We start from the raw sequence: 276,751 nt of genomic DNA on the forward strand, positions 1-276,751 counted from the left end.
TTCAGTTTTGAATACTGCCCTCTGTCCCATGAAATCAGCTCTGGGATCCACCACCTGCCCCACTTTGGGAGGCTGGCTTGTTGCCCTGCCCCCTGCTCTCAGCCCTTGTGCCTCTCCCAACCTCTGCTTAATGCTAGTGGCTCCTCTGGGAGGTTAGGGTGGTGCTATTGAGAAGTGCAGAAACCTTTGAGAGGTGGGCCCTCCTAGAGGATTTTAGGTCATTAAAATTAGGAACATCCTCAAAGGGCATTGTGGGACTCTAGCCCCTTCCTTCTGACTCTTTGCTTCCTGGCCGCTAAGGTGAGTGGTTTTTGCTTCACCATTTACTCCCTTCATGATGTGTTGCCTTTCCAGGTACCAAAAGCCAGGGACCTACCTGATCTGCAAGTGGAACCTGCAGAGTCATGAGCCCTAATAGACCTTTTTGTAAGTTAATCATCTCAAGTACTTCATTATAGTACCAGGAAGCTGGCTAATACAAAAAAAAAATGGTACCAAGTAGTTGGGTCATTGCTGTGATTATATCTGGTGATGTTGAGGAATTGATTAATAAGAAGAGTTTGAAAGAGCTGGAGGAGCAAACTAGAGAAAGCATGGAATTATATAAGTGGAATTTAATGGGTGATTCTGTTGAGAGATTAGAAGATCAAAATTCGAAAAAGAATATGAACAGTAGGCCAGGCCCTGGAGGCTCATGTCTGTAATCCTAGCTACTCAGGAGGCAGAGAGCAGGAGGATCGAGGTTTGAAGCCAGCCCCAGGGAAATAGCTCTTGAGATTCTATCTAGAAAAAAACCCATTACAAAACCCATCACAAAAAAGGGCTGTCAGAGTAGCTCAAGCAGTAAGAGCTCCTGTTTAGCAAGCATGAGGCCTTGAGTTCAAACCCCAGTGCTGCCAAAAACAAAAAAAGAATATGGACAGGTTTTAGATGGAAATGAAGATTCTGTGAGGCCATTATGATTACAACATAGGAAGACTTGGCTACATTGGCCCTGAGACTTTGGCTAAGCCTAAAGGTGATGGGCTAGTTTATTTGGTGGAGAAAATTTCAAGTCAGCAAAACATTCAGACTGTGGCATGGGTATTACTGTCTGCTTTTAGCCAAATTTACTTGTAGAATCACAAGCAAAGAGATGCAGAACAGAAAAATTTTGAAAATTTGCTGGTGGTTCAGAAAACTAGTTCTTGTATAGGTGCAGCCAAGGAGAGTGCAGTTGCTAGCACCAATAAAATAAAGGCCAAGAGCTTTGTATCAGGACAATAGGAAAAATGCCTAATCTTACAAATTTGCATGGTCCTGAGATCCATCACAGGCTCAACAGTGTAGAAATGCAAATTTGTTGCAAAGATTTTGCAAGACAGTGTTATTTCAGAAAGGAGCCATGGGGTACCCTGCCCCAGGGTCTGCCGAGGTCTACCTCAGGATCTCTCCAAGATTCATTCTCCATGCTGAATGGGTAAAGCATTCAGAGCCCAGGCATAGCTCATGCAATTCACAGCCCATGGCATTGTCTGTGTCATGCTGGTCTTGCAGTCATAGAAATGCAAGAGTTTGGGGTCTTTGCAGCTTCTGCAGAGATATCAGAGGAAAACCTGGCAGGCCAAGTACTATGCTGTAGAAGAGCTGGGGTATGACCCAATTGTGAAGAGACTTCCGAATTCAAATGGGTAGCTTATCTTGATAGAGTAAGAATTTATTTTTTAAAAGGGATGGGATGATGAAGAAATATTAGAAATGTCTATTTGGATCTTCTATGTATTTTTTTGAGATAGGGTCTCACATTTTTGTGAGACTGGGGTACAAGGTGACATTTATAAGTTATTATATCATAGCTGAATTGTCCCCCTCCATCATTCTACTTTATCCTCCCTCCCCCATTCCTGCAATAGTTTTAACAGGTCTCATTTTTCCATTTACATACAAGTATACACAATATTTGTACCATATTCACCCTTCTAACCCTCTCCTCCATTCTTCCCCCTCCCACCAGTACCAACTCCCAAACAGTACTTGTTCTGTCTTCCTGTTCTCTTTTGTAAAAAAAAAGAAAAAATGACATTTTTGTTTAAGATAGCTATACATTGGTTTTCTTGCGACATTTCCATGTATATATATATTATAACCTGAATTGGTTCACTTCTGTTTTTCTCCTTTCTACCTTAGTCCCCTTCTTATGGTGGTTTCAACAGGTTTAAAAATTGTGTATTCATTCTTGTACAGGAAGTACATCAACCAGGTTCACCTTCTTAACTTCTTTTACCCTCCCTTTCTTGTGTGTGACCTCCCTTTAGGGTGACCTGTTTTTCATAATATTGCTTGTACTTGTACAAGGTCTATATTCCACATATGAGAGAAAACAAGCGTGGTCTATTTTAGACTGAGTAAGGACTGGGGGGTGCAAATGCTCTCTGGTTTGAAAAAAGTCAGTGGCATTCTAAGAATCTTGAATGACAAGAATGTCTGTGCTGTCTCTTCTTACTTATGTTGCTTCTCTATCATAGCCAGCCACTTACACTGAAGATAATGGCATAGAAGGAAAAGTAGAGCAACTCAAAAGTTCTTTCCTTTTAGTGCTTTCTTACTCATCAATAAGCCAACAATTGTGTTAGCAAAATGTGTGCAAATCAACAAGTGGAACAAAAAGCTGTAGAGTTTGCTTTGTGCGGTGATTCCACTGGTAGGAATGACATACATATGCTTTATGAGATACAAAATAATAATGGTACATGTGCTGATTCCATATATGGGCTAAGTGCTTATAAAATATGCATTTAAAATTTGCACTGGACAATATACAGATATCAGGTAAAATTTATGCTAATAATTTGTAATTTTAATTTTTCCTAGAATGAAATTAAATAGCAAATAAAAAGGTATCATGACAAGTCGGGGGAAATGACAGAAGAAAAATCTTTGTATTTGAATACCTTTAATGATAATTTTTCTTGCATTTTTAGCAAAATTTTGAGCATGGGAACTTGTATTTTAAATTTACTGTGGACTTACAAATTATTCAGGGTTATGTGCTTTTTATTATTTTTCAAATGCAGTCTTATTGCTGGGGCAGGGGTTGGAGGATAAGATTTTCCATGCCTGTCCTCTCAGCTGGCATAGAGCTAGGACTCCAGAAACATTGTTCACTTCCCAAGTCTGCTTTTCTTTCCCCTCTGTCCAAAGGCTAAGAAGTAAGACTAGACATTGAACATAGAGGTTAAGTAGTACCTGGTGACTTTCAAGAAAGCAGCATGTTGTGGAAGATAGGTCCAAAAGATAAATGTATATGTAATACAATGTGATCATATATATATATATATATATATATATATATATCACGTTTGCAACATTAGAACTGTTTTAGGGAATTGGGGGAGGTAGTTGCAGAAAAGAGAATGGTAAGAGTGGATAATATTGAAATACATTTCATCTGTGTAGGTTTCATCTGGAAGATGGCATAACAAAACACACTAAAAGTTGAATGATAGTGGATGGGGGAAGGTAAGAGTAATACAGATGGTTAATCTGATTAAAGTACAGTATATTCACAGATGAAATACCACAGTTAAAATCCTTTGAACAATGAATATACACTTAAAAATGAAGGACAGGAATGTAAAACAGGTGCTGTTAGAGGACAGGCACTAGTTGGAGTGAAGATTGAATAGAGAAGGTAAAGGAGCGTGAGTATGGTTTATGTACTTTATATACTTGTATGAAAATAGAACAGTGATACCTGTTGAAATCATTTTAAGCAGCAGGGAGGGGGATGAGAGAGAATGATAGTAGGGGTGAACCTAACCAAGGTATATTGTAAGCATATATGGAAATGTCACAACAAAACCCCCTGTACAACTAATGTATGCTAATTAAATTTTTTTTTAAAGTAAGCAAATGTGGAGAGTCACCAGCTTGGAAGCCAGATTTCAAAGGACTAAAAGGAATGAGCAAAAAGAACATTAATTGGACAAAGATAATTTATACTCTCAGAAAGTGTGTTAGAAGGATGAATAGATCAATGGAGAATCTGACTTGTGTACCTTGCTTTCTATTCTTTATACATTGGGAACTATATTATGAAAGAAGAAAAGAGGAGATTTTAAAGACTTATTAAAACCCACAACACTAAGAATCCTATTTGAAGGTTTCTAAGCTGAATAAAACATCAATTTTAGCACTTTATAAGTCAAAATTAGGCTTTTAAAGTCATTTATTTTTAATTTCTTTAAAATATTTTCTCTCATTATTAAAGGGAAATATTTCTGACTACGTCTACAAACATGATGGTAGGGTTGTAGGGTTGTTCTAGGCAATAGGCCATCTTTGGTATTTTTTTCTCCAGTTACAGTTGTGAGCTACAATATTCTAAACCTACAGAATTTTCCTCAAGATCAAAATGTGTCCCATGGTAGGCGTTTGCCTGATGTTGCCTAGAGATGGGAATTCAATCATCTGTGCCTTTGAAAGATGTTTCTCTTCATATGAAGCCAACTGGTCCACATGGGACTCAGCTCTATAACAGTCGCTTCATTAGCTGCTAATGTCTAGAGCTCAGTGCCAAACAACAGGGAAATTCCTGCTTTTATTATTTCAGGTTCAGGTTAAGACATTGATCTAGAGAGTGAAATTGGCCTGCAGAAAATTGAAACACATCCTACACTTATAAAAACACAAACTGCATATATCATAAGACATCTTTGAATGATTATACCTGGAAGACTAATACCAGTTGGACTGGGATCATTAGCTTTTCAAATATTTCAAGTGTCATATTATACCCTCCTACTCAGAACTTATTTCTGGCCCAACTTTGCTTTCAACAGGTTCACTGATCATACAAGGAAAGCCAAAGTGGGAGCAAATATATATTTCTATGAATTGCCAATACTTGTTCCTGTTATGGTGAGTCTGCTTTTATAGTGTGAACAAGTTCAGAATTTAATCTCAGCTGAGAAACACAATGTTTGAGGCTCCTGACAAATGAATGAGTTCATTCACTTTGGTGTAAGGGGTTATAACTTAGAGACTTGAAGGAAAAATAGTGAGGGAAAAGATTTTACTTACAACTGAGTCAGACTGATAAGCACATTTTACTTATAAAATAATACTTGTCTCAAAATTACTTTGGAAACTCAAGAGAGCAGGGCTTTCCTCTCACCTGTACTTTTTGCCTCACAACTCCCCATCCTATATTGAGGTGGAAATAATCTCCTCCTTCTCTTTACCCATCAAAGCCCACTTGAGAGTCAACAGCAATGCTGGATTTAATTATCTCTGCCCCTCTGCAGGCTTCTTGGCTGCCAGAGCCCTTGTCATTTATGCTATGTTCTGAGGATGCTAACTAGCTGCTTTTCCCTCCCTGAATTTCAAGTTTACCATAATTGCATGTTTGAATTTACAGTAAAAATGTGAATATGTAGGGGGTGAACACTCTCTAAATCCTACTACACAGGATTTATATAAACACATGAATTGGAAAGAGGAAAGAAAAGAAGAGAGGAAGGGTAGAAAGGAGGGAAGGAGGAAAAAGTGCAGAACATCACTGTAGGAATTTCATTAGTTATTCCCAACTTAATAAAGAAGAGTATCATATGCAGATGGGAAGTATTTGTGAATTGTTAACTTTTACCTATCTGCCTCAAATACCTGTCTTCAGAAGTAGTTCTATGCAAAGGGGGTATGGTAGCTCAGCCTGTAATCCCAGTACTATGGAGGCTGAAACAGGAGGATCATGAGTTCAAGGCCAGCCAGGGCTACATATCTGTCCCCCAAAAAAGTAGCCCAATGCTCACTGCAAAGCTCTAAGATGATAAGTCAGCATAGGCTTGCAGAAATGCTAGTTCATCTCCACACCACCTATTCATATCCTCCAATTTAATACTCCATATTTATATAGTCTTTGTACTCATAATCTCTTAATATTTTTCTGTAGAAATCCTCAGACTTTTAGAGAGCCAAGTCTGTTTTTAAAGAAAACTTTAAAATACTGCTGTACTCCTTCTGTTTCACTGTACTGTATGGTCTGGGGAGCATGAACTTGATCCTTTATTTCTGGTATAATCTCCTTGGCCCACAGCCCTCTGCTATGCTTGCTCATATTAATAAAGTATGTATGACAGTGCTCACAGAATGAGGTCAGCTTTTCTAACTTCAAGGAGCTTAGTACATGAATAATTTTCTACACAAATGCCTAGCAAATTCAAAATATTAATTTTGTGTGTGATAAAAAAGGAATGAGAAATTTCATACAAGACTCAGGACTTTGACATTCTGTATAATCTTTTATTTGAAGAGATAAGAAAATAGGTATTTACTAATGATAGGCTCTTGAAAAAAGTTTTTTGTAATCAGAAGCATATTAACCCTTGGAAGTGTGTTGTAACCACAACCTTTTTAGAAATGCTCGTGTCAATATACTCAATCAAATTCGCACCAGTGAAAAGATGGAGAAGATGAAAAAGCAGAACAGTGGCAGAAATAGAAGTGACCTCTTGAAAATACTTATTGTTTGTGCTCAGATTTAAAGAGCATTCAGTATTTTCTTTGCTAAAAATTTTCCAAGTGTCATGAAACCAAGAACTGGGGGCATGTTGTTTGGTTTCGGGTAGAGAGTAATTACCATCTGCATCCTACAAATGTGGGTAAGTTTGCTCAGAAATAAGCCATCCGAATCCATGACGAGCATCAAAATTGTAGTCATAAGGGGCAAAGCGGAAAATTGTAGTATGACAAAATAGCTACATTTAATTATGTAAAATTACATAGAATTTTAGTCTTCTTTCGAGGTGCTTTATTTAAACTTACATCTAAAGACAGTCTTTGGTTAATGCAACTTTCATTTCAAGTCAGGGAGTCGACAGAACAATATTATTAAGTTTAAAATTCAAGCAGTTGTGATGCTTTCAATTTTTTAAAGTTTGAGGACCTTATTTTTGAGAAAAGCGTTGTTTAAAGCCATGAGGCTCACTTGATTTCATTATTTCATTTCAACTTTCCATTTGTCTCTGCCTAGGAAGACTTTCTGTTCTCTTCCACAGAATAAATCTCAGGTTCTAACATCTACTCAAAACTTTCTCTTCTGGGGAACATTCTAAGTGTCTCTGCATACATGACCTTAGAAGGTCCTATGACAGCCCTTAGCAGCCCTTATCTTTGGGTCACCCCAGGAAGGTGATAGTAATGACTCACCACTAAGGTGGCTTAAAGCTAACTGGCTGGAGGACTGAAAAATCAAAATACCCACCTCTGATTGCACTGGGAAGTTCAGTGAGCATTGTTATTGTCATGACCATTATTTATCCCAGCTTTGGTGGCCCTTTCAGAGAAAAGCATCAGTGTACCCTCTATAAAAGAATTTCTACTCCCCTGGCTATAGGAAATTGATTGTGCCAGGGACATTGGGTTAGGTATACTAGTGTAGAACTGTGATTTACATTTCCCTGCTCTAGGGAGTGAAGGTATGAAGGGAAATGGCCAAAGTGAACATGAAAATCAGATTGACTTGATCATCATAGAGAAGAAACAGGAAGTTGCTTTCATATTGCTGCTCAGAACCCAGACAGGCTTCCAGACATAGCTCACATCTGCCCTGGCAACCCTCCATCATTCCTCCCTTGAGCTCGAGCTTGATTCAGACTCTTATTTCAAAGCAGCTCAGAGAAAGCTTAGTCTACATGGTATATCTAAATGAATTTACAATAAAAAGTAATTGCTTTAATTGTGCAACATGCAGGGCCACTGTTTCTACATACTATATGATTTTCACTCTTTGAAGCAGCTCTGGCTGCCAGGCTGGATTTCTAACTTTCTCTGTGAGTCTGCCAGCTCTCTCCTTCCCTTTTTCATCTACAATCTGTGTGTGACTTCTGTGTACCAAGTGGGACTTAGAGAATCACAGAGAAGGAAACTTGCTCATTCTTCTGATCATGAAGCTCTCAATCCTTGAGGTAACAGAGGTTCCACTTTCCTAAACTTTATTTGCAATGGTTTTTCTTAGTTGTCAGTGTCTGACCACTGGAGAAATTTTGCTGAAGCAGAGAAAAGTCACTATTTCTAGTGGGGACAAGTGCTCCTATTTGATAACAATAAGAGCAATATTAGACAGAACAGCTGAAAAGGAATCCCCCAACCCAACCCTAGGTGATTCTTCTGCTGCACAACATCTTCTAAAAGAAAACATACCCATTCACACTTCACCTTGACATTTATCTACTAAGTTCTGGAAGAAACATCTTGTGAAGAAATAATAACAATAATAATAATTACCTCTTTCAGAAAGACAGACCTGTCATGTGTATCCTAGGCCCTCCATCTCTACTACACCTACACCTGAACACCCCGTCCCAGCTGTGGACCAGGAATGGACACCTGGCCTAAGCTTGCTAATTATTCTCATTCCTGGAAACTTGGAATTACAATAAACAAATGCTTGAGTTTTTTCATTACGTGAAGCCAAGCTAGGAAGCCAGGAAAAGGCTGCCATTCTAAATCAGCCAAGTGCTGGTGATGATTGGTCGGCAGAAGGACAAGAATAAAGCTGCATGCAGCACAGAGGAGACAGCAAGAGGCCCAGGGGAGAGATGAATAAGGAGGTGGAAGATGAAATAAAAAGCTGTAGGATAACTTCCAAGGTTTATGAGTCCTAGAGTTCTTCCTGAAATTGAACTCCTTACAATAAATCCCACTTGGCTTAAACCAACATGAGTGAATTTCAGGTCCTTACAATAAAATGTGTGTATACAAGTTCATTTCTTAGAACACAAAATTGGATGACTAAGTAGCAATCTGTGAACATAGGCCTAGTTGTAGTTGTAGCTGACATTGAATTCATTTACCAACTTACCTTCTTACATTTGAATTATTATCACTATAATAGGAGGGCCGCAAATTGCAGTTATTTTCAGGAAGTTATATGCAGTTATTCTTTGCACATGGCGATGAGTAAGTCAGGATTCCTTCCTGCTGGGGGTGGGGGTTCAATGACGTAAGTGAAGAATGACAGTGGTGCGTGACAAGCTTATGACAGAAACATAGGCTGACGTTCCAGGGCTCCAGATACTACCTTATTCAGTTTTCACTTACTTCAAAGTGAGTTGTGAGAACTAATGCTTTATGAAAACAATCACACAAGACAGGTTAACATGAGTTTAATGTCAGTAATTGGGGCTTGAAGACTGAGGGGATAAAGTACTGTTCATTTGGCACATGATCAGCATTTAATAAATGAGCACCCCTGTTGCAATGTCCTGTCATCCCTTACACCTCTTACCACCCTTTCGACAATTAAAAGACAGGCACAAGAAAAGATTTGGCAATTTGTCAACCTGATTGAGAACACAGCTTGACTTAGAACTGGCAACTGGATAGCATGCCTTTTACGCTGAGGTAAAATTTCCCCTGACAAGATACCACAGGAAATGCAGTCTTTAAGTGAAACAAGACTGATGGGCCACACATGGGCTTTTCTCCTCTCCTTGATGAGAAGCCATGATTGTGATAATGAAAACAAACAAACATTTTTTAAAAACATAAACTCCAATGACAAAACAACAGACTGGACTGAGCACATTATCAGAAGAATGAAAGAAATGAGAGTATTTTCTGGAGGAGGAAGTGCTCACTGGTCCATGTTGGGAACGGTCCTAGGGACAGGGTTTTCCATTGGGAAGAGGTCAACTGGCAGTGCCAAGGCATTTGGAGGTGTTCGGTGAGGGCCACAGAAGAGTTGAGGCATGGGAAGAAAACCAAGGGTCCCCTTCCCTACCTTTTGGGGAACAAGATGTCTACCTCCCCTATGGGAGGAGGCCTTGGGATTAGGAAAACCAGGTTCAGAGCAGGAGCAGAGTGATACACAGGGTAGGAAGCATGGAATACAGTGTCACATCTAGACTCAGACCTAAGCAGAACACACTGAACTGTGTTACTGCCCTGTGTGTGTGTGGGTGGGGAGTTAGGGCATTTTTCTTGTGAAAAAGCCCTGAAGAAATGTCCCTGTATACCAGCAATGGTGGGTTCCTCAGTGATCAGCCTGCAGCCTCTACTGCCATGGCATTCACAGCCACACACTCCCAGACAGCTTTTAAAAAAATACTACTCTACTGAGGTGCTAGCCACATAACATTTACTATTGTAAAATGAGCATTTCGGTGGCATTCAGTATATTCACAGTGTCAAGCAGCCACCACCTATATCTAATTCCAAAACTTTATATTCCTCCAAAGTCAGACCATTCCCATAAGCACTTTCCCCTTAGTTTACCTTCCCACAGCCCCTGGAAACCACCAATCTCCATTCAGTCTCCATGAATTTATTCCGGATCTTTCAAAACAAAGGAATTACACAATATGTGGCTTTTTGAGTATGACTTCTCATACTCAAATACTGTTATGAAGACTTGTCCATGTTATAGCATGTATCAGTACTTCATTCATTTTCAAGGTTGAATAATATTCCATCAATAATATTCCACAATCTAAGTCACTTTTGATGCTTCAGTCTCAAAATAAAAGCAATCAGCAATCACCAAACATAAGATAGAAGAGGGAAACCAAAATAAACAGGAAAGTGGAAACTGGAGGAAACAATATAACCCAGAGAACATAATAAGGCTTCTAAAAAATAACTATTTAAATATATTAATGATATTTTAAACACACATACACATATGGCATCTGTGAGATGCTGTGAGAAACTAACAAATGTTAAAAAAGAAGTTGGCCAATACTTGAGAGGCTAAGGCTAGCTGGGATGGGGAGCTCACAAGACCCCCATCTCAACCAATAGCTGGGCATACACACCTGTCATCCCAAGCTACGCAGAGGCTGAGATGAGGAGGATGACAGTTCCAGGCTAGGTTGGGCAGGAAAGCTTGCAAGACCCCGTCTCAGCCAAAAACAGCTGGGCACTGTGGCATGTGTCTGTCATCCCAGCCATGGTTAGAAGCACAAAACAGGAGAATTGTGGTTCAGGCCAGCCTGGGCAAGAGTTGAGACCCTTCTCCAAAATAATCAAAGCAGAGGTGTCGCTCAAGTGATAGAGCACCTTCCATCCAAGCACGTGGCCCTGAGTTCAAATCCCAGTCCTGTCCCTCATCCCCAAAGTTGGCCAAAATAAAATTAATGCATAGGTTAGAAGACAAAGAAATATTCCAAGAAGTCTGATGAGACAAAAATTTGAGAGAGTAAATAAAAGACTTAGAGAAGTGTGAGAAGAAAAACAATCAATACCTTGAGTATTCTGAGACAGAAATGTTTCTTAGCCTAAAATTTAAACTCAGCCAAACTATTTGTCAAGATTCTGACATGAAATGGCCCACAGAATTAGCAGCCCATGAAGACTTTCTAAGGAGTCTACTTGTGCACTGTGGCAAAGTGAGAGAAGGAAAAGACATGGCCGAACAATAATATGAGCTGGCATTCAGCACAGATGGCCCCAGAGTGGCTGCTGTGTGTGTGCACACAGTTCAGGCTTTCGCAGGAAGACTGGGAACCCTCAGAGAGTCACTGTAAAAACAGAGGATAGACACAGCCATGACTTTCCACCCACAGAACAGGTCTGCTCAAGAAAAGGTGACCCAACTGAAAAAGGACTCACACTTTTCAGCATCTTCAAAACAGTAAGCCTGTTGTTAAACAGAAATAAGCTTGATGTATGCTGGTTATTCTCTACTCACCTTCTAAATCCATCCCAACCCTTCCTTGCCCTCTGCCCAGAGAAGCTGGCTTCAAGGGGCAGCATCACTAGGCTACCTTGGCCTCTATTTGCAATTGGGTTTGGCCAATAAGAAGCACTGGCAGGTCATCGGGAAGTAGGTCTCACCAAGGCTGCTTCAACAGCTGTGCTTTTTCTCTTGTTAGGCAGTCCTTCCTCCAGGGTCCAGGACTGGTCCTTCCTTCTTGCTCCAGTTCCTTCAGACCAGGGATAGTTGGTGGACTTCCCACAGTTGCTAGTTCTTGGGTCCCTTTCTTTCCAGCTCCCTTAATTTGCCCATTCCTTTGTAAATAGTCCCTTTATTAAATTTCATTCAATTAAAAACTTTAAAATGTGACATTTTCTTTCTGCTATAGCCTGAATAATAAACTCTTCTGAGTCTTAATAAAAGGAGTCGAACTTTACATAGGCATTAGTTTAGTATTGTAGAAGGTGAATTATTTTTCTTTAATCTTCCTGAGTTTATCTAACAAATCTCGTGTGTGTGTGTGTGTGTGTGTGTGTATGTGCGCGCTCATGAAAGAGAGAGAGAAGCCTTTTACTTCTGGCTTGTGAAGTTATGAAGTAATCACATGGACAAAAAAGATTCTTTTACTGATGCTTGAGGACAGTGTTTTAAAAAATAGGAAGATTAGGGCTATGGATGTAGCTTAGTGTGTTCAGTCCCCAGCACCACACACACACACACACACACACGCACACACACACACACAAGAATAGGAAGGTCATGCAAGGCGTAATACTTGGCAACAATTTGGCAAAGCACACATTAAGTACTTCATTATTATATGTAACATACATGCTAAAAATAAATTCTTTTTTATTGTAGTATAACTCATGATTCTCATCATAATTGTATTATTATGCTCTCTAAACACTCTTTTGCAAGTAAACTCTAACCATTCCTTTCAAGTAACATAACAGTTCAATCATAAATAACGGCTGTGATCATACTATATGTACAATTTAGAATCCTGATTTTTCCACTTGAAAGTACATAATGAGCATGCTTCCATGTCGCTACATAATCGTTACTTGCAAATTCTATATTGTATCTAACTATATTGATGCACCATAGAACATAAAAAAACTGCTGCTTCATTTTTTTCTACACAATTTTCCCATAATCTGTATGAAAAAATTGTGCACGAAATAACATCAAATAAATCTGATAGATGTGAGTTGTTTTCCTAGACGAGCAAGCCAAGTTGGGACTTAGCTTGTTCTCAGATGCAGACTGGCCCCAAGGACCGAGGAGCAAATTGACGTGTGTACGTGTACTGAGAGAGGAGCTGTCCTGTGGAGAAGGCCCTTCTCAGATGAGAGGGAGCTGGCTCACACTCAGTCCAGTTAACGTTTGGGCCCTGGAGAGGATTCAATCTCTTACCCACATGGCCAGATAAACAACAGTCTAAGCAGATAAGGGGTTCAAGTTGGTGAACAAGGTTGCACTGCTTTGGGACCTATGTATGGCAATGGGAGGTGAGGGGTTCCCCTACTCTGGGGAACTCTGTGAGCCCACTGAACAGTAGCAGGGCCGTATCAGCTGCAGATGGCACCTGAGACAGTAGTGGCCCTGAGGTGCCTCCATAGCTACTGGCAGCAGACCTTTCTGCAAGGAGCTGGAGCCAGAGCCTGAGAAAACCGTGAACTCCATGTATTGCCCAAATGTCTGTGCTCAAAAGCAACCCTCTAGAAATTCTCTCAAGTAATTAGAAGCCCTTGTGGCACTGTCTAGCTGTTGGGACAGAATTTTTTATTAAAGATTACTTGTTACTAGAAACAGAATCTTAATGTCATTCTAGATTAGGGAAGATGAATTATACTTTATAATTTTCATGCTATGTGCTAGGAATACAGACAATATACTATACTCTAACTTTTAACCTATATTTCAATGGGAGGAGGGCAAATATGAGGCATTTACACAAAGTATTTTCAAAGAAAAAGTCTTGGAAATGCCAATGATACTCCCTGCTATCTTAAACAAACAAAAACACCTTTTTTTCAAAAACAGAACAGGAAGGTAAAACAAGTCCTGTCTGGGGGTTGGTACCAGTGTATGGGGGAGATATAAGGAAACGGTGCAGGACGGTGAACGTAGTGCAAATATCATGTACTCATGTATATAAATGGAAAAATGAGACCTGTTGAAACTATTCCAGGAATGGGGGAAGGGGGACAAAGGGGAATGATGGAGGGGATGAATTCAACTATGATATATTGTAAGAACTTTTGTTAATGTCACAGTGTATCCCCAGTACAACAATAATATGACAATAAAAAAAGAGAAAAAAAGCCATTTTAGACTGGTATTTGACATATTAAACTACTTTTAAAAACAAAACTTCCAAGGGCTGGTTATAGCTCTGTGTTGAAGTTTAACAACGGTGCTAGGTCTCACGACTGTATCAAAGAACTTCATCATAAGCTTCCAAAGAACAAGGTCTCTAAAAGACAGGTAGAACTGCTTGTCTTCCTAACGGAAGATTGCTAACATTCAACTTTGGGCTAAAAGTCTGAAATCATTTTTTTGAAATAGTTAAGACACTTAACACTAACACAATATCTGCAGGTAATTTGTGTCATAGATGAGAAAAAAAATCAAATGCAATACATTAACTAATCCCAATTGTGGAAGGTTTTCCTCAAGTACACTTTATTGAATAAAGTACACTTTATTGAAAACATGTGGACTTTCCTCTCCAAATTCAATATATTCCAAAGCATTATAAGGGGATACTTTTAGTTGCAAGCAACTGAAACCTGACTTGAACAAATAAACTTGTGGTTATGGAAGGACCCTGGGGTAATTCCTCACAAAATGAAAGCGAGAATGAAGCACTTGAGTGTGTGCTAGGAAGACCTAGGAGATGAATACTCTATAGAGGCTGGAGTTCTTGTTCACTATAGTGCTTTCATTCTTTTTAATATTAAGATGGCCTTTTTTTCATAAGGAAAGTGACCCTAAGTTCCTCCAGATCTATTCATTCAAAAACCCCTATTGGGAAAGAAACTTGAAAAAAAAATTAAAACTAAAAAACCTGACAAACAGTCCAATTTGGTCACTTTCCATCCCTTGACCAGCCACTGTAGCCAATGAGCTGGTGTCCTACCACTGTCACTGCTCAATCTCCAGCCTGCAGTCTACCCATAGAAAAAGGAGGGTGGCACAGTCAGGGCCACTGAGAAAGTAATGTCACGCCAGGCCAACTCTTCGTTAGTAAGACTACAAGACAAAAGATGAAGAAAATAAAGTTAGCCTCAATCTCATCATCCTTAAGGTAACATTTTGATTGATCATTGTTTTTATTTTGTTCACATATAAGTCCATTATATATAAATATATATTTGTTCATATATATACATATATATGAACAAAATGGAATTATATATACACACATATACATACACACACATTTTAATGCATGCTGTTGTCGTTTTAATGTATGCTGTTGTCATAGGGCCTCTTAACAAATGTACGGTTCTGAACTGGATCTGAAGAAACAGACCTAGAACATACAGAAACAATACACACCTCCTGGGGTGTCATCTCTAACCCAAGTATCTGAAATCTGAAATGCTTCGAAAAACACATTAACTAACAAGACACCACAAGTGAAAACTCCACACCTGACCATGAGGTAATGGGTCACCAGTCAAAATACAGGTGACATCACACAATTTTTTCAGCATCTCAAAGATTTATAAAGATGCTATATCTGTGCACACCCAGATTCCCCCATGAAAGCACACCCTCACAGATAATAGAATAACCAGTGTGCAGGCTGGACGTACCACACCAGGTTCCTATGATGCCCTACATAGAGCAAGACCTGCCTGTACTACTCACTGTGGTTTCTTGTTATTTTCTGCTCTGTGGTATATATTGCTGAAAATGTCAAAAAAGAAGAAACATTTATGGCTTGTTTTTGTTTTTGAGATAGGGTCTTGCTATGTAGCCTAGAAGCTACTTTCCAGCCACAATGGCTAGTCAAACTTGAAATCTCCTGCCTCAGCCTCCTGAGTGCTGGAATTACAGGTGTGCACCACTATGCCCAGTCAGAATTTGTTTATAGCACCAAAAGTCAAGCTGTTGGAAAAACTGGACAGCAGTACAAACATGAAACATCATGCCAAAGACCCCGGTGTGGGAGTGACCACTATATATGAGCTGAAGAAACAGAAGGTCACACTGTTGAAGTTCTATGCTGAAAGTGATGACGGAAGTCAGTTGAAAAAATTAAGAAAACACTTTATGAAGCTAAAATCTCAATCTTGTATCAAAAGGGTGGATCTGTCAATGCTGCAGTGCACACGTGCCACTGAATGGTGGGTTGATCATGAAACAAATGAAGACCTATCAAGATGAAATGAAAACTGAAAATAACTGAATATTCAAAGCCTTGCTGCAGAAATGTAAGAAAAGACAGGGCATTACATTTTTAAAGAATTGTGGTGAAAAACATCAGCTGATCAGGAGACTGTGGGGAAATTCATTGGCAAGTTTGCCGAGGTCATCACTGATGAAACTCTGATGCCAGAACAAGTCTATAATGCCAATGAAACACCACTGTTTTGGTGTTATTACCCCAGGAAGACACTGACTACAACTACTGAGACAGTCCCTAAGGAGATAAGGACACCGAGGACAGAATAAGTGTGCTGGGATTTGCTAATGCAACAGGCACGCATGATAGACAAAAGCTCCCACCCTCATTGTTTTAAAAGAGTGAATTTCTTATCATCACATTTAATGCTAGCAAATTGTCCTAGATCACCAGGGACATCTTTTCTGGTTGTTTTCACAGCCATTTTGTACCCGTAGCTTGTGCTCACTGCAGGGAAGCCACATGGAACGAAGGCTGCAAGATTCTGTCCTTCATTGTTAACAGCTCTGTTCATCTTCACACTGAAATGCTCATCAAAAGTAATGATGCTCTGCACTTTTCCCTGAGTGTGACTTCATCAGTTCAGGCTTGTGACCAGAGTGTCCTTAGATCAAGGAAGAGTAAATATAAAAACACTTTCTGGAACATCATGCTGACCGCAGTGAACAGAGGCATGAGTGTGAGAGGTTTGTAAAAGGAGTTTAGTGTGAAGTATGCTGCATATACTGTTGTCAGTGCTTGGGAAAAATTTTAGAGTTTGTGAGATTATTTCCTCCCCCCTCAAAGAAAGGACCTTAAGAGTTGTGGCCAAAGTAGCCACAGCAAGTATATAATCTAATATGTAGATGCCATGATTACATAAAAGCACAACTCCACCATCACAGGATACAGACATCATAAAGCAAAATGAAAGAAAAATTTTTATGAAATAAAACTTCTCACTTTTATTTTTCTCATTTGAAACTTTCAACTTTTAGTTTTCATTCTTTTGAGCTTTCTGTTCCTTTATTCTTATCTTGTATTGTCTGTTTTCTTCTTTAAAAGATCTGAAGTCTATGAGTTTACTTCTGAACAGAACCTAGACTGAGGCACATCAGCAATCTCAGAATAAATATTTTGTAATTTTTACATTTCCTGTTTGGTTTCACAGTTACTAAGTGGGGTACTTTCTTTTTTTTCCCATGTAGTTGGAATATTGGCTATTAATTTGAGATGTGGTCAGAAAACATTGTGCTTTTTAATATTCTTTTCTTTGGGAAGTCTACTGTTATTTTTCTTTGTGCCCTAGTGTGTGATCAATTGTCTGAACTGTCTACTTTAAAAGTCTGTGTATTCTCTGTGGAGAAATAAAGCTTAAATTCCTATTTCTATTGACTCAACTGTATAATTTAGGTGTTAAAATATTTTAGAGTCTTTTATTATGATCTCCTTCTTTCGTCAAATTGAAAGTGAGGTATAAAAGTCATCTACAACAATCTTGTCCATCTCTTCTGTATTGACAAAATTTGGCCTGCCTTTTAACACTACACATTTGGAACGCAAATGATTTAATGGCATGCCTTCGCAGTGACATGTTCCTTACATCAAATGTGTATTTCCCCTACTATTTTGTCAAATATGAATTATGCCAGATTAGTTTCCTCCATTTTCCTTTTGACCTAATATTTTTCCATTTTCAAATTTTAAGTTTTGGATCAAGTTATTTGAAGATTCTACCTGACAAACTCCTTTTAATTAGATTTTGTTTCTTTAAGTTCTTTCTTTTTAATTAGGAGAGTATCCTATTTATCCTATTGCATTTATCCCATTACATTTATTACCATAATTGCTTTAATTAGATTAAAGCACAAAGGGATTTCATTATGATAGTTCAATTGTCTTAACTGTTTTGTCCTGCTATCTTTTCCTTGCTTTTTGAGAGATTTTTGTTGTTGGCGGTGGTGTTTTCTGGTGCTTTGTTTTGTCTTGTTGCAGGGTCTGGTTCATAAAGTTACACCAAGACTCTAAACCAGTGCCTGGTCCCTAACAGCTATCCATGAAGTGTTTGTGGAATGAATTAACAAATTAAGTATAAGATGAGCAATGATGTGGAAAACACATATAGTACTTTTAATTCTGTTAGTGGTTGACTTAACTAAGGTTAAGCAGAATTAATTACATTCTTTATAATTATATTCTTTACTGAATATGATTATATTCTTTACTGAAATGAAGAGATTAGAACTTTTGAACTACATTTAATAAATCTACTATCCCAGTCTTTATCAATTTAAGCCAAATTTGTGATCACCACCTTATTTTTACCAGTCTTTATTTCACACAAAAATGTATTTAAGACAATTATTTAGATGTGTACCTTTTTATTAACCTGTTTCCATTCTCACTTCTAATCCTTCCATCTGTGATTTCCTCATTCTTGTTCTTGCTTTAGCTCTCATTTTTCTGATAAGTAGCTTAAATAAGCACATTCGTGAAGGTATCAGGGAACGAGGTGTTCTAAACCTTTGACCATATATGAATATTTCCCATTGCTTTCAAAATCCTATAGCCAGGAGATATCTCACATGTCCCTAGAAATTCCAGGCTCCACACTCCTCAGCCAAGGATTTCTGCTGGCAAACCTCTATCAGTTACATCCTCAGGTATACTGGAGAAGGTAAAAGTTTGAGAACCCGTCTTTTAGATGGCAGTATCATTGACAAGGCTGAAGCTAACTTTCACGTCTGCATGGGTTACCCGATGTTCTATTCTGAGATACCTGGCTAGGTCTGGGTGGATTTGGGTCAGGGCCATCTCTGTAGCTAATGCTGAACACTACTGATTGGCAGCTCCTCCAGAACCACATGAGGTAGAAGGAGTTCTCTAAATAAAGGCAGTGCTGTTGCTACACGGCTGGGGCAGAGAAGCCAGGCAGTGAGAAACCACACACGTTCCACCACAGGCAAGTCGAGGAGAAAGGAACTGCCTTAGCCTGCATGTGCGCTTTCCATGGCCTGGTTTTAAAGACTCCTATCGAGGGTTTCTAGATGTAATGATTTAAACCCATGGGTTTGAATTGAGGTAACTTGCTGGATCTTACTTCTCACTTCTTTTTTAAAAGTACACAGGTCTGTTTACTTAGGTTGAATCATGTCTATCCGTTACATAGAACACAAAATATTTTTTCTACAAGAATTGAATAATCTGAACAATGGGAAGTTAAATTAGCTTATATTGTCACAGGGAGCAGGTTTATTATGCAAAAGCTCCAGGTTAGTGGGAGATTCTGGGTTTGGCATTCATTTAACATCTCTTTAGGGTCCTCTGTCACTATTTTCTTGTTTTCACAATATGGAATATTCACTTCAGGCAAAAATGTGTTTTGACAATTATGCAGATGTATGTCTATCTTGAGCTGCAGACAGGGTTTAGTACTAATTGTAAGCTATTTATTTTGGAAGTGAATGGAGTGTTTGCTGGAGGGACTATAGGGCCAACTACAGAAGGGAAAAGGCTCTCGGATGCCAGGCTTAGCACACAGAATACCCCAGAGTTATCATCATGCTTGCCATTTCAAACAAAAACAGACTGAAAGAAACTGAAATTTAAATACTTAAGGGAAAATTCTTAAAATGCTCAATGAAGAGAAAAATAGTATTAAAGGGATACAATGGCAATATAACTTATAATAAGGAAGTTCAACTACAATCAAATTATAGCACTGAAAAAGTTACTTCAAGTAACACCATTCTGTTTACACAGGACGTATCACAGGCCAAGGTATGATTGGTTGCCACTATGTTCCCTGTTCCACTGGACTGACCATGTGAATGCAGAGCTCCTTGCAGGATTCTTTGAGCCTCTGGTGGAGAACAAAGATCAAAGCCAAGGTCATTACTGAGTTTTGGCATCTTAAATTCAGAACGTCCTATGCATTGAGCCAACTGGATTCCCTAAGCCTTCTCAAAACTTGTGGCTGACAAGTCACATCTTTCCCATCCTAGGTGGTACAGGATTTTCTATTTTTAATTCAAGGACAGGTTTTTATTTTTACCTCTAACAAACGACTTGGCTCATTATTTCATCCCAATGCTATCCAGAATCTGTGATACAGTACCTTTACTTTGCTTCCAACTCTCTAACAATCTAACATGTGTTACCTTCTACATCATGCTCCAATTGCTGGTAAAAATGAACAAGATACAGCTCCTCAAGTCACAGTTTTAAAGAAAATCAGTGCTAAAGAAACACACATCTGTAATTATGAGGAAATGTCCAGTTTTTTTCAGTGTTTATGGACAAAGGAAAACACAAGACCTTATTTTCTTTGCTTTTGGGAAAGACTTCTGGCACTATGGGAGAGGAGCAAAAAAACTACAACTGAAGCAAATGTTGGACAATTTTATAGCCAATGGGGTCATACTGTCCACGTCCCAGAATAAGGAAAAGGAGCAGCAGAGATGATCTTGTCCTACCAACCTCTGGAGAAGTGGGAATGTCCATCAACAACCTTGCTGAAGCAACAGGAGAAACTTTCCAGAAGTTTTGCCAGCAGCATTCACCACCTTGGCCATAAAGAACTCAACCAAATACAACAAAGCTGAAAAATCCACATTTCTAGAGTAAATATTTCACTTAAGTCAGGTTCAGTTACCACGTTAACAACCGATCACTCTGCAACAAAAATTCTGTTTACTGAAGGAAAGAGAGGACACAACATGAAGGCAATCTGACTTTGCTTTTATTGAATGCATACCGCGCCCAGTATTTACAGAGCTAGTGAGACCGAGTATAAGACCGCCATGTGTCACATTTTAAAAACTTAATCTAAAACACACATCATTGGAATCTTCAATTCATTTCTATTAACACAATAATTAATTTGTAGCTCTTCCGTCAACAGTCATGATAGTTCATTTCATAAAAATTATTTTTAAGAAGAGATGAGTCTTAGGAAATATTTAAAAATTCAGAAAAACATTCCATATCTAGTCATAATCTTCCTGTTTTTCTGTAAAAGAAATCAGTAACAATTGTAAACATTCTTAGTTGCATGTATGACTACTTTCTATAATAATATATTTAATTTTTAGCACATAAAACCTTCTATCACCTTTTCTGCATAGGCTTAAACACTTTCCTTATGTTTAAAAGCAAATATATAATCCAAAATTAAAACCAACAGCAAAATACAACTTTACAAATAGCAAAAGGGCATGTGACACCCATATCACCTTGGCTCTCCATGTAACCTATGAAAGGAAAGAACAGAGAGCTAAAGTGAGGCAGACCTCCAAACCATCCTAAGAGTGACTTATTATAGAAGTCAGTAGAAATTCAGCCTCTAGGAATGACTGAGAGAATACAGGGGTGGGAGAAGGTAACAGACCTAACTTACACCCATAATAATATTCTCAGAACACAAGTCCAAAAACTTGAGGGGATTGTGGTAAAGTGGTGACAGATGGGGCCAATCTCTTCTCAATCTGCACAAATGCAAATCTCCTCCTGATTTATAACCTAGACATATATAGAATTTAAGATTTACAGAATTTCACTGGTGGAGTGGCTCGAGCAGTAAGAGAGCCTGCCTAGCAAATGTGAGGCCCTGAGTTCAAACCCCAGTGCCGACAAAAAAAAAAATTAGAATTTCTTATCCTTAAAAAGCATAAGATGTGTTATTGTAGAGTTTACTCTCCCTTCTGAAAGATCACGGTTTCTTTAATAAGATGCATTATAATTTTTATGACAGCTTAGATATTAAAATCTAAGCCATCTAATCCTATCTACTCTTGAGACACTTCAAAATCAGAATATCAGTGATAACAACATATATATTAAAATCCCCCAAACTAAATAATTCTTAGTGGTATTTATTTTTGTTAGAACAGCACTGCTGAAGGGTTTGGTAAACTTGACTTAGAAAAGCAATATGAATAAATATGATTTATTATCCAGTATTTAAAAACATTCACAAGTCAGGTGATGCACAGCTATAATCCTAACACTGAAGAAGGTGAAGCAGGAAGATCAGAGTTTCAGGCCAGTGTACACTACATATTGAAACCCTGTCTCAAAAAAATAAATACATAAATACACCCCCCCAAAACAAACAAAAACCCACTCACTTGACAGGAAAAGTTCTGGAAATTGTAGCAGTGCTGTATTTTTGTTGTTGTTACTGTTTTGTTTTTTGTTTGTTTGTTTTTAGTAAAAAGAAAACTTCTCTTATATACAATAAGGAATTTTTATGGTCAAAAAAATCTATTGTTCAGATAATATAAAAGTTAACTTCAATATTATGAATCATAATATAAATAACTGGATCCTAACTTAAGAGTGCTTGAGGGGCCATTTTCAAATAATAGGAATTATCTCTATTTTATGATAGGCTTAAAGAAATGAAAAACAGAAATGAAGGCTAGAACACCAGTAAGTGTACAATGTATTTGATTATGCAATGCTAACGTGTTGGAATGTTGTCTACAAATAACATAATACATATGCTTCCGTGTATCTATTAAATGTAAATATATAAGTAAGGCCTGGATTTTTTCTAACATATACATTTTGTTCTGAAAGTTGTTCTTCACCAGAATAGAACACAATAAGGACTTCTGATTCTTAGGCGACAGGACACAAATGTCAGGGGCATACCTACCTGTATGGTCAATAGTTGATCATTTTCCGAAGGGCGTCATAACACTTCCATTTGTCTGGGATGTAAAATGGCTCAAAAATGTGAGGAAACGGAGTGTCATATCCACATACTCTGGAAATAGGAGCCTCAAGGTTCAAAAAACATTCTTCCTGCAGAGAAAAATGCAGATGGAGTTTTAATATATTTTAACTAACAGAAATAAAACATTTCAACTTAAAATAACTCACTTAAAACAATCACATATATACACATTAAAAATTTAATTATATTATAATTTTAAAAAGCAGGTACCAACTTCTACAGTATGTTTTCATATATGTGTGAGCATTTTATTCCTCTATACCTGTCTACTAACTAAGTCAAATTACGATCATATCAAGTATGTTTCCTGTGAACATAACTGTGAAACACGACAAAAACACAGCAAAATGTTTCGTTAACTCAGTGGATTGAGATTAGTGAAGTGTGTTTTCTCTATTGTTCAAATTTTACAGAATGAACACACACTACTTTCATAAGACACATCTGTAATTCCTCTGTGCTATAGCCAGGCTAAAGTTCTATCAGGTACTTGGTTGTGTCCTCGTCCATCTCACAGCCAGCTTTGCAGATGTTGTTGGTCCCTCGGCAGTCACACCCAAACTCATTGCTTTTTGCCTGCCTGATGTGTGTTCACCTCTCAGGTGTCACCTTACAAGTTCCTTCTCTGGAAACCCTTCCTTGTCTACAACCACAGACAGGGGGCTTCTGCCCCAAATTCCCACAGTGATCCTATTGGTACGGTTCATTGAAGTGGCCAGATATCTGTTTCCCCCGGGGAAACCATGAGTTCCATGTGGCTACAGATCTGGCTGCAGCATGTAAAATCTTAACTTCAGTAGAACAGTACAGGAAATTATTTTTATGGGGGGGGAGTGTTATACAAGTAAAAAATTCTAATTCAATATTAAAAAATTTAAAGATAAACTGAAAAGGAGGATATGTGATTAAACTATTCTAAGGAAAATAATATTAATTTTACCATTCATAGCTATTCTTGAAATAAAACACTTGGCTTTGTTTCACAAAGGATTTGAGGAGGCCTAAATTTTCTTACACATTGTTCTATTTTTAAATTATCATTTGAGCAGACAATTTTACATGAAGAAATCCAAATTTCTATCCACTGTGAATTTTTTTTTCCCAGTGACAAATGATTTAGGGCAGAAAGGACATGCAAATAAGACAAATTGGCCCCAAAGAGAACAAACTGAACGTTTACAGACCTCCCCTGGGCCCCATTAGCCATGGTGACTTACAGCATCAAACACCAAATAAGCACTGTATTTCCTAGTAACAGAAAGTCTCTGCGAACAACTTTAGAACTTTAATACAGACAGTTTAAAGAGTTACCTAAGAGAGTACACGACTAATAAGCTGAAACGAGATGACAGATTGGGTGAATTGTTTATTCGTTGTAACAGATAATTTTAAAGAGCTTAAGTTGTCAATTTGGGATTAACTCAGTTTTATTTCTTCAGCTGACACAGGCTATTTTTCCACCTTCCCTGAATACTGCAGTCCTTGTAAACAAATTATCCATGAACACTGCAAGAAGCGTTGGTGGTATAGTGGTGAGCATAGCTGCCTTCCATGAACACTGCAAAATACAGAAAATCAAGGCCAAAATACTTCACTAAATTCCTTTGATTTTATACCTGTTATACTAGTCTTTCAAACTGGTAACTTGGAAACCTGGCCTATCTGCTGGTGTTTGTTAAAAATCATTCTTTAGCATAATGACTAATATTATCAACTAAATTTTTTTTCAATCAGGCATGCTCTTAACTCTTCAAGAATGTGAACAACACTTTTTCCAGGAAGCTATCTGTATGTTTGCAGGGGCACAGAAAACCCTCTGCTTCCAGGTGACGCCTGAATTGTAAATAGTGGCTATCCTCTGAGGCTGGGAAAAGCAAGGTGAAAAAAGATTCCATTTTTACTTTATATAGGAATTAACTGAGGTCTTATGACACAGCATCAATTCTGTAATCAAATAACAGTGAAATTAAAGAGTAAGGTGAAGAATCACTTTCTTCAGTGAATAAAAGTTTCTATTTTATGTTACATAAATTTGTGATTTTTATGGATAGTTTCCTTACTTTGGAAACAATTGTTGTAAATTATGTGAAATTAAATGGTTATAAAGTATAAACATATAAAAGGCACTGTAAAATTCATGGAAGATAATTCAAGGATATGTAACAGAAAACTATGAATGGGGTTTTCAGTTTTATAAGGATAAATCCTAACCAGTTTGAAATTTTAATTCTTTGCTAGTTAAAACATATTAAGGAAGGAGCCTTAAATCTTCTTCCATTGACTTCAGTGTACTTAACACTTCTTTTAAAGCAACTGGAAATAAGATGTTTGGGCCAATCATGCAAATGACTGTGAATTGGTTCACATGCAAATGTTTATGGGTGAGTAAATTTCTTTGCACTACCATCAAAGCAGGGCACCCTTGCTCAGCCTGTTTGTGCTTTTTTTTTTTTAACAGAAGCTGCACACACACACATACATGTAAGAAAAAGAAATATTTGAATCTTGTTGGAATATTTACAGATTAGTATGCAAGATTAACCCTTCACTAAGTATCTATCTCACTCCATTATAACCACGTGCCATTGTAACTATAGCAACAATGTGCCCTGAATTTTCAAGACAATCCAGATTAATTGTATTCATCTGCTCCACTGGCTGCCTTAAGTACGCTCATATTTTTGAAACTATGTTTGATGATTTTTGAATTGGGAATGTAAGTGGATAAAGTTAGGAATTAATTAATGGCTTAGCCCACAGGTTTTAGGGAGGATTATACGCAGTGTCTGGAACATGGGTCAGTGTTTGATCTTTCTCCCTGGAGAGCTGGGTGTGTGGATTGGCTGCATCCACGTGGAACAATGAATGCCACCATGAGGTTCCAATGCGATCACCGTGTAACCAGGGGCAGCAGAAAAGAACCCAGACAGGAATCAAGAGGAACATTCTTTCAGTTATCGGGGGTCCAAAGCTTATCCACAATACAGTGAGAAGTACTGAAAGTGAGCCCCCAAACCACCACAGAGTAAAACCGACATTTATTATGCTGTGGTGTGCATATTTATAATCAGAAAGACATTCCTTCCAAAAGACCCATGTGAAATTCTAGAAATGGTATTTGAATTTGCTTCTGACTATGCCTTTTTTCAACTATGATAATCTTTTCCTAAAATATGTTAAGAATAGTGACTAGTACTGCTGTTGTGGCAGGCACTGTGCTAAATGAGTTATATTTTATCTCCCTTATACTTCATTTCGTGAGTTAGGAAAACTGAGATGGAGGAACTTACCCAAGGTTAAATAGCAACTCAGCCAAGTCACATTTGAACCTACCACAAAGCCAATACCTCTAGTCCTTCTCCTGCAAATTCTGAAGTATTACTTTTGAGAACAGCAGTAACAAGGAGAAAATGAACTAGAAATAAAAATGGTAAAACGCAAAAGGTAAATTACAAGGCAGGCTGTGATTACCAAGATTTTACAGAGAGCCTTGAGGGGCATGATGGGTGATGGCCACCCTCAGGAGTCTCTTCCACACACATAAGGAAAGTAGAGGCTCTGACATGTGATGAATCTGAAAGTGTGAACTTATACATGAAGATAACACATAATGCAAAAAACAGATGTTCCTGGGTATTGGAAGCCTCCTGAACTATACTAAATGATTTAAATAAGCAAAACTCAAATTTGTTTATATATGAACCATCTGGATGGCTACACATTGTAGTCAGAAAAGGATGCAAGCAATGTGGAATAATTCTGAATCATTAAAATCACAGACACAGCAAAATAAATTACCTTCATTTGTCTATTTCTTATAACAAAAAACAAATTTATGCTTTTGTTTTGCTCTTAGAAAGCAAAATATGCTATTGAAATTAGAAACAATGAAGATTTTTCAAGGTTTTTTTTAGCAGGTAAGAGAAAATAAGTAATAGAATTGGATCCATTATAGTTTAAGGTAAACAAAATATTATTGAAGTCTTAAAAATCTTATTCCTATGTGTTGATGAACGTAACTGTCATGATTTGTGCATGATGAACATAACATGTCATGTGCTCCCCAAAAGTTTCTAAGTTGTAAACTTAGTTCCTTAATTCATCTATCGATGGTATTTGGAAGATGGGCCTTTGGGAGGTGATTAGAATTAGATGGAGTCATGAGGATGACCTCATCACATTACCCATAATGGCAGTGGTGGCTTTATTAGGAGAGAAGAGAGACCCAATCCAACACACTTGCTCAGTCTCACCATGAGATGCCCTCTGCCATGTTATGATGTAGCAAGAAGCCCTCATCAGATGCTAAAAAGATGCTGACTCAATGAGGCTGGATATCCCAGCCTCCAGAACCAAGAGCCAAATAAACTTCCATTCTTTACAAATTATCCAGTCTCTGGTATTTTGTTATAGCAACAGAAAACAGACTAAGACAGAAAGATGTTATATATGTTGTAAATTTATGTAAATCATATATATTAGGACTTTTATGGGATCGCTCAAGACCTCATTTCCCCTATTAAGATTTCATTTCACCTATTAAAATCTTAAGCCATCAACCACTAGTCCTCCTGTTGCAGGGTGGCAGGAGTCATGTCATGGAACTCGCTATCCAGGCACCCCATGCTGTGGCTTCAGTCACACTCAGCAAACCTTTTTTGTTGCTTTTATGGCAGGGATGCACAATGCGATTGACAGCTTGGAATCTGGAATTCTATCTAAAGGGGATCTTTGTTCTGGTATGATTGACAGCAGCAAAAAAGAAGTATTTAAAAATTTTGCATTGTTGTATTTTCCTATATCTTGTCTATTTGCCTCTTTAGATTGTGTGGTACCATATAAAAGGCACATGGTTTCATGCCTGACATACCATAGTGTTCAATTGTTCAATAATTGTTAGACTTTTGTTTTCCTCTTAAGATTTTCCAAGTTTTAAGAATCCCTTATTTATAATGAACAAAAGGTGGTAGACCAAATCATCTTTTTTTTTTTTTTTTCCCCACAAGCAGGGCTGCATGGCACCTTCCAAAACCACAAGGTGGGGGTGAGGGCTCAGGACACTTGTCTTCCAAGAAGTGGTGGCTTTCACACAGAAAGAACTCCAGAGCCCAGTGATTTGTTTAGGAGCCAATCTCCCCAAATGACCATCCCCTTCACCCCCACTCCTTACACCTCCCAAGACCCTCCTCTAATACTGAGCGCAGGGCTGTGTCATGGCACAGTGTCCCAGGATCAGGGAGTGGGTGAGAAGTCCAGCAGCAGAGCACCCGGAATCCCACTGAGGGATGATGGTGAAGTTCATGTGTCCCAGGTGTTTGCTCATACACCACCTAGATATTTTTAGATCTGATGAACAATAAAATCAGTACACTAAGTTCAACAGATGACTCTGTAAATGTGGGTGGGTATCGTCTAGTCAGTTGAAGGCTGGAAGAAAAGTGACTGTGATCCTCGGGAAGGGGAAATTCAGAGTTGAGTGGAAACATCACTCTTCACCGGGGATCCAGTCTGCCAGGCTGTCCTGCAGATTCCAGAGTCACCAGACCCCACATTCATGTGAACCACCTCTTTCAAATAAATTTCTCCAAGCTGTGCATGGTGGTGCACACTTACGATCCTAGTACTTGAGAGGCTAAAGCAAGAGGGTCATGAGTCATGAGTTCCTGGCTAGTCTGCTCATACAGTGAGTTCGAAGTCAGCATGGATTCTCTTGTGAGACTCTCATATTAAAAAAAAAATCTTCCTAGGGCTGGAATGCAGTTCAGCTCAGCTCAGAGATTCAGCACTTGTGCATGCAAGAGACCCTGGGTTCCAACCCCAGAACTGCCTTCCTGGCCATGATGAGGCCCGATGGTCTGCGCTGGACCTTGGTGACCACCCCGCCATTGCCGGCTCCCAGTTCTGAGATCCTTTCAAAGTCGTCATCCTTGAGCTCGCCGACCTTGGCCTTCTGGGTGAGGAAGGCCTCCAGCCGCTTCTTCTGCTGCCCATCCAGGTCGCATTCCTCTAGCTTCTTCTGCAGGTCTACCAGGTTTGCCTCGGAGGCGCCCTCGCTGGTAGGAGATGGGCCCTCGGCGATGGCGGGGTTGATGGGGAGCGCCGGCAGCACCGGCTTCCTCCGGGCCGGCAGCGGCGGCGCCTCTAGCCGGGCCCAGAGGGGGCGACCCCGAGGGGCGCCGGGTATAAGGCAAGGGCCGGCGCCGCAGCCACGGAGGCGGGAACGAGGCTGACACTGCAGCCGGACCCCGGAGGCCGAGGGAGGAGAGGGGCAGCCACCCCAAATCATCATTGAAGACAAGATTCAGGGCTATAGGTCAGTCTAGCCTGAGAAGTAGAATCCCTTATAGCACAATGCCCAAACACCTACCACTTTTATTGACCACTTACCGAGCCTTAGAAAGTAGAAGAAAATACAAAAATATGCAAGTGCTATACAAAAGAGGTGAAGACCACTGAAGAGGAAGAAAGAGTTGGTGGCACAAGATCACAAGATAAGGTAGGGTCTAGTGCTGCCCCCTGGCGGGAATCACGGAGTTTAGGCACCAATTGCTAATTCCTGGAGTTGGCAAAAAAGTGCGACTACCCAGATAAATCAAGAGCATCAGAAATGGTTAAAACATCCTCCAAAAGACCGTATTTTCCATGCAGCGATACTACAGAACAATGCCTGTCAGCTTACAAAAGGACCGGAGTGAAAGGATGTAATTAAGGTACGCACACTCTGAAAAACAGTCAAGCATAAAGACCATACGGTACCATTTGGTATGTTTTTAAAGCAGTCATTTGCTTTGTGCTTTTTTTAGTTCAAGGCAACTCCAGGCATATTTCTAAGAACAATTTTGGAATAATTTTTACTCGCTTCTTCTAATGACAGAAAGTTGGATACAGCCCATACTGCAAGACTATATACCATCTTGAGTTGGAAAACAGTGAGGAAAAGTTCCAAGTGAGCAGAAAATTATAGGTCTTTCCTATACATATGTTCTACTTTCTTGTAGCTGGTATAAGCTGATAAAATGCCTTTTGTTTCTTTTACCTGAAAAATTATTAGCTAATTTTTCTAAGCATTTAACAGAAAGTCAGAAAATGGTGCACTGTAATGAGAAACACATCACATGCCTGTAGGATTATCTGATAAATCAGGACTTTCTGTTTCCACATAAAGGATTACATCACTCCATAATTTAATTTCAAAGTGAAAACTAAGACAACAAATTTTTAGATTATTTTGCAAATAAAAAGTTCAGCTTTTATATCAGGTATAACAATTTAAACTATGAGAACATATTTACTTTAGGGAATGGAATAAATTAAGCTTGCAAATGTAAAGAGCACTGAATAAGGAGAAAATGTAAGAAATGACTTTAAGTGATATGTAAGCAGGCTTTGATTCAAGCCTAAATCTTAATATCATTTAGTTATTGCTAACTATTAAATTAATAAAACAACAAAGATTTTACTTCTAAATGTAATTTGTTGTCTACAGGCCACAATTAGCAAGGCCAGAGTTGAACTCTAAAAATGTAAGAAAAAATAACCAACTATTCCAAAATGATGTATATTTGATAGCTTTAAAGTCCATGAACTCAGAGGCATATATTAGTCCTTGTTATGTAAGGTTAGACATCACACAGCTTCCAAGTACTATCACAGAATATTTGTTTTAAATCTGCCATGAAAACTTGCCCATAGTCAAAACATGAGTTTTAGCAGATGAGAAAAAATGATTCTGGTGTCTTGAATCACACTTTCTCAGTAAATGAGTCACAGAAACCTGCAAAGGCAGTATGCCAGCAACTCCAAATTAATTTCATTACTGAATTAAATAAAAACAATTTTACCAATGTAAGGTTTTATGCTCATTTAAGTTAATGCCTTAAACAGTATATATGATGCTTTTTAAACAGAGCTTAATATACATATATATTATTATGTACCAATTTTCCACATATGGATCTATGAAATTAATTCCTCAGAAGGCAGAGAGTCCCTAGCCTATCCCCAAATTAATAGGATTCTCCCCAAATGTCAAAAATATATATATTTTTTTCATATGTGCACCTGAAATGCATACCACAAACAGCTGTTGATATAAGATCTGTTACTTTTTAAACCATTGACTATAACTAAATAAGACAGCATAGGAATAATATAATTTTACCCGGAATTGTATAAAACTTAAAACATTATTGTCAAGCCGAACTATTTTGGCAAAATCTTCTAGGTATGAAGTCATAAACTTGACTGAATAAAAATTTGACATTTCTATTACTTAACTACAGCAAAACATCTTCAGTATCTGCTGACTTTTAAAAAGTTCCATTTCTCCCTCTTTAATGCAAATTACTGGTAATTTTGTGTGATTTTTTTCCCTAAGATTTTTTAGCTAGTTAAAGAATAGAAGTGAATCCGAAATTAGTATTTTTACTTAAAATCTGATTCCATTTTTAAAATGGAAGCTTATTTCCTAAAGTTAGAAAGAAATGTTATTTCTGATCTAAATGGGTTTCCCTGGATACAGTCTAGCTACCTAAAACAAAGTTGGAAGAATGGTATTAAAATATGTATAGAAATGCTTCACAGTTCGAATTTAGCCGTCACTGTGCATGACTACTTCTATGTTAACATACAGGTTAATGTGAAATTGTCCATGAATCTTGACACATTACTGATCAAAACCAAAGAAATACAAATTTTAAAATAAAAAAATTAATGCTTCAAGTATTAATCTAGAGATTACCACAACAAAACAAGTTTTAAAAATTTCACGATTTTAAAATAAGAGAAGTGAAAGCAAGGTAATGACAACTTATTTCTGTCATTTATACTCTTATCTAAAATCACTTTTAAAAAACAATATCATGCTTATTTTGTAGGAGTCATGGAGGTACCATTCAGTGAGACACACCACAGTTAAGTATTTTAAAATATTAACTCACTTCTGTTTTCATAAATCCTTGTTAAATGTCTGTCTTAACAAAGGCAAAAAGCAACACTGTCCGTAAACCACTTTGGTCTTCCAGGTGAAACCTGTCAAGGTTTGGTTCTGCTTCAAACTTTCCCACATACAGTCCTGAGCTATGACCCGACTGTCCTCACCATTTTCACCTGAAGAGCAGTATAAGAAACTGTGACTAAAAATTAATTTCATTAAATCTTTCTGCAACACATTCTGTTTATTTACTACAATCAGCCTCCAAAGATGTTTGGGGGCTTTAAAAGTGCAAAGTCTAAAGTTTCAACTCTTTTGAGATACACTATGGGCGAGTTTTGACATTTAAAATGTACTGGGCTTTTGTTAAAATACTTTATATTCAAGAAAGGGGGAAAAGGCAATGCTCTCAAATTTCCACAGATGCTGAAGCTTCTCAAATTTTATAGTTCAAATTCTTCCTATAGAAGAAAGCATCAACCAACGACAGCAACGACGTTGGAAAGTGGAATTTCCTTAGAATGTGGAAGCATAATGATAAACACAAGCAGCGACGAGCAGCACGGGGTCACCTCATGAACAGAACGCCTCTGTAAGGTAGGATTTCTCCTTCGCTTGGCACCAGGAAATTTAAAATACTCCTGAAAAGTGACTTTGGGTGATTCTATAGAGAATGCAGTTGTTCTGCTTGTTTTTCCACAAAACTCTTCGTGTTGCAGTTCTACCACCGCCAAATGGTGTTCACAAGGCAGAAATCAGTCCTAGCTAAAGAGAGCCGACAACTCCTTTGTCTCATGACAGAGAAAATATACTGTTTTAGGATGTGGGGGACAGAAACTACACTGAGAAGATTTCCTACTAGTATTTATCACTGTCTCAATTTTGCAATCTGTTTTTACATTTCAAGACTAATTATAAACTGAAACTATTAGACTTGAGTGACTTCTCTCTAACTGGCACCATCTTTCTAAAAAGTTTGGGAAACTGGATTTAAAAAGATGGCTAAAATATTTGCTATTGTACAAATTTGTACTCTTTTGATAAAACACTAAGGTTTTAAAACTGTGTTTTCCTTCTCTTTAAACATGTTAAATTTCTACATTGTTTATGTTTTTAAAAATGTCAAAACAACTTGCTAAACATTAAAAGAAAAAGGCAAGTAGGGGTGGGGGGAAGCCTACTTTACTATATATGCATGATGTCAAAAGAAATATACCAGTGTTTTAATGCAATTAAACATACCTTTTAAAGTTAATCCTGAGTGTCAAAGACTGATTTTGTTGAATGAATAAATCAGATCAAGTTATTTTTCCAGCATTTTAATTCAGATCATTAGATTACTGTAATTCTATTAATAGAGTACAGCAAAAATAAATTGTTAGGCGTTACCAATTGTTAGATAAAAGTGAACAAAAACTTGACCTCCAATGTTAATTGTTAATTGAACCCCACTAGTAAATTTATCTGTGTACTCCTAAAAGTTTAATAGTTGAACGAGTTAACAAAGCAAACAAGTTTCTGGCAGGAATATCTGACTTAAGTAAGAAAAGGCTTGTAAATGCTCTCATTGTTTATATGCAGATGACTTTTGCTGAACCTATTCATTAAAACAAATCTAGCAATTATATTATTAGTACCCAATTAAAATGAAGTACAGAAACCAAAATATATTTTCTTCTCTGTTATATTTATATATCTATATTTCTGCCTTTAAAATTGGTATTACTTACAAAGAAACTTCTCAGGTTGTATATACAGTTTTTCATGTTAGAATTTCAAGAGTCAGAGACATTTCAGAATTAGAAGGAAAAGACACAAGCCTTATTTTTTTTCTCTTGTACTTGGGTAAATGACATGCTGATTAAATGAACCCAATTTGCACACATTCTCACAAAGTCTGCGTGGCTTGCTCAGTGCAGACAAATGTCTGATGGATATGATAAAACCACAGCTGTGCTGACAGAGGTTGGTTAGTGACTAACATCTAGTTCTGGATGCTTTTATAGTTAAGTGTAAAAATATAAAATTAGAAATGTCCAAAAGCACTGTTAATTAATAACTTTAAATGAGCTAAATTTGTAGCTCATATAAAGGGCAAAATTCACACATTTTACTTAGATGGACCAGAGCATTTATTTTTCACCTAACTCATGTGGGGTTGAAGTACGTAAATCCAACTGTGACCCAAAGGCCAGACCCACAGCACTGACTCCATCATAGAAATCAGCTTACGTATTTGCCAAAGGTAATGAGGTATATAAGCACACACAGGCATGTACAAACAATCCAGTGTGTAATCAAGACATCCTGGCCAGAGAACAACATGGAGGGCCATAAAAAATGAAATGCAATTATCCACATGCTTACGGGTTAAAAAAAAAAGGAGTATGTGCAAACATACAGAGAACCAAACCCCACCATATCCCCCGTACTTAGTAACCCAGACTAGCAGTAACCAAATGAATAATCTAATTTAGTAGTAAGCTAGTGTAACTACTTACATAGTCTCATTTAATTCTTTCAACAACTTTATGTAGTGGTGATGGTTAAGGAGCTGAGCCTGGGAGAGGTGAAGGGAGGTGGCCAATATGAAACACATACTGGTACACACAAATTTGTTGGTATTTGCACCAGCGTTCCTGGTTAATCTCGGCTGTGCCGCAAAAAACTTTAGGTTTAAAAGTATTCAAAGACTCTTGCTTTGAACAAGGTAAAATCTCATTAGTGCTACTGTTGCACCTGTGAAAGAGAAACTGGTGGGATTATCAGCTTATCTCAAGTCCAATCAAAGTTGTTAAATTTTTATAAGAAGCTTTTCAGCTCAGTGTGTTTTGTGGGGAAGAAGGCTCAGGCATTGGGGAATAGGTGGGTCTCTTTAATTAGAATTACATTAGATTAAACTTAGCTTTACAGGTTTGGGGTGGTTTTTAGCTACTTTCCGGGAAGATGCGCACATATGGTGAGCACGAAGGAAATTTCTAGTTAATTCCTAGCACATTGCTTAGGCGATGGGTGTGTGCTGCCACTTGAATTCTAAAGCAGATTTTCAATTCTCAGGAGAAACTGGATGTTCAATTTATGGTAGGCGTAAGTTTGAAGTTTTTACTACTTGTAAGTTTTTTTAAAAAAAATTAATGAAGTGCTTCATTAGGAAATTAAACTTGATTCCTTTCATTCCTTATCTATGATACAATCTAGAAGAATTTATATAACTACGTATTTTGATTAAAATGTGACAGCTTTTTGATAGCCTGGGGAAATATTTTAAGTAGACATAGTTTACAAGTTTTAGCCTAGCCTTAACTTAAACTAGAATATGAAATTTAATCTTCTCCTCAGAGTACATATTTTATAGCTATTCTCCAAGATTAACTCCTCTTGTAGAACTCTGACACTATAGAACAAAATCTCTAAAGTATTTAAATGTCTTTTGAGAATAAAATTAAAGTCCTTTTTTTTGCAATTAAAACAACAGAGCAAGCCTTTGAAAATAAATTCATCTTAAATTAAAATGTAACTAACACTACAGCACAGGGGCTCTCTGTCTCAGACCCTACACGCTAGCTTCAATTAGTGGTCATTGGCAAAGCCACCGCACCTGGCACTGGAGCATTTATTAAAGAGCTGAAAGCTCTCATTACAGGTAGAAAGTTAGGAGCACATACATCAGTGCCATTAAGTTGACATGGCCCTGTTCAGATGGATCTGTCCCCATGTGTAGAAGCAAATGGGTTCCAGTTGTCTGGGACAAGCACTTCAGTCATCCTTGGAAAAGTATCACTTTTAAAGGCTCATTAAAAAAATATACGTATATAATACATCAGGGTTTACAATGCATTCAAATTTTACCATTTTCAATTCTCAGTCCCCCAAACGACATAACAAATCACCAACCCATAAGGATTTTCCTTAGGTTTCCTCAAATGGTAATTATGTAGCAAATCTAATTAAGTTCATATGATTCACTTGGTCAGTAGGTACTTTAGTTATTTCAGAACTGCCAAAAGGGATCTGAAGTGACTATTCTCCCTCCAAAACAATCATGCCTCATGCCAAACTGATAACCGTTAAACACAGCTGCAGAGCAAATGTGCGGTCTTGGTGCTGTAAATACAGTGTTCACACATCAATCTGTGCTTCGAGCAATTTCAGATTCAGAACTACTGACTGCAGGCTTGCATTAGTTATATTAAATTAAATTAAATACACAGGATCAAGTCCTTTACTTCACCCAAGCACACCGAGAGATCCCTCTGCTGAAGAATGTGTACTGAAGCTCCAAAACCCAAATACTGATAAATTTAGTGGATCAGCATCTTGTTAAATTGTTTTCCAGGTCAATAAGGCTCACATGATGAAAATGTGTAAAGGCTATTTTGTGTGTCTGAGCATACATCTGTGGAATAATAAACATCACACATTTGACCTCTTTCCTAAAGAAAGTCACAAAAACTGTCCTTATCCTAAATGCTTTGCTTTTGATTTCAGTCCGTAAGAGTACAAAACAAACTCATGGCAAATTGAGTCACAGAAATTAAAGTTTTTATTGCAAAAACTCAAGTAATTTCTGTGGAAGGAAACAGTTTTCAGAGGGGCTCTCCAAACTGGGTGAGTTACCGGACTCTCAGGCCATGACAGCGTTCCCTCTAGAGGCAGTCGGATCGCTATGGCAATGACCCTTCCCCATCAACATGCAAGAGCTACAAATGCTACTCTTCTGAAAAGATCCATTTCCTTTTCTGTGGTGATAACAATATGACCTAGTTTCAAGACTGAAATATTCCTCTTTTGTGCAAAAAACAAATAATGTGTTTGCTGACTGAATTGTTACAATAGAATTCAGAAATGGAAATCGGCCATTATACTCCAATTTCAAAACAAAGCCGAATTTGTCACTTCATAAGTGACATCTAAGGATGTTTCAGCCGGAGTGCGTTATGTATGCAGGTCCAAGCAGAAGGAAACCAGGTCTTTAGAGAGCAAAAGATTTATCAGAAGCAAAACTGGCAACAGGAAAACAACATATGCTTCTATATAAGTCATGAGGTTCATAAAAGAAGTAATGCATTTCATCTGTAGTTGTTTCTAGAGATCTAATTCTTAATCTGCAAGGTAATAAATTGAGACTTCCAGATTAACTGTATCTCCTTTCCTTTTCTCTTCACTGCTCAAGTATCAATAGCTAAGTCTCTAAGTGGTATCTCATTTTAGGTGTGCAAAACCAGCACTGCACGCTGATTTACAAAACCCACTGTATTAGAGGTACAACACCTAACCTAGAATAGTCAGCAGTAAATATTTGATAAATACATGAATGAATGTATAAGCTAAAAATCAATTTTAGCTTACACTTATATTCTGTTTCACCTTGAGACATTAATGAGCTTAGTCACAGAAGAGGCAAAAAACAAACAAAACAAAACAAAACAAAACAAAAAACAAAACCAATAAGACAGGGAGTATGCTGTAGAACTTTTTACTCCTCAGTAATTTCTAAACATCCTCTTACTCATCAACTGCTACCACTGTGATAATGTCCACCCCAAGTTAAAAAGTTTTCCTGGTTCTCTAAAGTGCATTATTTCCTTATATTTCCCAAGCCCAGTACACACAGGAACATGCCTACCTTCATTCCAAAGCTTTTTTTTTTTTTTTTTTTTAAACACTGCCTTCACACAAGTCTCTGTCTTCTCAAATTCTCTTGTTTCCCTGTATTATTCTATGTTCGGATAGTTCACCTTTCACGTTCAGCTCAAATGCCCTTCTGCAGGAAGCCTTCAGGAACTTGACAGAGATTTTCTTTAGGTGTATTTATTGTTTTCAATCATCATTAATCAAATATGAGTGCCACTGTGTCCATGTCCTCATAGAGCTTTACATTGCATTGAGGGAAACACATTTGGGGAGTGTTAGTAAGGAAGGAAGTAGTGGTCTGTGATAGAAAAATAACAGGGAGCACTGAGCTGTATAGGGTACTCAGGGCAGGACTTTTGAAAGAGATGTCTGAGAAGGAGGCCCCAGTTTTGCAGAGAACCCAAGAGAAGCATGCTTGCCAAGTCACACAGTAAATGCAGAGGCACAGAGGCAGAAAAGAGCCAGGTGAGATCCAGGGAGGATGAGGTGCTCTGTGGGACTGTAGCACAGGGAAATTGCACACCAAAGTAGGGACTGCGGAGCAGAGGGGAGGGAGAAAGGGACAACCAGATGGCCAACAGACAAGCCCTGGCAAGAAGACACTCACAGGTGGTTTTGATATTTTATATATCCACATTAAACAGAATATATGCAAGAGTAGTTATGGAGCGTTACAAGATTCTGAGGGTTCATTTACAAGAAGGAAGAAATATCATTAGAGATGAATAATAGAGTTGTTGATAATTTAAGAGGGGCACAATACAGTGATGAGAGACAAAGTACAGAGCCAAAATGAGCAGATCATTTATTATTGTAACTTGAGAAAATTACTAGATTTAATAAGAGAAAAAAAATTAAGGATCAATACTAAAATGCCCACTTCTGAGACAGTTACAAAAATAAAAATAGAGGATTTTAGAATTGAAAGTACTTCACTATATTCTATGGTTAACTGGAATGCTTTCTTGGTTAGTATTCAACTATCTGTTCTCTTCTAGTAACCTAATATATTTATTGCCATATCCATTGCCTTAGTGATAATATCAGTTTCCCATTTACTCACACTACTAGTTTCCTCTCCCTATTTCTTATCTCTCTCAGTGCTGGGCTTTTTTTTTTTTTTCTTTTAAATGATTATGTATTGTAAAGAAAAAGACTCCAAACTGAGTAACATAGCAACCTGCAGAGAGATCATATTTTATAAATGCGGTCTATTGTTCTGTTGGCAAAGAGGAAGAATCTACTGCAGATAGAAACAGATTTTCACATGCTTTATCTCTGAGCAGTACAGAAAAACCTTTCTCCCTCATTGACATCCATATTTTCAGTCACTAAGACTGATGTCTGCAATACAGAAAATTCTGAACTGGGGCCATAATAATTTTGCTACCTAGGAACTCAAGGTGATCATGAGGTAGTCTAAAAATAAGGCAAAATATTAGGAAGTTTTCTTTGTAGCCAATTATACCAAGTTCAGAAGAATATGCTTTTTTTTTCTTTAGCATTTATTTTAATTATAGTGTATAAAAAATTGGGTTATTTGAAAGTTCTATTATTTGGTCTCTAGGTATGCATTAATTTCTTAGAAAAATAAATTACAATTAGCTTTCTATTTTTTAATGTGGTGAAAAAATATTCCTTTTGTGAAAAAGAATGACAATACATCTCAATTTCTCTGCATATAGGAGTAATACTATACTACAAAGTAGACTTGAGTCCTTGTCCTAAATCTGTTGCCAACTAGATAAATGTCAAGACAGTGTTCACTCAATCATCCACAATGCTGGTGTACACCGGTCAACATGATGATAAAGGAAATCAAACTCCATGGGCTGAAAGAGTAAATGCCCTTCCTGAGTTCCTTTAGTAGGAGTTATCCTAGCATGTGATGACTGGAGCACAGCAGGCATTCAGTACATAAAGGTTTACCTGAAAAACTCCAGCTTTCACTTATCTTCACACCTCTTAGGTTTGGAGAACAGCAAGAGCTATGGGTCTTTAGCTCTTCATACTGGTAATAGAGGCAACACATTTGGAAAAGAACTTCAACTCTGATTTATTTACAAAGCTTAGACTCAGAAGGTTGTCAGGTGACCATTTTAACACAAAAATGGTGAAAAAAGGAAAATAAAGTATGGACATTCATAAAATTAATCTTCCTAGTAATGAAATCTCCAAGTACATAAAAACTGGCCATATTGGTGAAAATAATCTTAACAGGACTTCTTGTATAAAGTAGAGATGGTGGAAAAATACTATTTCATTTGTGAGAAAAACCCAGTAGGTTTAATAAAATCTTCTATAGTAAATTGCAAAAGATAATTTCTAGGAGTTAAAAAGTAGTATCCATCTCTCTTTATGGAAAATCCATAATCTCTAGGAAATGGTAAGATGTTATAGATTTAGTTAAAAGCAGGCACTGGATAGACTAGAAGTATAAAATATGTATACAACTCTCAAAACTCAACAATAAAAATGCAGCAATCAATTAGAAAATGGGGAAAAGACACAGACATTTCTCCATAGAGGAGATACAGATGGCAAATAAAGATGTTCATTGCCATTAGCTAGCAGCGAAATCAAAATCATGATAAGATATTACTACATAGGTACTAGCACAGAAAAGGACAGTGACAGCAGCAAGCGCTGGTGAGGGCATGGAGAAACTGAATCTTACATGCACCAGTGGGAGAATATGAAATGGAAATACCACGTAGCAAATAGTTTGGTGGTTTCTTATAAAACTAAACATGCACTTCCCATATGATCTAGCAATCAAACTCTTGGGCATTTATCCCAGAGAAATGAAAACTTATGCCCACACAAAAACATGCATACAAACCTCATAACAGCCTTTTCATAATAGCAAAAACTGAAAACAATCTACATGTCCTTCAATGGGTGAATGGTTAAAAAACTATGGAGTATTCATATCATTAAAAACTAATCAGCAATAAAAAAAGAAATGCATTGTTGATACACACAATCTGGATGGAGTTCAAGGGCATTGTTCTTTGTGAAAGAAGCCAGTCTCAAAAAGACCATGATTCCATTTATAAAAACATTCCTGAACTGACAAACACACAGAATTGGAGCCAGCAGAATGGGAGTTGGGTGACTGGGGTGAAAATATAAAAGTATAGTTAGCATCAGAGGGTTCCTTGTGATGGAACAGTTCTGTATCTTGCTTTGGTGATACCTACTCAAATCCATTCATGGGATAAAACAACACGCACACATATACACATGCACAAATGGTGAAAACTCAGGAAGTTCTGCAGTCTAGTTAATATTGTTACATCAATGTCACATGTCACTTTCCAGGTTCTTTTTTTTTTCTTTTGGAGGGTGTGGCAGAGACTAGAGTTTGAACTCACAACCTCAGACTTGTTAGGCAGGTGTTCTACCACTTGAACCAAACTCCCAGCCCACCTTTCAAGTTTTGATACTGATCTACAATTATAGGCTACCATGGAGGGAAGTTGGGTACACAAGGATTCCAAGTACAACTTTTGCAACTTCCTGAGTACCACAGTCAATTTTCAAATTTTTAAAGATTTTTTTTTTTAAGTACAGGCACAGGTTGAAAAATAATGTCTTGCTGCTGTGCACCTTTCCATAACAAAAGGCAGCTTAGCTTATACATGAGGACGCAGAAAGGTCAGGAATTTGATTTAAAAAAATACCCATGGTTCTCATATAGCTCATCAGTAAGCATTTGGGTGACTGGGCAAATTATTTAGTCATCCAAGTCTCCATTTTTCTCACTTGTGGAAATAGCAGGCCTATCCCATAGGCTTCCAAAAACTAGGTATATTAATTTTAGTGAAATCCAGTACATGGATATATATATGTATACAATATATATACATGGATATATATATATATGTATACAATATACAGATGCTGAAAAAATATTACTTTCCTTTGTTTCTTTAATTTATTCTACACTACAGTGAAACAGACAGATCAACAGACAGGAGATCATAAACCAAAAATTAAAGGTCCAAAACACCAAATCTAAGGAGGGCTCCAGCCTCAGTGTCATATAAAATCCCAAACAAAGAATGCAGGACTTCTTGCCTTAGTCAAACAGTAACATTAAGGCTCTTCTGCAGTAACCTTTGAGCAGAAACCCTTTACAATAATGTTTTATGTTAGGATAGTTTTAACTTTACAGAAAAATTGTTACAATGGTAGACAGAGTTAGTACAAATTCCACACCCAGGTTTCAATGTTTATCATATATTAGTACAGTACAGTTGTCACAAGTGAACCAAACATCAGCACATATTATTAACTAAAATCACCTTTATTCCAGCTTCCTCAGTTCTTCCCTCATGTCTTTTTTCCATTCCAGGATCCCATCCAGGATCCACATTACATTCAGTCCTCTTGTTTCCTTAGGATCCCCTTGACTGTGACAGTTTAACTTTCCTTATGTTTGATGGCCTTGACAGTTCCGAGCAGTATTGTTCATGTATTCTTTATGATGTCACTCAACTGAAATTTATCTGATTATCTCTCAAGATTGGACTGGGGCTATGACATTTTTGTTTAAATATTTAATCCCAACTTTGATTCCAAATTGAACAGAAGTAATTGAAGTTTCACAATTTATACTTCCAGAAATTGGCAAGTGGTTTTCTGCTCGCTATCCCATTGAGAAACCACTTTGGGACATTAATTTCTTCAGAATATGATCATTACTACGAAATGGATCAACTCCAACATGTGCTGGTTACACTGTATACCAAACAGTCAAACTGGATAGTTTTATATAACAAACAGTCTTTGGACCTTTTAATAAGTACCTTCTGTATCAGCTGCTAACTCCATTTTGCAGGAAGCTTCTCTGACAATCTTTTCAAAGTCTTCTTGACCTTTGTTCCATTCTCTAGACAAAGAGTTTGTAGGTCCTTAAAAGTGACATGCCTAAGAACCGGATTTTTCTATAATAGAATAACTAGAAAAGGACAGCCATGTATCTGCCTGATAATCTCCAGAAATGCAATGAAGAATTGCTATATTCTGCCACAATGGCAGCTTTGTGAAGCAATGAGTTTTCACAAACAGGATCTTTAAGACATGATTCAGACTGGTACATGCTACACTGTTTAAGTGTATAAATCACATTTGTCATAGTAAATTATAATTTGATATCTGTCATACTATACTCTAAACTATCACAGAAAGATGAGTTTTTTCCCCCAAATGTTTGATGTGCAGAGAAATACCATGACATAGTATGTTCTGTATGCAATTCAAAACTATCCTGATAAAAAAGGCTCCAATAATTTGCATATGTAAAGTAATTCATTATAGTGAACCATTGTGACATCTAAGTTTGTAGCGTACAATACTTACTGCCCATCCAATATCCATAACCATCTTCCCATGTATTCTAAGAAAAACTGACACTTCCCCCAGCTCAAGGGTCAGCCTCTACTGACTTAGAAAAACAAGCATGTTTCATATTTCTGGCCTCAGCAGAGGTTGAGGAATTATGACCTTTATTATCTAATCAGGGTAATTCTGCAACTCTTGCTTAGAACTCCTGGAAACATTTGGCTACTATGAGAGAAGTCAGCTCTAAGATCAAGTATATGATGCTTACTATCTTCTACCTGGTTTAGGAAAGAAAAGGACAACATGGCCCACTGGTGGGGGGAGAAGGGTGGTACAATGGGGAAGAAAGGATTGTGAGAGAAGGCAGGGAAGTGTATCAACACTACACAGGACTTCTGCAAAGAGCAAAAGTTTTGCCAAATGAAATTGTTGAGACACTGCCCTAAAGGAGTACAAATATCCGTGTGTGTGTGTGTGTGTGTGTGCATGTGTAGCATGAGCAAAGCTACATTTCCTGCTACCTGAATAAGTCTCATTTCTCTTATTCCTTTCACCACCAAAATTTTTCAAAATAGTTGTCTATATTTCCTTTCTTGATTCCCCCTCTCCCACTTATTCCTACTACAGTTCTAACCTAATTGTGTTGTACAACACTCTCCTAGAGTAGGTCTCACATTTGCATCCACATTTTAAAACTCAGTCACTTGAGTTTTAAAAACTGTTTTCCAGGTTCCATCCACAGAAGCTCTGCTTTAATTATTCTGAAGTATGGTCAGGACATCAGAATTTTTGAAGACATTAGGAAATTCCAGTGTACAACCAGAGTGGGAACAAATCTAGTGCTGAACAGCTGTTATAAAAGACCTCTCAATCATTGAAGTCAATCAGTTTTCCTTCGTTATTTTTGCCTTAAACAGAAATGGGGGGGGGAGGTAACCATATAGGAGATTCTTTCCTCATACTAACATAATATTGGAAAAAGAAAAGCAGTACATCCATGTGCAGAAAACAGCTCTAAGAATAAGAAGATTTTAATTAACTAAAATGTAAGAATTTGATGGAAAAGAAAAACAGGCTGAGAAAGTATATGTTAGAGAAATACTGAAGGATTAAAAAAAATCACTACATACAAAATTTGCCAATGGACAAATTCCTCACTACTTATGAACTAGAATGTATGCCCACTTATTAAATTCTGATAAAGAAAAGTGCCTTAAGGGGTTTTAGTGTCTTAAAATTCATGTATTGGAAAGTAATAAATGTGTATTTTAAAAATCTGAGCTAACAATATGTCACTTTTCCACAAAGTTTCAAAAGCAAAAACAACAATCATAAACAATAAAGGTCAATTTGTATGTGTTCACAAGCAACACCATACTTCAAAAACACATTACTAGCAGGAAACAAATTAAGAAAGTGGGTTTCTGTAACTAAAATAACCCTAAGAGTTGGAGTGGCTCAAGTTAGAGAGTGCAAGCCTAGCAAGAGCAAGACCCTGATTTCAAACTCTAGTACTGAACCCCAATCCTCCAAATTCTGTAACACTAAGATTATTGTTATAAAAAACAGGTAGCCCTACTGAGCATGTAAGAAATGCCAGTATTAAGCCTTTGGCATTTTTTAGCTCATTAATCATCATGAACCAATGAGAAGAATCTTTATTATTCCCATTTTAGAGGTAAGGAAACTGAGGCCCCAAGAGGCAAGTGACTAGTCCAAGTTATGTAATTTTCATGTGGCAGACCAGTATTTTAAAGCATTTCTGTTCAATTCCAGAGCCTAAGTTCACAACTACTAAGTTCCATTTTTATATATTATAATTAATTCATCAGAATTAGTTTAAAAATTTTTTAAATCATAGACACTCTAAGCACTCTAATCACTAGGCAAATTAACAGAAAACATTTTGGACAATTACAGGGCATTGAGAACATGAAGTCAAATTTAACCTAAGATGTAAAGTCCAGAGCCAGTCACTCTAGGTTTTCTCTATATATGTTTATTGGTGATGATGGAGGAATTATAATAATTTTATACTATTTTTGATGCATACGATTCTTGTGACTTTAAAGCCCTGTCTTTGTGAATATATTTCCCAATAACTGCTTTTCATTTACACAACCACAAGTCACTAAGCCAAAGTCTTCTCTAACTAAAGATGGCTAAGCAGATTCCACTTACTAATAAATACACTTTAGTTTAGAAAACACTCTGAGTGTGGCTTCTATGAACTTGGAAATGGTACCTTTATTGTCAATAGAGGAGAAACGAGGGCACTATTTTATGTATCTACCCCTTATATATATTTATATATACATAAATTTTCTAAAGCGGAAGTCTCTTATCTTAAATGAGAGCATCTGGAAGGCAGGTCCAGCATTCCATCCAGCATTGCTGTTCTCCTCTCAGCTTGGAATCCCTTCTGCCAACCACGTGTAAAGAGAGTTCATGTGAATATCTGCTGACCTTACGTAATGAGGGCTATTAACCAAAATACTACAATGTACACATGAAGTTAAAAAAAAGCATATTTCATTCGATTATGTTTTTTCCTACTGGAACTTACAGCTGTAATTGTTTACATTTTATAAAATGTAATTGGGAATAGAGAACAACAGGAAATCAGAAAAGGAACATTTTCATGATTATTCATGATTATTACTATTGAGTATTTAAAGCTCTAGGGACTATTAGACATCAATTTCCTGATATCTTTTGACATACACTACATATGATAATATTAGGGTAAAGAACTATTCTTCACATAACTGTAATACTTTTTCAAAATTTTAGGCAAATAGGTTCTCTGAAAGTGTCTATGGAGTTAAGAAAGTAAGTTATGAGTATGTTAATGAAAAACAAACATATTTTAAAAGGGATAATAAGAATTGGACACAGGGCCCTCCCCAGGGTCACAAAGGAGCAATACAACATCATCTTGAACATATGAACAGCAACTTGTCAACATCTGTGTGGTTAAATTACCACGAGCATTCCCCAGGAATCCAGTTTGGAGTCATCCCTGACAAGGGTAAGACTGTGCAAACAGGGAGAGGTTATGCGACCGGATTGTGGGGAGATCCCAAGTCACAAGTCAGAATTCATGATTTGTTAAGATGTTACCACTTCCATAATATAAGCCTTTCTGCATAGAATAAACCTATCCTGGGTACACTGTCTTTCTTGGTAGTTTTGATTAGATAATTACTGATTTTATACTTTTTGGGGGGCCGTATCAGCGATATAGTGAAAAATTATCTCATCTTTGTTAGACTGAAGGTTTAATTTAATCACTGATTAAACCTTAAAGCTAGAGAACATCACATTTCTATTTACATTTCAAAACTATGGTCATTGTTGCATGTGTATAAATGTTATAAGAAAATATCTACATTATAAAGCAAGAAGTTGGAAGAAAATTATGCAAGAACATAGTTGCAACTATTCACTACAATTGACAAAACTAAAATTTAAAAATATACATACCCTATCAAACTTGGTAGAAAAAAAGATTTGTTCTTCCAATGATTTTTAAAAAGTTGAAATTATGCTTTTTCTACTAAAAGGAGTATGTTCACTTTGATATAGCTCAGGTTTCTTTTTCCTCACTGGAGACTAAGGTAAGGATGCTCGTATTTAGTACATTCTAAATTTAACAGTATTTATATGTAGCAACATTTATGCAATGTTTCCAAACTCACTGAAGATTTATAAGCAGATATCACATGTGGCTGATAAACTAACTTTGAAAAGAACTTCTTGTACATTTTGTCTACAACAAATTTGAAAGAAAGTACTTTTAATCATGGAAAATGAGTTTCATTTAAATTACTATTCTCCAAATTATTTTACAAGATTTACAAACAATGAATACATGATTTAAAGTAAAGAACAATATGAGCATTATAAATTATCAAGACAGGAATTGATAACTCCTACACATTAATACACACGTTCCCACATATGGCTGTTGTACCTGCCTGGCTTTCCTGTGCATCCGCTGATGCAATACAACAGGGGGCCACAAGTTTCCTTAGCATCTAGTGGCAACTCCTCAGTCATGAAGAAGACAGAAAAGCTAACCTGAATCAAAAAATTTGAAAAGTGATGTGTGAGTCAAGAAAGAGTGAGGATCAATTGTGATGGTCATATATTACAATATTTTTGTTGAATGTTTTCTATATGGTGGCCTCCTTCTAAAAGCTTAACATTAATAATTCATTCAAGGATCACAACAATCCTGTGAGTTAGGTACTACCAATAGGAAAGCTGAGGATTATAAGAGAAGCACAAGATCCTGAGTTCATCCCCTTTCACTGCTCCCCAAAAAGAGTTAAGTAATTTGTATAAGATCATACACCCAGTAAGAGTCAGCCATATTCTGATTCCTATTGGTTCCCTCTAAAACTAAGCAGTGAGAAGAAAAACACAGGTGGTGTCATGTATTATCTTCATATAAAAACTTCACAGACAAAGCTTTTTCCATGAACAGCATGCAAAAATAGAACCTAGCAAGGTTACGCCCTGGCTCCCTCAGGCACGTACACATATAAATACATACATGTGTATATACACCCATTCTGTATGTAGCAATGATCACACAGCATGTCCATGCCATATGTTTAAATCCAATTAGCCTTACCTCTTGTACATCCGAATGAATAATTGAAAAAAGTTTCGGTCTGGTTTTAGGAGCTCCAGACTAATCGTTGAGGTTCCACTGCCAATTCTACAGAGCATCCACAGTGTATGCTTGATACCAGCAGTTGAGGAAAGTTACAGGAAGAGCGCCAGCAGATGAAGGACCACAGTGAAAAAAAGCATCTCAGAACAAGACCTAGGGCTGCTTGGGGGAAGCAGAGGAAGGAGACAGCCAAGTCCAAATCAAGAGATCAGTCAGGTGGGAAGCTTTGATCCAGATGCAGATGCACTGGGTTTTATGATTTGAAACTAACTGTATCCTGGGTCCACTGTGGTAAGAAAGAAGAAGAATGGTTGATTTCCTTTAAGTCTCCAAACTAGTATGGTTTGCTGAGAAAAAGACAAGGGGATTATGGAAGGCAAAACAACTGCCCTGAAAATGTCCACGTCCTAATCCTTTGATACTGAGCATATGTTGCCTTACATGACAAAAGGGAATTTGCAGGTGTGACTAAGATCAAGGACCTTGAGATGGAAATAGTAGCCAGGATTATGTAGGTGGCTCGATCTAATGGTAGGTCCTTAAAATTGGATAATTTTCTCCAGCTGTCGTCAGTGAGCAGGTGACATGACTATGGCAGAAGGTTCAGAGAAATCCAATGACTTTGAAGATGGAGGAAGAACTATGAACCAAGGATTGTGGGCGGCTTTTAGAAGCTAGAAAAGGCAAGGAAACAGATTGTCTTCTAGAGAATCTTCCAGAAAGAAGCACACATCTGTCAATACCTTGCCTTTAGTCCAGTGAGACGTATCAGATTCCAGACCTGCAGTTATAAGATAATAAATTTATGTTGTTTTAACCTACCAAATTTGTGGCAATTTGTTCAGGCAGCAACAACAACAAAAAATAGGTATCTTCAAATTCTAGATCAAGGCTGCCCCTTAAGGGTGGAGAAGAGAAACTGCAGAGGCCCAAAGTGAGGGTCAGAAGCACGGTCAGAGAAGAAGGCTACATCTGGCCCAGACTACTGAATGAAGGATAAAACGAACTGCAATGAAAACTTTTTAAAGAATTAGAGCAAGCCCAAGGAGAATGACTAATGCATAAGGCTGATTCCGTCAATCTTTTTCATCTCTGAAGACGAAACCCCACCCCAAGATTCTGCTCAGACAGGCCTAGTTTGAGCCAACTTAGAACATCACAAGGCAACTGGAACAAAAGCCACACTGTTGGGCGCTCCTCAATGGTTTCTGCCCTCCATTGCAATCCAACGTCGGGAGTGTCTGTGCATGAAACAAGGAGACCACATACAAAACCCTGAAACAAAACTCAAGCCCACGCTGCAAGGAAGTAGCAACAGGCCATTGAGAGTAAAATAAATGAGATCAATTCTCCCTCTTTTCTTCCAGGGCTCACAGCAGAGGAAGCAGAAATCATGAGGAAAAAGAAGTAGGTGCTATGATAGAAGAACCTTTGTGGAAAGCATCTTGACTTTGTAATTTTTCCACTAATTAAGTGCAAAGTTAAAGAATGGATATCAATAAACTTGCTAGCTTATATTGTTATCCATCAAACAGTCATTTGACACAACCTTTGTTGTTATTGAGAAGGAAACTTCTGATGGGAAGGAGATTGTTTTTGTAAATCTTATAAGAATTGGAATACAGTCTATGTAAATGGGAAAAAAAAACAGATGAAAATGAAAAAACAAAACAGATTATACTTGAGTTTCACTGAATATTTTTTCACATTATACAGAACTGGAATTACTTTTTATACACAAACTAAATCATTATAATTGAAACAAAATCTAAGATAAGAATATAAGTATAGCTTAAATTCTTAAGGTGACTGAGCTGGCAATTAAAAAATAACTCATAAGGGTTTGCAAATATTTTAACATCTGTTTTATGATTTAGCTGTCAAAATCAATCCTAAACTTGAGACTGTACTACCTACCAAAACTTACCAGTTATTTCCACTGTTTCAGAATCTTAAAATCACAGCCTGTGAATGAAACCTTAGAAGTCACCGTAGTCTAACGATCCATTTAATGGGGGAGATACCCTGGCAAATACATTTACTTTTACAAAGGCTATAAGTGACAGAGGAGTTTCCTTAATAGAATCTTCTACAGGCCAGTTTATGCTCCAACTTGTGGTACAAAGAGGAAGGAAAGAAAAGGAAGTTGCTATTTATTCTGTTTCTACTAAGGGTCAGATATTGTGTAGGTGTGTTACATTTATTTAAATAATTTACTCTTTACAGCATCCCAGTAAACTATTATAAGTCTCTTTTTGTAAGAACTTTTATAAATGCCACAGTGTACCCCCACCCAGCACAACAATAAAACAAAAAACAAAAAACAATGCAATGAAATACAGGATAGCACTATTTATACTGCAAAACTACTAAAAGTCATTGATACATAAGGACATACTCCAAAGAGAATATTGTAATAAAATCAAAGATGAGGGTATAGAAAGTATGACACAAAAATAATAGGTAAAATGCAATCTGAATAGCCCCCCATATTCAAATTTACTGTCAATAAACCTATACTTTTAGTAGAACAAAACAACAGGCTTATGATAAAGAAATATTTTAAAGGAAATAATGGCCAGTATACAATATATTATTTCTCTTGGGTAAAATTATGAAAACCATGTATAGGGTATATATGTAAATAGCAAGCAAAATTAGTAAATAAGAAATTAAAAAAAAACTCTAAGGTTTTTTACATTTAATCTGAATAGTACTGTTGACCCATTTTATGTATAAACCAGTACAATATAATGACCTGACACTACCTTTTTCTTGTATCTACAGTAGAAAACAGTCTAAAACAAATGTTACATGATATGTGCTCTTCATTCTGCCAAGACGATACAGTGAGTAAGCCAACTAAATAGTCAACAATAGAATGATTGAGATGCTCTCACGTGATGAAATATCTCATAATCATTAAAAAATATTTTTAACAAAATTAGGATATGAGATAATGTTCAGGAGATGTCATATGAAAGAAGCAGGAAATAAGGCACCCGTACACACACAAAGTATTATACCCCAAATTATAAAAACAAAATGATAAAAATAAATACTTAGACCTATACAGAAAAAGTGGGAAAAAATATCATTTTTTATGTACCTTACCGTTTAGTGTAGGTATTTCTGGTTTTCTAATTTGCTCATCTATTCTATCTTACAATTAATTGTACTTTTGTTTTGTTTCTTATTAAACAGTTCCTTGAGGTCAGTGACCACCCCTTAGTTGTAATTGTAGAGTCTTTTGCAGTATTTGGCATTTTTGCCAGATTAAATTGAAATGTAAAGTAGTTTAAGAATTTAATTTGGGAATGATTGTTATATTTTTAATTTTTTATTTAAAGAAGTATTTGCTATGTTAAGTAGTACAAAACACATCTAGACACATTTCCATTTGAACAGATTTTCTAGAACTTCAGTAACTTTCTGTTTAGATGGTTTATAACATAACAAAAAAAATTTACCTCACTGCCAAATGTGTGCTTCAGTCTCCTAAAAAAGAATGAGACCCTGAGATATCACAAGTCAGTTTGGACATTTATATCATGTTGTATAAAAACTCAAATATGCCTAATGTGAACACAAAAAGTTTACACATTTTCCAAAATGTCTAAATATATCTCACAGACCTGTTACCTTTTTGATGATGATCTTGATATTTTTCACTAAAAGACTTTTTAAGTCACAAATAAACATACCTGGAGAATTTAAAGTTTCTGTCCCTTACTGCATTTTAACTTATGTTCCTCATTTTCCTTAAATAGAATACTAGCAAATCAATAAAAAATGGTTGTAAAAGAACTGAAGAAAAAAAATCTCTTTAGGAAAAAATATCTCTTTCCAATTAATTAGCTATTCCAAACTTCAATGACCCCATTTTATCTGTAACAGACTGCCTTGATTATTTAACTTTGGATTTTTAAAACTTTGAAGTGCGTAAGATTTAAAAAAATTACTGAAAAACATGAACATTCTCAGAACGCTCCCTTTGTGTCAGTCATCCTATAGAATGGTTTCTTGAAGATGCACCTAGTTGTAGTAAGAAAAAGCAATGATGTAGTTGAGTAAGGAAAAGCAATAATGAAATGATGATTCTTCTCTGGGGAGCTAAATTTTCTGCATGATAATGAAAAGATGGGCAGCATCTTAAGATTGGTTCAATTTCCTAGATGAAAACAAATAAGCTGTGAGGAACACTGAGCTGCCTTACTGACAAGGACATTAAATCAAAAGCTAACTAACACCTATCAATTAATAAGAGAAAAACATATTTTATATGAACAAAACATGAACAAAATACAAAGACCAAGGGATAATCTTCCCAAAGAAGGGTGTAGGTGTTGGAAGACTTACTATTTCCATCAAATCACATGCACATTCGGAAGCACATGCATGCACATTCGGAAGCACATGCATACACATTACTCACACACACATACAAAGTGGGAGGCTTCTCTTATTATACACAGTCTTTGCTTAGGGTCTTTCCTTAAGAAAAGACTCTTTACTAAGCAAGGTATGAACAAGTTGGCAGCCTCAAGAGCATTCCAGCCTTAGGCAGACACCTGTGCCCTTCCTTCACACTCACAGGCATGAGATGAAGGCACAGGGTGACCCGGAGGGATATGGGCAGTGGACGTGATAGTTCAGTTGGACATTCTCTAAGGCTCTTTTCCTTTTTTAAAATTTCATGTGTCCTGCTATAAGCTTTAGTTTCTTTATCTATCACCTATTTTCCCCAGACTTGATTTAATTACAATTAATAAGCAGATTTAGGCAGTTTTGAAAATACTTTCTGTAGTCTACTAGGTTTCTTACTAAAGAGGCATTACCTCTACACTAGTGTGCATTAACATAAGATTATGTCATTCTAGCTAACTGAAGCCATATGACACAACAGAATTACCCTTTGAGGGTTCCTTTTTCTACGCATCCTCGCCAACACCTGTTGTTGGTGGTGTTGCTGATGATGGCTATTCTAACAGGGGTGAGGTGGAATCTTAGCGTGGTTTTAATTTGCATTTCCTTTATTGCTAGAGATGGTGAGCATTTTTTCATGTGTTTTTTGGCCATTTGAATTTCTTCTTTTGAGAAAGTTCTGTTTAGTTCACTTGCTCATTTCTTTATTGGTTCATTAGTTTTGGGAGAATTTAGTTTTTTAAGTTCCCTATATATTCTGGTTATCAGTCCTTTGTCTGATGTATAGTTGGCAAATATTTTCTCCCACTCTGTGGGTGTTCTCTTCAGTTTAGAGACCATTTCTTTTGATGAACAGAAGCTTTTTATGAGGTCCCATTTATCTATGCTATCTCTTAGTTGCTGTGCTGCTGGGGTTTCATTGAGAAAGTTCTTACTTATACCTACTAATTCCAGAGTATTTCCTACTCTTTCCTGTATCAACTTTAGAGTTTGTGGTCTGATATTAAGATCCTTGATCCATTTTGAGTTAATCTTGGTATAGGGTGATATACATGGATCTAGTTTCAGTTTTTTGCAGACTGCTAACCAGTTTTCCCAGCAGTTTTTGTTGAAGAGGCTGCTATTTCTCCATCGTATACTTTTAGTGCCTTTGTCAAAGACAAGTTGGTTATAGTTTTGTGGCTTCATATCTGGGTCCTCTATTCTGTTCCACTGGTCTTCATGTCTGTTTTTGTGCCAGTATCATGCTGTTTTTATTGCTACTGCTTTGTAATATAGTTTGAAGTCAGGTATTGTGATACCTCCTGCATTGTTCTTTTGACTGAGTATTGCCTTGGCTATTCGTGGCTTCCTGTGTTTCCATATAAATTTCACGGTAGATATTTCGATCTCTTTAATGAATGTCATTGGAATTTTGATGGGAATTGCATTAAACATGTAGATTACTTTTGGGAGTATCGACATTTTTACTATGTTGGTTCTACCAATCCATGAGCATGGGAGATCTCTCCACTTTCTATAGTCTTCCTCAATCTTTTTCTTCAGAAGAGTATAGTTTTCCTTGTAGAGGTCTTTCACATCTTTTGTTAGGTTTACACCTAGGTATTTGATTTTTTTGAGGCTATTGTAAATGGAATTATTTTCATGCATTCTTTTTCAGTTTGCTCATTATTCGTGTATAGAAATGCTGATGATTTTTCTATGTTGATTTTATATTCTGCTACCTTGCTATAGCTATTGATGATGTCTAGAAGCTTCTGAGTAGAGTGTTTTGGGTCTTTAAGGTATAGGATCATGTCGTCTGCAAATAGGGATATTTTGACAGTTTCTTTACCTATTTGTATTCCTTTTATTCCTTCTTCTTGCCTGTTGGTGGGAATGTAAACTAGTTCAACCACTCTGGAAAAAAATTTGGAGGCTACTTAAAAAGCTAAACATTGATCTACCATTTGATCCAGCAATACCACTCTTGGGGATATACCCAAAAGACTGTGACACAGGTTACTCCAGAGGCACCTGCACACCCATGTTTATTGTGGCACTATTCACAATAGCCAAGTTATGGAAACAGCCAAGATGCCCCAGCACTGATGAATGGATTAAGAAAATGTGGTATCTATACACAATGGAATTTTATGCAGCCATGAAGAAGAATGAAATGTTACCATTCGCTGGTAAATGGATGGAATTGGAGAACATCATTCTGAGTGAGGTTAGCCTGGCCCAAAAGACCAAAAATTGTATGTTCACCCTCATATGTGGACATTAGATCAAGGGCAAACACAACAATGGGATTGGACTTTGAGCACAAGATAAAAGCAAGAGCACACAAGGGAGGTGTGAGGATAGGTAAGACACCTAAAAAACTAGCTAGCATTTGTTTCCCTTAACGCAGAGAAACTAAAGCAGATACCTTAAAAGCAACTGAGGCCAATAGGAAAAGGGGAACAGGTACTAGAGAAAAGGTTAGATCAAAAAGAATTAACCTAGAAGGTAACACCCATGCACAGGAAATCAATGTGAGTCAATGCCCTGTATAGCTATCCTTATCTCAACCAGCAAAAACCCTTGTTCCTTCCTGTTATTGCTTATACTCTCTCTTCAACAAAATTAGAAATAAGGGCAAAATAGTTTCTGCTGGGTATTGAGGGGGTGGTGGGGAGAGGGAGGGGGCGGAGTGGGTGGTAAGGGAGGGGGTGGGGGCAGGGGGGAGAAATGACCCAAGCCTTGTATGCACATATGAATAATAAAATTTAAAAAAAATCAAAAAAAAAAAAAAGAATTACCCTTTGAGTTCGGGTAATACCATGAAGACATGTTGCTATATGACTTTATTTTACTTCCCAGTTTTAATCAAATAAAAGTCCTATCTTCATTACTCCCTGTGCACACTGGAACTTCTGCTTCTTCTTTTTTGATGCATTATTTTCTCATTTCAGCTAACAATGACATTTGTGAATCTTCAGCACAAGTGGGGCTGCCACCATCATAGATTGAGTTTTCCAATAAATGCTGTTTCATTCCGTATGTTCATATTGTAATGTTTGCTTTACAGATGGCTCATACTTCATTTTATTCCAGAATTTTCTTTCAGAAAAATGTAATATTTTTCCTTAACAATGTAAATGAACAAAATAGATCCAAACTATAGTTTGACGTTAAACACATGTGGAAGCACAATTACTGAAAGAGAATTACTTGTTGTTTTCTGGGTCTGACCAGCCAGGTAAACAGGGCTCTTTGTTGTTCACTGACATTTAACAAACAAACGTATTTGCTTATTAGAAAACACTTTTATCACCTATTTGACAACACAGGCTTTGCCAGCAAATCAGCATTTCAGGCACTCAGTCCTCCATGTTTCATGCTATTACATCATGATTATAGAACTACATGTTTTGCAAAATGAAAGAGTATAATAAATGTTTGGCATTCTCAAGAGATCATTTGGCTCACGTCTGTAGTCCCAACTACTCAGCAGGAGAAGATCAGGAAGACTGTAGTTCAAAGTCAGCCCAGGCAAGAAGTTAGTGGGACCTCCTCTCAACCAATAAGCTGAGTGACTGGGTATGGAGGCACGCACTTGTCACCCCAGGTAAAAAGGAGGCATAAACAGGATTGTGGTCCAGTCCCTCCTGCACAAATACATGAGACCCTAACTGAAAAATAACTAAAGCAAAAAAAGCTGGGGGTGTGGATCAAGTTGTAGAGTATCCTACCTAACAAGGGCAAAGATCTGAGTTCAAACCTTGTTTTCAGAAATAATTTGGTATAGTAATTTTAATTATATAATGGATGTAAAATATATTTCAATACATGCAAAGATACATTCCTTGAGTTTCCAACATAAGTATCACATATTTCTGAGATGAATCACTGAAGTAATATTAATTCACTATCTAATGTAAACATTGAAGTATTATAAGCTGAATCAGACTACAAAACAATTACAAAATGTGTTCTATTTTGCCTTTCATTTACATTTGAAAATTCTTTGCACCTGACAATCAGAAAAGTCTTTTATTGACATATTCTACTTGCTTGACACATGGTGAACTGGCCATTTATAAAAAGTATAAAAACTCTCCAAATACATCAGGACAAAAAGTTGCATATAACTGGTATTTTTTATGACAATTGAGAAAAGTGATATCCCAGAAGAATGAAAAATAAAATCTATTTTTCAACAAAGAAGTTGAATATGGTTGATATACTCTCTATACAAGAATAAGTATAAAAATCTTAAATCCCATGGTGGGTGAAACCACCATAAGAAAAGAACTAAGGAAGAATGAACAAAATTAGAGGAAATGAACCAATTGAGGTTCATTTTTGATATTGAGGAAATATCAAAGGGAAACTTCCTGTATAGCTACTTTTATTCAAACAAGTAAAAATGTCACTTTTTTTTCTCCTTCTACAAAACTGGAGAACAGGAGGGCAGAACAGATCCTGCACAGGAGAGTTTAGTACCAGTGGGAGGGAGGAAGTGGCAGAGAAAGGGGATAGGAAGGTGTATACAAAGAATGTATACACATGTATGTAAAAGCAAAAAATGATACTTCTTGAAACTATTTCAAGAATAGGGAAAGAGGGAATAAAGAATGGTGGAGGGGGTGAATTCAACTATGATATATTTGATATATTGTAAGAATTTTGTAAATGCCACAATGTATCCCCACCCAACACAAGAAGAAAGAAAAAGAAAAGAAAATCTACTTTTCAGAGTATTATTGCTCTTCTCTTGTAAAAGTGACCATTTAATCACTGAAATGCTAGTCAAGTCATTGCACAAGTGCCCTGACATCTTTTAGCAAAGCAAGAAGTTTCTCTTAATATTCAGTTCCTTGTAATAACCTTCTACCTAATTTAAATAGATTTAACTGTACAAATAGGAAAAGTGGGTTTTGAGAATACTAAACAGAAAAAAAGTTACATTTTAGATTAAATACAGAAAAAAAGGAAAAACATCACCAAGGATCTTTGAATAAGACCCCTCACTGCAGACCCAGTATCACATGACTCTGTGACATATATTGAGTGCATTCCCCCAAAATTCTATAGTGAAACCTAATCCCCAAAGGAATAGCATGAGGAATTGAAGTCTTTGGGCCATAACGAAGTCATAAAGACAGAGCTCTCATACATGGGATTAGTGCCCTTGTAAAAGAGACCCCAAGAACTTCCTTATTCTTTTCACCATGTGAGGTCACAGTGAGAGGACATTTGTCTAGGAACCATGAAGCAGAACCTCAAGAGATACTAAACCTGCCAGTACCATGATCTTGAACTTCTCATGAACTCCCAACTACCTGAAGTGTGACAACTAAGTTTCTATGTTTGGTTACAAGCTACTCCATTTATAGTATTTTGTTACAGCAGAGTGATCTTCCAGTCAGTCAGTTCTTTCTTTCTTCCTTTCTTCCTTTCTTCCTTCCTTCCTTCCTTCCTCCCTCCCTCCCTCCCTCCCTCCCTCCCTTCCTTCCTTCCTTCCTTCCTCCCTCCCTCCCTCCCTCCCTCCTTCCTTCCTTTCTTGAGGGGTCTGTTGAGTCATTTCAACCATTCTAGTAATAACCTCTTTCCTTCCTTCCTCCCTCCCATCCTCCCTCCCTTCCTTCTTTCCTCTTTTTCAAGTGATTTAAATTCAAGGTCTTGCACTTGCTTGTCACTCTACCACTTGAGCCGAAACTCCAGCCCTTTTTATTTTAGAATTTTTAGATAAGGTCTCATGTTTTTTCCCAGGCCAACCTGAACCAAAATCCTCCTACTTACAGCCTCCTGAATAGCTAGGATGGCAGGCGTGCACCACTATGCCCAGCCTCCAGTAGGCTTTATATTTCATTAGTTGTATTAGTGATATTAGTGATTGCTATTTTCACAACACATTTTTAAAAAAAAGATTTTTTTAAAAAAAAGATTTCACAACACATTTTATCATGAGCACATGATAAAAGCTTTAGCACACAAGGGAGGGGTGAGGATAGGTAAGACACCTAAAAAACTAGCTAGCATTTGTTGCCCTTAATGCAGAGAAACTAAAGCAGATACCTTAAAGCAACTGAGGCCAATAGGAAAAGGGGACCAGGAACTAGAGAAAAGGTTAGATCAAAAAGAATTAACCTAGAAGGTAACACCCACGCACAGGAAATCAATGTGAGTCAATGCCCTGTATGGCTATCCTTATCTCAACCAGCAAAACCCCTTGTTCCTTCCTATTATTGCTTATACTCTCTCTACAACAAAATTAGAGATAAGGGCAAAATAGTTTCTGCGGGGTATTGAGGGGGGGGAGCGGGAGGGGGTGGAGTGGGTGGTAAGGGAGGGGGTGGGGGCAAGGGGGAGAAATGAACCAAGCCTTGTATGCACATATGAATAATAAAAGAAAAATGAAAAAAAAAAGTCAAGGGAGAATGTAGGTTGGGAGACAGGTGTATATTGCTTCTGCTCCCATCACTTGCCTGTTATCTGTCCTTGGGAACATTAATAACCACTATCCCCCTGCTTCAATTTTCTACTCTGTAAAACTGAGCATAACAGATAATTCATTGAGAGGATGTGAAGATTAAAGAATGTGTGTAAAGGTTTTAGTACAGTAACAAGGAGACCACAGGTGCTTAAGAGCCGCTTCCCCTTTCAGCCCCTCCTAACCCTCCCCTGGCCCTCTGGTCATTGTTAGAGCACACGAAGTTACTTACACTGTTCTCTTGTGTCCTCTTGGTATTTGTAGGATCTGTAATGATAGTCTCACTTTCCTAATACTAGTGATTTGTGATTTTCTCTCTCTGTTCTTAATCATTCTTTCTAGGCAATTATACATTTTATAAATCTCTCCTAAGACTCATTTTTCTTCAGTTTTGTTAAATTCTCTGTTGTATTTTTTAAAATTCTATTGATAGCTGTTCTGACCTTTATTATTTCATTTCTTATTGTAGATATATTTTGCAACTCTCTCCTTACCTTAAAACCTTTGGTCACTATTTTAAGACTTTTTTTAAAAAAAACTAATCTGAGCATTTATAATTAGGTATGTTTATCTAAGTACTGCTTTAGCTGCTCCCAACAAATTTTGTGTTGTGTTTTGTGATCATTCAATTAATAACATTTTGTGATTACCCTTGTGATTTCTTCTTTGACCAATTAAATATCTAAATGAATTCTTCCACTGTGGTAAGACACCATACTTTGCATGATTTTACCCATTGAATTTTATTAAAATACAATGACATAACATTTGATCAACAATTCTGTGTGCACTGGAAAAAATGTGTATTCTGCAGTTTTTTGTTTATAAACCTCATGGGCTATTATTTATTTCTTATAGTGCTGATTTAATAGCTCTCTCTCTCTCTCTCTATCTCATTATGTGAGGACTCCTTCTGTTTCCTTCATCTCTGAAAGATGATTCAACATAGATTTCTGGGTTGTTAGGTTTTTTTTCTTCTTGTCTTTTAGAGATGTCATTCTACTGCCTACTGGCCTCCATTGTCTCTGAAGAGAAGTAAGCAATCATTCATAGTGCTGTGCTGTCTACAGATTCCAAGACTTTGGATTTTCTCCCTCTCCTCTCCTGTAATGTAAATTACAACATCGCCTTGGCAACAATATTAGTATACTGTGAGAACCCCTTGCATTAGTATTTAGTTAAATTTAAAGCCAAGGTGGTGTAAATAAAAAAACTAATCCTACATTGAATTTTTGTGAAATGAATGCTAAGCTAGTTAAAATTATAGGAAAATTTGAGTAAATTACCACCAAATATAACACTTACATATAAAATTAAAAGTAAGCAAATTTTTCATAGTTAACTTTCATCATTATTTAAATCAATATTCATATTACAAGGTCTAGTGTTATTGTAAGGTCTAATGTCACTGAAAAGATGAAAACAACGCTATAACAAAAGAAGTAAGTCACTCATCCAGTACATTTTTATCTTATCTGGGTCAATTTTTTTCTATTTTAATCTGCCTGTATTTTTTTAAGCTACAATTGCCAGCTGGGCAATAGTAGAGAACTTGTCTTAGCATGAGCAAGTTCTATAGCTGTATTTGATACTCAGCACGGCCAAAAAAAAAAAACAACAAAAAAAAACAAAAAGCACAGCTTTATATCTGTTCACTAGAATTTTAAGATGTAAGATCTGTTAAAATGTGCACAGATATCTTTTGACCCCTAAAACAGGAGAACACTGAACCACTGATGTTCCCCACTCATCTACCACTGCCCATAGGCTTCTCAATACCATGTTAGTTCAGCCACTCCATATATAAATGAAGGACAGACAATGAAAATCACACTTTTAGCCCCCAGGGTAATTTGTTAAGAGGTTAGGCAGGTTCACAACCAGTTAAGGGAAAAATATTAAGAATAACTTTTAATGTAAAAAAAGTTTATTTTAAAACCTTAAGAGAAAGCACAGCCTATGTAACACAATACTTTTGGGAGTCTCTGCCTTAAGCAATCCCATGGCTGCTGCAGCATTTTATGGGGTGAAGATCACTTATGTGAGGCAGACCTAGGCAGTCTGCAACAGTTATTGTTCCACCTCCCCAAGGAAGTATGGTCTATATCGACCTTGCTTCAGATACATATTTAAAGTATATTTAATGCCATGACTATTTGCTCCTAACCTACTATTTTCTAAGACCTTGATCTTGCTAACTGGATTTTTCTTTTCAAGGCACTTTTAAAAAACATAAACCCCAAAGCAGCATGCTATTAAATAAATTTTTATGGAATAATTCAGATCCTTAAACATGATTTATTGCAACTAAAATAAAGGTTACTGAAAGAATAGGCACAATGAAATGGTTAACAGTTCTCCACGTATCCTTCATTTGTCATTAGAGAACAGTGTAATTTGCCCTTTTAGTAATTATTTCAAAAAGCCAACCTCATAAATACTCAAAGTTGCTAATAACAGAAAGGGTCATTTTTTCCACTCACTGATTTGTAAAGCAGGAGTAAAGGGCATATTAAGTCATACAAATACATCTTTATCTTCATTTTGTGTATAATGCCAACCACTAACATGCAATTTGGGAGAAAAATGCATTTTATTTTAAATAAATTGAGGAATCATTGATGTTCTGAAACTATTAAAGATTAATTTACAATACAAATAGCAATTGTTCAATGATTCCCAAGGAGTTTGTCACTAACTAAAAATACACATGTGAATAAGAAACATCCACTGACAATAATAATTCGTTTTAAATTCTTTGACATCACACTTAAAGAAATACTCACTGAGAAAGGAATTTCTTTCTTTTTTGGGGGAGGTGGGGGGGGTGGTACTGGGGTTTGAACTCAGGGCCTTGCACTTGCTAGGCAGGTACTCTACCACTTAAGCCATGACTGTGACCCTCTTACCTCCCGCATAGCAGGGATTATTGGCACCACCATATCTGGCTTGTTCTTTGAGATAGGGTCTCTAGAACTTTTTGCGAAGTCTGGCCTCCAACCACAATCCTCCTATCTCAGACCTAAATTTAATTTATAGAAATAACACCACCACTAGGAGGCTGTCCTACTTTGGAAGACAAGGTAAATGGTCAGTGTTATCCCATCACCAGTGTAGGTCCTCTCTGTCTCTATGACAAGGTTCCTTTCAGGCACATAAACAAGAACGTAGGAGCTCAGTGGGAACATTTTAGTAGTTGGACCAATTGAAGAAGGTCCAGTTTCCATTCTCTGTTGCTACCAGTTCATCCCTCCTTAGTGTGACATGGAAGCTGAAACTCTGTGGTCATTATTATGTATTTCTGGACATTTCTTCTATAGATAAATATTTTGCAGATAAGCATATTCTACTTCTATAACACCAGAAAATAAATTTTTACTAATGGACATTTTCACCACCAACAAAAAACTTTAGATTTTATCTATAAGATACTTACCAATTTTAAGATGCTGTAGATGGCAGAGAGACAGCGTAGTCTTAAGTAAAAGACTTCAACAAAGTAGCATTCATCTGATAAACCTACCTAGCTTCCTCTAACTAAAGGGAAGCATCTACACATGTCACATAGAGTTTTGTCCTCTCAGCAAACACTATTTTATGGTTACAAGCTTGTATCAAGAGAAAATTAAATTCATGATCTGATAGCAGTGAGCCAAGCCTTGGTTTGAAAAGAAACTTTTAATTGCAATGGCACAATAATAACATTAGAGATACCTGTGCTTTAGATTAACAAAATACTTCTTCATCAATGAATAAATATTATTTTGTCACAGTATTGAGTAACAAGGCAATTACTAAGAAAAGTCATACAAAATGAACTTGTCAGTACTTAGGAAATTCATTCAAATAGCAAAACCAACATTTCAAAATGAGATTTTTCTTTTTTTGAGGGGATCTATGCTGAAGGAGAAAAGTTAAAATTTAGCTTAGTTTTAAGAGACATTATAAAATACTTTATGGATCCCAACCTGCTTTATTTCTAATTTCAAATTTTGAGACGAATGTCTTTCTTAATTATGTGTAATACTGACCTGCCTAGTTTTAACTTTAGCAAATTACCCTCTAACACCATCAGTAAGCATACTTTTAGTTATGATATCCTTGAAGGAAATTAACAGCATAGGCAGAATTTTCGTATGTCACACCCACTGAAATGCACCATTTAAAAATCCACCATTAAAATGGTTAACTCATATATTTTGTAGGGTGAAAAGGCAATATAGAGAGAATCAATCCCCTCTTGCTACAAATACACACACATACCCACACAAACACACCACTCATACTGATAGAAGGCTTACTTTAAAAAATAGCTTTTTGAATGCTATTAAGAATTTCATAATTTTATGAAATGAGTGGTCATGTGAGTAAATGTAAAAAGTATAAAATAAAGAAAACTTTAAAAACAATTTCGTGATTTTAAAAAATGAGTACCAGGTTTTGTCAAACACATGGGGACAGTGTGGGAGGCGGGGGAGACAATGCCTGCATCCAACATCATTTCTTAACTTTCATCCAACATTACAGGGAACTTCTATTTCTTGCCTACTACAATGGAGAAAGCCTTCATAAACACACACTACCCCTAAATAATGCTTAGTCTATCAATGGTGAGACAAGAGGTACAGTTTTGCTGCAAAGATGCACATGTTTGCTGAGACCGGCATGGAAAAAATTGTCAGTAAAGGCAAAGGGAGGGAGGCATGGAGATAGGCAGGAAGGAGGGATGGCAAGGAGAAAAGACAGTGGCCCTCTGAACAGCCAGAAAGGTACCCAAGTGGCAAATGCACTAACAGGAGAAATTAGCTATACCCATGCTGCTAGGGCTCCCAAGTCTCAGTGGAAACATACATGTTAGTCAAGGTCCTATTTTTATAAAGTACATGAATCTTATTAAAATGAATACTGTATTTAATTTATTAAGTAAATTTCAGCTGCCTATATAATTAAACATTCCATCACATGAGAAGACTGTTTTATCAACATTTCTGCGACACCTCATTATTTTAATGTACTTGAACTGTTTTTGGAACTGCAATATGAAAGCTGGTTTTAATAAAACATATAGGATTTTGTGATGTTAAAATATTATTCACAAAATACCAAAACAGTCTGCTATGCACACTTAGGTAGAAATCTATGTTCATAACATGGTTAAAAAATAGAGCATTAGTTTAGAATCAGAGTGCAGGGGCAGGAAGTTCTTCTTTAATGAGCTGAAAGGTGAAACCAAGTCCCAATTTCTTTAACTGCTAGTATAGAGTTACCCATTGGTACTGAAAATAAAGCCAAGCAGACCAAAGGAGAAAAACAGTGCTAGGACACTTAAAAGTACAAGACATCTCAGAGAAAACCAAACACCTTGCAACTGGTTCTTTAATCACTCAAAAACACAGGCATGTGAGTACTTTATACTATCATTATTTGAAGCAGGGGACTTAACATCGATACAGAAAAGAAATGCAGAAGTGTAGATAATAAGAGAGCCAACTACTTCTATCAAAATATAGGAAAGAATCAGGAATTGCTTAAGCAATGGCACAGCCATAGTTTCATGTGATTTAAATATAGTATTCAAGTGTTAAGTCACCAACGCATTCTTTAAAACATAGAGATTAAGACCTCCTTTTAAAAAGTCATGAATTACACCTTTTTCAGCTTGTGATTCTGAAAAAGACAAGCAGATTCTTTGTGCCATCTGGAATATAAAACCTTCTTAAAAAGTAAGTATCAATATCTGATCCTTTGAAGGCCTGAATCAAAAAGTATGCCAAATAAAGTACCATTTTTAACTTATCTAGAAAGAAAATAATCAAACATTCAACACTTCCCAATCAAATGCAAATTTAAGACATTTCTACAAATTAAAATGACATATTGACTACTAACATTAATATTGATAGCTCTACAAATCAAAACAATTATAAACAAGATGATTTCTATTTTTAGTTTTGATTTTCAACTGCTTGGTTTTTGCAGCAAGTGTTGATTCTAACTTGTATTAATTTTCACAAGTGTTTAAATTCAAATCGAGTAGAAAATTCATTAGCAGTAGTGAATCTCTATGTTAATGTCTATTTTAAGCTTAACCATGTTTTGATAAGTGTGAACTCATTCATGAAAAGAGATGATGGCTCTTAAACGAAACACCAACTAATCTGATGTATAAAATTAACTATGGTAAATTACCAAAATGAACTGAGCTTTTAACATCACAAACAAGAATCATGACAAACTGAGGATTTTGATTCTATCTTCTGGAGGCACACCCACCTGTTGCTGCTGTGAATATAGTGCTGATAAAAACATGCCTGACATTTCTTGAAAATTTTTACACGCGTCTTCATTTTTGCCTAAAATGCTTGCAATGTGGCCAAGAGGATCAGTGAGGTCATGACATATTCTCTGCTGCCTATCATTGACAAAAATTTAAATAACTCATTGTAACTAGAAATTTTAAAACTTGTTTTTATATATAATATATAGAGAGAAATAGAGGAAAATAGTTCATACCAAATATGGGAAATGAACTCTTTTAAATCTATTATAATTTTCCTTGAGGATACAACTAGACTTTAAGGATCAGAACACTGAATGGAAACTACAACCATTTCTGTGCTACAAACAAATAAACGAACAATTTAAAGTTACTAAATCATAGAAATCACTGTAACTTTAAAGAAAGATTCCTTTCAGAGAACCTGTTTTGTTAGTTAACTTTCCTTGATTATTAATCAATGAAACTTTAAAAGTAAATATATGAGTACAAATGCCTTCCTTAGGCCCCCTAGGGAAGGAAGAGAAAAAAAGCACTCTACTTTATTCAAAGAAACAACATAGGAAAGTGAAGAACAGCAGCATATGCTATCAGTGTCCATTCTGCAGTTAACAAACACAAAACTGAGATAATTGTTTTGGTCAACAAATTGTAGTAGTGGTATGAAGAGGGAAACTGTTCAATATAGCAGCTTTGGTAACTAAGAATTTATACATAAAATACACAAACCAGCAAGAATATTGCTTTCTCTAAGCATCCTGGTCCATCCCTGTAATCAGAGATACAATGATGGTAAGTTTGAGGCCAATGTGGGCTACACAGTTGAGTTCCAGATCAACCTGGGCAACATAGGGAGACCCTTTCTCTAAAACCAACGTACAGATAAATAAACAAATAAAAAACCATGGGCTGGGCTTGCAGCTCAGTTGTAGGGCACTTGCAGGAGAGAGCAGGTCAGACCAGGTCCTCAAGCACATGATGCTTGCCTCCTGTTGGGAGAAGAAAGACACCAAACAAGAAACGAGACCCCTGCAGATATCAGACAGTGAGACAGAGCAATGTGACAGGAAGATTCTAGGGGTGAGATGCTGCTTTCGATGGGTGTCTGGGAGAGACTTTTTGAGACTCAAATCTGAGGTTACTGTAGGATTTGCATGTTCAACTATTCTTTCTTTCTCCTTCTTCCTCCTTCTTCCTTTTCTTCTTCTTCTTCTTCTTTGATGGTACTGGGGTTTGAACTCAGGCCACCTATTTGTTAGGGAGGCACTCTGTTTTGCTTTGTCATTTTTCAGATAGAATCTAACATTTTTGCCCAGGTCAGCCTCAGGGTCCAACCATCTTAATTATGGTCTCCTCTGTAGCTGGGATTATAGGCATGTGCTACCACGACTAGCCTCCACACAAGTCTTTTTAAATTTCTACCTCGTGCTTTCAACTCAAGATCAAGGTCTATACTTTTAAAACATAATCTTTCAGGTGAACACACTTCCTTGCAAACATTCTAGCAGAGTTCATTTTTTCCATCAGTCTTGATTAAGTGGATGGACAAGAATGGTCTCGGGAAATCACCCAAAGGGCATAAAAATGGCTAAAGAGAGGGCAGAAAGAAAAGGGAGGAGGCGGGCTTGATGTAAATGTACGCTGGAGCTCAGGGGGACACTTCTGACTGGTGAATATTAAGGGCAGGATGAGAGAAACTGGCATACTTACTATCACCCAGGGACGTGGAATGTTGCTCACCTTTATTTTTCCCCCTGCCTGGCATACTTCCAGAAAGATTTCAGAAAGAATGATGTCAATTCTTAGGAAAGCTAATACCAAAAGAAGGGAGGAAAAATAAGCAGTGAATCCAACACTACTATGAATTACATATTAGGAATGTTAGTCTCAATAGCATTGACAGGTTAACTTAGAAAAATTAAATAATCTGGACACCCAATATAAAGCAATTTTGCTTTTATAATGAGAGCACTGAATCAAATATACAGCACACATATGAAAGACAGACACTAAACTGCAGAATAACCAAATCTATATATACCCTGCGGTTTCACTGGTTTTAAAACTATCTTACATCACAATTCTGAGTAAGGAATCAGCAACACTACAGCAATTGTAAACCTCAAATATACATGATTAATCATATATAAAATAACAGGAAAATATTGAAGTCAATTTTATGAGAAAATGGACTGCTATTGAAAACAACTAGGAAAAATTAAAAAGCTAACCATGCCATGTTAGGAGATACATCTAATTATAATGAGGCTCTTAATTATTATAAAAGTGATTTGTGAGTACAGAGAATAAAGAAATAATTAGGAAGAAAATGCAAATCAATAAAAGCTTTACTTTGCCAGTTTCTTTTTGCATGCATACATGTTTTTCTTCACAAAATTGAGCAAGTCAAAAACCTGTGGAGTTGTATATGGATTTTTATTTAATATTATACACATACGAATGTTATAAATGCCAGATATGCTTAATTTTAATAAGTCCATAATAGTCATCATATAGATAAATATAAATTACAAAAAAATCCCTCTTGTCATTAACATAGTTTCCAATATTTCCCTATCACATAAATAGCTCAAGAAGAATATATATTTTTGTGCGTTAACTCCTAAGGGAGGATTGCTAGAATTCCTGAGTCAGGATATATACACTTAGGGCAGTCTTGATAGACGTTTCCAAACTGATTACCTGGAAAGATGAACCAATTTCTACAGTTACCCTGCACCATCTCAGCACCAAATAGAATTCATTTTTTAAGGTATCATTCTCATGAGTATCAAATGATATCCACATCTCATTTTTAAAATAACACATTTATTCATAAATAAATGATCTATCTCTGACCTCTTAAAACCCATCAAACACTGTTTACAAAGGAGGGCAATGGAGGGGGAAATGGGGATATAATGCAGGGCAGGGCTTGTTCAAAGTACACTGTACACATGTATGAATTATCATAATAAAATGCCCTCATTAATGCATGCTGATTCAACAATGCAATAAAGCTATTAAAATTATTTAAGTCATATTAATTTCCTTATTAACACTTAAGAACACTTAGTAAATACACATTAATGTTTTGTTATGTGTTCTAACATGTCCGTAGTTGTCATTCTCTTTTTAGTTGTTCTTTTCTGTCATACAAAAAATTCATTTTATGCAAATATATTAATCTATGACAATATGATTAAGCCCGCTGCTTTTTAACACATATTAATTATACAAAGCGTTTTCACTGTGACATTTCTATATATGCATATAATGTTCTTTGTTCATATTCACCCCCTCTATTTCTTTCTTGTCTTTCATCCCCCCTCCGTTCTCCCATCCACATTCCTCACAGTCCCCCTTTTGCTTTCATGTCCATTTTCTCCCCTACCTAGATTCTGCATATGAAGAAAATGTGAGAACTAGCTTGTGAAACTAGCTTACCTTCACTTAAAATAATTAACTCCAGTTCCATCCATTTTCCTATAAAAAAATTTCCAGAATGAGACAGATTCAAAGTTGAATTCTAGCAAACCTTCAAAGAAGAGCTAACACCAATGCTCCCCAAACTCTTCCACAAAATAGAAAGAGAAGGAATACTTCCAAGCTCATTCTAATGCAGTATCACTCAGATAGCAAAACTGGATAAGGAGACAACCAAAATAGAAAAGTGTAGGCCAACTTCCTTGATGATCATATGAGGTAAAAATACTCAATCAAATACTTTCAAACCAAATCAACAACACATTTAAAAAGTCATATACCATGATCAAGTTGATTTCATTCTAGGAAGGCAAGGATGGTCCAATAAAGCACAATAATAAATGTAACACAGCACATAAACAGAAGCAAGGACAAGAATCACACAATCAACTCAATTAAAAAAAAAAGACAAAACAAAATCCAATATCCCTTCATGATAAAAAACCTGAAAACACAGGGAAGAGAAGGATCATACCTCAACATAATAAAGGCTATATAAGGCAAACCTCTGCCAATATTATACTGAATGGGGGAAAACTGAAAGCATGTCCTGCAATATCAGGTCAAGGTTGTCCACCATCATTACTCTTATTCCATACGGTGCTTGAAATCTTAGCCATGGCAGAAGTACCTTTTTTTGTTGTTATTTAGAAATGTCTTACATTTTCTCTCAGGTTTTCTGATTTACTTTTCTTTTTTCAATTCATTTTGAATTTATTAGGGAAATGGGAAAGAGAAGTACAGATTTAAGATATATTTGAAATTGGCCGGAAGGGAAGGGGAGAGACAGTGAGGATAGGAAGTTTAGGAGGCTTTCAGGGAAGGCTTCAAATTGAGAAAATGGCATTCTTTCCTGAGTAAATAGGGATTGAGACTATTCTAACAATAGTACTCCTCCCATATACACACAGAGTAGGTTCTAAGCCCCTAGGAGATGCCTAATACCACCAATAGTACCAAACCATAATAGAATGTTTCCCCATACACATGTACCAAAGATAAAGCTCAATTTATAAATTATATACAATAAGAGATTGACAATAATAATTCATGAAAAAATAAAACAATTATAATGATATCCTGTAATAAAATTGCCACCATCATTACTCTTGAGCTTTGGAGCCATTTTTATTTAAAGTAAGGGTTACTTAAACATAAGCATTAAGATACTGTAAGAGTTGGCTTGATAACCAAGACTAGTCTACTGGGCAAGTAGTGTATACAGAGCAGATACACTGGACAAAGAAATGTTCACATCCTGGGAGATATTTCATCACACTGTTCAGAATGACCTACAATGTAACATTTACAAATTGCTCATTTCTGGAATTTTCCATTACATATTTTTAGTTAACTGTGGGTAGCTGAAACTATAGAAAGTGAGACCATAGGTAAGTGGGAGCTACTGTACTATATTCTCGTCCTTTCCTTAAGAGACAAGCTTCTTGAAACAGTCATCTATATTCACTGTTTCAAGTCTTCACTCATTCACTCAGCAGCATAAATACAATGACTCCCATTGTGACCATGCTTCTGCTTACACCAAAATCACCAATGTCTTCCAGTTGATATAGCTATGGTATAAAATGTCAATCTTTAGGTGATATAAACTTGGGCAGCACTTAATACTTTGGGCCATATACTCCATGGTGAAACTTTCCCTGTTTATCCACTGTAGTGGTGGTCTCCTGCTGACTTTCTTCTCTCTAGCCACTCCATTTTACACTCTTTCACAACTCTTCTTCCTCTTTTTCGCTTAACATATTGGTATACGTAGAGGACTTCCTCTTCAGAAACTTTTCCTGCTTAAGACAGTCTTCTTTTCTGCAAGCTCATGTCTATACTCATGACTTTGGCCATCAACTAGATGATAAACCCTTAATATTTTCCTACATTTTAGCTGCTCTCCTAAGCCCTGGTAAAACAACTTTCATCCCTATCTTAAATTCTACAAATATAAAAGATATCTATCATCTTCCATAAAAGATGGGCTCAAACTTCTTTTCCAGTGATATTTTCCATCCCAGTGAAACCACATCTCTCTTAAGAAACCATCCAAGAAATACCTATGTCTTATTCTTGACTTCTGTCTAAACTTCCATCATCCACTTCAGTCCCAGCCCCATGCCTATCTAATCAGTCAGCAAGTAATTCTTTCAGATTCTCTTTCCTATTCCAAAACTCATGTTCCTTGCCAACCTTACTCTTATGTCCTTGAATTAGAAGACTCTTAAATATCTCATCTAGATTACTGAGATACCTGTTAACAAATCTCCACACTTGCTACCTCACCCCTCCCTGATTTTTCTTCAACACACTTCCAGTTTTTGTAATTTGTCAATCCATCTATACTAACCCTCTACTTAAAATCTTTTAATTATACCCTTCTGTTTTACATAATAATTATTTCTGAGTTCCTAGTTACTTATCATTTTTTAAGAACTCTGTAAAGTATATTTTAGATATATTTTATGGGAAAACTGGAATTTTTATATGTGTGAGATGGCTCTCCTCTGTCATATGTTTCCTCCACACAAAATGCATTCCTTAATTATTACACTTAAGATTCTTTAGGCTCTTATTCCAACCTACTTGTCAATCCTTATCTCATGCTATATAGTTTAGCATGCTACTCTAACCACACCAAAACCACTTTGATCCTTAAAATAGCAAATTATCTCAGTGCCCTTTTCCTCACAGTGTTCCTTCTACTTGGAATACTTACCCATTTTCACTCCCAGGGTCGTACTCAGCCTCCAAGGGTTAAGTCAGCTGTCCTATCTGGGTTAGCTGATCAAGTATTTTAATAACCCTGCAGTCCTCTGAATACTATACTCTTGTGGACTCCATTACTATAATTATTGTTTATCATCTATTTCTTCTAATAAATTCTAAAACAAGGGACTCCATTTCTGAGATCAAATGCCCATAATAAAGTTGCACCCAAAGCACTCAATAAAGGACAGGAATGAATTTCATTCAGGCAGTGCCCAGTGTGACCACCATACAGAAGTCAAAAATGGATGAGAGAAATAACACTGGAAATACTGGTTTAGGTAGACAAGGATTTTGAATGCTGACAAAAAGATCTTACTGTTGCACTTAAAGAAGATCTATTGGAGGTGTTAAAGCAGAGAATGGACAGGATTTGATGTGTGTTAAGAAAACAATGCTGGTAATGCTATGAAAGATGACAGGGTGGAGACAAAGATAAGACAGTTTAAAAGATCCAGAAAGAGCTACAGAGAAATGAGTTCACTTGGAGATAAGCAAGATAAGCACTTGGATATTTGTCGTGGTTACTGACAAATATCCACGTGCTCATTTCTACCTATTATCACTGTTTCCTGTTTAAATCCTTTCACGCAAACCATTTTATTATATAAACTTTGTATCATCACCAAAATTAGACAGAAATTAGAATTTTGACTCTAAAGCTCAATATCAGGTCCAATATGAAGGTTTCAACTTTGAAGGTTTCAAGAATAGCCAAGCAAACAGTTGAGACTGCCCAGGAAAGACTGGAAAGAGAAGGAGAAACTTGGTCATGCTTACACACCCAGCAAAGAAGACGACCTAGAAAGAGATCAAGACAGGGACTGAATATGACATGTATTTAACTATAAACAGTCATAAAAGAGCTCTATCCATGATGCATTCTGGAGAGATTTAGACTTCAATTCCTATCTTTGGCCAAAGAAGCTGTTTTCAGAATATGCAACAGGCTTCAGGGCAAAACCACACTTTTAAAAGGCAACCTTGAACACTTTGTGCAAAACTGCTTTCCTGATGCTCTGGCTCCATCTTTTAGCAAAAAAAGTATAGTTCTCCTGATTGTTTTATCTGTTTTTGACAAATGTTCTCCATCACTGATAAACACATTTTTAAAAAATTGAGAATACAAAATGCAGTAACCTATTCATCAAATTACTATTCATCAAATCATCAGTTTTCTCTGATGATTCATAATTGATCAACACTGTAATCTTAATAAAACATATTTTCCACAACGGCAAAAACTCAAGACCACTTAGGACCTTTTCCCTTTTTCAGAATGGTGTATTTAAATACAATTCCTTAATTTTATAAGAAAAAAGTCCCTTTGAATAAACATCTCTAACATGAAACAGTGAGAAAAGCAAAATTCCTTTCGTTGAAAGTTATGAAACTTTCCTTTTACACAATGACTCATGTAGGTCCTATAAAAATCCTTTCAAACTATCAGGATCTGATTACCTTAAAAATATATATATCAGTACGCACAATTTCTGAATTCTTATTCTCAGAAAAGAGACCGCACAGAGAGGATAAAACAATGGTATGGAAACTTCCCATCCTCTCCAATTGGACTCTTCATTGCAAACTTATTGCTTCCATGTGTTCAGGGGGGAAAAAGAAAATTCAAACTTTTAAGCCAACCACAATCCCTAAAATTTTTGGCGCTCTTATTGTGCATTGAATCCAGAAAAATAAATAAATATATTATTTCTATAATCACATGATTATACCAGACTCAAGATTTATTTTATCATTATGGGAATGTGTCATAATTAATAATAATGGTTGGTTTCTATAACACTTAAAGAAATTATGCTATTTAAATCTGCTAAAATACCATACATTATTGGGTCTTGACGTTGAAATAAATAACGTCTTATGTGGAGCATTGCATTCTAGAACATATAAATTAATTTGGAGGAATTTAAAATGGATAATATTAGCTTAGTGCTTTTTTGTAAAGACATTGTTTTTTTAAAAAATCTGTGGTCACATAAAGCTGAAATTTCGCAGCACCCCAAAATATTAATTTATGCAATTTTCTTAGGCAATGAAACCTCTGTTCAACCTCACAATGAAAAGGTCAATGAATTACCTAACTATGTTGTCTTTGCACTTTTCTACAATCCAGAGTGCAAAATGCATGATTTCAAGAAGTACTTCAAATTTCAGTATGTGTGAAATGAAAAAAAAGAAGGAAAACGTTCCCTCCTCCCAAAGTGAGAACAGATGGGAATGTAAAATTAGACGGGCAGAGACAGTGAAGCTTTGGATGACTGACCAAGAAATCTTTGGGGTAGGGGGGCAAATATACCAAACCTCAGCTTGTTCTGTCTCTCAGTTAACTTTCAAATTAAATCCAATAAAAATGCAAAGCAGTTCTTGATTAAATGCACTGTTTTAAAAATTTTTGTAAGCATTTATTTATATATATATAGTAATTTTAGAAGAAACTATTAATGTTTGAAATTTGTATATCTAATCAATGTAAAGTATAAAGTAATCTAATCAGTTCTGTGGGTTTTGCATTTCTTCACACTAAGATTGTTAACAGTAAATATTTTAATAATAAAATAAATGGCTATTTGAAAAAGAAACAAGAGGCTTGAAAACTTAAGATATGGACACTGAACTACTTGTCTGATGGAAGCCATCTGCTATAAATTAAAGGGTTATGTAAATAAATGATGACTTTTTATATTCATTCTTTTTATATTTTATCTGTATACCTAAAAATAATCTTTTCATAGTTAGTGCCAATATCACAGTAACACTGCAAAAATGTTTCTTATTTGATATTTAATGTTTGGAAGTACATTATATGTTTCTATTATAATTACAAAATGTAAAAGGATACTGTCTGTAGTAATGTATTCTCTTTATGTTTTTTAATACGGATAATTTAAAATTCAAATAAAACAGAATATTTCAAAGTTTCAGATGTTCTCAGAATTTCATGTACTTAAAAACAGCAATTTTAGTGTTAATAATCATCTCTTAAAATACTTTAACAGTAATTTTGTAGGATTAACCATTAGCTTATCAAAAGCTATCAGATATCTTCTACAAAATAGTACCTGTGGACCAAAATTTTTCTACTCACTTCTCACATAAAATTAGATTCACTGATACATCAATGAGAATAACTCAGTATTTTAATCAACAGTAGCCAAATTTATAAAGCATTCGTATCCATACTTTTGAACTTCTTTTTCTTTTCCAAAACAACAATAAAAGTTCTCTGTGTACATTTTTTCCCACTGTGCTAAAAAATTGGCTTTCAACATCTTCACACTGTTTGATCTTTTTTAACCTTACAAGATACACACAATGAAATATATTTTGCAGAAATATGAACTGATCCAAAGGTTGAAAATGACTGCAACTCACACTTAAGCGATTTCAGTTTAAACAACCCAACAAAACCAGTAATTTGGTACAAGTTTCACTTAGAACGCAGAAGGAGGGGAAGACACTGTGTATGGTCTAGTGTGTTTAGTGGAATATGTGCAGAAAATAATTAATAAAAGGTAGATTTTATTATTCAGCTCATTCAAAATTATATATAAACACTGCAAGTGAGAACGAAAAAGATTTCAAGTGTCTAACTTCTTTCTTTTTTTAATCTCTTTTATCAGTAGATAAAAGCCACAAAAGACAAACATTTGGGGATACTGTACTCATTAAATTTGACTAAAACTCATTTTCTACACTCCATGTTTGCACAAATGAAATGTGAATTAAGCAAAAATAACTGTGAACATTTTCAAGTTCACTCTCATATTAACAAATCAAAATTCTAATTACCCACAATATTAAATACAGACCCTCCCTACAAATTCACAGTGTTGCCTAATTCATTTTGTGGTTCCCTGGCTGAATAATTTTACCATGGAAAACAGAACGTTATAATGAATCCAAAATTTCTAGCTTCATTTGGGGGACAGTGGATTTTGAATAAAGAATGCATATGTATACACTTAACATTGACTCAGGATTGCTTCCCTAGTGCCAGATCCTCCCTGTCTCACTACACTGGGGAAGTCACAGCACTCTGGCTGATAAACACTAATAGGTAAAAGGAATATCTTTGATTTAGATCATTGTTTCCCACGTGCCTGAGAACACCTGAGGATCTATGAATATATTCTTTGGAGTCTGAGAATGTTACAAGTTGCCTTGTTTGGGTGTTTTCGTGTTATGCTATACATAAGATTACATTGGGGGAAATCTTTCTGACAACATTTTCCAAGAGCTATTATCACATAGTTTCAGGATCTGAGTTTGATGATATTTATGATTTTTGGTGTTAACTGGTTACAATGACTGTGTTTAACTCTTAACATAGTTGCCCAAACCAGGACTCACTAATGTATTCTTGGGGCCTGAGAGACATTTTTCCATAAAGACAAATCCATGCATTATTCAAAACCACGAGACACTAGACTAGATCATCTTTCCAAGGCCCTTCCAGTCTGAAAAATACGTATATACTCTACTGCAGCCTACCAATAATTTATGGAGATCAAATTTTAAAAGCCTACTTAGAAAAAGTAAACTTCACAAAAGCTATAATTTCTAATTCTGCCTACATTCTACTAGTTTTCCTTTTATAATTATGTGCAAATAAAACTTTTGACATAACAATAAGCAATCAGTGGCCAAAATCAAGTTCCTATTAGCAATAGTCATTATGATTTTTAAATGACTCAGAATACTACATATTAGCTAGAAGTCATAAAATCTGGTTTCTTTTTTCTAGTTTTGCCTCTGGCTTAAAATAACATCTTAGTATTATAGTGATTCATTTTTGCAACCCTCACTTTTTGCAAATTTAGTACATTATGCTACTCCATGAATAAAGTATACAATAAATACCAGGTACTCATAGTATTTAAATGATAGTAATTAAATAAATGGGAAAACAACATATTTACAAAACTCTGATGTTTGCTTTCCTTTGTTGTGATTGTATATAACCTACAATAATGGCAGAGTTTTTGACTGAATATAATGATGAATTATTTTGATCTAGTTTTTGAAACATTATGTTTAAATTTGTTTCATATAATTTTTAAATGTACATAGTTTTACCAATTAGTACTTTAAAATATCTTATTGGTAAAAATCACTGTTTATTGTTAAAAGGATAAAAATAGATTCTTACCATTAACTTACTCCTCATAATTATACATCAAGTTATTAAGCCAAGAACTCAAAGGAATTCTCTACTTACATGTATCTTTATATTTAAAGCACCGTAACACCAGGAAAGAGAAGTAAAATGTTTGCAAACTGCAAAGATCTTCTGAATTTAAAATGTATGTGCTTAACATTTAAAATACTTAGCTTTTAACTTAAAAGATTAGGAAAAATGAAACTCCTTTAAATTATGCACATCATATTATGCATTTCATAATCAAACCATTTCATAATAACCTTAAATGTTATTAAAAGACAACAATCAGGTTGAAATTTAAATATGAATAAAATTTTTAAGTAAAAATCCTCCAGAAAGAAATGTGTAAGAATTTTTTCACATATGCAGTATCTTACGAGAACATTTTTAAAAAGAAAGTTTTTAAACCATTTCACAGTCAACAACCTTAAGTTTTATTAAAAGAGAGCTATTAGCTTCAAATTTAAGTTTTCTTTTCCCATTAACCTAGCAAATATAACTGAAGTTAGTGTATTAACCTCATTTCAAACTTTCTTCTTCCCATAAAGTTTTCTACTTTTATTAATCTAAAATTTCTTTTCTAGAAGATGTAATCATACCATGAACTGAAGGACACTGCAGACAAAATGAAAAATGTACATTTCCAAAAAGTGCACGCTTTATTATTCTGTGATAAGTCAACTTTTTCCTTCTGGAAAAGGCATGTACAATTGCACAAATGTTAAAATCTTGGCCAGGAAGTTACTCTACCTGAACCGTAGAGCTGATCTCAGATGCAAAGCCGCCTGTCAAGGGAGCCTCATGACTGATCAGCAGTCGCCCTGTTTTGATCACAGACTGAAAATGAAAAGAAAAACTCCATGTTGAAGAGAACATATATTTCAAGCATTTGATAGCAACTTTCATGAAGTAATAAAAATAATTTAATTTCAATAAATAATATAAAAACAGTTGATTTTATGCTTAATAAGCTACAACTCCCTTTCAGCTAGATGGTTTATGATTTTTATAGTGCTAAAAAATTTTAATGTAGCTTATAGACCCAGTATAAAAGAAAAATGAGATTAGTAATTCTGTGCAGCATGTAATTTAATGCATGCCTATTTTATAAGATATTTTTGTGTTATAAATGGAATTACCATTTTCATATCTCAGTATCAATTTTTTCCTTGTATCACTTTAAAAATGAAAGTATCTTTTCATTTTGGGGTATATTTACGTGTAAATAACAATAATCTTAGGAAATACTGTTTGGGGAAAGGGAAAAGACAAAAATTTCACAAAAAGTTATTGCAAAGGAAAAGGAGACCCTACTAAATACCCAAGGAAACCTAGCAGTGCAAAGTCACCATGAGAGTGGAAGGGACATGACCCTTCTTGTTAGCGTGCACTAAAATCTGGTTAGTGAGCACAGCTCCACTTAATGTGGAAAGTGCCACAAACAATAAGGATATATCTCAGTTATTTAAGATAGTTGTTCACACTGTGCATGACATACCCTGTACAATAATAAATCAAATAGTGTAGCTATGATATCATTGCAGGATGCCAGCTGTGCTGGGAGGAAAAACTATTAAAATCAACAGCAAGTTATTACTTAAAATACAATGAAATGTTATCACAGAAGTGGTGATTTCTTCTCTAAGCTCCTAACAATTTATTATCTTTCTTAAAATCTATTTTATGAATATGCAGTGAAATCTTCCCAGCAAAAATATATATCTGAAATAAAAGATTTCGTTAATTCTAGACAATTGCCTTTTAGAATTTAGAATATGGAAGCAGTTTCAGCCAACAGATGTTAAACTCCAAGATATGGCCAGTAGCCATGACAGAAATAAGTTACTGTGTATACTAAGCAAATAGTTGACTGAAAACATAAAGTTTTATGAACACCTTAATGAATACCACCCTCCCTCCAATGAAATGCTAACAATGGAGATTGGTTTTTAGCTTTTTTTGACTGTTGATTAACTATGCCATTTTAAGAGTCAAATAAAACTTTAATGTACCTAGATAGAATCATAAAGACATAAAAATACTCTACAATCAAGAAAAAACCAAAAAGTATTCTCTGAAAGATGTTCTGACATCTGAAAGATGTTTCTTCTTAATCAATTAAGAAGAAAAAAAAAAGATTTGACAATCAGAGCTTTCTTAAAGATGTAAAACCAGAACTCAGCCACAAAGTGTGTAAGTCAATATCCATCCTAGCTAATGGAGCATGTTAAATTTCTAGCAATTAGAAATGAGAAACTTCTATAAAAAATGCTGGTCTTACCCTAAATCTCCGCCCTATGAGCTAGTCCTTTTTACCTGAGCCCAGCCTGCCCAAGATCAAGTAACAACACTTAGGGTGATCACTGAGTGCCAACCAGCAAGCAGGGCAGGCAACTTAGGCTTCCTGCAGCCTGGGGAGGGAGGTGAGAAACCTAAGAACAGAAGATCCAGGACAAAAGTTTCCAATGACAAGCAGCATGATATATAAGCAGATGAAATCTGGAGACTTGAGTATCCTACAGCAGGGAGATGGCTTTAACACACCAATATACTTCAGTACTGTTGACTATCATGCAGACATCTAAAAAAGACTAACCACATGGAAAGATGCCCATAATAAAACCATTGGCAAAATAAACAAGCTACAGGACAATACCATCTCATTTTGTGAAAAACAATTTTTTCTGTCTGCACATTGAGCTGATGTGTAAACAACTTCAAAGATTGCTTCCAAATTACTGGAAATTGTTTCTCCTGAGGAATGGTAGTGAAGGAATTGAGCAGAAGGCACATTTTATGTAGTTTTAGATTATTGACAGCATTCTCAGTGAGTCTAGAATAGGTAAAAATAAAGAGAAAGGTCTTGAAGTGATGCTGAAGATAACTATGAGGTACAGTACAATAAAAAATCTTCCCAAGAAACAAAATGATTTTTTTAATGCTATCTTAGGACTAACTTCAGAAACAAGGGACTCCTAAGGTCCCAGACTCTAGCTACAAAATAGCACACTAAAATCACAAAGTCAGTCTCCCCTACCACACTCTGTGTGAGCCACTGCAGGTAGGGATTGTAGCCAGGTCCCAACTAAGGTCTCAAGCTAGAGGACATGAGACAAATGAGAAAGGACCACAGGTGTCTGAGAAGGTCAAGTTCTTCAACACCTGTGTGTGTGTGCGTGTGTGTGTGAGTGTGTATGTGTGTTACATAAAAGTATGTGTTCTTAGATGAGGAGATATGCTGACAGACACAGAAGTAATTCCAGAAATTCCTAAAGCACCAAGAACTAGAGGGCACACAAAATAGGAAGGAATCACACTAAATTTGTGGAAATTGACGCTGTACACAAACAAGTAAGAGAGAATGTGGTCAGAAAAGAATCAGAAATAATGATACTAATTATAAACAAGGATTACAATGTGCCCTGCTCAGAACTGAATAGTTTGTGTTCATATGTCTTTTAATTTAGTAAACATTTCAGTTTCATTATTGATTCTCAAAAAATTACCTCTTAAATCTGAAAGCATTAAGTAAAAAATAAACTTGTCAAAATTCTGAAAATGCCAAAATTTAGTGATATTTTCAGTCATATTCTCAAACAAGTAGCATATATTTAACTGCCTTAATACAGTTTAAACATTTTGTGAGTTATGATAGAAATTCCATTTTGTATGTGCTTTAATCATTCACAATTTTAATTTACTAGTATTCCTAAAATTTACTTTTTTGTATACCTCTCTGGAAATTATTAACACTTCATTGATATTATGATGAGGTCACTAAAAATTTACAGAACTGAAGAGAATATATTTTCATTGTCTGTAGTTCAACTGGATATTCTGATGAAATTATTACAACTGTCAGGGAACTTCCATAATGAAGTTTAGCATTTTGATTAATACAGTGTTTTTAATGGAGACTGACATTAATCTTTTTAAAATAAATAACTATAGCTATAAATACTAAAAATACTTTAGAGTTTGTTTTTTTGGGAAGAAATCATTTTCGTTCTGTGATAAACATATTTCTCCACTTGAAAATAACTTTTAAGTGTTTAATTTTCAATATGAAAGCCGAACCAATCAAAGCCAAAGATCACAGAAGGCTGGATTTTCCAGTATCTGCTTCTCTAACTTTTCACCACTAAGAACTGCTCCTGGATTCTGGCCTATGGCAGATGGAACCCTAATGAGTTTGAAGTGACAAATTGTACCAGTGAAAGTTAAGCCAATTAATGATTAGGACTGTGAATAACTATTCTCTGTGTCAACTACTCTAAAACAAAAAGACTTTGTTTCTTGCAAGGGCTTTAAAAGATCTGTCAAGAAAACTTTAAAAACAGCACAAAAGGCTAGGAGTCTTCTCAACACTTAAGTAGCTCCTTCCTCCTCGAGTAGCTGAGTATCCGTAGTATTGGGTCACAAGAAAAGCAAGCACAACCCCAATACCAAACACACAACATTACAAACAACAGAACATTCCTGTTCTGCTGGAACCTTGATAACTGCTCCTTGTCTAGCCATTCCATGACTTTTCCCCATTGTCCCCTTTCTGCCCACACCCACATGTTTTTATTAATGATGATAAATAAAGCTGTTTATTTAGGATGTCAAGCACCATGCTTAAAGCATGGCAGATACTCCACAAAAGTTAGATAAAAACCCACTGTTACAAACATTCATGTTCTGCATGTTCCTTTTTTATTTGTTTATGCTATTACAAAATCCATTTTTAAGACAGTGCAAAAGTATACTTCCGCATATCCTTAAATAATTTATTAAAAAATAAGACTCCAAATTAATGGTATTTTAGCATAGATTTTTTTTCAAATTTAATTTTTAACTGATACCCAAAGAAATAAAATTTGTACACATATATGGGTACTCTGTGATGCTTCAATGGAAGTAGACTAATGTATCGTTAACAATAAGATACCTGTGCTAATATAGAGCTGCTATGTTACACTCCGTTAAAATGACTGCACAGACTTTGGCTGCCCAAACGTTGGACATATGTTTTAGTGAATGTAGCCTTTAAAGATTTTTAACACAATCCAACCAGGAAAACTATTAAGCTGTCATTCTAGGAGAAAATGATACAGAGAGGCAGACCATTAAGCTTGCATATGCCTGAAAGCGCAACACTGACATTCAAAAAGCAATGCATGTATTATTCCTACTCAAAATCTATAGCAAGATTTTCTCCCTACAATTCAATCTTACTCACAACACCAAGTTCAGTAGCTACTCTGACTGCTGATAAGATAAAGCAAAAAAGTACCATTTTAGATAGGCAACTTATAGCACTTTTAGCATTTTCTATATGAATATAAAGCTAATGAAAAGCAAACAAAACATCAAAGCTGACCTTCACAAATTCCTCAATGTTTAAGCACACTAATGGTAAAATCATCACGTTTCATTAACTGAGATCATACTACTCACTAATTATATAATTAAAAATCATTAAGGACACAATAGTTAATAAGCTTCAAATATCAATACAAATGAATTAGATAAATATCTTGAAACAATTTCATCTTTATTAAAGGCACTGATGAGTTAGCCAGGAAATCCTGACAATTAATCACAGGGTGATAAATGTATTTATATTGCCTAGTAACCACTATTAATGAGCAAGACCTCCACACATGACTGGGCAACTGGCTGATACTCCACCGGAGAAATACCAATGCTTAAGAAAAGAACAGTCAGGAGCTCCAGGAAAAGATCTGAAAAGAACATTTTGGCAAGGATGTCAGTGATGGGGTTACAAATATTTTAATATTGTAGGAAAGTAGTGTAAACTGACAAAAAACCAAATTTTCAGGGCTTTATCACCCATGTGGAAAAAGTAGGTAAAGGAGCAAGCAGAGCACAAAAAGAACTGAATAAAGTGAAGAGAAGAATAAGCAAATGATACTGACCCTAAAATGAAATGTTTGTTAAATCTCAGACATCTTGCTGGCTCACTCCTTCCTAAGTTATTTGTATAATCATAGCTAAAATGCAGGAGAACCTAAGAAAATCCACTTTTACAAAATTAAAAGTGGACATCTTTTGAAAACTACTTCAAAATAACCCAGATAAACCTGTTCCTCTCAATCAACCTTAACCCTTCCAGCTTGTTTTCTAACGGTCCTCTGTGCTCCAGGTATGTCAGGCCACTGGCTACTCTAAATGAGATCCATGTTTTTCTGCCTCTAACTTCCTTCCTCAAATTGGCAGACATTCTATCCCCCCCTTGAGAGCCATCTCATACAACTCCCTCTGACCTGGTCCTTCAACAAGCTGGACTTTCCCTTATTTTAAACCCCATGCTACCATTCCCTCTTGTTCCTATCAGATTCTCTACAATTCTCATTGAATTTGAGGTAGCTGACAATCATGGTTATTCTATAAAACCTAAAACCAGGGTTAAAGGGCAAAACCCAAAGAGTAGGTTGGGGCACCACACACTGCTGTATCTTCTTAAGAACATGAGGGATTTACCTCCTAGGACAGTCCTGTGTATATCTCTCTTACCAACCCCTCCAACCATACTCTAAATATGTCTGAAGACTTATTTACATTTGTGTCTACTGTAGAACATGTCATATGACATACCTGTATCAAATCAAGCCAATTTACTGCTTGAATGCTTTTATTGCTATTTTGAGATAAATGCATAAATTATTAAAAGGTAATCAGTTTATAAGAAAATAGGTGTATACAAATGTCAAAACTCATCAATTTTATATGTTAAATGTGTGTGATTTATTGTGTTAATTATATCTTAATACAACTTTTTTAAATGTCAAAAAAAAAAAGAGATAAGCAACCTAGAAAAAGCAGCTTTTTTTATTTCTTAGTTTGGAGAAATATATTGTTTTTCTCATGGGGGTGAGAGCTCTGTACCTACTCCTCCAAAAAAGATCCTAAATCATTTAACAGCATAAAATTCATTATCAAATACTGTGTACCTAACCAAAATATATAATACACAGTTGTGTGTGTGGATGCTTAATAAATGTTGTTCATATTGGTGCAAAAAAAAAAAAGCTTATAGACACAGTGATTTACATGAACCACCCTCAAACCTCTGAGTCTGAGACCTTTCATTTTTAGGAAGAATCTGTAATACCTTAACGGTCACTGAAAGGGCAGTCCAAAAAACTAAGCCCTAAGAGTTCTGACTCTAACAGAGGACTACCCCAGCCCAACTCTTCCTACCTTTGCTTTCCTACTCCACATTGGTTTTAGAATAGGGAGCTGGAAGTACAAAACATGTTTCTGGTTTTGTGTACTTTTTTTTTTTAATTCACAATTACAACAAAAAAACATAAACACAGGGTTGGTACTGAACATAAATATTCCTTTTCTTTTGACAAAAGGTCAGCATGATGATAAGTAAAGGCATTATTCTGTACTAATGGGCATTAATGGATAAGTAGGTAAGTAGGCAATAAGTGTGGTTTCAAAGCTTTTTGTTGTTGTTGGGCATTTGTCTTGCTAGCTTATACATCATGCAAAGTATGCTCCAACCCCTAGGTAACGACATAAATTTTCTGCCAGAACAATTTCTCAAAGATTAATATAACAATTTCTGAAGTTCTTTTTGTATCTTTATTCTTATCACTTTCCTATTATTGGGGGGGTGGGGATCAGGGTTTAAAAGCATTTCCATAAACTTGTACCCAATCTCCAATTCAACAACATCAATCTCTTTGGATAAAGATAAGAAATTATAACACACCATTTAAAATAATAATTACACTGGTTTCCATAGAGTTTTGGAAAATTGTTTTTAAGGAATAGTAAAAAGCCAAATTGTGCTTCTGAAACACAACCAGGGTGGTATATCATAACATCTTCCATTTTTAGAACCATCCTGGCTCTTTTAGGTTTTTTTCCTCTAGAATTTGCAATTGCAGGAAGGATCTGGAAGTATTCCATAGTTAAAGCTTTGCTGAAAATATTCCAAAATTCTTAAAACAAGTAAAAATAGTGTGTATATTAGCCAATACCTACTCCACAGTACTTGATAAATTTAGAACTTGACTCAACAGTAAAAATGATAGACAATATCTGTCAACTAGCTTCTTATTCATTAATGCAGACATTTTTACCTTCACTTAAGTGGACTGCCTTGTTACCATGGTTTTACAATACATATTACTCCTAATTTAGCATTGATAGGATAGGATCATAGGCTAACTGGAAAATTCAATACAGACAGTTTTGTGTTCACCATTTATCCATTTTAATTGAACAGTTCTGTGACATTAAAATACATAAATGCTTTTCTATAATCATCGCCACTGTTCACCTCTAGCATTTTCATCTTCCCCCACTGACACCCCATAGACATTACATAATAATTTCATTCCCCCTTCTTTCAAGCCCCCTGCTTTAACTCTGCATTCTGTCCCTGTGCATTTAACTACTCTAAGAACTTCATGTAAGTGGAACCATACAATATTTGTCCTTTAGAACTGGTTTGTTTCACTTCATAGAATGTTTTCAAGATTTATCCCTCCTTTAAGGCTGAAGAGCATTTCTTTATCTGTGATATGTCACATTGTCTTTATCACTCATCTGCCTGTGGACACTCAGGTTCATTTTACCTTTTGCCTATTGTGAATAATGCTTCTATGAATATGGATGTATAGATATCTACTAAAGCCCCTTTCTCTGTTTTGGAGTACATACCCAGAATTGCAATTACTGGGTCATGTTTAATTATTTTTCTCTTTTTTGGGGGGCTGGGGTGGGGTGGAGGAGGTACTGGGGTTTCAACTCAGGGCCTGGCACCTGCTAGGCAAGCACAAGCACTCACTTGAGCCTCATCCCCAGCCCCTTTTGCTTTTAGGTTATTTTTTCTAGTAGGGTCTCATGTTTTTTGCCAGGCCAGTCTCAGACAGCAATTCTCCTACCTATGTCTCCTGTGCAGCTGAGATTATAGCCACATATCATCACACCTGACTTGTTTGTTGAGATGGAGTCCCACCAGCTTTTTATTCAGGCTGGCCTTGAGCCACAATCCTCCCAGTCTCCATCTCCCAAGTAGCTATGGTTATAGGCATGACACACTGCACCTAAATTTTAATTTTTTGAGGAATAACCACAATGTTTTCTGTAACAGCTGAACCACTTTACAGCTCCACCAGCAGGGCACAAGAGTTCCAAATCTCCACATCTTTTCCAACACTTATTTTCTGTGTTTTGAGATAGTAGCCATCCTACCAGATATGAGGTGGGTTGATTGCATTTCCCTAATAATGAGAGGTGTTAAGCATCTTTCCATGTATCTGTTGGTTATTTTTATATCTTCTTTGGAAAAATATCTACTCAGGTTCTTTGCCCGTTTTAAAATCAGCCCAATTGATCTTTTGCTGTCAAACACAGTATTTTAAAAGAGCTTCTTATATCTAATTTCTTAGACTGGTCCCTTTGGGAACTAGAAATAAAATGCTTTCAGAATACGATATTCCATATGGAAAACTAAATAATCAAAATCTCAATTGCTTACCAGATCCTCTTTGTCTTTAAAAAGCATCACATCTGGTCTCTTCACCATCCTTCATTTTGAAATAAACATGAGGAAAAATTTTTCCTAACATCATAGATCCTCACCCAGACTGACTATGTAAGACATTGCTCCTCTCTGGAAGAATCTTCACTGGCAAGTCAACCAGAACCTCAAAGATAACGTATAAACAGCAATGGCACCTGCAGCTAACTGCTCGTGGAAACAGCATCACGCTGTAGGAAACAGTTCCACAGTATAGAGCCTTCTGCCCTCAGATCCTTGTTCTGTACTGTGCCAGTAATGAGAGGATAAAGAATGCCATATAAGAAAGTTCAGGACATTAATATAAACCAGAAAATCACTTTCATCATCCTATTTTACGTATATGTGCAATTTCTCAAGTTTTTAATGTTGTATACATTCCAAAGGTCACCAGTTCATATCGAAATCGATGGCTCCAGCCACGCGCGTGAGCTAATACCAGGAAAAAACAATGAGCTAACTCAGATCCCTAAAAGGTTATCACTTGAGTTGCCACAATGCCCAAGGGCAAGGAATATCCAAAAAAGAAGAAATTTAAAGACCGACTTAAGTAATAATAAATAATAAGGAAATGTAGAATACAGGTACTAAAAATGAAGTTTATTCGCTAAGAAAATGTTTTAGAATTTTAAATTTTGACAAATTTGTTCTTTTCTAAAATAACATTGAAAAAAATGAATTTTTCTCCCTTAAAACAAAGAACAATTACTAATATCTTCGTCTTTGCAATTCATAAGTCCCCATTTGGCAAAGTTTTCTCAAATGTTGACAAAAGGGGAAATACTATGTCTGGCCATTACAAGAGTGCTAAAGGATAGAAAGTGACATCAGCCCCTGCACTCTCCACTTAACATGAAGAATAGAGAGTGATCCTAGCCAAAGCTAAGGTTGTCAGCCAGTTACATTTTACACTGCTGCTTTAAGCACGTATCAAGGGTACAATTTTCCCTGAAGCCAGCTGGTTGCCTACCAAGGTAATACTCCTCCAAGGAATGATCAAAAGTATAAACACAGCTACACTTCTGTATCACCATGGATAAGTGGTTTTATTTCCTAAAACCTGATCCAATTCTATTGGAATAAACTGATTTTTAGTCCGTTACGAAACATGAGTCATGTGTTGTTCATAATACATGGACAAGACTAAAAATCTTTTGGGTCTTTTTTGGATGTGACTCAAAAAAGTGTTTTAGTAAACGTCAACAAGAGTTTCAGTAAAAATTACACATGGAATATATATATACATATGAATATATATATATATATATACACACATATATACAACAAAGATGGCACAGAGATAAATTACATAAATGTCATACTTTCATTAAAACCAACATATCACGGAGGAAATTATGTATATGACAGGTGGGTTCAGGAAAAGAATCCTTCAGCAGAAATGGTAACACTTCACAAAACATTTGCTGCTTATTTGAGAAAGAAAGGACATAGAGGCACTGAAATTTCAAGTCAAGAATTACAGTATCAAAACTTAGAGCTACTGGAATATTAGAAGATGATACAATAATAACAGTTGTCTAAGAATATGACTCAATCTTTAAAACTCAATTTATAGCCAGATTTAAATCTTTGGGGGTCTTTCCTCAGGGAAAATACTCTGAAATTTTATTTACTTGTAAACTACAAAAATATCAATAATCCCTTCCTGTTCGATTTACAATTCTCTATTCTGCAATGTTTTTATGGCAAAGACTAAAGTGATTCTGGCCATTCCAACAATAAGCCACGTATCCCTTAGCAAGTAAGACTGTGAGTGATAAAGTCTTCTTTTTTTTGTGCTTGTTGACTTACTGTACTATAAGAAGCTGGTCATTCTGCTATATCACCTATGAATAAAATTATTATAAAGATATCACTGCTAACTTATGAAAGTATTCCATTGCTCTAATAATTTTATTATAATTTATACTTATTTATAATTTATCATAGTTTAATTTTTAAAATAAGAATGAAGTGGCACTTCACCCATTAAAGTAGCAAAACAACTGAAATTCTGGAAAGCGTGAAGTAAAATCTTCCTTATGTTGCCATAAGCAACATAAATTGGCATAAATCTCTTCAGAAATATATTTACTAAAAACTACTAAATGTTCAGATCCCTGGAAAAAGGAACCTCAGTGCTGAGATACATTATTCTCAGGAAAAATTTCAAAAGATTAAAATACTGGATTCCTGCCTTAAAACAGTCATGAGTTGGTGTTTGTGTCACCTGGGCCAAGAAGAAGTTCAAAAGAATTTAAGAAACTGTGTTTAGAGCCACAGCCACACCCAAAAGATCCAAATACTATATCTGGTCAATAGCAGACTCCATTTACAAGGGCAAAGCTCTTTAAAATATTAGGTTAAGTGCCTTCCACAACTTCAGTAACTTTGTTCCATCTGCCTTACCACTGCTGGCCCCTAAGTCTGGGGCCCCTGGTTTAGAAGCAGGGAGCAGGTGCAGGGCTTCAGGGAAGGAGATCCTCCCAGTACAGTAGAGCTCCCATACAGGGAACCAGGCCAGCAGTTGCACATCCTACCCATTCACTGGAAATTTGAGCAAATAAATAGGGAGCAAAATCAAATAGAACCTGCACATCCTGACTATTGGCAATGAAGTAGGGACAAAATGATATCACCTGTTCAAAGATGAATAAAGCGAAGCAAAAAAACAAACAAACAAACAAAAAAAACGCAAAAAGCATGCAGAGCCTACTGAAAAAATTGCTGGAAATTACTCTGTTCATTCAAAGAAAAGAAGAAAAGGCAACCCTATAAGAATATCTATTCAAGGGCCTGGGGTCATGGCTCAAGTGATAGAGTGCCTGCCTAGCAAGCATGAGGCTCTGAGTTCAAATCCCAGTACTACTAAAAAAAAAAGCCCCAAGCCAAACAAAACAAAAATTCAAACGATCTACTATAGATTGAAAAGAAAGTATTAACCACTGTGTATTCTCAACAGAATACAAGACCTAACCTCTAAGACAGTAACAAAAAACGCTAAGGAAACGGATAAGGCTGGGTGAGAAGGGATATAAATGAGACCTGAAAGTCTCACATAGGAACTAAAACCACTAGTAAAACTAAAAGCTACAGTAGTGCCATTCATGTGTTATCATAGTGATATGCCCTACTAGCATCCTCTAACCCAGCATGGTTCCCCACATTCAGCAGACTTCAAAACTATTTGCTGAATGAACAAGTGGGGATAACATGACCTTTATTACAAATGACAAAAAGCTACAGGGGCGAAAGCAAGCAGCCAAGAAGACAAGCTGAGTAACAAGAGGCTTCTGTTCTCCTCTCCTGGCCACAGAGTGGTATGAGAAGATTTTCCCCTTGTTCCCTCCTTTCCCCTGACCACTCCTGGAGAAGCATGGACAGGCTTTCCTCCCTTCTCCTTCCATTTCCCTTCCCCAAGTCCACCTGGGCCTGCTATTGCCCCAACTGGGACTAGAGCTAAGAGGAGCAAGAAGAGTGAGGAAGAAAAGGAGGTTCCTCTTCCCAGGATGACAACAGCTTAAAGGATGTGGTAGACAAATTAGAGAGTGCCTCCAAATAGCTTTTATTTAGCAAGGATCACAAAACAAATGCCTGGTGCCCCAGAAGTGATGTGAATAACTGAGGAACAGTGAACGGTAGGCTGTATGGAAAACCAGAGAACACAGCCTCTGACTTAGAGGTTGAACCCATTTTTTTCATTTTTTAAATACTGTGAAAACATATCTGCAAGTTGGTCTCTATTCATGAGCTTGCAATCTATACTTAAAGGAAACATCTTTCTGGCAAAATGACTGGTATTTTTTCAAATGTCAAGCTGCACTTTCTGCCATGTTATCTTTACCCACAAAATTATACCCCAAATTAGGCAGACTTCCATTCTGGCCCTTCCCCAATATTTTGTGGATATTTACCAGTACAAACATCCACTTTGTTGGAAAGTTACAGTTAGGAGAACCGATCCCATGTTTCCAAAGACAGACCTTCCAGACACTGCTTCACTGCATGTTTCTTAAACCCAGAAAAACAATGAGCTATCCAAGATAATGTGTAACTGTAAGTGCTCAGTAGCCCTGCTATATGTTCCAAAATGACATCATAAGTGAATACTTACAGCATGCAGAATTTTCAAAGTGTGAGAAAGAGCATTCTATAACTCTGAAACTCTTCCTCAAAATGCAATGTATTATGGGGTCGTGATCAGAAGACTCCCAAAGTGTTTATACCCTAGTTAGTGAAAAAATGAAAAGCAGCTGTCAGTCTCAAGAGACCTTCATATGCCCTTCATGGGAGAAATACTGTACCAAGAATAAATGCAATGCATTTTTGCTGATTAAGAGAAATTTTAATAAATCTACCAAGCCATAATTTTCTACAAATACTACATAAAATACAAAGTATAAAATTATATTCTAAGATCTGGGTATGGTAGCACATGCCTGTAATCCCAGATTTGAGGATTGCTGTTTTAGGCCAGCCCCAGCAAAACATTAGTGAGACTCCATCTCAACAACAAACTGGGTGTGCTAGTGCATGCCTGTCATTCATTGGGCAAAGTATAGGTAGGAGGATCATGGTTCAAGGTCCACCTGGGCAAAAAGCATGAAATCTTATCTGAAAAATAAACTAAAGCATAAATGGGCTGGAGGCAAGACTCAAGTGGCAAAGCACTTGTCCAGCAAGAGCAAGGCCCTGACTTCAAATCCCAGTACGACCAAAAAAAATTATTATTATTATTATTATTTTCTATTCCATACATGCTACTACCCCCCATCAAGTTTTAGTAAGTCTCTAATTTTGGTCATCAGTATACGGAGCTGGGCCAGACCACTGGCAGTGAAAGCCATGCCCAAAGCCGGTGTCTGTCTTAGCCACAAGGTCTGAACAGGTATGAAGAAGAAATTTAAAAGTCATAGTCAATGTTCAAAATAGAGGAAGAGAATGAAGGTGGTATCATGAAAATCATCAGATTTGTTTCTGGACCCACACCATAAAGGGGTTAGAAAACCAAAGATCCAAATGGTGAGGCTGCCACTACAAGGTTCTCCTCCTAGGGTCACCGTATGTGCATGGGTGGTGGTATTGTAGCTTCGCTGTCACTATTGCCCTCTTCCCAGAGGTCACCAATTCTCCACTTGGAAAATCTCAACCATATGCAAAAATAAAGCTCAGACTGGGGTGTACCTCAGAGGTACAGTGCTTGGCTAGCAGGAGTAAAGCCCTGGGCTTAATCCCTACTACTGCACAAAAAAAAAAAAAAAAAAAAAAAAACAGAGAAAGAAAAGAGAGAGAGCTGCACTTTCTGCCATGTTATCTTTATCCACAAAATTATACCCTGAATTAGGCAGACTTCCATTCTGAGAGAAGAGAGAGAAAAGAAAGAGAGAAAGAAAAGAAAGAAAGAGAGGAAAGAAAGAAAGGAAAGGAAAGAAAAAAAGAAAGAAAGAAAAGAAAGAAAGAGAAAGAGAGAGAAAGGAAGAAAGAAAGAAAGGAGGGAGGGAGGGAGGGAGGAGGGGAGAGAGAGAGAGAGAGAGAAAGAAAGAAAGAAAGAAAGAAAGAAAGAAAGAGAGAGAGAAATAAAGAAAGAAAGAAAGAAAGAAAGAGAGAGAGAGAGAGAGAAAGAAAGAAAGAAAGAAAGAAAGAAAGAAAGAAAGAAAGAACGAACGAAAGAGAAAAAAGAAAAAGAAGTTCTGATTTGGATTTTGGCCTTTACTCATCAAAAATTCATTTCTATTATGCATTACCCCTTCAGTTCTGATGGTGATGAATGTGGCAATTATTTCCAATAAATTAAAAGAAACATGCCAGGATTTTGTTATGCTTTTGACTACCAAAGTCCTAAATAACTTGTAAGAAATCGTTCATAAGTGTCTATCTTGGAAGAAAAATGATCACTTCTCATATATGTATGGCCAAAGTTACATGGACTATAAAGATGCATGACTGTGTTTATAAACACACCTGTTCACACTTTTTTACCTACACTATTTGAGTTTTATGTATTTTAAGCCACAGCTTCAAATGTAACCTGTACAAGGGCATAATCTTAATGTAACTTCTGGTGTTACTAATCCCTGGTCCTACTGCTTCGCAATGCTGGAGCTTATCAATTTACACCAGGACAGCCAACCATAATTCCAAATCGGAATCTGCCCATCTTTGCATGACTGGTGCTGAAACCATATTATAGCTGGCCTGGAGCTACAGACAGTTGTCCTGATCACCAAGTTAGGCAAGGGGAGGAACAGCATCTGGAGAAAGACAATCAAGAGGTAAACCCTCCAGTATTCCCTCTGGAACATGTCAAAGGTGAGTTCTTTGAACAAAATTAAGTGATGAGATTAGCAATATTAATAAACATATCTATACTACCTCCAATACTAAACTATTTCAGTACCACTTTCAAAAACCACAAGAAGTGACCAGAAAACGAGATTGGGAATAGGCATGTATTTTAAAATAATCACTTTTACATGAAGAACTCTAATGAGAAATCTAATTCCCAAAAGCATTCCCCAGCAGACATTCCATCTTTTAAGATGCAAGTATTGGGTTTGAAACTGAGACAATACACAATACACAAGTGAAATGTACATAGGGTTGGGGGTGGGGGTGGGATGCAAAAGAAAAGAAAAAGAAAATAGCTTTTCTATTTACTAACTGTGTGTGTTAAGGTAAGCAAGTTGACTTCTCCAAGTCTAGGTTTTCATCAATAAAATTGGGATAATACCATCTACTTCAAAATGTTGTAAGAACCACTGCTTCTGCATACAACAGGGCTGGCATCAAAGCAGCACTGACCAAATGGTAGCCTTTGCCATCATCATCATCATCATCAAATTATCACAAAATAAGCTTACAGACTGAATAATTGGTTTTAAAGGGAAGATTGGGCCTAGCATACATGAGCAATACAAACTTTGAGGGTCAAAGAAAACTTGTTATGCCTGGCATGATCTGAACCTCATCTGAATTAAGTGATTTCTAAGATAATCTTTGGGCTATGATTATTCCTTTTATACTTAAATGTGCACAAGATATGAACATATCTTAAAGGAACTCCTTATGCATATAGCTCATATACCACCATCAAACCAAAGAAATCTCAAGGCACATATAGAGAATGAAATCAGTAAAATTCACATCAATTTTATTCCCGTCTATCATTCCCTTACTCTTGAATTTTAAGAAGGAGGCAAAATAAGCAGATAGCAGAACCATTCACATTGTGTTCCTTCCTGAGTTTGAACATATTCAGTATATTAAGCACATTCCCCAGGTTCAACAGGCTAAAAGAGAAAGATTGAAGTTTAAAGGTCTTGGTCTGTGTTGTGGTACTGGGCAATCTCTACTTCTGGTTGCCATGATGTTACAAATACCACCCTCATCCCAGGACATTCTTCAGCAATGGCCTTATATTGAGAAAAAACACAGGAAAATAAAGCAAACTGTAATTAGAGACATGATGACATGTACTCTAACTACAGCTTGGGACAAAGGACTTGGAGAAGCTGGGAGGGAAAAGGGTTATAGCAAGAAAGGGAAAAGTATTCTTTAGGTCTTCATGTATTAGTTTGAGCTTCAGTGACAGAATTGTATGAATGCTGCTAAATTTACTTGTGCTACCAACTCTTGTCAAACGAAACACTAATTCTCACTGTCTATTCTCCACACCAGCATAACTGCTTGAGAGAGAACCACAAACCAGGAACCAAGCACCTCACTGTGGTGGTGTTGGGGTGAGGCTCAGAACTATGGAGGCACCCTGCCCCTAGGTTTGATCCCCAGGGCCTCATCTTTAGATCCAAATGTTTCACAACAATCATTTGCTGCTTCAGAAGATTATATTCACCAGAACTACAAGCTAATGCGAAATGTATGTTTACAGGTTAATTTTCCTAAGGAAAAATTAAGTTTTGTTGAAGATTTTCCCTGCTGCCTTCTAAATCTATCGCCATATTCTGCATTTGTAATCAGAGTTATGCTGGGTACAGAACAAGTGCTCAAGTCCTTTCAAGTACCTGAAAAGGTGAATTGTTAGTTCATTTGATGATCTTTTCACTATCACAGGTCTTTGAATACTTCTGGACTTATAGGAGAAATGATTCCTCATCAAGTACTGTGTTTTATTTCATTTCAAACATTAAAAAACTTAAAAATTATGGAATACATATTAGTGTGGAAGACAGACATATAGTGTCAGAATATTAAATGAAAAACTTGGGATACGTGTATTATGAAAGGGTAGAAGTAAAGGCAGAAATACAATTTTTAAGGTTCAGTCTGAACGGGTAATGAACAGTTTCTTAATGATAAGCACACAATAGAACTTCTGGCCTTTGGGGTGAAACAAGCAAAGGCCATAGCATCAGGGCACAAATCACTTTCTTGGTGGCTGTGGTACTGCCAGAAACCAGCAGTCAATTTCTGCCACTGCTTATTGTCTTATAACTTGTCCATAAACAACTTCAGTAACCATGACAGCAAACTTGACATTTTTGTACGCTTCGTATGCTCTCTAATAAGACTAAGAAATATTAAACTCAGTGCATCACATATTCTTTATGTTCAAGAGGCTAAGATCTACTCCACAGGAAATCACACACCACAATCCAACTTGGGAAACTAAATTTCCATTGTTCTCTAATCATATGGAGCCAAACCCAAGGCTTCCAACCCTGTATAATACAGTAGTAAAAATTCCTCTAATATTATGATCCTATAACATGGAAAAATGATTGTATTCTCTGCATTTAGTTTTTCCCCATTGTACACTGTACAGTAATGCAGAATCCTTACTGATAAACTATGGTGATCTGAATTCATGACCTTTATTTTTGTAAATGAAAGTATCAGGATTTAATATTAAAGTAGTTTTTAAAAACAGAATAAGAGAAGCCACTACCAATGGAAACAATAAAATTAAATGAAAAGCCTTTCATGGAAGATTCAGTTTTGGGAAACTGTAGAAGGATGGAGCGTTTCACAGATTTTGAGAAAAATAATAGCAATTACTATGTTATAATTCATCTTATCTCTTTCACACTGTAGTACAATTCAGATTTTTAATACATTTAAAAATTTTTTTAATTAAAAAATATTTAATATAGAGTGATGATGTAATCAGACTAATTTTGAAATAATGATCATTGCTCCTCAAAATACATAACCAAAGATCTATTATTCTAACAATAAAGCTTTTGTTTAACACATTTTGGAACTTTTCTTTTGCAATTATCTTTAAAAACTATTTTATGAACAATTAAAAAGGTCATTATTGCTGGGCATCTTAGTGCACAGCTGTAATTCTAGCACCCAGAAGGAGGAGGCAGGAGGTTTAAGAATACCAGGCCAGCCTGGGTTACCCTTCTCAAAAAAAAAAAAAAAATCACTTATATTTGCTTGCAGTCACAACATACAATACTAAATTTGGAAGGAAAATATATAAATTCTCACTGAGAACCTAATTTAAAATCCCTGACACATGCATTAAAAGAAATAGGTGTAGAAGTGAGATAAATTGTAAGAGATATAAAAATATCACCCCTTCTAAGCACATCAGCCTGCCTTGGCACTTTTCTTTAAGGCCTAATCGTTCAGGATGTACTCAAACTACAGACTACAGGCTACCCTTCCAAGTGGACTGGCCCTATGCTTAACTTAGCCAGAGTAAGCATTTGTTGCTTGTAATTAAATTTCTAATACAGATCTCAGGAAGGAAAGAAGAAAGGAGAAGGTAATAGTGGTCATTATTATTACAATTTTCACAGGAGGGAAGGATGAAGAAAGAGAAGGAAAGTTAGCCTGTAAGGACCTCACAAATGTGTGAGAGCAGGATTTAATAGTCCAATTATATTTTTATAGTTAATATTTATCTGTTACTCCTTTAGTATCATATGTATCTATATGAACACACGCAATGGTGGTTTTTAAAATTTGAATTTTAAGAAATTATATATATATTAAGTATTATTTAAAAGATCTTGTCAAGATGGCCATCTTACATGGTGGCCATATATTGCCCTAGTTTTATGTAAACAACATAGCTTTATTTCGGTTTTAGTTCATTCCGTATTTTTAAACACAATTTTAAAATTTTACAGCTTTTATTGAGCTCAGAAAATTCCTTAAGATAACTAGCTATCAATAACCTTGTCAAAATGTGGTTTTATAACTGACAATTGGAGAATCAAGGTACTTTCTTCTAATTCATAAGAATAATGTTTAGTTCGTGACACAGTCTTAATCATCAACACTAATGATAAAAATAATCTGAATGACCTCAGCAATAACTTGGTTGGGTTGGAATTTGTCCAGAAACCACTCAATTTGCCACATCACTTGATATAGACAAAAATCCTAATGCTCTAATAAGCAAATTTTGGTTTAAATCTGCAACTTCAGCATGGGCTTTGAAATTGGGCAGCTTGAATTCAACCTCTAACTCTCGTGCTCAGTATTTATGTGACATGAGCAAGGTCTCATAATCTGTCTACACCTTCAATTCTTCATCAAAGAACAGAGGAAAAATACTGTTGGGATGTTTAAATGAAGTGTTGCACAAAAGGTCTGAACATGATGTCAGTAGCAGGCATTCTGTAATACTAGCTATTATTTTGGCATAAAGTTGAATTCTTGTTCCATGTAAATTCATGTTCTCTATTTATAGGTTTCAAATATTTACATGATAAAGTCTCCACTGATTTTTATTTAGAGTAGCAGAGTCCAATAAGTTAATAACTCAATCAAAGATCTATACACAGTTTATGTTTAAAGTACTTTTTTGTAGATTTGAAGCTTAATTAACTCTATCATTACTACCTTAAAAATTATATATGAGAGAACCAACCATCCACTGATGTTGATTACTTCAGACACTATAAACAAACAGAAACATATAAGAGAAAAAGACGGTGGTTCAGACAGCAAAAGGAGAAAAGAGAATATATTTGAATGACATTTGAAAATGTGGGCATGGAGTAACAGTTGTTAGCTCTTAATTGTACATAATCTCCTTGCTTTATACAATAAACATACGGCAGAAAGAAAAAACTCTGAAGCACAGAAAGTACACATGATTCACACTCCCTTTGCAAACAAATTGCTAGAAAAGTATGAGCATTGTTTTAAACATAACATCTTAATAAAATTTTAATTGTTTTTAAATATCCCTGTGACAGACTATGCACTGGAGTCATTTTAAGTAAGTTTATATTTGCCTCCAACCTTGACCAAGACTCTTTAAAGCATAATTAAATTGTAAAATACAAATTAATCAATTTGTTCTATTTGCATGTACTTATCTGAAAAATCATAGGATTTGTGAACAGCTTCACATTCCCATGACTATTTAGCAGGATGTCAGGACTCAAACTAGCTAACAGATCAATTTTTAACAAAAAGATACATAGGTTTTAAGACAGCAAAACAAAATACAATTTCCACACTTAGAAAATGAAAGATCATCCATTTCAAAAGTTTTGAGTATTAGGAATCCAGGTCTACAAAGTTAAATGATTTAACCAAGGATACTAAGACTTTAGTAGTGAAGGCAAACAAGAATCCTAATCTTTTGGGCTGGTGCAGTGGCTCAAGTGGTAGAGCGCCTGCCAGCAATTCTGAGGCCCTGAGTTTGAATCCCTGTACCAGAACAACAAATCCTAATCTCCCAGAATGACCATAAGAACAATTCTTAAATAATGATCATGTAATTGCAGAGCAAATGAGCAATCCATACATCACCATTTAAGCCACAGTGACTGCTGCTATAATTACTGATCACTTCACTTGAATATCACATCATATCTTTACAACCCTGAGTGTGTAACCTTTAGAGATGGGAAGTCAGGGCCACAGAGGCTCAGTGACAGCTCCAGTGCACATATGCAGCCAGTTATTAAGCCTGTCTAAACATGATCTATCCCCTGAGCCAGCAGACTCTCATAGTAATGGTTCATACTTATCATACCATATCCACTACATCTCCTCTGAACTGTATATGCCTAGATAAACACCAAACACAGTTCTGCCTCCTATGACAAAATATAGATTTTGGGTCCAAAGTGGCTTTAGCCATTCCAATCAAGTGACAGCAGAGGGGCTGAGGATATAACTGGGTGGGAGAATACTTGTCTAGCATGTTCAAGGTCCTAGGTTTGATCCCCAGCACCGCAAAAGTGACAGAAGAAGAACATAGAAGAGGCCCTATCTTCCGCAACACTCCAGATACACATCTTCCTGTCTTCAGGAAGAAGAGGAAGGGAAGAAAAGGAAGAGGATGAAGACGAAGAGGAAGAGGAAAAAGGAAAAGGAGGAGAAAAGAAGAAAGAAGAAGAAAAGAAGGAGGAGGAGGAAGAAGAAAAAGGAAAAGAAGAGGAAGAAGAAGAAAAAGCTCTAGTATTCATCTCTCCACCCTCTTTCCTCCCATTTCGGTTAATCAAAGGCTGTGATCAGGATGTAAGAAGGTAGGACTGGTAGGAATAGGCTTCTCAATGTGGACTGAGTACATACTGCAAAGACTAGAATCCATTTCTTTTTCTTCTTTCATTTGATAGTTTCAGATTGCAATTAAGACTGTAACTACAGCCACAAGTCTATGAGGCATATAAAATGTACTGTTTGATGTGAAGATTCATCAGTGAGAAGTGGTACCACCATGGCCTGAACTCCTAGGCTTCAGCTCTCCTCCCAATTGGAACATCAAAAAAATTAGCATGAGCAGGAAGCAGGGATGGGGACAATGGTGAGAGAAGAGGCAGAACCAAATGGAAACAAGATACTACTCTCAGGCTACTTACTCAGCCCACTCTTTGTACCATGTACCATAACACAGAGGAAGTATGGGATAGGGAGAAAGAAAAGGGAAAAAAATGGACAAAACCTCTGTGTTTCCAGAACAGATGCTCTACTGCTTGACTCAATTCCAGTCCATCCCGCATTTTGTTCTGGTTATTTTGGAGATGGGGGGGCGTCTCATGAACTATTTGTCTGGGCTGGCCTCAAACCAAGATCCTCCCAATCTCAGCTTCCCATGTAGCTAGAATTACAGACAGTTGTCCAGCATCCCAGAACATTCTAATAGAATAAATAATGGCATCATTTCAGAACAACACACATACGGGATGCCACAACTTGCCTTACAAATAACTCTTTAAAACTATCTAATTCTAAGACGAGGTTTTCAAGCTGTAAGTTAATTTGCCTTCTGTGGAAGCTACTGTCTTAAATTCCTTCTCTTCATGAACTATAAACAAGAATGCATCTTTAAAAATACTAAGCACTCCCAGAAGCAGGGGGTGGGGGAAGAAGGTAGTAAAAGTAGCCATTTACTTACATACGTAAGTAAATGTAAAAAGGATAAAATAAAGTTAAAATTTAAAAAAATACTAAGCACTAACTCTCATGCTTAAACTTTTTACAGTCAAATTACAATTACATGGTTTATGTTGGTGTCACTTGAAACCCACCCTTCTACCTCCACCCCAAGAGTCCTATCAGGTGACTCTTCTGATAGTCTGCCATAAATGTGTCACAAGCAAAGAACTGACAGCAACTCCTTCAAAATGGCTGAATCACAACCACAAATTACTTCACTATTTGGAATACAGCATCTCCAGTCATTCTCTTTGATTTATATATGATATATACACAGAAAAAAAAAAACACGATTTAAAACTAGCAGCTATCAGTACTTTCACACACAGTAGATGATTTTTTAAAATTATTAAAAATTACTCAATGGATCCTCCAGGATGAGTAAGCTTCTTTCTAAACGCAAGTCAGAACAATGGCAGACCTGTGTGTATTTTTCTGTAACAGAAAAGCTAATGCAATCCCTCCCAAAATGCTATATATAAAATTCGCACAAGAATGTGTTCAGATGGTATTATGTAGCCCAAAGGACATATAGCAATATTTCAGACATTTTTGGCTGCCACAAGTGGGGACCTGAGTTATGAGAGAACAGGAGTCCTATTAGTATCAGTGGGTAGAGATAAAGCTTGCTGCTAAACACCCTACAATGCACAGGGCAACCCCATAGCAAAGAGTTACCTGGTTGAAAATGTAAACAGTGCAAAGCTGAAAAGTTCAGCGCACACTCACATTAATTTCCATGAAATTTCTACACAGCTTAAAAATTACACTGAACACAGAAATAACTCAAAACCATTACAGCTATTTTTTTAATTTTATTTTTGAATTAGCATACGTTAATAATACAAGGGGATTTCGTTTTGATTATTCCATACATGTGTACAGTGTACTTGGAACAAGTTCATTCCCTTATTTTATTACCAAATATACTCTCCTCCTCCCTTTCTCAAAATGTTTGGTGGGCTTCATTATGCTATTATTTATATATATATATATATATATATATATATATATATATATATACACACACACACATAAGTGTGTGTGTGTGTGCTTGTGTGTGTGTGTGTGTGTGTGTGTGTGTGTGTGTGGTATACTTCAGTCCTCTTCACCCCTTAGTATCTTTTTCAACTACAGCTATTTTGAGACAAGCACTGCAGCCTCCAACCAGGATATTAATTTACAGAAGAACAATCCTGTCAGGTCAGGTGATTATTCAACAGAGAATTCATCTCCATTCTCTGTCATTTACTCCCTTGGCTTCAATCACTGTCTTTATGCTAATGACACTGAATTCTGCCAGTTGGAGTGAAAAGTTCTCCACAGGCTGGACACCTCAAATTTTCCCTATATCCATAGCTATCAGCAACCTCCCGCCCCTGTCCCCATTGTCCCCCAATGGTCCCTCTATCTCTCGTAATCCCAGTCATGGTGATTGGCACCATCCCTGACTGCATACTTGAACTAGAAGTTCAGACCACTTCTGAAATATCTCTGTACTTTGCATGTACTTGGCACTAGATAGAAAGGTTGAATATTGAGTAAATATCTTTTTCCAAACCAATTTATAAATAAGAATTCTAAGTCCAAAACAGATTAGAGGAAATAAAACAAAACCATGCAACACAGAATGCAGCTCAGAGGAGAAAAGCAGCATATTTGGAAAAATATCCCATATTCCAAAAAAGAACCAAGAAGCCTCAAGACATGGCTTAAACAGTAGAAAAGGCACTAAGATAACAAAAAACACTAAACATCTGGGAAGCTGACTCAGAAAAATGATTATAATTTAAAAATCAAGCTTTACAGACAGGGGTATCTCAAAGCATGGAAAAGAAAGAAAAACGTATGAAGAGGAAACAACAGGGTACAGCAGGATGCCGAGCAAAAATTACTAACGACAAGTACTTAACACTTGCCTAAAGCTGAAGTTTGCAGCAGTCACATGTGTTATTTCATTTTTTGAAAACTCAGGCAAGCAGGTCTTATAATTACTGGGCAATGATACTCGGAGCTCCCACTGACAAGGTATCGAAGGGTTTTTTTTTTTTTTTTTTTCATAGCAATTTAGCAATAGCTATGGATCATTCTGAATGGTAAGTAGCTGAAAGCACTGAACCCACCCTGACACAGTCAATGTTAAAGTGGCTCTCGTCACCCTGCAGACTTCCACTAATGCAGCCATCAGCAGCAATTCACAATGTGATCACCCCAGGAGCTGCTATTTCAGAAGTTGAACGGGGGTCACTTCAAGAGCCATTTCTATTCATTTTACCTCTCTGATAATGGAATGTGGCTGACTGCTGACATCCTTCCATACTCTCCAAAACTACAGACAATGTATTCATTGTCATAAGTGAGTCACTATACCTGTTTTAGAGACAAGAATCCAGAAGGTTTAAAACAATTATAAAGACATCTAAGCAATTCAGAAGAATCCAAATTTAAACTTTAACCAAAAATTCCCCCCTGCATCTATCATTAGCTCCCCTATAACACATGTTTGGCAAACAGATGATTCTGTTTGGAATCATGTATGGAAATCAGCCTGACTCATTTTCACAGTGTTGGAAATTTAACACAAGCACTCATTTTGTGTGATATAACAACTTGAGTCTGGGCAGTAAGGTTGAACAAACCAGTATTTGTGAACTATTATCTGATGTGCTTCCCATTATTACTAATCTTATTACCCTATCCAGTAAAGCCAAGGCAAGCAGACACAGCCAAGAAAACAGATGCTATTGTTCAGCTTTAACTTTCCAAACAGAAATGTTTAAATGAGATCAGAAGTAATTGTCTTGAAATCCACATTCTCTATTGCAAGAGCTTGAGAGAGAACCGGTTTTGTTTGATGGTCCAAAATCACTTGGCTTAGAACATGTAGAACTGCAAGTTTATAGAGAGAGCATGGCAATAGCATGGTATACCAGAGCAGTTTCCCTGACTCAAGGAAGACATAGAAATTTGATTGACTGGTAGAAAGAGGGAAGGATCAAGTACCTGACTATAGTTTAAACATTGCCTGGTTCTTGAAGGTTCATGAGGGGAGAGGGGCAGTGTAGGCAGTATATGGGGGGGCAGTGGATAGAGGCATGGTGGTAAGAGAGTAGGAAAGTCAGGTAGGTCAAGGGGGTATCGGCAAATGCTAAAGGCTTGTGCTCACCTTCTAGAATTATTGAGAGAAGCATTTTGATGGTTCCTCTAAACCAGTGTGTAGTAGAAGCATACCGCAGCCATGGAGAAGTATGCCAGGGCAGATGGGGCACAGAACTCTGCACTTCCCTGTCTTCCCTGACCAATTAAAGGCCAATTAGATCCAAATACATTCTTCTGCCCCACTTTTCAAGGGAGGCCTGCTGGGCTTTGGTTGCAGCAATGGGGCAAGGAGGTGGGGTTACCAAGCATGGAAAGCAGTGAGGACAGTCAAAAGAACAAGGACTAACCATGGTTTTATCTTACCAAGAGCTCAACTGTTCACATAGCAACAGGGGATAGAATGAAGACAAAGGCAAAAGCCAAGCAGGATGAGACACAGGAAGAGGCCAGGCAGAACCAGGGAATTGTGGATTAGACAGACATCTCCCTTCTCAACCAATGCTTCTCTTATACTGAGAAAGTCACATTTCAATACATCTAAAACTGTGTTTTATACTGCGTACGAGTTCTCACAACAATTTTCAGTTATGAGAATCATACAGTACCATAACATCAAATTATCCCGAAGCACGATTCTCACGTTTCTCTTAAAATGTCTTCCTTTCTTTTGTTATCAACCAGATAATACTCATCTCTGCTCTCAATTCTGCTTAATTGCTTAATTAAAACTGACAGAAGAAGGAAAGGACCACAACATAAAAGTTCTGCACAGCATTCTTTGAACTCAACTCAGTGTTTTGTCCAATAGTACAGAGCATTGCACCATGGAACAGTCACATGCTATTCTGATTGCTCTAATTCCATTAGACTCAAGTGAACACTGTAGTTGAATAGCAGAACTTAATGTAATCTCCATCACTTTACCAGTGTCTAAAATGTGATGCATGGTGGCACACACCAATAATCCTAGCCCTTAAAAGGCTGAGGCAGAATGTAAACTTAAAGTCAGCCTAGACAACCTAGTAAGACTGTCTCAAAAACAAAGAAAGGAAAGGTGACCAGATGCAGTGTTCAGGCCAGCAAGAAAGGAAGCTCAAAAATCTACAAATGGATATATCTCCATCTCTGATTTTGCCTATTTTTTGTTTTCTGGGCTTTGAGAGAATTTTTTTCTTTTTACTACAGAAAACCTTTCTTGAATTTTATTCCAGGAAACAATTCCCTAAGGTTATTTGTTCAACCTCTGTATTCCCACAGAAACATTTGGATAAACATTTTCTTGGCATCATCAGAAAATAATGAAACTGTTGTTGCTTATCAAGATGATGGGAGCAATTTCAATACCCAGGTTCTAACCCAGTAGACTTCTGTGTCAATCTGGCAAACACTGTCCTAACTACTTGACATACACTCAAATACTAGACCAGTAGAACTAAGAAGCAAACGGGCTGTCTAGTTCCAGAGTAGATGCTCAATAAAAGTTTGTTGAACTGAATTAAACCCAAGCTGTACAATACACAATTTAAAAATCCAAGTTCCTTTCTTCCAAATACTGCCTTTGTCAGCACATTTTAAACCAATATTCCATGAGAATCCAATTAAAGAAACACTGTATCTTTTGTTGAAATAATTTGTCTGTTGTGTTACAGGCATCTTTCTTCTGCTGCCATATTTCTTCACTTTTTCCAAGATATCACTATTTTCTTGAGCCAAAAATCATTAGAATATAATTTCATTTGTCAGCTTCCATAAGGCTAGCTTTTTGCTAGAAAAGAAACTAATTCTTTCCATGAACTGTTAAAAGAATTATCTGTTACTATTATAGTAGACACACATACATAAAGGACAAATCACTTGAACAAACGCCTGTTATCCATTTCTCCTTTAGAACAAAGACAATTCTGTTCTCTATTTAATAACAAAAACAACAAAAACCTTATGCCTAATTCTTTTAACTATGACTTTAGCAGAGGCATTTTTTCTGACAATTATGTTGGAACTCTTCAAAATTTGATTTATAAACAACCCCTTTTAGAATATCTATGGGATATTACCTCAAAAGGAAATCCAATTTTCTAATAAATGTTTTTGAAACCATTCACTGCCTAGTTATTAGTTCTACAACACACACTTTAAGCGATGCTCTTTTATGACTCAAGACACATACCTACACAAACACACACACACATACACTCAAAGTATCTGTTCTGTGCCCTTCCCTCTCCACACCTCTCAAGCCCTTCACTTCCATCTGTCATCAAAGACCTCAGCCTTTCCCACACATTAATAGCTAACATATGTTTCCCAACATTTAAAAAAAAATAAAACAGTAGCCTCTGCTATAAAACTTTTATAGACTCAGGTTTATAGACCAGGCATCAGGAAATAGAGTATTTTGTTAGATACTTTGCTTATAATTAGAGCTTGTGATTTCTTATTGTCAGTTTGCTGAAAGAAAAAGATGAATAAACTGTTCATTCATCTTTATATAAATTTTCTTGAAATAGCCAAACATAAACATAGCCTTTGCAATTCTAATTCCCCTATACGTCTATCAAAACACATTTAAAGTAAAATTCTCAAAAATACAAATACTTGAAGACTATTCTCATTTATACTAAGCTGTTCTCATATAACACTTAATTTAACTTGGTTTCCTTGACATGAGTTTTAAATGATCTTTCTATCTAGCCTGAATCTTCCTGTATTCAGCTTCCTATCACATCATCATGGAGCAAAGTCTTTCAAGAAGCATGGGGCTCCCCACTTCTTACCCCTTTCTCTTGAGTGGGATGCCCACCTTTGGGTTTGCACCCACTGATATTCCAGTCTTCGTGTTAGTGCTGAAGAGTAAAACATAGCCATATCCTTCTCCTGCAGTTTCTGCACTTCTTGTTGGATCTCAGTGATGGGCCAATACACCCTTCTGCTATATTTCTGCATAATAGTTGTCTAGAGTTCTAGAAACTAGATTTTGGCCACACTGCCCAAGTTGTCATCCATGGATGGGATTTGGTTCTGGAGTCCTAATGCTTCATGCCAGAGTCCTTTCCCTTAACCTCTCATTCCCAATCAAGAGCCACCAACCTTTACCTCCTGCCAAACCATTCCCTACTTTGATCCCTAACTGAATACTCAGACTACAAATTTGCCTTTAGCCCATGATTTATTTGGGTCTCTACAAACCTACCTAAATGCCACATGTTCTTCTCTTCCATTTAGCCAGACATCCTGTCACCAGTGGACTATCTCTGCACATCACACAGGTTCAAGTTTACCATTGCTATACCCTAGATGTAGCAGAGATGTTATTCAGTCTCATTATCAATCACCAGCTTGCTCCTCTCCAACAATGCCTACTTATGGAATAAGAAATCATGTTTTATAGTCCCTGGTAATTGTTGGTAGTATGACCTTACTGTCCAAATGAGATAGCTGTGAGAAAGGGGGGTATTAATCATAATGGTTCTATGGATTGTGCTGAGCAAACTGGGATGTGCTGTGATCCAACAAAAGATTGACCCAATCAATGGTGAACACCTACACAAAACCAAACCAAAACAAACAGACCTCAGTCCAATCTAGGCTAGTCAGCAACCTCTGACCTATAAAGGAGATGAAAAAGATGAGTGAGCCAACTATATTTACAGTTTAGAGTTTAGAATACAGGAAAAGCAGTAATTGATAGTAGGTACTAGAGTTGAAAAACTGGATTAGAGTCGAAAAGGCCAGGACGATCAAGAAGCTGGGGAATCAAATGAACTTTAGCAACCATCAAAATCATACAGATAAAGAACCCTGAGACCTGACTGTCCTGTCAGTTTCTCTGCAGGACCCCCCAATTTATGAATTTCATTCCACAATGCTTCCAGATTCTCCCTGAGTTGGCTCCTTGGATTCTGATTCTTAAACCCAATTTGAGTAGACTTTAGTCCCCAAATGAACTTCTAGCCACTATCTTCAGTAGTTCCTCTTATGCACCCAATCTTATTGAATGACATTTTCAATTACTTACTATTATTTTCCTAAGTCTTTTTCGTACACAGTTCACTCAGTTGTCAAGTTTTGGGGGCTGCCTCAGACAACTATTAAACCAGGCTCTCATCATTCTAACTGAGGCTGCTTGGTTTAGTCCCTCACCGAGGTCTCTCCATTTTAGGAGTTTCTGCTCAGGCAAACTGCCCTTTCCATTACTCATCTAGTCGACCTCCAGATTGCCCTGAATTTAATGATAAATAATGTTCTTCTGGACCAGTAATAGGAGAAGAAAGAGTAATCAGAGAAAAATTATATTCATCAGAGTAATTAAATCTCTGATGTAATTAAGTATCTTGGAATAAATCTAGCCAAACATAAAATAGAAGTTTGCATACTGAGGAACACAAGAAGGCTAGGGTAAATGAAGAGATATAACACTTGTGAAATGGAAGAATCAATATTGCCAAGATGTTGTATTCCCCAAATTGTCTGTAAGTTAAATGCAATTCCCATCAAAATCCCAATAGACTCTGTGTGTGTGTGTGTGTGTGTGTGTGTGTGTGTGTGAGAGAGAGAGAGAGAGAGAGAGAGAGAGGGAGAGGGAGAGAGAGAGAGAGAGAAGAGAGAGACTTGTCAAGTTAATCTTCAAATTCCAATAGAAAATAAAAAGATTAGAAGTGGTTAAAGACATAAATTTGAAAAGTAAAATTTTAAAACTGCTGAAAGAAATATAAAATATTCCATAATCTTGTGATAACAAAGGATTTCAGGGAGACCAAAGAAGCATAAACCATAAGCAAAAGGACAAATAAACTTAATCACAACCAAATTTAAAACTTCTGTGCATCAAAAGATACCATTGAAAGAGTGAAAATAAAATCCACAATCCAAGAAAGGATACCTGCAATACATATAAGGGTTTTTATGCAGATATTATTTCTAAATCATAAGAACTTTTACTTTTCCACAATAAAAAATGTGGGAGCCGGGTGCCGGTGGCTCACGCCTGTAATCCTGCTACTCAGGAGGCAGAGATCAGGAAGATCACAGTACCAACCCAGCCTGAGCAAAATAGTTCACAAGACCCTATCTCAAAAAACCCATCCCAAAAAGGACTGGTGGATGCCTAGTAGGTGTGAGGTCCTGAGTTCAAACCCCAGTGCCACCAAAAAAAAAAAGCAAAGAAAGAAAGAAAATTGGGATGAAATTTATGGAAGAGGAATCAGAATAGCTGATGTACTTATGAAAAGATGTTCAAGCTCATTAGCAATTGCAGAAAGGCCAGCATTTGACACAGTTAAAGTGGAGCACTACAATACACCTCCATGCTGCCAGGTGATTAGAGAAATGGCACAATCACATTGTAGAACAATGCAGCAGTATCCACCAAGGTTGAAAACTACAGATAATGTACAATCCAGAGGTTCCCTTCCTACGTATTTACCAGAGAGAAATATTGTATATATGCATAAGAAAACAAGCATAAAATATTTCCAAAAGCATTGAATGGAATACAGAAAACTGAAAGATATCTTAAATATCTATTAATGAGAAAAAGCATAAATAAATTTTAAAACACTCATGCAATAGAACACTAGCAGAATAAGTTAGGAAACAAATTAATCCTAACTTACTCTCACTGGTCATTCTGATCATGCGCTAGTGGGTCTAGTCTATTTAATATAAAGAAAACAACAGCATTCTCTTGACCCTACTTCTACCACCTAAACACCCTTTTACTTCCCTTTTGACATAAAACTCCTTCACCGTTTTCTATGTTAGTGTTTTTAATTTCCCTCTCCTTTTATTTTCTCTTAAAAGCACCTCAGATTTCCATCTCTAATGTCCACTAAAGTTTTTCTCATTAGGTCTGTCAATGACTGAAGTGCTGATAAAGCAGCTGCTCAGGTCTCAGCACCAAGGCGTAGCTCATCACCTCCCTGGCCCTCTCCTTACTCCTCCTCTGCTGAATCTCTGAGCTTGAAGTGCCCCAGGGTTGCCTCTCTGAACCTACTGTCCATGTACACTCACTTTCTTGATGATTTTATCCAATCTCACGGATTGTCCCATCGACAAGCTGATGATGCTACAGTATACACTTCCAGCCTGGACGTTCTCCCAAACCTCAGCCTCATGAGACATGTGAATCACAATACAACCCAAACTCAATTCCTTACCTTCCCACCATGCAGCAGATCCTGCAGTGATCTGATTTCAGGCAGCAGCAACTCGCCTTTCCAATAGTTCTGATCAAAAAAATTGTTCCGTGGCTTCTCTTTCCCGGATCCTGTACCAAATTTGTCAATAAATCCCACTGGCTTTGCCTTCACAAAACACTCAGAATCTGACCACTTCTCTCACCACCGTTGTTGTTGCTCAACTTGGCTGGGTTCTGCCACTATCCTCTCTCTTCTAATAGGTCTCCCCGCCTCTACTCAGTGTATCCCATAGAACAACTAAATGAAACCTTTCACAGTATGCCGTATCAATTTACTGCATTTCACTTAGTGAAGATAAAGAACTACACTGTCCTCCCCAACCTCTCACCTCACCTCTGATCGCGCTGTGATCCCGAACAATGCTCCAGGTACAGGAAATCCCTTGGTGTTTGCTAAGTACCCTAGATATACTTCTGCCTTATGGCCCTGCTACTGAGTGTCTTTTGCCTGGAACGCTCTTCTCCCCAGAAAACTGCACAGCTAATTCTTTCACCTATCCCAAAATCTGTTCAAGTCTCTGTTGAATGAGGCTTAACATTACCAATCTATTTTAAATTGCAACCCTTGATCCCCTACCTATCTAATTAGTTCTGACTCCTTTAACCTACTTTCTTTTTCCTAGTGTCTTCATCACACATACTATACAATTTACTTTTTAAATGGCTATCATATATTGTCTGTCTCCTTTACATAGAGTAATAATGCCAGGAAGGAATCTTTGTTTTGGTCACTGGTATAGCCTAAGGGCCTACAACAATGTCTAGCAATTTCAACTGTAAATACTGTTCCAGCTCTTGAAAAGGAACTGAAGCAAACAACTAATGTATTATAATTGATGCTGGGTGTTAGGGGTATTGTATGCAGAGTATAATCTATGCTTTTTGAACATTTGAATTACTTCATATCTTTAAAGAGAATAGGAGAGAAAAGGAGAAAATACTAAAGGAAACTTGCTGATTTTTAAATATAACCTTCCCACTGTTAACCTTTCACTTACTGCAGCTACCTAAGTGTCTGGACCAACTCTATCCAAAAGATGCCACTAGTCACATATGGCAATTTAAATTTTAAGTTTAAATAAATAAAAATTAAAATTCAGTTCATCAGCCATACTAGCCACCTTTCAAGTACTTGGATGTCACATGTAGCTAGGGGCTACCATACTAGATAGGGCAGATGGTGTTCCATCACTGCATAAAGTTCTGTTGGACAGCACTGGTCCAGACTCTTCATCACCTGACGGATGTTCAGAGTATCATGAAAGAGGAGGAGGTCTAACTAACTGAAAAAAGCCCCACCAGCCCTGGAGACAAGCAGGTTGTTAAAATTTATGAGCCATCTTAGGAAATAAATTAAGGTATAAATGTGAACTGCTAAATATACAATAGAATACAATTTTCACTTGTTCCTACAATTAGGACATCCTAGGTTTGCTTTGCTAATACTATTCCAGGAAAAGGAGGTAGGGAGGATAAAGGAGAATGATGGAGGGGGTGAAATCAACATGATATATTATAAGAACTTTTGCAAATGTCACAATGTACTCCCAACACAACAATAATAAAAAACATGGAAAAACTGGTGTCCAAATTGAAACACGATTAAGTCCAGGAAAGTCTTTGGTACTTAAAAATATATGATATACAAATAAAGTTACTACTGTATGGTATTTTAAATGTGGAAGAGGTTCTCTAGGAGAGGAGAGGGAAAAAGTTTTTTTTTTAAAAAGAGCAGAAAATCATTAAATAAAAATACAAAATATTAAATTCTACATAAAATATTGATATATACTATTATGCAAGTAATACACTAACATGTTAAAATGAACAGATGAAAACAATGGTTTAATTAAGGGATGGAGTTCTAGGAAATTTCTTTCTTGGATTTCTGCTGTGTTTATTAATCAGATTTCCATAAATATATATATTCACCACTATAAAAAATGTACATTTGTAAAACATGTAATTTTTGTACAACTTCCACAGTAATAATCAGATCATAAGTAGAATTTAATACATGTGGTATATATTTATATACAATATATGTTGTATGTGTGTACAATACACACACACTGTACATGTACACACAGGTACATAATGTTATTGTTTGGATCAGGAGTATCCTCCAAAGACCCACGTGTTAAAGACTTGCTCCCAGTGCTACATTACTGGGCGTAGGTAGAACCTTTGGGAGATAGGGCCTAGTAGAAGGAAGTTAGGGTCATTGAGGCATGTCTTTGAAGGGGATATTGAAGTAACAACCTCATCTCTCTTTGCTCTGTAGCTGCCAGGAAGTGAACAGTACCTGCATCCTGTGCTCCTACCATGAGGTACTGTGCTACCCCAGGCCCAAAACAATAGGGCCAAGCAACCATGGATTGAAACCTTTGAAACTTTAAAACAAAATAAACCTTTTCTCCTTTAAGTGGTTTGTCTCAGGTAGTTTTGTCACAGCTTCAGAAAGCTAATACATATACAGATGCAAATATATATAAACATGCTATAAAGAAAATAGAAATATATGCTTATTTAATAGAAAACACAGAATCTACTGTTTAAAGTAATCGTGTAGTAAATTCTTTGGAAAAAATACACACCTTTGGCAAATTGCTGATAAACAAATACACACCCGGGTTAATAAAATAGATCTATTACAAAATCATAGTTAGCTTATTAGTTGTAAGGAATGACTATTTTTCTCTCTTGACAGTTGCCACTATGATATGAAGTTCCTGTGGCCAATGCAAGGATATAAATTAATTTTACATGTTAATAGCATGGTAACTGTCAATGGAAAAATGTTTTTGAAATGCAGTAGTAGTGATGATTCATTAATTTCTTATTATGAGCCCCAATATTTAAGTGCATACTATGGGTAAGCACTGTCATGGGCACAGGAAATATTTTATTATATATTTTGTCAAGACACAAACTGCAAAAAGCATCATTGACTTGCAATTAAACAAAAACCTATTGATTTTTTAAAAACTCATATTTGTTACTCTCCTCATGCCAAACCATCAATAAGAACATCAAGGGTAACAAATTAGAAGGTCTGAATTCTTGTCATTTTATCTAGCTAGAACTGGATGTACTGAGGAAGAACAAGCTTAAAAATGCAATGGGAGCAGAAGTGTATCATATGGTATTTCCACTAGTTAATTCAATCAATTCACATTACTGTGTGTTATACTTTTCCTACCACACAGTATCTTTGTAGGCCACTGTAAATGAAAGCCAAAGTACCGAGGAAACTTCTTTTTAGTTGTTGCTGTTTTTATAATTTTAATAGATTTCCTTATACTACTTTCATATGTGCCTATAATATACTTCTATCATATTCACCCCCCATCACCCTCTCCCCTTCTATTGGTTCCTTCCCCCAAATAGTCTCCACTTTATATTAATGTTACTTACATATGTATATACATATATATATATATATATACATATATGTGTGTGTGTGTGTATTCATATATATATATATCTGTATTCACATGCGTGTGTGTGTGTGTGTGTGTGATTGGCTTATTTCAATTAACATGACGGTTCCTAGTACCATTCAACTTCATGCAAATGATATAATTTCATTTTTCTGAATAATACTCCATTGTGTATACATACCATACATATTTTATCCATTCATCAGCTGATGGACACCTAGGTCGGTTCCATTCCTTACATGTTGTGAATACCACAAGTGTGAAGGAAACTCTAGAGTATACTTATTTACATTCCTTTGAACACATGCCCAGGAGATATATCTATATAAGGAGATCTATCTATCTATCTATATATCAAGATCATGTGGTAGTTCTATTTTTAGTTTTTTTGAAGAATCTCTATATTGATTTCCAGACTGCACTAATTTACATTCCTACTAACAGTACATAAAGGTCTCTTTTTCCCACACATCTTCACCAGCACTTATTGTTGCTTTCTTGATGATAGTCATTTTGAATGTGATGAGATGGAATTTCAGCATCATTTTAATTTGAATTTCTTTTATGACTAAAGATGTTGAACAGTTCTTCAGATATCTATTGACTATTGCTGCTTCTTTTAAGAACTATCCAATTCATTTGCCTATTTCTTAATTAAATTATTTGTTCATTTGGCATTGAATCTTTTAAGTTCTTTATATTTTATTGATAATGAGCTCTTGTCACATAAATAGCTGGCAAAAATTTTCTTCCTTTCTGTCAACTGTCTCCTCATTCTAATGATTACTTCCCTTCAGGTGCAGGAGCTTTTTAATTTAATGCAATCCTATTTGCCAATTCATACTTCCTGAGCTACTGAAATCCATGCATAGAACTAGTCAGAAAGTCTGCCTATATCCATATCTTCGTTTCGCCTATGTTTTTCTGTAGTAGATTCAAAATTTCAGTTTTACATTAAGATCTTTGATCCATTTTTAAACAACTTTTGTACAGGAGACAGAGCTCTAGTTTCACTCTTCTATATGTGGGTATCCAGTTTTCCCAACACCTTTGCTGAAGAGACAGTCTTTTCTTCAATGTATTTTTTTTGGCACCTTTGTCAAAGATCAAAAGGCTGTAGCTGTGTGGGCTAATTTTGGGGTCCTCTGTTCTATTACATTGCTCTGTGTGTCTCTTTGTTGGCAGTAGAAGCTGTTACTGTGACTGTAGTATAATTTGAAGTCAAGTATCTTGATACCTCCAACATTATTACTCTTTTGTATATTCCCAGATATACAGAACACCACAAATTATGAAGAAAACAATGCCTATTTTCTAGCCCAAAAGATCTGTAATGTCTTTATTCCTGAGCTCACTCAAATTCCTCTTACAAATGTACTCTCCGAGCCAAGGATGGTTGTGCCCAGCACTTAGGAGACAGAGGCAGGTGGACTGCCAGTTCAAGGTCAGGATGGGCTACCTAATGGGACCAAGTTTCAATGATGGGGGGGGTGGGGAATCTAACTAAGACATACTGTAAGCACAAATGTAATTATCACACTGTGTCCCCTTACAACAATTGTATGCTGATAATAAAATAAACTAAAATAAAAATCTTCTCCCTTCAAACCCACAGGCCTCAATTTGCATGCAATTATCAACTTCAGCACTTGGGCTTCCAAATTAGAAACAGACATTTTTTTTTAATGGGGTGAAAAAAAGAGATATGGTGTGCTAAACTTGATAGCACAGGGAAGCAACGGATGACATGCTGAAAGTACATGAAAAAACAGAGCCACTATAAAAGCAGGTAGCAGAAAACACTCAAAAACCAGGGCATCTGCAGCAAAGACCTCTATGCATTAATTCTCAGAAAGCATTCTGGTATTACAACCTAGGCCAAGAATTTGTGCTGTAATGAAAAGTTCAGAGAGAGAGAGAGAGAGAGAGAATATAAGTTATATGCAATTATATATATATATATATATATATGTATAAACTATATTGGAAGAAGACAGTGAACTATATAGTCCTTTTAGACTCTTCTACATCAAGATAATGATTTTGAGTTGGAGAAATTAAATCACTCCACATCATGTACAAAAAGGATTTTTCACATTTTATAAAACTGAAATCACATGTTCATCTTTTTAAAAATTGCTTTTCTTCTTAATAATCGTCATGGGCAGCTTTCTAAACCTATGGATATAACTTAAACTCACTGGGCCTCAGGATATGGCTCAAGGGTACGTGCAAGGCCTTAGATTTGATTCCCAGAACCACAAAAAAGAAAGAAAGAAAAAGAAAGCAAGGGAGGGAGGAAAGGAGGGGAAAGAATCAAAGAAAGAGAAAAACCTTAAAAATATTCATTTAAAAATGATTATTTTTAATAACTGCATGTAATTCCCTATTAATAATAAAATACACTTTATTCAATTATCTCCCTATTGATGGACCATTCAGTTGTTTCCAGTCACTCACAACTGCAATAAACATCTTTGATGGTAACCTTTGTCTATTCACATATTTTTTACTTTCTGCAGGCTGAGAAACTAACATTTGTTGAGCATATACTAAGTGCCAAGCACTTCCTTATACTATATTTGTATTATGTCATTGAATCCCCCTCAATTACACCATGAGGTGGGTATTAATATCTCATTTTATCTGAAGGACAAAGCTTCTAGTTTCACCAAGCATCTTTTCCTATAGTCATTGTGCACTTGGTTTCCCTTTGCAGGAACTCTGTTCATTGCTCTGTTTTTCTGGGTCAACTATAAAGAAACTTCATATGACACATATTCCAAAATTTTTCACAGACTCCCATTCTTATTTCTTTGTTTATGGTAACTTTTCCAGAAGCAAAATCTCACTTTTAAGGTAGTCAAACATCTATTTTTTTCTTTATAATTTCTACATTTTCTTTCTTGTTCATAAAAATTTCTCTAGCACTAGGTTACACAAATAGTTTCTTAATTTTTCTTCTAGTATTTACTATTTAGTAAATCTTTATGCAAATTTTCATGTGTAAGTAAGTAGGAATTTTTTTGTTTTCTGAATTATGTTTTGTTTTCTGATTAATACAAATTTTATCAGCACAATTTATGAAACTTTGTTTCCAAGTGTTTGAAATATCATCCTTTCATATATTATGCCAACTATTTCTGAACAATATTTTAATATCTACATCATCAACTAGTAAACCACAGTTGAATAAATCTTGTCGCATCCACTGGTGTATATATTATCTGTGACTTCTTTTGTATGAGAAGGGCAGAGTTGAGACGTCAACACAGAGACAATACAGCTCACAAAGCTGAAAATTTTACTATCCAGCCCTTTATAGAAAACATTTACTAACCTATGGTCTACACATCAGTTCCTAGTTATAGACTGCTTACATGGCATTACACTAATTTTAATTTCAGCTAATAGAAAATCCTCTGTGTTGGCTATTTTGGATCATTTACTCTTTTCTATATAGTTTCAAATATTTTTAGACAGTTAAAAAATTTAAAACTCCTTTGGGATTCAAATTGGGGTTGTATTAAATAGTGTTTATGTGACGGTGCTTCCCCATCCAGGAACAGAGACTATTTGAGCTGAGTTTTATGGCCTTCCATAAGATTTTATTCTTTTCTTCGTAAATCCACTATCTTTCTTATAAAGTTTATTGTGAAATATTTTATAGTTTCTTTCAATTATGAATTGGAGCTGTTTGTCATTTTTCCTTTCTGGCCATTTATCACTAATATGGGGTGAGCTATAGATTTTATAAACAATCATGAAATACATAGCAACCTTCCTTTATTTTTTTACTTTTATTTAATTTTTTGTCTCCTTGTTTTGAGAAAAGTTCTTGCTATGTTGCCCAGGCTGGTCTCAAACTCCTGGGCTCAAATGATCCCCCTAACTCAGCCTCCTAAGTAGCTGGGACTATAGGTGTGTGCTACCTTGCCCAGCTCAACTTCCTTTCTTTAATGAAAGACTCTTTGATTTCACAAGGGTATCTCTAAAGTACAAAGAAGTTTTCTTTTCATATTTATTCCAACTTTTTAATTCTCTTGTCTTAAATCATTGTTAAGACTTGACACGAAAGTGTTGACCAACAATGACGACAGCAGGCAACACTATTTTGTTCCTCATCTGGCTACCTCCATGACCTCATCTTCTATAGTACTTACTCACTCTTTTACAACGACATCAACTTTATTGATGTTCCTTCAGCAAGCTAAGTATATTCCTGCCTCATGCCTTGTGCATGGGCTTTTGATGCTGTTTACTTTTCCCTGAGACATTTATTTATATATCATCCTTCTTACATGAAGTAGCTGCTTAAAAAATACCACCTAAGAGCAGTTATTACTGGTCAACCATCTAACATAGTACCTTCCTTCACTCTGCTCCCCCCTTTAAGCTGCTTCATTTTTCTTCATAACATTTATCATGACCTGACCTGAACATGTATTAGTATATTTTTTCATTGATTGTCTCCACAAATAAAATCTAAGTGCCAAAAAGGCAAAATACTTTCTGTTCTGTTTACTACTGTGTCCTCCATTTCAGAAACACCTGGTTCTAAAAGGCATTCAGTGAATATCTGTTCAAGGAATAAGCAGAATGGATACACAATTTAAATGAGAATGCCTCAGGGGATCCTACTTTGGAGGGACATCTTCTATGGTGTTTTGGTGCCCAGTCCTTGTTCCAGAACTATTGGACAGGTACCAGGTTTGTCTGAGAATGCTCAGTCTCCCAGGCCCAGCTCTCTGTCTGGCAGCTTTGAGGTCTAGGCCTTAACATATAGTCTCTAGTGTTAATTTTTTCATTCCATCTAGGAGAAAAGAGAACAAAGTCCTGAAATCTGAGAGACCAGGATGGTCACATGTGAGATCAGTTCACCTTAGATTTCTACACACATACACACCCACACATGTGGTTCAGGTCTGGCTTGACAGTAGTAGAGGCACCAAAGACTGGCTATGAGAAACACAAAGCCTTCAATCCCAAACCCATAGATAAAATAAAACACAGCTCAAAACACTGTGTATGTAAAGAAAACAGTCTCAGGACACATGCTCCAGCTGTCCCCTCCATGCCAACCCCCAAATTCTTCCTCCTATAAATTCTGAGTTGCTTTTTATGGTGGTTTGGAAGGAGCTAAGAAACCAAGATTTAGACTGCCACCTTTCAAGAATCCTCCAGAAAATGGATCTCTCTCTATGAGATGTAAATTGTAACTTAATCTACAATAATTACATCAGTTACTGAAAAATTTAAATCAGTTACTAAACATTCAGGGAAATGAACCACACCTACCTGCATACTCTATTTGAATATTTTTGAATATTGGAAACAAAATTAAGTGACATTTCAAAGAGATTTTTGAGTTCCCTGAGGTTTTTAGGTTTTATCCATGCATTTTCTAAAAAATCTGCAAATCAAGGAAATAAAATTTTAATGAACCATCCTATTTTCCTACTGTCTTCTTGGTCCATCTAAGCATTTCCCAAGTTTACCTATGGGAGATCACTGTAAATTTATTCTTTTACTATTGAACATCACAGCTGGCTGAAAGAAATGTCTTGCATACTTTATTTGTTATACGCTCTTTGGAAGGCTGTTACTATTTGCTCAGAGAGCACCCCAATGTCATTCCAAAGAGCCTAATCACCACATATGGTGGTTGGAAAACCAAGCTTTCTCATCCTACAGTCATAAGAATATTTCCAACCCCCCACCTTGTGTTCTTTCTATGGCTCATGGGAATAAGAAGCAAAGGATCTACAATGAGTCACAGTACTTATTCCTGGTAAGGTGACAGTTCTACCATTAGTAAAATGTCTTGCAATTTTCAAAACATTAAAGCATTCTCACATCAGACTTTAGCTCCACTATTACCTCACGCACGCTTTTAGATCCTTAAAAACAGGACTCCCCTAGAGAATTAAGAACATTAATACTATTAAGAACAAGGTTTGCATTCCAAACTTAAGATTGCAGCACAGGTTACAGAAGAGTATTGGGACAGCTCAAATATGACAAATATGCTAATGAGCTAGCAGGATTTTAAACACATTGTAGACTTCTGAGATAGACACACTGGAATTAAATTTATGTAAACTAGAACCCGAATACTTTTTCAGGGTGAACAGAATTTATCCACTATTTTTTTAAAGCATAGCAAAATTAAATTAAAAGTGAGGGCCCTAAAGAGATTAAATAATCCTGATGCAATTTAAAAATTTAGTTAATAAGTTCATTTTAGAGGGTCTACATGAATCAACTAGACTTCCCAAAGGGAGTTTAAGGGTTTAAATGACAAAACACTCCTTCAGTGTCCTCTGAAGTTCTTGGAGACTATAATACAATTTACATGGACAACATAATAACTATATTGCTTTCCCCAAAAAGAGATTGAAATGATTTATACAAATTCAACATGACTTACATTTTTTATTTAACATAGACCATCTGGAAAACAAACCGAATGCATTTGAAGCATTTTCTTTAATTTACTTGAGTAATCCAAAAAGTCATCCTATCTATACAGTATCCATGTCCCCTTCCCCACCATCTCCGCCTTATCCACATTTTTGCTTTCTATGGTTTCATTTACCCATGGTCAACTGACATCATCATGGCTTGATGATTCTCCTCCTGACATGTTGTCAGATGTTCAAAAGTAGCCTAGTGCTGTGTTACAATATCTATGACATCCACCTCACTTCCTCTTAGCGTGGAGACACAGTATCATTAGTATCATCTTCCATTATCACAAGAAAGGAATGTATAATGAGATATTGTAAGAAATAGAAGCCATATTCACATAGATCTTATTATAATAATCTTACTGTACCTAATTCATAAATTAAACTTTATCATAGGAATGCTATATAGGAAAAATTATATATATATAAATATGGTTCAGTACTGTCTGTGATAGGCATCCACTGGGGGTCTTGAAACACATCCCAATTGATAAGGGAGGACTACTGTATTAACGGAAGTATCCAGAGAGATGTTAACTCACTCAAGAAACTCTTCTTTAACTTCTTTGTAAAGGCTGCGAGCTTTCATTTTTTAATACTAGGGAGAAAAAATAAAGTTTTAATTTTATAAAGTGAGAAAGCAAATGGAGAAGAAGTTGACTCATTAGCCCAAAGTCATCCAGCAACCAGTGGGAAAGCCAGGGCTAGAAAGCCCTCTCCATGCCCCAGAGTTCTGTTTACTAACCAGAACCCACAGCCTGCCTCACAGACTAGGGGCCTACAAAAGCCAGGATATTATACTTAAGGGTAGCAAAAGAACGAAAGCACATATTAGGTTATCCTCAGAAAAGCCTTGCCAGACGCCTGCTACAAGGGAAAAAAAAACCTGACAGCTCCAGCTGGAAACCTTTCTCACCCCTTCTCCAAAACAAGTTAAGTGATCCAAGCAAATTCAACCTATTACTGTATATTTCTGGTGAGGAATTTTGGGGAGAAAACTGGTAAAAATCAAGAAATAGGAAACATTCATGACTTGGGCTATACATTTACTTGTCAAAGTACCCAATCTACCATCTAACATCTCGCTTCTTCATTTTGATTAGTGGGCCAAAAAGGAATGCAAATCGATCCTACTTATGTAGATTGCTTTGATAAGATGGCAAAAGGCCTAAATCCAAGAAGACTACACATGCACTCCATCAGGACAAATAGTCATAGAAGTTTCAATGAGCCTCCCTTCCCCAAGGGTAGAACTGTTACAGACCACAATTTACTTGCGAGATTCTGGATGTTTAACATCCTTTCCTTGTAACACAAGACCCTTTTCATCAAATATCCTTATATGCAATGTATTATTGGACTACATATCTTAACTATAGCCACACATTTAAAAAAATTGCCCATGTAAATAAAAATAACTGCATGGAAGGTTGTTAACATAACTAAAATTACTTGTCCTAAAACAGACAACACAAAATCTATTAGCTACATGCCCCTAACTTTATAGTAAAGTCAATACACATTCTGAAAGCTTGATTCTATGATCATGAGTAAACAATATTTACTTTACAAAAATGTCACTGATAAATGTTTGAGGGCACTTAACAAAGCACAATGAACACTATCTTAATAAACACAGAGTGAGGATGGCCAGATCAATGCTTATTCAGTAATAATACTGAATAAGATTTGCTTAAAAGTTAGTGACAATTTAGTTTCATTGCCCCAAATGTTGACTACATACAGAATAAGTGAACACTGTGGGCAAATGCAGAGAAAATTAAAAGTGTTAGCATGTTAACATGAAGGGAAAATGTTGATGGAATCACGAGGAATAAATGTTTATGACAAAATCTTTCACAGATGCAAAATACTTCAAACAAGTTTATTCACAGATTGGTCAGAAAAGGAAAGTACCAAAGTGCCCTTCTAAGAGAAGAATATATTCCAGGAAGTATACTCTATAATATGTCCTACAGTTGATCTTATATAAAAGAGCTGTTAAAAACTAATAGCCATTTTAATTTATTTTTGTAAGCACACTACTCTCCCAACACATTTTCTACTGGTTTTTATCTATAACATCACTGAAATATGTATATCTGCTTCCCATATCTGATAAGAAACTCCTACATCTTCAGGCATTCCAAAACAGAAGCATAAAAAGCACAGTTCTTCTAGGTCATGGTAGCTGTCAGGCCTCAGGACAAACAGATCAACTAGGCATCCACGATCACATCTCAGGAGTCAAGTTTAAGCCATTATAAGTTTAAAAGGTCACTGGAAACCAGCAAATTTAAATAACAGCTGAAAGGAATGATGGAATAAAGTAGGCCCCCATCTCCAATCTCTGAGGGACTCGTGCCAAGACCATCAGTGGATATCAAAGAACACAAAATAATTCCAGATCTGAATCCTACATATACTACCATTTTCCTACAAGCCTTGCAGAACATTTTTACAGAGTACCTGAATTAATCTTTCCATGCATGTTCTATATCCTGGTGTCTCATTTGTATCTCTACTACCCTCATCTGCTTCAGGGTCATTATTAAACAAAGCCAGGGGTACTTGATCATAAGTACTGTAATAAGATGGCTGTCCAACTAATCACCAAGATTAAGCAACTAACAACTAAGCAACTAACAGGCTGGTAGCATGTACAAATGGATATGCCAGTCAAAGGATCACTCATGTCCTTGGTGGGATAGAGAAGGATTTTTGTGAGATTTCATGTTGCTACTCAGAATGATTTGAACTTAAAACTTTTTAATTGTTTCTGCAATTTTCCATTTAATTGTTTTAGACCACAAGTAACTAAAAACACAGAAACGGAAAGCCAAACCACAGACTGGGGGTGGCGGGGAACACTGGAAATTGGCATAGAAATGAAAAGACTTACAACGGGACTTGGAAGTTGTCTTCAAATATTTGCAGTACAGTCATGTAGAAATAGTTATGCATATGATGTTAAAAGAGAGAAGAATAAGAATCAATAGATGATAAAAGTTAAGAGAAATGCAAATTCTGGCTCAATAAAGGAAAACTTTCTAACAACCAGACCTGTACAACAAGAACTGGTTGCCTCATTTTATGAAGAGTCCAGAGGAGCTCAGTGACCATGTGTCAGGGTGTCACACTGTGGCTACCTTTCATTATTTTTTTGACAAGATCCAGAGCAAAACAATCAATCTCTCCAACTGTCAGCAGTAATACAGGAGCGTTATAATTTTATGATGACATAAGCATGGAAGAAAATATCCTTTTTATATAAATAATCAAGTGCTATTTAATCCTATGCCTGTGGTGGACATCAGTTGGCCAAATGAAATGTATAAATATGGGATGGAACAGTGACAATCTTTTTTTAATGGGTGGCAGCAGTATTGGAGCTTGAACTCAGGGCCTCATCCTTGCTAGGCAGGCACTCTACCATTTGAGCCATGTCTCTAGCCCCTAGTTATTTTTCCAGGAAGGGTCTCCCGTTTTTGCCTGGGACCAGCCTCAGACCACAATTCTCCTACCCATGCCCTCCGTGTACCCGGAACAACAGGTATGCACCACCACACCTGCTTGTTGCCCGAAATGGGGTATCACTAACTTTTTTGCCCCAGCTAGCCTTGAACTGAGATCCTTCCTATTTCCTCCTCCTGAACAGTTAGGATTATAGGCATGCCTTGCTGGTGACGATCTTTTAGAGTACATGATAGGAGGATAAACTTGGACAGCCCTCTGAACTATCAGAGTAAGGAACATAAGAGTTCCATGAATGTTCCCTAAAGAGCACCGCTGTGACCTGAGAGTGGAAGTACGGGTCACCCATGAATCTAACTCCCAAAGAGCAGTGTGGCCACTGGAAAGTCTGGCTTGAACTCACAGTTGTGAAACCTTTTTCAGCTGCCAAAATTTTTCAGTCATATGAAAACTGAGGTTGTCAGGCTTCCTTAAAATTCCATCCTTCAAAATAAGCCTCTCAACATCCCTAGAGAGACTAATTAAAAACAAAAAACCACATTTCCAACCATCTATCCTTTTGCTCAGAAATACTAATGAGAAACTAGACTCACAGATAAAAGGCTATTTAACAGATTAGTCAATCCCCCTCCACCCTTTGGCACCATAAGCCCAAACCAACCTCCCCTGGAAGAGTTTAACCACACTGAGAGACATCAGAAACACATCTCAAGTGATTCACACCAAGATTAATAGTTCCAGTACAGGGACATGTAGTACTGTGACTACAGATGGTATCTGTCATACCTCAATATCTCAATCTACACAAATAGAGGAATAACCTTCCACTTTTTTCCTCCCCACCAATCAAGTTAAAGAAATGTCTGGAAAATGTTGGAAGGAGTTAATACAAAATTGTATCAGAATCTGCGATATACTTTCAGCTAGCTAAAACTCATGAGCAGTTCCATGATTAAAATGAGTAAAGAAAAAAAAAAGGGCTAAGAGAGAAAGGGGTTATTTGATTATGTTCCAAATCTGACATCAGAAATTAGAAATTAATAGAAAAATAGCCTAACAGAATATCAGTTAATGACATTATTAGTAATGTCATTATAACCAAAGGGAAATTAATGATTAGAAGCAAAGCACCAATACCCTGCAGATTTTAGGAAGAAACCCAGCAAAACTCATTTATCAAACACAGTAGGGGGCTGGGTACTGCAACATATTTGAGAGCTCACTCAACTCATACCTTTAAACAATACTATGGAATTTCAAATACACCATATGGAACCATAATCCCTTCATGATGATGGATATAATTCAGAACATCAATTATATTATCATGCTTTCAGGGCACATATCTTTGTTTCTATAGTAAATGAATACAAATAGCTGTGGTTTTTACAAAATATTTAAAAGAATATTTCTTTCTGTTCCATGGATTCTCTCATTTTCAGACTATCAATATATCAGCTTTAGATCTGTCCAACATCCTTGCGTTTGTCAGCATAACTTTTCCTCATATCTTCCAACATGTTACTTCTAATCTAATGTGGGTTATGACACCAAAAGCACCAAGTTTATTAGGAGTCTATGTAAGGTAAAAGTTGATGGAGCAGGATTAAGGGATTAGTGCTCTCTCTTACAGAATTAGTGTGTCCGATTTTATGCATTGGCTGTATGGCCTTCGCTTCCAACTGCTTAGAAATCTTTGTCTAGGCTGGTGGAGTGACTCAAGGGTAGAGTGCCTGCCTAGCAAGCCATGAGGTCCTGAGTTCAAACCCCAATATCACAAAAAGAATAAAAGAAGTCTTTTTCTGCTGACCTCAAGCCTCTTAGCTAAATGTTGGACAACTGATATTCTAAGAAACCTAATCTCTGGATAGATGGAAACTTTATGTATCATGGGGCAAAAAAATGAAATTTTATTTCATATCTCCTCTATGCTGCTGCACATAATAGTAGTTGTGAAGGACACAGAGATAAATAGATGAGAAATAGATGAGGCTATTTAAAACTGTAACACAAAACAGACCTGCTGTGAGAGAGCTGGGTATAAAGTGCCATATGAAAACTAGAAAGACAATGGGAAAACAAGTCAGAAAAAGCTTCATAGAAGGAAAACCTTACTAACCAAGAGTGAAAAGACTATTCAGATCTCAGGTCCACACAGGAGAAGGGACAGAAGAAACAGTCTGGGACAAGACCCTATGACAATAAGAGATGGTATGTTTTCACGGAACAGCAAATAATTTGGCATACTTGGACTGGTACATATATGTGGGGAAGAATAGGAATAATACAAGCAGGTATTCAATTAAGAAAAATTACCCTGGTGTCTTAATTAATTCAGGCTGCCATAACAAAGCACCATAGACTGGGTGACTCATGAACAACAGAAATTTGTTGCGCACAGTCTGGAGTGCTAGCCTGGTCAGATTATGGTGAGTGCATCTTCTTCTTGCAGACTCATCTTCTACCCTCACAAAGCAGAATAAAGGCTAGAGAGTTCTCTGGAGTCCCTTAACTAAGGGTGCTAATCCAGTCATGAGGACCCCATGCTTGTGACATAATTACCTCCCAGATTGCCCACCTCCCATTACCAACCCCTGTGTGTCAGTATTTCAACACATGAATTTGGGGGGGACATAAATATTCAGTTCCTAACCACTGGGAAGGAGAAAGGGCTGGCTTCAAAGGGGCAAGAGGATACTACATCCTACAGAGATACCAGGAAGCCTTGAATGAGGCAATAAGAAAACAAAGAGCCAAGGTTCAGGAAGTGAAATGGGTTTAAACTGGGATGGCAGGCTGATTGAGAAGAAAGACAACAGAAAATTTTAAAGAGCATACAGCAGAGATGGTACTAAAAAGTCACTGTGTGTTGTACCCATACAACTGGAAAAAATAATATGGCATTTGATTATGGTTAGGCAAAAGAAAGGTCTAAAGACCAAGAAGGTAAAACAAGTCCTGTCTGGTGTTGGTACCAGGGAGAGGGGAAATGGCATAAGGAAAGGGTGAAGGAGAGTGAACATGGTGAAGGTACTATGTATTCAACATCCCAAAACAATGGATACAAAAAGACACAGGAAAGAAAACTATATCCTGGGGCTAGAGTGGACCCTATATTACTTTGTAGACCCATCCTAGCCCATCCTACAAAGACCACCCAGATATTTTCCCTACCCCTACAGTATACAAATTGTTCCTCTAAAAAAGCTCAGGGTGTTTTGGCTTCTGAGCCATCCAGCAGAGCCCCATTTCTCTTGCAATGTTTTCTTCAAAACTCCTGTCTGTGTTTTCTTCTACGTTAAATAAAATTTTATTCTGCTCTGCAATCAGCACATCTCCATTCAATGACACAAGAGCCCAGGAATCTTCTGACCAGGCTCTTCAGAAACTGCCCACCAATAGCAAGAGAGACCACCCATCCCATACCAGTATCTCTCCTACTGGTTGTTTCACTAGCTCTTCATAGCTTTAGAGAAGACAATCAATCCATTACAGCTGCCAGTCAAATGACTTTTTTTTAAATTGACTTACTGTCTATTGACTTACTGTCTTACTTAAGTCAATTTTTAAATTGTCTTTTTTAAATTGACTTACTGTCTTACTGATTTTGCTTCCCACTAATTATTTATCACCTTTGCCATCTAAAATTTCGCATACTCCCTTGGAAGGATTTACTGTTTTTTAAAAGCTAACTTTCCTTTCTTACACATCCCTAATTCTGAGTTGTAGCTACTGATAAAAGTGTAAGAGATATTCAGTATTTGGTTAGTGCCAAATCCTTTTACTTTAAAATGTCTGATACCAGTCAGGAACCTTTATCATGAATTTATATTTTCCATTTCTACTTAAAAATTCAAGCAGTTCAATATTGGGCTCTACAAATTCTAGGTTCAATATCATTATTGTCACTTACTATAATTCAGTGGTTCTAGCTAAATAAAAAATAAGCTTATAGATTAGGAGAGATAAAAATCAGACTTACTTGCAGAATATGATTACCAACTGAGAAAACAAAGAAACTATTGGAATGAATATGATTTTAGTGGAATAAAAAAACGCCATATAAACCAAGATACACAAATCATCATTCTTCCCGTTAAGAAATTAGGAAAAACTATGAGAAGCCTTCCACATCAAGATGACAGACTGAATGTATTCTTTTGTCTCCTACTCTCCAAGATGGGAAATGAATGTAAAAGAGAAAACAACAATGTGGGGGAAAGGAAATAATTATCAGACAAAAGAGACTGAAGCAATGACGAAAATGTAACAAAGAGTAGAGGAAGCCAAAGCCCAGATACAGGAAGGATACAATGGAAGAGAAGCTAATCACCCCAGAGAGGAGGCTGGCTTATCAGCAGGTGTGCAGAAGGTGTAGAGGAACTGAGAATATTACCTTCATTAATACATAAAAATTTTATGTTTTTATGTGTCAGTTAAAACTAAAGTTGATTTTTTAAGAGAATGAAAACAGCAGGACTTCTAATGTGGGCTAAGACACCAAAAGAAAACAAGCTTATTAGGATTCTACGTAAGGTAAAAGTTGATGTAGCAGGGTTAAGGGATTAGTGCCCTCTCTTAGAGAATTAGTGTGTCCAATTTTATGCATTGGCTGTATGGCCTTCGCTTCAAACTGCTTAGAATCTCTTCTACCTAACAAAACATCTTTCCAATCATGACCTCAGAGATACTTGAGGCAAATAAACTAGTCTCTATAAAAAAAATAGTAATAATTCAAATTACCTACAAAAACATGCCTATCCTGGGTGCTGATGTCCAAGTGTCTGCACATCTAGAGGTCCCCTCCTGCCCTAATAATGGAATTCCCATCTGCTTACCCCACAGCAAAGGCTCACCCATGTGCACAGACATACAGAATTTTTTCTACAGAGGAGAGGCCTAATGAAGAATGAAACTTATGGGAAACCATGCCAATCACCTATCCAGAAAAATCAACAATCATAACGTAAAAAATGCAATTCACAAGCAAGAACCTGAGGAAACATAATTTATACAACTGAAGATATAAACCAGAACAGAAGAAGGGACACAGAGACTCCAACCTAGGAGGGTTATCGTACAACAGAGAAGAGGTTTTTATTTTTTTAATAAAAATAATCATTTTTAAATAAGTAAGAAGGTCTCAGAGGACAGTCATGAGGAACAAGATGAGTGAAACAGACTCACATTTAGATTGACAACTGTGACATTTTGGTATAAAATGTAGCCAAAAAAAAAAAAAAAAAGATAAAAATTTGCAAAAAAAAGCCCCAAAAAACAAAAACAAAAAACCAACATAAAGAGATCACCTACAAAAGAAAGGGAATTGGGTTGGTGTCAAAATTTTCTACCCCAATATGGCACAAGTATATAGTGAAATATGGCCTTCAAAGTACTGAGTGAAAGTTACTGTGAACTTGCAATTCTAACCAGATATTTATCAAGTGTGACTACAAAATGAAGCTTTTCCAAATGCCAGTGTCAGAAAGCCCCCAAACACCATACAGCCTTTGTTTCAAGAAGTTAATTCTTTATGAAAATCAGCAAAATGAGGGAGAATCCATGACAGGGGCAGTCATAAGACCCAGGAAATGGTGTCCTCAAAGTGAAGTGACGACACATCCTGCAGTCATGTTGCTCTTTGAGGACAACATGGTCAAGACTGGAGAAACAAACCACAGAGCACTGAAGAGGCAGGAGTTAAGTGGACCCCAAGAGAGATAGTACAAGAGATCTTTAAGCTATGTAAAAGGTTTGTTATGCTTTTTCAAGGAGAAAAAAATGAAAGGCAATTAGCAATACTCAAAAATCCATCAGGATCTAAAAGAATTCATGACCCAACTAGGAAGCATCTAAAACAAGCAAGACTTTGAGCAATTAAGGAATTCTAAGAAAAGGCAAATCAGTTGATCAGGACGTTAAAAATATCTCCTTTTATGGTCCCAGGGACAGAAGCTGAAGAAAAATAAAAGAAAAATCTTACCCTCTGGACATCTCGATGGTAAAGAACATTTATGTTACCATAACAATGCCAACAGTGTTAACCGGTTTTCAACTTTTGGAATCAATCTATAGATAAAGATATAGAAGATACAGGTTTTAATTATGACTAAATAACAGAATGCAGTATTATCAGTCCTGGCAATACAAAAATAAATAGCTGAGAAAAAAATGGGAATTGGATAAGAAGTACGAGGTGGATGTAGGAGTAAAGGGCATTAATACTGTCTTTTAAATAATGAGAGGTCAAGAGGTACTGAAAAAAGAGGAACAAGATATATACAATTTTATATCAAAAATAATCAGAAGAACATCATAGTATTTGATGTCCTCACTGCAGAGGAACTAATACAGAAACTTTAAAGTGACAGAGGCCAATATGAGAAGGGGATCAGGAACTAGAGACAATGTCAGTTAGAGATGAATCAACTTAGAATGTAACACATTTATACATGGAAGAAATGCTAGGAATCTCCCTATATAGATATCCTTATCTCAACTAGCAAAAATACTTTGTCTTTCTTATTATTGTTCATACTCTCTCTTCAACAAAATTAGAGATAAGGGCAGAACAGATTCTGCCTGAAAGCGAGGGGGGGAAGGGGAGAGAGTGAGGGGCAGGGGGCAGGGGGGAGAAATGGCCCAAACAATGTATGCACATATGAATAGATGAGATAAATAAATAAATAAATAAAAATGGACAAAAGAAAAAAATAATCAGAAGAAATAAACTGGGGAAATGAGGTGAAGACAACAGGTATGGCAAGTATATTAAATTGGAATGCATTCAAAGCCAGCCTGGGTAGCAAGGCCTTGTATCAAAACACAAGGAAATAAAATTGGTAAATCAAAGGATATGGACACTGATACACACACGTATGTGATGGCATGTTTGTGTGAACACGAGTTTATGTTTCATAGAACACTCAAAATGTTTTAATATATTCTCCACGTTTTAATAATTCTCTCATTATTAATCCTGTTTTCTCAAAGAAAAATATAAAGAAAATTACATATTTTCTATTACAGCCAAGATAAAGATGTGAAACAGGTTTTGCTAATAAAGCTAATGCAGCATGACCCACATGAGCAAATGGACTGGACAGGGTAGTCCATTTCCCTAGCACAATAGTAAGACATGTTTTTTAGTCAGAGGAAGCAGCAACTACACCAGTCATATGGGTATCCATGCAATGTGCCCCAGCACATTAATGGTTTCTGCCACTAGGAAACAAAGTAAAAGGCAAAGTGTGACCACAGTGCTGACTCAAGCCTGGGGGAAACACAGTACCATCCCAATGTGCCGCTTGGCTCAGGCAGATCCATCTGCTCTGTTTCAGAAGTGTTTATTGCATGGTTCCCCCCAACTTTATGCATTTTGCCCTTAACTCCATAATTCAACAGGCACCATCCTTCATGACTCCAGTTACAAACACTTCCTTGCTCTCATTACAAAGTTGTATAGGTTTTAAATGATCTGTCCAACCTATTCTTTCCATGAGCCCTTTTATTTTTATTGAACACTGGCAGAGAGACTCCATTGCTTTGCAGAAATACATATATTGGGGAAGGGGGAGACAAGAAAGAGTAATAGAAGGGGTGAATTTGATTAAAGTACATTATACAAATGTACAGAAATACCAAAATGAAACACCTTTGTGCAATTAATATATGATAATAAAAAGAGAAAAAGGAATACATAGATTGCATTATGACAAATATCTGTACAACGTATTAGAGATATGGAGGGAATCATCAGAACAAAATATAGACATGGTTAAAAGTGGCTGTATTTAGGGAGTGGGGACAGGGAGCAGAAATATGACTTTGTATTATGAGCACCACTGTATTATACATTTGGTAGCCATGTATAAATTTAATTCTTTAATCTCCTCTATTGCCATACTCAAAAATAAAAAGGTAGTAAGAACACAGGGAAAATTATAATAAGAATACTGTCACAACATCACTAAAATACTTTAAAATATTGAGAAGTAAACTTAAGATACAGGACAGTTTTATAGAGAACTGTACAAAAAAATTTAAGATAAAGAAGTATAAACAAGTAAAGTGGAAAACCAAGTTCCAGAATGAAAAGGCAAAAGAAGGATGTGTCAGGGAGTGTGCATTTGGAAGGACTGACCATCCATGACTTAAAAGGTAACCCCAATAATCAAAGAAATTAGAGAGCAATTTCCTTTTTATAAAACCTTTGTAAACCACAGTTTCAATGAATATTTAAGCTAAATTATCATAGACAGTATAAAAACCAGGATTTTATTTTAATAGGAAAAGGCAAGAAAAATCACACCACTTACAGCGTAAGTGCTACAATTTTCTAAGTGTAAATACAAGTTTAATGGGAAAAAGTACATTAAATGACCATCAAAGAAAGGAACAAAAAGTCAACAAATTTAGATTTCTTACATTACACCTAAAATGTTAAACTAAGAACACAATGCATATAATCTTTTCACTGTAAAATGAAGTAATAGATTTCTTTCTTTTCATTGCTATTCAGAACAGCAAAAGCAAATCGTTTTTAAAAAATGAAAACTAGTATCAAATTTAAATAAGTCAAGTACATAAAGGGGTACTTCAAAAGTATATCAAACAGGATTAGAAATAGAAAAATATAATTATATAATTTACTCTGGCTTTATCCAGTCCCATGCAGAAAGAGAAAAAAGGTAATGTGAAATGAAAGAAAATATGTTAGTCTGATCTACAGGGTACATGCAGTAATTAGGAATGCCACATACATCTTTAAAGCATTACACAGTGGGCAAATGTGAAAGATATTTTGAAACGTATTATAAAATACATTGCCAGCTGAAATTTGGAAGCATTTCATCATTAAATCCCTGAAGTGATCATTTTTAAAGCATAAAATTGTTGAATTGTAAAATAAATTCCAACAGGAGGCATTGTTGTACTATGATAATATCAGGCTTAAGAATTTAAGACCTGAGGTTGAACTGATGTGGTGAGCAGCGTAGGGAAGTTTCTGATCTTTCTTTGACTCTATTTCCTTCTCTCTAACACAGGAATAATAATTCTTAGCACATCCTATAAACTGAAAGGATTCAATCAGAACATATCTGGCTCAGACAAAAAGTCTGGCACAAAATAGATACAAATGAAAAGTATTGCTCTCTCACTAATATATTGTATTGCCAATATTTTTTATCCTTTCAAGGTACATTCAAATCACATCACAAATCAGTTATTTCATCACATCTAAAAATTATGTAACAATTTGCTTGATCTCTGCTTGAGCAGCTGCGTGCTGCTATAAAAAAGTAAAGGCTCTGGAGTCCAGCAACCTGGGTAGAAGCCAGCTCTGCCCTTCACAAGCTAGAAGCAATTCCATCTTCTTCAAACCTCCGTTTTCTCACCCATAAAGCATGACATTAACATCTAGTTAAATAGACTCTTCTAAGTATTAAAGGAGATAAGTGTAAGATATGCTTTTAACCATTTTTATTTACCATTTACCAGAAACTATTTTAAGTCCTGCCTTATAAAATATATTACACGAAATTAGGTCAGAACCAATAGTCTTCTTTTAAGTCTTCTTTCAAACATGAGCCATACCAAAAATAAACCATCTGGTAGGTGTGCTATTCTCATTCTGTTTTTTTTTCCTATAGAAATTACCAGTTCCTCCCTTAATTTCTTCCATTGAAAGACCAAATGCCACAAGTCATTTTTCTTTTAATCAGAGAGATCATTCAGTAAATATATAGTGCACATCTACCTTGTTCTGGATATTCCTCATGACTATTGGGTATCTAGCAATAAACAATACACAGAACTCCCTGCCCTCATGGGACTTAAGAACAACTGACCAAATGTCATTGCACAAGGCAATAAATGTACTAGTCACATCCCAATATGACATCCAGGAGCCTAAAACTTGTTCCAGTAAGTTCAACAATTAACTAGAAGTAATCAGGACAAACAAAATCCTGTAGGAAGGATGATACAGCAAGCAGGAATACATTCTAAATACTGACCATTCCCATTGTGGAAAGGAACAGCAAATTGCTATTAGCAGACAGAAGGACATTGTCCTATCTGATTTCATTGCAAGGTTAAATTACATTTAAAAATTCCAGATAAAAATAAGATGTACTTTCCTTATTCCTGAGGAAAAGCATTTAATTTTATCACAGATAATAAGTCTAAAAGATTTTTAAATCATTTATTAAAGTTTTTTATATTAGAAACATTTTTAAATGAAAGAAATATACATAACACACACAAATTAAAGTGACTACTTAAAGTCTACCATCAGATATATAAATTACTCCCAAAAATTTAATAAAATATGTTGTATAATAATAATTTTAAATTCAAATACCCTTGTATTATCAAAGATACATATAAGTTCACCTGTTAATACTCTTTGATTGTATGTTTTTGCTAGAGGTTCATTTAGAAATTTCTAATTTGTCATTGTTCTCATGCATAGTCTCCCTCTCCTTTTCCCCATCTACTTCCCTGTCCCCTCCCCCCACCACTTCACACACACTCTCAAGCAAAATAGCTAGTATTTAATAACTGAATTATTCAACTAAGTCTGCTAGTGCTTAACCATTAGGGATTCTTTAAAGGCAAATCCTTCACTTTCCCCATGAAACCAATGCAAAGCCATGAAGTATAAAGCACAGACCCCAGACCCAAACTATTATTTTTCTAGTGTTAGCAATCTTATTTGCAAAAAATGAAATTTATGGTAGTTTAAAGCAACTCAATAAAGAAAAAACCCTCGACAAAATGATAGTTAAATTTCTAATTTAATTCACAGTCTTCACTATCGGTCTTCTAAATATGTTTCCTACTACCAACACTGAGTGCAAAGACTGAGCACACATGGACGGTTTTATATATAAAACAACCATCCACAGCCAATCATCAAGTCTTAGCTCCTTCCCAGCTCCACTTCTACAGTGACCTTTTCCTTCCATGCTGAGACCTTTTTATTCCAGAACCTCCCGATCCCCACCTCACTGCACCAGACTTAATACTTGTCTTCTCTTTATCCAGTACCCCCAAGGAAGTCTTCTGTGGCAAGAAAAGAAAGCTAAGATGAAAGGACAGGAAGAAAGAATGCTAAACCTAGGAAAACTATGGTCAATGCCTCATGCCACAGGTTAATCACTCAGGCTTCACACTGTAGTATTTCTGAGGCTTTGCCCTGCTTCTATGATAGCCTAACTCCGAGACTTTAGATGCTCCACTATGTAGCAAAAGAAAAACTACTCTTACCTATAGATGCATCTTTACCTTCTGCTGCATAGTTTATGGTTAAAAGAGAATGGAAAGAACAAGAGAAAGAGTTGAAGAGGACAGCACAAAGAACAGGAAGAAAGAGCCTTTCTGTATCCTTTCCTAAATTTTTCAGAAAATTTAAAATTAAATTTTAAAATTTGTTATAAATTTAAAATTGAAAAAAAGAAAAAAACCATGACATTGCTTGTGGGATTGTGGGTGGGGAGTGGCAGCTGCAAGATAGAATCTTGTATCACAATGTGTTCCAACAGAGAAAAGCTTTTATATGAAGCAGTTCAAGTGGTTATAAAGGACAGAAGCCAGCATGTCAGCCATGGGACCAGGAGGTCTACCAAAGGGAACTGTCCCACTCTGATGTCTTCCAGCTAAAATTCCAGAACAATGATCTACCTGCAATGCCAACAGGAAACAAGAGGGAAAAGGGCTCTACAACTGTAAGGTCATATAACCAGGTGTGAAGATTAAACATAGCCTTTTGTTTCATAAGAAAACACTATAGACCTTCTCTCACCAATGTACATCTCTATTATAAAGTTTGGTCATCTAGATCCCAAGTACAGCTAGGTAATAATGTTCAACACAAAATGAAAATTAAATTTTAAAAGGCTTAAAATCATAAAAATTAGGCACTAAAATTTATCAAAGAAGTAAATGGTTATATACCACAATAAATATAAATGTCTTGGTATAACAATCCTTTTTCCCATGGACTGAATTATTTGTAAAACAGAAATTATACCCATTATGTTTTAGTTATTTTACAAAACTGTGAACAAAATATCTGAGAGAACCAATTAAAACAAGAAAGATTTATTTTGCTCAGTTCCAGAGGGTTCAGTCTGTGGTTGATTGATCCCGTGTGCTTGGGCAGAACATCATGGTTGAAGAGGTATGGGACAGAAGACATTGTTCACCTTGTGGTAATCAGGAAACAGAGAAAAAGGAAAAGAAAACAGGAAGGGACCATAGCAAGATATAGCTGCTGAAGACATGCCCCACTGACCTACTTCCTCTAGCTAGGGTAGGCATCCTAAAGTTTCTATCACCTCCTAACATATACCAGGAGCTAGGGACCAAGCCATTAACATATGAACCTACGGGAGACATTTCCAAACCATATACACTAGGTTTCCATTGAGAAAATGTACGTGGAAAGCTTTTAGAACTATTGACATTGAAAAGGTTACAAAGGTTTAAAAACTGCTACACAAAATAGTTAACTCTCATCTCTATGCAGAAAATGCGTTTATCCATATAAATTTATTTCTTAGAAATTACAGAAATCTGACATTTACTATAGAGTCAATTTCATTTTGTCTTTCAGAGAAAACAAATTGGTCCTATTCTAATGAGAATTCAAATGAAAACTTTCTATATACCATTATGACACACAGACAACCATTAGGAAAAACAAAGCACAAGGTCAAAGTGAAACCTGGAATGCTTAAATACATGTGATCACTTAAAACATACTACTGAGTTATTCACTTAGCAATATTCAAGAGTTACTTTTTATTTATATATTGTTTGTTGGTTAGTTTTTCGAGATAGGGTTTTGCTATGTTGCCCAGGCTGGTATAAAACTCACAATCCTTCTACCTCAGCCTCCCAAGTAGATGGGATTTCAGTTGTGAACCACCCAACAGAGCTAGAACTACTTTTTAAACTTTTATATTAGCACCAAGAATACAAAAAAGAACCAAATTCAAACATTTTAATATTATAAGTTTGCATTGCATATTGTCAAATTTTTCTCTTGCTAATATTCATGATTTCTCAGCAATTATTTCTGGGGCACTGATCCAATGCTAGACGTTGTCGGAGGTACTGAGAATTCATGGCAGTGGGCCAACAGACAAACTTCCTCACCACCGTTGAACTTACCTTATAATTGGGGCAGAAAATCAATACTACAAATAAAAAAATGCCATGTAAGATCACACTAATCACTAGAGAGAAAGAGGTAGAAGGAGTCTTGGAAAGAGGAAGATGATGATTCAATACTACAAAGTTTGGAAATGGAAGTTCTTGATGAGGAACTATTTACATAGTAACCTAACAAAGTGAGCCATCGGGAAGGAATAGTTCCTGAAAGATGGATGGGCAGTTAGGGTGTTGACTGTGGTGAGATCAAGTAAATCCTTCCAGGTCTTGGTAAGGAATGTGACTTTTCCAGGTTTAATGGGAAGACACTGAGGCCTTTTCAGACCAAGAAGGATACAATGTGACACATGAGTACACTCTGCCTACAGTAAGGGAAGGCTAGAAGCAAGAGACTGCAGTTAGGGGCTGTCCCCAAAACCTACGTGAGAAATGCTAGTGGTTTGGACCAGGATCCAGGAGAAGACAAGGAAAAGTGGTGGTCAGGTTTTGCACCTAATGTGTGATTAAAGCCAGCAGCATCTGCTTTGGAATTTAATGTGGGGAGATAGCATTAGAGACAGAGAAATCAAAAAAGGTCCGAGATGTAAAGACAAGTCCTTATGTCTTTCACAAATTGACAAAATATGATCTTCAATGAAAATGAAAATATGTCCAAATATAAGTGTTATGTTTCTCTTCTCAACAGATCTGGACGTTGCCTACAAACTGTCTTTTTCTTTTCTTTTTCTAAATGTTGTATGTAGTTGATTCTTAATTACATGATAATATGATTCTTAACTTGTCATTCTCCTGTTAAAATCAAGATCGTATTTTTCATAGGCAGCTTCTCTACATTTCTGCCCATTTGAGAAAAATCCTCCTTTCAAGCTCAACAGCACCTGAAGGGTTCACTCTGCCTGGCCACTGCTATATTAAAGTTGCAGCTCACTTTTTAACTCATTCTGAATGTGGTCTGTGTGTCACCAAGGAAGACCATTGAGTTCGCCACATTAACCCTGTTCTCAGGCCTGGGAAGACCAAGAGAGAGCAGCTCGGCACTGAGCTGTTTCACATGTTGGGGGGTTGGGGACAGCAGAGCAGGGTGACAAGAGAAACAGAACAAAGGATGTGGGCAAGGCACAAGAAACTCCTCCTGGATAAAGCACACCCAGGCTCTTCGAGTTGATAAAAAGATACATTATACAGCTATACAGGCTGAGTTATCCTTATCCCATGTGCTGGGCCCAGAAGTGTTTCAGATTTCAGAATTTTTTGGATGTGAAGATATTTTCATAGACTTTACCTGTTGAGCATTCCTAATCTGAAAATCCAAAATCTGAAAATATTTGAGCAGCTTCGATTTTGGATTTTTAGAATAGGGATGCTCAACCAGTCATACAAAGTAAACGCCTCAGAGTAGGATAGTATATCTTTTTACCCTTTTGTTGTTGTTGAAGTATAATATTTATATAAAACAAAAGGGGAAGCCATCATACTATATCCCATAATTACATACAATTATTATGTGTCAATAAAAATTTCAAAGTACACAAAACTAGCGTTCTCCTCAATATTCAAGAATTTAATTTGTAAAACCAGCACTCACAACAAGAAACTGTTAGCAGCAGAACTCACTCTTCATGCCCTCTTCCAATTATTAACTATTGTCATGGTAATCACTGACCTGATTTGTAACACCATAGTTCTGCTTATTTTTGAAGTTCATATAAATAAAACCAGACATTATATATTTATTTCCGTTTGCCTTCTTTAAGTTGTGTTTGTGAAATGAGTACACATTGTTCCACTAACATCTTAGTTCACACGTTCTCATTCCCAATCAGTATTCTACTTACTGTTTTTCCATTCTCTGATAGACATTTAAGTAGTTTACAGTATGGGGTTATAAGAAACTGTGTGCCTGTGAAAGTTCTGTACTACTCTTTTGAACATTTATGCATGTATTCACGTATATGTATATACACATATCCTTAATGTGAGAGTTTAATCTCAAAATAATCTGGGCACAGTGATGCGTGCATATAAACCCAGTTACTTGGGAAGTGGAGGTAGGAGGATCACTGTTCAAGACCAGTCTGGGCAAATCATGAGACCCTATCTAAAAAAACAAACTAAAAGCAAAAGGACGGGAGACTCAAGAGATAGAGCCCTCAGCTCGCAAACGTGAGACCCAAGTCCAACCTCCAACACCACAAAGAAGAAAAGAAAAGGATACTCAACCTATATATGCTTCAGTTTATTACAGTACTTAATTTCCCGCAGTAATATGTTGTGATTTTTTTCTACGTGAAGTTCTGACACATCAATCACTAAAATTTCCACTAGATATTCCTGATCTCCAGGTGAAAGCCCTCACATTTTTCACTAGAAATATAATTTTTGCTGCCCACATGTTGTGGTTACTCTTCATCAGAATAAAAGAACTCACCCATTTCTGAACTGCCAACACATTTTGGGTATGAATGGATATTAAATTTTAACCAGTGCTTTTATGCACTACCAAGATAATCATCGAATTGTTTTTTCTTATCTTCTATTCAACTGCTTATGAAAGTTTGTGAGCGCTATACATACATATACATTTTTAATATGTTTAGCTATAGGGCCCTCTTCTTTCAAATCATGTCTTAATCCTAGGGGGAAAAAAGCTAAGTACCACATTTTTTCCCTTTTGATAAACGAAAGGAAAATAGAAGATATACCATTATCAGCAATGAAGAGAGTCCCACATAGACCCAAAGTAATCAAGAAATGACAAGCTGGCTTTCACTGTCACAACTGGAGGGTTATCGGCTAGAAGAATAACATGATGAACCACAAACTCTAAGATAATGGTGCTAACAAGTCAGGGGTTTGATGCATGGGCTTCTCACTCAGTAGAGAGCTCCCATCTCCTCTTTCATATCTCCCACTTCACTAGAGGCCTAAGGGCACTGGATCTACATTTCAGGATCCTACAAGAATGCAACCAGTACATTTAATAAAAGAGGTAAAACCAACTTGATATAAATAATTCCCCCTTCTTTCTTCCTCTATCTCTTCTTTGCTTTCATGATTACTAATTTCCAGGTGGTACTATATTTGTGTTTTTTTATGAGCTGCTATAAATTCATTTTGAAGGTTCAAGGTACAAAAAATATTTAAAGTTCAAAGAGTGATTTCCCTGGCTATATATCAGAACACCCCACCATCCTATGACAAAACACTACATCCCCATTCAGAAGCACCATCCCTATGAAAAATACAAACCCAATGGGCAATACACATTGCAAACAAGAAGCCAGCTCCAGTTTAGCTATAATTTGGAACATTTGGCTGCTTGAGAGATAACTTAATGTCTAACTTGATTTGAAAATGCCTGAAAAATTATTTTCATGATGTTATGAATAATTCAATCTGAAATACTTCTCTTACTTATGGCAACTACAAATATAAGGGCTTCAGATAGTGTTGAAAACATATGAGACTATGTTAAGTGTTTTTGATGATATCAAGTGAGTCTACAAATCATTTATTATAATGTCTTAAATCTTCTGCTAAATTACAGAACAATCTTTACCTAAGAAAACCCTACTCTAAGCTTTTATAGCAGTAGTAGCTATAGATTGTTTTCATGTAACTACCCTAAGAAATAGCCTGTCAGAGCTTTAAGAATGCCAATGTTCTAAAATATAGTAAATATAAAATATTCTAAGTCTTAGAACTTATTTACTACAGCTATATTTATTTATTTACTAAAGTTACAGACTTTAGTAGATGATATCGTTACAAAAGAGCTCAACCTTCATTTTGTACCAGTATGAGGACTGAGGTTCCTTTTATCATCTAGACATCAATATGACAGATTATCAGTTATAGACAAGTACATGAGAACTAAACTACGTTCTTGAAAAGACTATGTGAGCCTATTAATAAGAAGATCAATCCAATTAAGTCAACTCAAGAGGATACTTAGATAGAAACTAAATCAGAGCACCCAAAATTCCACAATTTAACACTCAAACTTCATCCACAGTTTTAAGGCGGTATAAAAGTTATTTCAAGAAAATAATTCATACCACCTATTTTGGAGAAAAGATGCATGAAAGTTCCGCTAAATCATTTACCTGACAAAATGAAACCTGGCCTACTGAAGCATAACCAATAAGAAGCTAGAAATACAGTGACTTCAACATTCCTGATATGCTTTCTTATTTATACTGGTCTATTATTCATGGAACGCAAACAAGCTGGCTGCAAAAAAACACAATTTTGTAATATTTTAATCAGAGAAAACTATGGGAGGAAAAAGGAACTCTAAAATGATTTGGTTCCTTGGGCATTAAGCTGATTGTACAGCATCCACTCCTTTCATACTGCAAGTTTGACAGTTTTAAGTAACTTGAAAATATTCATGCAGCTCATAATTTGGAAACAATTCTTTACAAATATCCAACAAATCTAACCAAAAGCCTTAAGGAAATGACATTCTATCATATATATATATATATATATACCTTGCAAACTGTATCCACATCCCAAGGTATTATGGTCCTCAGATCAATGACTTCACAAGATACTCCAAGCTTTTCTTGTGCCATGGAAGCTACCTCCCGGATCACATGAACCTGAAAAGAGAACAATATGCAGAGAATGACTAAAGATTCAGGCCTGAAAAACTAGATGAATGCTGACCTCATTCATAATGATACTGTTTGCAGTCGGAGGAACTCAACTGCATGGAGAAATCATACATTTGCTTTAGGCACATTGAACCCCATATTTCACCAAAATAGCCAAGTATAAATGGCTAAAAACAGCTGAAAAGAGATTCTATGAAAAAGAGAGAAACTAGTACTATACATACTGATTCCAAAGACAGCACATGAAAGGTCAATATAGGCATGGGCATAGGTAACATTTCTAAGGAAAGCAAACAGAGAGAAAAATAAGGATGAAAAATCATAGAACCCCATAGATACCAACGTTAAAGTGGAATATGGCTGAGCAGGAGCTCACTAAAGCTAAACAAACAAAATAGTTAAAGAGATGGGGAAAAAAATAAAAACAAAACAAGAATCAGTGTATCCTAGAAGCTAATTACAAAATGGCTTTATAGAGATGGTGGTGAGCATCCATACCAAAGTGATGGCTTGATAATTATGAGATTCAAAGATTACTCAAATTAATTAGTGGTAACATACTCATAAGGCACAAGAACATAAGGAAATTAAGGAGTTAATATAGACATTTGAGAATAGTTATGCAAGTCTGGTATAAAAGAAAGAAGGGAGATATGATGGCATCATTTAAGGGCAAAGGAATTCTTTAGATACCTTCCTAATAAAAGTAACATGGAAAGGAAAATCAGAAGATTCAAAGAGAAAGGGACTAGGTAATGGACCATATTCCCAGAGAAAGTAAATGGAACACAACTTGACACCATTTCTACAAAGACAAAGGGAAGACGAAAAAGATGGATGCAAAAGTGGTAGGTGTGATGGAAGAGCAAGTAGCGGGAGTTAGTACCTAATACACTCTAACTTCCCCATCAAAAAGAAAAGCAAGGTCACATGCTGCGGGTGACATGGATGGGGATCAAAAAGAGGGCAAAAAGGTTCACCATAACCACTGTGGGCATCTAAATGGGATATGACTCATCAAGCAGCAAATACCCCACTGCAAATGAGGAATCCTGAGGACTGCAGTTCTACAGGCCAAAAATCAGGCAGGGAAGACAGTAGGAGTTTGTGAATTACAAATGATTTCTGTTATCTTCTTTACCTTATGCCTAAACAGCATAGTGAGACCACCATCTCAAAAAAAAAAATGAAAGTAGAGAAATGTGATAGGCCCTAGGGAAAGCCTACGTGGAACAATGCAGAGAGGGTCACTGGAAAAGAAAAAGGTATAAAATATTGGGACTAGTCCGCAAGAAGGATCCGTATAGACAGCAAAGTAGCCATGAGAGATGGCAGAAAATAACATGAAAAAAGTAGACGAAGTCAAATGCAAGTAATGAGGATATGTGAATGTGCTTGAAAAGGTTTTTTAATGAACACAATTTTATAAACTCAAACATTTTTAGTAACTTCACCATATGGTTATATATGAATAAGCAACTCACCTCCATTCCACTCAGAAAGCAGTACACAAAACCTCCAGTTATTAAATGAATAAATTCTGAGGACTGAATGTACAGTATGGTGACTATAGCTAATGAAACTATTGCTTACTTGAAATTTACTAAGAATAGAATTAAGTGTCATACACACACATGGTAACTGGGTGGTAATGTGTTAATTAACTTGACGATGGCAATTATTTCACAGTGTATTCAATATAAAATCACCACACTGTATACCTTGAATACATGTGATTTTTTTCAGTCAATTTTTCCTTAGTAGAGTTGGAGGTAGAAAATCAGCATTGGAAGCATCAAACAGACTTAATCTGAATTATAAGAGAGCAACACTTTCAGTTCTTCATATATCAAGATTAAAAGTGACACCCTCAAAGCATAATAAGGACTTTAATAGTTAGGAACACCATTACTGACCTGTGTGCCCCAAGCAACCATAGTCATATCACTCCCTTCCTGAATGACCTCAGCCTGTGACAGTGGGATGTTGTATGGTTCTATAGGAACCTGCTCCACTAAATACATAATGGAAGAAAAAGTGAAAGGTTAATTATGTTTTCTCATGTGACATTTGCACCTTAAAGAATATAAGATCCTCATTGTGACAAAGCTTTAATTTCTTTCCCCAAATTCTTTAGGTTCTTTAAAATAGAAATACCACTTATCATATGAACCCATGATATTACTGCACAGATGAGCTAGTGCAATAGAAATGTAAAAAAATACAACAGCCATCCTGGAACAAAAAAGACTTTAGCTAGAAATTAAGGAAATCTTAATAACATATGGGCTTTACTCATAATATTGTGTCAATATCAGTTTAATAATCATAATAATTGTAGCATACAAATGTAAGATATTCATAATAGGGAAAAGTGGGTTGTATGAAAAGGGAAATTTCTGTACTATCTTTGTACTTTTTTCTGGAAATCTAAATATGTTCTTTTTTAAGTTTATAAAATTGTTAATGTAACTGTCAAAATTTTATTGGACTGAATTAAGTTCTCAGACCAGTTTTCTATCAATGGCAAATTTATGAGGGTTTGAAAAATGGGGGAAAACTCATAGTAGGATCAAATTTTTAAGTATATTTTTACACCTTGCATCTATTGAACACTTCATTAGCTGTAATAGCCACCAACACCTTAATTTTCAAAGCTGAATCACTGTAGACCTCAAAAAGATAAACTTTGAGTGGGTACGTATGCATTTCAACACAAAAGAGGCTAAGAGAGGAAAATCACACATTCAAGGCCAGCCTGAGCTATATAGTAAGTTTCATGCCAACCTGAGTATATAGCAAGACCTTATCACAAAATAATAACAATAAAAATAATGATTTTTCTGCACAACCAAGTACATGCAAAATAAAATTAACTGAGATGAAATTGCCCAGCATGGGAAATTTTCTTGACTTCTTCTGTGAGACCAGTACAATAGAAGTTGGGAAATACTGTTAGACCCTTTGGTTCATTTCCTCCACAACTCTTTTATTATATTGTTCTAGACTCTTATAAAATACAAGAAAGAGTAAAATGAAACCACAGGCTCCCTCTGTTCCTCAGTCAGTCCTTCCAAGTCCACTGCCCAGAGAAAATCAATGCTAACAGTTTCATAAGTGTCTACTGAGCACAACTCCCCTTCATTCATGCTTCTGGATCCTCTTCTTACATTTGATAAATCCCCACCCACATCTTAGGAGTCTGTGAAAGTAAATTCTACATACTCGCTTTCCTAGCTTCCTTTGCAGCTAGGTCACAAAACTGACTCTGTCAATCAAATGAACCCACAGCAGACTGAATTAGAAGATGACAACAAGAAATAGCAGCAACCACCCAGAATCCATTCCAGATTCCTGCATCCACATTGGTGGTATCAATACCCAGGTACCAGTGGTTACAGCAGTGTCATGCCCACTGACAGATGCCAGGGCATCTATGCATAGCTACTTATCTGGAAGATTGCTTCTAGATATGCAGCCTCTAAGCATAATTTGCAGACACTTCAGAAAACTATGAGTTATTTATTATTCTTTGGTAACTCTTTTCTGCTTATATTGAGCCAAGTTGACTTCATTTGCTTGAAAACTCAGAACTCTGATTCAGTGTCTTTTCAAATATGCAAGTACACATACAAACAGACTAGCTTTTTATCTTTCAAAATATAATCATATTGTACACACTGTTCAGAACCTTTGTAAGACATACTTTTTTCTTAGTAATATATTTTGGTCATGTTCTCATGTCAAAATAGTTTTTTTTAAGTAAAAACTACTATAAAGGTATAGGTAAGAACTTTCTCAACGAAACCCCAGCAGCACAGCAACTAAGAGATAGCATAGATAAATGGGACCTTATAAAACTAAAAAGCTTCTGTTCATCAAAAGAAATGGTCTCTAAACTGAAGAGAACACCCACAGAGTGGGAGAAAATATTTGCCAGCTACACATCAGGCAAAGGACTGATAACCAGAATATATAGGGAACTTAAAAAACTAAATTCTCCCAAAACTAATGAATCAATAAAGAAATGGGCAAGTGAACTCAACAGAACTTTCTCAAAAGAAGAAATTGTAATGGCCAAAAAACACATGAAAAAATGCTCACCATCTCTAGCAATAAAGGAAATGCAAATTAAAACCACACTAAGATTCCACATCACCCCTGTTAGAATAGCCATCATTAGCAACAACCACGAACAACAGGTGTTGGCAAGGTGTGGGGCAAAAGGAACCCTCTTACACTGTTGGTGGGAAGGTAAACTAGTACAACCACACTGAAAAAAAATTTGGAGGCTACTTAAAAAGCTAAACACTGATCTACCGTTTGATCCAGCAATACCACTCTTGGGGATATACACAAAAGATTGTGACACAGGTTACTCCAGAGGCACCTGCACACTCATGTTTATTGTGGCACTATTCACAATAGCCAAGTTATGGAAACAGCCAAGATGCCTCTCCACTGACGAATGGATTAAGAAAATGTGGTATGTCTACACAGTGGAATTTTATGCAGCCATGAAAAAGAACAAAATGTTATCATTCGCTGGTAAATGAATGGAATTGGAGAACATCATTCTGAGTGAGGTTAGCCTGGCCCAAAAGACTAAAAATCGCATGTTCTCCCTCAAATGTGGACATTAGATCAAGGGCAAACACAACAAGGGGATTGGACTATAAGCACATGATAAAAGCGAGAGCACACAAGTGAGGGGTGAGGATAGGTAAGACACCTAAAAAATTAGCTAGGATTTGTTGCCCTTAATGCAGAGAAACTAAAGCAGATACCTTAAAAGCAACTGAGGCCAATAGAAGGGGAACCAGGAACTAGAGAAAAGGTTAGATCAAAAAGAATTAACCTAGAAGGTAACACACATGCACAGGAAATTAATGTGAGTCAACTCCCTGTATAGCTCTCCTTATCTCAACCAGCAAAAACACTTGTTCCTTCCTATTATTGCTTATACTCTCTCTTCAACAAAATTAGAGATAAGGGCAAAATAATTTCTGCGGGGTATTGAGGGGGTGGGGGGGAGAGGGAGGGGGAGGAGTGGGTGGTAAGGGAGGGCATGGGGGCAGGGGGAAGAAATGACCCAAACCTTGTATCACATATGAATAATAAAACAATAAAAAACTACTATAAGCAAAAAGTATTAAATTTAATGGTGCCATTACCAGTGATGTACCACTGAGGAATTTTATAACTCTTATTGTGTGTGTATTTCTAATCCAATGGAATATCAAAAACCAATGCCAGAGATAGCTGAGTAAGTGATTAATGTCTAAATAAAAAAAGAAAAGAAAGAAAAAAATGGTAGCTTGGCACTAGTGGCTCACACCTGTAATTCTAGCTATTCAGGAGGCAGAGATCAGGAGGATCACGGTTGAAAGCCAGCCCAGTCAAATAGTTTTCAAAACCCTATCTCAAAAATACCCAAGACAAAAAAAACGCTGGAGGAGTGGCTCAAGTGGTAGAGCACCTGCCTACCATGTCTGAAACCTTGAGTTCAAACTCCAGTACCGCCAGAAAAAAAGAAAATGGTAAAATCTATAAAACTAATTTTTTCTCAAAGCAAATGATAATTAAGCTAGTAAACCTAAGACATACAGTTAACTACCTGAGACATGGTAGAAAACTTCACAAGCATTAAAGCAGTTTTTAACATTTTTGTCTAGCACATCAACTATGGTAAGTCAGAAGCTTTCACTATCTAAACCAGGGATGGGCAATCTACAATTTATAGTCAATTTGTTTGCAGACAACATTGTACAAAATGAGTGGCCATGGCATTCGTTTTTACATTTAGCCTACAGCACCAGAGCTAAGTAATTTCAACAGAGACAGAATGAACTGCAAACCTAAAATATTTACTATCTGTTTCTTCACACAAGATGGCTTCCAGCCACAATTGTAAACAATGCTTTCAGAAATTAATTCCAGTCCACTCACTGGTAGTCTAAAACCAGTATTGGATGGACGGATTAATGGATGGATGGATGGACAGATGGACCGACGGATGGACAGACAGGAGGGCATATTCAATTAGGATAGTATATTGTACTTAGTTAACCAACATGAGGGTCAAAAGCTGCTGATGACCTACGACCAAAGGCAGCACACTGGCTATTTACCATTATCATGTGCTTGAAAACAAGGTCTACAGGTCACTAGACAAGTCTTAAAGCAAGTTCACATTCTGCCCTGCTTGTGAGTCACTGGCCACCACTGGAGTACTACCTTTCCTGCCTTGTAAATCAATTGCCAATTTGTGATTAGCAAATCCTTGGAACACAGGACTGTAAGTTCTGGCATGCCAAAAGAAATGGGCTGGCATTATGGCCCATCTCAGTTGAAAAGTGGCCAGTGAGTGACTGATGTCTTAAATAAATTACCCAGAAAAATAAGGTCTCATTATTTTAACAATTAAGTGGAGAACAACATAACAAACAAAGCTTTATTCTCTACTTTTAAAATATCATGCAGAGAAATTGATTCAAGGAGACTTATATTAAGAGCAACCAGCCTGGCTAGCTCAGTCGGTAGAAAATGAGATCTTAATCTCAGAGTCGTGGGTTTGAACCCCATAATGAGAGCACTGATTTAACTGGGTGCTGGTGGCTCACGCCTGTAATCCTCTACTTAGGAGGCAGCAATCAGGAGGATCACAGTTTGAAACCAACCCGGGCAAACACTTCATAAGACCCTATCTCAAAAAAAAAGTCCAGCACAAAAAAGAGCTGTTAGAGTGGCTCAAGTTGTAAGTCCTGAGTTGAAACCCCAGTACCGCAAAAGAAAAAAAAAAAAGAACAGCCTAAACCTTCTTCTTAGATTTTCATAAATTTAATCCCGAGAGCAGGAAAATAAGAATTCAATTTTAATATGTTCGTTGATTTAAACTTGGCAAACAACTCACCTGGAAAGCAAGTTAACAGTCACAGGTACTTTGTAGTTACATTAATTTAAGTGATACTTATTCCAGGAGTTTATTGCTTCAAATTAGTATTCTTGCCTTCCTAACCCATAGCTATGTGCTTTCTGAAAGGGAACAGGCAAGAAGAGAACCCTAGTCTTCAGGAGCTCAAGAGCACAGTAGTCTCATAGGTTTCCATGTTCACAGCTGGAAAATTAACTGAGCCTACTCCATTTCACCACAGGCTGATTATATTCAAATCGTAACACTAATGAGCACTCCACAGAGAAATTCTTCAGCAATAGATATGCATCAATGCAACTTAGAAAAATGAGAAATATTTATGAGGTCAAAATATAAAAGATAAAATACTAGGCATGACAGATTCTTTAAGTGCATATTAGAAAATTTTCACATCTAAGCTTCCTTTTACACAGAGATGCACTTACATTCATATACAAATTTGCTTATACATTCATGGCGTGAATTAGTTCACATTGGACATTTTGTTGCCAATCCTTCCCTTTTCTTCCAATTTTCTTCTAATAAGCCATTTTAATCACACTTTTATAAGAGGCAGGATATAGAGGTAATATATACACTATGATAATATGCATTTAGTCGCTGTACCTCATACATCCAAGCATTATATAGGATGCTGGACTGAAACTAAATGAAGCAACTATGCTGTTGACAATGTAGAAATTTTAAAGCAACAGAGGCCAATAGGAGAAGGGGGATCAGGAACTAGAGAAAAGGTTAGTTCGAGAAGAATCAATTTAGAATGCAAAACATATGTACAGGAAAGCAACGTGAGGAATCTCCCATTATAGCTATCCTTATCTCAAACAGCAAAAACCCTTGGTCCTACTAATTAAGGAAAGTATAAATATTAATTTATACTTTCTCTTCAACAAATTACAGATAAGGGCAATTAGCAACAGGAACAAGTTTTTCTAGAAATACAGAAAGAAGCAACAAGCTGGTCAAAGGGACCAGGGAGGGTACAACAGATGGAGGTCTTAGAGATAAAGAAATTCTCGACACAAGAGAAAATAGAGGGCATTTCATGTAGAGCAAAAAGGTATATACAAAGAAATGGAGGTTTGAAGTGATTTAATATATTAATAACTTGCATAGCAAGCATCAGCAAGAAAATAAACACCCTGGGAAGCACACTGTGATTGTTACAGAGATAAAGGGATCATTTCTCTCGCCTGGCATAAGCTTCAAAAACACAAGTTTCCCTGCAGATGTGAAATTTGGGTAGGACTCTATTCATGTTTTATCATACATGATACAGCAAGGAAATACAAATATTCTCCTTTTAAAAGGAAGTAGAATGTATTTCTAAGATGTTAGTTCATGCTGTCTGACTACTGCAGCACACTCAATGTCTCCATACCTAAGTAAACTATCTCATCTGTCAGAATTTACACTCCAGTGGTAGAGAGGAAAACGGGGCAAATCTACCCAAACAGAAGCCCAGTTCTGGCTTGATTCTGCATCTAATTAATTTGGTGATCTCTGACAAAGAATTGTATTACTTTTGTGTCCCAGTAGCCCACCTATAATTATAGAACAGGATGAGGACACATTAATCACCATAGACGTTCTTTGTGTTCTTTGGAAGAAACCAGCATTGCAATTTAAGGTAATTCAGTGATATGTCATTATGGCTGTACAGAAAGTTTTCATTCTAGGAAGAGTTATTCTTATCCCTTTTATTATCTTCTGTAAAAAAATAATAATAATAATACAGAGCCACATAGACTAATATCCCCTTGTGGAGTAAATTCTGTTTTATAAATACTGGTACAAATAAAGAAAATAAAGCTATTAATAAGCTATACAACGTAAAAGAAACACAGTCATATTTAAGGCTATATTTATGATATTCTTATCTTCCTGGGTAAATTTCACTGCATTACTGACTAGCCAAAGACATGGAAATAAAATTCAATACCTATGTATTCCAGGCAGCATATTGCTAGAGTGTTGACCACTAAATAAAAAACAATAACCAATCAAGCTGTCTAAATATAAATATGATATCAAATCATAATCAAAATACCAGGAGATTTCTCACGGAGATATTTTTAGAGAGACGATAGGAATTTAAGATTGTAAATGTCTTTGTGTCATTATTTCTGAAGGTCATGTTTTCTTACCATTGAAGTAACATTGAAAAATTAAAAACTCACCTGTTATTTTTAATTGAATGGCAAAATTAACTTGAAACAAGGTCTAGATCCTTTTCAACCCAAATGTACTCAATATCCTTTTTCTTTAATTGAGAAATCCCACATTTCCAACTTTTTTTACGTGAGAAAAATTAGAGTTCTTTTCAAATATATATCACAAATGCAGTAATATAATAAAGTACCTGGGTGTCCCTTACAAAATTTCCAAATTAACCTCATTACATTTTCCAGTCTCATTTATTGTAACAAAAAAAAAATTTATGAGGCTGATGTTCCATAATATAAATAGTACACTTAACAAATGCACTAAAATTTAAGCACATTTGTAACTTGCTCAACCTTTGCAATTACTCTTAGAGGTACTTTTAATATACTGTCTAGTATATTATATTTAATACGTGAAGCAAAGCTCCACACCATCAATTTTACTGGCAATTGTTCATTACTCTTATTTAATAGATTTAAATTCCTTTAGTACTAGTTTCCAATCATTTTTTACAGCAAGAAACTGTACATGAACTTCATATAAGTTAAATTTGCAAACTGGCAAAGAAAATAATTGAACACTGAATTAAAGAAAAACAGTTTGAAGTCACTCCACATAAAGCATGAAGACTTTGAAAGGAAAAAGAAATCACCTAATGCAGGAATTGTGAAGGAACTGTGTTGAGATAGGAAAAGAATATTTTGATTTTCATTATCAATTATAAAATACCATTATTTTATAAACTAATAAGAAAAAACTGCCAACTAAACTGATACTTTTTAGAATTTTAATTGTATTATTTAAAAAAATATTACACATAAGTTTTTATTATTTATCATTCTGACACAAACATAAAAACAAAAGACAAGCAAATAAATTGGTTTAAGTATTCCTAAAACTCTTTCATATTCAAAATCTAAATCTTTGGACTCATTTTTTTCACCTATAATCTCAGTGTACATATTTCTCCACAGAATATCATTTTCTGTCTCACCAAGCACATCAGTAATATGACACTTTTAAATGGATCCATAAAAGAATTAAAAGATTGATTGTATACTCTCAAGTTAGCTCAGTAATTAGGAATAGCCTACTTTTCACTCCTGCTTGTAAGGGTTGTTAAATTACTGTGATTTTCCTCCTTTTGCCACCCTTCCATCTCATCACAACCATTTAGAACTCCTTTGTCAAAACAGTTGTTTTCTGGTGTCTTTGGAATTTTATTGCTAGGTGTAGATACCTATTCTGTGGGCACTGGTTGATTTTGATTTTTGTGGATGAACAGGGAATAGCAGCAAGGGCCTCTGCATAAGGCGACAGCAAGACGCCATCAATTTTAAACTGCATTGCAATTTCAGAGACATTAAAATATGAAGAGGCAAGGGGCATCTTATAGTCATCAAAATACAGTGTCATGTGTTGAGTAGGTGACTTTAAATCACTGAAGTATTATTATAGATATTTCTCATATGTCTTTGATACCTGAAATCCCTTAGTTAATACAAAGTTAGCCATGAGAAGCAGCAATTCTCACTAGTCACTGGGTAATTTGCTGTTGTCTATCGATGTCCTAAATGTAGACAGAAAACATCAGTGGACATTTCAACAAAAGACGATCATGTTCAGGTGAAAAAGGCAAATGAGACCTACACAATGTTTGTTATACTGAAAAAATTCTTCACTACATATCTAACGCTAAACAGTAATTCCTGGCTTTACAATAGGCATCCAATCAGAGAAACAACAAACTCTAGAAAAATTAAATTCATGGACTCTGTTACAAAGATGTTGGAAGGGCTAGAGGAGCAAATGGTGAAACAACATAATCCAGTGATCAACAAGCAGCTGCCACCACGGACTGATGTCACTGCTTGTGAACCAACTTCTGTACCTGCTGAGCAGCACAGCCCCCACCAAGGGCCTCTCACCAGTGCCAGCAGAACAACAGAAGCTGCAGCAGAGCGGTGTCCTGTCAATTGCCACTGTCAGAAGGGTCTGGAAATCCACAATGGCTTCCTTCCCACCTTGTAAACCACCCCAAGGGCTGCCACTGACAAGACTCAGGCTGGATCTCGGCTAGGAAGGGAGTCAAGAAGATGCCCTTCACTAGCTTCCAACCCCAGCAATGCAGAGGGGAACAGAGAGCAAGAGTGGGGAGGAGAGCCAACTGACAAATACCAACAGATTTATATTACAAACAGTAGTCGATAGAAAAAAAAAATCATCTCTAATGAGAAAGCAAATCCCACATATTAATAATAATCAAAAATGCTGACATGTATTGAGTCTTTATTACCTATTAGACACTGTTTTAAGCACCTTAAATGTATCACCTCATTTTGTCCTCATGACTCAATGGGATTGGTATTACATTTATCTCAGTGTTAGTCAGTTGTCCTTCACTGTGACAAAGTATCCAAAAAAGTCAACTTAGAAGAGGAAATATTTACTTTGGTTCACAGTTTTAAATATCGGAGTCCAAGGCCACTTGGCCCCAAGAGAAGGCAAGAAATCATGGCGAAGATGACATGGTGAACAAAGCTGCTTATCTCATGGCAGCAAGGAAGTGAGGCGAGAGGGTCCTATTGTACCCTTCAAGGGTACACCCCAGGTTACCTTCTCCCTCCAACTAAGCCCATCTCCTAAAGTTTCCACCATGTCCCAATAGTACCACCAGCTGGGGACCAAGCCTCCTACACATCAGGGCTTAGGGAACATTCGAAATCCAAACTATTGCTAGCTCAGTGCTACAGATGAGGAAACAGGCAAAAAACATTAAGTAGTTTGGTTAAAGTTATAAGACAGGAGGTGGTAACGGCAGTTCCAGCTCATAACAACTATGTTTTATACTGGATTGAAACCTAACTAAAATAGGTTTCAGTAGAACTATTAAAAATGAACATATCAAACTTGATCTGTACCATAAGCATTGAAAATTAAGAACAGCAATGGCATATTTTAAGAAAGAAGACATATTTACTGTGTTTTTTTAAATAGAAAATAAAATCTAAAGATTAAATGGAGTTGCTTTTTTCCCTAAGACCAATCAAGTATTAAATCTAAAATTCTCTGACTCTTCTCTAGCAATTCACTTTAATTTTCTCATAAATGAACTTTATATTCCATTCCAACTTAGAAAAATTTGAAATACCTCAAAGGTCAAAATACAAGACAAGCAAAGCAAACATTTACAATCTCCAGGTTCAAATCATCTAGCGTCTGCTTCTGTGGATTGCTGAGCAATATCCCTCCACTTAGAAATCTATATTTTCCCTTTACATAAGCTCATATTTACATAAATATCAAATTGTAGATTACAACTACCAAACAGTGACCAGGTAACCTCAAAAAGCCGGAAACAATAAGTAAGTATGTAAGGATTTACATTCTTTTTAAATGAAGTTATCTGTGTGTCCCCAGTACAATAATAATAATTTTTTAAAAAGAAAGTCATATGGGAACACAATATGTTTTAACGTTCTATAACTCAGAAGAACCAATATGAACATGTATAAGGGGAAAAAAGATCCTAAACATAATAGTAGCCAACATATAAAACACCTATGACTAATCCTAACCACATATGTGCCAACCTAATGAAAATACCTACATAACTTATTAATGACATAAAAAAAGTTCAAGTAAGTAGAGACAGGCACATTCTTGGAAAAACATTAGGCAATACTTAGCAAAAATACCTACAGAAAAAACTATCTTCATGTGTTCAGCTAGAAAAAAAAAAGGCAGAGCTGGGGCTATGACTCAAAGGTAAACCAATTATCTACAATTATCTAGTAAGTGCGTGGCCCTGGGTTTGACCCAAAGAACAAGAGAGGGGGAGAGAGAGGAAAGAAGAATAAAGGAAGTTAGGAAGGAAGAAGGAGAGAAAGAATGGAAGCATAGTAGTAAACTCCTATAATCCTAACACTTAAGAGGCTGAGGCATGAGGACTGCAAATTCAAGGCTACCCTGGGTTACACAGAAAGATCCTGTCACAAAAAATAAATTAATAATAAAAAAAATCAGTTAACTGCATTATTGATGATGGTAGGCATGCAATATCAATGGTGACATCGCTACTCCTGATATACAATGGTTTCAAAGTGGACTTCTAATAAATAAATTAATAAAGACATTTTTTATGATAACAAGAAAAATTGTTTAAGTTAAACATAAAATTTCTGCTCTGCAAAAGACATTGACAAAAAAGTAAAACAGTGAGGAGAGACTAAGAGAATATATTTACAAAGGACATATCTGATAAAGGACTGCTATTCAAAAATATATAAAGACTTCTTAAAACTCCACAGTAAGGAAACAATCCAATTAAAAAAAAAAAAACAAGGTAAAGACTTTAACAGAGACCTCACTGTAAAAGACATACAGATGACAATTAAGCTATTAAAAGATGTTTTTCATCATGCTATCCAAGAAATAGAAATACAACAATGGAATACCACATCACATCTATCATAATGGCCAGAATCCAAACACTGACAAAACCAAATGCTGACAACAATGTAGAGTAACAAGAACTCTTATTTATTGCTGGTGAGAAAGCAAAGAAGTACAGTCACTTTGGAAGACAGTTTGGCAGTTTCTTACAAAAATAAACACAAGCATCATATAACCTAGTAATCACTATCCTTGGCACGTATCCAAAGAAACTGAAAATTATGTCTCTACAAAAACCTACGCATGGAGATTTGTAATAGTTTTATTCATAACTGCAAAAATCTGAAAGCAACCAAGATACCCTTCAATAAATGAATGGATAAACAAACTGTAGAGCATCTATACAATGTAATATTACTCAGTACTAAAAGAGAAATAAGCCATCAAGCCATGAAAAGACATGGTAGAACTTTAATCACATATTACTAAGTAAAAGAATCTAATCAGAAATTGTATCATACTGCATGACCACAATTATATGACATGGAAAAGACAAAACTATGAATACAGTAAAAATATTACTGGTTGTCAATATTTGGGGGAAGGAAGGAATGAAGAGACAGTGCACAGGGGGGTTTTAGGACAGTGAAATATTCTGTATGACATTGTGATGGTGGATAGATGTCATTATACATTTGTCCAAATCCACAGAATGCTAACTTGAAGAGTGAACCCTACTGTAAACCCCAGACTTACAGTGACAATGATATGTGAACATAACTTATCAGTTCTAAAACATGTATTACTCTGGTGGGGGGATGCTGACAACAAAGCAGGCCATTTTTGTTTGGGGGCAGGGAATGTAGGAAATATATGCATCACCTCTCAATTTCAATGGGAACCTAAAACTACTCTAAAATGAAAGTTTAGGATATTCCAAGATGGCAACTAGAGGAAGGAAGCAGAAAGCGTGCTTCCTAAAGTAAAATCTTGGAGAGACGCTCGAGATACAAGTTACAGGAAAAACCACCAAGAAGAGGCAAAACTCCAACACCTCCACACCCCCAGCCACACATAGCATTCCCATTCCACGTTAAACGGAGAAACCAGGAGGGCTCCCACACCTCCAGATGCCAGCTCCTATCCTTCTTGGGAGAAGCACACCACCAGGTGAGCTAAGCAGCATGCAACAGTCCCACAGACAACCCTGGGCCAGATCAGCATAGCCCCCTGGACAGACTGACCCCCACCCAGGAAGGAAAAAAACAGAGAAAAAAACAAACTGAATAATAAACAAAACAAATGGTCTCTAAATTGAAGAGGCCACCCACAGAGTGGAATAAAATCTTTGCTAGCTATACATCAGACAAAGGACTGATAACCAGAATATACAGGGAACTCAAAAAACTAAACTCCCCCAAAGTCAATGACCCAGTGAAGAAATGGGCAAATGAACTGAACAGAACTTTTTCAAAGAAAGAAATCCAAATGGCAAAAAAAACACATGAAAAAATGCTCACCATCTCTAGCAATAAAGGAAATGCAAATTAAAACCACTCTAAGATTCCACCTCACCCCTGTTAGAATAGCCATCATTAGCAACACCACTAACAACAGGTGTTGGCGAGGATGCAGGAAAAAAGGAACCCTCTTACACTGCTGGTGGGAACGTAAACTAGTACAACCACTCTGGAAAAAATGTGGAGGCTACTTAAAAAGCTAAACATTGATCTACCATATGATCCAGCAATACCACTCTTGGAGATATGCCCAAAAGACTGTGACACAGGTTACTCCAGAGGCACCTGCACACCCATGTTTATTGCAGCCCTATTCACAATAGCCAAGTTATGAAAACAGCCAAGATGCCCCACTGCTGACAAATGGGTTAAGAAAATGTGGTACTTATATACAAGGGAATTTTATGCAGCCATGAAGAAGAACGAAATGTTATCATTCGCTGGTAAATGGATGGAATTGGAGAACATCATTCTGAGTGAGGTTAGCCTGGCCCAAAAGACCAAAAATCCTATGTTCTCCCTCATATGTGGACATCAGATAAAGGGCAAACACAACAAGTGGATTGGACTTTGATCACATGATAAAGCGAGAGCACACAAGGGAGGTATGAGGATAGGTAAGACACCTAATTAGATAGCATTTGTTGCCCTTAATGCAGAGAAACTAAAGCAGATACTTTAAAGCAACTGAGGTCAATAGGAGAAGGGGACCAGGAACTAGAGAAAAGGTTAGATCAAGAAGAATTAATCTAGAAGGTAACACACATGCACAGGAAATCAAGGCGAGTCAACTCCCTGTATAGCTATCCCTATCTCAACTAGCAAAAACCCTTGGCCCTTCATATTATTGCTTATACTCTCTCTTCAACAAAATTAGAGATAAAAGCAAAATAGTTTCTGCCTCTTAGTGAGGGGGTAGGGGGAAAGAAGGAGGGAGTAGGGGGGTAATGGAGGGGGTGGTGGAAAGGGGGGAGAAATGACCCAAACATTGTATGCACATATGAATAAAAAAATAAAACGAAAGTTTTAAAAATGGCAAAATTCTGATATACAGGAAAATAAAAGCACCTCCAAAATAAAAGACTTCTAAAGCAAGTTACAGAAAAATATTTGTAGTATAACCTTTTTCTATCACTATATGTAATTTTTGCCTATAAATTATATAATTTACATTTATATAATTCATATTGCATATATAATAAATATAAAATGTAAATATATTTACATATACATAAAAGTATATGCAAACATAAGTAGATATATTATTGATATATTACATGTGTCAGAGTATGTGTAATATGAGCTATGCAAAAATAATCACACGTAATTATATTACTTATATAAATATAAATATACAGAAAAGAGCCTGAGGCATGGAGCTGGAAGTGAAGGGGGTAGGAGAAAGGAACAGTCACTATTTTTATTCTAAGTCACTCTGTAATGGTTACCTTTTTACCAACAGAGTGCATGCCTCATGATATTGAATTTTACTCAAAAACAAAAATAAATTACTCTATCACATGGCTTAAGCTTAGTCACTGAGACTGTAAATATCTTAAGGCTAATGGGTAAAGGCTGATATCTATTTATGGCCCAAACTTAGCCTGGAAAGTGAATAGTATAAATAGGCCAAAGTATAAGAAAATTCTACCATGTCCCATTCCATAAAAAGTTCAGTTTATCAGGTCATCACAGAAGATATTTAAACAAATTCACAGGTAACTGTGTAGTTTAAGTTGACTGAAAAACCTCTTGATTTTGCTTGCTACTAAACACTAAATCAAAGCCATTTTACCAGTAATAAAATAATAGTCTATTAATGACAGTCATTGCTTGTGTTAAGTTTACAATAAAACTACCCCATGTTGGTAAGATAGAATAGAAATCTGCTTGAACATTCACAAAAGAATAAACAAACACAAAATGAACAAAAGTAACTGAACCAAATAAATGAAAACTTACAAAGAATGGGTTGATAAGCTTGTTTATCTTCTGTTGTACTGTGCAGTATAAGCATACATGAAAGACTGAAAAACAGACACAATCCTTCAATCCTGCAGGCTCCTCCCATGACAAACTGGAGTTTGTTTGCCACCCTCTTGATCTAAGGCTACCTCTGAGGCCTGCTTTGGCAACACACAGTAACAGCAGGGATGGTATGCTAGTTCCCAGCCTACACTTCAAGAGCCTTGCATGCTTCCCCTTGCTCCCTTTGGGACCTACTTTCACCATGTGAACAAGCCTGAGGTAATCTGGGGAGGATGATCAGAGTCTACCAGCTACATCTCCAATATGGGATACAGCCCAACCGTGATCAGCATGTCCAACTCACATCTGACCTCAACTGACTGTAGACTTTTGAGGGAGCACAGATGAGTCCATAAGTGTCTAGGTATGCTCTGAGTAAACCACTAACCTGCAAAATGTTGACTGAAGCCACTAAGTTTTAAGAGTGGCTTATTAAGCATCAGTAGCTCGCAGTAAATGAATTAACCTTTATAGTGAGAAAGTATGTCTTTTTTTTTTAAGAAAATAAGGCAAGGTATGTCACCACCAATAACATTACTTACATCAAAATATAAAATTATCTGATTTTCAGTATGTGTACATCTTTTTAATTGTGGGATAAAAGTAATTAAATCCACTCAAGAGGAGAACAGAACTACTTTAGTGTATGCAGTTGACATTTAGCAAAGCTTACTACCACCCCTGCATAGTAACTAATGGAACAAGTATTTCCAACTCAGTCAGCCTAGTTCCATAATCCACATTCTTCACCACTGTACTAGACTATTCAGGAGGACAGAACAGAAGCCAACAGGAAAAAGAAAAATCTGAATGACCATCTAATGTGTTCAAACAAAAGGAAAAAAAGAGTCAAGTGAGGAGATCAGGAGCTACATTAGTAATAAAAACACAGGAAATTAAACACATGAAAAGAAAAAAGAAAAATCACTAGTAAATTCAGAAAAGAAAAAAGCTGTATACCAAAGGAGAAATGAAGTAATGTATTTCCCATTCAGTTATGAATCAGACCGATGTGGTCATAGCAATGTCACTAAATTATGACATGAACAGAAATTATAAATTATACTATAAGTCTACAGAGATATTGTAAGACACCTGGATATGCTGAGGAAGAGGGATGGTGCATGCTAGAGAAAGAAAGGTGACATAAGAGAGCTAAATTCCCCTCTTTTCTAGTAGGGAGTTAAAATACTAACACTTTTAATCAGTTTCTAGAAGCATATTGTTTAAAATATGGTGACTAAGCATCAGAAGAAACTGCTAAAGAGTTGAAAGTTGCTACCTGAAGGGAGAGAAGCATGGTGAAGGGTCAGGTAAAAAACTGCTATTCAGAGTTACAAAATCTTACATGGCTTTTTAAATTCTGGTCAAATATTAGTTCAATTTAAAAACTAATTCAAAAATCTAACAAATTAAATTTTCTCTCATTAATAGATTCAACATATTCCTGTCAAAGACTGTATCTAATATAAATGTACTAACCAGCACAAAAATAATCAGCTTAATGTAAAATACAAAATACTAATTTCTTTCTTCTATATACAATGATATTTGGTCAAAAAAATGTTTTTAAAGTCTTCTGTCATTTTAAAACAACTTAAAATAATGTTCTTCCCTTCAGGATATTGTGAATTTATATGCAACTAGTGTATTTGCTTTAAAAATCTTCAATCTTAATTATGACCTATTTTTGCCTGAAATATTTTTGTGTGTTCCAAAAATCCTGGCAATCAGACAATATAGACTTTTAATCTCTTAGACTGTCTTGCTTCTCACTCGAAGAGCCACAAAGTGAAGCCATATTTACTTCAGTATCACTGATGTCATGATTCATTCCATTAAATCACACTAGCAGCTCAAAAGACGTAAAAGAACATCTTTTCCTCCAGATGCCTGTATCTGATATGTAACTTGACTCATTTTCATTTTCAATCACAACCATTTTGTGCATTTGACACTTTCTAAATTGTTCTTCTTTATCCTTTCTAAACATCCTCTGCAATTTCTAAAAAAAATTAATTGCATTTTAATGTCTTAACTACAATAAGTAATCAGGAAATCCAAAAATATTATTATGTTACTTTTTCCTACTACATTCAGAATGCACAAAGTTTTGCATCTATTTACTTTATATTTAAAATAAGTAGCATATGATCAAAGTTCATTATACATATATTTGAAAATAGCATAATGAAACCCACTAAAAACTATTCAAATGGGGAGGGAAGAGATAAAGAAAGAGTAACATAAACAGGGTGAATTTAATCAGAGTACATTATATGCATGTATGTAAATATCATAATAACACCCTTTGAACAATTAATTTATGCTACAAAATTAAAAAATAAACTCACTGCATAAAGAATGTACTACTTGCCTATTTTTTAATTTTATCTGTAATCATTTATCTAATCAATGGCTAAACTGAAAGAAGTCATCTCTAAATGTTGGAGACTGGACATGAAAGAGTGACCATAGCATAGAGGTTTCAATACAGAAAAGTATATTGACACCAGGCCCAGGAACGAGGGTGTCAGAGAGGTCAAAAAGAGCTGGGACAGGAACAATGCTGCCCATTTACTAAACAGTTTCACCTGTTCTCTCTATGCACAGGAAGACTTCAGTTTCCCATCTGCTCTTGCCTATTCTGGGACATGGGATTAGGTCCCTTAATGAATTCATGGTGCAGAGAGAAGCTCTAAAGCCCCCTATCAGTAATCACACCAGACTGTGACTTGTAATTTTTATGACTCTTAACAAAAAAAAAAATCCTATGCCAATGGAAAGACTGATTGGAACCATCTGTGCCAAATACGCCAGGTATCTGGCTCTGTAGACAGACTCCAGGTTTGAATCCTGGTGTGTAGCTTTGGGCAGATGATCAAACTTCTCAAATCTTTCAGTTCCCCACCTTTGAAATGATGATAATGATAATACAGACCTAATAAGGCTGTTGTGAGGGAAGATTATATCAAATAGCCCCCATGTCTTGACAAGACAGCATAATGTCCTGCACAGAAGTGTTCAAACAGTGCTTCAAGACTAGGCAGATATACAATGTGTTATCTCACTTAATCCTATCAACAACCTTAGGAGCTAGCATTATGAATACATAGATGGCATTCCTACTTCTGCTATTAGGACAAAAGTTGCATCTATATTAATTTATGAAAGGCTGCAGTTTATTGTGCAAGTTTATAGTTGTGCAGTTTATTGCCCAAGTGAATATATTTTCATCTTAAATGAGAGGCATTGTTTCTCTAACAAAGATTGTGTATTATATTAGTCAAAATTGCCTTTTGTATAAGTATGGTCTACAGAAGACTGAAACTCAAAATAGGTTAAACTTAAAGTTGAGAGTCAAATGGAAGAATCTGGGCAGAAACTCATTAACCAAAGATTAAAGGAATAAGGATAATACAGGGTCCTGGTCTCACATCAACTCAGACAAACCACCCATAGATAGTACAGTCCTGTCTACACAGAAAATCCCAGAAAATTAGTCAGAATGGCTGGCATGTGCCACATGTCCACATCCTGAGATCATGGAAGTCAGACAGCATGACAGGAAGCCTATTCAGAGCCATGTGGAGTGGGACAAGAACACTGAGCATGTTCCACAGGAAAAGAAGATTCATGACAGAGAACTGTGCACTGCAACTCTAAGCTAATGTCTTGAATTCACATTTATAACAGAGTCATTCTTGAACAGGATTTAGTCATATAAATGATATAGATACAGATTGAAATTATACATTATGGGTAAGTTCTTAGCATTGACAGGTTAACTTTTTTAGATGCCTAATATTTTATCTTCTAAGGAAATCTTTACCTAGAATCTTTAAAATACTTTATTCCAGTAATCATGTATAGAATACTACTTTGGACTTGGGAAAAATATCTCTATCTCTTCCTCAATAATACTGCAAAAGGCAATTTTCAAAAATTGAAGATAATGATAAACATTTGTTCATCAACAGAGGAACCGATGAAGTTAAACAGAAGCCCAGTTCCATGGGTCATTGATAAATTATGATATATTCATACAATGAATATTCACACAGTGGAATGTTTCTTATTCACCAACTTTGTACATGCCTCAGATTTTCAGGCTCTCTTTTACCTATATATAGCCAAAAACCATTCCCCATTAACAAGCAGACTTCAGAAATATAGCTGCAATGCTAGTTATAGAATGTTAGTTTGGTGAAGAGAAAGGAGGAAACTACTTTCCTTAGTAGTAACAATCATAATTCATAAAATAATAATAACAAGGTGCCTAATAATCAACAATGTGTATTTCATACAATGCAATGGCAATGTCCACTATTCAGAAATAATATGATAAACAATGAGTATTCACACAATGGACTGCTACTCAGCAATGAAAAAAATAACAAACTACTGACATAAGCAACAACGTGAATGAACCTCACTAATATCAGGTTGAGTGAAAGAAGCCAAAGAATACATATTGTCTGATTCCACTTAACCTAAAGCCCAAAAACATGCACAACAAATCTGACAGTGATCAGAAAGTGACTGAGTTTGGAGCAGGCAGAATGGATTGGCAGAGAAAAGAAAGGAAGCAGCTTCTAGACATAATTAAAATGTTTATCTTGTTTTGTATACTAGTTACATGGATGCACAGGACTATCAAATTAAACACTTAATATCTGTGTACTTTCTTGTACGTAAATTGCATCACAATAAAAACATGTGGTTTTAAATTCAACTGTTCAAACAGGACAAAACACTTTTTGGTTAAATTTTCTAGTACAGCTAAGAAATAAGCAGTCACGGATGTGTTTTTATAGAATTATGATTCTGAGTTAAAAGAAGAGTGACCAAACATCTCAGTTTGCTATAGATAGTACCCCCAGCTAGACCTGATATCACAGCAGAATTATTAACAGTGCTCCTTCATTGTCAACGGTACCCTGATTTGGAAGAAGACCTTTATGGTCACTTTAGCTGAAGTGGAATGCAGATATTATGAAGTTAGCTCACTCACTTTTTTTTTTTTTTTTTTTAGCACTAGGGTTTGAACTCAGGACTTCCACCTTGAGCCACTCCACCAGCCCTCTTTTTGTGAAGGGTTTTTTGAGCTAGGGGCTCACAAACTATTTGCCCAGGCTGGCTTCGAACCTTAATCCTCCTGATCTCTGCCTCCTGAGTAGTTAGGATTCCAGGCGTGAACCACTGGGGCCCAGTGCTCATTCACTTTTCCATTCAACCCACATTCACTGTGCGCCTGTTACACAGAATAACATAGTTCCTTTGTTCTTGCTACCACTTCACCTTGCTTCTTTGTTTCCACCATGAACATATAAAATAGATAGATGGGTTTTCCCTGAAATTTATATCTGAGGACAAACTAAATATAGAAGAAATCAATCAGGATTTTCTCTACAAGAATACATCAAGCTTATGAAAAAAATATTTTTGAGCTATGTAAAACAAAGTATATAAAGATATTCACAAATATAGAATAAAGAAAACTTTTACCTGCTGCCCTGTAAAGTATTTTGGGTTCAAAAAATATGCAAGGATTTTTATCCTCTATGCAAGACAAAAGAAGACCCTTGGCTTGGAAAGGGCTTCTAGGTATAACCACCTGCAAAAACAGAGTTTTAAAGACATTTTTAGTAAAAGTATGTTCTCAGTAACTTTCCTCATAATGGCTACTTAAATAATTAATTGTAAGGGGGGAGGAGGAAGGAGGAGGTAGCCCAAACAATGTTTACACATGTAAGTAAATGTAAAAATGATAAAATAAGATAAAAAAATAATTAATTGTAACTAATTAAAATAAAATCTATTTACTTTAATCTAATCAACATTATTATATTGACATCTTGTCCTTTTTTTTCAACAAATACTTGTACCTTCCATGTTCTGAGAACTAAGACACTGGTCCTGCTTTAAGGAGTTAAATTTACCAATGTAACAAATAGAACCTGCATGTGTATACATGAGAGCACAAGAACAAACTTGTCAATATTTACCTGTGTTTCCCTCTAAGTAACCTCTTCTAATACTTTACTACTACTTGAAAAATCTGTGCAACTCTCTTCTCCAATTCCAACATATCCAAATCTCTGTCCTTCCCATGAAAAAATACAGTCTTCATTTCATAAGTGGAAAAGTAATGCACTGAATTTTATGATTCAGGCACTAGAATGTCCAGTTATGGCAGAGCAGAAAAACAAGTGTGGCTATTTCACACTTCAAGTTGACAGGGAAGAGCTCTAGGACATTCTTGAGGATGAGAAATAAAGATGGAGAAGATGATAATGACAGCAGGAAGTACATGTTTTAATTTCACCAGCACTGTATGTGAATTAATTTAGCCCCTGTTCATACCAACCTCATGGAGTAATTATTACTATTTTTACCATTTAGAAATAACTGAGACTTAAAGAGAGATCAAAAAGTCAGGTCCAGGTAGAATGGCTACCTGACAGAGATTGTGAGGGTCAAGGTTCAAGGCCAGCACAGGCAAAAAGTTAGCAAGATCCCCATCTCAATCTATAAGCCTGGTATAGTAGTACATGCCTGCAATCCCAGCAACACAGGAGGCAGAGGAAAGAGGATTGCAGTCTGAGGTCATTCCCAGGAAAAATGTAAGACCCTACATGAAAAACAACTAAAGCAAAACAGGGCAGGGAGCTGGCTCAAGTGATAAGAGTGCCTGTCTGGCAAGCACAAGACCTTAAGTACAAACTCCAGTACTATATTAAGAAAGAAGAAAAAGCTTAACCAGGTCACAATGCTTGCTAGACCAGGAATTTCCACCTAGTTCTGAAGCCCAACCTCTTTACAGTCTATGCCATGTTGCCTCAAATCAAAATCCGTGTCCAATTTTTAGTGACTGTAAAAATAAAAATACATTAAATGTAAATGTAAATGTAAAGATACATTACATAGAAAGAATTACTAAAATAAGTCTGAATTTATCAAAAACCTCAAATAAGATTCCTTAAAGCAAGATACATTTGGCTTTAAAAATCATTTTTACACTATTCTTACCAAAGGAATTTTATTGAAAAATAAAATAGAGCACAAATCTCATTACTATTTTTTTTCTGCAAACAGATGTCTGAACTCATTAATAACCATATCACACAATGTCTTGATCTTTTGTTCGTACTTTGTAGTTTCTCTTTATCTGCTATTCTACATTATCATTTTTAGCCTTTTCTATTTTATGCATATTTACATTTGAGCTAAAAGATATGAGAAAGAGAAAGGGGAAGGGAGAAAGCAGAAGAGAAGGTAAGGGGGAGTGGAACAACCTGTTCTCAAAAACACTAGGAGCTGTTATAACATTAAATACAAATGTATCAACATCCACCTCAAACACAAAAATAACTGTTGCCTCAAATGTGGTTCTGTTTCAACCTACCACTTCTACCTTACATTGAAATGGCACACAGCCTTTGGTCAAACAAGATAACAACCTTATGATTTTGATCTGGTAGGAAAAAAAAATAACAAGACATAAACACAGTTTATAATCAAGTCATGTTGTCAAAAGCTATCTATCATACATGTCTGATTGACCTGTCTGTGAGTTTCTATAATGATTCCCCTGGAAAGCTGTTCAATGAGTCGAAATAGAAAAGACGATAATGTAAAATATTAAGACAAAATCTTTTAATATCAAGACCTAAGCTATTATGGGGGCCAGCTCTAAAAGGGAGATGCTCCAGAGCTAACTGTTTGTGTGTTACCTGGCCCCAGGTAACAGCCTTCTGTCAATCTATTTAAAAAGAAATGGATTAAAACCAAAATCCTTGAGCCTCGAGGTAAATCTGGACTCAAACGTAGATTTATTAAAAGCACTCCAGAAGCACTTATGTGAGGAAAAACCTATTAAAAACATACGGCTTTGAAAGAAGGGAGAAGGTAAACCAGCCATGTTCTCAGTCATGTCTTTGAAGTCTATGAAGTTAATTAATGCCAGCATCAAGCTGCTTCCAGAACATGCTATAAAAATGTCACTGGACAGTTGATTCAAAAGAAATGCTAACCTCCCTTTCTTAAATATAGTTAAGTTCACTAAATTCCAAAAATATCATCCAGTATTCATAGAGTCAATCAAAACGGACACATCAAATGCAGATGAAATAAAGTATATAAATGAGGATACCTTGATCCCCGGGCAATGAGCAAAAAAGGCTTCAGGACTCTGAGAATGGTAAAGAGCCCCGTGACCAACACAGCCCCAAGGGGCCCGGATCGTGAGGCTTCCACAGTTAAAAAGATCCCCAGAGCGATAGCGATACTTGGCAGCTTCATTGACAATCTGTGAAGGAGGAGACAGAAGGAACAAGTCACGATGAGTCCTTCCTTCACAATCCATTTTCTAAAATCATTCTATTAGATCTTTTTACAAAATGATAACTGTAAACCACTAACTCAAGGGTAACACAATGTACCTAAGATGGAGGATGGGAAGGTGGTGATACTTCAATACTTCACAGACTTAACAACCTTGCAAAAAAAACGCTCACTTACATTGAATTTGAGGCACTTACCTGATCAAAAGCAGGAAAGATATAATCTGCAAACTGAATTTCTGCAATGGCAGTAGCACCAGTGACTGCAATGCCAATTCCAAACCCAACAATTCCTTGTTCACACAGCGGAGTGTTAAAAACTCTATCTTTTCCTAAAAAAAAAAGTAAACTTAACATGGCAAGTGAGAATAAAATAATATACAATACATCTGAAAATTTAGTAAGTCAATAGTGGTGGGATGGAGACACAGGTAGAAGAAACAGATAAATAGCATGATGGATGATTTGTAGTGGTATTAAATGTAAGTAACTTAAATATTCCCATAAAAGAAACACTGTCACATGAGGATAAAAGCAAAACACAACTACCTAAAAGAAAACAAAGAGGGGAAAATGTAAGCAAAAGGAAGGGAAAAATGTACAATGAAAACCTAAACAAGCAGAATCTAGACATCAGAAAAAAATTAATGAGTGTAAAACAGGGACTGTTTGCAGGTAGAAACCAGCAGTGGAGGGGGAGCACAAAAGGAGAGGGGGAAGTGGAGAGGGATGGATGTACTTTATATGCATGTATGAAAATACAATAACGAAACCCATTAAAATTGTTTTGAAAAGAGGAGAGGGATAATAAAGAACAACAGAGGGGGTGAATTTGATCAAAAGACATTATATGAATTTAGGGAAATATCACAATTAAACCCCTTTGTATAATTAATATATGTCAACTTTTTAAAAAGAAAAGAAAAACCTAACCAAGAGAAAGCTGATGTGACTAAATCAATAGCAGACAAAGCAGACTTTAAGGGAAAAGGCATTGCCAGACATGAAGAGACAAAATTCACACTGCTAAAGAGTTTATTTCACAAGGACATAAACCTTAAGAGCAAAATTTAATAAGCTCCAAATATGGAAAATATTGACAACCAAAAGGAAAATGGTCAAATTCACAATATGGTGAGAGACTTTTAACACCCTACTCTTGGTAACTGACAGAAAAGTATACCCAAAGAGAAAGGGTTAAAAATATAGAAGATTTGAACATAGTGAATGAACCTGATTTAACTGACTACAAAGGACAATGCAGTCAATAGCTAAAACCTCAAATCCTTTTAAAGTAAACAGAGAACATTGACATTCATTGACCGTATCTTGGATTATAAACCGAATCTCAATAACATTTAAAAGATTAACATCATACTGAGTATTTTCTCTTGACCACGGTGGAATTAAGTGAGAAATGAGTCAGAAAGGTTTTTAAATACATGTGTTAAAAATGCACAGCTCAAAGAAGAAATTATAATGAAAATGAGACAGTGTTATGAATTGAATGATAATGAAACTTATTGTTCTGAAGATAATGTCAATGTTGCCTCTTTTCAGACTAATGCTGCTGTATGTAATGATTAAAAATTTCAAGCAAAATATAACAAACTACATAAAGGCATTGAGAGGACAAAAGCAAGCACTTACTGACCCTCAAAAGAAGGGGTACACAGTGGATACTCATGACATTTATAAGCTTTCACAAAGGGGCTCTCCAATGTATAGGTTGGAGACAACTACAATTCAAACAGACTCAGTCTTAATGGAGTGACAGGGAATTGGACCTGGACATTGAGGAAGTATACCTTAAAAAAGCATGCCACATAGGAATATCTTCCAAAACCTGCATTCACTGACCCCTGTTCCTGCAGGACTCTCCAAAACCCCAGCAGTCAATAAGCTCTGGAAGGTGAATGAGCTGAGCAGAAATTTCAACAGTCCCCACTAAAAATAAGACAGAATTTGGAAATTGAGATTTGTTTAAACGGAGAGAAAGTTGATAAACTCCTCAGATTTTCCATTCAAACCACCAAGTACAACTTTATTTCAAGTCTCATTTGAAATTTCACCACCTCTCAGCTAATAACAGCATTTTGTGATATTCTAATTTTAGAGACCTGAGTGGAGGCTAACAATGCCCATGGTCTAGTCAGGTGACCAAGCATTTTGGGACATATCTGGCTTTCATATTTCATTTCTCCAACCCAGGGATATCAGTTCTTCATATAAGAATTCACTTTCAGCTCAGTCATCCCCTTTGAATATGAACCACAAATAGGGCAAGTGTTGGGGAAATGCCAACTAGACACATCCTGTAGTTTGCAACTCAAAAAGCAGCTGCAGAAACTTAAAAGTGTGATTCATACTCATCATGATCTCAGACTATCTTCTGAAAGTGTGACCTCTATTCCTCATCTGTCCCCTACCTGACTACAAGAAACTTGACGGTTTTTAAAATTTGTTATTGTACAGAACTAAGAACAATTCAGTAGAAAATGAACATAAAGTGCAGCTGTCTCCAGCAGAATCCACATCCCTGGAGCCTGAGCCACCTTAACCAAGTAAGCAGCATTCTTAGTTATTCCTTGCTGTCTCGAGTTCAAAGGATGCAGGCTATTTTTCATCTTGGTAAGAAAGGAAAGCATTTTTGCCACTAGAAGACAGATAAGTTAATTTCTCAGAACTACTGTACCCCAAAGGAAATATTTAACAAATCTCTCCAACATTATTACATGATATATCTAACAGAAAGTGCTTCAACATGAGCTAAATGTTAAAAAACTGTTTCTATTTTCTCCCATATATTGATTGCAGATCAGAGAACTAACAAGATGCACAATATTGATAACTGCCTCTATCTTATAATGCAATTAACTCAATGTAAAGTTCATGTATATAATATCCTAATAGATGAATTAATACATATAGTGACTACCCTGTGAGGCAAGGCAGACCATGACTGATCCAACAATTACTAAATCCATTTCTTATCTGTAACTAAAGAACTATGGGACTGTTTACAAAGTACTTATTAGCATTATATAAATGCTTTTCTTTGTGTTAGAAAACAAATTCACATTCTCATGAAGCTTACATTCTAGACAATGGAAGCAGACAATAAAAACAAAATAGATGAGTAAAATACACAATGTGTTTATCACACTAACTGTTAGGAAGACAGCTTTATTAAAGTAGTGATTAGGTGTGGGGGTGATGGAACTAGTGTGATTTTTTAAAGGGTGTCAGAGATCACGAAAGGCCCCACTGAGAGGTGACATTTAAGAAAAGTTGAGGAAATGATGAGTGTACCATACATATATCCAACAGAATAAATATCTGAGCAAGAGGGACCAACAAGTACAAAGACCTTGGAAAAGCATGCTCAGCACATCAAAGGAAGGGCAGAGTCCAGACCAGGCGCTTGAGTAAGATAAATAGTGACAAGAGACAAAGTCAAAGAGTAAAGAAGATGGGATGAGGGGGAGAAATCTGACCCTTGTAAACACTTGCTGTGAGAATGAGTCAGAAAGCAGGTGAGTGAGAGAAACAGGAAGTTGCTAAGCAACGTTGTGCCATTCTCTGCATCTCATTTCAACAGTATTCCTTCTGCTGGTATTTTGTGAATAGCTTGTAAATCAGCAAGACTGATTATACGATACTGCAATATTCCCAGTAAGAGATAATGATGCATAATAGCAGAGAAGGTAGAAGGTGTAAGACTCTGGGTATATTCTAAAAATTGAGTCAAAAGGAATAAATAAAATGATAAAATGAATGTAGTGTATGAGTCAGAGAAATGCTGAAGATGATTCAAAGGCTTTCAGCATGAGTAAATTAAAGTACATACTTGCCAGTAACTGAAAAAAGATTAAAAACTATGAAAAAACATATTGGGATAAGAAATTCAAGAGTTTCATTCTGCAGATGTTTACTTTGCGATGCCTCAAACATTCAGGTAGAGCTATCAATTAGACTACTGGATATATGAGTTATAAGTCTTCAACATAAAGATGACATTTAATGACATGGGATGGGGATATGATTACCTAGTAAATTTAAAGGGGACATAGGGAGAAAAGAATAGATCTAAGCATGGCCCTAGATACTCTAATATTAACAGGGACAAGAGGTGAGAAGTAATGAGCAAGGATAAGAAGGAAACAAAGGTTAAAGTATTAGGACAAAAGCTAGAAAGTGCTATCCTAGAAGTCAAATGAAGTGTTTCCAAGAAAAGAATGACCAATTTATATCACATGCTCATATTACTGAAATGAGGGCTGAGAATTTTTAAATTGATGATTTGTGACAGTTTCTGCAAAGTAGAAGGGAGAAAACAAAAGCCGAATTGGAGGGACTTCAAGTGAGAATGGGAAAAAAAGAAAGTGAATACAATGAGTATTTACAAATATGTGGAGAAATTTTGCCATAAAGGAAAGAAAGGGAGCATCACTAGATGGAGGGAATACAGGGGTCAAGAGGGATTTTTTTAGAATGGAAAAATAGCCTATTTGCAGGCTGATGGGAATGCCTAGTGAGAAAGGGAAATTGAATATTTTGAAAAAATTAATAAGATGAAGAGAAGGAAAAATGACTAGACACATGTCTTGAGCAGGCAACAGGAAAAGAAGGAGACTAAAACAGGCACCTTGACATTCATTTTGAATTCTCCTTGACATCCATTCTGAGTGAAAGAGAAAGGGCATAGGTGGGCACTGATGCCAGCATAAAGATATGAGTAGCGAAAGCTTGCCTAAGCTCTTAATTATCTTTTCAGTTTAATAAAAACCTAGGGATTTGGGAGGAATTTTGTTTGTTAGTTTGTTGATTTGCTTGTCTGTTTGTTTTGCGGTGCTAAGGACTGAACCTTATATATGCTAGGCAAATGCTTTACCACTGAGCTATACCCCTAAACCACAAAACTAGATTATTAGGAAACAGTGAGGAGTGGGGAAGTAAATAAAGTATGAAACAGTCATCCAGAAAGTGAAAGATTGAATGGACCAGGACAGACAACAGGTGTGACTCCTGGAGGTTACCAGTCTCAAACTTAAAGTGAGGCCAGCTGGCATTCTGGCCTGTTTTACAACACCAGCATTCAGCTCAGGGATATTAGTTTTTAGACAGAAAGAAGGACTTAACTAAAACTGTATTTTGCAAAGCAAATTTTGACATGGGATTTAAGCTAGATATAAAAGGAAGAAAGATCATCAGAAAAGATGGAGACTACACAGACTTTTAAGAACCAATATCATGTTTTAGAAGCAATAAGGTCAAAAGATTGTTTGGATGGAGGTACTAGGAGCAGGGAACTGGAAAGGGTCGAGGCTGTGGTCAACAGTTAGGAATGCTTCAGACTGAGGTTATGGAGAGACATTGCATGACTGAGTAACGTGAGGTTAAGGTAGGATGATGACAAGTTCACCAAAGGAGAGAAAGATAAGAAACTAACAAGCCAGAACACTAGGAAGCCCATCCATGTGGACACTGACACAAGCAGTACAGAGATTGACAATGTGACAACCAAGAAACAGAGAAGACTGGCCAAAGTCAAGAAAATGGCAAGGAAGGATAGTGCTACATGCTTATCACTTACCTGGGTATTCAGAGTACTTAATACATGTTTGGGTGAAAGATAACTAGATAATGGGCGCTATGTTTCTCTTGATTTAGAAGAGTACAGTTTATAAGTTTCTATTTTCTGAGATAACTGAACATGGTCAAATTTCTCAAATTCAGTTATCTTAAGTAGTATATACACGATTATTCAATAACCTTACACAAACCCAAATATCCCTCAAATATTCATCCAAGGGATGACTAAAATGTAGGATTAGTTGAAATTACTATCATTCAAAGGCAGTTGAGGTCTGTGATGACATAAGTTCCTAAGACCCAAAGAAAGTTGCAAGGAAGAGTTGCAACTTCAACAAATATGTAGCTGCATGGTTGGTGCCCATTCTGAAATAGTTCCTCAGTGCGAACAGCTTTAACTGGATTAGCGAAAAAGTAAGCCCTATCTGAATTACTTCTTTCTACACCTTAATAAACCTTAAAGTAAATTAACATTTCAGGCGCTAAAGAGGCGCTCAGTGGTAAAGTTCTTGCCCAGCAGGGCAAGACCCAGAATTTGATCCCTAGCACCACAATACGTAATAAATAGATAAATAAATAACAGAGAAAGAGAAGTGAAATTAATGCATCAGATAAGCTTATTGCTACACAAGACTAGAATACAAGATATTCATACAGCACGCATTTTGCTACTCCTGCTTAAATTATAGGCTACATCTTTGTACAGCTCCATAATCCTCCAAGTCAATGAACATGTATAGGATGCCAGATGGCTGATTGTTTATACGTATGAATGACTTCTTATTTGTGCAAAATCAAGTATAAAGTAACACCAGCACTTTCTAATAGTGTTCTTCTTCTGTAAAGGAAACATGATTAAGAAGTTTTACATCCCTACCAGTGTTCTGTCTATTAAAGATGTCCACTATTTAATGCCAAACATCAAAATAAAAACAGCAGTTGGTTTTTCTTGCCAAAGAATCAGAGATGTGCAAAACTGAGTGCAGCAGAGAACCCTGTTCTCCACCCAACACTTAGCTACAACTATAGAACAGAAACAGAGAAGACAGAGCAAAGAAAGAACAATTAGGAGAAGAAAGGGTTTGGAATAAGGTGCTGGCCAATTAACTCTTGTAGGTTAAGGAAATCACAGAGTATTGCAATTTCCTGTCCCTCAACATCAGAACCCATCACTAATTTTAGAGTTTTACTTGCAAACAAAGTACCCCTAAAAATTATTAAATCTGCTCTGGGTAGAAATAAATTTTTCTTTTTCCCATAAAAGTTTCTGAAAAGAGAAGCTTAAATCTGCCCATCTCTGAACAACTTCTATTTTCTCTGGAGCCAAATGTGAACAGCCAGAATATCCTTTTAAGAAATGATCAACTCTTAAAAAAAATGATCAACTCAATCAGGGAAACATTCGAGTTGCAAATTATCTGAGCTGAAAGATAAGTATGGATATATTTGTGATTATGTTACAAAATAAGTCAGAGAAATAAACATCATTACAGATACAACTTTACCAATGGGGATAGGAATAATTATTCTTCATATAGCCTCATAATTTCAGTCACAGACTTTCTGGAATTTGTTGTGATTTTACAACATTGTTAAGCTTGCTGCCAAAAACTTTGATAAAGATGAAAAGCATTTGTTGTAAAGTTGACTGAAGCCAAAATAGAAAGCTAATCCAGACGATCTGCCTTTTAAAATAAAATTAAAAAAAAAGACAGAAAATAGAATATTCCGCTCAATATATAAACAGGCTAGAAAAATGCACAAAGAATAAATATGCGAGCAAATTTTTTAAACATTTGTAAGTAGGATGGCCATGCAATTTGTCTTCCACACTAGAATACTTCTCAGATGCTAGGACTTACTAAAACTAATTAATAGATGTTAACTGATTTTCTTCAGATAATTCCAGACAAAAAGGGCCTCCCTGTGCAAACCCAGGACATACCCTTATATATTATTAGTAGAGGTAAGTAGTATTAACACCTTGGTGGAAAAGAAATAAGGGAAAAATAAAGTGTTGCCCTGATTCATACCTAATCTACCATTTATTAGCATCCAAAATTAGGCTAAAATTATCCAATGCTAGAATACAGAAAGAAACTGGAATAAGCAATACAGCCATCAAACTAGCGATCGGTTTAACACCTCGGGCAATGCTAAGATGCACACTGCCAGGGTCACACTTGTGAGGATCTCCCAGCTTGCTGTTCTGGTTGCTGCTGATGCCAGGCATAGGCTATCAGCCCCTTCAGGACTGATTCAGCAGCTCTGAACCGCCCAGCCCAAGGTCATTGTCAGCCCCCATGCAGAGATTAATCAATGAAAGAGTACAAGAGCCTGGTCATTTGGCCCAATTAGACACAACTCAGAAGAGTCATTCTGACCGCAGAGATCCCATGAGGTTGGCCAAGGCTGTCATGGTCCTGCATCACTTCTGGACATCTCCCTCTATCCAACTCTGCTTTCAATTGAGAACAGCACTAGTTTTATGGTTCCAAAATATGCTAAGTTTTAAGGTTTCCAGATGTAAGGAGTTTACTTATATTCATACTCCCAACAACATTCTTCAAAATGTAAACTTTGGGAAGCACTGGTTAGAAATGACTGTGAGTCTTGTCCTATACAGCCTATCTCTCTCATTCTGAGCACTCCTAGACAAGAAACCTGGGGCATTTAATGGGTAAGAGAGGAAAACTAAAGCAAATGAAAATCAATCTGGAGTAACTATATGTACTTAGAAAATAGTTATTGAATGAACTTTTATTAGACAGAGAAGTCCCTTTGGAATAAATGAGTCTGCAACTCTGGGTATGGATTCAAGAATGCCAACAATCAGAAAAGCCCAAGTTGGTTCCAAAGGTTTAATGAATGATCAGATCAAAAACTGTAAGTTCTTCTACTGAGAACACACACACGTCTCATTGTCTTTGGGACACCCAACTGTACCCAGCACAATGTCTTGAATTTAGCAGTCATTTCATAATATTACTTGAATTAACAGCCTTATAAGATCCATTACTTGGGGTTTAAAAGACAATTCTGTTTGTGGCAATCATGATATAGAAATGTCCCACCAAGTACTAATGTGTAGATATGACAGAAAGGCAGATAGGGTAGTTGAAACTCAGCTAAGTAAAATAAAAACCTAAATGAAAAAGCAAAATACTAAGTAATATACACATGAAATTTTTCATTTAAATGATGAGACAATGTGACAACAAATAGACTCAGCATGCATACCAGTAAGAACTGTATCCAGCCATCTCTCGTACATAGACTAGTCCCTTGGACACAGTAGAATTTTATAATATTTGCTCAGTAGAAGAATGAACACAAATTTAATGACCAAAATAATAATAAGATAGATATAATAGTCAAAATCAGGGAAACTAAAAATCAGCCCAGATCATATTTTGAAAATCCTATTATCTACACACACATTTATGAATTACTTACTTTATAACTACATTTCAGAAGGCCACATGTTAGCAAAATTAATTTTTTAAGTGATAGAAAAGGAAAAAGGTCACTTAATTTAAAGCAATTCATAAAAACTGAAATGGGGCACATCTGGTTGACAGTTAGCCATCATGACTATGATACACTCATGTTCAATATCACAGATCGGGGTTTCTCAAACCAAGTAGTACATGAACATCTTTTAAATAAAAAATATATACTCTTACACTGCTAACGTCAAGTTAAATCTATTTTAATATGCTATTTTAATACATGACGTTAACCTTAGCATTACCCTGCTTAAAAAAAAAAGCACATATTAAAAAACAAAACTAACTGTATAACTAATTATATTCAAAGTAACAGCAAAAAGTACAGTGTAAAAACAATGACTTCCTTCCAAAATGACAGCAGGAATGTAGCTTCAGGTTTGTTTCTATATTCAATCTCTCTGGTTTGGGGAGGTGCCACGTTACTGTTTTTTCTTTTGTCTACTTTAATCAATCTAAGGAAAGGAATGCCTTTTCAGTTACGTGCGTTATACAAAGTAATATTTATAACTTCATGACTTCCTTAACTACTTGGGGATAATCAGATCTTAACCAAAAATAAATAAATAAACCCAGCAGCAAGCTTCTTTTTAGCAAGCTATCTTTTAAACTAATTCTAAAGATAATGTTGCCATCACAACTATATTGAAGCAGTATTAAATGTGCACCTATTCAATGATAGCTGGAATCAGATAAAGAAAATTCTTCAGTGCTTCTTATGGATACACTTATTGCTAATGAATTGCTGCAAATTACTATACTAAAACACAGAATCTGTAGAATTCATCTGCCTGCAACTTGAGTATGTTATCACTACAACACAGGTTCTTTTGAGTGTGGCATGCACAGGTGATCCTGGTGCTGTTTGTTGCTTAGATCTCAGAAAAGTCTTCATATACCTCAACACTGAAGCTAGTTGCCCTTCACACAGAGTGAACACAACCGTAAAACACCTGCACCAACTTTAGCTTGTGGTAGCATTTGGTTATCTGGCAGCTGAACTCGATGGCCCAGTACCTGCTGATATTATTTTCTTAAGCTTGTCGTCCCATAGAAAACACAAAAATTCACAGAATATATTAACAGTATATTTAGCGGAGTTAACACTAGTTAACTCAGTTAAGAAATAATGTCATAGAAAAATGAGAAATAAAAAAACTGACTCTACTGTTTAATTTTAAAAGAAAAATTCTACTTAAGACTAAACTGGGGACTGGGCATGGTGGCCCACACCTGGAATCCCAGCTACTTGGGAGGATCATGGTTTGAGACCAGACCAGGCAAAAAAAGTTAGCAAGACTACATCTTAACCACAAGCCAGGCATGGCTGTACAGGCCTGTTGTCCCAGCTACGTGGGAGGCTTACATAGGAGGATCTGGGCATCCTAGGTCAGCAAGGGCAAAAACGTGAGACCCCTATCTGAAAAATAACTAAAGCAAAAAAGGGCTTGTGGCACAGCTCAAGTGTTAGGGCACATGTCTAATAAGTGCAAAACCCTGAGATCAAACCCTAGTGTCCTAAGGAAAAGAAAAGAAGATGAATAAATGGGACGATTATAGGTGGAGCCCAGTGATGGAGCGCTTGCTTGCATGCTCAAGGCCTTGGACTTAATCCTCAGTACTGAAAATAATGATAATAAAAATAAGTAAAAATATTTTAAAAAACAAATTATCCCTGGAGGATGTACCAACTGCTTAAAAGTACTATTTTAGTAACCATTCCTCAAAAAAAAGCACTCAAGAAGAAGGAGGAGAAAAGAAAAGTTAAAAGAAATTCTGCATGATTAAGTGGGAAAAATCCAGGTTATTGTGAAATACGTTAATCTTCTGTTTTAATGAATTTCTAAATTGGTAAAAATCAAATATTCCTGCTTTATATCTATCAGAGAAAAAAGGAATTCAAGGCTATACCAGCAAGGACCCGACGGGGTGAAAATGTGTTCTTTCAGTAAATCACAAAGGAAAAAGCAGGTAGACAATCAATGAGATAACTAATGATCTGTAAAAATTACAGTTGAGCACAAAAAGACAGCAAACAGGAAACTAAACACAGAATCACAAAATCTTAGCACTATTGAAGACCTTCCCACCAGCACCAGCTCTTCAAATTCAGAAACAGGAAATTAAGTGGCTTGCCCAAAGTCCATAGCCGGTATCTGACAGCCTTGGCACCCTGATCGATGCTCCTCTACTAGAAAAATTCCTTTCCTAAGTTGCCTGTTGCAAACTACTCAACTCATAAACGCCAAAACATACCAAATTAGACCTTAGTTATTTGGCACCACAGCCACAGATACAAAATAGTTTTAAACATCTAATCTGAATGTAATAAGACTTTGTGGACAATGTCCTCAAATTCCCTCAGATGTTTACCCAAAAAACTAAAGCAAGTAAGATAGTTTAAGCTTTCACAGTATGCGATCTAGTTACCAACAATGAAATAAAATAAAAATCCTCTTTAAAAGCAAAGTGATAAAAATGGTCAAGAAAACATAATTGAGAACATGTTTTCAAAGACCTTTTAAAAGGGCTTGCTTCAAACTTTGATTCAATAATTAATTGCACAGCAAGATAGCACTGTTCCTCTATAGAAATGTTTAACAGTTGCTCTATAGAAATTTATACATTTCTATCTCTGAAAGTGGTGTAAACACTCCAGACATATAGATAGAACTAAGATATTACTAGTCATAGTGTCAGGTTGTTTTTATACAATCCCACTTTTATTTAAAAATCAGGGGGAGGGGTCTGGGTGTTGTGGTACAAGCCTGTAATCTCAGCACTTGGGAGGCTAAGGCAGAAGAATTGTAAGTTCAAGATCAGCCTGAGATACAAAACAAGACCCTGTCTCAAAAAAAAAGGGGTGGGGAGTGGAGGGGGAGAAGGGAAACAATTAAATAGATATCAGAAAAAGTCCTCAAATCAGTTCAGATCCACGAAATTTCCAAATTTCTATATCAATTATAGTTCAGCAAGTGGTCTTAATTATGATACAGTGATCACAAAAAAAACCTAAGTTATATTCAACATTTCCTGCTTGCTATGCTCTTGAAGTCAGGCAGAAGTTTTTTTAAAAGATTTTTATAGTAAATTATAAAATAAATCTTAAAAGGCAAAATAAAAACAATTCGGATACATAAAAGTTGATCCTTCTTTTGTTGGCCAAGAAATTTGATAACTATTAGCAATTACCAGATTAGAATCTTCTAAAAATATGGAACATTGGAGTGAAATTATTTTAAGATGAACAAAGTGCTCAGTTTGTCACAAATTAGATAAAAACTGTATTGAATGAGTTGTGTACCAAGAGGGGGAGGAAGCTGAGAATATAGTAAGAAAGTAAGGTCTCATAAGTCTATCTTTCTAACCTTGTAACACAAATATTGCCAGGGATAATATGAAACTCTCCCAAATCACCTCTTGCCACCATAAGAAGCTCTAATTCTGGCCCAAGAAAGAATATAACTTGATGTAATTTTTTTACCCAATAAAATAAACATTAGCACGTAATGTACTTGGCCATGTACAAGACTATCATTGGATGCTACAAAAAGACACAGAGATAAAAGAAATGCTATTCCTAGCCTCAAACAACTGACATTGTAAAAGGTACATAAGTCAGAAGTAAATAACTGTGATATAAAAAAATCATGTGAGTTCAAAGCCCAGTCCCACAAAAAAATCTTTTTTAATGAAGGAAAAAGAAAAATCATGTAAAAGTAAAATGCTACTAGAAGAGAAGGGAATGAAGGAGAGATTCTTTAAGAGACAAAATCTACTTTGCTGACCAGGCTGGCCCTGGAACTCCTGGGCTCAACTGAACCAGAAAGGAGGGAATTTTTTTTTTTTTTTAGGCTCAAAAGACTTGTACAGTTTCATGAAAGAGAAAGAACTAAAAATGGATACTAATGAATGGGAAGAATTTTGACAGACACAGGTGGAAAAGGGTGACCACTGGCACAAAGGCAAGAACCCAAATGCAAATTCAAAAGTGAACCAAGGCTGAAATGTAAGGGGATTAGAAATAATAGTGGAGGAGAAGGATGGGAAGGTTGCTACATACAAGCAACCTAGTACAATGGTTAAAAATGTGGACTCTATGGAGTCAGAATGTCTTTACATGTGGCTTTACCGCTTCCCAGTCTTGAATCATGCTTCATTCACTTCCCTCATCCATAAATTAGGATTAAAAGAACTAACCTACCTACCAATGGGAGTTCATCTAAGGCTCAAACAAGGTAATGCATGTACAAGTGCTTTACAAATCATAAATCATTAAAAGGACATAAAGTATTACTATCAGCATAGTGGTGAGGAAAATTACAAGAACAAATCTGAGAAACACTACAGAAACAGGACTTAGCAGTAGCCTCTCAATGAGAGGCAGGTAGAAGCTGAGAATCTCCTGCTAATTGGCACGAAGAAATAATGGGACTTGGCCTAGTCTTCAAGGCCCAGAACATCAACTAGAGGAGTCCACTCAGCACTGCATCCTCAATCCAGGCTGGTTAGATGCCTATGGTGTCCTAAATCATTCAATAATAACCACTATCTATTCATTTGGGGTGAAGGGTGAAGTAGAAACAGAATGGTTTCTACTAGGCCATGATAGCAGGGCTGTGACAAACAATTCTAAACTCTGAGCCAAAATCCTGCTTATTATGGTTTGCACCCTAAATGTCCTCTACAGGCCAGGTATTGAAAGCTTGGAAGACAGCTTATGGTGCTACTGAGAGGTGGTAAAACCTTTAGGAAGTGGAGTCTAGTCGAAGGAAATTAGTCTCTTGGGGCATGCCTTTGAAGGGGATATTAGGACTTCAGCTTTTTCCTCTCACTCTTTTTGTTTCCCACCTGCCCTGAGGAAAATAGCCTTCCTACACCCATTCTCCCCCACCTGATTTATGGTGCCACCATAGGCCCACAAACTATGGACTGAAACCTCTGAAATCAAAGGCCAAAATAAACTTGCTCCTTTTAAGTTAATTTTCACAGATATTTTGTCACAGCAGCAGAAATTTTACCATGTTCCACTGGCAAGACCATGAACAGGTATTGAAGAGGTACAAAAGCACCTGCATCTGAAGATCCTGAGGCTTAGAATGGGACAGAGTGGAGCTATAACTAAGAGACTTGGTCACTGCTAACCTTTTGCAAAAGAGATATTCCTGTAGTGAGAATGAAGGGTTGAAGACCAAAGGCAACTCCTGAACTAAAGAAAAAAATGCTGCAGCTGCAGCTGTGTATCTGCAAAAGGCTGGAGACTATGCAGCCAAGGATTGAAGCCAAGAGTGCCCAAAGCTCTCATAAGCACGGTTGGAAATGAGGGGCACCCAAATGGACTGGCTATCTCAGTCCAGCAGGCAGCCACTTGGAAGCCTTGACTCTACACTACTCCCCTCAAGGGTACCTGGGAAAACAATGTCTGGTACTGACCATGGGCTGTCTGACATAACACTTGACTAAGGCCCTATGATATGGTGATTCACAAGGGTAAAAGCATGAACATGAAGATATAAAACCAACTCAGCATTCCTAGAGCCCTCGACGACTTCAGGAATCATCCAATCCTGGCTTTAGTAAGGGCTATGGGCCCACAGAAGGCACACTGTAAGTAGCTCATAGAAGCTGAAATTCTGTTTCTGACTCTGATGAGTATGATTTAAGGAGATACAATTCTGACTTACAAAGTCACCTTTATTTGAATGGAACAATATAGATATTGTAAGCTGAAGGTTTGGGCTTTAGGGAATATGTACTCTATCAACTATTTAAGCTTAAATTAGACTCTCTTTTAAGTGAGACTTGAAAAGAAAAACACAAAAATTCATTTTAACCAACAGATATTTACCATGTCAGAGAGAAAGAACTACAATTTTGTCATGTAAGGAAAAAAGAAAAATATATTTGGTCCTTCCACTTTTCTTCCAGAGCTAACCAAACAGCCACTGAGCTATACCTCCAGCCCTGAATCTTATATCATTTATTAAAATCAAATTGATACATGTATTGATGTGATTGTGTAATCTTCTTAGTGAATCTATCTAAAACTTATTCAGAGGAGTTGGAGATGTAGCACAGTGGTTAGAGTGCTTGCCTCCTGTGTGCAAAGCCCTGGGTTTGAGCCCCAGCCACCACAACCCCCTAAAAAACCTTAAAAGATTAAAGTCCAAATTTAGAGCTATACACATTACAACATAATTTTTCAAATAAATGTGTACTTAGCTGATGCTAAATAAACAGATTCCAAAAAATGAATACAGAAAGTATATCTGAATAAACCTATTCATGGTGGTTGAATACAACCAACACTGACTTTCCATAAACACGAAAGACATATTTTCATCATCCTTGTGATAACAGCTAGAATTTAAAAGCAGACCATCTACATTTTTCTTTTTAATCTTCCTTCATTTATATGGAAATGAGATGTTTCCTAAAACATATCTGTACCCAGGACCTACGTCAACAGCAAAGCTCACAGTACACAAATTCCTCAGGCTGATTCCTGACTACAAGTGAAAACAGCATGCCAACATCATCTAAACCCATGTGCGTCATTCACCAAGGAGGACATTACCAAGCTGTCAATTTCCATTAACCTGCCTAGCTTTATAAATAGCCCAAACTTCCCAATCTAAATAGGTTGGTGCCCTTTTCTCAGAAGCAAAGGGAACAACATGACAAAGAAGCAGGAAAAATAAATGAGCTTTCCCCTTTGTAAACAGGGGAAGGTTGACAGTAAACCAATTCTATATCCAAATTGAAGAGCTATTAATAAAATAAATCTCAAGAGAATGAAGAATCAGATTTAAACAGAAAACTAACAATACTCTCTAAACATATTTGCTGTTTTTTAAATATCTATGTCTCTCGGCTGTAGGAACCAACTCAAGGCCAGACATGGGCAGAGCAAAACACAAATACCATACTTATGATCTTTAATATGGCCCCAAAAATAGTACATTGTAAAAGCTCCAAATGATTGATGTTTGGCCAAAAAGAAAACAAATGAGACTTGATAAGTACATTATATTATTCTATTCTACATCTGAAATGTTCTATAATTTTTATAACATATCATTTCCTGTTCTAGCTTCACATTTCTTCCTCTAAAGTCAATTACAACCAACAAATCCTACATAACACTTCTACAACTTAATTACTTGTGTATAGCATTTTTCTAGTTCACACTCCAAATTATAAATAAATGCAGAATCAGAAAATGCATCAACAGAATTTATCAAAAAGTAGAAAGCAGGTGGTATAAATCATTAATCAAGCTAGTAAATCTATTAATGCATCTAACTAATCTTCCATTGGGTGGAAAACATGGATGGCCCATATTAATTTCAGGCAAAATTTATGTGATTTCATGTGAACATATATATACATATATACACCCATGTCATCCAAGCAATGATCAACCAGTTCTTCCAAAACTGCGTAATATAACAGTGACACCTCACATATTTTAAGGACAGATCTGATGAGCTCACTGAAATCCCTAGGATACAATTAAAAACTAAAGAATTAAGTTACATAAAAGATCTCTGAGTAATTAAAACACATAACAAATTTGACCAACTATACATAGTTAGAAGTCCCTTAAACCCTCACCTACAGCAACTTTAGAAAAATCAGTGCCAGTATGCAATATACTTACTATGTCCGTTAAATGAATCATCACTTAGTTTCCTCTATTTACACTAAATCATGATAACTGGCCTCCCGTTTTTCCATCATTCATCCAGTCGTGGTGGTTGGCACTATTATGGACATGATGGGAGATATAAGGACAAATCGTATAGTAAGTTAAAAGGTGGTACAAAATGAGTTATAGATGCAGTGCTAGATGAAAACATTTGAGAGGAATTATTTTTAGGTGGCAAAGACTTTGAGGAAATACAGGTTGATTGTGAAGCAAAGGGAGGGCTTTCTTATAGCAGTGCAATAAAGGCAGAGTGGCAGGAAGACTGAATGCAACTGATGCACAGTGTGGATGTAGTCAAAGATATGGGGGCAAACTGAAGCTCGAAACAAAATATAAAAGCAACTGAGGCCAATAGGAGAAGGGGACCAGGAACTAGAGAAAAAGTTACATCAAAAAGAATTAACCTAGAAGGTAACACACACGCACAGGAAATCAATGTGAGTCAATGCCCTGTATAGCTATCCTTATCTCAACCAGTAAAAACCCTTGTTCCTTCCTATTATTGCTTATACTCTCTCTACAACAAAATTAGAGATAAGGGCAAAATAGTTTCTGCTGGGTATTGGGGGGGGAGAGGGAGGGGGCGGAGTGGGTGGTAAGGGAGGGGGTGGGGGCAGGGGGGAGAAATGAACCAAGCCTTGTATGCACATATGAATAATAAAAGAAAAATTAAAAAAATAAAAAAAATTAAAAAAAAAACAATAAAACCAGATCACTTTAGATCTTAAATGCTAAGCCTAAAAAACTGGAATACCATTAAACATGGAGAGGATTTTAAGCAAGGAAGTATTCACCAGAGCTGTACTTTGGGAAAATTAACCTTGCAGATATATTAATAGGAACAAAACAAAGAAGGAAAGAGCAAATAAAGACTCTTAAGACACATCTGGTAGTCATTCAGATCAAAAGTAAAGAGTGGCCAGGTACGGTGGCTGAGGCAGAAGGATTGTGAGTTTGAAGGTAGCCAGTGCTACATAGCAAGGCTCTGTTTCATTTAAAAAAAGTTATGAGGGCATGAATTATTATTGTGACAGTAGGGACAACAGTGAGAGAAACCCCAAAGTAAAATCCACAGACCCTGACATGTCTGAAGTTTTAATCTGAGTTGTTCTCACGATCCATAAGCAGGCTCTAAGAGGCAAGCAGAGCTTAAAAGTCACCATACATAAGCAAATACAAGCAGAAAGTCTTCTATACTGATGTCATACTAATAAACATTAAAGAAAACAAAAAAAATACAAGTCAAAAATACCACAATGTCAGGTTTAGTCACAGGAAGGTAAGGTCTTGGAGATATTACTTAACCTCTTGGTCCCTCCATTTCTATATCTGAAAAGTGGGATAATACTGGAACTAACTGCACAGGATTGTGAGGATTGGGTGAGTAAATATATATAAAGGCCATGTGAAAAGCACTGTAAAGGTTTGCTGCCGCTATTATCATCACCATCATCATCGTTATCACTATTATTGTAGTAATGTACCTGGTCATATAAGCATAGCACCAACTACTAATTGTCCCCCTATAGTCATTCCCTCACTCCTCTACAGGAGGAGAACATATTACAGAATAAAGGCTACATTTCCCAGCCTTCTATACATCTAGATGTTTTATCTCTTCCAATAGAATCTGGGATTCTGGTAGGTGGTGCAGAGAACCTGTAGATCTGAGGGCTTCTTCAAAAAACTTTCTACCAATTCGTATTCTGGAGTGCCCCCACCCTCCCTATTCCCAGAGGTACCTGCTGTTACCAACTCCTGAGCCTTCAGGCAGTTCTGTGATGAGAACCAGACTAGTTCTCGGCTATCCACTCTGGACTCTGTTCTACCAAGCCTTTTAAGCCCTTTACTTTCCAGGCTCCAACATTTTGTCCAGATTGCCTCCCACCCATGTGGATTTAAGCTCCTAAAGCAAGATCACTTGACACTTTGGTGGGATTTAAGAAGGGAACAAAAGTAGATGATTAAGACCAATGGTGTCTTTTCATAAAGGTCTCAGTTGTCTCTCTCTACAAAAATTCCTGGTGCATAATTTAATTCACCCTCTACTATTTAAACTCTAGATTAAATAAAGTCGATTGGCATTTCTTACATAGTTTTATATTGTTATTTCATTTCTAAACTATTTTACTCTGTACATAATTTTGTTTTGGCCTATCCATTATTCCATGATTTCCTGAAAGGCAGAAATAATATTTTAAAGTTTTTAGTGCCTTGTAGAGCAGTAGTTTTCAATCTCGGCTGCACATTTGAGTCAACTAGGGACCTTTTAAAAGTCTAAAACCATGGCCATGCCCACACCAGTAACTCACAATCTCTCAGGTGAGACCTATATCAGTAATTTTGCATATGGGTGAGATCAGGAAGCAGAGTTGAACAGTACTGTGGCTGTCTGGAGACCTATTTTGAATATTAATCCCACATCTGAACACACACAACTATAAAGTATCTACTTTCCTAAAATGGCATCTCCAACAAGCTCTTGATCCTAATAAATTGGTCTTTGAAGCCAAGAAAATAACCCCAGTAATACCAGAATATACTAAAGAAATGCAATAACATAGACAAACTTCAGTGATTTTTTTCCTACTGGTTAGACAATCCTGTACAATTAACTACCTACTTTCCATGCATACAAGTCAATGCAGCAAAGGTAAGTCAATGCCAGCCTTTCTCTGTTGAATGTATTTCAGCCCATCACAGTACAAATGATGCTTGCACTACTTGCAAGCTGGCCCAGCAATCATATCACATGCGTGAAGGGAACAAGGGTTATTTTGAGTGGCAAGCTTCTAGTTCTGCAGAAACTATAAAACTGATGCAAATAAACAAAACTGATAGACTTGCCAACAGCAAAGCTCCAGAATATCTACACAGGAGAGCTTGGGAGAACCATTCCAACTGGAAACTATTCTCAGAGGGCTTGTCTTAACCTTACATTTTCATAGCAGATCAGTTGTTTTTACTTAGATTTGATGTATACACGAGGTAGTTTAGAAGTGAAAAAGACAAACGTCTCCTCAAGCATCCCTGTTAACACAATGTTAGCAAAGGACCATAGATCCATACCACCAGCAGAGGACTTCTCCATTTTTTTTCTGTTCACTAGAGGATGGACATCAATCCATTTATGGCATTGTGCAATGGTGACCAGAAGAGGGCAAGGCAAGACACTAACCAATCACTAAAGCCTCCAGAAGAGGGACTCAACAACAGAAAAATGGTATCCACAGGATGTAAAAGGAAGAGAACACATCAAATGCTAACTACTGGAACTAATCCCTTCACCGTTCAGCAGAAATTAGAAACCAAAATAGAAGCAAATAACACCAGCAGGAGATCTGCAAAATAAAGCTGAGTGAAGAAATCACTCTTTCCCAATGAAAGTCATGTATGACATACAACTCTCAGAAAGAGTAACACCTATGCTCTGACCTCATTCTTCCTTTCATCATGGAGACTACCTAGGGGAAAATGGGAGGCAGTATAAATACTGAGGGCAGTGACACTGTACTGCTGCAGGAAAATTTAAACAGTGAATGGTGGTCAGATAACTTAGCTGTGGCTCCCTTAGTAAAATGAATACTGGGAAGTAAAGGGTCACTTAGGCTGGAAGCATTAGGAACAAATTTTACTGAAACATTACTGAAATCTTTAAATGCACTAGGAGCTAATGCTGGGTAGCAAACTGCCTTTTACCCCATGCTCTAAGAAAGAACTAGTGTGCATTAGGTCTGACTGAAGGCAAACAAAGGTAATTCCGCAGGAACTGAACATGGGAAATGGTTCATTGAGAGTATTTGGTTCAATGTCTGTTTACTGTTAATCTTTGTTCGCCCATGTAACTCTGGCTGTCCTCAGACTTGCAATTCTCCAGTCTCAGCTGTGTGCCAACAAGCCTAGCCAAAGTCTGTCTCCAAGTATCTAAGAGAAATCAGAAGAGACTGGCAGGTCAGAGCCTCCCAACACATCCAGGTTCAGTGGAATGAATAAAGCCATTAAAAACAACACAATTAGTGAAATAATTATATGCCAGGATATCAGACTTTCTTCTCTTTACATACAATCATATACAGAGACCAGAGTTGTAACACTCTTTGATGTATAGACAGAATACTTAAAAGCTAAATGATCCTTGGCCAGAAACTCCACAGAATCTGTATTTGGCAAAAGAAAAAGTATACCTGGCATGGTAACATATGCCTGTTATCCCAGCACTGAGGAGGCTGAGGCAAGATGATCCAAGTTTGAAGCCAAGACTTGGCAGAGTGAGTTCAAAACCGGCTTGAACTACAGAGTGAGACCCTATAAGAAAGAGAGACAGAAAAAGGGAAGGAAGGGAGGGAGGGAGGGAGGGAGGGAGGCAAAGAAAGAGAAAAAGAGAGAGAAATAAAGGGGGGAAAGGGAAAAGTAGACAAGGGAAGGAAAGCAAAGGAAAAAAAACCAAGAAAGGAAAAAAAGTGCTATCTTTAAGCAAGTCACTTAGTTGTCTAATTGGACTTAGGAATTTGCTGAAAACACTATGGAAATGTTCTTTTTAACGAACATTTTATCAATGTTTAATTCAGATTTCAATAAATACAATGGGTTTGTATCATTTAATATGCCCGTTTCTTCCTTTGATTAAAGAATTAAGATGGTTATATAGTGATTTAAAGTTTCCTTCTGAGTTTTGAGGAACTTCCACTATTTATAAAACAAAATACTTCAATTCATTGTATAAGGATCTTGACTAACTAAGAACGCAGTGTTATGTTTGTGTGTTCCCTTTGGGCTCAGAAAGACGTTTCTTTGTTTCTGCTAGACTCCACATTGGCAAGAACCAGAAAAGAGAAAAGGATGGGTTAAATGAGCAGCCTGCCCAGAAACTGAAAAGAAATTCCTTATTACTAAAGATTATTGAGTTTCCAAGGGCCAAAACTACAGAATAAGAATTCTTTGGCTAATTTATGATTGGCCAGACGCCACCACCTCTGGAAGGTGGCCAGAGAACCTGTGGGAGGGATGGCAGGATGCCACAGAGAAGGTCACGCACTTCATTGCTAATACTGCCTTTGGGTGTAGCAGCTCACCAGGAAACTGAAAACTTTTGGTCCAACAAGCTTCCCAAGTGATTTCTTAGCACATGACATTTGCCAGCCTTTACCTAACTGATCCTTCATCGACTCTGCCAATCAAAGCAACTGAGAAATCTCATCTATGTTAAACAGGAACAAAAACAAAGCAGTATGCTCCAATCCTCTGACTTTTACAATAGGCGCTCTCGCTCAGCAAGCATCTGACAAAAGACATTAATGTTGTCTGCCACACAAGACTGTTTTTACTGGCTACTCCTAGTCTCAGTAGAAAATGATTTTCTCCCATTCAATTTAATAATTACTATTATTATGTGATTTTATTACTGCATTAAAGGCACAAAACAGAAGAATTACAAGTCAGAATTAGAGGCATAGACTATCTAGCTGTGTAGTAACCTACACATTTAGAGTCAAACTTCCTCAGTAAGTTAAACTTCTGGTAAGTGACAACATCAACTCAATGTCAAGCTGCTATACAGCCACGATGGCCATCAGGAATGCAACTTCTAGAAGGAACATCCCCAGATCTAATTCAACAGACTTTGGGATCTGTTTCAAGTTAAACAAAACAGGATGGGAGAAACCAGGCATTCCCAGATATTATAGACCAATCTCAACTGTTCTGTAAATGAGGTTATACTGATTCTCTTTTAGTCCAAATATTTCAGGGAATCTAAATTGGGTGTACTTAATGATAGTCATTACTAGATAATTTTTTTTTTTAATTTTGAGGAACCTGATAGAAGTTTTAAACTGATAATCCCAAAGAACCTCTGTGAAACTGTACTCAAGGAATATGTGAATGCTGTTGGAAGAATTTATTTGGTAACTGATCTAAGATTTATTTGGTCTGATCTAAGCTATTCTTTGACTCTCCAAAATAGCAGTGGCAGTGAATCCACTTTGAATTCCTTCTCTGCCTGTGGCATTTCTTTGGAACTATGACAAAACAGTAGATAATTCTAAAGAGTTAGGTTGAGGAAGCACAAAAGCAAAATGCTTTAACACTTCCTCCCTACCACAGCCAATATCACCACATAAAAACCAAAAGGGTGAAGAATAAAGAGACAGATTTGAACTGGAGGAATGGCTCAAGGGGTAGAGTACGTGCTTTGCAAGTTCAAAGCCCTAAGTTCAAACCTGTCCCACAAAAAAAACAAAAAAAAGTGACAGAGAGTAACCACTGCTATACTTTGAGAATCTGCCAAGTTCACAAACTTTACAATTGTATTAAAATGTTATTATTCCCAAACCTGTGTCTAAAAGAGACTCCTATAGCCCTCTCAAGGTACTATTATAGCTGAAAGAAAAGTGGTAAGTAGATAATACTGTGTTCTGACCTTCACATACAGGTAGGTCAGCCATACCCAGGAAGTCACATGACACCTGGCATCCAACCTTAGTATTTATAAACTGTTCTTAGAATTAAAGTGATTCATCTCTTCAATAGATGTTATTTTATGTTAAGTGTTTCTTAAAATTCCAGTATACATTTGTTTTTATTTGGATTTTTTGTTGTTGGTGGTAGTGGTAGTTGGTTGGATTGTGGTGCTGGCGATACATCCCAGGACCTCATGCATGCTGTGCAAAAAGTCTACCACAAAGCTACATCCCAAGACCTATTTACTTCTTGAACTCTTGGACTGGCAGAGTGACCCAAGTGATAGAGTGCCTGCCTATCAAGCACAAGGCCCTGAATTCAACCCCCATATGGCCAAGAATAAATAAATAAGTTCACATTTTTAAATTCTTGTATTATTATTCACTAAAATGTATTCATATTATATGCTCCCATTCTCCCATGATCTATGGCCGAATTAGAATCTTAAAGCAAAAAGAAAGCCCTTGTTAATTCAAAAATTATATATGAATCAAATAAAAAGCAATTATAAATACATAAAAAAAATCACTGGCTTCAATGAGCAAAAATTAGAAAGCTGTTATAAATATAATAATTAAAAATATCTACTGCATACTAATTCAAGAAATACTAAATATTAAAGAAAAGTCTATATTCTTCCTCCCATCAAAGTTATCAATATGAAAGAAGACTTTCAGAAGACTGAGCTCCAGATTTGGAAAGCTAATTTAGCAACATATTCCCTAACTGGATTGTGACTTGTCATATTTGAGAATGAAAATGCAAAATAAAAGATCTTCCACTTTTGTTGGGGGGGTGGGTACTGGAGGTTGAACTCAGGGCTTTCTTTACCCTTGCTAAGCAAGCACTATCCATTTGAGCCTTTCCTCCAACTCTTTTTGCTTTAGTTATTTTTCAGACAGGGTCTCGAATTTTTGCCCAGACCACCCAGGCTGTGATCCTCACCTATGTCTCCCATGTAGCTGCGACCACCACAGGCACTAACCACCACACCCAGCTTGCTGGTTGAGGTGGGGGTCTGGCTAACTTTTTGCACCGGCTGACCTAAAACCTTGATCTCCCTGAGCTCTGCCTCCCAAGTAACTAGGATTATAGCTGTGCTCCGCTATTGCCAGCTCATCTTCAACTTTTTTAATATGTACTGCTCCTAATAACCTAATAGTAGTCTCATTTTCCTCATTCTTAGAAGTTCAAAAGGATATATGAATCATTTTTGTACAGTCTCCTGGTCCACTTTAAGTCTATCTCCTAAGCCCCCGTTGGGGCTCACATTTGAATAGTTTTAAAGCATGCCTTTATTGTTAAATAAGGTCAAGAAAAAACTGACGTAAGGGCCTTATGTCCTGAGTGATGCTTAAAATGTCAAAGACAACACCTGTTGGCAGCTCTACCATTTATTGCTTAATCAATTAGTAGACGGGGAGTTATGGCAGCAGCTGCCACGCCACACAGAACAACTTAATACATGCAGAAAATCTTGTTCACAAGAGAATCACAAAAAAAAAAGATTTTTTTTCCAACTTCTTAATAGGGGTTTCTGATAGCTGAGTCCTTGTTACTCCATAAATAACTGAAACTCTCAAACTTTGCCTAATTAGAATTCCTTATATTTCTGACATTTTTATACAAATGAGTTGCTCATCCACTTGCCACTGGGCAAAAGAGTAACACTAACCTTAGAATTTCAGTTTCTACATTATGTGAAGTGACCAGATCAGGACTTCACAACCTCAGCATTGCTGACATTTTGGGTCAGATAGTTCTTGGCTTGGTGGAAAGTGTCGTCCTACGTATAGTAGGATATTTACCATCCTGGGTCTCTTTCCACAAGATGCCAGTCATCCCTGTGTTGTGACGACAACCAAAAGTATCTTTAGACTTTGCCAAAATCACCACCAGTTGAGAACCACTAGATTAGATATAGTCTTAATTTCTCTCCAGTTCTGATATGCCGCAAAACATATTAAAAATCTTATTTTCTTAAATGCTTAATATAATTTCAATTTTCTTATTTCATAAGCTGTGAGAATGTTCACTTTGATTTTTAAGGAGATTAAAATACAGTGACCATTTGTGCCAATTCTAATTTTAGAAGATTCTAAAATCTTTACTGGGAATAAAAAATCACCAGAGCAATAAATAAGGAAAACTAATGTAAACAAAGTATCGGTTAATAATATTTTCATCCCATTTTCTAGGTTAACTCGTTCAACTGAAAAAAAAAATAAAGAAAAACATAATGCTGGCTCATGTGACCATGAGGATTTTTGGAGAAATTGCCATGCTGATAGCATTTTCCATTTCCACCACCAATGTACAAGGGGCCCCATTTTATCACATCCTCCAGAACAATTACTTCCTGGTTTTGTTTTTGTTGTTTGGACAACAACCATCCTAGTGAGTATGAAGAATTATCTCATTGTGGTTTTCATTGACATTTCCCTAAATAGTGATGCTGAACAGTTTTTCATGTGCTCTTTGGTCATTTGTCTGTCTTCCGTGGAGAAATGAGTGTTCACATCCTCTAACTACATGTCAACTGGTTTGTTAGGGAGTTTTTGTTGTTACTGAAGCATGTTGGGAACTCTCTGTCTCAGACTTGTGGTCTGTCAGTATTCTCTCCCAGTCTGCAGGCTGATTTTTTTATTCTCTTCATAATGTTTTTCAAAACACAAGTTTTTAATTTTGATGAAATCCAATTTGTATATATTTTTTCTCTTTTGCCTGTGCCTTTGGAGTCATATGCAAGAAATCAGGGCTGAAGATATAGTTCAGTGGTAGAGTATTTGCCTAGATTGTGCAAGGCCCTGAGTTAGATCCCCAGAACTGACAAAAAAAAAAAAATTACCAAACCCAATGTCATGAAGCTTTTACTCTATATTTTCTATAGAGTTCTATAGCTTAACAGGTCTTCAGCCCATTCTGAATTAATATTTGCACATGGTGCAAGGTAAGAATCCAACTTCACTTTTTTATCTGTTCATAGCCAGTTTTTGCAGTACCATTTGTTAAAAAAGACTGTCCTTTCCCCCACTGAATACTCTTGGCACTCTTGCCAAAAATCATTTGACCATGTATTCGAGGGTTTATTTCTGAGTTCTCTATTCTATTCCATTGGTCTCTATGCCCTATCAGTCTGCCAGTGCCACTGTACTGCAGCTTTATGTAAGTTTAGAAATAAGGAAGTATGAGTTCGCCACCTTTGTTCCTCAGAATTGAGAGCAGACATGAAGAAATAGCTGTATACCTATGTGTATAGCAGTATCATGCATAATACCAACAAGTAGAATCAATACAAGTTTCATCAACAGATGAATGGATAAACAAAATGTGTTTTATATACAATGGAATATTAATCAGCCTTAAAAAAGGAAATTTTGACATGTTACACATGGATGGACTTTGAAGACATTACACTACATGAAATGAGCCAGTCGTAAGAGCACAAATACTGTATGATCCCGCTCACATGAGGTACTCAGAGCAGTCAAATCCAGACAGACACAATTAGAATTGTAGTTTTCCAGGCTGGAGAAGGGGAATGATGTGTATAGCATGCCAGTGTTGCAAAATGAAAAGCCCTAGTAAGGATGATGGTGATGGATGCAAAGTACTATGAACATACCACTGAACTGTGCGCTTAAAAAATGATTAAAATGGGCTGGAGACCCAAGCAGCTCAAATGGTAGAGGGCCTGCGTACAAGCACATGACCTGAGTTCAAACCCCAGATTCACACACACAAAAAAATTAAAACAGTAAGTTTTGTGTTATGAGTATCTCACCACAAAATTTTAAGTAAACAAGTCAATCTTGTAAAAACACAGCGGAGAGAAAAACGTCCACCTGTTCTTTTCCATGAGCCTCATAACATCAGGAGAAATTTAAAATCTCTGTCATCAGGGAGTGAGAAAATCATTTAATGCTACCAACAGTCTTCTAATAATATTTTAACAAACATATAAAGGTTGATACTAACTCATCAATACTTGTCTTTAGTCCAAATCCTTGAAATAGATACACTCTTACAATCTGTATCTGGAATTGACCCTGCTTTTAAGTCAACAGACAATATAGCAGGCATTCATTTCCCTCAGGAATCCGTATGAATTTTAACAGGTCTTTTCTTCAGTAAAATTAGTTTAAATTACCCAGAAGCCAGCCCCCACTTAGAAGACTGTCATTCTTCATTGGAACCTTGACACACTAAACCCAAAAATAGGGTTGTCAATCAAGTAACCCTCTGTCTGCAGCAGGAACAGGTTACTTATTCTGTTGAAAATGTTAATGTCATAATTTGTGTAAAACTATAAGAGACCTGTCAAAGGTTTTGCTTACATCACTCAAATTTAAAACTTACTATGCTGGAAAAGATGCTTCTTACAAAAAACACATGTGCCCATGTTCCAAATGACATATCAACTGTTACATGCATAAACCTCTAAATGTAAAGGGAAAAGGCAAGGCGCAGTGACTCGTGCCTGTAATCCCAGCTACTCAGGAGATGGAAATTGGAACTAACACAGTTCAGGCTAGCCCAGGCAAAAAGTTAGGAAGACCCCATCTCAATAAGCTGGGAGTGGTGGCATGCACCTGTGACCTCAGCTGCAGCTGGAGGAGGCATAAGTAGGAGGATCACAGTCCAGACTGGCCCCAGTCAAAAACGCAAGACCCTACCTAAAAAACAGCTAAAGAAAAAAAAAGTGGCTGGGGGTGTGGTACAACACCCATCTAACAAGCATGAGGCCTTGAGTTTAAACCCCAGAACTGCCCCCCCAAAAAAGTAAAAGGAATGAATCCATGAGGAAATTGTGCCCCTCTTTTCAGAAAGAATTAAAAGCACAATGATTACCTGAATATGTAGACCTCTCCAGAGTTTAATCTGCTTTTTTTCCTAATTGAAGAGGACACTGAGGCCCAATGTCACTTCCCAAATACTGGCATATTGCAGATGAAAATTTGCCTTCACCACACGCCTCTCCTAGTTTTCCTTTCTGACTTCACCATGCTAAAGTATCTGGTTATACAATTTCTGTGCTGTTTACAGAACAAAGCAAATGGTTATAGTAGTAACCCAAACTACTATGACAGCCACACTTGTGGTGTAAAGGAATGAATATAGCAATGGAAAAAGGGTAGGGCCTGGGAATAGGCAGATGTTCAGGCCTATAGACTCATTCAGCAAGTTCTGTACTGTTACCTTTCTCACTTAAGTTCCTGCTGTCCAGTGGGCCAAATACAGTCTAAGAACCACGGCCCAACAATGTTTATATCAGTATAAAATAGTGTTAATATAAATACACCTTGAACCTGACACACCCCAGTCTTTCTTGAACACACACATACACACACACACATATACACACACACACACACCTTCATACAGAAATTGACAGTAGTGAGGGCAGATTGTGCTGTATAAATGAACACTGAACACAAAATCACACATGCCCTACAGATCTACTAACAAGCTCCCCTCTCCCTCTCTCTGCTTCCCTAAAATTCCCCAAGCCCCAACTGTTGCTCCGATCAACGGATCCAATACTTAAAGAGATTAACACTGACATTGGTACACAATGAATTGTTCAGCATACTCTATTCTTCTTCATTTTCAAGACACTCACGTTAGTACTCCTTCCCTGTCCTCTGATAGAACAAAATAATGGAAGGCATGGGGAAGCAGTTTAGCGGTGCTAAACCCACATTCATTTGGATCAACTGGAATGCAAATAGCTGTCTCCCTCTTTGATGGCATAGCATCTAATTATGCAATTCTTTCATTTTCATATTAAGCATTTTTCAGCTTTCAAATATTATGTCAGCAAACCTGCAGTCCTTCCAATTCTGCCTTCTGACGGGATATTAAATGCTTTGCAATATTTCCTGAGTTCTGGTACACAGCCAAAGCATGGTCTCATGACAAAGCACAGACTGCCACCTACCGACCAGGATCCCTTCTTACTCCACACTCAAGTTCAGGGAAGCAAGGCTCCTCCCCCCTCACAAAGTTTTCTTTGCTAATAATTTTATGCAATGCATTCAACTAAATCATTAAAATTTTTTAGTTCTTTTAAACATAAATTCTTTTAACTTAGAAAAAGAATGCTAAACAGACATGCTTCTGTAGAACTAAAAATTCCCAACCTACACTAAAAAGAGCAAAGATTATAAAGGAAAAAAGAAATATGTTTTAGAAGTCAGGTTTTATATATTTTTCTTCTGTTTCATTTTGTACCATGACTGAGATATGCATGAGATTTTTTAAAATATGCAAAAAAAAAACTTTAATAGACATTTCCGGTCACCATTCCTTTATCTTCTGAAAACAGAAGCTCACTTGCTCATTAGAGAGTAATGGTAACTTAATTATCCATCTTGATCAAGTTGTAATTTTTAAAGTTTTGAATTCAAAATCCTCAAGCTACTGTAAAAAAAATTCACAGCAGCTACTGACAGTAAGGCAAAAAGAGTGAATTAGCCATTAAAATTTGCTCAGCCCCCTGATGCATGGACATAAATATGCAGGTGCCCTCTAAGAATGAATCTTTTCTCAAGTTAGTTTCTCCCTATTTTAGTTTATTTGGAGAGGAAATCTGGTTTTTTTTTTTTTTTTTTTTTAGATTAGACAAACCAAAATAATTAAAGATCTGCTGCTTTTGAAGCTGTCTGGTAGGGAAAATGACAGGGAAATAATTACGGTATAATTTGCAAGATGTTAGATACAATCTAACCAATAATAAAATAGTATCTGAGTTTGCTTGGAGAGTCAGGAAAAACTTCACAGGGAAACCTTCTGAAGGCGAAATAAGAGTTTGCCAGGTAACCAGATGAGAGGCAGAGATCCAGACAGATGTGCACAATGATGCAGACCTTAGGAGAAGCATCCAGCAATTCAAAATTCATAAAGAATACAGTGATACAGTCAGACAGCTAGCTAGATCTTAAAGTCTTCTGCGTGTCCTGCTAAGCAATGTGTGTTTTAGAATAATCTTGCAGCAAAGTAGGGAATGGACTGAGGGAGGGCAAGACCAAAGGAAGGGTGATTGCTAAGAAAAGAAATGAAATCACCCTGTATCAGGGTATTAAGAATGGAGAGACCACATTAAAGACAAACTATGAAGATAAAATTTCAGGACTGACTGGGCATGGAGAATAAGAAGACACAAGGAAACCCTGGGTTTCTGGCTTGTGTACCTAAATGAGTGGTGATATATTCACCAAAGGATTCACTGGGTGGTTGTAATGAATTTAGCTTTGGAAAAGCTGCCTTTTATATGACTGCGGGGACACTGAGGTACAGCTATGTAGTGAAATAGTGAATTTACAGATCTGCATCTCAAGATACAGGTCAGGATTAAAGACAGAAATTCAGAAGTTGCATGCTGAACCTGGTCATGAATGTTTATAATGTCAACTACTAGGGAAACAGAAACAGGAGGATCAAGAGTTTGAGACCAGCCCAGCAAAGTTAGCTTGAGAGCCCATCTCAAAAAATAAATAAATAAATAAAAAGGCTAGTGGTATAATTCAAGAGGTAGAGCACTTGCCTACCAAGCAAGTGAAGCACTGGGTTCAATCCCCAATAATGCAAAAACAAACAAAAAGAAAAAAAAAAAAAGAAATCCCAGAAATTGCTAGCGTGTGAGGAGCAGGTGATGTGGATGAAATACCCTAGGCAGGCTGGATATAATAAGAAAAGCGCCATGAGTGAGGACAGAGGGCTCATTGGCTCAAACGAGCACACGCAGGCTACCACACTGCATCAAGCAAGACAGTCCGTCCTCAGGAGAATCACTGCCACACCAGACAGAGAAAAGACTAAGCTAAGAAAGTATAATTCATCCGGGTGTGGTGGTACATGCCTATAATCCCAGCACTGAGGAGTCTGCAGCACAAGGACTATGATTTTCAGATTACCACCATGAGCTACATAGTGAATTCAAGGCCACCCTAAGCTTCAAACAAGATCTGTTAAAAAAGAAAACAAAGTATAATGCTGCCCTTTAAATATTAAAGTGCACAAACATATTCAAATATGGTCCAGAAATACCAAAATATGTACAGTGGTTTCCTCTAGGTTATCTCTAGATAATGAAAAAATTTTATGTTCTCCTTTATGGCTTTCAGTCTTCCCAAAATATTCTACAATGCATATGCATTACTTTGTAAATAAAATGTATAAAAGTTTTTAAATTTTTTTTTTTTTAAGATCTAAAAGAATCTAGCCAAACACAGTGGCTCACACCTATAATCCTAGCTATCTGGGAGACTGAGATCAGGGAGGATCCAGGCCAACTCCAGACAAAAAAGTTCCCAAGATCCCATATCAATGGAAAAAACAGGGTGTGGTGGCATGCACTGTCATTCCAGCCACACAGGGAGCGTCAAATAGTTGGATCATGTTCCAGGTCAGTCTGGATAAAAAGTGAGACCTCAAAATAACAATAGCAAAAAGGGCTATAGGCATGGCTCAAGTGGGAGAGTGCCTGCCTCACAAGCACAAAGCCCTGAATTCAAAGCCCAGTTCTAAACCAAAGAAAAAAATCTAAAGGAATCTGGATAAACAGGAGAGTAATCTTATAAACTTTTGACCAACTATTTCAACTCTGAATACCTCTTACAATGGATAGCCAGAAGAAATCAGAAGGGCTGGACCCAGAAACTCAATTTGTTATGACTAGAAGAGAAAAGAACAGGCTGAAAGTAAGGAAAATGGAATACAGCATGGTTTCTTGTATTTAAATACAACATAACCACAGAAGCAGTAGGGAAAGAGAGGACAATTTAAAAACAAAACTAAAACCTCTTTAAGACCCTCAGTCCTCACCCAGTGTACCAACTGAGCATGAGAGGACAGGAGCAAAGGAGATGTCAGCTCCTCTTAACCTTAAATACAATTGCTTTGCTGACTTCTAGACAAAAGTGAGAGAAGAAATAAAATGTCAAAACCACGTCAAAGGCATCCTTAACAGTAAAGAATGTAAAAGTACTTTTTAGCAAATCAAAGGGGTAGGAGTTAAGAGGATGGGCCAAAATGTATTCAGATGATTCTATGTCCAAGGAGACAAAGGAAATGAATAAAAGTCAACAAGATAAACATAAATCACCTATCAGGCGAAAAGCTCAGAGCCACTGGGATGAAAGAGGTAGAAGGGGAGGAGTGATTAATTTTATGTTAATTTGGTCAGGTCAAAACACCCAGTTTTTGGTCAAACACAGGTCTAGATGTTGCTGTGAAGGTATTTTTTAGATGTGATTGACTTTTAAATTAATAGCTTTGAGTAAAGCAGATTACCCACAATGTGAGTGGGCCTCATCCAATCCATTTAAGACTTAAAGAGGAAAGATTAAGATTTCCGCTTCAAAAGGAATTTGGCCTCAAGACTGAAACACAGAAACCCTGCCTGAGGTTCCAGCATACCAGCTTGCCCTAAACACTTGCCAGCCCTCACAATCACATGAGCCAATTTTTTAAAAAATAAATCTCTCTTCCCCCAACAAAACATGCAAACAATTAACAAGGACCAACGGGCAGAATCTTGAACGAGAGGCAATGGAACGGAAATTGGCTAAGGTCATTAGCAGTAAGATACCAAAGGGTCTTGGATAGATAAATGACACAATAGAGTTAGCAAAATTATTTTGGAATCTCTACCATATCACAGGTATAATATGAGCTACATCAGAGAAGGCTAGAGTTAGAAAACATTGAGAAACCTGCGTCATAGGACTTTGCAGGAAAAGGAACCAATCCATGCAATAAGAACATGGCAATTTAACAGGCATGTTTTATATTTTCAAGATTTTTAAGTAAAAGTTTTGCAGGACTACTGTTCATATAGATATTAACTTACCGTATTTGTCTCGCAAGCCAACAGTGCATCTAAAGACTCCACCAAAGGCAACGTCTTCACCAAATATTACTGAAAGACAATGTTTAATTAAAGAACACGTTTTATTTAAAAATTCCTAAATAATACTAGGCAGAAGAAACAAATAATTTAAATGGTTATGTTTTAAATCATAAAACAGAAATAGACCATAGATCAAGGCTTCTCAGTTCAACATTATTGACATTTTGCACAGGATAATTCTTTTGTTATAGGGCCTTTCCTGTACATTGTACACATACAGCAGCACCCCTGGTTTCTACCCACTGGATGACAGCTGCCCTATCACACACACACACACACACACACACAGTTGTGACAACCAAAATTCCTCCAGACACTACTAAAAGAATGAGAAGATGGAGGGGATTGAAATAACGTCTGGCTGAGACAGTACCACAATCTAAAATCTCACTGTGATTTACCCATGAAGAAAATGAGGCCAGAGAAATTGTAGAGGCAGACAGTTAGCAGTAAAACTGTGACATACTCCAGGCTCCCAGCTCAACAGATTTCTTATCATAGTATACAGTCAGAGCCAACTGAGGAGCTAAGGGAAGGGTTTCAAATAAGAAAGGGACTTGAACTGCGTGAAACAGAAAGAAGACAAGTACAGTAGGACATAGTGAACAAGGGAAAGATTGGGTGACTGGAAATTGAAAGGAGCTTTACAGTTAAGTCCAGGAAAATAAAGCTAGAGGTACTCAGAGCTGAACTCTGGTCCCACGAATGCACCTAATGGTTTCATGGACTTTGAGAAAATAACCCTCATCTATGTGTCATGCATCTTATTCTGTCATTCTCAGAGCATTCAACACAAATCAAGTCTAACCATTGTCTAGTCTACCTCTCACTTCCTCGTGAAAAATAACCTGCTTCTCACTTCACCTGAAAGCAAAGAATTCTAAAGTGGAATCCCAACATTTACTAATAGATAGATAGATGATAGCTAGATAGCTAGATAGATATGTACATATATATATACACACATGTGTGCATGTACAAAGTTAAGCCAACCAAATTTAGAAAACAGAGCAAGACTATTTTTATATCAATCATTTAAAAGATGAAAATTAAGCTGCCTATGAAATTATTTATAAATGCTAACATTATTTTTCCACAAAAGTCTTATAAATTGAATGACAAAGTAAAAAAAGTGAAAAAAGTAGAGAAATCAAATCTTCATGTCATGACTAAGTATCTGAAGTGGTGTTCTCTGTGTTTCTCTATGCTAGAGATACAGGAGTACACAGTAGGTATTAATCCAGAAGGTATTAATATCATATTAGGACCACACATACTATGAAGTTAACTTAATGTTGACATTACATGAAACTCGTAATGAGTGAATTAAAAATGTCTTCATATTGCAATCAATTCTATCATTTAGCCTTAATCATTTGATCAAAATCTTTAAAAAGTTTCAGTATATGTAATGTTAACCATTATACTCTAGAGAAATATTCCAACCAAATCTTCCATTCTGGAACTAACACAGCTACCGTGGTTGCACGAATGAAGTTTACCTGCAGTAGGATCTTTGGCCAATGAGTTATCCAAGGCACTTGTTATTGACTGAAAAAGATTCATTTTCTGAGTTTGCCCTGTGGAAAGCAAAAGAAATATCATTTCATACATTGTAGAATATGTTACCAGTTTCTTAACAGTTGATTACAGCTTGATTAAAGTCAAAGTAGAAAGAAAGGTACAGGAGGGCGGGGATGTAGCTCAGTGGTAGAGTTATTACCAACATGTACACTGAAAAAAATAAAAGGAAAATATAGAATATATCATATGAATTTACTGGATTATTTACAATAAAGCAATACAGAATTCCAGAAGCTTGTCGATAAGGCAAAACTTAACACATCCTAAACAATTTGTAAACAAGTTTTTGCAAAAAACAAAGAAGACATGTAATATATAATCAAAAGATGAAATGTGTGTAAACAATAAAAGCTATGAAAAGTTAGAAAAGGTGCAAGAGAGAGCCAGAGTGAGAGTTATCTGGGACAAGTGTCATCAACAATAGATGGTCATGGCCCATAAAACACTAAGGAAGATAAACTTTAGTGTCCAAGATTGCTAATGTTTGGAGAACACCAGAATCGCATGTTTAAACATGTCAGACTCAGTCCTTCCTACTGTCTTACTGCTTAAGTAGAACCTCTGCAAGCCAATGCCTGTCTCCCTAAGTTGATTTTTGGGAGGAATAAATGGAGAAATACACATAAAATACTCACAACAGTGCCTGACATAGCAAGTGCTGCATAAAGATTCTGGACTTGGTCCATGTCCTTCCTCTTGACCTGAGCATTATGTAAATAGTACAGCAAGGCTTTGTCAGAAAGAGTTCAAGTGTTGCAGTTGGGTAACAGCATGACTGGAGAGCCTTGATTGCAGCCTACGTGCTGCCCAGAGCCCAGTCATCACAGAGCTTTAAGCCAACTCCTCTCCAAAAGCACTACCCAGAACACAGACAGGCATCTCCCTCGATCTTCTGATCCAGAAACCCAGTACTCACCTTATGTTTAATCTATCCAGTGGGGGGGTCGTCTTAAACTGATACTTGCCCTGGCCACTGTTCATCTACCTCCATGGTCTTCAGTAACCTAGTGTGACTCAAAAAACAAGGCCTAATTCCCAGTGTGGATCACAACTGCTTCTATTGTACAACTGCTTCCAATGCCCATGAGACATTAGTCACTTATCCTTCCCTGGAGTTCCATCCTCTTCCCTAGCCCAGCCTGACCTCAGCAGACTCTGACCGATGCCATCCTTCCACCACATTCTGCCACTTGGCCTCAAATGTCTCTGATCCCATCAACAGTGCTGAATGCCCAAGCTTCATGTCTTGTGAATCCTCTATCAGAACTGCCCTACTGCCCGTGTGGCCAGATTAGCCTGTGTATACTCTTTCCTGGTAAAGAAAATAAGAATTTATTCAGGAAAGTACTGTTGTATCATCCATGTCAAAGGACACATAATCACACCAAACATCGTGATTACTTTGTAATCTCTTTCTGTAAATCTCTCTCCATTCTACAAATATTCTTAAATTACTTATTAAGGATAATGGTTTAGGGTAAACTCTTTTCCTAATCACAATGAATTCCCACTTTTTCTCCTATTCCTCACATTTCATAAGATAGTTCACTTATTTGTCCACTAGGATTTTCATAGTCAAGAATCTAGGAAGAAAAAAATATCTAAACATGTAAGCTGGTATGAATTTTAAGTCTGCTGACCATTTGAACTAATACTGAATGCCTCCAAGACTGATTGTTTGTCTGTGTGTTTTGTGGTGCTAGGGACTAAACGCAGTGCTGGGAAACAAACCTAGGGCTTCATGCTAGGAAGGCTATATCCCTGAGTTCTACCTCCAGTCTTCCTACCACATCTTATCATGTTGCTGCTCAGCAAGTTTTTAGTAGAAGAAAAGCAAAGTTTTAATAAAAATTGCACAAAATAAGTCCAGAATTTATTTCTCAACACCACAAAGAATTTACTCATCTTCTATGAAATAATTTACAAATAAGGGTTTTAAAAGTTATATTTCCATATGAAGGCACAAACTATACTTCACTACTGGGTATTTTACCAATTAGATTCAAATTTTTAGGTTTTTCGATTGCTTTTCTGCACTATGCTTTTAAAAGTTATAAATGACCACTTTTAATTGACCTTTAGCATTATTCTAAATGGCACAGTAAGTCTCTCTCTGATAGAGTTCAGATAAAGAATTGAGAAACATCGTAACTTCAGAGTTACATGTGCATACAGCAACAACTACTTTTAATTCTTTCTAAAGCTGCAGCATGATATGTGAGTGAGATGGTAAGAAATCACATTATTCACAGGGTAGGTGTTTTTAAATATGTGTTTTCCTGAGAATTATTTATCCTCCAATAGTCTACTGTCATGGTAAAATAAGCCCACTTGTAAAATCTTATAGCTTTGAGCACCTACATTGAAAAATAAGACCTATCAGCTGGATAGTGGTGGTTCACATCTATAATCCTAGCTTTGGGAGGCTGAGATCAGGAGGACTTTGGTTCCAGGTCAGCCTAAGCAAATAGTTCCTGAGACCCCCATCTTCAAAATAACCAGAGCAAAATGGACTGAAGGTATGGCTCAAGCTGTAGAGCAACTGCTTTGCAAGTGTGAAGCACTAAGTTCAAACACACACCAAAAAGTAAATAAATAAACGAGAAAGATGTCAAATAACCTAATGATGCACCTCAGTGTATTAAGAAACAAAGATAAGCCAAATCCCCAGTTACTAGACAGAAAGAAATAATAAAGATCACGGCAAAAATTCTGAAAGGATGGTTCAACATACACAAATCAGTAAGTGTGATACATAAATACAATCGGGGAGAAAAAGGAACCCTCATACACTCCTGGTGGGAATGTAAATTAGTACAGCCACTATGGAAAACAGTATGGAGGACCCTCAAAAAACTAAAAATAGAACTTCCATATGATCCAGCAATACCACTCGAGGGATATACCTGAAGGAATGTGAGTCAGCCTACAACAAAAGCACCTGTACACCCATGTTTACTGCAGTACTGCAGCACTATTCACAACAGCTACGCTATGGAAACAATTCAGATGCCCTACAAATGATGAACAGATTAAGAAAATGTGATAATATGAGTTTTATTCAGCCGTAAGGAAAAATAAAACCATGTGGTTTGAAAGTAAGTTGATACAATTGGAGGACTTCATGTTAAGTGAGGTAAGCCAGGTTCAGAAAGAAAAAGGCCACATGTTTTCTCTTACATGTGGGAGATAGACACAATATAAATGTAAGCAACATTATAAAAACCAGGTTACGCTAAAGGGAGGTCACTAACAGGAGAGGGAGGATAAAAGAAGCAAGGTAAGAAGGTAAATATAGTTGATGTACTTTCTATACAAGAATGAATACAGAATTTTTAAACCTGTTGAAATCACCGCAAGAAGGTGACTAAGGTTAAAAAGAGAAAAATAGAGGAGTGAACCAATTTGGGCTATAATACATATATACATGAAAATCCCTGTGTAGCTATCTTAAACAAAAATGCCTTTTCTTCAAAACAGAGAACAGGAAGGTAAAACAGGTCCTGCCTGGGGTTGGCAACAGTGAGAGGGGGGAGGATATAAGGAAAGGGTGTAAGAGGGTGAACGTAGTGAAATATTATATACTCATGGATGAAAATGGAAAAATGAGACATACTGAAACTATTTCAGGATGGGAGAAGGATAAATAAGAATGACGGAAGAGGTGAATTCAACTATGATACATTGTAAGAACTTTTATAAATGTCACATTGCACCCCTAATATAATAATAACATGATTTTAAAAATAAGGCTAAAAGAATTGAAATCAAGGAAACAAACAAACAAAAAAGAATACAAGCTAAATTGGGCATGGTGGTACAGGCCTGTAATTTCAGTACTCAGGAGACTGAGGCAGGAGGAAAAAAATCTACCACTGTCCCGATTGGAAGACAAACTAAAAAGGAAGGGGACTGGGGAGGAGGTGAGACTGCACAGTCTGGTGGAGTAGGTGTTTAATAACTACTCCTAAGCAGTAGTGTTTAGGGGATAGAGAAGCCTTCCACAGAGCTATGGTGCTTGAGAGAGAAGATGCAAAGGAGTAGTCTCCAGAAAAAAATAACACCAACAGTGGGCAGGCTGACAGTGAGTTTGTTTGGGACTAGGCTTAGTCCCAAACAAACAAAAATACACAGCTATGATACAGAAAATTAGGGCCTACTTTCAGGAAATGAAGGTTCTGCCAACACATTCAGCACTGGTCCTCCTTTGCACTGCCTCCTTCTCGGCACAGACCTGTGGGTTACAGCACTTCCTCCTCTTGTTCCTGTTGCAATCTGCAGCCTCTAGCAGAGCCTGACACATACCTGAAATAGTGTATGCCCCTGGAACATGATGAGTGAATGGCATCTCACGTAATCTCACATTAATCACACTGTGAAAGATGCCTAAGGAACTAGCTGTTTGCTCCAACAAAACTTTTCCAACCCGCTTCTTAAGGACTTCATTTCTTCCCTCTTCTTAAGGACCTTGTTTATATTTGCCAAGTATGTACCTTTATCCCATTCTAATTCCTGTTAAAGGATATTCCAGTGTCTACCCTCAAGGTAAAATTCAGAATGAATCCTAACATTGGGGCAGAACTACAACATAAAAGAATGGGCTAAGACTATAGCTTAGTGGTACAAAGCTTGTCTAGAATATATGAGGCCCTAGGTTCAATCTCCAGAACCTAAAACAAAACAAAACAACAGAAAAAGTAAATGAAGGGCCTATAAATTCAATTGCCTCTTTTTTTGGGGGGTGTGGGGCAGCAAGACAGAGTCTTCCTATGGTCCCAGACTGGCTTCAAACTCACTATGTAGTCCAGGCTGGCCTCGAACTCTCCATCCTCCTTCCTCTGCCTCACAATACTAAGATTCAGGCATGTGCCACCATGCCCAGCTTTACAATTGTCTCTTAAGGTGGTAGTGTATACTGCATATCTATGAAAAGGAAGAAAGTAGACAGTACATGAAGGGGAGGGGGCCGCCTAAGGCCAAAATTGAGAGTATCAAAGCTTTAAAGTTGAAGAGACTGTGGCTAAAATCTCTGGGTTGCCCCATCTCAGAGCAGTAGGTAACTTCTGCCATGGTACCTGCCTTCCTTTTGCTGCCTTGTCCTCTAGTCCATCATGAAGACATGCGGGTAACTCCCACGTATTTATCTTCAATACAGATCTTGCCTCTAATCTTCTGACTTCCCTATCCAACAATCACCAGTTCTCTACTTGGGTGTCTTGGGATTTTCTAATTTAGCAATCACAAAACTGAACTTTTGATATCTGATCCCCAGTCTTTCCCATCTTAACAAATAGCGCTACCCTCAACCAGATGCCCAAACCAGACACCAAAGAAGTATCCTTGATACCTTCCTTCTATGCATTGAGCACATCTAGTCCATCGAATTCTACTTTCAAATAGATTTCTTCTACAATATACCTTAAAATCTAGCACCACCAGGTCTTATTTCCAGAGCTCATCACCTGTTTCCTATTCCAGGAAACTCCTTCCTGGTATCTACTATTTCATCCCTCCAAGTCATTTTCAAAATATCTACTGTAAATGAAGTTCTAAAAAACAAACCACATCATGTTACTCCCCTGTTCCAAACCCTCCAAAGACCCCTGACTGCACTGCAATAATCCCACTCCTCACCATGTCCACAAGGTCTGACTTGATCCCATCCCCAGCCACCTCAACAGTCCCACTTTGCACCACTGTCCTCAACGCTCACCACTGAAGTCTTCTCTCTGTTCTACTATCCAAGCTCCCCGCCACTCAGAACCTTCACACACTGATTCCTCTACCTGGTACCCCCTTCTCACCTTCTTAAATACACCTTCCTGAAAGCTTGGTAAATATTATGTCCTCTTAGGAGCCTTGCCAGCCTTGCATTTGTTTGCTATTTTCTGCACGAGACTTCAAATCCATAAGGCCACAGCCACAAGCATATCCGTAGCATCTAGCAGAGTCTGACATCCAGAAGAAAATAAAGATACATAGAATGAATGCATACACAGAATGCCTGAAACTGGGAACATAGAGAGGCCAGGACGTATTACTTTGGGGAGCAACACAGTATAATAAAGAGAGCAAACACTAAGGCAGACCTGGCCTAGAACCTGTTAAATTATTTACTCTCTGTGTGACTTTGAGCAAGTTACTCAAACTACTGACATTCAGTTCCCTCCTCTATAAAAACAGGGACAATATCTAATGTATAGGGCTATTATGGGAATTCTGTGAAGTGAATTCTATCAATATTTATGGACCATCACTCTGTGCTGGCAACCTTCTTTTCTCCCCTACTTAGGAAGATTAATTCTAGTACCACAGATACCAGGCACCATGGATTAGCTCATGGATTATCTCACTGGGTCCTCACAATCCTCTGAAGCAGTACAAATAAGGCAAATAAAACTATCTAAGGCTAATAAGCTTGGCCCATGGCACAATGAAAACTGTGAAGAGGAGAATCAAATTCATGCACGCACTGGTCAAGAACTACAGCTTATAACACCTGGGCAATGTTGCCTCTAGAATGCTGAAATCTCCAAAATGATAACAAAAGAAAAATGAAAGCCAGGCTCCAGTGGCTCACACCTGTGACCCTATCTACTCAGGAGGCAGAAATCAGCAGGATTGCGGTTCGATGCCAGCCCAGGCAAATAGTTCTCCAGACCCTATCTCAAAAAAAATCTCACACAAAAGAGGGCTGGCAAAGTGGCTCAAGCGGTAAGAGCACTTGCCTAGAAAGTGTGAGGCCCTGAGTTCAAATCCCAGTGTGGCCAAAAATAAGAAAAAGTAAAACTATGAATCAACTTCCCAGGTGATCAATAAATATGCAGAAGAAATTGAAGGTGGGTACATTACAATGAAAGTGAAGGACAGTAGCAACTGGAATGAGGCACAAAAGAAGCATTGTCTTCTGGGAAGAACAGCTTTGCGGGGCAAAGCGCTGTGTGAGGAAACTGGAGCGGATCTGAATAATGTAACAGTATAATAGAATGGGTAGGAGTGCACTTTGCAACCAGACCGAGCCAGACTTCTTGAGAAAGAAATGTGGCTCCACAGCAAGTTCAAACGTCTAAACATAGAAGCTTAATCTTTTGTGTCTCAGTTTCTTCATTCAAAAATGGGGATAAACTGGGCATGGTGGCCTACAGGTGTAATCCCAGGTATGTACGAGGTGGACTATCAGGATGGTGGTCTGAGGCTGACCCTGGGCACGGACTCAGAGTTAGACTCAGATAGAAAACCTGGATTCTTTCCCATCTCTTAAGAAGAACCCGTTCTATGACCTTGGGGAAAATCAATTCAGTTACTTGGCCCCTGGGTTTATTCTTACCTACCTCAAGCAAAAACTAAAGCAATAAAAAGAAAAGAAAAAACTCTTCCTTTGAAATGCCTAAAGAGAGGTGCCCAGTCCCCGACAAGCTGTAACAACGCCTGGGGCCTAGGGTGGGAAAGCTGGAAGGAGACCCGAGAAAGGGAGGCGTTCCTTGGGCACCAGCTCTGCACCTCAGGCCTTCCAGAGGCTGCAAGCCCTCTGAAGAGGAGACCGAGCCGGGACGCGGGAGATCTGCGGGCTGCAGCGGGAAGGGACGGGGCAGCCCCGGGACTCACCGTACTCCCGGGACTCGGGGTCGGGCTGGAACGTGAAGTGAGCCACCTCCCGCCTCTGGGCCACATCTTCGCCAGCGGAAGCAGGTTGCAGGAAGTCCCGCGCTCGTCCCGCGGCACTACGCAGCCAACGCCAGTGTCCCCCTGCTCCGGCGACACGGAGCCTCCAGAGCCCACCAGCAGTCACTGCCGCAGCCGCCATCCCCTCTTGCTGCCGGGGCTCGCAGACACTGCAATCCCACGCTGCCGGCAAAGGGGGCGGAGCACCCGACACGGCTTCCACATTGGCCGGGTCAGAGAGGCTGCCCGGTGGGATGGACCAATAGGAAGTGGGAATTCGGGGGGCGGGGAAGGCGGCGAAAAGGCCGAAAGGCTGATGCTCGTTTTGCGCATGCGAAAGAAGGGCTGAGGAGGCCGTGGGGAGGGTGAGAGCCAATGAAGCTGCTTCCCAAAATCAGCTGCAGCGGCCTGGGAGGAGGAAGCCGCCTGCGGTGTCCACGCTGGGCCTGGATTGGTTCTTTTCCAGTCTCAGTTACAATGCCGTTTCCAGTGGTCCTTTCGTTTTAAAATCTGTACCTTCAAAACATGTAGCCCTTCCGTGTTTAACCTCTCCTGTTGTCTCATACCCTGTGCCTGACAGATACAGTTACTAATTGACATTGGCTATTGGCTTTGAGTTTCAGAAAACGCTCTAATCCCTGTTCAAAGCGTCCACTCTCATTCACACTCTCTTTAAAATGCGTGTTAAGATTTTGATTGATTTGATTTTTTTCAGATTTGGATGAGAGTGAAAAAGGTAAACTTAGATTTCACCCTGCAAATCTTAAGTAGAAATTTCGATGCATTTTTGCCAGGATTCAGAGATAATTACCTGGCAGTCTTACTCTAAGTAACGCAGAAACTTGGGGGATTTGAAGCATTAATTTACATTTGTAATAATCAACTTTGTAAATTTTATTTTTAAAAATCCGAGTGTTTAAAAAAGATACCTTCTCTGTCCATGAATTCACAAATTGCAGTACAGTAAGACAAACATAAAAGTATCACCTTATGTGAAGCCAGGAGAATAGAGGAAGGACAGACTGAAATAGATTTGAAGAAACAAGATAAATGAAGAGGAAGAATTAGGACAAAAGACTGCTCATTTTCACTGTTCCGGCTTCCAAAGTCATCTTTAGTCTTGGAAGGAGGCAACAGAGAAGAAATGGCTGAAAGAAAGGCAGAAAAATGCCAAATGCCAATTTTATAATTGGATTGAGAAGTAGCAATTAAAAACTGCCATAAGTTGAACCAGAATTTTATCTCTGCTGTTTATCTCTGTATTTGTACGCTAGGCCCAAAATTTGAACATTCGGGGAACTTTTAAACTTGGTTTTTGTTAGCCTTCACTGCTGCTATATTAATGGAGTTGTGAGTGTGGATAGATGTAGGTGTGTGTTATATTTTTTATTATGTGCATGAAGGGTATATTTATTTTAACTCATGAGAGAACTAATAAAATAAAATGACATTTACATAGTCAATTTTTAATTTAAAGGTACAATGCCAAAGGTAAAAATAAATCAAGCTTTATTTTCTCAATTCGCTGATAACACTATCAGGAAGCTAAGATAACTTGGGCCTAAAAGAAAAAGAGAAAAACAACGACAGGAATGAGAATTTATTAAACCTCTGTGATGTACCACCCAAATGTAAGCCACCATTGAGACAAATATGATCAAGACATAATCCACTTTTTAAATGTCCATATTTTTTAGAGGCAAGGGATACATTAGACAGTAACTACAATCAAATGTGATAAAAGCCTGGGAACAGCATGAAGAACAATAAACTCTGCTTTTGGAGGAGTAAGAATGCTTCCAAAGTGAGATTGAGTTGGCCCTAAAAAAACTAGTAAAAGAGCCAGTCTGGCTATGGAGGTCTTCCCAACAAAGAAAAAATGTACAAAAGCCCATAGGCATGAAAGAATATGGTCATTCTAGGAAAACAAAGAAGCTTACTGCTGCTTGATTTAGTATAGGGAGATACAGGGGCTGACAGAAAAGGTAGAATAAATAGATTAAAGAGAGATACTGGAGGTCTTTGTATGCTGTTCTAAAATGGCTTCCAGCTATCTGCAATCTGGAACATCAGATTTGCCTAGAATACTGCTTTGGGGGTGGGAAGAAAAGATTTCCTTTTCTGTTAACTACCACATCGTCTGCCTGTAACAATGGAAATGCCTATGTTATTAGAGCCAGACCCCTCTCCCCACTCCACCCCCAGTCACACTGCATTGATCTTACGTCAGAAAACTGAGTGTCTGGAAGTACAATTTATAAAGAAAAGGTTAGCTTAAATGCCACTGGTTAATGCAAAAGTTGGGAGTTTTCAGTAATCTTATAAACCCAAAAAAGGAGAAGACAGTAACTACATTTGACATTCTGACTCCATTTACCTCTCAGACCTAACTGCTTTCTAGCTCTGGAGCTCTATGAGATGCCACAGTATCTTTAAAACTGATTTCCTCTTTGAGTACTCCCATCCCAGTTGTGTTTCTGACTTTTTAATGAACCTAGACCCATAGAGAACCAAGATTGTGGAGCCAGACTATGACTCAAGAGGTGGTTCATGCTTCAGAATGCCTCTTGGGTCATTTTTTGTCACTTAGCTTCACTACCCATTCACTTGTTTATTCTCAAGCATGTTTGGGGCAATGTCTTATATCTCAAAATAATATTGTACAGTATGGCATCCTTATCCCCTGGCTCCTGTTCCCATTCTGACAGGGACAGCAAAGGAATCAGATGCTCGCTTTTGGATTTTAAAGCTGATCCCAAAGGCAAACATTTCAGAAAACTGTCTAAGTTTTAAAGACTAGTTTCTGAGTATTAAAACTCCATTACTAATTGACTTAGGGTAACCTGAATGATGTAGGGCAAAAAGGTTAGGCCCAAACAAAAAAATTATACAAGGCTTAGTGACAGAAGAGCCTGAATTTCCCAACTTTACCTCTCTGGAGGTAGATCCACAGAGCAGAAGGAGTTGTCTGTCTTGCTTTGTAGATGGACCTAGAGGTGAATCACTAAGTGCTCAAACTCCCAGTATGGTGTGGCATGTGCCACAGCAGAATGCTTCTCCATATGACCAAGGCTCATCAGGCATCAAGGCCAGAAAACCTTGGGAGACTAAGCAATCAAACCGATGAGGGACTGTGTCCAGACTGTATGTATGAAACTATTCTGTAACACATTTAAAGCAACTAATCACTCAGTTTAAAACATGGCAAAGATGTGGTGGCACATGTCTGTAATCCCAGCTACTAAAGAGGCAGAGATCCATAGGATAAGGTTTGAGACAAGTCCAAGAAAGAAATTAGCAAGACTTCATCTCAACAACTAAGCTAGGCATGGTGGCACATGCTTCTAACCACAGCTACTGGCAGACACAGGTAGGAGGATTATGGCCTAAGGTCGGCCACAGGGAAAAACATGAGACCCTATCTGACAAATAACTAAATCAAAAAAGGCCTGGGGGTGTGAGTCAACTAGTAGAGTGCGTACTCTAGCCCAGAGTTCAAACCCCAGTACCACCACCAAAAAAAATTTTTTAAATAAGTAAATAAATAAATAATAAAAATGGGCAAAGAGCCAGGGATGTTGGGGCCCACCTGTAATCCCAGTACTAGGGAGGCGGAGGCAGAAGGATCACAAGTTCAAGGCCAGCGTGGACTGTGTAGTCAAATACTGTCTCAAAACAACTACAACAACCCAAAAAAGCAAAAACTCTCATTTATTCCTGATGTGAAGGTGAACTAGCTCAGCCATGTTGGAAGTCTCTTACAAAACAAAACACATTCTTACCATGTAACCCATCTATCTGGCCCCTTTGTACTATGCAAATGAGTTGAAAAGTCCTGTCCACATAAAAATCTAAATAGAATGGTTATAGCAGCTTTATTCATAGTTTCCAAAACCTGGAAGCAAACAAGATAAGCGTTAGTAGGTGAGCGGATAAGTGAACTGTGGTACGCCTAGAAAATAGTACATTATTCAGTGTGGAAAAACTATCAAATCACGAGAAGATGTGCAGAAACCTTAAATATATGTTACTACACGAAGCAAGCCAATCTGAACGGTTACTTACTGTGCACTTCCAACTATATGGCATTCTCTAAATGGCAAAACTACAGAGACTGTAAAATGATCCGCAATTTTTATACATTTGGGGAAGAAAGGAATGAACAGGTAAAGCATGGAGGATTTTCAGGGCAGTTAAAATTTTCTAGTTGCTATGTTAATAGTAAATACAGGTTATTATACATTTTTTTCAAACCCACAGCATCTATAACATCAAAATTGAACCCTAAGGTAACCTATGGACTTTGGGTAATGTCAAGTTAGACTCTTCAATGGTAACAACATGTCATAGTGGTATGGATGTTAATGGTTGAGAAAGCTGTGTATGTGGAAGGAGGCTTACGGGAATTCTCTGGACCCCTCTCCTCAGTTTTTTCTGGCAATTTGAAACTACTCTAACAAATAATCTATATAAAGGAACAGGCAAAGGATTCAAATAGATATTTCTTCAAAAAGACATACCAATTATCAGTATAAACATTTTTAAAATACTCAATACCATTCATCATTAGAAAAATGCAGATCAAAACCACTGTGTGACACCATTTCACATTAACTAGGAAAGTAAAAATAGAATGTCTGTCCGTGTGTGTGTGTGTGTGTGTGTGTGTGTGTGTGTGTGTATGTGTGGTACTGGGGTTTGAACTCAGGGCCTACATGCTTGCTAGATAGGCACTCTACCACTTGAGCCATTATGCCAGTCCAGAAAGTGAAAATAAAAGGCTATCTATAATCAGTGGTGATAGGCTATGGGGCAACTGGATCCCTTGTCTATTGCTGGTGTGAATGCAAAATGGTGCCACTGCTGTGAAAAGAGCTTATCAATCTCCAAAAAGGTTAAACATAGTTGTCATATGGTTCAGTAGCTCCACTGCTAAGAATGTAACTAAGAGAAATGAAAAATACGTGTCTGTGTCCACACCAAACCCTGCACACAAATGTCCACAGCAACACTATTCATAATAGACAAAAAGTAGAGAGACCAAGTGCCCACCAAATGATGAATGAATGAAATGCTGTGTATCTATAAACAGAACATTATTTGGCAATAAAAAGAAATGAAGTACTGCTATGTGAAAGAAACTTGAAAATATACCAAGAGAAAGAAGCCAGTCAAAAAAAAAATCATATATCATTCCATTCTGTGAAATGTTCAGAATAAACAAATCAGTTAGACAGAAAGTAGATTAGTGGGAAAGGGGTGATGGGTAGTGCTTACAGCTTTTGGAAGTGACAGAAGTGTTCTAAAATTAAATAATGATGATGGTTGCACAACCTTGTGAAAGTAAAAACCAATGAACTGTTCAATTAGTACGGTTTGAATTTGGTTTGTCCCCACCAAAACTCATGTTGAGGCTTAAATCTCTGATGTGGCGGTAATATGAGTGAGGCATTTGGGAGGTGATCAGGTCAGATGGCACATGAAAAGAATGACGCTAGTGGACTGAGACAATTCTTACTTTTTTTCTTGAGGTACTAGAGTTTGAACTCAGGACCTACACCTGGAGCTACTCCACCAGCCCTTTTTAGTGAAAGTTTTTTTGAGATAGGGTCTCTCACAAACTAATTGCCTGAGCTGGCTTCAAACATCAATCCTCCTGATTTCTGTCTCCTGAGTAGCTAGGATTACAGGCATGAGCCACCAGCACTCATTCTTACTCTTAAGGGATCAAAATGGTTATAAAGTAAGTTCAGCTTCCTTGGCCTCCTCCTGCTTCCTCCCTCACCATGGGATTTCTTTGTACACACTCACTTGCCCTTCTGCTTTTCCACTATGAAAGAAGCAACATGAGGCCCTCATCAGAAGATGAGCAATACCAGTGCCATGCTCCTGCACTCTCAGAACCAGGAGCAAAGAAAACACCTTTTTCCTTGTTATATTACCCAGTTTTAGCAATTCTGTTATAGCAACAGAAAATGAACTAAGACAACTCTAAAGGTTAAATGTAATGGCATGTAAGTTATTTTTTGCAAGTCCAAACTATTTGGTTTGTAATAAAATTGTAAAGTGCTTTAAAAAAAATGTAACGCCATCATTGCTGTCTACTGAAGAAGTCCAATATCCTCTTTTAAAAGTTGCTCAACAAGTTGCAGAGACACATGTCTGGAAACAACACAGAATTGAAAACTACCTGTTTTCTTATCATGTTTACGTTATTATTTTTGGCACTAGTATTTTCTTCTTTCCTGAACCCACAACCTCTGCAATGTTCCGCTGGGGTGGCTGTTCTATGTCTTTGCCACTTGCTTGTTTACAAAATAATCTTCCTGGGTTCTCTTCAAACTACCTCTGGTACCAGAATGAACAGATAAAGATCTTTCTATTTAGAGTGAGGACATTATCTGTATTGTTAATGTTGATAGGTGTATAGTGTCATATTCCTGAAGGTGATGGAAAAATCTAGCATTATGATTAACCAAAAAATGAATTTTGGTGCTGTAAACCCAGGGCCACAAGCACATGATGCCTACTCTCTACCATGGACCTACACCCTCAGCCCAAAATCGTTTTTGAATATAAGCACATGCATTTCTGTACTTCATTCCAAATGTTTTCAATAACAAAGGCGGCATTTTGAACCCCATTTCAATTCTTGTGGGGTTAAGGCTTGGATATGAAGTCTCCACCCGCCCCCTCGCCAAATAAAGGCTCATGTAGTCAAGGCTTGGTCCCAGCTGATTGTGCTATTTTGGAGATTCTGGAAACTTTAGGAGGTGAAAACTAGCTACAGAAGTAGGTTACTGAAACATGTTTCTCTCTTTCTCTCTCTTTCTCTCCTGCCCTCTTTCCCTCCCCTCCTCTTTCTCCCTCTCTCCTTCCCCACTGCTATGAGACCATGAGGTGACCGTCTTTGCTCCTCTACACCATCCTGTTCTGCCTCACCACGGCCAAGAAACAGCAGAGTCAGTTGATCATCGACTAAAACAATGAGCCAAAATTAAATCTTTGTACCTTTTAAGTTGTTCTGTCAGGCACTTTGTCACAGAGATGGAAAGTCTGACTAGCACACTTTGATAAGAACTTTTCTTCCTGTTGTTAGGCTCCCATCAATAAATTCCGTACTCATAAGGGGGAAAACATATGATATGTTCAACTGGACTATCTATAATATCTGCTTCTAAATACCACATAATTATTGAATATTTGGTTAATGTTTGCTTCAACATTTGGTTGTATGCAAACTACATGGGCTATTCCCTGTTTTTGTAGCACAGGTGGCTTGCTTTTCACAGCAAGGTAAAATTCCCACATCTTTCATCTCATAAAGTAGCTTGACTTCTCTGTGTCTTTATTGCACTGCAGAAGAGAGGGGAAGTCCAGCTTCATGTCCTTCAGCGGTTGGACCCACCATAATGTGAAAATTATATGTCAACAATACACTGTTTAAAAATCAAGTTATAGGAAAATCAATTACATTTACACACCTAAATGTGTGGATTACACAATTCATACCAATATCACACGTTTGACAATTATTCACAGACTCTGTTTGAAATTGGTTTCAATTAAGGATTTAGGATTCTTAAATGGAAAACCTCCTGATTTTCCTAACTTCAGTGAATTACTACACAGAATAATCTCAACAGAACCATTTTAAAAAGACAGCCCAAAATATAGTTAAAGTCAGTGTACTAGTTTCCTAGGGCTTCTATAACAAAGCACACATACAAGTTGAATGCAGAAATTTATGTCTCACTGTTCTAGGTGCTAGAAATCCAAGATCAAGGTGTTGGCAGGGTCATGCTTTCTCTGAATTCAGCAGGGGAATTGTTCCTTACCTCCTCCTAATTTCTGGTGTTTCTCTGGCAGACTTTATCATTCCTTGGCTTATAGTTGGATATATTTAATCTCTGTCTCTCATCATATTGTGTTTTACCTGGATGTCCCCATATTATTACATGTCATTCTCTTATAAGGACACCAGCTATATTAGATCAAGAGTTTACTGTATTCCACAATGACCTCTTTGTCTCAATTACATCTGCAATGACATAATTACTCTATTTCCCAATAAAATAGGATTCTGAAATACTTAGGGTTAGGTATTAGGGATCAGCTCAAAATATGTTTTCAAGGGTGGACACAGTTCAACCTATAATAGAAAAAATGGTAACAGAACAGAATCCAAATGAATGGATGGATGCCTTCAATAAATTATGGAGCAGATGCTTGCATGCACCAGTAAAGAGTTTTTATAAATTATTGAATAGATTTCTTCCAATAGGACATTCTGTGATTTGAGGAAGATTTAAGGAAACTGAAATATTTGGTCTGCATAAGATTTAAAAGTTATATATTCACTCTCCTTCAAAAATTGATGGCCTCTCTTATAGAAGTAATATTAAATTTGCCATTTAGTTCCTGGGGGAAGAACAATAAGCAGGAAACAGTTAATTCTTGCTCACTGTAAAGAACTTCTTATTGAGTGTACTGTTTTGGGAAGTAAAAAATTCTCTATCTATAAAGATAGTCAAGCAAAGTCAGGCACAGGGGCATGTATCTGTAGTCCCCAACTGCTCAGGAGGCGAAGGTAGGAGGATGGTGAATCAAGGTCCCTGGGCTACATAATGAGACACTGTCTCAAACAAAAAAAAAAGTCAAGGGTGGAACACTATTGGCAAAGCCCCTTAGTAAGAATCTAATTCTATTATTCACTAGTGTGTATTGAGAGCATGATATGTACTAGACACTATGTTTTAGTCAACAAAATTTTAAGCAAACCTGTGATCTATGCCACCTGTCCCAGCCTACATGAGAGTTATCATTCTTTCCCCTCTTCCCCAGGATTTTGGAAGCTTCTCTCTGACTTCATAACTTCTGCAGGAGTTTGAGATGCTCTGTGTCAGCCTTGCAGGCATCTGTCTCCTCCTGCATGGACAGAAGCCTTCTGGGAGATGTGGCTCAAGTAGTAGAGTAGCTGCTTTGCAAGCATAAAGCTCTGAGTTCAAACCCCAGGCCTGCCAAAAAGAAAAAAAATGAAGACAGAAATCTTCTGATTGTTCACTGAAGAAAAGACCTACTTCATCATGGCATTCCAAAGTTTGTGCTCAGCCTGTTGGAAGGGTTTAGAAACAAATGATGGATCAGATAAAAATATTTATGTCTGCTGGGATGTGTAAACAATATTCCAGAGAGGGGGCTATTTATCAATAGAAATATGTGCCAGCTGGCAGTAATATTTTTTTTAATTCCAAGAATAGTTTGTGAGTGCTGCCAGGTTTCTAAAATCCATATTAAAGTTATGGCTTACATAATCATAAATGTTGAAACTAAAAGACACTTTTAAGACTGATATCTTCCTTTTTGTATTGTTATTTTTGTCCCTTTATATCATTTCACCTGGCAGTACTAGAGGCATCAGAAACTGTGAGGAGGATATTGGGAAAACCTGATGGAGACCAGTATGGGAAAGGAGGAAAGAAGAGCACAAGGCCAGGCAAGCAGGGGTCACCACCAATGATCTTGACAACTTCTCTCTACCATACAAAAGCCACCTCAAGACAAAGGCAGAGTAAAGTCTGTCTACATCATATTAGGTACACATGTAATTTGCACAAGTTGATATGAGACTTTAAGTAGAGTCATTAAATCTTCCCTTTCTTCCTTCCAAAGAGTATAGCCCTAGACCAACGGTTCCCAACCTTTATTTCACATTACAATACTACACTAATGTGTGGTAAATATTAGTGATGTAAGTATTCCTTTTATTTTAAGAACTCAGACAGATTATACTTCCACAGCTACCTGAAATCAGGCATGGCAACATGACTTGCTTTGCAAATGGATTTGAGCACAAGTGTAGACAGCTACTTCTAAGTGGGAGAATTTAAGCTGCCAGTTGCCTGTGTTCTCTCCGTCTGCCTCATCACGGAGTAATGGGTGTCCCATCAGCCTGTTGTTAGAATGATAGTATGTGGAGAATCTCCTGCCCACATCCACCCTTGTCTGACATGGAACATGAGTGAAAAACAATGGTAGAATGCAAAGCTATTTATACTGTGGTGTTTCGTTCTTATAGACCATAGCTTCTAAGTACAAATCAATTACTTTACCTCATGTTCAGCTGTTCAAACCTATTCTAATTCTTCAGTGAAAGTTTTCAGTGTTATGCTAATTGAAAGTGCATTATCTGATACATAAATATGACCACATATTACTGTGGATTTAAATGATTTTCAACTGTAATATTGGCTGCTCACAAGTTTTACTTTAAACTTAGATTTTAGAATTTAAACACCAAAGCCGATGCTACTCTCTTCTTGAGGCAATGTGAAAATCCTTTGTATGAAATGTATCAATTCTTTAAAACAAAAAAAAGTTTGCAAAACAAGACCTCACTACACTCATTTTATGGATAAAAGAAATTAACTGACCAGCCTCAATTTATCCTGGGCCATTATGCTGTTTCCCAAATTTATTTTGCAAAGAAATCCCTGAGAAGTTTCTTCAAATTTTGTATTTTCTTGGCCTTATACTAAGGAAATGCTTATTCTGGGCCTGAAGTAGATAGGGCCTCTGTGTCTTTGTTTTTTGGCAATACTCAGGGCTTTATACTTGCTAGGGAGGTACAGTACCACTTGCAGCATGCCCCCCAGTGAGCATCTGTATTTTTCTGATTTAACATTTTTATTAGCATATATTAATTGCATAAAGGTATTTCACTGTGACATTTCCATATATGCTTACAATGTACCTTGGTTAGGTTCACCCCTACCATGATTCTCCTCAATCCCCCTCCCCCCCAACTTAAACTGATTCCAACAGGTTTCAGTGTTCTACTTTCATACAAGTACTGACCACATTCACCCTCCTTTACCCTCTCCATTCACTCTCCCTCCTCCCTCTAATACCCACTCCCTAACAAGACCTGTTTTACAACCCTGCCAGTTGAGCATTTGCATTTTTAACAAGCTTCCCCTAACCTGGTGTCATTTTGGGAGGGTCACTGTGATATTTCCATATATTTATATAATGTACTTGATCATATTTACCCCTCTTCAACTCCCCCCTCTTCTAAACTTTCTTACACATTTTATATGGGCTTTATTATGACCTTTTTATATGTCCATAAAATGTATTTCAATCATATGCCCCTTCCCATCCTCTTTTTCCCCGCTCCCATCTTCTGCCAGTTCCCCCCTCCCATAGTCCACATACCATAACAAACCATATAAGTACCGTAAGCCTTAACACATACTATGTTCCTTGTGTAGAAAAGAACAGCGCCACCTGGGCTCACTCACATGTTTAACAATTAGGGTAATTTGGTTGCAATTACTGAAATCAACTCTGGCTAAGTAAATTGCTTTTTAAAAAGATGGTATGATCTGCCAAAACTAAAGAAATAAGCATCTTCAAAAAGAAAAGAAACCAGGGAAGTCCCAGGGAAAAACTTAGCGATTGGAAGGGTATTGAAACCATAGGATACATTAGCTCTGACTACTTTATCTGTCTCTGAGTGATTCTGTTCAAGATCCAGTTCCTGGAAAGGAAGTTGGTTGATCAAGATTAGTTTAGTGCTGTTCTCGACTAGGGAGAGAAGGGTATCTTATTGGCAAAGACAATATACAAAGTAAAAACAAAGCTAGATTACCCAAACATAAATCAAGGAACCATGACCAATGAAAGGGGAAACTGATATTTGGAAGCCAAAAGAAGATCTAAATTGCCATACCGTCTCTCTGCCCAGGATGTACCTGCATGGCCCCTTCACTCATAAAAGTCTCACAAGAAAAGTCTTTCCTCTGATTCTTCAACATAGACTAGAACCTTGTCACAAAAGAGCTACTTTTATAAACTTCTATATTTCTGCAGAATAATGGTGGCCTAATAATCTGAACCTATTTACATTTTCTTTTAAAAAGAGTAAAGGAGAGCAAATTAAACAATATAATTTACATATACAGCATAGCTCTGTCATAGAACTAACAGAAGTCTATGAACTGCAAATTTATTGACATATAAAAGGTGAACAGACTTAGTAATAGGCTCATAAAAATAGAGGGAGTCTAGAAAAAGCACTATTTATAGGAGGAGTATGATGTGAATAGTATGAACTTAATAAAATCATACTTTAAAATGCCCTAGTGATGGAAATTCTAAGTTCGATGGGCTCACTGGTAAATTCTAAGAAACACTGAGGAAGAAATACTACCAATTATATTTTAAAAGTTTGCAATATATTAAAGATAAAGTAATATTTTCTGACTCATTTCATGATGATAGTATTATTCAGATATTAAAATTAGAAAAGACACTATAAAAGGGCTGTGAATATATCCAGGTGGGAGAGCAATTGCCAAGAATGCTCAAAGTCCTGGGTTCAACACCCAGCATCACAAAAAGACACTATGACACAGGACATCTACAAATATTCCTCCTAAACATAGATGTAAAAATCCTCAACAAAATTCTAGCAAATATAATGAAGCATTATATAAAACTATTGGTGCATCATAACCAAATAGAGTTAATCATGGGAATGCAAGGTTGATTTAACACTTGAAAATCAATCTGTGTTTTTCTGTGGGGCTTCATGGGTGGAGAGTGCTAGCAGCACTAGAACTGCCCCCCACCCCCAACTGCTGCCACTAGCACCTGGAGAGGCCACACCCCCACAACTCCCCTTGCTGACCAGAGCTACCCCACCAAAAGAGCAGCACGTGTGCCAACAAACCTACTCTAATGCCCTCCAGTGGCTGATATGCAACAGAACCTTCTCTGCTCTTACCAGTGTCATTCTTAGCCACTGACCACCTTTCCCAGACTGCACCCAGAGGGGCATCTTCTGCTACCCTGTTCCCAGAAGGGAACCAGGAATGAACATATGGGGAAAGCAGCAGACAGAATTCTGAGGACCAGAAAAGAGAGAGTCTTACAGAACCCAGCTGCCACATTCCTTCCTCATCACAAGAACTACTGATTTTTATTTTACTTATTTATTTATTTATTTATTTATTTATATTTTTCTTGTCTATTCTTATTTGTTTTGGTTTTTTTTTTAGAGACCACTCTTCTTTACCCCTAACTATATTGCCTTTCTCTTCAATAATTAAACTGCTTTCACACACTATCATTTCTTATACCTTTATCCAATATACTTCTCCTTTTCCATATCCTCTTTCTTTTTTCTTACTTCCCTAACCCCTCTTCTTTTTAACTACTTGATTTTTTTTAGAGTTCACAAAATTTACTTTTTTGTCATTAGTACTTAGTATTTAATGCAAGGACACCCAGATGCTTATAAATGGCTTCCAGAAGAAAGTAAAAATTTATTGCATTCAAAAGGAACATTATCTATTCAGTTATTAAGTGCCTCCAAAGGAACCACAAATCATTGGGTGCTAAGTGAATAGACAACATTTTCATAAATTAATAACTTCTTCAGTCAAGCTAGAGTAATTCAAGTACCTACTGTGTGCTTGATCCTGAGATTAAGTCTTTTTTTCTTTCTTTTATTTTATCATTTTTACATTTACTGACATGTGTGTACATAGTTTGGGCCACTTCCCCCTCCCCTCCCTACTTCCAGGAAAAACTTATTCTGCCCTCTTCTTCTCCAATTTTGTTGAAGAAAAAACATAGGAGATAATAAGAAAGAAATAGCATTTCTGCTAGTTTGAGGTAAAGATACCTATACAGAGAGATTCCTAGGATTGGTTCCAGGCAAATGTGTATTGCAACACACATTGGTTCACCTCTATCAGACCTCTTCACTACTTCCTGGTCCCCTTCCCAGAGTGGCCTCTGCCAGTTTAAGATTACTATATTCACTCCTCTACAGTAAGCACATCAAGCACATTCAAGTTTTAGGTTTCCTTCGCTTTCCCTATTCCTCCCATTCACATTCTCCCCTTTGTGTGTGACCCATGTACAATAATATTACTACATTTGTTTTGGGTCTATAATCTTCTTATGCGGGAGAACATGCAGTTTTGGACCTTCTGAGCCTGACTAACTTTACTTAAGATGATGTTCTCCAGTTCCATACATTGACTTGTGAATGACAAAATTTCATTCTTCTTTGTGGCAAAATAAAATTCCATTGTGTATAAATATCACATTTTCTTAATCCATTCATCAGTAGTGAGGCAATCTTGGCTATTTTCATAGCTTGGCTGTTGTGAAGAGTGCTGCAATAAACACGGGTATGCAGGTGCCTTTGTAATAATTTAAGTCACATTCCTTCGGGTATATCCCTAGCAGTGGTATTGCTTGATCATATAGCAGATCTATGTTTAGCTTTTTAAGAAGAGTCTAGAGAGATTACAAGATGGCGACTAGGGGGAGGAAGCAGAAAACGTGCTTCCTAAAATAAAATCTTGGAGAGACGCTGGAGATGCACCTTGCAGGAAAAACCACCAAGAAGAGGCAAAACTCTGACCCTCAACACCCCCAGCCCGTGCATAGCATCCCCACTCCATGTTAAGCGGAGAAACCAGGAGGGTTCCCGTGCCACCAGACACCAGCGCCTATCCTGCTTGGGAGAAGAGACCTCCATGTGAGCTAAGCGGCACGTGGTACTCCCACAAACAACCCTGGGCCAGATCAGCATAGTCCCCTGGACAGACTGACCCCCACCCAGGAAAAAAAAGAGAAAAAAAACAAACTGAATAATAAACAAGCAGCTGAAAAAAAAAAGACACATAGCAAAGAGGGCGGGGCACCCTGAGCTCCAGAGACTTGGGGAGGGGCACTCCCTCACAGAACTGTAGATAAACAAGCCAGCTGGAGAAGGCGGGTGTGGCGCCACCTCCCCCAGCGTGCTTGGAGAGGGGAAGGCTTGAAACAGCAGTGAAGTGTGGCACACTCCACCAAGAGTGGGGGAGGGGCACATCCCCATGCAAACTCTAAATAAAAACAAAGACTGCAATTGCAAAAGGCAGGTAGGGCTGTATGCTGGAGAAAACAAAAGGGGCCTGCGTCCAGGAGAACTCTAAATAAACAAAGCCCACAGCAGCATATGGCTGACAGTAGGTGGCAGGTAAGCCTCAGCCTCAGATAGACATTCACAAAGCTGTCTCCGGACACCTTGGTTTTTTTTTTTCTCTTCCTTTGATGAGATAATGACACAACTAGGACTGGATGCTGAAGAGCTAACTGAAACTGTATTGCATTTGAACTTGGAATTTTTTTTTTTCCCTCTTTGATGAGAAAATGACAGAATAACTTCTCAGACACTAAGAAGTCTTCAGGACTGGAGACTGAAGGACTAACACCAAAATTATTAACACTGAAACTATTGCATTTGAAGTTGTGGATTTTTTTTATTTATTTATTTATTTATTTATATTTTTTTTATTATCCTCTCTCTGTCTCTCTAATGCTCTTTAGCTTACCATTGATTAGTACACTATCTCCTCCTGTTTATTTCTTAGGCTTTGGGTTTTTTTTTTTTTTTGGTTGTTTGGTTAGTTAGTTAAATTTGTTTTGTTTTGTTTTTCCCTTTTTCTTTACCTACTTTGCTTTCCCTCTCCTCTCACTCTTCCATTCTAGATATCACCATTGTTATTATTACAAGCTAGACAATACTAAATTACACACAGTACAGGGACAGTAACAATAGCAAGGGCAATGATGGGAAGACAGACAAAAGAGGGAAACCATTTTCCCCCCAACAATAAATTAATATGGGAACCAGAGAGAAATGAAGAAAACAGATACCAAGATCCAGACTCCAACAAAACGAAGATAAACTATGCCAAAGAACCCAATGATGCCCAGAAGAACAATCTGAAAGAAGAAATCCTGCAAGTAATCAATGACAATTTTATAGACATGATACTGGATATGGTCAACCAAAATGTACAGGAGACACTCAAGAAATTCCAAGACAACAAAAATAGAGAATTTGAGAAAGCACAAGAACAAATAAAAGAAACTATAGAAGCACTGTATAAACACCAAAGTGAAATAAAGAACACAATAAATAAAGAGATAAATGAACTCAGGGTGAAAATAGACAATATTAAAGAGGAAGCTTCTCAGGACATGGAAAACCTCAGAAAAGAAAACAAAACAGAATTGCAAAACAAAATGGAAGGCCAATCCAGCAGAATAGAACAAACAGAAGACAGAATCTCAGAACTCGAAGATGAAATGGTAATTAAAGGAAAAACCAAAGAACTATTACTTAGACAACTCAAGACCTGTGAAAAGAAAATGCAAGAACTCACTGACTCCATCAAAAGACCAAACCTGAGAATCATGGGCATTGAAGAAAGAGAAGAGGTGCAAGAAAAAGGAATGTATAATATATTCAACAAAATAATTATAGAAAATTTCCCAAATCTAGAGAAAACTATGCCCATAAGGACACAAGAAGCCTCTAGAACTCCAAACAGAACTGACCAAAATAGAACTACCCCATGATATATTATCATTAAAACAACAAGTACAGAGACTAGAGAAAGAATATTGAAGGCTGTAAGAGAGAAAAAAACAAAGGTAAACCCATCAAAGTCACAGCAGACTTCTCAACAGAAACATTAAAAGCAAGAAGACCTTGGGATGAGGTCTTCTGAGCACTGAATGAAAGTAGCTTCAACCCTAGGATACTCTACCCAGCAAAACTATCATTCAAAAGAGATGGAGCAATAAAACTCTTCCATGATAAGCAGAAACTAAAACAATATATGACCACAAAGCCACCACTGCAAAAGATTCTTCAAGGGATTCTGCACACAGAAAGTGAAACCCAACATAACCATGAAAGGGGAGGCAGTAACAAACTACAGGAAAAAAAAAAGCAAGAAAGTAGAGAGTAACATTGATTTAGCTATGCACAATCAAACCCTCAAACAACTAAGATAATTAAATGACAGGAATCACCACATACCTATCAATACTAACACTTAATGTTAATGGACTTAATTCCCCCATGGAAAGGCACCATTTGACAAACTGGATTAAAAAGGAAGATCCAACCATTTGTTGCTTACAGGAGACCCTCTTCTCAATAGAAATAAGCATAGGCTTAGGATGAAAGGCTGGTAGAAAATTTACCAAGCCAATGGCCCCCCCAAAACAGGCAGGAGTAGCAATACTTATATCTGACAAAGTAGACTTCAAACCTACATTGATCAAACAAGATAAAGAAGAACATTCCATACTAATAAAAGGGGAAATAGACCAAAAGGAAAAAACAATTATCAACCTATATGCACCCAATGTCAACGCACCCAATTTCATCAAACATACCCTGAAGGACCTAAAAGCATATATTAACTCCAATGCAGTGGTAGTGGGAGACTTTAACACCCCACTATCATCAATAGATAGGTTATCCAAACAAAAAATCAAAAAAGAAATCCAAGATCTAAAACATACCATAGATCAAATGGACCTAGTTGATGTCTACAGAACATTTCATCCAACTTCTACACAATATACATTCTTCTCAGCAGCTCACGGAAGCTTCTCCAAAACAGATCATATCCTAGGGCACAAACAAGCCTCAGCAAATATAAGAAAATAGAAATTATACCAGGCATTCTATCAGATCACAATGCAATAAAACTAGAACTCAACAACAAAAATAAAGACAAAAAACATGCAAACAGCTGGAAACTGAATAACTCATTGCTTAATGAACCATGGGTCACTGATGAAATAAAAGAGGAAATTAAAAGATTCCTGGAAGTCAATAAAAATGAAAACACAACCTACCAGAACCTATGAGACACAACAAAGGCAGTCCTGAGAGGAAAGTTTATAGCCATGAGTGCATATATTACAAAGACTGAAAGATCTCAAATCAATGACCTAATGATACATCTCAAACTCCGAGAAAAACAAGAACAAGCAAATCCCAAAACAAATAGGAGAGAAATAATAAAAAATAAGAGCTGAAATCAACGAAATAGAAACCAAAAAAAAACACACAAAGAATTAATAAAATGAAAAGTTAGTTCTTTGAAAAAATAAGATCGATAGACTCCTGGCAAACCTGACTAAAATGAGAGAAAAAACCCAAATTAGTAAAATCAAGAATGCAAAAGGGGAGATAACAACAAACACCATGGAAGTCCAGGAAATCATCAGAGACTACTTTGAGAAGCTATATTCAAATAAATTTGAAAATCTTGAAGAAATGTATAGATTTTTAGATACTTATGATCATCTAAAACTGAACCAACAGGACATTAATCACCTGAATAGATCTATAACACAAAATGAAATGGAAGCAGCAATCAAGAGTCTCCCAAAAAAGAAAAGTCCAGGACCTGTTGGATTCTCTGCTGCATTCTATCAGACCTTTAAAGAAGAACTGATACCAACCCCCCTTAAACTGTTCCATGAAATAGAAAGGGAAGGAAAACTGCCTCATACATTTTATGAAGCTACTATTATTATACTTATCCCAAAACCAGGTAAAGACACCACCAAAAAGGAGAACTGTAGGCCAATCTCCCTAATGAACATTGATGCAAAAATCCTCAATAAAATAATGGTGAAATGAATTCCATAACACATCGAAAAGATCGTTTACCACGACCAAGTAGGATCGTTTACCACGACCCCAGGAATTCAGGGGTGGTTCAACAGATGAAAATCAATAAACGTAATAAACCATATTAACAGAAACAAAGACAAAAACCACTTGATCATCTCAATAGATGCAGAAAAAGCATTTGATAAGATACAACAGCATTTCATGATAAAAGCTCTAAGAAAACTAGGAATAGAAGGAAAATACCTCAACATTATAAAAGCTATATATGACAAACCTACAGACAGCATTATACTTAACGGTGAAAAACTGAAACCATTCCCTCTAAAATCAGGAATGAGACAAGGATGCCCACTATCTCCACACCTATTCAACATAGTACTGGAATTCCTAGCCAGAGCAATTAGGCAAGAAGAACAAACAAAAGGAATACAAATAGATAAAGAAACTGTCAAAATATCCTTATTTGCAGATGATATGATCCTATACCTTAAAGACCCAAAAAACTACTCAAAAGCTTCTAGACACCATCAACAGCTATAGCAAGGTAACAGGACATAAAATCAACATAGGAAAATCATTAGCATTTCTATACACTAATAATGAACAAACTGAGAAAGAATATATGAAAACAATCCCATTTACAATAGCCTCAAAAAAAATAAAATGCCTAGGTGTAAAGTTAACAAAGGATGTAAATGACCTCTACAAGGAAAACTAAACTTCTCCAGAAAGAGATGGAAGAAGACTATAAAAAGTGGAGAGATCTCCTATGCTTGTGGATTGGTAGAATCAACATAGTAAAAATGTCTATACTCCCAAAAGTAATCTACATGTTTAATGCAATTCCCATCAAAATTCCAATAATATTCATTAAAGAGATTGAAAAATCTACCATTAAATTTATATGGAAACACAAGAGGCCACAAATAGCCAAGGCAATACTCAGTAAAAAGAACAATGTCACGATACCTGACTTCAAACTATATTACAAAGCAATAGCAATAAAAACAGAATGGTACTGACACAATTGTAGACATGAAGACCAGTGGAACAGAATAGCGGACCCAGATATGAAGTCACACAACTATAACCAACTTATCTTTGACAAAGGCGCTAAAAATATACAATGGAGAAAAGACAGCCTCTTCAACAAAAACTGCTGGGAAAACTGGTTAGCAGTCTGCAAAAAACTGAAACTAGATCCATGTTTATCACCTTATACCAATATTAACTCAAAATGGATCAAGGATCTTAATATCACACTCCAAACTCTAAAGTTGGTATAGGAAAGAGTAGGAAATACTTTGGAACTAATAGATATAGGCAAGGACTTTCTCAATGGAACCCCAGCAGCTCAGCAACTAAGAGATAGCATAGATAAATGGGACTTCATAAAACTAAAATGCTTCTGCTCAACAAAAGATATGGTCTCTAAACTGAAGAGACCACCCACAGAGTGGGAGAAAATATTTGCCAGCTACACATCAGACAAAGGACTGATAACCAGAATATACAGGGAACATAAAAAACTAAATTCTCCCAAAATTAATGAACCAATAAAGAAATGAGCAAATGAACTAAACAAAACTTTCTCAAAAGAAGAAATTCAAATGGCTAAAAAGCACATGAAAAAATGCTCACCATCTCTAGCAATAAAGGAAATGTAAATTAAAACCACACTAAGATTCCACCTCACCCCTGTTAGAATAGCCATCATTAACAACACCACTAACAACAGGTGTTGGCAAGGATGTGGGGAAAAAGGAACTCTTTTACACTGCTGGTGGGAATTCAAACTAGTACAACTACTCTGGAAAAAAATTTGGAAGCTTCTTAAAAATCTAAACATAGATCTACTATACGATCCAGCAATGCCACTCTTGGGCATATACCCAAAAGAATGTGACACAGGTTACTCCAGAAGCACCTGCACACCCATGTTTATTGCAGCACTATTCACAATAGCCAAGTTATGGAAACAGCCAAGATGCCCCCCCCACTGATGAATGGATTAAGAAAATGTGGTATTTATACACAATGGAATTTTATGCAGCCATGAAGAAGAATGAAATCTTATCATTCGCAAGTAAATGGATGAAACTGGAGAACATCATTCTGAGTGAGGTTAGCCTGGCCTAAAAGACCAAAAATTATATGTTCTCCATCATATGTGGACATTAGACCAAGGGCAAACACAACAATGGGATTGGACTTGGATCACATGATAAAGCGAGAGCACACAAGGGAGGTATGAGGATAGGTAAGACAACCAAAAAACTAGATAGCATTTGTTGCCCTCAATACAGAGAAACTAATGCAGATACTTTAAAGGGACAGAAGCCAATAGGAGAAGGGGACCAGGAACTAGAGAAAATGTTAGTTCGAGAAGAATTAATTTAGAAGGTAACACATATGTACAAGAAGGCAATGCAAGTCAACTCCCTGTATAGCTATCCTTATCTCAACTAAAAAAACCCCTTGGTCCTTCCTTTTATTGCTTAAACTCTCTTTTCAACAAAATTACAGATAAGGGCAAAATAGTTTCTGCCTGGTAGTGAGGTCAGTAACAGGGTATCCATTTTCTTCATTTCCCACTGAATCTTGTGTTGAATTTTTTTTTTAGGAGAGTTGTTTACAGACCTTCTTATTGCTCTACTTGGTACTGTGCAATTCTGCTTTTGACAGGCTAGTTGGTGGTTTTGATTGCCTGATTTCATTTTTGTGTTGTGACTAATTTGGTTGTTAGCTAGGTTGATGTGCTCTTTCTGTCCCTGGCCTGGAAGTATAATATTCACAGGTTCAATGCCAGACCAGTTGTTTACATATTACATAGAAAACGCTTTGATGATAATATCTATAAACAGTGGGAGTTGGGGTGGGTGATGGTTATTGGGTCATAGATTTTGGGGAATTGGTATAGGTGGTACTAAAAAGGGGGGGTAGGAAAAAGGGTGGGTGGGGAAGAGGTATGGGAGCTGCTGGGTTTGGGGGCCTTTGTGTATATTTTGGTGTATTTCTGCTGTTGTAGTGAAGAGTGCTTGTATCAGCAATTGCAGGGGGCTGGGGTTGTATGTAGTTGGTACAGTAGGCTAGTCAGCAGGTGGTGAGTTGTAGGACAGAGGGGTAGTGTGATGAAAGGTTGGGGAGCGAGGAGAGGAAGGTGAAGATGAGTGGAAAGAGTAGATGAGAAGGGGCAGAAAGAGTAGTTGGGTGGAAGTACAATAGATTGTAGCACAGGAGAAGAAGGGAAAGTGAAGAGGGTAAGAATAAGGATAAGAGAATAGTGATGGTAAAGTTAATAAAGGAATGATAAAAAGAAAAAGAAAAAAAGGAACACAATAAAAATCACCAGGTACAGGAACCACAGAAAGTTCAGTCTTTTGGTAAAAGTTCTGAAGTTATTCTTTAGGTGTCCAATCCTGGTATTGGTGTACAAGCAGGAGGAGTGGGTTCAGTCTGCCTAGGGGCTGCACTGGGTTATTTTCCAGTGTGCAGGTAGGGGAATTGCACATCGTGCATGATGCTCACCTGCTCATCCTGCAGTTTCACACAAGCAACTTTGGAGTTGACTGGCAGGGAGAAATGGTCCACTTTTTCCAATTCAGATGACATAGGGAGGCTTTCTGCAGGCTAGGGGTCCAGGATGGTGGAGAGTTTTATTCTGATTGATGCTCTGTCTTCTGCTTGTGTGGAGAAGAAAAGAAAAGAAAAGAAAAGAGAAAAGGCCAGGGACTCTTCACCCAGGGCCAGAGGCCGAACATGCTTTGCGGGCTGTGCCAGATGGGATTTTGCAGCTGTTAGGTGTAATTAAAGGCTGATTTAAGGGTCAAGTCTTTGAATTTTTATCTGCACCTAATGTGATAGTGATTATTATTTAGGCTAGGAGCAATCAGAATTACCCAAGTGTAGCTCCAACATTTTGACGAGGTTTCTGGGGTCATGGAGCTTAGGAGATCTGATTCCTTACCCTAGCTGCCACATTAGATCACTAACTACTTGATTTTTAATACCTTTTCCTTTAGTGATTTTTAAGTCCTAGCTTATCCTATAAGAACTATAGCTCCTTTCTTCTATAAACATACTGGTGAGGTAGTTGCTTTGAAATGTGGTCTTTCACCACACTCAAATATCTGGTTTGGTTTTGAATTATTGCTTTCATTATGACTTTCTGCCTACTCTCCTCTGAGTTGTGGTGAAAGAGATATTCAGCCTACATTGAGCCATACCCCAAGTTCAATGATAACAAACTGCATCTTAATCCTGGTACTACTACTCAGTCCTGCCTGAAGTTTAAGAATATTTAACTAAAAAACTATAGGCAATTAAAACCTCCAAACAATGACTTGGCCACAGATGCACAAAACCCACTGCAGAAACACAAGAAATATGAACAATCAGAAGCAACGTTACTCTTCCAAAGTCAACAACTTCACAGTAATAGACACTAATGATAATGAAATGTATGAAATACCAAAGGATGCAAAAGAATTACAATAAGAATAATCAACAAGGGCTGGCAGACTGGCTCAAGTGGTGGAGTTGCTTAGCAAGCATGAGGCCAAGAGTTCAACCTTCAGTACTGAAAAAAAAAAGTGATCAAATTAAAGAGGACTGTATAAACACCTGAATAAATTCAGAGAATAGAAATGAACAGTGGAATGAAATAAGGCAGGCAGTGCAGAATATGAAAGAGGAATTCAATAAAAAGATATAACAATCCTGAAATTAAATAAAATTGAAATGGAAATGAAAGGCTCATTAAATCAAAATTTAAAAACTCAACTGAAAGCCTCACCAACAGAATAGACCATGCTGAAGCCAGAATAGTGGGACTCAAAAGACAGGGAAGATATATTACAACACTCAGATAAAAATAAACAAAAAAATTAAAGGAATTTGAATGGAATGTACAAGACCTCTGGGACACAATTAAATGACCAAACCTAGATTTATGGGTATACAAAGAGAAAGGAGGCAAGTTAAAGGCATAGGAAATATATTTGATAAAATAATAGCTGAAAACTGCAAAAATCTTGAGACAGAGATGAGGCTTTTAGACAACACCAGAAAATGTCATATTATTGTTAAAACATTGGGCATACAGAACAAGGAAAGATTATTGAAAGCTGTGAAAGAGAAGTCCCAGTCACATATAAAGGCAAACCCATCAGAATAAGAACAGATTAATCAACACAAACTCTAAAAGCTAGGAAGGCAAGAAAGGATGCATTTTAAACCCTGAAAGAAAATACGTGCCAGTCTAGATTACTGTATCCAGTAAAGCTATTCTTCATATTTGAAGGAAAAATAAAAACCTTCCATGATAAGCAGAAACTAAAGGAATTCTGACCACTCCACCAGTACCTTAGAAGACATTTAAGGGAATCTTAGACACAGATGATGAAGATAAAAGCAGCCATGAAAATAAAGAAGAATCTTACTAAAGGAGCAGAAGAGCAAATGAAGCATAGGGAAGAATCAAACACAACAAAACCAACAAAATGGACTTTCAATAATAACTTTCAATGTTAATGGTCTCCGTTCTCCAATTCAAAGACACAAATTGGTAGACTAGATATAAAAAATAAAATCCAACCATTTGTTACCTACAAGAAGCACACCTCAGTAGCAAAGACAAGCAAAGGCTTAAAGTGAAAGGAGGGAAAAAGATACATTTAGAAAATTGATCTCAGAAACAAGCAGGAATAGCTATATCATATCTGACAAAACAGACTTCAAATCAAACCTAGCCAAAAGACACAAGGAAAGTCACTTCATATTGACAAAGGGAACAATCCATCAAGAGAAGTGACATATATACACCAAATGTCAGTGTTCACAATTTCATCAAAAAAACACAACTGGACATAAAAGCACAGATAGACCCCAAGATAATAATAGTAGATGACTTTAATACCCCATTCTCAACAATAAGCAGGCCATTCAGACAGAAGAAACAACAAATAAACTTCAGAATTAAATATCACTATAGATCATATGGACTTCACAGACATCTACAGAATGTTCTTTCCAACAGTCACATAATCACATTTTTCTCAGCAGCCCAAAGAACTTTATCCAGAATAGACCATATTTTAGGATGCAAAGAAAGTCTTTTTAAGATAGCTATGTAGGGTGGTTCATTGTAGCATGTCCAAAGTCTTATGTAGGGAAACGGAAAAATGAAACCTGTTAAAACTATTCCAGAAAAGGAGAGAAGGGGGAAAATTCAAGTATGATATGTTGTAAGAGCTCTTGTAGATGTCACATTCTACCCCCAATACAACAATAATAAAAAAGAAAAAATAAAATTACATTCTAATAAAGGCTTAATAAATAAAAAAATTGAAATGACTTTCTGTATATTACCAGACTATAATGGAATAATACTAGAAATCAATAACAAGAAAAAGTATAGAAAAACACATGGAAACTGAGCAATACATTTCTGAATGATCACTGGGTCATTGAAGTTGTAAGGGAAAATAAAAAACTCCTAAAATCAAAGGAAAATGAAAACATAACTTATCAGAACAAAGGCAGTGCTAAGAGGAAAGTTTATAGCTATGAGTGCCTACATGAAAAAAAAAACAACAGAGCAATCTCAAATAAATAACCTTGTAATTTACCTCAAGCTCTTAGAAAAACAAAGACAAGCCAAATCCAATATCAGTAGAGAGAAAGGAATAATGAAGATAAGCAGAATTAATGAAATGGAGGCTATAAGAACAGTGCAAAGAATCAATGAAAAGTTAAATAAGACTGAGAAACCCTTAGCAAACTAACCAAATAAAAGAGAGAGAAGACCCAAATCCAAAAATTAGAGATGAGAAAGGGGACATCACAACAAATTCCAATGAAATTCAGAGGATCATTTGATAATGCTTCAAAAAATTTGCATTCTAATAAACTGCAAATTCTAGAAGAAATTGATAATTTCTAGATGCATATAATTTACTAAAACTGAATAAAGAGGATATAAAACATTTAAACAAATCTATAATGAGCAATGAGATTGACACAGTCTCCCAACAAAGAAAAGCCAAGTACCAGACAGATTCACTACTGGATTCTTGTAGACCTTTAAAGAAGAGCATTAACACCAAGGCTCCTCAAACTATTCCATAAAAGAGACAGGGAAGGAATGCTAACAAACTCATTCTACGAAATCAGTATTACCCTGATACCCAAGTCAGATAAGGACACAATAAAGAAAGAAAATTATACACCAATGTCCACGATGAACACAGATGTAAAAATTCTCAAGAAAGTACTTGCAAATCAAATTCAACAGCAGATTACAAAGATCATACCTGATGATCAAGTTAGTTCCACTCCAGGGATTCAAAAATGGTTTGACATATGCACATCAATAAACATAATACAGTACATAAACAGAATCAAGAACAAAAATGACATGATCATCCCAATAGATGCAAAATATCCTTTGACAAAATTCAACATCTCTTCATGATAAAAGTCCTGAAGAAACTAGGACTAGAAGGAAAATACCTCAACATAATAAAGGGTATCTATGATAAACCTATAACCAACATCATAGCAAACAGAGGAAGAAAGTGAAATAATTTCCTCTAAAATCAGGAACAAGACAAGAGTTCTATTCTCTTCAATTTTGTTCACTAGAGTGCTTGACTTCTTAGCCAGAGCAATAAAGAGAAAGAATAAAAGTGATACAAATAGGAAACAAAGTAGTCAAATGGTCCCTGCTTGTAGATGATATTATCCTATACTTAAAGACCCTAAAAACTCCACCAAAAAAAGAAAAACTCTTAGATCATATAAACACTTTCTGCAAAGTAACAGAAAACAAAAACAGTACCCTTACTTGGTGCAGACACAGTTGCTCATGCCTATAAACCCAGCTACTCAGGAGGCAGAGATCAGGAGGATCTCAGTTTGAGGCCAATCTGGGCAAAAAGTTACCAAGACTTCATCTCGATCAGTAAGCCAGATAGTTGTACACATCTGTATATCCAGGTATGCAGAAGGCACAGGTAGGTGGATTGTGATCCAAGGCTAGCCCTGGACAAAAATGTGAACCTACCTATAAAATAACTAAAGCTAAAGGGCCTGGGGGTGTGGCTCCAGTTATGCAGCACCTTCCTAGAAAGCTCAAGACCTTGAGTTCAAACCACAGTCCTGTCTCCCCCAAAATCACTCAGAAGCTTTTCTGTACCCAAGCAATGAACAGTCTGTGAAAGCAAAACAAAATCTATTCACAATAGCCTCAAAAAATACCTACAAAAATCCTAAAAAGATGAAAGATGTCTACCATGAATACTATAAAACACTGAAGAAAGAAATTGAAGAAGACACTAAAAGATGGAAAGACCTCCCATGTTGATGGATTGTATTGAAACAATATACAGATTTAATGTAATCCCCATCAAAATTCCAAAGCCATTCTTCACAGAAATATAAAAATCAATCCTAAGATTCATATGGAAGCACAAAAGACCCCAAATCGCTAAAGCAATCCTGAGCAAAAAGAATAACACTAGAGTTATCACAATATCTGACTTCATATTATACTACAGAATCATAGTAACAAAAATAACATACTGATATAAAACAGACACATAGACCGGTTAAATCAAATAGAAGATCCAGAAGTAAGCCTGTACAGATATAGTCATATGATTTTTGACAAAGATACAAAAAACATACATTGGAGAAAAGATATTCTCTTCAACAAATGGTGCTGGGAAAACTGGACACACATCCACATGTACAAACTGCAAATAGATCCCCATCTCTCATAAGAATAAGAATTGACAACTGAGATTGTATCAAATTAAAAACCTGCACAGCAAAGGAAACACTTATCAGAATAAAGAAACAGCCTACAGAATAGGAGAAAAATTTGCCAGCTATTCATCAGACAAACGATTACTATTCAGAATATATAAAGAATTCAAAAAATTAAACTCCAAAAGAATAAACAACCCAATTAACAAATGGGCAGGTGAACTGAACACAGTTCTCAAACAAAGTACAAATGATCAATAAATACATGAGCATAAGACAGATAGAGTGACCATATTAGCACCAGGGATATTTTATAATGACAGAAGACTCAATCTATCTTGAAAACATAATTACTATAACCGTATGCATCTAACAACACAGCACCAAAGTACATGAAGTGAAAAGGGGCAGAAATGAGGAAGAAATAGATAATTCAATGACAATAATGGACTGCTGGAGGCGTGATTCTATCCATTATTGAAAGTTCAAACTCAGTATAACAAAAACAAACAAACAAACTATAGTCGAAACTCCAATATTCCACTTTAAATAATGGATACAATAATTGGGCAAAAAATCTGCAAGGAAAGATATGGAACGTTCTCTAAAATATACTGTGTGTTAGGCCACAATGGAATGAAGTTAGAAATAAACAACAGAAACTTGTGAAGCTCACAAGTAAAGCATGTGAAATTAAAACAACATATGCCTAAATGATCAACGGATCAAAAAAGAAAATGGAATTAGAAAATTCTTTGAGTTGAGTGAAAATGAAGGCAAAGTGCATGTAAAACCATGGTATGTTATAAGTCAATATTTAGAAGGAAATTATGGTTGTAAAATGTCTAATTAAAAACAACAAAGGGTAGAGTGCCTGCCTAGCAAGCACAAAACCTTGAGTTCAATCCCCAGGACTGCCAAAAAAAAAATATCCAAACAAAACAAAAAACAAGAAAGAGCTCAAACTTGTATCCTGAATTCCTACCTTAAAACATAGGGGAAGAGTAAGTTAATATACAGAATGCAGAAAGGCTCCAATAGAGACTGAAATGGAAATCAATAAAACAAAGGCACCGTTGGCTCCTACCTGTAATTCTAGCTATTTGGGAGGCTGAGATCAGGAGGATCTTGGTTCCAGGTCATTCCAGGCATAAAAAGTTACTCAAACCCAATCTCAACAGGAAAAAGCTGGACATGGTGGTTCATACATGTCATCCCAGATATGGTGGGATGTATAAAAGAGAGGTCTTTTTTGCCTGGGCAAAAAGACCCTTTCTCCAAAATAACCAGAGCCAGAGATGTGGCTCAAGTGGTAGAGCACCTGCCTAGCAAGCACAAAGTTCTGAGTTAAAACCCTAGTACTGCCACCAAAAAAGAACAATAAAGAAAACATCATCAAAACCAAAATCTGAGTTCTTTTTATTATTATTATTTTATTATTATTATTCATATGTGCATAAAATGCTTGGGTCAATTCTCCCCCCTACCCCCACCCCCTCCCTTACCACCCACCTCACCCCCTCCTGCTCCCCCACCCCCTCGATACCCGGCAGAAACTATTTTACCCTTATCTCTAATTTTGTTGTAGAGAGAGTATAAGCAATAATAGGAAGGAACAAGGGTTTTTGCTAGTTGACATAAGGATAGCTATACAGGGAGTTGACTCACATTAATTTCCTGTGCATGTGTGTTACCTTCTAGGTTAATTCTTTTTGATCTAACCTTTTCTCTAGTTCCTGGACCCTTCTCATATTGGCCTCAGTTGCTTTTAAGGTATCTGCTTTAGTTTCTCTGCGTTGAGGGCAACAAATGCTAGCTAATTTTTTAGGTGTCTTACCTATCCTCATATCTCTCTTGTGGGCTCTCGCTTTTATCTTGTGATCAAAGTTCAATCCCCTTGTTGTGTTTGCCCTTGATCTAATGTCTGCATATGAGGGAGAACATACAATTTTTGGTCTTTTGGGCCAGGCTAACCTCACTCAGAATGAGGTTCTCCAATTCCATCCATTTACCAGAGAATGATAACATTTCGTTCTTCTTCACGGCTGCATAAAATTCCATTGTGTATAGATACCACATTTTCTTGATGCATTCGTCAGTAGTGGGGCATCTTGGCTGTTTCCATAACTTGGCTATTGTGAATAGTGCTGCGATAAACAAACTCTGAGCTCTTTAAAAAATATTTTTTAAATTATCAACAAACTTTTAGCTACATTGACCAAGAAAAAAAATGAGACTCAAATTAAAGAAAGGAACTGATACTGAATAGAAGGAAATAAAAGAATCAAAACACTAAACAAGTAAATAAATGTAAGAGCTATCATCTTTTTTCATTTCTTAATTTTAAAAGATGACTATTTCAAGTAGAAATTACAACATTGGGTAATGAGGTTTGTGATATATTTAGATGTAAAATAGTATAAAGGATATGGAATACAGGGAATTATCTTCAAGGTTCTCATACTTCGCATGAAATGTTGTGATATTAAATATAAATAGACATTATTATGTTAGCAATGAATACTTAAGTCCCTGCAGTAATCACTAAAAACTTTTCAAAGAGGTATAGATAAAAAGCTATTAGAGAAAATGAAAATGGAATAAATATTCAGTCAAATCCAAAGAAAGCAACTGTATTAAAAGATTGATAAGGTTGTTACACTGGAAGGAGAATCTTACAAAACAAGAATTGCTAGACAAATCTATTAGGGTATATTAGCTATTACTATACACTACAGAGGCAATGAGAAGTACTTGGTTTAAAGTTGAGTCCTTCCATATCTGGCTGTGTGAACTTGGAGGTATCATTTAAAATAACCCCCTGAGTCTCATGGGGACAATATTAAAACTTATCTAAGAGATATCACAATGATAAAATTGTGATAAAGTTACTGGTACATAGCAAATGTTCAACTAATTAATTAATTAGCATTTAAAAGGTTTACATGAGTCGGGTCCCTCCCAAATGATAACTATTAGTTGCGATTATTTTTACAGCTGTTGTAGTAACTTGGAAAAGATACCAGGTGGCACGAGATAATAAAAATTATTGCCACTTTATAATGTGCTTCAGAATGCAGTTGTGTAATAATTTACCCACTACATATAATTATGAAAGGCTGAGATTTAAATTTCCTAAGTCAATTTACAATTTTCAAAATGCCTTTTCATTAATTCACCTTTCAGCCGCAATTCCATCTCAGGATTTCAGTATTTCTGCCTTTACCTCCATTAAGTAGAAACAGGTCAAATAAAATAAAACAGGTAATTTTATTTTATCCTCAACTCTCTTAGGACTTGAGTGTTAACTCCAGTTTATACATGACAAAAAAGAAACATGATAAAAAATGGGATTCAAATCAATATTTGACAGAAGTATCTTTTTAAATTATTACATTATTATAGTATAGAGGTCTTTAATTCCTCTAAAGAAGTATGAGGAAGGAAAGAGTTAAAGTAAGTCTTTTTCAAGCAGCATATAAGAAGAAATCTTTAAACTTACTATGCTTATATATTTGCATGTGGATATACCATATTAAATTTAGCGGACATAACTATAAAGAAATTTTTAGTGAAAGATTATTAATAATGCAAATGTTTATATAATACCCATATTCTAAAGCTGTAAAAAAGTCTTGATTTTTAAAAATTAAAGTATATAGTAGAAAAGCATCACAACTTTCTATTTAAAAAGAAAACATAGCACATGTGGAGATGAGTCCATTAATCATACTCACTCCCCCAAAACCTATCTTGAAACTGGTTTCAGAGCATCAATGTGCATATTTTCCCAGACAAAAGAAGCATTCATTTATCCTCTTTCATTCAATAAAAGTTTATTGAAATATGTGTGAAGAGTGGTACAAGCCAGATACAAAGCATTCCCTCAAAAGTTTTATTCTCAAAGGTAAAACTGTTGTAGAATTGTTTCTGGACTGGTTAATTACTTAGTCTCATAGTGGGATGATGGAAGGTCCTGAGGATCGAGTAACTCTACTTAGCACTGTGGCTGGTTCTTTCTTCCTATTCTTATAATGCCATGACTATCTGTGTGGCTCCACAATAGTCACCAGTATCTCTCATCCTAAAGGAGAAGCATTTTAGACCTTGATAAGAACCTACCAGAGCCATGATGGGAGCTTAGGGAGATGGATAGTAACTGCTGCTTCCTTCTTTGTGTATGGTTCACCAATGAACACAGACCAACTTTCTAATTAAAAAAATTTAGTCCAACAAAATGTGAATTTCTTTGAAATGTGCCAGCTGGAGCAGATGGATTTATACATGTTGTTCCAGAGACCATTCTGCATTGCAGAATGCATTAAGAAAATGTGGTATCTATACACAATGGAATTTTATGCAGCCATGAAGAAGAACGAAATGTTATCATTTGCTGGTAAATGGATGGAATTGGAGAACATCATTCTGAGTGAGGTTAGCCTGTCCCAAAAGACCAAAAATTGTATGTTCTCCCTCATATGTGGACATTAGATCAAGGGCAAACACAACAAGGGGATTGGACTATGAGCACATGATAAAAGCGAGAGCACACAAGGTTAGGGGTGAGGATAGGTAAGACACCTAAAAAACTAGCTAGCATTTGTTGCCCTTAATGCAGAGAAACTAAAGCAGATACCTTAAAGCAACTGAGGCCAATAGGAAAAGGGGACCAGGTACTAGAGAAAAGGTTAGATCAAAAAGAATTAACCTAGAAGGTAACACCCACGCACAGGAAATCAATGTGAGTCAATGCCCTGTATAGCTATCCTTATCTCAACCAGCAAAACCCCTTGTTCCTTTCTATTATTGCTTATACTCTCTCTACAACAAAATTAGAGATAAGGGCAAAATAGTTTCTGCTGGGTATTGAGGTGGGGGAGCAGGAGGGGGTGGAGTGGGTGGTAAGGGAGGGGGTGGGGGCAGGGGGGAGAAATGAACCAAGCCTTGTATGCACATATGAATAATAAAAGAAAAATGAAAAAAAAATAAAAATAAAAATGTGAACAGTTAAAAAAAATAGAAAGAAATAATTCTCTTAAACAGTATGAAAGTGTTTCTACTATGGTCTGGTGACTTATGCATCATTATCAGCTGGAATGCAAGCCAAGTTATGCAATCATAGATGCTGTTCTAGACCTCCTAAATTAGTAGTATCTCCTGGGATACGGCCTTAGAATTTACATTGCATTTCTAGTGGATCGTGATGTAAAAATTGAAAATTAAATGTTGGACATTTCTTTTGGCTAAGGGAATCAGGGACAACCTTGGGAAGAGAGTGACATCAGAAAAGGGCCTTGACCAATCTCCTTAATGAACATTGATGCAAAAATCCTCAACAAAATAATGGCAAATCGAATTCAGCAACACATCAAAAAGATTATTCACCATGACCAGGTAGGCTTCATCCCAGGGATGCAGGGGTGGTTCAACATACGAAAATCAATAAACGTAATAAACCACATTAACAGAAGCAAAGACAAAAACCACTTGATCATCTCAATAGATGCAGAAAAAGCCTTTGATAAGATCCAACATCATTTCATGATAAAAGCTCTAAGAAAACTAGGAATAGAAGGAAAGTTCCTCAACATTATAAAAGCTATATATGACAAACCTACAGCCAGCATTATACTTAACGGAGAAAAATTAAAACCATTCCCTCTAAAATCAGGAACCAGACAAGGATGCCCACTATCTCCACTCCTATTCAACATAGTACTGGAATTCCTAGCCAGAGCAATTAGGCAAGAAGAAGGAATAAAAGGAATACAAATAGGTAAAGAAACTGTCAAAATATCCCTATTTGCAGACGACATGATCCTATACCTTAAAGACCCAAAAAACTCTACTCAGAAGCTTCTAGACATCATCAATAGCTATAGCAAGGTAGCATGATATAAAATCAACATAGAAAAATCATTAGCATTTCTATACACTAACAATGAGCAAACGGAAAAAGAATGTATGAAAACAATTCCATTTACAATAGCCTCAAAAAAAATCAAATACCTAGGTGTAAACCTAACAAAAGATGTGAAAGACCTCTACAAGGAAAATTATACACTTCTGAAGAAAGAGATTGAGGAAGACTATAGAAAGTGGAGAGATCTCCCATGCTCATGGATTGGTAGGATCAACATAGTAAAAATGTCGATACTCCCCAAAGTAATCTACATGTTTAATGCAATTCCCATCAAAATTCCAATGACAATCATTAAAGAGATTGAAAAATCTACTGTGAAATTTATGTGGAAACACACGAGGCCACGAATAGCCAAGGCAATACTCAGTCAAAAGAACAATGCAGGAGGTATCACAATACCTGACTTCAAACTATATTGCAAAGCAATAACAATAAAAACAGCATGGTACTGGCACAAAAACAGACATGAAGACCAGTGGAACAGAATAGAGGATCCAGATATGAAGCCACACAACTATGAGCAACTTATCTTTGACGAAGGAGCTAAAAATATACGATGGAGAAATAGCAGCCTCTTCAACAAAAACTGCTGGGAAAACTGGTTAGCAGCAAAAAACTGAAACTAGATCCATGTATATCACCCTATACCAAGATTAACTCAAAATGGATCAAGGATCTTAATATCAGACCCCAAACTCTTAAGTTGATACAAGAAAGAGTAGGAAATACTCTGGAGTTAGTAGGTATAGGTAAGAACTTTCTCAATGAATCCCCAGCAGCACAGCAACTAAGAGATAGCATAGATAAATGGGACCTCATAAAACTAAAAAGCTTCTGTTCATCAAAAGAAATGGTCTCTAAGCTGAAAAGAACACCCACAGAGTGGGAGAAAATATTTGCCAATTATACATCAGACAAAGGACTGATAACCAGAATATACAGGGAACTTAAAAAACTAAATTCTCCCAAAACTAATGAACCAATAAAGAAATGGGCATGTGAACTAAACAGAACTTTCTCAAAAGAAGAAATTCAAATGGTCAGAAAACACATGAAAAAATGCTCACCATCTCTAGCAATAAAGGAAATGCAAATTAAAACCACACTAAGATTCCACCTCATCCCTGTTAGAATAGCCATCATCAGCAACACCACCAACAACAGGTGTTGGCGAGGATGCGGGGAAAAAGGAACCCTCTTACACTGTTGGTGGGAATGTAGACTGGTACAACCACTCTGGAAAAAAATTTGGAGGCTACTTAAAAAGCTGGACATCGATCTACCATTTGATCCAGCAATACCACTCTTGGGGATATACCCAAAAGACTGTTACTCCAGAGGCACCTGCACATCCATGTTTATTGCGGCACTATTCACAATAGCCAAGTTATGGAAACAGCCAAGATGCCCCAGCACTGATGAATGGATTAAGAAAATGTGGTATCTACACACAATGGAATTTTATGCAGCCATGAAGAAGAACGAAATGTTATCATTTGCTGGTAAATGGATGGAATTGGAGAACATCATTCTGAGTGAGGTTAGCCTGGCCCAAAAGACCAAAAATCGTATGTTCTCCCTCATATGCGGACATTAGATCAAGGGAAAACACAACAAGGGGATTGGACTATGAGCACATGATAAAAGCGAGAGCACACAAGGGAGGGGTGAGGATAGGTAAGACACCTAAAAAACTAGCTAGCATTTGTTGCCCTTAACGCAGAGAAACTAAAGCAGATACCTTAAAAGCAACTGAGGCCCATAGGAAAAGGGGACCAGGTACTAGAGAAAAGGTTAGATCAAAAAGAATTAACCTAGAAGGTAACACACACTCACAGGAAATCAATGTGAGTCAATGCCCTGTATAGCTATCCTTATCTCAACCAGCAAAACCCCTTGTTCCTTCCTATTATTGCTTATACTCTCTCTACAACAAAATTAGAGTTAAGGGCAAAATAGTTTCTGCTGGGTATTGAGGGGGGGAGAAGGAGGGGGTGGAGTGGGTGGTAAGGGAGGGGGTGGGGGCAGGGGGGAGAAATGAACCAAGCCTTGTATGCACATATGAATAATAAAAGAAAAATGAAAAAAAAAATAAATAAAATAAAAAAAAAAAAAAAAAAGAAAAGGGCCTTGAATAGAGGGCGAGAACACCCTAGATAGGTAAGCAATGGCGTGAGCAAAGGAAGAGCAGGATGTAAGAGAAGTTTCCTTTGGAATGAGGTGAGGCTACACAGCAAGCAATAACAGGGAGTAGTGTTAGCTCAGTCCTTCAGCTCAGGTCATGAAGGCTGCTCATGTCATTTTAGAAGTCTGGGTTCTGTTTTCTTGGGTCAGAAAATGAGAGATAGCAGGGATCCTAATGAGATGCAATGACCTCAGTCAAGTGTACTGAGATCCTACATCATGCTCATCCATTGGCTCATTTCCCATCTTTACAATTTTATCAAGCTTTAATAAATTCAAAGGAGCTTATTTTCTTTAAAAGCATCATTACATATTGAAATAGGGAGGTTCGCATTATCTAGTGTTGTGATTTTCAAGCTAAAATCTGCAAACTCTGGTGGTAAGCAGGATAGCAATCAAGTGTAGCCCTGTTTAGCCAGAGTAGCTTAGGATCCTCTACCTGGAAGAAACTGCTTTGAAAATGATAAACTTCAAGGGAAAGAAGACATGGACCCTGACTTAAGCAAATGACATCTTTCATTATTTTCTTTAATCAGTGACCTGGTACATCCCTTGTCATAGGAAGATTTTTCTACATATGATCCCAATGACACTCCTGAAGAGTATGTCTCATGTTATCCAATGTCCAAGTGAATTTTTTGCTTTGTCTAAAATCTTACTCCACATAATGAACTCTCAACCATGCCAGAGGATTCTCCCACCTTCCTTCCACTGAGTGCAGTGAATTCACAGGTAAAACAGCACAAGAACAGCATCACTGAGACCTGCTCTGTTATCATCTATAAGTCTCGCTAATGTTAGTGTAAATGTGCCTTTACAAGGCTGCCTGGTGGAACTGCTCTGGCTCTGTCTTTAGAGTGATAAAGTGCTCAATAGAAATAAGGAAAAGAAACTGGCAAAAATGGTGAGGTGGTAGAAAATCTAGCTCTTGAAGAAATGATTGAGCTAGATCAGTAGTATTGACGTAAAATAATTTAAAGCATTTTAATAAAATACAACATGTAGTTATATGGTTATATTTGGAATTATATATTCTTTAAAAATATACGTATCATGGAAGTACCAAAAGGAAAATCCCTGCGTAGCTATCTTAAGCAAGCAAAAATGTCGTTTCTTTTTCCTTTCTTTTGGAAAGTCAGACAACAGGAGGGAAAAACAGGTCCTTCATGGAGAGGGTTGATAGCAGTGAGGTGGGGAGGAGGTGGGGAAAGTGTGTAAGAGGGTGAAAATGGTGCACATGAATGTAAGCGGAAAAAAGATACCAGTTGAAACCATTTCTTGAACAAGGGGAGGAGGGATAAAGGAGAACAGTGGAGGGGGTGAATTCAAGTATGATATATTTGACATATTGTAAGAACCTTTGAAATATCACAATGTATCCCTAGCCAGCACAATAATAACAGAAAAATATATGTATAAAGCAGTTCATTCAAGCCAAAGGATACCAAGTTGTTTTAGTTATAAAAGGCAGGAAGACTCTCATATTGACCTCAGTCCTTGACCGTGAATTCACACTGATGTTTCACAGGCAGTCATACCAGATAGATCAAGATGCATATTGGGTCAGTTCAATGAAGCAGGTCAGTAAGAACAGGAAATGAGTTAATCATGATGACACCTTTCCTCACAATTGCCTTTGACTTAGTGATACTCCTGAAATTATCTTCTTAAAGGAAGTAAAAGTAACATTCTAAACACTAGCCTCTTCTCTGTACTCATCTTTATGGACTAGTGTAAGACATTTAGCAGCATCAAATAGAGAGTGTTATTCAATACTCTCTAATCCATAATCAAGCCTTCTTAGTCTTGTTTTTGCCTATCACTCCATTCCTTCAGAGGTTTCTCTCCTTCCTTTCACCCTTACAAAGTAAGTATCCCTCAAAACCCTGTCCTTCTTGGACTTCACCTGCTCTCTGACTCCACTATCACTGGAAGCCAAGGGGAGTGTGACTCTCCTCTCTGAGGGTCTCGCTGTGTACCAAAGTAATGAGTACATGTATTTTTTTTCTGATCTTCAGAGCAATTTTGACAGTTGGGACAATTCTTATTACTCTTCAGATGAGTAAACTGAGGCTCAAAAAAGGTTAATTCATTTTTTTAATGGATATACATCTACATGATGCACCCAGGATCCAAACTCAGGACATTTAATACAATATATGGCCTATTCTCAGACAGATTTTCATGTAAAATTGAATATTACCTACAACATGCTGGAAGAATCAAAGATATATCAAGATAGATCATTGGAGAGGAAAGAAAGTTCAGAAACAGCTCCGGTCATATAAAAGAAGTGGTGCATGATACAATGATTTTAAATCATTGAGAAAAAAGAATAGCCTTTCCAATTAATGATAGTTTATCCTGAAAAGGTAAATACTTACCTCATACAATGTGCTGAAATTCTATTTGGTTCAAATTTTTATTGCAAGCAATAAACCATATTTACCTCTGTTTACTTATGCTTTCTGTATTTTTTTGTCAGTATTTATTTACATGATGTAGAGGAAGGAAGAGCTTTCAATACATGCCATTAAATGTGGAAAGCAAAACTGAATCAATAAGATATTTGGTTACCACACATACAAACTTCCACAGAGGGGTGGGATATTTTTAAATATATAGCTTGGCCTTAAATGTCCACTTTCCTTGTGCCCATACTTTTGGATTCTTTTGTGTTATTGTTCTTGGTTTTATATTGTTTTCATTTTGGTTTTGAGATTGGGTCTCACTATGTAGCCCAGGCTGGCCTCAAACAGGCAATCCTCCTGCCTCAGTCTCTTGAGTGCTAGGATTATAGGTGCCACTACCATGCCTGGATAACTGGCTTCTTATTCAACGCTTTCTAATCCATAATGAAGTAGAAGAAAGATCTCTGAAGTAGATTCAACACTTAACTCAGCTGCATTTATAATCTCTGGTATGTTAAATTGTCTGTAACTCAGTTCCTTTTCTTATAAATAGAAGGTTCTATATAATAAATAAAACAAATAGAAGGTGTTGACTTGGATGATTTTGGAAGTCTTATTCTTTTCAACATTCTAGAGTTCCCTTTTTACAGCCTTTACTATTCCTGTTGAAAGTTTAGACCAGTTAAGACATAAAATAGGTGAGAGAGACAAATGTTAACCAAAGTAATAGAGGTTTTTTGTTTTGTTTTTATTGATAATGTTAAGCTTGAAAATGTGGCTTGATTTCATGACCACATAAACATACAAACATTTTCCTTCCCTATACAGAACTAAACTCACCTAGCCAAAGCTGAGCTGCACTTCCAGTCTCTCCCTACCCCATGGCAGAGGAGGGAAATAAGGAGAGTTAGCCATGTTCCTTTCCTCCTCCCAGTGTCACACGAGGCAAGAGTACAACCTTAGCTACAAGTCCTATAGCTAGAATATGGGATCGGAAAGGAATTTCCAATGATGTCATTCTCCATTCCTTTCAATAATTCGCCTTTCATGGGCCCTTCTTTTTCATTAAGAAAAAAAATGTATAAAATTGTCTAAATTGGTCTCCTCACCAGGAACTAGAGAAAAGGTTAGATTAAAAAGAATTAACCTAGAAGGTAACACCCACGCACAGGAAATCAATGTGAGTCAATGCCCTGTATAGCTATCCTTATGTCAACCAGCAAAACCCCTTGTTCCTTCCTATTATTGCTTATACTCTCTCTACAACAAAATTAGAGATAAGGGCAAAATAGTTTCTGCTGGGTATTGAGGGGGGGAGCGGGAGGGGGTGGAGTGGGTGGTAAGGGAGGGGGTGGGGGCAGGGGGGAGAAATAAACCAAGCCTTGTATGCACATATGAATAATAAAAGAAAAATGAAAAAAAATAAAATAAAATAAATTGGTCTCCTCATCTATGGCCTCCCCATCATCTTATCCATTCTATGCATTATTTCCAGATTAATCTTCAACATTTTGTTATAATCCTGGGGTAGCTGTACAAAATCTGAACTTGGAATCAGGAAACATGTATTTTTGTGCTGGTTCCATCTGACTATGAGAATGTCTCTTTACTTTCCTGGGTTTGAGGAATCCCTTCTCACCGTATGGAATGGTTACATTACTCTTTCGTATTCCATAATATCAATTCAAGTTTCAAATGCTTTTGGCAAATCTGTTTATGGTATTAACTTCTTAGCATGGTGTGTGTGGCTCTCTACAAACTGGCAAGTGAAAACGTTCAATCTTTATTCCTCCATGGCTCTGTATTCTTTCTAGCAAAACAGATCTCAAATGCATTTAGTACTTGATTTGTTACTTGATCATCAGGGTACATCTCCATTCCTAATACTGCTTTTCCAGAGACTCTAGAAGTTCCAGCAAAAACTATGCTCTCTCCAAAGCCTTTCTGGATTTTTCTCCAGATAGAAACAATAGCACATTCAGACTTACCCAGAGTCACACAGTGAAGAAGCACACAGCATTTAAACCAAACCCTTGCCCATACCTGTGATCTCTGTTGCTTCAGCTCAGGAAGGTCTAGGACCACCTGCAAGAACATCACAAGCAGGTAGCAAACTTCTTCCAGCTGATAGAGAGCTGCAGTCAACTCCTGTATGCCCCAACCATGGAGCCCCAGGTAGCCCAGTTCTCACTCGAGGAAGAAGCAGCATAACAGGGAAGTGGGGAGCCCGCAAGCCCTGACAGCCCCCAGCCTCCAGAGGACCTGCCAGAATACATGGACAAGTTGTATAGCAGGCTGCTGTGGACCACAGAGGCAGACGACCTGCCACTGCACTGGGACTGCAAGCCTCAGTTTTGGGAAGACATCCTTCCTCATCATCTGTGGCAGACTTTTGCAGGGGTCCATCATCAGGAAGGGAAGCACAGAATGACAGAGGCTGTGCTGGGCCTGGAATGCTTGGACCTAGAGCTGTGTGACTCAGAACCAGAGCCATGTGCAGACGATGACAACTTGGAAGCCATGACCGACATCCTGGCCGAGCCCAGCCAGCTTGAGCCTTCCCAAGAAGATGATGCCCAGCCCTACGAGGACCTGGAGCCGCCTGGGTGCCCTTTCATTCCTTACGCTCCAGTCCTGGGACCCTGAAGAATTCGAAGAGTTAGATGCATGGAATAGACCGGACGCTGTGTCCTGGGAGTCCAAAAGGTTCGCTGCCCCCTGCAAGCTGAAAAAGATGCCCTTGCTGAAAGTCGGAGAGGCAGTGCTGGGCACCTCTGTGAGCAGCTTCACACATTACTCATTCACCTGAGGCAAGGCCAGTATCGAGGTGTGGAGCCTGGTTAGCCAGGTGACTGAGACAGGTTCCCCGGTATCCACCTCCTGCCGTTAATGCAGACCTGCTGGGCCTCCCCGCGCTCCTGCGTTCTGACCTCTGACAACAGGACCCTATTGATGGGCAGCCACAACACTGCCAGCTTGAGTGTGTGGGACCTGTCTGCGCCCTCCCTGTACGTTGAGGACGAGCTGCTCTGCCAGAGTCTCTTCTGCCAGGCACTGGCTGCCAAAGTGGGCGAGAACTTGGCCTTGGTAGCTTTACCAAGGGGACCTTCAGGATATGGGAGCTGAGGGATTGCAGTGTGGTCAGGGGCCTCTCTGGCCACCTGGATGGTGTCAAGAGCATTGTGGTCAAAGACCAACAGACCTCATCTCTGGGGTTGGACCTGCAGACAGCCCGGAAGCCACTGGAGTAGACATTTGAGTCTCAGATCATGAGCCTGCCCACAGCCACCAGGAAGACTGGGAGTTGCTGGGCCTGGCGAACGGCCAATCCTGGCTACAGCCCTTTTCAGAGGGCCAGGCACACATGGTGGGGAGTAAAGATCACACCGTCCTCAGGCTCAAGTTCTTCCCATACGGCCAGTGGTGAGTGAGTGTCGGGATGGACAACCTGGTCACCTTCCACAATATGCCCGCAGGAGTTAGGGTCCTCCAGGTCCCTGAGAGCTCTTCCATCTTGTGCTGCCACGTATCTTCCAAACGCCGGCTGATTGTCACGGGCTCCCAGGACCACGCCTCGGTCCACCAGATCACCTATTGAGGGGCTTGCTGCCGGCTCCCCAACTCCAGCTAGCTTTTTCTCCCCCTGCACAATAGTGGAGGGGAGGTGGGGAAAGGAAGGGAGGGGTCGCTGATGTTGGAGATCATTTGGTGGGAGATTGTGTCACACATAATAAAGCAAGAGAAAAAGGAACAAAAAAAGAAGCAATAGCACATTCAGTTCTAGGTTGGGACTGTGTTTGTTATATAACCACCTGTACTAAGTGTACTGTGTACTGTTCACTGGCCATATTTCTCTCCCATTCTTGCAGTTAGGAGTGGTTTTGTAACTAGTTCTAGACAATGGGTGAACGTGTGGAACAGAAATACATTCTACTTCTGGGCCAAATGATGCTCCTGTTCTTTTCTCCTTTGCTGTAGCAACTTCAATTTCAAGATGTAACTATATTGACACGTATTTAGATATCTATTTCACAATATCTTGTGACACTGAAAGACCTAGAGGACAGCTTAATTAAGCAAGAAAGACTTTTTATCACAGCATAGCCCAGCCTTGTCTGATTCAATATTCCTCCAGAAAAAAGGCAAGGGTCACACAACCAACTGCCATTTCCTCAGTTGTAAACAAGATGCCAAATGCAACACTGTGGCAGCATATTTGTGTCCACATATTTGTTTGTGATTCATAGTTATCATATAATAATAAAATGCATGGCTATAAATAACATTACCTTATATATCATATTATAGGGCATTATTTATTATAGCTTTTAAAATACCAAAGTGTTTAATGTGCCTATTTTTAATTGGTTTTTGCCTAAAAACCAGGTTTTGATTTAATGCTTAAAAGGTTCAGTTAAACGTCTTTTCTAACTTAAAGGGCACAGACCCAAGTAATTCCTGTCTTTGGGGAAATCAAGCCCCATCTCATTGTTTGTTGGATTTCATGTCATTTTTACCACTCCCTAAAAACATAAATGACTTTAAAATAGGGAGAGGAGTAAAGCTGAGGTTCAGAGAGTTTAGGGCCTCTGCTTAAAGTCATATATATTTTTCATAAAGTATAATATAAATTTAGAAAAGTAAGCTTCAGAATCTTGGTTATACTTTTTGCCTTCTCTGCACATTTTCTTAAAAGGTCATCTCTTTCACTTTCCTTTAAAATTTTATGATAATTTTTAGGAATATACAAAAATTAGAACAGTATGCAATCCCCGTTTAGCTATCACCCATATCACCCAGATGCCATAATTATCTAGATTTTGCCCACTCACTTTGTTTAACTTTGAGGTTATTATTGCTGGCCTAGTCACCTACTTGTTTTTTGACTTTGTTTTGATTGTTGATGCTAGAGTATGGTAAAACTAATTTGTAGTTTTGCTTATACATTCTTCAGGATATATCTCCTTTAAATATTCATATTTCCTTATGTAACTGCATTGCCACTAACACATAACAAAATTCTCAATTTCTACATTAATTTTCTAAAATTAAAGTTAATAGGGAAACGTAATCTTGTTGAATGAAATATTTTGAGATGTAATACATGATTCCTTTTATAAAACATAGAGATGACCTCTATTCTCAAAGAAGAGTCTACAACTATTTGCGCTCCCTAATGGTGTCCTGGTAAAAGGACACAGAGCAGCAAGACAACCAGCTCTCCCTCCAAACAAAAATGCCCACTGTCAGGATGAAGGCTATTTCTGCTCTTCTCCGTCAAAGACTATTCCCTTGATGATAATGGCAACATGCTTTTTCTTCCAAAGGTCCCCTTAGATGAGTAGGATGGGAGTGGAAGTGTGAAGAAGGGGCTACTAAGACAAGAAAAACAGTCATTCCCCAGATCTTTGAAGTATAGAGGATTCAGCTTTGATGCCACTTGTCATATGTGTATTTTTTTGTACATGTTTGTATAAGTTTTGATTTGTGTAGAATTAGGAAGCTGCACGGAATAGTTAAAAAGGTTCTGACAACAGATGAAGGCTGTGATGATTAAGGACTGTTTGGTATCTGTAACAGTGCTCCTGTCACATTACAGGTTTCATAAACATTATTCCAAATGCTTGGGACCAAAACTACTTTGGGTTTCAAATTTTAGAATATTTGCATATACATAATTAGATATCATGGGAATAGGACCCAAGTCTAAACATTAAATTCATTTGTGTTTCTTATATGCCTTATACACATAGCCCAAAGGCAAATTTATGCAACTTTTAAAATAATTTTGTGCATGAAACAGTGTTTCATGGTATGGAATTTTCCACATGTGGCATCATTTGGCACTCACAAAGTTTCAGACTTGGGAGTATTTCAGATTTCATATGATCAGATTAGGGATGTTCAGCCTGTATAAATGTTGATAAATAAATTAGCAAAAATAAGCTTGATAATACCAAGCTGTGGCTTACTAACTGTGTATTTCTGAAGCAAATCATTCATTCCTAAGCTTTAGTTTTCTCACCTGGAAAACCAGGGGGTACAAACCCCTACCTCACATTGGTATTACTGATGTGCGGACTAGGAGTCTGTCCCATAGAGGAAGATATAGGGAGTAGAATATGCTTTTCCTACAGACTTCACCAGGGTTCCCCAATTTATCACTGTGATCCGAGTTTGAAATAAGTGTGAATTCTGCCCACTTCTTTTTTAAAAAAAATTACTGTTCATAAAATTTCTGGAGAACAGAGAGTTAATCCTGGGCTGCACAGAAAGCCTAGTCAGGAGGTAGGAGCCCTCCAGATTCCACAAGAGAAGAAGCCTGTGCCGGAGCGGTGTGTTCCATCTTCACTAGCCTTTAGTGCCTAAGCCAGGTCTAAGTACTAGCCTGATGGCATCAGTAGAGAAATTGCAAGTGCAAATCAAAAGCAAAATGTTTCGTAGAGGATAAAAAATTGCACCTTAACTTGATTCTTAAAACAAAACAAAACAAAACAAAAAAACAACAAAATACACTTAGTTTTAAACTTGTCATCAGGTGACATACCTGCAAATTCAATACTCAGATCTTCTGCTGAGGCAGAGGGACCCCAAATTCCACGACCTGGGCCACATAGTGAACCCATAGTAGTGTAGTCTGGGCTACATAGGGAGACTCTGCCTCGAAAACACAGAACAAAAACAAAAAAATTTAACGTGTGGGATTAGAAATTGTTGAAGTTATTTGATTGCTACAGACAAATCAAGAATGATTTTGCTTCCAGAAAGCAGCCATGCCTGGAGTAGGAGTTGAGATGGAAGAGGGGTTCCTTTCTGTTATCTGTCTACAGGGAGAAGGAGTAAAGGAACACAGAATAGGTTACAGAAGTCCACAGGGAACAGCAATACCTCCTGACAAGAGTTAGTTGTATTTGAGAGGCCAACAAGGGTGTAGAGATAGCTCTTTCTCTGAAGTCAGAGAGAATACCGCTTAGTCTTTATCTTGTATGCATAAACATTCAAATCAATATCTGATCCATAGGTTGAAGTGTGTTCTGTAATTTGGGGGACTGAATTTTTTTTCTCACCATTGAGGTAGCAATTCATATTGGGCTAACTTCTCCAAATATTCGCAGTTAAGTATTCTTCACATCATCAACCTGATCACGTGGAATGTTAAGCTTATGAAGGACAAGAATTGAGGTTGTTTCCCTCATAGTTTTTTTTAAGTATTTTATTTAAAAGTATTTTCAGATAGACACAAAGTAGCAAAAGTCAATGAAGAATTCCCATATACCTTCTACCCAGATTCTTGAAATGTTAGCATTTCACATATATAACAATACAATGATCAAAACCAGAAAAGTAATATAATTTGTCATCCATCTAGTTCTACAGATGTTCAGATTTTGCTAATTGTTTCACTATTATCCACTTTACTACCAAATTCCAGAGTGACACATGTATTATCATGCTGCATTGTTGATCTAGATTCTGGATCAGAGTTTGGCAAACTTGTTTTGTAAAGGGCTGGAGAGTAAATATTTATATTCTGTGTGCCAGATGATCTCTGTGAGAACTAATAAACTCAGCCAAAACAACCACAGAGGACACTGAACAACTGCAGTTGTGTCCGTTGTCTGAGGTTTCATTTTTTGTGTTTTCAGTTACCCTGGTCAACTGTGGTCTGAAAATATTAAATGGAAAATTCCAGAAGTAAACAATTCATCAGTTTTAAATGGTATGCCATTTTGAGTCGTGTGATGAAATCTCCCCACTGTCCAGCTCCATAGCACCAGGGATGTGAATCATTCCTCTGTCCACAGCATCCACTCTGCCATTTAGTCACTTATTAGCCATGTCAGTAATCAGATCAACTGTCACAGTATTGCAGAGCTTTTCTTCAACTAGCCCTTATTTTACTCATAATGGCCTCAAAAGGGCAAAAGTGACTGATGGTGACAATCTGAACAGGCCAAAGAATAGTTGTAAAGTGTTTCTTTTAAGTATCATCTCATTTCATCACAAGAAGAAAGAGGGTAAGTACAGTACAATAAGATATTTTGGGAGAGAGACTACCTTCACATAATTTTAATTATAGTATATTGTTATAGTTATTCTATTTTATTAGTAGCCATTGTTAGTCTCTTGTGTGCATATTCAGGAACTTTATCATAGGTATGCACATATGGAAAAAGCATAGTATATATAGGAGTAGTGTATATATAACATACATATAGTGTGTGTATATATATTATGTATCTATATCTTGTATAGTATGTATGGTACATGTACTATCCAGAGTTACAGGTATCCATGGGGGGGTCATGGCACATATCTTCCATGGCTAAAGGGGGAATGGTATGTGTAGAAAAATAAGCTGCCAGGTGAATTTGGCCAATAAGCCATAGCTTGCCTATTCCAGACCACTGTTTCTTGGGATATAGTCCCAGACTGCCAGCATGCATATCATCTAGGAACTTGTTAAATATGCAGTTTTGGGCCCAATCCCAGAAACTGTGGGGGTGGAGGGCAGCAATCTGTGTTTATTAAAAAAAAAATTTTAAAAAGCTTTCCCAGATGTTTATGGTGTATGTAATGATTTAAAACACTGATCTGGGCAAGTCCTTCTTCACCTTCCAAATCCTTGACATTTTGGGAGTATACAGGCCTGTTGCTTTTTAGCGTACTTGAATATATTTATCTCAGTTTGCGTTTGATGTTGGTCATGATTAAATTCAGTTTATGGGATTTTTGGCAATAATACCATGGTAAATATTGTGCCTCCCTCGTGGGTTTTCCAGAAGACACGTGGTATCCATTTGTCCCTTCAATGTTGAGACTAACTTTGATGACTTGTTAAAGTAGTGTCTCTATTGCAAAGTTACTGTTTTTCTCTTTGTAACCAATAAGTAACTCCTGGGGAGACACTTTTTCACTTTCATGAGATAATTTCAGTAACCATTGACAATTCTTGTTCCTAAAACAATTATGACTGAAGTGTTTATAAATAGTGAGGTTTTTATTTCCATCATCTTTCTACCCATATAGTTTTTCCTAAGTAAGTAACTTATTTATTCAAGGATTTATTTATATCAGCATGGACCTATGGATTTGTACTTTATTCAAGGCTTATAATCCATTAATATCATTAATTTTTTTGTTCCAATTTTCCCAGGTTTAGCCAAAGGGAGAACCTTTCCCAGTTGGCTCTTTATCTTTTTGCCATGACCCCATCATGTTTTGAGGACTGAGAATTTACAACGTGATTGTCTGCATTCCATTTCCTTAGTGACTGGGAGGATCAAGAAATGTTGGTTACTTTTACCTGTACACATTTAAAAAAAAAAAAAGGAGAGAATTATGTTTAAGGAAAGATGAAACCCCAACACAAGGTGAACTTGGCTTTTTAAGTATGTCTGTGCAAGAATATCTTCCCAATGTTGTAAACTCTTAATGTACCTATAACAGGATGCAAAAATTTACATTTGAACTACTCTTCCAAACATGTGGGAAGATGACCTTGGGGCTACCAAGAAGTCAACAGAGCTGATGCCAGAATTCGACTATTCTACCCCATGTAGCAAGAAACTACAGTCTCCTTTCAAATTTTCCATTGTACAAGAGTTTTTCTATACACTACTAAATGTAGATTGAGTGGATCTGTACTTTTTCTATCTTTACAATTAAACAATGTATATTCTCATCAAAACAAATAGCAGGTTACTCAGAGAGGTTGGTAAAACTTTGATTCAGAAAAGAGATTGTGTTCTGGCTATTCTTTTGACTTAATTTTGACATTCCTCAGGACACAATTACAGCCAGAGCCTGCAGGTATTACATGGGGTGTGTGGCTCGGGATCACAGTGCCGCAAGACTTTGATGTTGATTGCTACAGAAAGCTGAGAATGATCTTAACACCTACTTCTGTGTAGCTTATGACATGGGGTTAAAGTTCACAAACTGAGAAACAAAAAGCAGCACAGGTAGAAAGGAACACAAGCTCTGATCCTTTATTAATAAGGCAGTTGAAATTGATGGAAATAATTGATTAATTTAATTATGTATTTACTTATTGTATTTACTTATTAAGCCCTGATCTAGGTCCTGGTGTGATACCAGGTTGCATGAGACAAAGGTAATTCCTAAGAATTAAAAAAAAGTATTATATACTGATGTAAAATGTACTGAAAAGGCTAAATAGTTTAACACTTATTCATGGGGACATGAATCAATGGTATATCACTTGCCTACCAGGCATGAGACCCTGGGTTTAATTCCCAGCACTGAAAACACACACACACACACACACACACACACACACACACACACACATACACACAAATAAGAACTGGAATTGCTGGGTGCTTTCCCATTAAATGTTGCTCTTGTATAATTTATAAATATATTTATAAATTTGTAATTTATAAGTAATTTGATCATTTGTAAATAATTTGTTCAGAAAAATTTCAGGAAAAAGCTCAAAATATTTTTAAAAATTACATGATTAATTTAGTTATTAGTGATACACAGTATGATTCTATTGATATGAAATTGTAGAATCAGCAAATTTAATCATAAGGTAAAAAAAGCATGGAACAATAGTGGGGGTATTTGTTGTTGCATAACAAATACCCCAAACATAATAGCTTAATATAATAATCATCTATTACCAAATGGGTTCTGTGGGTCAGAAATTTGGGAGTGGTATAGTCCAGGGGCTATAGGTCAGAGGCTCTCAAGAAACTGAGGCAAGTGCATTGGCCAGGGCTTCAGTCACTTGAAGGCTTATCTTGACTGGGGCTGAGTGATTTCACTTCCCAGATGGTTCACTCATGTAACTATTGGCAAAAGGTCCTGGCTCTCTTCTGACTGCCTCTTCCCACATCCATCTCTCCACAGGGCTCCTTGAGTGTCCTCACAATTTGGTAGCTGACTTCCAAAATATGAACCAAAAGAGATACGAATTGCGATGTCTTAAAAAACTAGCCACATCTGGCTGAGGTAGTGCTGAGGCAGGAGAATCTTGAGTTCAAAGTCGGCCTGGATTACACGGTGAGAATCTGTCTCAAAAAAACAAAACAAAACAACAACAACATCAAACCTAGTCACAAATGATGAATATCCTATTAGTTGATCTGGCCAACTTTATCCAGAGTGCCAAGACTCCACAGGGCATAATACCAACTAATAGATATCATTGCAGGTCCTCTTAGTAGCTGGATACCAGGAAGGGTAGAAAATTGAAACAAATAAGCCACTAAGTACGGAGGCAAATTCAAAATGTTACGAAGCATAGCAAAGGGGCATTCTGCTCGAGTGACATGACTGAGCCCACACAGAGGAACATTTCTTAAGGGAGGCGACAGGAACTGGGTCTGTAAGAGCAAGTAATGAAGAGGGTCTATCTGAGGACCAGTGTCAATAACAACAAGGAAGTTTGTGAATCTGCGGAATGGAAGATGCCACATTGGAATTGGGGGAGCCAAACCTGAACAGGTATGTTGAAAACACATGATCTAGATTGAAGAGAAATACAAATAATAAATGAGGGTCACAAATCACAAACTCAGTGTCCTAATTTGATGCAGAAAACTCCACCACTCCAGAGTGGGTGGTTTCATTGGACGGCTATTTTGTTCTTTATCCAGGGTTTTTATCCAGCTAGGGTCATTTGAGTTGCTAAGTTTTAAATGTAAAGTCAGACTTTTTGTTCATTGATGTAGACATTATCCTTTTTCTAATCATAATTTTCAAAAGGCTAATAAAATCATATATAATCCTAACACAAGCATTTTCTAAATGTTGCCAGCCTCATTAGAGCTAACTACGTGATCTTTCCACGCAAATATGCTAAGTTCTGTTTTAGTGTTGTGGATGGTTTTTTTTTAATCCTAGTTACATTTATGTATTTATTCATACACCCACCTTTTCTACAAATGATTTTTGGGGGCATGCCACTGGGGATTGAACCTAGGGCCTTGCACATGCTAGGCAAGCACTCTACCACTTGAGGTCTGCCCCCAACTTTTTTGTATTTTTTTTGAAACAGGGTCTCACTACCTTTGCCCAGGCTGATCTTGAACTCAAGGTCCTTCTGCTTCTGCCTCCAAATTAGCTGGAATTACCACCATGTCCATCTTCTACAAATGATTTAATATAGGCAATGGCTCTGAAACAAAATGAAGTTGAATTGTAGGTTAGAATAAGGAATTATTACCAGGAAAAATAGAAAAACATTCAAGACCAAGAAAAAAAGAGGACAAATCATAAAAGCAGGTTAATTCTTTCAGAAGGGCTTCAAATCTGACTCTGAACTTCCTAAAAATTACAATCAAAGCAAAAAAAGACACATACCCTGAACAAGGTCCTCAATTCAATCCCCAGTATCACAAAAACAAAAATAAATATACCCCATACAACCAGCAGCCGAATGTTCTCACAAAGAGGAAACAGAAGTATATCAGTTCCTGCCTCCAGAGGGAGGTTCTAGATCTGGCCTACTTGTGCGAACTTGGGACAATCACTAGGCTACACCATGTCTCAGAGTCCTGAATTTTAATAGTATCTCACTTAACCTGCTGAAACTGTTCCAGGAATCAGAAGAGGGGGATGAAAGAGAGCAGTGGAGAGGGGAATTCAAATACATACATTTGATACATTGTAAGAACCTTTGTAAGTGCTACAGTGTACCCCCAACCAGCACAACAATAATAAAAATTTTTTTAGAAAAAAGGAAAGGAAAAGGAAAGAGCCTGCAATACTTTAGCTCAGCATTCAGGAGGCAGAGGCAGAAGGATCATGAATTTGAAGCCAGCCAGGATGCATAATGAGACCTTGTCTTTAAAAAAAAGAATGAAAGAAATGAAGGAAGGAAGAAAAGAAAAGAAGCTGAGCACAGTGTTGTGTGTCTGTAGTTTCACTACTTGGAAGGCTGAAGTAGGAGAATAACTTGAGCCAACGAGTCTGAGACCAGCCTGAGCAACAGAGTGAGACACTCCCCCAAAAAATTTAAAAACAAACCATTAATGACAACAACAGAAAAAGCCCAGACAGTATTTAAATAGCTAAGGTTAAATTTAAAAAACCCTTTAAAATAAGGATAATTGAAGAATCATTGGTACATTTGGGAGTCTGGAGAGTAAAGACAAGAAAAGCACACAGGGACAACTGGCTGTCTTATAGGAATACCCAATTTCTTTTTGATATTTAGTCTTCCTAAAGTGTGCATAGTAGAAAGGAAGATGAAAGATTGGCAAGATCCATTGTTGACTTTTAGTGTCAATTTCTTCACTTAAGTGTAAATATTGTCTCATAATATCTTGTATTTGGCTCACCTCCACAACATAATCATGCATCATGAATTGATCTTGCAATACCTCCTTCCTCTGTGACTAGGTACATCAGGCACCAAAACTCCTTTACTGTTCACAACCTACCTGGGCTTTCATTCCTTTCCCTATCTAGCAGTATTGACCTCAGGATATGATGTTTATGTCATCTCTTCTGAGTTTAGAAATACTCAGTGTCCTTATCATGGACATTTGCTATGCAAAACACACAAGCAAATGGACACAATCAAAATCTAATCAATGTCCTATCTACACATCCTACTAAGCCTGGATTGCAAAAGAAGATTCAATGTGAGATTTCAATACTACTGAGTTTGAGCAAGTTGAGTCGTGTGGGATGCAGAAGTTAGACTTAAGATTAACTTAGTAGTGACCAATGACCAAGCTTTCCACATTTATATTTACCTTATTTCCACTCCTCCTCTCCCAAGTATTGTGATTTTTTAAAAATAATGGAATAAAATATTTACATGTTTTAAGTAGTGTTCCAGAAACTTAGAATACCCAAAAGACGTAATGTAGGGGCTTATGTTTATAGGATGAGAGAGGCCAAATCAAAAAGAGTTGGAAGTTCAGAGAAGAAGATAATTATTCTGTCCTGGGCTGCAATTTGTGGGTAGCTTCACAAAGATGAAAGAACTTGAAGTTATAAGACCTAGAAAGAAACTGAGTTGTCTATGCAGAACAAGAGTTTGTAAGTTATTTTGGATACTTCCAACTATATATAACAGATAACATTCAATTCAACTTGGCTTAAATAAGTTTTGCATTATTCTTTCATGTACCAAGAACTCCCAAGGGAAGATGGCGTTGGGACTGGTTAAACTCATGTTTTTACAACACCACCATGGACCCACAATTTTTCCATTCTCTGCCTTCCAATTCCCAGTTTCCCTGGTGGTTGAAGGAAAACTGCTGCAGTTCATGGTATCAAACACAATCATAACCACATAATAGGGAATGCTTCTTCCCATAATTTTACTTTAAGAATAAAGATATATTTTCTAGATTTTCAGCAGATTTTTCTGTTTCATTTGTCAAAATTAAAGTATGAGCCTATGACTTAGGCCAACAACTGGTAGGAAAATCAGACCACCACAGTGGGTTCAAGGAAATGAGAATAGAGCCACTCTTCCTGGATTTCATAGAGGAGTGGTAGAAACCAGATGATTTGATTAACTAGCCAGCACAGATCTCCTTTCTGAAAAGTCCCCAAGTGGGTTGTTCTTTATTATATTATTTAATGTTTAAGGCAAACTTATTTTGGAAAGTATCCATCATTGAGATGTTTGTTTACTAGAAATTTTATGTTGAGGTGTTTTTCACAATTACAGAACTATTTGTGGGGATAAATCCTGACAAAGATGTTAGGATGGTCAAACACACAGACAATACAAATTACCAGGATTTTGCAGTTAATGAGTTGGGGACAGGTTAGTGCTGGCTGAGCCATGTGGGAACCAGAGTTGAAAGGGAGGTGTGCTGCCATGTACATGCTGTCATTAATTATGCAGTGAAGTTGATGCAGATATCCTTAACATTTTATCAGTTAAAATATGCTATGTTTACCAAACCTATTCATTCTTTACTTTCTTAGATTTAATGGTAGCAGAATTTTTCAAAATGTATTCAAAATAACTTCATGGTTTATCTCATTTTTGTTTCAGAAAATTGGCATATTTGGTTTACCATTTTTTTAAAGTGTACTCAGTCTTCATGGTGCTCAGTAGAGGAAAATTTTCATGTGGGAAATGGAATTTAAAGTCATGATGTCCAAAGCATCCAAAATCATTCCAAACATCAAAGAGTCTGCAAACATTGATTTATTATTTATACAGAGCATCAATAGGAGCATTTGATACTTATAGGTTGGTTAGTTTCATAACTGACTGAATGAGATTTGGGTAGAAGGCTACCATCTATAATATTTCATGCCCTTCATACTTGATAAGATATGGCAGCATTTGGTTATCATTCTGTCCCATTTTATCATAATACTTTATGAAAAAGTACACAAAAATAAATCATTTTACTATTTGACTGTTGAGAAAAAGAGTTTTCTAAGTCTAGCCTTCCCAACAAAAAAAGATTATATCTTAAAAATCAAAAAAAAAATCTCAAGGCCTCCAAGTAAGGAAGAAATCAACAATGGCAAGTGATATTTATTGAGTTATTTATGCTGTGCAAGGCACTGAACTAAGTAAGTATCTTCATTTATCAAGCATTATTCATTGCCCACCATGGCCTTATGAATTAGGTAGAGAGTCTTCTTCTGTAGAGTGGGGATAATAACAGGGGCATCGAGCAGTTAAATAATATTTCCAAGATCGCACAATAATGAGTGGTAGGTCCAGGATTTTAACTCAGGTAGTTGGCTCAGTCACCATTCTTCCCATTTGTGCATCTTTATTGGAAGGTAATGACCAGACTAAAGTTTTGCTGCAAATCTATAATAAAGATAATGTATTTATAGAATACTTGCTTAGTCTCTGGCATTGTGCCAAAAGTTTTTCAACCATCACTACATTCTATGTTTAGAGCAATCATGCAAGCTATTACTGCTACTAATTTGTAGGTAAAGAAACAAAGGCTTAGTGAGGTACATGTAAAATAATGAATGTATTTATTGAGTATTAATGTTAGATATAAATAATCATGAACAAAATTATACAGCCAGGATTCAAACTCTGATCTGAATGACTCAAATGTGTTATCCTCATTCTTTGAACATTGGAAATGGTTGAACTTTCAGATTAGGGTCTGAATGCATAATTCAAAGACCAGAAGAGTAGATAGATATTAATGCCAAATATATTCCACTTACTATGGATAGTAATTTCACACCATTATTTCCATTCATTTCAATTATTAACACTAAGATTAGATTTCACTTCTGAAAATATGGGATCAAGTTAGGTATTAATGATTCTTATCTTACATAAAGATTTATAAGACATGGCCAAAAGAGTGTGATTTGTTTTTAAGCTATAGATACTAAAAAAAAAAAAAAAAGCATAGGATGGTTGAGTTAGTCTCAGCTCTAACAACAAACAACAATACATGCCTAAACAAACAGTTAAACTTGGGCTCAGTTTCTTCATCTACAAAGTGACATGGGTTGGCCTGAATGACACAATTCTAGAAGCAATACTGCCCTCTTAGGGATTTCTCCAATGCATGATTCAGGGAGAAAATAATCCCCTGGCTCCTAATACTTCATGAATGGCATAATCACTCAGCTCAGTCAGACAGAATAAAAGGACTTTTGATTTTTACCTTCATTTCCCTTCTTTCTTACTCACCTGTCTACCTTAGTTAGTAGCTGGATCTCTACTCACCAGTTTGCTGGGTGACAAACCCCTCCCAGAAGAAACTCATTCACAGGTTTTGTTGCCATTCTCCTCCCTTTTCCTTCTCCTCCTGGTATCTGTCTCCTTTTTGCCTCCCTTGATTGCTCCTCCCATACATCATGCATGCCCAGACTCAGGCATTCATCAACTTTGTTTATCAAAACCTTTTCCCTCTGTTTGTTTCTTTTAATGAGAAAGTTACCATTTCTAGAGTGCTTACTGTTTACAGATGTGCTTCTCAAATATGCCTAGTGATGGGAACACTTGGGTTTATTCTCAAGACCCTCCTTGAAGATCCCAATTCAGAAAGGGTATGGTGAGGCTTTGGGAAGTGAAATTTTCTACAAATGCACCAGCTGTTCTTATTATCAGGCCAGTTTTGGAAATGCTGATGTTAAGTATAAGGAAGTAATTAAGCACTATGAGTGTACTACAAAGAGGTTTGGTATTACAAAACCTCAAGAAGCTTAATGCCTATTTGGGGAAACCAGATCAATAGAGGGAGAATGATGATTGTCAATGCAAGGTAGAATGAATAGGAACTAAGTGATGCATTGGACCATATAAATACATAAGCCCAGAATAGTTTGGAGGGAGGAAGTTCTGGACTGGGCTTAGAAGTACGGCAGATGCACAGGATATGAGTAAGTATAAAGAGGATTGAGGGGAGGGAAATGGAATGGTAAGAACATCCAAAAAGAAGGAGTATGATTGGAGCAAAGGAAACACAGAAGGATGGGAGCTGCTATGATTGTGGAGGGCCTGGAATTCCAGCTGAGCCCAGGATTAAGTTTGCACTAAGTCCTATAGCAAATAAGGAGCTTGTCAAGATTTGTAAGTTGAGAAGGAAACTGATGAAACTATATTTTTACAGATAAATCTGTTAAGATAATTTCAGTGATGCAGAGGCTGTTGCTCAGAGCATTTGCTAAGATCAAGTTGCTGGGTCCAGCCCAGAGTTCCTGATTCAGGCCTAGGATGAAGCCTGAGAGTGTGAATTTCTTACCAAGTTCCCAAGTGATACTAATGCTGCTAGTCCAGGGATCACACACTTGGAGAATTAATTAGTATTGTACTCATTGGACTGGAGACAAGTACAAAGACTAATAACTAAGTGCCAGGATGAGAGTGGTGGTCTGAAAAGTAGAAACAAAGAAATAGGAAGGAATCACGAAATGAAACTGGTGTGGCGGAATAGGTAGGGGAGAAGTAGGTAAAAGGGAAAATGCCTCAAAGCTCAAACTTGTGGGCAAGTTTGCAAGAAAATAATAAAGGGAAATAGCAAGAAAAAAACAGGGAAAGTTTGATACTGTACTATCTAGGAAGATGAAAAGTTTAGTCTTTATCGCAGTGTATTACCAGTTGAACTGAATCTTCACTACCATGTTCCATGTTGCTCCTGGAACATGCCTGCAAGCAAGGCCCCAGTTGGTAAGAATGAAATGAAAGCAGATTGGCATGATGCAAGGAGTATGCTTTGGGCACTCATAGGATAGATTAGGCAAATTGTGATTAACAATGTCCTCCAAACTAATCTGACCCACTTTCATGCCTGTCCCAGCCTAAACCCTATAGCACTGTTTCAAATAAGCCATTTACACAGACTCCACACCCAAACCAGAAATTCCTGCTCAGAACCAAACCACAGCTGTTGTCAATGCCACCCCAACCCACCCTGGGGCTGGGAACTGTGACCCCTGATTCACAAAGCCACTGGCTTCCAAACATCTTAGCTAGGCAGCACCCTTCAGTACCTCTTGCTCTTACCATCAGGGGGCTCTTTCCAGCCCTATGGAAAATTTGGGTAAGCCTAAAATTAAAGAAGGAAGGACCCTACTGTGGGGTGGGGAGAATAGCCGATTATCATAGAGCTCTTGGGGGATCCCCACCAGAGAGGGGAGCCGGGGATGCCCCGAGTGATGGCAACAGAGTGTGGAGGGAGGGTGGCACTCTTGCATCCTGCCCTTACAGCCTCCCAGAACTGTGGCACACAAGGGAGCACCTGCTTGCTCCTGGCATCTTGTATACACTCCCATGGATCTGCTCTATCATCGTGTCAGCAAGAACCAGAGAGGGCAAATTAGAATTGTTTTCATGTAAACAAAGAGATAATTTTTGCTAAAGGGCACACTTCAAAAAGAGAGGAAATGATCCCTAAACAATATTCTGAGATATAAGGAATACATATAATAAAAATGTTTGTGTCAATCTAATAAGCATTATCTGTATGTTGTGTTGTCTTAAGGTATTGCTATCTTTTAGGACTGTTGTAACTCATCCTGATTGATACTGATACTTGTTTAAGTTAATAAAAAATCCTGGCCGCCTCTGAGAATTCCATTGATTGGGATCAACCAAATAGAACACAGACCAGCAAACTCACAAGAAAGCAAGTATATTTTAGAGTTAACATGGCAAGCCTGAGAATGGTATCTTTAATAAGGCTGTCTGTGGGGTTATAGGAAGATAAAACTAAAATACTGTAATGGCATATAAGTTATACTAATGCAATTAAAATATAATAATATCTTTATATTTTTGGCACCGCAGAGTGCAGTAAACAGTGACAAAAGCTGCCCGGTGGCCCTCGGATTACAGCAGCAGAGACTTGAAAGTCAAGGCCAGCTTGCTGTTGTGGGCATTAGCATGGCACGGAGTTCAGGAAAATAAAGAATTTTCCAGATTGCAGCCAAAAGTCTTCGAGAGCCTTTAATGACAAGCAAGGGATTTTTAGAAACAGATAAAGGACCGCCATTTGGAGCATTTTTGAGCTGAGGTGTGACAGGAGGCTGCCTCTTCCTTAACCATGTGTTTACATGTGATTCAGAATGCCACTCCTAAAGCTGTCTGATGATCCCATTGACAACACGACTGTCAATTAGACCCTACATCTGCAGACGGCTGGGTTTGTGTGCTGTCTATGCATTGGGGCACAATGACTCCTGATAGGGACTCACCAGTGCACACCAGAGTTTGGCTTAGTCTTTCTTTAAAGAAGCACGTAGGAAATAATTTAGGCTTTGTAGATCACACAGCCTCTGCTACACCTACTAAACTATAGCCACAGACAGCTGTAAGCAAACCCACCCATCTGCATCCCACAAAACCATGGACACTGGAACAGGAATTTCCTGTAACTTTTCATGTGTCACAAAGTAGTCTTCTGATTTTTTTCCAACCATAAAAATGTAAAGCCATTCTTAGCTCACAGGCCTTGCAAACAAAACAAAACAAAACAGGCAGTTAGCTGGGTTGGCCATAGTTGTCAATCTACATTAAATTTGTACTAAAGACCCTCAATTAACATTCGAGGGATATATATCACTCAAAGTTGTACATATATATATATAAATATATATACCTACCTACACATTTAAATACAATTCTATGTTGATATTTATGTGTGTTTAGGTCACTCACTAGAAGGAATGTGGCATCTTTATTTTTTGGTGGCTTACCCTTCAAACCTATGACTTTTTTTAGAGAGACTTTTCCATTTCCCTAAAGAACAGACAAAAAGATGCTTAAGTTCAAATTCAAAGTCTGTCACTATGGTGTCTATCTTCTTTATAGAGTTTTCTATTTTTAAATATAGGCTCAAATTCATTTTAAAAAGTTGCAATGGAGAAAAAAGAAGATAGAAAGCTAAGAAAAGAACTATCTGATAGATGAAAAAAAAAGAAAGTTACACAATCCAAGATAAAATCCTCTTAATCTTACTATCTTATTATTAATGAAAAAAAAACAAATTCAAATAAAGATTTATTTTTTAATCTAAAAAAAAAGAAATCCACATATTTGAAGCATAATTAAAGATAAGAGGAAAAAACCAAACAAATGGTCAATAAAAAGTATCAAATACAAAAGTTTGGTTCCTTGAAAATACTAATTAAGTAGATATCTGTTGAGATTAATAAAAGAGAAAATACAAATCAGTAATATCATAAATGACAAAAGAGAAAATAACTATATAAAGAGGAAATGAAAGAGTTAATTTGAAAGCAGGTGCGTACCTTTTTGCCTACAAATTTGAAAAATTTCATAGAGAGATTCCTATACAAATAACTTAGTGAAAATTGGTTCAAGATGAAACAAAAAGCTGAGTCTTTCTATAGATAGTCAAGGAACTGAATCAGTACTAGAATTAAAAATATTTCCAAAACAATAACAACAAAAAATCAAGCCTAGACAGTTTCATAGGTAAATTCTACTAAGCTTTCAAGAATGAGATAAATCTAATTTTACACAAACTCTCCCGAGGGAGAAGAAACATTCTCCAAATCTCTCTATGAAGCTAGATCTAAAATCAGTATGAAAAAGAAAAATTATCTGGGTTCCAGAGGCTCACACCTGTAATCTTAGCTACTTGAAAGGCTGAGTTTGGAAGGAGCAAGGTCCCAGGTGAGTCCAGGCAAAAAGTTAGTGAGATAGAATCTCAGTCAACAGCTGGGTGTGGTTGCATGCACCTATAATCCCAAGCAACATAGGACAGTTGAGATAGGGAGGATCATGGTTTCAGAACAGCCCAGGCAAAAAAGTTCTCAAGACTCCAGCTCAACAGAAAAAAACCTGGATTAAGTGGCATGTGCCTATCATCCCAGCAATGGTGGGAAGCATAAAATGAGAGGATCACAGTCCAGTCCAGCCTGGGCAAAAAAGGAAGACCCTATCTCCAAAAAAATCAGAGGAGAAAGGGTGTGCCTCAAGTGGTACAGTGCCTGCTTAGTAAATGCAAAGCCCTGAGTTCAAACCCCAGACCTGACAAAAAAAAAGAAAGAAAAAGAATAGAAAGATTACTGGCCAATGTCCTTCATGAATATCAATGTACAGATTCCAAACAATATTTTAAGTAAAATGAATCTAGTAGTTTGGTAATTATGAAACAAATGGTTATGAATTCTTTCTGTATGTGTGGGTGTATGTGTGACTTTCACTTCTCCCACCGAGATGTGCAGTCTGTCTTCTAACCCCTGAATCTGGGCTTGACCACGTGGCTTGCTTTAGTCAGTGGGACATAAGCCAACATAAAACAGTCTTAGAATGCACTTCCACAACATGCCTTACTTATCTTTATGCTGCAGACCTTCTGCCACCATGAGAACAAGTCAGGGTCAGTATCTGGAGAGAACTTGGTAGACATGGAAATGCACTACCTCCAAAAAACTTATTGTCTCACTATAAAAAAAAACATGGTCAGCAGCCAGCCATCAGTCGCCAGCTCCTTCAGGGTCCACTCAGCTGCAGAGGGCATACCCTTGCCAAAGTACACAGACTCTAACACAATAGTAGTGGAAGACTTCAATATCCCATTCTCATCAATAGATGGATCATCCAGACCCCTCCCACCCAAAAAATAAACAAAGACACCAATAAACTAATTGACATGATAGACCAAATGGATTTAACAAGCATCCACAGAGTATTTCATCCAGCAGCTGCACAATACACATTCTTTTCAGCAGCCCATGGAATTTTCTCCAAAATAGATCATATTTTAGGGCACAAAGCAAATCTTAGCAAATGTAAAAAAGTCGAAATAACCCCGTGTATTCTATCAGACCATAAGGGATAAAACTAGAACTCAACAACAAAAGAAATTAGAAACTATTTAAACACATGGAAACCGAACAACACATTATTGAATTACTAGCAGGCTATTGAAGAAATAAAGGTCAAGGGGGTGTGGATCAAAAAGTTCCTATATCTAATGAAAATGAAAACACAACCTACCTACTGCAAAGGCAGTGCTGAGAGGAAAGTTTAAAGATTTGAGTACCTAATTTTTAAAAAAAGAACTCAAATAACATAATTAACCTAATGATGGACCTCAAGCTCTTAGAATAAGAAGAACAAGTACTGAAATTGTTAGCCAGACCAATAAGAAGCAAGAGAAAGAAATAAAAGGGACTCAAATAGGGAAGGAAGGAGACAAACTATCCCTAGTTTGCTCCTAGTTAGTATGCTCCTAGTTAGTATGCTCCTATACTTAAAAGACCCTTAAAACTTCACCAAAAAAATTTAGATCACATAAATACTTTCAGCAAAGTAGCAGAATAAAAAATCAATATACAAAAATCAGAAGCTTTTCTATACACCATGAACAAGCAGAGAAAGAAATTAGGAAAACAATTACATTCACAAAAGCCTAAGAAAAAAATCTCGGAATAAATTTAATGAAGGAAGTGAAAGAAGATTGCAATGAAACTAATACAGATTTGAAAGAAATCTAAGAAGTCCTCAGAAGAAATACTTCAGATCTCATGGATCTGCAGAATCAATGTGGGAAAAATGGCTATATTAATGAAAGCAACCTACATGTTTGATGAAATTCCCATCAAAATTGCAATGATATTCTTCACAGAGATAGAAAAATCAATCCTAAGGATCAAATACAAGCACAAAAGACCTCAAATAGCAAAAGCGATTCTGAGCAAAAAGAGCAACACTGGAGGTATCACAATACCTGACTTCAAACTACAATATAGAACCATAATAATAAAAACAGCATGGTGCCAGGCAAAACCATACATGATTACCAATGGAACAGAAGACCCAGATTTGAATCCATGCAGCTACAGCTGTTTGATTTTTGACAAAGGAGCTCACAACATATGTTTGAGAAAAGAGCCTCTTCTTCAACAAACGGTGCTGGAAAAACTGTATTTCCACATGTAGAAGACTGAAATTAGATTTCTGTCTCTTATCCTGTACTTATATCAACTAAAAGTTGATCAAAGATCTTAAAGTAAGACCTAAAACTTGGAAAGTATTACAGGAGAGTAGGGGATACATTAGGATACATAGGCATAGGCAATAACTTTCTGAACAAATCTCTAATACCTCAACTATTAAGAGAAAGGATTGACAAATGCAACTTCATCAAACCAGAAAGCTTCTGCACAGTAAAGAAAACAGTCACTGGACTGAAGGGACAGCCTACAGAATGGAAGAAAATCTCTGCCAGCTCTACAAGGAATCTGACAAGGGATTAGCAGCCAGAATATGCAAGGGGTTGAAAAACTAAGTTCCCAAAGACTCAACAGCCCAATTAATAAATGAGCAAATGAACTGAACAGACAATTCTCAAAAGAAGAAGTACAAATGGCCAATAAATTCACAAAAAATGCTCAACATCCTTGACCAGAAAGGAAGTGCAAATCAAAATGACACTGAGACTTCACCTCACTCTAGTCAGAATGGCTATGATCAATAACATAAACAAGAACGAATGCTGACAAGGATGTGGGGGGGCGGGGTGGGGGGAAGAAACTATTGTACACTGTTGGTGAGAATGTAAATTAGTGTAACCACCTAAGTATGGCAGTTCCTCAAAACACTAAAAATAGAATCATCACATGATCCAGAGATACCATTTCTGAGCATATAGCTGAAGAAATGTATGTCAGGATACAAGAGACACCTTCACACCCATGTCCATTGCAGTGCTATTCACAATAGCCAAGCCATGGAAACAGCCTAAATGTCCTATGACTGATGAATGGATTAAGAAAATGTGTATCTAATCGAGAACACCACCAACAATAAATGTTGGTGAGGATGCGGGGGAAAAAGGAGCCCTCATACACTGCTGGTGGGAAAGTAAGCTAGTACAACCACTTTGGAAAACAATATGGAGGCTTCTTAAAAAACTAAACACAGGTCTGCCATATGATCCAGAGCAGTCCCACTCCTAGGGATTTACCCAAAGGAATGTGACACAGGTTACTCCAGAGGCACCTGCACACCCATGTTTATTGCGGCACTATTCAGAATAGTCAAGTTATAGAAACAGCCAAGATGCCCCACTACTGATGAATGGTTGAAGAAAATGCGGCATTTATACACAATGGAATTTTATTCAACCACAAAGAGTAATAAAATTTTGTCATTCGCAAGTAAATGGATAGAACTGGAGAACATCATCTTAAGCGAAGTTAAGTCAGGCTCAGAAGGCCAAAAATTGCATGTTCTCCCTCATATGTGGATTATAGACCTAAAACAAATGCAGTAATATTATTAGACATGGGTCACACACTAAGGGGAGAATGTGAATGGGTGGCACAGGGAAAGGGAAGGAACCCTAAAACTTGTATGTGGTAGATGTGCTCCCTGTTGAGGAGCAAATAAAGTAATCTTAAATTAGCAGAGGCCATTAGGGGAAGGGGACAAGAAAGTAGTGAAGGGTCTGGTAGAGATGAACCAATGTGGGTTACGATACACATGTGCATGGAGGCAATGCAAGGAATCTCTCTATGTAGCTATCTTTATCTCAAACTACCAAAAACACTATGTCTTTTTCTTATCTCCCATGTTTTCTCTTCAACAAAATTGGATACAAGAGGGCAAACAGGTTCTGTACAGTGGGGGTTGGGGAAGAAGTCCCAAACAATGTATATACATGTACACATGTAAGCAAATGTAAAAATGATAAAATAAAAGAAAGGAAAGTGTGTATTTATACATGGAGTATTTTTCAGCTATAAAAAGGTATAAAATTATGTCATTTTTCAGGTAAATTAATGGAGGTAGAGATCATCATGTTAAGCAAAGTTAGCCACGTCCAGAAGGACAAAGGTCACACATTTTCTCTCAGATGTGGAAGCTAGACCTATGTATGTATATATTAATACATACATGATTGTGTGTGTGTGTGTGTGTGTGTAAAAACATGTTTGCAATAGTGGGACTGTTTGAGGAGACTAGGGAAAGGCGAGAGAGGAAAAGAGATGATTGAAAGTGAATAATACAAAAATATATTGCTTCTGTGTGTGAAGATGGCAAAATGAAAGCTGTTGAGTAAAGGGGGTGGAGGGAGAGGGAAAGAGTAATAGAGGGGCTTAATGTGATCGAAGTACGTCATATTCATGTGTGAAATACCACAGTGAAACCCCTTTGAACAATGAATATGCAGTTAAAAATGAAGGCCAGTGATGTAAAACAGGTCCTGTGCGTAGTGGGTATTCTGGGAGTGGGGAGGGGTGGACAGAAAGGTGAAGGAGAGCAAACATGGTAGGTGTACCTTTCATTCTTCTGTGAAAATAGAACAAGTAAACTGTTGACATTGTTCTAAGAAGAGGGGATGCGATGAGGGAGAAGAATGGAGAGGTGAATGCAATCAAGGAACACTGTAAGCACATGTGAAGTGTCACCACGAACCCCCGTACAACTAACGTATGGCGAAAAAATATTAAATCAGTAAATAGTTGACAAAATGCTCAACCTCACCACTGAACGGGAACATTGAATAGTAAACGTGTTTTAACTAATAACATTAACTCTAAGAGATGCTGAAGATTAGTAACTGTTCTTACACCAATAGTGGGAATATCCACATAAAACTTTGAAGAAAAGCCTTTTTCTTTTTGTCAGGATTTTGTAGTCAAATATCCACACAACCTACAACTTAACAATCCTCCTTCTAAACATATACCTTACAGAAACTTACACATGAGCCATGAGGCACAAGTTTTTAAAAACAAAAATAAGCTGAATATTGTGGTGCATGCATGTAATCCCAACACTCAGGAGGCAGAAGCAAGCAGATTGTCGTAAGTTCGAGGCCCCAGGTATATGTAGTGCGTTCCAAGTCAGCCTGGGCTACATAGCAAGACTCTGTCTCAAAAAACCAATAATTAATAAAAATAAAAACTGCAAGCTACAAATATCCACTGACAGGAGAATAAATTTTTGTAAGTTCATTGAATGAACAATTATACTATGATAGCATATGGTGTCATAGAACACTAGACTATAAAATATGCCTGATAAGATATTTTTGAATTAAACTGAGTGAAGACTGAATGATAAAAGGCAGTCCCAGAAGAGTAAACAGTTTTATGACAGCGATTTTACAAAGCTCTGAAACTTCAAAATGCAAGCATACATATCTTCTGGTTAACATTCTTCTTGTAGAACACATCTTGGTTTTTACTATTCAGACTTCACAGGCTGTATATATTTTAGGCGATGTTTCTATAGGGAAATTTTAAATAACTAAAATTCAATTTAAAAATTAGCATAAGTATGTATGGGGAAAACTCACATTTCATTCTGATACAATTGCAGGAATGCCAGGTTCAGTGGCACAGTTTGTCAAGCAAGACATTGCTGGTGCTGAGAGACAGTGTGATTAGGTTGTGAACTCATGTTCATTATTTAGCAATCAGGAAGTGATTTTAAATATTGTTATTCTAACTTGACTGTCCCATTTTACTGTTTGGGAGACATGCAATACATTGTAATTTTTTCATTTAATGTAATACAAAATAGTTCCCTCACAATCTTCTTATTTTCTTTTTGCACAGAACATCTGATTATTTAGGAATACCTTGAATAGGAGATTCTATGGGTTGGAGGTGTGGCTCAAATGGTAGAGCCTAGCAAGCATGAAGCCCTGAGTTCAAACCCCAATACCACCATAAATAAATAAATAAGGAGATGCCAGTATATTAGTATATTGTTTAAGAATGTGTACATATGTGGTAAAACTATCTTTAAAAAAACAAGGGAAAAGGTAATTTATACCAGCACTCCTGAGGATAAACAAAGTGGATATGCAATAGAAAAATGAATCATGAGAGGAAAAGAGAGCCATCAGTTTGTGCCAAGAACCTCAGAGATGGCCCATGATGATCTCTGCCTCCTACTAGTCACATCGTGTGCTATTCCTTCCTCTTGTGTGTGGGTTAGCCTAGTGACTCACTTTTAACAACAAAACATGGCCAAAAGTGAAGGGATGTCACTTCCAAGATTAGGTTACAAATACACTAGATTCCATTTTGGGCACCAATTCTTTATGGCTTGCTCAGAGTGAAGTCAGCTAGCACACTGTGAGTTACTGTATGGAGAAGGTCATCAGGCAAGAAACGTAAGGAGGACGTTTTCCAACAGCCAGAGAGGAGCTGAGGTCCTCAGTATAGCCCACAGGGAACTGCATCCTCCTGACAACCTCACGAATGGACAGATCTTGTTGCTCCATGGGAGCCTTCAGGGAGACTGCATCCTGGTAACAGTCTGATGGAACACAAGAGGGTCCTTGACCAAGAGGCACCGTTTACATCATACCAACATTCCTAACCTGCAGAAACTGTGAGACAATAAACGTTTGTGGTTTTAAAGCACAAAGTTTTAGGAGGTAAATCTGTTATGCAAGAAAAAGACGACTAAAAAGCAATTGGTAAGATGATGGGATCAAAATACTGATGGAGGTGAAAACCCAGCGAAGCAAGCACAGCTGAGTATTTGCTAATTCAGAAGAAACATCTGTGAAACTGAGCTATAGGTTTGGCAATCTCATGGAGTATGATAAACAAGACTCAAAGTCCAGGAACTTCCCAACAACAGTCTTACATCCCCAACATTCACCATGAGGTGGAGCCCATGGTTTGCCAAGATTCAATGCCCTTTCATGATAAAAGCACTGAAGAGCCAGGCACCAGTGGCTTATACCTGTAATCCTAGCTACTCTGGAGGCAGAGATCAGGAGGATTGTGGTTCGAAGCCAGCCTGGGAAAATAGTTTGCAAGACCCTATCTTGAAAAAAACACATCACAAAAATAGGGCTGATGGAATGGCTCAAGGTGAAGGTCCTGAGTTCAAACCCTAGTACCACAAAAAAAAAACTCTGAAGAAACTAGGAATAGAAGGAAAGTACCTCAAGATAATAAAGGTTATATATGACAAACCTACATCATACTAAATGGGGAAAAACTGAAGCCATTTCTTCTAAAGTTAGATTAAAACAAGCATGTCCACTCTCCCTTCTCTTATTCAGTACAGTACTGGAATTCCAACCAGAGCAATTACAAGCAAAAGAAATAAACAGGATTCAAGTAGGGGAGGAAGAAGTCAATTTATACCTATTTGCAGATGACATGATTCTATACTTAAAAGACCCTAAAGATTCCACCTAAAAAGTTTCTAAATCTAAGTACTTTCAGCACTGTAGCAGGATATAACATTAGCCTACAAAAATCAGTAGATTTTCTACATACCAAAAATGAACAGCTGAGAAAGAAATCAGGAAAACAATTCCATTCATAATATTCTCAAGAAAAAAAATTAGCATGAACTTAATCACACTGGTGAAAGACCTCTATGATAAACTTGAAGACACCAGAAGATGAAAAGCCCTGCCATGTTCATGGATTGACAGAAATATAGTGAAAATTGCTATACCACCAAAAGCAATCTAGATTCAACGCAATGCCCAGCAAGATCCCAATATCCTTCACAGAAAAATAAAAATCAATCCTAAAGTTCATATGAAAGCATAGAAAAGTAATTCTAAGAGAAAAGAGCAATGCTGTAGGTATCATAATATCAGATTTCAAATTATACTGCAGAGATATAGTAACCAAAACAGCATGGTACCGACACAAAAATAGACACAGCTTCCAATGGAACAGAATAGAAGACCCAGAAATAAAAATACCACACAGCTACAACCATCTGAGCTTTGACAAAGGAGCCAAAATCATACACTGGAGAAAAGACAGCCTCTTCAACAAATGATACTAGAAAATTGGCTATCTATATACAGAAGACTGACCATTACCCATTTCTTATCTTGTACAAAAAGCAACCCCAAGTAGATCAGAGATCTTTATATAAGATGGAAAACTGAAAACAATACAGGTTAAAAAAAAGGGAAAATTCTAGAAGACATAGGTAATTATTTTCTGAATAGGACTTATTTGCCATGAATTAAGGGGAAAAACTTATTTTAAAAAAAGACTGCATCAAATTAAAGTCTCTGCCCAAAAAAGAGGAAACAATTATCAGAATGAAGAGACAACCCACAGAACAGGAGAAAATCTTCATTAGCTATTCAATATAGAAAGAGCTAAAAAAAAAAAAACTACAGCAGAACAAATCATTCAGTCAATAAATCGGCAAGTTGGACAGTTCTCTGAACTGAAATTCAAATGGCGAATAAATACATGAAAAAACGTTTAACATCCTTAGACATACAGGAAATGCACATGAAAACTACACTAAGATTTCCTCCGTCTAACACTGTGTTCTCAGAGGGCCTGGCTGCCCGGAGTGAAGAGGTCAGAGGGGTTCCTGGAGCCCAGGTCACTCAGGGCTTTGTAGATCATTATAAGTTGTTGATTTCAGTCAGAGTAAAGATGAGAGCCACTGTAGGGATTTGAATCAAGGAAAAATGGATCTAAGTGTGACTTGTTTTAAAATAGTCATTCTGGCTGTTAGGTTGAGGGTTAACTTTAAGGAGAAAAAATGTAGAATTCAGCAAGACCAGTTAGGAGGCTGTTACAGAAATACAAGTGACAGATGATACTCAGAACAGGGTAGCAGCGGTGAGATGGCAACAAGTGGTCAGATTGCAAATATATTTAGAAAATAGGGCAAACATTTTCTGATGGAATGAATGAGGGTCCTAAGAAAAAAGTGAGGAGTTAAAGATGGATCCAAGATTTTATACCTGAGTAATTGAAGGATGGAATTGACATCAGTTGAGATGGGGAAGAATTTGAAGGGAGCAGAGTTGGGTTTTTTGTTGTTGTTTTTTTGGTGTCTTTGATTTTTCGAGACAGGCTTTTGCTGTGTAGCCCAGGCTGGCCCTCTTGAATGGCTGGGATTACAGGCATGTGTCACCATGCCTAGACTAAGAAGCAGGTTTCGACAAAGGCCAATTGTATTTTTGTACACATTGAGTTTGAGATGTAGGACATCCCAAGTGAAGATGACAAACAGCCAATTGAATGTATAAGTTCAAGAGATAAGTCTAGGTTGTAGATATAAATAGGGGAATTATCCACACATATGAGCTTTTAAATCATGTTAAGACAAGAGATGAAGAGATTGCATATTGATCTAGATCGCTCTCTCATTAGGCAGAAAGTTTCTAGAAAACATGGACTGAGGAGTTTACTGTTCAGATGTAAGCACTTGACCCAACTTTTGGTAGATGCTCAGTATTAAGATTTCTTACCCACAATCTCAGCCTACTAAATACAGATAAAAAGCTAAAACTTCAAGACCTGATTAAATACCCAACCTAAGCCCACAGCAACACATTCTAAGTTTCATGTACTCTTTCTCCTGTTGTGATTATAGATTCACTGAACCAGCAGGCAGAATAGGAGGGGATGAGGCCAGAATACCAAGTATTCCTATAGCCTTTCTCCGTGGAGGTGGAGAATGCCCAATACAGCAATAGTGGGGGCTAGGCTGGGCATAAGGACTATACCTAAAGATGAAAGATTGCCTCTTTCTTCTGTACATTCTTTGGGATGTCTCAAGCAAGGAAACTTCAGAACCCCAAATCTAGCTTCCTAATTGTGGACTCAAGCAGAAAAGTTGTCACCTCATAAATCTAAAGAATTTCTTTCCTGTTTCCCACCTAAATTTATTTTTCATGTAAGAGTTCACAGATTAAGTGAGACTGAGAGAAGACCTAGGAACTCATGTAACCCTTTGTTTTAATTGCACTAATTAAGGATATCAAGTTTTGAAGTCACTCAGCAAGTGGCCCAGGCCCACAAGCTTACCAGAGAATGCTTCAAGCTGAGTCTTTCTCCTTCCTCCTGGCTAGACTGAATAGCTACAAGACAAAAGGTGCTCTTCTTAAACCCCAAGTAGGTTCAGAAGAAAAAAGTTTAACTGCAGAAAATCCTACTAAGGAGCATTACTTTGTTTAGCCTAAGCAAGTAGAGGGGAACATAAAATTGCCAATGAAAATTCTTCTTACTGAATGCCAACATACACTAACTACTGAAATTCAGTGCACATAGATTATTTACTATAAAAGACTATCAAAGTAGGAGAGTACTGATGACACTCAAACTTGATGCCTCCGTCACAAAGCTGGGACATAGCTGATTCAATTCAGTTAAGATGGAACTTATGCTTGGAAATGTATGAATCTAGGTAAATTTTTCATTGCTTAACTTCAAAGGAAACAGTTGTTTTTCAATACTGAGATTGAAAGATTTTATTTATTCTAGGTTCACAAGTACTATTGTGAGGTGATAAGGAACACCTTTTC

At 36.9% G+C, this 276,751-nt stretch overlaps 1 protein-coding gene and 2 pseudogenes across 5 annotated transcripts; 1 reads left to right on the forward strand and 2 right to left on the reverse strand.

The window, feature by feature from the left end:
* Positions 1-22,737: 22,737 nt before the first annotated feature.
* Positions 22,738-207,457, reverse strand: Bckdhb (branched chain keto acid dehydrogenase E1 subunit beta). Of its 5 annotated transcripts, none has more exons than XM_074079087.1 (11): positions 207,200-207,454; positions 199,513-199,590; positions 197,951-198,019; positions 166,684-166,770; positions 165,022-165,155; positions 164,634-164,789; positions 161,987-162,095; positions 141,352-141,449; positions 139,310-139,420; positions 76,776-76,862; positions 22,738-22,886 (listed from the first exon to the last, which is right to left on the reverse strand). In XM_074079087.1, the coding sequence occupies exons 1-11, from the start codon at positions 207,396-207,398 to the stop codon at positions 22,746-22,748; spliced, it is 1,269 nt and encodes a 422-aa protein (XP_073935188.1). In that variant the 5' UTR covers positions 207,399-207,454; the 3' UTR covers positions 22,738-22,745. The 5 variants fall into 5 exon arrangements, 4 of the variants coding, with proteins under 4 accessions (XP_073935188.1, XP_073935202.1, XP_020037525.1 ...); XR_012449745.1 differs by lacking the exon at positions 22,738-22,886 and adding an exon at positions 127,615-127,700 and having other exon boundaries at positions 76,846-76,862; positions 207,200-207,455; XM_074079101.1 differs by lacking the exon at positions 76,776-76,862 and having other exon boundaries at positions 207,200-207,456.
* Positions 22,894-49,097, reverse strand: LOC141424815 (dual specificity mitogen-activated protein kinase kinase 2 pseudogene; annotated as a pseudogene).
* Positions 207,458-247,626: 40,169 nt separating the features above from the next.
* LOC141421560 (transducin-like enhancer protein 6) lies at positions 247,627-248,655 on the forward strand (annotated as a pseudogene).
* Positions 248,656-276,751: the final 28,096 nt, after the last annotated feature.

The sequence above is a fragment of the Castor canadensis genome, chromosome 1 (genome assembly GCF_047511655.1).
Source record: "Castor canadensis chromosome 1, mCasCan1.hap1v2, whole genome shotgun sequence".
NCBI classification, from domain to species: domain Eukaryota; kingdom Metazoa; phylum Chordata; class Mammalia; order Rodentia; family Castoridae; genus Castor; species Castor canadensis.

What these genes read in the sequence shown, in the direction of transcription:
- Bckdhb (XM_074079087.1), bottom strand. Translation starts at nt 207,398, where the DNA reads ATGGCGGCTGCGGCAGTGACTGCTGGTGGGCTCTGGAGGCTCCGTGTC. An exon ending in ATGTGGATACAGTTTGCAAG is followed by an intron (nt 76,863 to 139,309) that starts GTATATATATAT and finishes TTTCATTTTCAG; the next exon opens with TCTGTGATCAAAACAGGGCG. An exon ending in AGATCAGCTCTACGGTTCAG is followed by an intron (nt 22,887 to 76,775) that starts GTAGAGTAACTT and finishes TTTTCTCTGCAG; the next exon opens with GAAGAATGTTTTTTGAACCT.